The sequence below is a fragment of the Carassius auratus genome, chromosome 20 (genome assembly GCF_003368295.1).
Source record: "Carassius auratus strain Wakin chromosome 20, ASM336829v1, whole genome shotgun sequence".
Taxonomy (NCBI): domain Eukaryota; kingdom Metazoa; phylum Chordata; class Actinopteri; order Cypriniformes; family Cyprinidae; genus Carassius; species Carassius auratus.
In genome coordinates this window covers 23,550,193-23,777,935 of record NC_039262.1, presented here as the reverse complement: position 1 = coordinate 23,777,935, position 227,743 = coordinate 23,550,193, and the positions used below count along the sequence as shown (strand labels likewise).

The window sequence follows — 227,743 nt, the reverse complement described above, 5'->3', positions numbered from 1 at the left end:
ACAGCCATCAGTCACTTAATTAACCTTCGCAATGAGTTCCTCAATTAGGTTAAAATTATATTAGATATACCAGTTCAGCTTAGTCTGGAGGTAAAGTTACTTGCATGGCCTGTGTAAAGGGAGTTCCCATTATTGGAAGTTCAGTAGCCGTTGAAGTGACATCTTGGAAAGCCCGTGGTGGTCGTTGGTTGACGATGCAGAGTTGTGAGCTGGTTGTAGTTGAATGTGTACTCGAGGTCGGACACGGAGGTACGGCGTTAAAAAAAAGTTAACTCAGAGCATGAAACTCTCAATGGAAAAGAAGAGAAACTAAAGTAAAAGAATAGAAGTAAAGTTTGACGAGACTAGGTGACAAGTAAAGTCAAGTCACCTTTATTTATATAGCGCTTTAAACAAAATACATAGTGTCAAAGCAACTGAACAACATTCATTAGGAAAACAGTGTGTCCATAATGCAAAATGACAGTTAAAGGCAGTTCATCACTGAATTCAGGGATGTCATCTCTGTAAAGGAAAAGACCTTGTCTCAGAGGACCACAGGAAACAGATGATTCTTCTGCACAATCTGACTTTGCTGCAGCCTGGAATTGAACTACTGGTTTTGTCTGGTCAGAGGATAACTGGCCCCCCAACTGAGCCTGGTTTCTCCCAAGGTTTTTTTTCTCCATTCTGTCACCGATAGAGTTTCGGTTCCTTGCCGCTGTCACCCTGGCTTGCTTAGTTGGGGTCACTTCATCTACAACGATATTGTTGATTTGATTGCAGATAAATGCACAGACACTATTTAAGTGTAGTTGTAAGAAACCAGAAAAGAAATTACCGTAAGAAATTACAGTAAGAAATTACTCATCCTCCATTTTTTTATATCGATTATGCATTCCATTAGATTTTTAAATTGGTATGTTTTGCCAGGATGTGAAGAAATATAGATCTGAGTATAGATATATAGATCTGAAAGATAGAGTGAAAGCTAACACCATGTTTCCTGGTGATATCCAAGGGTAACATGTAAAGCATGAAAAGTAACAGCCCTAGTTCTATTCCTTGAGGAATTACTTACTGCATTTATGATCGATATAATACCTCTTCATTCACTGCTACAAAATGATTGACGGTCAGATAAGTATTTGAACCATGCTAATGCACTTCCACTAATGCCAACAAGGTTTTCTAGTCTATGCAAAACAATGTCTTGGTAAAACCACGATCAGATGATAAGAGGAGTCTCAGTACTGTGATATGGTCTAAATCCTGACTTCAAATCCTCACAGATACCGGTTTTCTCTAAGAAGGAACATAATTGTGAGGACACTACCTTTTCTAGTATCTTGGACAGAAAAGGAAGATCTGAGAAAAGTCTGTAATTAACTACTTCTTTGGGGTCATGTTGAGTTTTTTTTTATGAAAGGCTTAATATCGGCGATCGGCGACAATCATTGAGTTAGGACCACTGCCCACGTATCGACGATGACACGAAAGGTTCAGCAGACTTGTTGCTTTAAATGAATGGTTGTTGTGACGGTGTGAAGAACAGAAACTGCTATTTGTTAATAATTTGAATCTTTTCTGGTTTGCCAGTTTGCCTGCACCCCAGCAGAGTCGGAGCGGAGCTGCTCTCTGACAACATCTCCAGGATACTTCGCTCCATGTGACTACCGTAGTAATTCTCAAATAACTATTATGATGACTTTTGTTCCACCCGCTTAAATGATAAAAGTACTTGTGCTGTACAATCTATTAAGACTGTGTCTGTTCCCTGAATAGTGAGGTCAAAATATCAATTTAATGTAGGATCTAGAAAAAACCTTATCGTAATTTAACCAGAAAAATGTAAAGTAAATGAACAAAAACAATTTTTAAAGTTTGGGCTCATAATTATTAGATCACTCACACCCAATGCAGTTATTGTAAATGAAATGATCACAGATCATAGTTTTGATGTAGTCTGCTTTACTGAAACCTGGCTAAAACCAAATGAAAATACTGCTCAAAATAAGTGGACTCCACCAAACTACTGTTATAAGCAAGAGCCCCGCAGACTGGTCGTGGCAGAGGTGTTGCAACAATATATAGTGATATTCTGAACGTTACCTAGAAAACAGGATACAGGTTTAAATCATTTGAAATACTTCTGCTTAATGTTACACTGTCAGACATGCAAAATAAATCTAATGTATCTCTTGCTCTGACTTATACAGAATTCTTTAGAAATAATTTGCAGATTTCCTCTCAGACCTTCTGGTTACAGTTGATAAAGTGCTGATCATGGGAGATTTTAATATTCACATTGATAAAACAAATGATGCATTAGAACTTGTGTTTACTGACCTAATAAACACTTTTGGAGTCAAGCAAAATGTCACCGGACCCACTCATCATTTTAATCATACACTAGATTTAATTATATCGCATGGAATTGATCTTATTGATATAGATATCATACCTCAAAGTGATGATGTTACAGACCATTTCCTTGTATCGTGCATGCTGCGTATCACTGTTATTAACTATATGTCTCAGCATTACCGTCTGGGCGGAACTATTGCTCCAGCCACCAAAGACAGATTCGCAAATAACCTGCCTGATCTATCTCAACTGCTATTTGTTCCCCAAAATACACATGAACTAGACGAAATGACTGGCAACATGGGCACTATTTTCTCTAATACATTAAAAGTGGCTGGCATATCTAAGCCATAGAACTTTGCAAAAGTGGAAGGCGTGGACCACCCCGCAGCATTGCAGCTGTCCAGGATGGACACACCTTCTAGAAAGGCCTTGGAGGCCGCCACACACTGTGTAAAGTGAGTCTTGGATCCCAAAAGTGGGGGAAGACCAGAGGACTCATAGGTGGCGTTGATAGTCTCAACTATCCAACGACTAATAGTCTGCTTAAAAGCAGGAAAGCCCCTTTTGGGGGGACCGTAGCATACAAGCAATTGGTCCATTTTTCTCCACAGGGCAGCTCTGTGGACGTATTCATCCAGCGCTCGAACTGGACACATACAATTTAACATCTCTTGGCCGGGCTCCTGAAAGGGAGGAGGACAAAAGGCCTGCAGCACTACAGGTTGTGGTGTGACAGAGGGAACCTTAGGAACATTTCCCGCTCAAGGGTATATGAACGCTTTGGTCATGCCAGGTGCAAAATCAAGATAGGTAGGGGACACTGAGAGGGCCTGTAAATCTCCTACTCTCCTCAGAGAGGTAATAGCCAACAGAAAGGTGGTTTTAAGGGTCAGATGTCTGTCTGAGATATCTTGAATCGGCTCAAATGGAGATTTGCAAAGAGCCTCTAACACTCCAACCAAGTCCAACGGGAGAAAACGGGACCGTACTGGAGATCTCAGCTTCAGTGCTTAGGAAACGTGTAACTAAGGGGTGTCTTCCCAAAGACTGACCATCGAGAGGGACATGGTAGGCCGCAATGGCCGCCACGTACATCTTCAGCGTGCAGTGGGTCAACCCTGCAGAGAGCCTGGCTTGTAGAAACTCCAGATTTGTACCAACTGGGCAGTTAGCTGGGTCAAGCTGGTCTTCTCTGCACCATGAGGTGAATAGTTTCCACCTCAGGACATACAGTTTCCTAGTTGAGGGAGCTCTGGCTTGGAGAATGGTCTTGTGATAAAGTTCTTATGTAAGAGAAGGAAGGAGACCAGGGTCGGCATTTCTCAGGCTCGTGGGTTTTTTATTAATCAACAAAAATAAAACAAAGTCGCTCCACCTGCGCATTCGCTTAATTCAAACCACTGCTGGGCAATTCATAGTCTTGCTTTCCACATTCCTGCTTGAGTCCCCCGAGTCCTCAGCTCTCTCTGCCCTCACCGGTTAACGGCCTTAAATACCGCTTCCCCACGCCAATCACCGCAATGAGAAGAGGGTGTCACTCTTTCTTCACTTGACCCATTTACCACCGCTCATCTCTTCACTCTCTCTCCCGTCACAGACCTCGCTGAACCATGCCTCCCTTGCCACATACCCCCACCACCCGACTCAGGCCGGGGAGTCATCCGGACATCCATGCCTCACCTCCTTTTTGGTGTTGGGTCTGGGGCAGGTCGCAATCGATGCCGTCTTGTCAATTTGGGGACGCACCTGCCCGTGACCCAAGTGGAAGCCCAGATACCTAACCTCCACCTGCCCAGCCGCACACTTCTTCGGGTTGGCCGTTAGCCCCGCCCATCTCAGCACCTCGAGGACAGCCCTCACATGCTCCATATGCCGCTGCCAGTCCCCACTGTAGATGATGAAATCATCCAGGTAGGCTGCGGCATATGCAGCATGGGGTCGCAGCACTGGATCCAAGAGACACTGGAACGTAGCGGGGGCCCCGAACAAGCCGAAAGGAAGCGTCACAAATTGGTGTAATACAAACGGCGTGGTGAAGGCTGTTTTTTCTTTGGACATGGGAGATAAGGGGATCTGCCAATATCCTTTTGTTAAGTCCAATGTAGAGTAAAAACGAGCCGTACCTAACCGACCGATCCACACAAAACCGCACCGAGCCGTCCGTTTAAGGCACCAAAACTATCGGGCTCGTCCAATCACTGTGGGACTCTTCAATTTCTCCCAACCCAAGCATCGCTTCTTATTCTGTCTGAACCACTTTTTTCTTGTGTTTAGGTAGTCTATATGGCCGGCTGCGAACCACCATATTGAGCACCATATTGAGACGGAGCTGGGCACAGCTCCGTCTCAATATGGTGCTGAATCAGATTAGTATGACCAGGTAGAGGCGAAAACACGTCTGCAAATTCGGACTGTAAGTGTCCAATGTCAGTGAGCTGTGATGGTGAGAGGTGATCCCCTCCCAGGGGCAGGGCGAGGGATTTTTCTTTAATGACCGCCCTTTGGCTAGAGATCTTCCTCTCCGTCATCGCTAGCAACACTGACTCCTCTTCGATCCATTTTTTTAGGAGGTTGAGGTGGTAAATTTGCCGCGAGTCGCCTCTGTCTGTTCATACTAAAGTTGCAATCAAAATTATTCAACCCCCTTGACCTGCAAGACATTTTGTTGCAAGGAACAACATTTTATGAAATCAATTCAACAAATGCATCAGTAAAGTATTAGAGAAAGATTGTTAATAGAATTTTGAGTGATTCTGAGAATGGAACATTGATGGCTCTAAACATTCATGTTCAAAATTATTCAACCCCCTTTGTGCAGAATCTTTTATTCTTTAAAATCACCAATAAATGCTGTCTGTAAGTGATTAGAAGCTTCTGTCACCTCTCTACAACAGTCTTGACCCATTCCTCGCATGAAAAAGATCCCAGATCACTGATAATCTTTGGTTTTCACATTGCCACTGCTTCCTTCAAATTCAATCAGATATTTGCAATGAGAATTAAGCCTGGAGACTGACCAGGTCACTCAAGTACATTCTATGACTGATCTCTGAACCAAGCAGTAGTAGATTTGGATGTGTACTTTGGGATGACTGTCCTGCAGGAAAGTCCATTGATCATCAGCTTCAGACTTTGCACCAAATCATCACAATTCTTGTCAATACTTCAAAGAATCCATGATTTCCTTCACACAGTCGTGATTTCCACTTCCTGCTACAGTAAAGAAACCCCATAACAGGACTGATCCACCTCCAATTTTGATGATGGAGATGGTGTTCTTCTGCTTATGAGCTTTGCCTGTTTTGCAGCAGACATAACGCTGATCCATGGGTCCAAAAAGTTGCAGTTTGGTCACATCACCCCATAAAACATTCCTCCAGAGCTCCAAATAAATGTTATCATGTTCAAGTCTGCCTTTTGTTCTTCTTGATCAAGAGTGGTATTCTGCAAGATGTTTTAACATGAAGGCCATACTTGTCTAGTGTTCTTCTTACATGCTGCATTGAAATGGTTTCCCTCCTTTCATCGGGTCATCTTGCAAGATTTTGGCTGTACATTGCAGGTTTTTCTCAGTTGCTCTAATTAAACATTTTATGATATTGTGCTTTTTCTTCAACACCCTCAAAGGTTTTCTGGTAAAACACACTTTAAACTTAGGGAATAAGGCTGAGAGCTGTGTTTCTAGGAACCTTCAATGTCTTGGAAATCTTCATATAGCCTTAGTCTTTCTAAAGTAATACAATATTTATTCTCTTTAGCTTTTGTGAGATCTCTGTTGACATTTTTGCTACTCAACTTCAGCACATGCATGGGCTAACAGTATGTGTAACAGCTCAAGCTAATACTGTTTTTAATAGTTTCTAAAGGCTTAATTGTGTTTTGAGACTGTTTCATTTCCCAACATGCAAATAAGTGATTTAAAAACAGCAATGTTGAATAGGGGTTGAATAATTATGAGATAGCAGTATTATAAAAAAATCTTATAACTCAAAAATATTACATTATATATTGACAATATCACTTTTAATATGCCAGTGAACTGTTATAGATGCAATTTTTCTTTTATCCTGGATCTTCAGAAAGGCTTGTATTTGTAAAAAGGAAAACCCCGTGGAGGCTGTGGGGACCTCGCACACAGCGAATAAGAGGGGTTCTAGCCATCTATCCCAATTTTTCAAGTCTTCTTCTTTTCAAAGTGTGTTTAAATCGTTCGACCAGTCTGTCCATTTGTGGGTGATAGACGCTGGTACGTACCGCTTTAATGCCCAACAATTCGTATGATTCGTGTAATGTGAGTGACATAAACAGTCCGTGTGAATCTCTTTTGGGATTCCCGCGCGGGAGATTAAATGAAACAGGGTATCTGCCACACTCTCTGCTGAGATGTTGCGGAGCGCCACTGCTTCGGTATATCGTGTTGCATAATCCACTATGACTAACGCAAAACGATGCCCCCGTGCTGATCATGGGGTGGCCGGTGGGTTCACCAAATGACATTCCCGACAAGACGCACACCATCTGTGCACGTTCTCGTGAATGCTCGGCCAAAAAAATTATGTCATTAGACGATTTAATGTGGCTGTCATACCTAAATGCCCTGCCATTGGATTACAATGCGCCGTCTGGAAAAGCATTTCCCGACGGCTCCGAGGTACTAATAAATGGGTTGTGTCTTCCTTTGTCTGAGCGTCATGGGTCACTCGATACAACCGGTCCTTAATAATAAGAGGGTGCGCGGTCAGGATGGAGGACCTGCCCATCAATGGAACGGACCTGCTCGAATGCATGTTTGAGGGTCTCATCCTGGGACTGCTCCAGAGGAAAGTCATCGCGACTGGAAAGGTTTAGCCTCGCCAAATCGCTCTGTTCCCCTGAAGCTTCCCCACTGAGTCCTGGCACAGATTCTCCCACCTGAGTGCTCACCCCACCCTCCGGCCCTCTCTTCTTCCCAGAGGCATCCACTGTTAAACACCCCAATAATTGTTCAAAAGCTGGCCAATTGGTCCCCAAGATTAGTGGATGCGTGGACTAACGGCCACCTCCACGTAATGCTTTTGTCTCCTAAATTTGATGGCTATGGCTTTTATGGGGTATTCCACTATATCCCCATGTACACACCTCACCTTAACAATGCGGCCTGTATCCAATGCCCCGGATTGTATCAGGCTTTGATGGATGGAGGTCTGGTTACAACCTGAATCCACCAAAGCCTGATAGGTACCCCCCTTAATACTCACGGGTATTTGGTACAACCCGGCTTGATCGGAGGCAGCCTGTGGGTCGTCCCCGCAACGCCAGCAGGCCGTCTCAGGTCTCCACGCCACACTAGTGGCCGGAAGTGGGTCAGGTGATTGACGTGGGGAAGCAGCTGGTGGCTCATCGAGTCCCTCCCGGCGCAGCGACACCATTCCTCTGGCAGAGCCCCGCTACACAGCAGCCGGCTCTGTCCCCATTCTCTAACGGGGTGCGGCCCTCGGTGGCCCCGCGAATCAGGTCCTGGGAAAAGGGACAGGCTTTGAGGAAAGGGAAGAAAGGGGGGGGGCAGATAGAAAGGGTTCGCCGACCCCGGAACACGCCACCAGCTGATCCTCCGCCATTTGGATGGCCGGATCCAGCGGAGCCGGCCGGTGGCACTGTACCCACTGGGCGGTTCTCTTTGGGAGTCGCGAGACAAACTGCTCCAGTACCACTTTGTTGATGATGGTCTCGGCGTTGCTTCCTCCGGCCAACAGCCATTTGCGGCATGAGTCCCGGAGCTGCTGGGCTAAGACAAAGGGTCGGCCCACTTCAGCCACTTCTTACGACCGGAAGCGCTGATGGTGCTGCTGAGGCCGACCCTTTGGAGCACTGCTCTTTTTAAGTCTTCATATACCAGGAGGTTCTGGATGGGCAGTTGTTGAGCAGCATTCTGGGCCTCCCCCGACAGCAGCGGAATCACCCGCACCGGGTGAGTGTGTTGATCTCCGCAAACGGTGTTCCCGATGATCCTGACGGAGTTTGCATGGCGGTGTCATTCTGCTTCCTTCCCGGGTTTCGCACCAGTGTGATAAAGTTCTTATGTAAGAGAAGGAACCTGAGGTTCGTGGGTTTTTTATTAATCAACAAAAATAAAACAAAGTCACGCCACCTGCGCATTCGCTTAATTCAAACAACAACTGGGCAATTCACAGTCTTGCTTTCCACGTTCCTGCTTGAGTCCCCACAAGTCCTCAGCTCTCTCTTAAAAGCTAGTTCATACATTCATGACCTCTAGACTGGACTATTGTAATGCACTTCTATGTGGTTGTCCTGCATCTTCAATAAACAAGCTATAGGTAGTTCAAAATGCAGCAGCTAGAGTCCTTACCAGGTCAAGAAAATATGATCATATTACCCCAATTTTACAGTCGCTGCACTGGCTACCTATTAAGTTCCGTATCAGTTACAAATGATCATTATTTACCTATAAGGCCATAAATGGTTTAGCTCCTGCATACCTAACTAGCCTTATACCACGTTACAATCCATCTCGCTCCCTAAGGTCACAAAACCCTGGACTTTTGGTAGTTCCTGGGATAGCAAAGTCCCCTAAAGGAAGTAGAGCTTTTTCACAATTGGCTCCCAAACTCTGGAATAGCCTTCCTGATAATGTTCTGGGTTCAGACACAATCTCCCTGTTTAAATCTAGATTAAAAACACATCTCTTTCACCAAGCATTCGAATAATGTATTTTTACTTTGTTGGAACAGCAGCTATGCTAATGGTGTCTCTATTTGTTTCTATGTTTTGCCATGGGATTTACATCCTGTGTCAACTAGGATTTACACAAGCTCCAGTCTGGATCCAGATCACCTGAGAAGAGATGATGCTGACCCCTCAGAGGACCCCAGATGATGCTAACCCTGAATCAACAAACAGAACTAACAAATATTGCTACAAGTGCGACTGCATCATATAATAATTGCTGTTAATAATGTTCACCACTTATAAGCTACTACAAAATATTGTAGAAACATAATTTTCTGTAAAGTTGCTTTATAATGATTTGTATTGTAAAAAGCACTATAAAAAATAAATAAAAATAACAGGTCGTTTGAAGGTTTTGGGGAAATATCCTAATTACAATGACAAATTAATAACAGTCAGAAGAGGATCTATGACTTCTAGGAGCTTAGATGGAATAGGGTTTAACATAAATGTTGTTGGTTTAGATCAGGGTTCCTCAAAACTTGTCCTGGAGGGCCAATGTGCTGCAGAGTTTAGCTCCTACCTTGATCAAACTCACCTACCTGTGATTTTCTAATGTTCCTGAAGACATTGATTAGCATGGTAAGGTGTGTTTGATCCCTGGTTTAGATGATTTAATAAGTTTATACAACTCTTCCTCTCCTTTAGTAGAGAATGAGTGGAATTGCTCCTTAAAGGTGCCATCTGTCATGTCTGGCAAAAAAATCAAGTCATACTCCACATTCCATACCAGATGGGGGCAGTATGCCTCAATAAAGTGAATTGGTCTACTCTAGAGTAACAAACGAGAAACAGCGTAGTCTCTATGCTCTGCCCCTACCTTCACAACAACCCTACAGCTATAGCCGAAGCCTAAGAGGATGTTTTGCCTCCAGAGGAACCTTGGGTGATGTCAAGTGATTTTGAAACATGACATCTTCAAGCTACTCCCCTTCACCTTTACCAGTTGTATATACACATTTGAATTCAATTAATTTGACAGACAGCATTGTGTCAACATCATTGGTCAACATCAGACAGCTGATGTTGACCAAGCTAGCGCCAACCAACGTAACCAGAGCTGCCAACTCTCAAGCATTCACCGTGAGACACACGCAATTTACTCTTTTCAAATGCTTTCACGCCACACATAAATTTTCTCACGCACAGAAAAACCACGGAGCAAAGAGGACACGGAGACCAACAGACTAGACAGAGCAGGTTAGTTATGATATAAAAAAATGGGTAAGTTATAGCTAGCTAATTATCAAACGCAGCTACGGTTAGCCATCACTAACATTAGCAAGTTTATCGAACAGCCTTCGATACATTTCTATGTTATAACTTCCCGAAAAAAATTACACAAATGTATAAAACAAACTTCTAGCGAAATACTAACAGCATCTAACTTACCAATCCAAAAGAAATGTTGCAAGTTCGGAGTCGAACCTAATTTCTTTCAGGTCCATCATTTGTCTCCAGTGATTGAAAGCAGTGCCGATGTTTACTCTGGTTCGGCTCCTTTTCTTATCGGATTTGATTTGTGATTCCGAGCACGGTTGTTTCCCTGTAGCAGGTGTTGGTCTCTTGCCAAGGGCTTCATTCATCCTTCCGCTCTCTTCCCTGAACTGAAATGAAGTAGTGGGCTGTACTTTCCAGATGATTGACATCAGGTTCAAGTACACCCACAAGCCGTGTGAGTTATTCGTGTATTTCAGGTTGGCTGGTGGTTATGTTGCCCGCATACCGCCTCCCATGGCCGAAACTGATATTACAACACCTGTCGGGCCGGGGCTAGTAATGCTAATGCTAATTAAGGTTGATATCTCTGCAGCACTATAACGACATTTTTTAATGACATCATCGCCCTTATTTCTTCTCATTCTTTTGATGAGTGTAGGTCATTTTTTGGATATTTTTACTTTAAGGGATCTATAGCATACTATCTGATGTGATACTGTAGCTGATGGAAGGTTACAATTTTATCTTTAATAGTATCGATCTCGGAATTAAAGAAGATCATAAAGTCATTAATTCTGTGCTGTTGGGAAAGGTCAACACCTGTTGATGCTTTATTTTTCGTTAAATTAGCCACTGTATTAAATAAATTCCTGGGGTTATATTTGTTTTCTTCTAAAAGAGACGAAAAGTAATCAGACCTAGTTTTTAATGCTTTTATGTAGGATATGGTACTTTCCTGCCAAGCAATATGAAATACCTCTAGTTTTATTTTCCTCAAGCTGCGCTCCATTTTCCGGACATGCTCTATTTAGGGTGCGAGTGAGCTCATTATACCACGGTGTCTCTCTAGCTGTTCTACCTAATCTTCCTTAAGCATAAAGGAGAAACCATATCTAAAATGCTAGAAAAGAGAGAGTCTATAGTTCCCTTTCAAGTGAACAAGACATTACGTCCACTAGGGGCCGCTATGGGGAACACCTCGTCATGACCAGTGTCTGAAGCATACATTGGAAAAACACCAACTTGTTGGCTGGCTACAGCCTCCGATGTCACAACCGGCACGACTATAAACAGGCACCGGAAAAACATGTCATTCTCTTCTTCGTCTTCACTTACTTTTCTGTTTAAAGTGTTTTTTTCAAGAAAAAAAAAGCTCTGCTCTTGTTCATCTCTCTTCTGAAAAAAAATGAAAAAAAGAATACAGGTGGATCTGTTTGAATGTTTTAAAGAGAGATTTTCCCTTTCACACTCGTAATGGCGGCGGATGAGAGAGAGCCTCGGGAGGATGATGTTATATCTTTAACACTATCTGATACTGAGGTTAGTGCTCTGCTGTGTTTTTACCCAGGGAAAGCAGGAGGTATTTGAGGATGGTGAAGAAGCTGAGGCTGAGGCTGAGCCTTCTCAAATCTCCTGCCTGCATATGTAGAGCTGTTAGAGGTTATGGATCACGCCATGGCAAAGTTGGACTTGCCATGAAAATGCGCTACCAAGATGAGGATGTAAGGCCATAAAAAAAAAATATATATATATATATATATATATATATATATATATATATATATATATATATATATATATATATATATAGATAGATAGATAGATAGATAGATAGATAGATATAAAATAAACCCCTCTATGAGCATTTTCTTTCTGACCATAGCCCTCCAGCTCAGGTGAGCCTTCCATTTCTGCATGATCTCCATACAGATATCAAAAAGAAATGAAAGATTCAGTTTTATTCTCGCATCCCTCGGTTTCGGCATTAGAGTAAATCTGCCGACATCAAGGTGATGCGCAAAATTGGCTATGAGGGGATGCCCCCTGAAATGAAAGAGCTAAAAAAAAATATTTCTGCGGGGGAGACATCCTCTCTTAAGCTCCCTCTTTGCCATCTAATAAATTCATCTGGCTTAGATGGCAAAGGCATATGCAGCAGCAGTGGCTTTGCTAAGAGACCTGGATGGAGGCAAGGGAATTTCTCCTTATCAGATAGCCGAGCCGAATAGGACTAGGGCAGCCATGGTGGCAGCGGAGAGACGTCTGTGGATGAATCTGGCAGACATCAGGAAGGCTTTCTTCTCAATACTCAAGTTTCGCCTTCTAAACTTATTGGTATTTCTGTTGAGACAGTGATCGAGAAGTTCAGGGAGACGAAGGCACACTCGGCTGCTTTCAGATCCTTCGTTCCACAAAGGTCCAGGTCCGAGCCCGAACAACATAGGGGTCCTGGCCAGTCTCGATCTGAGGATCAAAGACGGGCACAGGAGGCTAGAGTCGCAATTCGCACTCATCCCCCACCTGTGGGCAGGGGTAAGAGGAATCATGGGTCACGTGGAGGTAAGCAGAACCTAAGGGATGTGATCCAGACCAGGCAGCGTTCTCATCCGAATCATAGTGATACCAAGTGTAACAACAATGAGTCTTACAGAATAATTAACTCAAATGATATATAGGGAATTTGAATAATTAATCAGGAATATGATTAATTTATATCTCAGATGACAGTTACATTAAATTTGATTGATTATGAAAAATAGCTCAATTGCCTATAACAATAAATAATCACAGGGCACTGTAACTTACTCATTAATATGTCAATATTACATTCTTCATATCAATTATTGTGATCGCTTACTGTAAATTACTGCAAATCAAACCATGGTATGTCCAGCAAACCACTGTAGACCAATCAATTTTCAATAAAGTTATCACGCCTTATAATTCAAGGAAAAGTATTCTCTGGCCATGAAAATATTATCCTATCCTTATGATAAATTTAGATTCTAAATTTAGAGCTTGTAGCTATAGATCAGACATCTCAGTGACTCGTAATGTGAGTGGGGTGGAGTCCAAGCCAATCGTCAGTATATGGGTTTTTAATAATTAAACTAGTAATACATCAAACTACAAATCACACAGAGTAAATATGCGTACGACAATACAAACAGTAAGCTTTATACAATACATAACGAATCCAAATAAAAGAGAGAGAGAGAGAGAGAGAGAGAGAGAGAGAGAATGAGATCACATAAGGAGCTCAGGTATGAAAATCATAGTCAGTAACTTTTGGAAGCCAACAACAAATCAGATCATAACAACACTTTAAAGCTGCATTTAAATCTCCATAGAAAAGTGATACTTGCATGGCCCAGCGCGTGAGCGTGGTCTTTTTGTGACGCTTTGTGCGCTTGTCCTTTTGAAAACAGCGTGCGTGTGCCGGAGGCCATGTGACGCGCGTGCACGCTTCGCTGGATCTTTGCGTGAGCGTGGAGCACGTGGTCCTTTGTTCTGTCCTCACGCGGTATTTGAAAGGTTCAACAAACAATGTCCCAGAATTCGTCTTCCTTGCGTGGAGAGGCGAATAGTTGAATAAACTTAGTAAAGAAAAGAAAAGAAATGAACGAAACGAAAGCTTCTAAAGGAGCCATTAAAATGGCTTTTTCTCTCAGCCCCTGTGCTGAGGGGGGGGCTTGCGCTATGAGCGCGGCGCGAGGCCGCGCGGAGGGTCGCACAGGAGAGCAGCGTGTCCGAGAACCAAGAACGAGAAGAAGAGGAAGAAGAGCGAGAAAGCGCGGCGGACCTTGTTCGGTCGTTCTTATGGCTTGAAATGGTTCACGCCCCTTTTCCGCGTAAACAGCCAATGAAAGTCCGCGATCTGAAACGGAGGGAAAAGTTCCTTTGTCTCTGTGAAGACAACCCCCCCCCTGGAGATCTAGGGCTTGTCCAAATTCCAGGGATTATTCTAGCAAGTTTGTAATTCAGATTACATACATATTTCATTACTTTGCGCTAGATAAATGGGTCTGTCAGAGCATGACGATTAGAACAAGACTAAACATAATAGATATATGTGATCAAAACATGAAGTTACATTCAAATGTAGAATTAGACATAAAGATTTGTTTAACACATGATAACACTGCAGATGTTGGGAAACATCTAAATGTACCAAAAGGGAATACGTAATACATGTATAAAACATAAAAACAGAAAGTTAATGAATACATTCCATAGAATGCATTGTTCAAAAGAAGCCAGTGATTTGGCTTCTCTCCTGTCCTGTGTGGTCGTAAACTTTTACGACCTGCAAAAGTGGGGGTTGCAGAAACATGGCTCTCTTTGAGAAGGTTAAAGTGAGGAAAGACATTTCCTAAAGTATAAGCTTAGCACTTATACTCTTCACATAACAAGGATTAACCATTTTATGCAATCCATAAACATATTTAAAATACATATTAATAATAAAATGAAAGTAAGGAACTTATACGAAAGGTTTCCTTTGTCTCCAGTGTTGGAATGTGGTTGGGGATTTTCATTTCTTCTTTGAAGCTCGCATGGACATCGTAAATAATTTAAGTCCAGCCAGGCTGGCGCCAGGCCAGGCACTTGGTGCAAAAAGAGTTTCATTTGGAAAATCTGAATTAAACACATGAATCGATGATCTGCATATCCATTACACAATTCCCCCTTTCGTCAGATGAAGTCCCTGTGTGGACATCATCGGACGGCAATCATCAGGATGGGCAGATGACAGGTGAATCGTGATGGTCATGCAGCAGGTGGGTCATGATGACAGGTGGTTCCTGAAGCTGAGGATTCAGCTTGGTGAGGTTCGGTATTGTCTTTGACTTTGCGTCCCTTTTCCGGGGATTCCATCGGAGACCTCCAGCCACAGTTGTCGTGAGTTTGGCTGTAGAGGTTTGCATCTCGTTGCGTATCCTGTATAGGATGAAGGTCACGCCAAGAGTCAGGGTGGGACCACTGACAGTGGAGATGCCCCGTGCAGTGTCGGCAGCAGTCCAGGCTAGGACCGCAGATGACTGGTTCAGAATGGGCTGTCGAGACAGTGCTTGGAGGGCTGTGTCGACAGAAGTAATGTCAATGTGTTGGGTGGTACCTTTCAGTACTTGGTCCAGCAGGTTGGCACGGGTGGCGGTGTCATGCTGGTCGTAGGTCAGTGTAGCTGAGCGCACAGGAGTGTTGACGAGCCATCTGTTACCCACAATCTCTGCTTGCGTTTCTGTGACTTGTATACGAGGCTTGGCTTCGGCAGGGCAGCGCGTATCGCTGACCCAGGGTTGCAGCTCGCAGATTCCTTCAGAGTTGTGTCTGAGGAAGGGTTTGCTAAGGCAGAGATAATGAATGTCTTTGGTTAAAGTACACATGTGCATGTTTGGGGCCAGGTACAGCTGTGTGTCGCTGTCGTGGTAGGCCACCACATTTGGAATGTGTGTTTTGGTGTGGGTGTTGCTCTTCCACATCCTGACACTGACAATGTTTTTCGGTCTGTAGACTTGGTTTGACTCGCTGATGAGTTGGTTCAGGAGCACGTTCACTTCTCTCTGTTTGGGGTTTACGTGCCGTAGGAAGGCGCTATTCAGAGAGTTGGCCAGGTGTATTTGTAGCAGGTCAGCTGGCATGGTGATGGCGTAAGACAGCACAGTTAACACAAGGCTTAAGGGTATCATGTACGGTGGGGTTTTACTCGTGGTTAGGCTGTCATTGGAGGAGCTAACCTCCCACAGCATGGCTGTTGTTAATGCTGTTAACAGCTGAGTCTGGGTAAAGTCCTTCTGGAAGACAGTAAACAGTGGTTTCAAGGAGTTTACAGTCTGGTTCGCTGCATTGACACTGGACATAACAATGTTAAACATTCTGGCGGCAGCAGCGGCTCTAAGCAAAGCTCCCGGGAACTGTTTGGAGCGGTGGTGGTGTCCACCTAACTCCATTTGTGTAACAGTCACTTTCTCATGTTGGCTAAACAGGTGTTTGACATCGGCCTCAGTGTGAGTGAGGGAGTCCTCTCTCCATCGGAACCTTGTACAGCTGTATTCGGTTACAGTGCTGGGGTAGTGTGCCCTGTCATCGGTAGTCAGGAGTCTCAGCGGTTTTCTCGGTGGCAGCTGTCCTCTCTTTGGCTGACAGCACGGCACGGCAAACCACAGCAGCATCCTGGTACAGATAATAGGGAGAGAGAGAGAGAAAGGGGAGAAAGAAACAAACAAGGCCTGTCTTTGGTTGGACAGGACAGTCTCTTAGCTCCGTGGCATTACAAGCCCTGGCATTGTGATGTCAGACGGTGCACAACCCACAATATTGTTCTGTGCACGCAGCATGGTTTGTGTATCATGCAGTGGTCTGGGGCTTTGGTTGTCAGTGACTGTAGACTGGTTGCCAGGGTGGATGGAGGGGTCAGAGAGGTGGTAAAGCAAAGTCATTATCAAGGTTTCAGAAGCCCGCATATCCGCTTTGTTGGTCTGTGTAGACAACGGAACAAGCGTAAGGGATTCTGATGTAGGCAGTTTAGCTAGTAAAGTTCTTGTGCTGTGTGTAATCACTTCAACCTTGAATGTTGTTGGGTGGGTTGGGAGTGACCACAGAATGTTGTTTAGTGTGCCAGTTTTGGCAAGGGTGTCAGTGTGATCTTTAAAGTCCTCGTCTAGACTTGGTAACTTCGAGTGTCCTTTTACCTTCTTCCAGTACACGATCACATTGTGTGTTTTTGTGATGTTATCACATTGCTGGAACAGGTGTTGGTGTTTGACATGCTTGTTGTTTGCCAGTGTGAGTCCGAGTTCCACACATTCAGGTGAGGATTGGAAGAAACCCAGCGTGTGGTGTAAGGTTTGACCACCTTGCAGGTTGAGCCGAACAGCGACCCCTTTGGTGTAAGCTGGTACCACCGTACCCTGTTTGTTGACTAAGGTACAGAGGCTTGAACTTGGGCCTGTTGTTAGGGCGTTGTACTCATGGCTGGCTGCTGGGGTTCCCGTGACCTCTGTGACCTGACCGTCTGGCTCTGTGGGAGTTCCCGTGACCTCTGCGACCTGACAGTCTGGCTCTAGCAACCTGTGTGGCTGGAGAGAAAGAGGTTCTCGCACTTGAGCAAAGTCTTTTAGCTGTTTGAAGTTCAGAAAAGGGTCAAAGTGTTCTAGCAGGTCTTTGTCGATGAGCAATGTATGAGTGTTTATTGGTGGGACATACATGGGATGTATTAGACTCATCGGAACGAATGTCAGGTGAATGGAAACAACCTGTTCAAACTGGATGTCATCCTGTCTGTACACCTCTACATTCAGTTCATAAGTTTGAGGTGTAAGAGTTCGATCTTGTCTCTTAGCTTCAAATTGGAGTCTTTTGAAAAGGTGAGATGAGATCCCCGTCGGGTTTAATCCTGTGTCGATCAGGTCTTCCCTGTTGACTCCTTTTCGGCCCACCCCCTTTTTGACAGGGCTGCCCAGGAATGTTGGCATCAGGGCAGGTGGGACGATCGGTGGGTGGTGAGGACCGGTCTTGTGTAGCTCGCTGCGAAGGCAGGTAGTCAAAACAGCATTTTCTGGTACCTTGTGTTTGTGGTACCTGGCGTGAGGACCTGTGCTGTCTCGTTCAGGGTGTGCAGCTGTTGACTGTGGAGCTTGGGTGTTGCTGTCACCTTGTGCTGTGACAGTTAGCTCTGTGGTCTGTAGATGACGGGCAGTGTTCTGGGTGCTTGGCTCATCTTCCTTGTGAGTTTTCATGTGAAGAAGCACTTTCAGCACCCTCAGGATCTCTGCTGTCTCAGACGTGGCTGCACTGTGTTGCCCTCTGCTGGCTTGGAACGGTATTGACTCTCTGTAAAAATGTCTGTGACTGTGGTGTTGTAGGGCGCCATCTAGGGTTAACTCCAAGCAGTGCTCAGAGACAGAGACTTTGGGTTTTTTCACAGTCTTTTCACAAATAGTCTTTTGCTTGGTGCAAGCTTTGTGGGCTAAGTTCCGTAACTCTTGTGTAGTCCTGTTACGGGGACACGCTGGGACTCTGAGATGAAAACTCCAACTGGCATGTAGGTTTGGGAGGAACAGAGTTTTTAAGTTGAAATCCTGTTCCATACCTGGTTCGTTGCATGCTCCGAAGTAGGTGTTTCGTAGCTGACTACAGAAAGTCTGTGGGTTTTCAAATCGGCCCTGTTTGAGGTCCATAGCAATAAGGAGCCCATGGTCTGAGTTTGGATCAGAGAATTCAAGAATCAAAGTCTGTAGCAGTTGCTGGTAGTACGCTTTGACAGTCTCTGGTTGACGATCCAGAAAGCAATGCACATCACGGCTGGCCGTGATTTTTAACAGGTACAATGTGTTCACATCTGTCACGTTGGCGACAGTTTGCAAATGAAAGTCAATGGTTTGTAAAGAAGCATGAACATCATGTCCTCCTGCAGGATCTGGAATGAATGTAGAGATGCTTCTGGCTAGCTTGTGAAGTTCTCTGTGAGCAGTGCAGGGTTTGGTGACATGCGTTCTCTGGAAGGGTTCTCTTCCCTCCGTTGTTGACAGATGTTCTTGTAAGCTGGCTGGTGATTTCCTTAGAAGGGAGACTACACCCCCTTTTCCAGCTCTGGGTTCTTGGCTGAAAGGGTTGGAGTGGCGGCCCGGGAGAAATTTTGTGGTGTGCGTTTCTCCGATCCAGCCACTCTGTAATCTGTGAGATTGTCTCAGTTCTGTGTGAACAGTGTCAAGTTCATCTTGGAGCTCGTCTCTCTGCAGAGTAAGCTTGTTGAATTTAGCTCGGGCCGCTTGCAAGTGTGTTTTGCAGGCCCAGGTTTTATAGTCTCTTTCTTTCAGTTCAGTCTCTGCTCTTTTTAGGAGAGCGCCACCTTGCTGGAGTTTTTTGTTGAGGTCTTTTCGGGCTTCTCTCTCCAGCTGTTCTCTTTGATCTGTGTCGAGGCGAAGATCTTGCAGGGCATTGTGAAGTCTTTCAACTCCTTTCTGTAGCTCTGGATCTGTGTCGTCCTCTTTCTTGCGCTGGTTCTGGGTCTCGAGGAGGAGCTGATCAAGATGACTCTGGGTTGGGGCCTGGTCCTGGTCCAGGCCTCCTCCGCGATGTTGCTCCATTCACTGAGCCGTGCCTGGGCGACGAGAATGGGAACTAGGCTTCCGAAGATCCTGGCGAGTTCTCTGTAGTAGTCGCTTTGGTTTGGATCGCGTGCCATCAGTTCATCTAGCTCGGTGTCTAGTTGCTCTGGGTGCTGCAGGTTACTGGCATCCTTGGGCAGGAAGGGGGTCATCACTGCTTTCAACCATGTCGAGAGGTGGCCCCCGTGGACTGCTGGACTGGATGCCTGGAACATCCTGATTCTCTGTCGGTGAGAGAAGCACAGCACACACACACAAAAAGACCAATGCAAGTTCGTTCTACATTTAACGAGCTATATTCATACGGGCTGTGCCGTTTATGAGAATTTTGGGGCTGACTGATGCAAACATGCAGACAGTTAAGTAGCCAATTAACTTGGGTCAACGAAGGACCTGAAATGGAGATTTGACAGGCAGTAGCCTAGCGGGTCGTGTGATGACACCGGCTGCTGGTGGTCGCTCTACTATTTAACTTCGTTGGTGGCTCCCAGGTTACTGTCTCTATGTGAAATGAAAGAAACAAATCACAACAGAACAGAGGGTAGAAAAAGATCAAAGTGAAACACAACACTTGAAATGAGATGAAAACAATAGAAACACAATGTGTTAGTGGGAATAAGGAGGCCTAAGCCTACTGCTAGGTTTTAAGATAGGGCCAACAGGTGAGTGGGCTATCTGGGTAGGAAACCTAGAAATATGGTGTGGCTTAAAGAAGCAAAAGGGTTAAACACTTAAAATATATCCGGGGGAATATCTAATATTCTGTGGTTTATAATAAGTGGATGGGTTTTATAACATTGGGTTCACCTGGGTGAATTGAAGTCATTCAGGTGGGAATCAGTGGCTTGGACAACCTCCCCGGTGCTCCCCAAACACTCAACCGCAGTGTCCCCGGTCCTCCGTTACTCTGGCGTGGCGCCGTCTCGAACGGCTTATGACTTTTAGCACAACCAAAATTGCTGATGTCTCTTGAGACAAGAGGAACCGAGTTTCACTCGCAGCCAGTATCGGTAACACCGGTCGGGCAGCCTTGCTCACTGGAAACCTGAGATGACTGTCCAAACACCAAGGGAGTTCTACAATCAAATACACAAAGGATGAACAAAGGAAACTTAAAGTTAATTAAGGTTTGGTTTGTTTAACATCAATTGAGTAACTATATGTAGAGAGGAAAGGTAACAGCTTTACCTAATCATGATAAAACAAAACAAAGGAATTATGATAATGATGGTAATTATCAAAATAACCTAAGTCAAAAGAGAGAAGCAAAATAATAATCATCAAATAAAAAAAAACAGGAATGAAACAAGAGAGAAGGAGTAGCTGGTTTTCACCACAAGGGGGGGGGGGGAGTACTGCTTCTCTGTCTTTAACCTGCTGAGCAGAAAACTTAATTCAAATAAAAAATTCACAACTGGTTTAAATCAAAATTTAAAATAAGCATGTATGAATTAAAAAGGAAAATCTGAATAATATCCTATAATAACCATTGATAGCTTGTAAGTCATCATTAATGATCATGAAATTAATCAAACAGTGTGAGATTAATCAAAGAGGGTAAAAGTGGACATGCAATTTCAAAACAGAATGCAAAAGACAGAGGTCTGTTAGTCGATTTAACAGGAGACTGCCACTAGATGGCTTACCTTCTAAGTGGGTCAATCAGTGGTTGACCTGACACATCTAGATTTCCACTATTAACAATTACATTTTAATTCAAATCATGTTTGAACCAAACTCAAAGTAAATGTAAACAGTCAAAGGCAGAGAACATTATTTTGTTTCCCTGTAATAATATTCGCATGAGCAAAGCTGTAAATGCAAATAATTATCGAGAATTTAGACATCCAATTCAAATATACATCACAGGGGATTATAAATTAGCAATCAGAGCGCATTATCTGAAATGGCCACAGGTTGGCAGCTTTGCACTCATGCAAGCTGGAATCAGAAAGCAGGGTGTACCCTGAAATTTCTAACCCACACGTTCCCTCTGGTGTTTAGATAGCGGAACTACAATTTCAATATGACTTAGAAATTATCTGATCGTTTGTCAGGCTGATTTTCTGCATCAAAAATCACAAGTAACAAACCAAAGGTTTTAATCTCTGAGGTGCTATATTAACATAGGTTGAAGAAGGATCCGTTCACTTCCAAAACACAACTGTAATAAAAACAGGAATTTTCCAACTGTTGACTCCAATAAACATTTATCAAAATAGCACTTATGATTTAAATGTTTTAGGTTTAAAAATCGGGTAGCTAAGCCAATTTTAGACCAGGAGTTTTTATCGTTTTATTTTTGAATATTATTGTGGTTTACCACGAATTCAATAAGCAAGGCCTTTTTAACTGAATCAGAGGAACATCGCTCAGGTTCAGATTTACATGTTGCAACTATTAAAAGATTTCTTTATCTTTTAATTATTCATATTAAAATGTTTTCACTGTAAAAAGATTTTGGTCTTTCTTAACAGGATACTTTTAACATTATACTGCAGTTTACTTTCATCAAAAATAACAGTGACTGTACTGTTAAGTTTCTACAAATACCTAGCGCGCTGACTGACCAGCTTTTTGCCTCAGTCAGTAGTGAGTTCGCGTCTTGCGACTTATCTCACAAGTAACATTACATAATTTCATACCGCACGTGCAGAAATTATTAAAAACCATATACATAGATTGATTGCTCACAAAACGAAGTTTGAAATGCCCGCGTTTCTCCACCATAATGTAACAACAATGAGTTTTACATAGTAATTAACTCAAATGATATATAGGGAATTTGAATAATTAATCAGGAATATGATTAATTTATATCTCAGATGACAGTTACATTAAATTTGATTGATTATGAAAAATAGCTCAATTGCCTATAACAATAAATAATCACAGGGCACTGTAACTTACTCATTAATATGTCAATATTACATTCTTCATATCAATTATTGTGATCGCTTACTGTAAATTACTGCAAATCAAACCGTGGTATGTCCAGCAAACCACTGTAGACCAATCAATTTTCAATAAAGTTATCACGCCTTATAATTCAAGGAAAAGTATTCTCTGGCCATGAAAATATTATCCTATCCTTATGATAAATTTAGTTTCTAAATTTAGAGCTTGTAGCTATAGATCAGACATCTCAGTGACTCGTAATGTGAGTGGGGTGGAGTCCAAGCCAATCGTCAGTATATGGGTTTTTAATAATTAAACTAGTAATACATCAAACTACAAATCACACAGAGTAAATATGCGTACGACAATACAAACAGTAAGCTTTATACAATACATAACGAATCCAAATAAAAGAGAGAGAGAGAGAGAGAGAGAGAGAGAGAATGAGATCACATAAGGAGCTCAGGTATGAAAATCATAGTCAGTAACTTTTGGAAGCCAACAACAAATCAGATCATAACAACACTTTAAAGCAGCATTTAAATCTCCATAGAAAAGTGATACTTGCATGGCCCAGCGCGTGAGCGTGGTCTTTTTGTGACGCTTTGTGCGCTTGTCCTTTTGAAAACAGCGTGCGTGTGCCGGAGGCCATGTGACGCGCGTGCACGCTTCGCTGGATCTTTGCGTGAGCGTGGAGCACGTGGTCCTTTGTTCTGTCCTCGCGTGGTATTTGAAAGGTTCAACAAACAATGTCCCAGAATTCGTCTTCCTTGCATGGAGAGGCGAATAGTTGAATAAACTTAGTAAAGAAAAGAAAAGAAATGAACGAAACGAAAGCTTCTAAAGGAGCCATTAAAATGGCTTTTTCTCTCAGCCCCTGTGCTGAGGGGGGGGCTTGCGCTATGAGCGCGGCGCGAGGCCGCGCGGAGGGTCGCACAGGAGAGCAGCGTGTCCGAGAACCAAGAACGAGAAGAAGAGGAAGAAGAGCGAGAAAGCGCGGCGGACCTTGTTCGGTCGTTCTTATGGCTTGAAATGGTTCACGCCCCTTTTCCGCGTAAACAGCCAATGAAAGTCCGCGATCTGAAACGGAGGGAAAAGTTCCTTTGTCTCTGTGAAGACAACCCCCCCCTGGAGATCTAGGGCTTGTCCAAATTCCAGGGATTATTCTAGCAAGTTTGTAATTCAGATTACATACATATTTCATTACTTTGCGCTAGATAAATGGGTCTGTCAGAGCATGACGATTAGAACAAGACTAAACATAATAGATATATGTGATCAAAACATGAAGTTACATTCAAATGTAGAATTAGACATAAAGATTTGTTTAACACATGATAACACTGCAGATGTTGGGAAACATCTAAATGTACCAAAAGGGAATACGTAATACATGTATAAAACATAAAAACAGAAAGTTAATGAATACATTCCATAGAATGCATTGTTCAAAAGAAGCCAGTGATTTGGCTTCTCTCCTGTCCTGTGTGGTCGTAAACTTTTACGACCTGCAAAAGTGGGGGTTGCAGAAACATGGCTCTCTTTGAGAAGGTTAAAGTGAGGAAAGACATTTCCTAAAGTATAAGCTTAGCACTTATACTCTTCACATAACAAGGATTAACCATTTTATGCAATCCATAAACATATTTAAAATACATATTAATAATAAAATGAAAGTAAGGAACTTATACGAAAGGTTTCCTTTGTCTCCAGTGTTGGAATGTGGTTGGGGATTTTCATTTCTTCTTTGAAGCTCGCATGGACATCGTAAATAATTTAAGTCCAGCCAGGCTGGCGCCAGGCCAGGCACTTGGTGCAAAAAGAGTTTCATTTGGAAAATCTGAATTAAACACATGAATCGATGATCTGCATATCCGTTACACAAGGAATCTACTCATTCTCTTCAGGGGTTTTTTTTTTTTTACTTCTGCTTTTATCCTCCCCTTCCTAATTCCCCTGTAAACACCAACTCTCCACCTGATCAAGGTTGGGTGGAAACCTCTCCTATAACAGTCTCCTATTCTGGACCTATAATGTTTTTGGTTGGTTTTATGTTCTTGGCAACCACCTGACTGATGGTTCGAACTAAAAGGAGGTGCCCCTTGAGCGAGGCTCCAGCGCAGGAAGGTGGGTGAGTAAAAATGTAACCCTCTGTATATATACTTATGTGTATTAAATTGCTGGTGGTTATGTGTCTACTAATAAATTCTGTGATTTTCCTTTGCAGTGCTCAATTACAGTGTTTACTAAACACTCGCCAGCACCAGCCATCTGGCTTCACGTTCTGGTATTAGGTGGCTGAGATCACCGGCTTCTGCGGGAGCCTCCTTGATCATCAGGCCTGGCACAGCACTGCAGGGAATTTCATGGATGTCCGGCCAGGTCACCCTAAGGGGTCTCCTGGCCGCTTGTGGTCAAATAGCCCTTAAATAGACCTTCTTGGTCAAATAGCCCTTACACAGCCTGGAGGTGTGTTTGGGATCATTGTCCTGTTGAAAAATAAATGATGGTCCAACTAAACGCAAACCAGATGGAATAGCATGCCGCTGCAAGATGCTGTGGTAGCAATGCTGGTTCAGTATGCCTTCAATTTTGAATAAATCCACAACAGTGTCACCAGCAAAGCACCCCCACACCATCACACCTCATCCTCCATGCTTCACGGTGTGAACCAGGCATGTAGAGTCCATCTGTTCACCTTTTCTGCGTCGCACAAAGACACGGTGGTTGGAACCAAAGATCTCAAATTTGGACTCAACAGACCAAAGCAGATTTCCACTGGTCTAATGTCCATTCCTTGTGTTCTTTAGCCCAAACAAGTCTCTTTTGCTGTTGCCTTTCTTTAGCAGTGGTTTCCTAGCAGATCTTCTACCATGAAGGCCTGATTCACACAGTCCCCTCTTAACAGTAGTATTAGAAATGTGTCTGCTGCTAGAACTCCATGTGCCATTGTCCTGGTCTCTAATCTGAGCTGCTGTTAACCTGCGATTTCTGAGTTGACTCTTGGTCTTCCTTTCCTGGGGCAGTCCGCATGTAGGCCAGTTTCTTTGTAGTGCTTGATGGTTTTTGTGACTGCACTTGTGGACACTTTCAAAGTTTTCCCAATTTTTCGGACTGACTGACCTTCATTTCTTAAAGTAATGATGGCCACTCGTTTTCCTGTACTTAGTTGCTTTTGCCATAATACAAATTCAAATTCTCATTATCTTTACTGAGAATGTAAAGAGTTGCGTTACTACAATTTTGTTGAATAAAGCGCAAGGTGTCATGCTTTGGCTAGTGGCTACATATCAGCTGCCTGACACCGTTGCAAATCCGATGATGATTGGCTGGGCAGGCGGTGCACGTTTTGACAACCACTAAACACAAGACGGTGTCAGCGTTAATGGTGTTCTCGAACTGGACGTACCGGTCACCAGCACTACACGTCTCGTTAATTGAAATTAAAAGGTAAGAATGTTCCTTTGACATGCCCACTATGCACAGGAAAAAAGACTTTATCCACATCCTCAAGCAACTTAAATCTTATGAACCACCTCACATCAACACATGCTAACATGTCACTGTACTACTTAATAGGTAAAGCTGTGTTCACATCAGACGCGACTTGCGTTATGCACGCATAGTTGGACACTTGAATATTTTGAGTTAATGCGCTTAATTTGAAATGAAGTAAAATTAATTTCGAAACGATGTCACGCGTCTGGGGGGGGGGGGGGGTGTGTGGTTGGGGTTTGGGGGGTATGGGGTTGTTTCTGCCAGTTGAGTTCACGCAGCATTTCCATTTTTATTCTGATAATTTTCTAAATATTACTGTTATCGTGTTATGAAGTGTAGTTTTAAAAGTATTCCATGCGAGAATATAGTTGTTTTAAACTCAAATATGCGGTTTATTTATAAAGACAGCGTCTTTTTAAAAATGTGTTTTGCTGATTTCCAGAGGTTGTCTATTCGCGTCTTTGCATTGACTTAACATTGAAAGCACTCACGTCAGACGCTCTATTATTTGCGTCTGGTGTGAACGCATCATAAAGAGTTGGATAGTGTTCTTTTTATTGTGCAGTAACGTTAGGCCTAATATACAGTTACAGAGATTTGAACTAATGGCCAGGTTTCCCTTTGTTTCTTTTTACCCATGTTTAAATTATTTGTCTTAATTTTGCACTTGAATTATATTTTCAATATTTATTTTTTATATGTTTTTATTTCTATGGATATATGGCAGGCTGCAATCTATTGAGTCTATTGAGGGCTATTCTATTCTCAATCTATTGAGAATCTATTGAACACAGATAAACGTTGAAAAAAATTGTGGGGCGCTGTTGAGCTCGGGGAGGTCTCAGGCACTGTTTGCTCACTAAGTATCATGTATACATGCCAATCACCCAGTTGCCCTGCTGTGGCGGCACTTTAACCAGAACCGAAACAATTAATGTATCACATGTATCAACACCAACAAAGAGAGATAAACTTGTTTCAACTTGTACATGTTTCAAGTGGTCAAAATCACTGTTTTCTCCTTGTCGCTCATGCAGACTTTTAAACTTCAAAAATGAAAGTACAGTTTAAAAATATGACTTATCTGGGAACTATTAATGTACCTGAACTAAGCACTTCTAAAATAATTAAAATACATAGTATTTAATGTGAGACCACTATCAATATTACTTTTTATACAAAATATAGCTGTTGCATAGTATTGGTGTCATTTCCACCACAACACTGTAATGTCCCTTTAACAAGTTTGTGTGAAAGATTGTTTAGGTGGTTTCTATGGAAATGTTCAGTGACATCAGAACACATGTTGGATATAAAATTTTCATCTATAACAAATTAAGAAAAATTATATATATAATTATATTACTTTTATATTACTTGATTTAATTTTTATCTGTTTTAATATGCAACCTAAGACAACAAAAGAAAGGTCACAGGCCTATAGGGCCAAAATAAAAGGTGACCCTATAACATATGAAGAAAGAGTTAAAAGAGAAAGGGAAGGATATCGGAGGAAAAAAAAAAAGAAAAAGGAGTAGTAAAAGCAATTGCAGTTCTGTCAAAGTGAGAGCAGCAGTGAAGAGAAAATATGATGATATCATAGCTAGAAGGAAGGACATACCAAATGCTTGGGTGCTCTTTGAGGACCTTCAGCAGCAAAAGTCTTCAACAGACCTCTTCTATGTTGAGCTAGAAGACATTGAGTGTATGGAGATTCATGTGCCATCCAAGCTACAAACAATCTGTGGCACAATTTAAATTTACCAGGTAATTGGTTGACAGTCATCTTCAAATAAATAATTGTTGTTACTTAGTTCATGCCTTAACAGATTTACTCTCCTTTCAGATAATCTCTGCTTGCCCAAGCCATATGTCATGGAGAATTCTCAGTTGCTTTTGCTCTGTACCTCATGACTGCAAATGTTTCAATTAAGAAACAGTTATGTTCCAGCATTGGGATGAAGCTTCCCCATCAACCAGTACATTGCATCCTAACACACCTCAAATAGGTCTGCGGCACATTGTAGACTTGAACATGGTACTCATTAGGCAGGGGTGTGCTGTGAAGTGTAATGGAGATATATATCCTGCCATCATACAGGATACTCATGTCTACAGTGGCGCTCTGGTTAAAACTATGAGCCGTGTTGGACTCAATCGGGGTTGGTGTCAGTTGGAAATAAATCTGTGAAACACTTCATTAGATTTGGCCTTGAGTCACATCACACAAATGCAGTAACTCTTCAGAGAGGATGATTGTTCAATTAAGAAACCAATGAGAACATTTCGGTATCAAACTCTCACAATTATATAGCCTATAATATAATTATCTCACAATGTTGAAATTTTGATGTGTCCTTTATTGCTTATACTTTTGCCTTGCCATCAGTTGTGAGTTACGTTGCAGTATGCACTGTATCAGAATCAGAATGAGCTTTATTTCCAGGTATTTTCACATTTTTGGGAATTTGTTTTCCTGTCAGAAGCTCCGCAGTGCAACAATGACAGCGACAGAAAAAAACACAATAAAATAATAAAAAATACAAATAAGTAGTTAAGGAATGACAATATACAAATTGACAGGTATGTATGTATGTATATATTTATGGCAGGTATATTACAATGAGCAGTTATGTATGTACAGGTATATTATGTGCAAAAAAATGTAATTGTACACTAAGTATGTGTGTTAGATAAATAAGTGTATCTGTATGTAAATATAAATAGTGTAGTGTGTTCCACAGTTATTATCAAGTGTTCATGAGATGGATTGCCTGAGGGAAGAAACTGTTCCTTTGTCTGGTCGTTCTGGTGCTCAGTGCTCTGTAGCATCAACCAGATGGCAACAGTTCAAAGAGGAAGTGTGCTGGAAGTAATTTTTGCCAGCCCTTTTGCTCACTCTGGATAAGTACAGTTATTGAACAGAAAGAGTTGTACCGATGATTCTCTCAGAATTCTGGACTACCCTCTGTAGTCTTCTGAGGTCAGATTTAGAAGTTGAGCTGAACCAGACAGTTACTGAGGTGCAGAGGATGGATTCAGTGATTGGTGGAGTAGAACTGTTTCAGCAGCTCCTGTGGCAGATTAAACTTCCTCAGCTGGCGAAGGAAGTACAACCTCTGCTGGGCCTTTTTCACAATGGAGTAAATGTGAATGTCCCACTTCAGGTACTGAGAGATTGTGCCCGGTGCTGATTGTACGTGTGCTGGATGTGTATTTTCCCAGCCTCACTAGCTACTGCCTGTCTGTAAGGAAGCTGTTGATCCACTGATAGATGGAGGTGGGCACAGAGAGCTGAGTTAGTTTGGGCTGGAGGAGGTTTGGGATGATCTTGTTAAAGGCCGAGCTAAAGTCCACAAACAGAATCCTCACACCCAGTCCCCAGTCTAACTAGGTGTTGCAGAACATTATGCAGTCCAATGTTTACTACATCGTCCACTGACCTGTTTGCTCTGTAAACAAACTGAAGAGGATCCAGCAAGGGTCCAGTGATGTCCTTCAGGTGGGTCAGCACCAGTTTTCAAATGACTCCATGACCACAGATGTTAGAGCCGCAGGCCTGTAGTCATTTAGTCCTGTAATTTTGGATTTCTTTGGGATGGGGATGATGGTTGAGCATTTGAAGCATGAAGGGACTTCACACAGCTCCAGTGATCTGTTGGAAGATCTGTGTGAAGATGGTGGCAAGCTGGTCCACACAGGATTTCAGACAAGCTGGTGTAACACAATCTGGGCCTGGAGCTTTTTTCCTTTTCTGCTTCTGGAAGACCTGGTGCACAGCATCCTCGCTTATCTGTATAGCAGGTGTGGGGAAGAGGGGGGATGAAGGAGCTGTGAATGGTGAGGGTGGTTGTTTGTAGAGGTGTTCAGGGCGGGTTGCAGGAGTGGATGGTGTGGATGGTTGTTTGGAGAGGCGTTCAGGGTGGGTTGCAGGAGTTGTGAATGGTTTGAACGGTTGTGTGGGGAAGCGTTCAGGGCAGGTGATGGGTGTTCTTCTTTCAAAACTGCAGTAAAACTCGTTCAGATCGTCTGCCAGTAGTTGATTCTCCACAGTGGTGGTATCTTGTAATTGGTGATCTCCTTTAGACTTTTCCACACTGATGCGGAGTCGTTGGAAGTGAATCCTTATTTTTCCAGAATAATTCCACTTTGCCACTTTGATCTCCTTTTCCAGTGTGTATTTAGCCTGTTTATACAGGACATTGTCCCCCTTCATCTAAGCATCTTCTTTGGCCTGATGGAGCTGTCTGAGTTTTGCAGTGAACCACGGTTTTTCATTGTTGCAGTTTAGTTGAGTCCTGGTAGGAATAGAAACTGGTAGAAACTGATTTAAGATGTTAAAGTCTCTGTGAGTTCGTCCAGATCGGTGGCAGCAGCTTCAAAAACACTCCAATCAGTGAGGTCAAAACAAGATTGTAAATCATGCTCTGTTTCATTAGTCCATCTTTTTATAGTTTTAGTTTCTGCCTGTAGGTCGGTATAAGATGAACCAAACAGTGATCAGAACATCCCAGAGCTGCACGTGTAACAGAGCGATATGCATCCTTTATTGTGGTGTAACAGTGATCCAATATATTACGGTCTCTGGTGGGACAAGTGATGTGTGGCAGATAGAGCGCGCTGTTCGGTATGGCATCATTCAGTCAAGTTTCCGTGAAACATAGAGCAGCAGAGTGTGAGAAATCCTTATTTTTATCTAGTAGTTCCGAAGTAGTTCCGGCTACGATGTTCTTCCGCAAGACGCAAGCTGTTCTGTTTATTAACCGCTAGAGCATCAAAAGTTACCTACCACAGCTTTAAACTTCACAAGGCTAAAAGTGCCTCTAGTTGAAGAAAACACCCGAATGCTAATGCGCTGCACTTGCGGCTTTAGAACAAAGTGAATGATTAAATTAGTCTGATTAGTTTGATGTATTATATCAAAAATAAGGTGGGAATTAAGTTATATTATATCACTTTAAACAACAGAGGGTGATAGTAAGATATTAAGAGATTCAACAAAAGTGGAGCTACAAATCACAAACCACTCTGCAGCACCAGCTTGATGTCTCCAGGATATCTTTCAGCTGAGTGAGCCAAAAAAAAAAAAGGAAAAAAGACAACTGAAATGACTAAATCCAACGAGAAAAGGTTCATCATTCAGGTTTTAGTCTTTTGAATATGACTCAATTGTATATCACTAATCCATATTTGAATGTATTTGACTAAACCTTATTTTCAACCAGCATCCAATGTCTTTCACAGCAAAGGGATTTGGGTAAGTGCCTGGCTGACATTAGTTTATATGCAGCCTAATAATCATTTAATAATCTACCTGAGAGCAAAATGGAGGGGAAAAAAATTTATAAAATTAAATGATCAGAGTCATTTCCATCATTTGCACAATCGTGTGGCAAAAAACTTATGATTTTCTTATTTATGGTTCAGTAGGTTTTCATTTAGTTGTGTATTTAACTTACTTCGTTTGTTGCCTTTTTTTATCAAGTCAAGTCGAGTAAAGTCTGCTTTATTGTCAATTTCCACATGTACAGTACATACATACAGAGAATCGAAATTGCATTACTCTCATTGCATGACCCCCAGTGTATATATAAAATGTGGATACAACTATACAATAAGGGAATGTAAAAAAAGACATAATAAAATTAAAAATAAAGATCAATGAAGTGAACAACAGATTTTTAGGGCAAAAAAAAAAAAAAAAAAAAAAAAGGATTATGAAGTCTGTTTAAAGTGACAAAGGGCTCAAGAGCAGTTAGTTAACTGACTGATGAGGTAGTGGAATGACGTCAGTTCCATTCTGAATGAGGTAGTGAGCAGACCAATGCTGCAAAAAGTGACTGGTGCATGCCATTATATATTAGTGGAGGTGGGGGGGGGGGTTTCTACGTTCAGAGAGAGATTGTTGTCACTGCACCATCCGGTCAGGAGACTCACCTCGCTCCTGTAGTTTGTCTCATCTTTGTTGCTAATGAGACCCACCACAGTCGTGTCATCTGCAAACTTAATAAAGAGGTTGGAGTTGTGTGACGGTGTGCAGTCATGGGTCAGCAGAGTGAAGAGGAGGGGGCTCAGCACACACCCTTGGGGGGCCCCAGTGTTCAGTGTGATGGTGCTGGATGTGTTGCTGCTGACCCGTACTGCCTGAGGTCTTCCAGTCAGAAAGTCCAACAGCCAGTTGCACAGCGGAGTGTTGAGCCCCAGTTGGATCAGTATGTAAATGAGCTGTTGAGGGATGATTGTGTTGAATGCTAAACTGAAGTCAATGATCAAATCCTTCTGGCCACACTTTAATATGTTTGTGAACTGGTTTGGTGACTTTAATGAGCGGTCTGTATGTAGGCATTAGCATGACAGTGATGTGGTCTGAAGTTCTGAGGTGAGGGCTTTGTAAGCTCCTCTCTGTGTGGAGTAAACAAAGCCCAAAATGTTATTTTACCTCGTGTTGGAAAGTTAATGTGTTGGTGTATTTTTGGAAACACACTCTTTAAGTCACCATGGTTGAAATCCCCAGCTATGATAAGAAAAGCATCGGGATGTGCTGTCTGCTGCTCATTGATGTGCTGTTACAGTTCTTTTAGTGCGTCGTTCCTGTTGCTGATGATGTTGATCGGGGGAAAGTACACCGAAAAGAGCAGTATAGCGGTATATTCCCTTGGCAGATAGAACGGCCGGCACTTAATAATCATAAACTCCACCAGGGGGTGAGCAGTGTTTGCTGATCACAAAAGTATTGCGGCACCACGCGTCATTGATGTAAACACAAAGCCCGCCGCTGCGGATTTTTCGTCCCGCGACGAGAGCTCTGTCCGCTCGATAGTATGTCAGCTGGTCGAGCTAAATAACTCAGTCTGAAATGCTGTTGCTGAGCCATGTTTCCGTGAACACAAAAGAACAACAGTCTCTTACAGTCCTCTGAGTTGAACGTAGTAATCAAATGTAGTCCAGTTTATTGTCCAACGAGCGTACATTAACCAGTGCGATTGTGGGGATAGATGGCTTGTGTGGGTTAGCCATTAGCCTAGCCCGGATATCTCCGTGCTTACCCCTCTTCTGCTTCCTCACACACCGCTTGTGGCGCCTCCGCTGTGGGCGAAATGCAGTAGTGGGGGTCGGTGATGGTGAAGGCCTCCGTAGCAGACCGAGATCCCGCAGCTGTTCCGCGTGTGCAGAGTTTAACTGTAAAAAATGTGGTTCTGCCGACATCGAGCAGAAACTCGCGACTGTATGTGCGCTTACAGACAGGTAGACGTGATGACGACGTACAAAAACACTGCGACTCACAAGACAAAATACACAAAAAAACCATTCTGTCGGGACAGAGAGAAGCCGCTGCGTGTGGAAGCGCCGCCATCTTATACATTAATTCAATTGGACATCAATTAATCTTAATTATGTCAGTACTTCAAGGTTGCCCTTACACTTATTTTACCAGTAAAGTTACTCATAACCTGCCAATAAAGTTGTTAACTACTAGCATAACAATGTCAATAAAAGTCGGGTGAAAAATCACCACCTCATACGAACAGAATGAATAATTAGTTCTTCTCACATTTCAATTTCCATCAATCTATTTTAGTGTATTGTTTATCTGAAAACTCCCACTTTCTATACCTATTTTTGGAAATATCTATAAAACTAAAGTGTGAACGACCTGCATTAAAATTAAGGAAACAGTGTCCTTTTATATTAATTATGTAAAAAGGTGTATCTGCACTGAATATGAAAGCAGAATATGTCATATCCATTGTTGCATCTTGAGAAAAAAGATTGCAAGAGGTATGTAGCTGTAGTGACCATGTTTTAATTGGTTTCACATTCATCCAGTTGATTCATCCATACATTTATTTTACAGTTCCAGACTTGTGCCCTTTAGATGTTTTTCTTTAGACGTAAAAAAAAGCATTAATTTATTACATAAAACAGTATAAAAATACTAATAAAAAAGTTAAAAAGGCACTGTAATTAAGCAGTCAGTCACATTTCATCACATAAAAAACTAAAATGTAAATAGTAAAAAACTAAACAAGACAAAAACGTGTTTACATAATTTGTTAACCATTCCTTGATGTTACAAATATAAGGGAAAATGATAACAGTAAATATTCAAAATTCAAATATTTCATATATTTTTCTAAATATATGGATTCATGCATGTTATAGTGATCTAATCAGTCGAAGCTTAAGGATCTGGTGGAAATCAGAGGTATACATGAGTATTTATCATGAGTTTATCTTTACCGCCAAAAGTTTCAGCTGTGTGCTATATGCTTGTGTGTTTAGAGTTTGCTCCATTGAAGGTAGAAAAGTGCTCTTGGGTCAGACTCGATTCCAAATCTGGACTGGCAAGTGGCTTCTGTAAAGCTTAAAATAGAACAGAAAAAAAATGTAAGTGAAGAGATAGGAACAGATATGTAACGAAAAATTGTTGCTGTTTATATGCATTAGTATATTCCCATTAGTATTCAGAATACAGACATAATCTGAAATAATAATAATAATAATAATTAAAAATAAATAAATAAATAAATAAATAAATAAATAAACACATACTGTATAGCAAAGTACATTTACATTTATTCATTTAGCAGACACTTTCATCCAAAGCGACTTAAAATTAGAACAATCGAAGCATTCAAAATCAACGAGAGAAATCATTTGCAAGTGCTATAACAAGTCTCAGTTAGCTTAATGTAGTACACATAATATATTTACATTTACATTAATTCATTTAGCAGACACTTTTATCGAAAGCAACTTACAGATGAGGAAAGTGGAAGCAATCGAAAACAAAAAGAGCAATGATATATATGTGCTATAACTAGTCTCAGTTAGGTTAACACAGTACACGTAGCATGGGATTTTAAATAATATAATAAATAAAAAGAAAACAGAATAAAAAAAATAATAGAGCAAGTTAGTATTATTGGTCTTTACACACACACACATACACACACACACACAATTGTATAATAAATGAAAAGAAAAGAAAATACAAAAAGATTACAAAGGTAGTTAGATTTTCTTTTAAGAATAGAATTAGAACAGTGAGTGTTAAAGTTAAAGGGGCAAATAAAGATGGAAGAGATGTGTTTTAAGCCGATTCTTGAAGATGGCTAAGGACTCAGCTGCTTGGATTGAGTTGGGGAGGTCATTCCACCAGGAGGGAACATTTAATTTAAAAGTCCGTAAAAGTGACTTTGTGCTTCTATGGGATGGCACAATTAAGCGACAATCAAGTTCACTTGCAGAAGGCAAGCTTCTAGAGGGCACATAAGTCTGAAGTAACAAATTTAGGTAAATGGGTGCAGAGCCAGTGGTAGTTTTGTAGGCAAACATCAATTACTTGACTTTTATGCGAGCAGCTATTGGAAGCCAGTGCAAATTGATAAACAGAGGTGTGACGTGTATTCTTTTTGGCTAATTAAATATTAATCTTGCTGCCGCGTTCTGAATTAATTGTAAAGGTTTGATAGAATTGGCTGGAAGACCTGCCAAGAGGGCTTTGCAATAGTCCAGCATGGACAGAACAAGAGCTTGAACAAGGAGTTGTGCAGCATGTTCCGAAAGAAAGGGCTTGATCTTCTTGATGTTGAATAAAGCAAATCTGCAGGATCTGACAGTTTTAGCAATGTGGTCTGAGAAAGTCAGCTCATCATCAATCATAACTCTAAGGCTTCTAACTGTTTTTGAAGGAGTTATGGTTGATGTGCCTAACTTGATGGTGAAATTGTGATGAAACGATGGGTTTGCTGGAATCACAAGCAATTCTGTCTTGGCAAGGTTGAGTTGAAGCTGATGGTCCATTATCCAGGAAGAAAGGTCAACAGTACGATGGCATCGGCTACAATCATCGTGTCAGGACTACTCCGCACATATCGACGAGGACACGAAAGGTTCAGTAGATATGTTGATTTAAATGAATGATTATTGCATGGTGTAAAGAACAGAAACTGCTATTTGTTAATAATTGGAATCTTTTCTGGGAGAATCCTAGGCTTTTGCGTGCTGATGGCCTGCACCCCAGCAGAGTCAGAGTGACACTCCTCTCAGACATCATCTCCAGGACACTTTGCTCCATATGACTAGTAAGCCAATTCTCAAATAACTACTATGATGACTTTTGTTCTGCTCACTTAACCTTTTCAGTGGTGAGTTTAAAATATTCCAGCGGTCCCCCCAGAGTATGTATTTTTTAGACGACCGTTATTTTAGAAAGTTCCCCTTACTGTTACCATGGCGACGCGTCAGGCTTGTCTCGTGACACACCGCATCAATAATAACACTGAATGGCAGATGAAGCGCTTTTTAGTTTTTCCTTTTTTTATTTAAAATATTAACAAACTTGCATACTATGTCATGAACAATCTGATATTCTGATCCATAAATATGAGTAAATTAGTGTGTTTTGTCATTTAAAAACCTTTCTAAATGATCTTAATCATGATCTGTAATGTGAGATGGGCGCGCCATGTTTGTTCGTGCTGCAGTTCAGAAAGTCCCGTCAGTCGGATTTACAGTATGTAAATTCAGCAATCTCTGCCGGAATACAAGTTATAAGTGGCGGATGAACTGGGTGATGAATAGAGTGAACTTTATAGTTACTTACACTATTTCTATCTGATATGAATAAAGTACATCTGCAAATACAATTTTTGAATGGATTGTTATCGTTGCTTCCATAGACATAAGTGTATTTTTCTCTAAATGTATTGTTTTACTAGTACTTATGTGTATTTTAATGTCTGAAACCTAAAATATGCATTATGTGTTTAATAACACTGCATAGTTGTGATAATATGACAAGAGCAGTGGACATCTCTCTCTGGTCGGCGCCAGACAACGCGCTAAAACACAGTTTGAATTTGACAGTTATGTGACGTCACCAAACGTTCTAAATTCTGTGGGACCGTATGGCTCAAAAGGTTAAATGATAGCAGCACTTGCGCTGTCCAATCTATTAAGACTGTGTCTGTCCCCCGAATAGTAGGGTCAAAGTATAAATTTTATGTAGGCCTCAGAAAAAATCTTATCGTGACCAAAACAATTTAAAATAAATGAACAAAAACTATTTGTAAAGGTTGGGGACTCATAAACATTAGTTCACTCACATCCAAAGCAGTTATTGTAAATTAAATGATCACAGATAACAGTTTTGATGTACTCTGCTTGACTGAAATCTGGCTAAAACCATTATATTGGTCTAAATGAGTCTACTCCACCAAACTACTGATATAACCATGTCAGACTGGTAGTGGGGGGGGGGGGGTGTTGCAACGATATAGGAGTGATATTCTCAATGTTACCCAGAAAACAGTATACAGGCTCATTCAAAATACTTCTGCTTAATGTTACACTGTCACATATGCAAAATAAATCTATTGTATCTCTTGCTCTGGGTACTGTGTATAGATCACCAGGCCGTATATAGAATTCTTCTCAAACCTTTAGAAACGTTGGCTCATATTGATAGGATAGCATCTTGCAGTTGATGGAGATTTGTGGGATGCACATCCAGGGCATGAAGCTCCCATTCCACCACATCCCAAAGATGCTCTATTGGGTTGAGATCTGGTGACTGTGGGGGCCATTTTAGTACAGTGAACTTATTGCCATATTCAAGAAACCAATTTAAAATGATTCGAGCTTTGTGCTGGAAGTAGCCATCAGAGGATGGGTACATGGTGGTCATAAAGGGATGGACATGGTCAGAAGCAATGCTCAGGTAGGGCATGGCATTTAAATGATGCCCAATTGGCACTGAGGGAACTAAAGTGTGCCAAGAAAACATCCCCAACACCATTACACCACCACCACCAGCCTGCACAGTGGTAACAAGGCATGATGGATCCATGTTCTCATTCTGTTTACGCCAAATTCTGACTCTACCATTTGAATGTCTCAACAGAAATCGAGACTCATCAGACCCGGCAACATTTTTCCAGTCTTCAACTGTCCAATTTTGATTGGTTGATTAGAGAATTGCATTAATAAGAAATTTAACAGGTGTTCCTTATAATCCTCTAGGTGAGTGTAGATATCGTACCTCAAAGTGATGATGTTACTGACCATTTCCTTGAATTGTGCATGCTGCGTATCACTTATATAAACTATATCAGGGGTTTTCAAACTGTTGGTCAAGACCCACTTGTGGGTCACAGAATGGAACAAGGTGGGTCGCACAAAGTCGCTTGGCTGCAGCTAAATTTGCATTTCAATGACACACACACACAGTTCAGTCTAGGGCAGCATGAATGTGACGAGTGGGGTGGGGCCGAGAGCCGTGGGAACGGAGCGAGGCCGGTGGAGTGATTGGGAAATGAGCGACACCTGCGACACTCACCGGTCTCGAGAACCACGAAGGAGATAGGAAGGATACAAAAGAGGAGTGACGACAGTGAAGGACGAGAGAGGACCAGGCCTGGGTTTTGTCTTTGTTTTTTATTTGTGCGCGGCAGTCGTCCGCGAAGGGCTGTCACGCTGTTTTGTGTTTTTTTGGTTATTAAAACTTTGTATGATTATCCGCCAGTTCCCGCCTCCTTCCCGAAGGAGTCATCGAGGCGGTGGGCTGGAGTGAGCTCTTCCGTCCCCCCCGGCAACTCACTCCAGCCCACCGCCTCGAGAATCCTCAGCGGCAGACTCTTAACGCCCTGCTCGATGGCACAGCGGATTCACCCCAGCAGCGAGGGACCTTTGGCAGCGCGTCCCTCCTTCCTCCCGGGCTTCGGCACCAGTGTAACACATTAAAAACTTCACAATCATGGGATGGAGGAGGCGGGAACCGGGAACCCACTCATAACACCATCATTAATAATGAACTGCAATATCCTTAGTGTGATTTTCAAATTTTTGATTTTCAAATTTTCACATTTTTTAAGCGCGGGCGTGCAGGAGTTTTAATAACAGTGAAGGTCTCAGAGCAATGTCATTAAAAGGTTTAATCGGTTTGCATTGTTAAAAGAGAAAAAACTTGCTCACTTCAATACACTATATTCTGCATGAGACTGCATATACCAGAAAATTCAAAAGTTATTAAAACGGTTTCAGGTAGGCCATGTTCATTAAATTCTATCGTCCGTTTGAACTCTGCACTGTTTTCGTTCGGGAAACAGTTTGTAAAAGCATTTCAGAAGTACTGGGTGAGCACAGCAGGGCACAAACGTAGGGTTAATTGTAACACTACAAGATTTAAACATTTCCACATAACAAAATATACAACTGTTCGCAATATTTCCTTGACGTATCATCTCTGTTTAGAGAAAGAATTGCCAAAGTGTACTCAGGTGTACTCTAAAATAAAATGGCTATTTTTCTTAAATACTTCATTTCTGTCATCAAACTTTTAAGTAAAATTAGGCTTAATGTCAACCGTTTTTCTTTTCTTTTCTTTTTTTCTCAAATATTTTGGTGGGTCGATAAATAGATTACATTTGTCTAGATGGGTCGTGGAATGGAAAAGTTTGGGAACCACTAAACTATATGGCTCAGCGTTACCATCTGGGCAGAACTATTGTTCAATCCACCAAAGACAGATTCGCAAATAACCTGCCTGATTTATCTCAACTGCTATGTGTACCCAAAAATACACATGAACTAGACGAAGTGACTGGCAACATGGGCACTATTTTCTCCAATACATTAGAAGCTGTTGCCCCCATTAAATTTAAAAAGGTTAGTTGTATATGGATTGCCATTTTACTGCAAGCGAGCTACTGCAAGCGATTTTTTGAGCTGCAAATCCATTTATCCTTTGCTGAAATTTCTGCGTCTTCATGGAGAGAGCACGTCATGGTTGCTTAGCAAAGGCAGGCGCCTCAGGCCGGTGACACACTGGCTGCGTGGCTTCTCTGCTGCGTGTTAGGAGCGTTTTTGTTACACACCTACACCTACGCCTACTGATAAAGGACACCGTAAACAGTATTGATGGCAAAATAGACTATGTTTGACAGGTGCAATATTTGAAATTCGAGATTTATTTATTTTTTAAATTACATTTATATCTGAATTTGTCAACATATAGACTTTCAAATATCAAAATATTGTGAATTATGTATTTGTGTACAAAATGACATATAAACATATTTTCCTATTATATTTTGCCTGGAAACGCTTCCAACACGTGCATGTCTTGTGAAAAATAGGCGTCGGTTCTATTTCTAGCATGCACACGTTTTCCGTGTGGCTCGAGCCGCGCCTGAGATGCGCGTCTCACGCAGGCAGTCTGCAAGCTCTAACCTGTTAACATGGGAGCCGAATTAAAAACAGACACGCCACGCAGCTGAGATGCTTGTGCCACGCATCCAGTGTGTCGTCGGCCTCAGAGGCGCAACTGCCTGAGTGCTTTGGAAAGAAGGAGAAAGCGGCACGCCTAGGCGCGATATGTGAACGGCCACTAAGACTTTTATTTGTGCAGATTCTCCAGTACAATGTTGATTGCAAATGTTTAGTCGTAAAAGCTGATAACATTGCTTTTTAACAGTTAACATTTAAAGCTTTACAAGCATGTTCTGTGATCAGTTTGTCGTTTACCAGTTCATAATTCAGTCGTGCAGCTTATGTCTGAATGAGAGAGGTAAATGTTTAAATATATTATTCTTATTATTAATATAATTATTTTATTCTTATTCTTCATGAAAATATGTTCTGAAAGATTCCTTAGTAAGCTTTGTTCAGGATGTTAAACTCCTTTAGGAGCTCTAAGGACTGCCAGGGTGAAAACATTATTTGAAATCTCCTTGTGAAATTTGCTAGAGTATGGGTCAGTGTTTTGATTGCAGAAGAGTTCGACAAAGGATTACTAACACATAATAAAACAACTCCAGGTATATTTTTGAGGAGGATATGACAATGCGAAATGGTTAAAATCTCTTAAAAATCTATGCTGAATGATAAATACCCTTCATTAATAATTTACTTGGGGAAAAAATGGGCAAAACTAAAATATAAGTTCATAAACCGATTAATCGTCAAAATAATCGACAGATTAACCGATTATCAAAATAATCGTTAGTTGCAGCCCTACCTATAACTGCATCTAAACCAACAACATGTTTATTAGATCATGTTCCCACTAAATTACTGAAAGAGTTGTTACCTGTAGTCGAAGAATCACTTCTCAGTATTATTAACTCTTCGTTATCTTTAAGTCATGTCCCAAAACCATTCAAGCTGGCGGTTATTAAGTTTTGTATCAGTTACAAATTAAATGGTCCTAAATGGTTTAGCTTCCTGCATACCTAACTAGCCTTATACCGCGCTACAATCCATCATGCTCCCTAAGGTCACAAAACGCTGGACTTTTGGTAGTTTTTTGGTGATATTTTGCTATATCTCGATATACGATATGTATCTCGATATCTTTAGAGGAAAAAATAACTCCCCAAAACCTACTGCAAAAACAAATATCCCAAATATTACATGATTAGGGCCCTGTGAAATGTTTTCTTTTTTTCTTCACCATATGTTTTATTGTTACCTAATTCTGTGTTTTAGCCTGTGTAATTATGTAAATGCATAAAAACAACTTAATTTGTAAAAAAAATAATAATAATAATAATAATATTAAAATATCCTTATGTGAAAAGTTTATCCCCCTCTGAAATTCTGTATATTTACATTTTTCTGGTTATTAAATGAAGGCATAAAACATTCTTTTAATATATCTTTTAATTATTGAAAATTAAGCAATCTTTATTTTTTGGTAAACAAAGGGGATTTACTATTAAAAATAAAACATGGAAGAAATGTGTGATTATTCCTTAAATTATGTTCATTTCATTTTAATAGTAGTAGTAGTAGGCTATGTACATTCTGCTGAACAATAGTAATAGATTTCTGGCAAAAACTCTTATTTTGACGGGTGTACCTTTACGGTTCTGTGATACTACAGTCTAAGATGTGATATATGACGCTAGTTAAATCAAACGATCAAATGCTCATGAAGGGACTCTCAGTGCAGTTCTAGAGATGTTGTTCATGTGTTCACATCCTCATTTAGTGAGACGACAGATGCTGAAATGACCGCGAGCATCATGCATTTTCAATGAGAGGGGAGGGGGAACAAAATCAAGGAGGCAGGGGCGAGCACAGCACAGAGAAGATAAACAAGCAAAGAGGCAAAATCAGAATTAAATATAAACAATATATCCATATATACGATGTGTCAAAATCCATATTGAGTTTAAAAAATATCTCATTATATTTTAAATAGAGCTATCGCCCACCCCTAGTTCCTAGGATAGCAAAGTCCACTAAATGAGGTAGAGCTTTCTCGCATTTGGCTCCCAAACTCTGGAATAGCCTTCTTGATAATGCTCGAGGTTCAGACACACTCTCTCTGTTTAAATCTAGATTAAAAACACATCTTTTTCGAAAAGCATTCAAATAATGCATCTCGTAATTTGTGACTGCAGTTGTGTCTGATCAAATCTGCATTACTATTCTTTAGCTTGGGTTAAACAAATAAATTTTACTTTGTTGGAACAGCAGCTATGCTAATTATGTCTCTACTCGTTTCTCTGTTTTGCCACGGGATTTACATCTCCAATCTGGATCCAGAACACCTGAGAAGAGATGATGCCAACCCCTCAGAAGACCTCAGAAAATACTTACCCTGAAACAACATAGATAACTAAAGCAAATATTGTTATAAGTGTGACTGCATCATATAATAATTGCTATTAACAGTGTTCATCATCTGGTTGACTACGTCTTGTATTTATTTTTCAGACAATTACTATCATATACACACAAACTGACAGTCACCACTTTGTGGAATCATATTGTAGAAACTATATTTTCTGTAAAGTGGCTTTGCAGTGATTTGTATTATAAAAAGCGCTATACAAATAAACTTGAATTGAAAACTTGAATAGCATTAATAATTAATTAATTTCATTTATTCTACATTTTATACTTTTTGCTATGGTACCGAAATTGAGAACTGTGAAATTTTACTGCTATAATACCACCAACTTCTGACATTTTGGTTCTGTCACAAGACTAATTTAAGATATTTCATTTTCAGTTTATGAGGGTGAAGGTTAAATGCAAATTTTCATTTGTTTAAATTTATTAGACCGAAATTAGAAATTATAACTATATCAACTAGATCTTATCAAAATAGTGATTTTTTTTTTTTTTGTCCAACAACCTTTGAACATGATTTCAACAACTTTTAACTGCAACGTCTATTCTCTTGTACTCACATGTGTGGGTAGACAGACTGGTATCATTCAGGATATTGCTCTGACTAAGTACAGATGATGACAGACTAGTAAACTGAAGACTTCGACAGGCTGCATCCAACTTCTCATCCTAAAATTAACAGAAAGAGATCATTCAAGATTTGAAAGTTAATATCTAACTTTACACAGTAAGAACATTTAACTGGACTGTGGACCTCGCCACTCAAACATTCATACCCTGTATTCCTGAATCCTCTTCTTAGATTCCTCAAGCTGATGCTGTAGGTTACCAACTATCTCCTTATATTTGACATAACGTTGCTCCACCATTTCTCTCTGCTTCTGTGACTCCTGAAACCATTTAAGCCAACCATGATATTTACTATAGAGAGAAGTCAAATCTTAACCAAAACATCACTTATGATCCAACCTCGAGATCCTTGAAGTTTTCTAGCAAACTGAGCTTCTCAGGAACTGATTCCAGATGATCCAAAGCCAGCCTGGTGCTCTAGAAAATAAGAATGGTGTTAAAAGGTGGAATTATTCTGTCTTTAATATTTAAAATCATACAGTACAGTATCTCTACCCTGTTGCTGGAAGTCATCTAAATGAGTGTATCACCTAGAAGAGGCAAAGGTCAATTCCGGACACCAGAGCATTGTGGATAATGATGTAAATAATCTGAGCTGTGAGTAAAGGCTGAAGCAGTTCAGGAGCTCATTAAATGTTCGTCAGCCAGCCGTAGCACATAATAGTGATTGATGTGGTAGGCGTCAGATAGCTTATTTTTCAAACTGCATAAATGCTGCTGAGTCAATACAAGCGTCAATACTTTTAACAAACGGCTGCATATTTCTTATCCAAGTAATGATTTGTAATTCAAACATTTAACAGAAATCGTTAAGCCTTTGCAAATAGTGTACTGAGGTGTGGAACATTTCAGCAATTTAACTTTGCAAACAGAACATTCTGCACCAAAATGCAGAAAGGGTATCTATGAATCAGCCTCCCAAAGCTAAAACAACTGCACTTCATAATTGCTTTTAAGGCACCAGAAGAATACTATTTTAGTTTTAGTAAGTTTAGGTATTAGGTTTTTGTTTAATGTAAATTAAATGTTTCGTCAGAGCCACTTTCTTGAGACTCAGCAATAATCATTTTGTGTCTTTTAGTCCATGTCTGTTGATCTTAAGGTATAGTTCATTATTATCTTTTAGAAGCTGCACGCAATAATGACACAATAGACAGACGATAAGTATAGATGGTTGTACATTATAATATACCAGTGCTATGGTAGCATAAAATTCCATAAACCTTAAAATACTGGCGGTGCCACAATATTTTCCATTAGTAGTACCAAAGTCCTTTTAGGACATTTTAGTGTATAAACTGTACTGTACTCATAACCGAACTCAGTGGTGGGGTGCATCTGTGGCTCACATTCATCGTTGTTATGTATTACTTGGGTCATGTATTACATTGGTCCAGTGCTTCAGATGCTGTTCACACAGACCATGTTCACACAGACCAACAAAAGCATACACAAAATAGTGACACAAAATAGCTTACCATTTCAAGATCTACAATCCGGTCCTGAAAAATAATAAGAATAAAAAATAGGTGACTTGACTAGACACAGGACATTCTGTTCAAGTGAGTTCTGGAGGTTTCTAACACTAGGTTTCTAACATTTGTCTAAAGTGTATTTACTGACGCTGTGTCCTATTGTTCTTCTAAAGCCGATTCAGGAGACTGATGCATAATAGAGGCAGGTTAGCAGGTGCCTCTGTGACACAGCAGAACCCAGTGGGTGAGGTTTGAAATCATGCACACAAGCAGGGGTAAAATGTTGTGATTACATGGCTACCACATGCAGGACAACTGATGTGCATGCAGGATTACATGAAGGTTTTGCAAGTAAAATACCAACTACAGAGGAGATTGTGTGTGTGTGTGTGTGTGTACCTGGTATTCCATACATTATGCCATGCCACAAGGATAGCAATAACAGTACTTTTTAACCTTGTGGGGACATTTTTTTGGTTTCCATTAGGAAAACAGCTTATAAATAATAAATGATTAAGTTTTTTTTTGAAAATCTAAAACAGGTAGGTTTAGAAGGTGGGTTAGGGTAAAGTGATATAAAATATAGTTTGTACAGTTAACCCTCTGAGGACTAAGGCTATTTTTGGGGCCTGGAGAAGTTTTGTCATGCCCTGACATTTGTGCTTTTTTCAGTTTTTAAACATCTAAATGGCATCTAAACATCTAAAAGTGTAATCTCACTGTAATCTGCACAAACTGGGCTATAATAATATGTGAGCAGCATTTATGTACATGATTGTGTTTTTGAGAAGAAAAAAAAAATATGCATGGTTAGTGAAAAACTACAAATTTTAAATCACTTGAATAAGGCCATAAAACACATACAGAACGTTGGTTCGCGGGACTTTTGAGAACTGGAGCTTGTAGCCTAGAATTTTTCTTTCTAAATTATGTTAAAATCATCTTGTTTACTCACTCACAGAAAACAATATATTGATTTAAATTTTCTAAGACACTTTTTGTTTGTAAAAGTCATATGTGAGTAGGCATCAACTATCATGAATATCATTGTGATTTACACCTGAGAAGACAAAGGCCTGCATAATGAGCTGCATAATGAGCCTTTCAGTCATCTGTGCCACTGAGAGGGAGGAGTTACAAGAAAGAATGTGAGGACAAAATAAATCTATATAATTTTATGTTTGTAGTTTATTTAGAATATATTTAATTATTCCATAACATAATTTAATATCCACTTGGGAGTGCAGTTGAACAGTTTATTAGAAACAATCAAAGCTGACTTTCAAACTAAATTTTATGCATCATTACTCCAGTCACACAATCCTTCAGAAATCCTTTTAACAAACTTATTTTATAAAAAAAAAAAAAAAAAAAAAACATTTATTGTTATTAATAATAATAATTGTTATTATTAATGTTAAAAAGAGCTGAAAAATATTTTTTCCAGTTTTTTTTAGGGGGTATAAATTGAGAGAACAGCATTTTTTGTTACATTTGTTACAGCTTAAAATGTTTTCACATTATGTGAAAACTAGGAACAAGTAGAGTAGGTGGACAGCCTAAAGGCCCTTTTACCGCAGCACGAACCGCCGCCGCGTCTGTGAAGTGCATTTGCAGTTTTTGACCACTGAGTTATCAAACAAGCGCATCAAAGCACATTTTTCGCAAATAGATGTCAGTTTTCCCTCGCTGATGTGTTACATTTGACGGCTTCAGTCACGGAAAATGAAAGAAAAACACTATAGTTAAAATATTTCACATATTTTATATATTTAATATGCAATGTTCACAGATGAAAGTTTGGTATTTATGAAGTTATGTGGATTTCTTAAAACGAATTCAAGCAGGATAAATATCAAGCCTGTGCCTAAGCCTGTGCTTATATTTTCTCTAAGCTACATGGTACTAAACCATATTTCAGTTTTGATACATTTAAAAGGTGTGCAGTGTTATTTATATTAAATGAATTATGTGTTATATTACTCAAATAATTATGGTTTACTTTGCATCAGAGCATTAAAAGTGCTACATGGATTAATATATAAATGTCAAAATTTTCATATATTATGCCTATATTTTAATTTATAGTTTAAAAATCCTTTAATAAAACAACATACAATTTTGTTATTCGTTACATGTCCTTTATTTTGACAGATAATTTCTGGGGGAAAAGACATTTGTCTGTAAACTGAACAGAAATTGTTGAATGTTTAAATGTGAAGCACTGTATAATTTCGTTCACATTATTTATGCCTAATTAGAATAAAATAAGAAACAAATAAATTAAACCTGCATGATTTAGCTAAATCTTTGAAACTCTAAAGACTGGACGGATTAATAAACCGTCCTCACGATTAAACTCAAGTTCTCTCATTATAATCAACAAAATGCACACGATGTAAAAAATAACTTTATTAATTGACATCTTAAGTGATTTTAAAGGGAGCCTTCTTTACTTGCTTTTAGTTGTGGACGATAGCATATGGCCTAAAAAAAAAAATCAGATTTATGATTTAAATTGATTTTAAAATCAATATTCACATGACAAAGAAATTTTTCAAAACAAGTTTAAATATAGTTATAAATTTATAACTGAGACCAGATGATAAAAAAACTGTAATGTTTTTACCCTAATGCTGGAAAGACCTTTATTTTTATTAATGTTTTTTTATTATTTGTTTATACTAGCCCATCATGCATCTAACCATCCACTCAGCATTAAGAGCTGTTCAGATTAAACCTGGCAGCTCCGCAGTGAGCCAGTGTCATGGACGGAGGACAGAGCAAGTGGAAATATATTTTCTAGTCTATATTTCCATCTCGTTATGCCGCTGGTTTGGTTTTTTTTTTTTTTTTCTTATATACCTTATTTGTAAATAGAGCAGTCACTGTCTGTGTCTAAACCGGACGCGAGAGTTGTCATCCATGCCCCACTGCGCTAAAAGTGTGTCTAAACTTGATGACATAACACTACAGTGTCAAATCATCTGAACTCAGTGTCAGAACATTTCATCATAAACAGAATGAGGCATCAGTTCACTGATGGGGATCGTGTCCAGTGTATCCATCACTGTGTTCTGTTGTCTTTTGTCGGATCACACATCTGGTGTCCGATGTAGACCTGGTGTGCATTTTTTAATTGGTTATGTTACAGCCCTGCTTGTTTTTAATGTTTTTATTAAATATCTGTATTGACTGCATTGTCATATCATATTATTTACTGCAGCAGAGTCTGTGAGAGTGGCTAGAGCAGCAACAACTTCCTTCCGCGCTCAGAGCATCAACTCTGCGCGCACTAATACCAGAAACACCGCTCCGCCTTCACTCCGTGCATTAAGTATTTTAGTATGTTTGATATGGTATGTTCATAACGTAGCCTATGAAAAAAAAATAATTAAAAAAAGAACAAAAATAAAAGGAGAGTTTCAAAGTGGCTTAGGCTATTGTGTGTAAACTTTTTTCCCTATCACATGCCAAACTAATAACATTGTAAGCATTAAATCTTTAATTGCTGCTTTCTGATGTGAAAATTTAGTTTGTGAGGAAAATAACAGTACATTTTTGTCAATTATTTTATCTAAACAGATCGATGAATTTCTTCAAGATTTCAAAATCAAATAGCCTACTCATAATGTAGTAGCACTGTAAGATTACGTTTGTTTGAATGCATCATTGCTAAAGCGATTGCGTGCGAATGTGCTGTATCTGTTTAAATCATGCTTTAACCCGAAAATAATCAGTAAAAGAAACAGTCAAACTCCTTAGCCTTTAACATCCCACTCAACTCTTGCAGTCATTACAACCTGATCAAGCCATAACCAAATATGTTTAACATGAATTCTTGCTGAATATGCAGTTATATTACGGGCCGTTGGCATGATTTTACTCGTGATGGAGGCTCTTGGAGCAAGTGAAAATCACGACGCTCAGACTCTTAATATCCTCTCCTCGCTCCAGTCAGAATCTCACTGCTCCGCTCATCTTCTGCTTGGCAGCGTGTCTCTGTCAGACGCACGGGGGAGGGTTGAGCCACTCAGAACTTCGGGAGCCCTGAGTGGTGCGTCGGTGGATGTTAAAAAGAAAACAGATTTTCATTCAAACAAACCGATGTAAATTACAAATTCAAGTTAATCAATAAAATCGATTATCACTGAGCCCTTTTAATTATTATTATTATTTTTTTTTAAATGCAGATGCATTTAAATGCAGTCAGTAAAATATGTGCAAGATTTGCACTGCACGTGTGATGGTAGATGTCCAGCATTTATTCTTATTTGTTTTATCTTCATTACAAATCTTGTTTCGTTTTATTTTGGATAATTGCATATAAAAAAAAAATAATAATTTACGTTGTAATGCATAGGCAAAATGTGAATTAATATTCATATTCAAGTGTTTGTGCAAAAATTATTAATGCACATTAATTGCAGGGCGCATTTATATTCAACATTCAGCAATCTATGAATGTTGCATTTCTCTCGCCGGAGAGCGCCAGCACTGTGAATTTCATGTTGCAGCCAACAAGAAAACATTTGTTTATTAATAATTAAAATGTCTAATTTTTCACAAATATTAGGCTACTTCTGCATGTGCTTTGTGGCAAACTTAATGCATGTGCTTGAGCGCGGAATATATTAAGACTTGATTATGTAAATAAGAAAATAGAAAAACAAATGATCAATAAATAATTAATAATTATTTTATGAAAATCATTGTTATTTGTGATCATGGATTTTTGTGGAAGGCTTTAAGACCAAGCGGAATCCTCTGCTCCCGCCTCACAGCGCACGGGACTCTGCTCACTGACGCAACTTCACTGCCTGCGGTTTGACTTTACTAAATCAGATTGAGGCAAATACATCTTATTGATCAGGAGCCCAACATTGAGCAAGGCTGGAAAACATTCATTCTAACGGAAGGAAGATGTATTTCACTGAGCTAATGCTGTTAAAGAGAGAGAGAGAGAGAGAGAGAGAGAGACTAGTCTGGGGCTATTCTTAAACTTGGAGCTCATTATATTGAAGTACAAATCCAAATATTAATAATTAATATAGAAATAATTTAAGCAGTTAAAAACTATTTTTAAACTTGAATTTAAATACTTTTAAACGAACATTAAAATCTCAAGTTTATAAATTAAAAATGATAAAAAAATGATAAGCATTTTTAATAACTTATTTGTGCACCGCGGAACGTTTCTCACTGGATGAGTTTCGGCGGACCGATTATACTGAAGCACCAACTAGCGTTCGCATATCACCGCAGCACATGATCGAACCTCAAGTATCACCTCAACGCAAAACATATAGCAGCTAGCGTGGGCTATTATTTTGTTGGTGCAACTGGCAGTTTATGTTAAACTCATTATTTTTTTGGCCAAGGTTATTGAGAGTTGGACTTAGTATGTTATGGCCTCTGAAGCAACAGAGAGATGTTTTCTAATAGTCAGTGTTTCCAATGTTCTGAATGTAATTGACAGTATTGTGTATTACTTAAAAAACACTTTACAGAAAGTTCCAGCACCTATAAGCTACCTGAATTTCCGAAATGTACTATTTCTAAATTGTTTCTAAATATGCTATTGCTACACTTAATGGCAAAAATTGCACTGGTCTGCTAGACTTGGTTGAACAAAAATAAACAATATTTTGTTGCTTAAGCTTATGTATTCAGTCATTATTCAATGGTATACTATAAATCCATGTGAAAAAAAATTACTTAGCACTGTTCTCAGATCAAATATTTATATGCGATTAAAATGCGATTAATTTCGATTAATTAATTACAAAGCCTCTAATTAATTAGATTAATTTTTTTAATCGAGTCCCGGCCCTAATATATATCACAAATATACACACACACACACACACACACACATATATATATATATACACGCACACACACACACACACACACACACACACAGGCCTTATATTTATTTACTGTTTAATAACAATGGCATGCATATGATCCTTTGTGTAAAGGTCTTCTTTAAATTTTTGATGAGTAGACTGTAGCCTAAGACTATCTTACGTTTTGAAATGAACTCACAGTAAATGTTTTAATATTTTTTAAAGATGTTACAATGTTATATCATAATGTTATTGTTGTTTTACTTCCTCCTTTTATCTCATTTTACAATTACATTCATTTTGCAAACCGTCCCTTTGTGCCACCTGGCGGTAGTTTCGCTAATGATTTTAACACGCGACTGAATTAGTTAATTATGGTGCTGCGGCGGTAATATCCATTTAGGCTGTCCACGTACTGTATATAAATTAAAAAAAGAGACTTACTCATGTTTATGATCTCTGCTGAATAAAGTGCTTCATTCTTTTTTTTTTTTTTTGAGGAAATCCAAATCTCAAATTCTCAACCACATCACATCTTTTTGGGGTGAATTATGTCTTATTCCTCTCATCGTGAAGCAAACAGTAAAATAAAAAAAACTTGAAGAACAGTCTGGCTGCGTTGTCTTCTGTTGTGTGGGCATATTCAAGCCACGCGCTTCAGTGAAACATTAGAATCTGAATAGAGCGTTCAGCACGGGAGTGTGGTCACATTAGAATATAATGAAGGGACACGTGAAAAACGGACATTGCATTGTTTCATATGGATTACTTTATCACAGAATATCTGTTTTCGGCAGCACTTGTTTAGTTTAAAAGTTGACATGTCAGGCTTTCTATAGATATCTCTCTCATGTCTCTTCGTTGAGTATTCACTTAGTTACAGTTAATTTTAATGATGCGTTTGTACATGAAGATCAGCGCAGACAAAGGCTACAGACAGCACACCTTGTTTGTTATCTTTATTTTATAAGTGCATAAAGTTCTGTTATTATGTCTGTATACAAAAAAGTAGACCCTTTACAGATTTGATTGATGTATTGCTCTTATCTGTACAATCAAAATTAAAGTGTAATTTAAGTTCTTTTACAGGTTATCAGGAGAAAATGACTCGTAATGCGTATACGCGTTTAATCGACTCCAGAGGGCTAATCGACTCCAGAGGGTAAAAAACAAAACAAAACAAACAAAAACATTACATCTCTGGAATGTCCCCATGAAACATGGAAACCAGTCTGTGTACTCCTTCACACTAACCTGAAGATTTCTCATCTCATCTTCCTTCTTGTGGCCCATTACAAGAAGACCTGAAAGAAAAAAAATCAACAAATACTGATATTGAAAACAATCATTAAATGAATAATTTATGAAGACACACTAATATTCCTCTATAAAGTTCAAAAGAAAAATACCTGATAAATTCATGCTGCATATCTATGTATTACATATTATATACATTCCTGGCATTTGTCCATTAAAAATTGGAAACTAATAATATAAAATATAAATTTACTTGACTTTATTTGAGAAACAAAAGACATTATAACTTCTTATGTATTAATATAATTTTCTTCAAAAATAAATAAAAAATGTTTACTAGAAATGTGGAAAAAACTAAAATCAATATACATAATATATAACATGTCAATGATATATCTCCATTTTTTTCCCTCACAAATTTGACAGTGGGCTTACAATTATATTGAATGAATTGTAATTAATTGTAAAATTATAATAATCTTTGTGGTATAAATATTTACATTTACAGTACATTTACATTTAGCAGACACTTTTATCCTAAGGAACTTACAGTGCATTTAGGCTATAATGTTTTTTTTTTTCTTTTTCTACTAAAAATTTGTGTGTTCTCTGGGAGTCGAACCCAAAACCTTTTGGGCTGCTAATGCAATGCTTTACCACTGAGCTACAGGAACACTAAAACTAAATTAAATATATTAATAAATTAAATATATATTAATGCTTGTTAACACTACAAAAGTTATTCAGTCAAGAGCAGTGATTTTCTGTTTTTCTTTTGTTGTTCGATTAACATTAATTATACAGACAGTATAATTACACTGCTGTCACTTTAAGACCTAAAGCACTGATTTGTATACTGACACACATTTGATTTCTTTCTCAAATGTTTATGTTCCTTTAAAACTGACAAGAGGGCACTCACAAAGATGGGCTTTTTGACAAAATAAAGTTTGTTTATTTCTCTGTTTAAATGCAAGAAGACACAAAAGAGAACTCAATCCAGCAACCGTGCTGCTCAATGACACTGCACTGCTCTGAGACGCAGCTCTCTGTGTGTGCGCTTCGGGTGTGTGCACAGAAAACAACAAGCAAGTACTGGTTATAGAAAAAAATACTGTGCCATGGTATAACAGTAATACTCACTCTCTCAACAAAGAAACTCGTAGTCTTGAGTGCAAATGGAGAAAAACTAACTTGGAATTTTTTAGAATTGCATGGAAAAACAGTATGTCCAGCTATAGACAGGCTCTAAAAACTGCCAGGGCCCAGCATATCCACAAACTTATTGAAAATAACCAAAACAGTCCAAGGATTTTATTTAGCACAGTAGCTAAATGAACAAATAACCAGATGTTACCCGATTTAAATATTCCATCAACGTTTAATAGTAATGGCTTTATGAATTTCTTCACTGATAAAATAGATAACATCAGAAATACAATGACAAAATTTGATTCTACAGCGTATAATACTTCAGTTTCACCCAAAGATAAACTGCAGAGCTTTACACCCATAGGACAGGAAGAGCTAAATAAACTTATCACTGCATCTAAACCAACAACATATTTATTAGATCCTGTACCCACTAAATTACTGAAAGAGTTGTTACTTGTAGCCGAAGAACCACTTCTTGTCACGCTGTCTGGACTCTGTTTCCCTGAGCCTCCACTAGTGGTCTCACTTCCCCATAGGCACCTCACCGCAGGCACTACAATTCCCACAAAGCCTTGTCCGTCCCTTCATCACATTAATTGCACTCAGGTGTCTTCACTTGATAGTCATTACCCTGCCTATATTAACCGGTCTTTTTCTGTGTGTTTGGATGGAGTCCATTCTGTCACCCAGTTTCCTCGCCTTCCGAGTTTCTAATTACTGTTCCTGTTCCTTTACCTGTTTGTTTTGGATGGAGTTTTGGTTTTGACCCTCTGCTTGTTGGATTCTGAATTTGGATTACCCATTAAACTCACACTGCGTTTGGATCTCTCGTCTCCTGTGTTTCCCTGGGTTCCAGAACGTAACAGAAGTACTCCATCATGTCGAGATCCAGTGGTGTGGGACTTCATACCTGTTCCCCAGCCAGTACGGTGGAGCGAAGGGCAAAATTCATAAAATTAACCATCCTCCGTCAAGAGAGCAATGAGGTGGGTGGTATGGCTCAAGTGTTCTGGACCCTGGCGGATGGTATGGGATAAAATGATGCGGCCCTAAAGGACATTTTCAACACCGGTCTGGATGACCCGGTGCCAAGAAGGGAGATGGATCAGTTAGAGGCTTTTGATTTCTGGAAATTTGTGTTCTAACAACAACATCGGCTTCCGTGGGATACCCCAGCCACTCCTGTCTCTCCCGGTGGGATGGCCGATTCTAGACCGGGGTCTACAAACAGGAGGACCGCCAGCCCAGCAGCACTGCACAGTATGGTTGCCAGCCCAGCGCCACAGCACAAGGTGGTCGCCAGCCCATCGCCACAGCACAAGGTGGTCGCCAGCCCAGCGCCACTGCACAAGATGGCCGCCAGCCCAGCCCAGCGCCACAGCACAAGGTGGTTGCCAGCCCATCGCCACAGCACAAGATGGCCGCCAGCCCAGCCCAGCGCCACAGCACAAGGTTGTCGCCGGTCCAGAGACATGGCACAAGATGGCCGCTTGTCCAGTGTCTCTGCACAAGATGACAGCCACAGTTGACCCTCCAGAGTCGAGTCAGGTTCCCGTTGACCCTCCAGAGTCGAGTCAGGTTCCCATTGACCCTCCCGTTGAAATCAAACACTAGAGCATGCCTTCATTCAAACACAGTGAAAGATCTGATAAAAATCAGTGTAGAGGGGCCAAGTCTGGAAGATTTTGATGCTAGAGAGAGTGTGGCCAGCTGCTATAGCCAAGGCCAAAGATCAAGAAGGCCAAACTACAGGAGTTGGCCATCAGAGGGGCATGTGACTGCAATGGAGGATAGTCCATAATATATTGAGCATTGAGATGTTCAGTCTGAAGAGCTTAAAACACTGCTGTGTTAAATGCGATGCACCTAACTTTTGTGCTGGTGCACCAGTGCAACCAGTGAAAAAAGTTAGTCTAGAGCCCTGTAATTTGTTTAAGATGTTTAACTTTACACATATAGTTCAATATTGTTGCTCTTCTATGCCCTACCTTGCCTACGCATTGATTTTTACAAAGCTCATTGTTCTGGAAAGCGAGGTGTGCTCTGATTGGCTAGCTATCCAGTGCTTTGTGATTCACTGAATACCTCAAGCATGTGAAAGAAATGTTACATCTCTTGTAATACTGTGATGCCATCTCCCGGCACGACGAGACAAAACCAATAAAACCCATAACAAACTAGGCATTTGTAGCATCAAGTGAGGAGATAATTTCTGATTATAATGACTAAATACTGTCTTTTACGCGTGGCATTGTGTATCATACTGTGTAAACAAAAAAAAAACATATCTGCATTAATGTTTGAGAAATAACACACAACAAACGCTACTCCACACTGCTTAAAAATTGCATTTGAATTATAATTTGGAAATTCTTTAAATATAAAAAATATACTTACAGGCTGTGAATCAGAAATGCCAGACTGTCCTTGCAAAGTTGGAACTGCGCCACTTTATAGAAACAGCCTCTGTGTGTAGACGGCTATTTTAGGCTATTTAACCAGGTTCAGGAAACAGTCCTCCATAAAATGAACAACACGCATCTGAATATTTGGGTTGAACACTTTTGGAACAGTGTTTTAAATACAACTTAACTACTGATTTCTAGTTGTGTCCTCTTTTGAGGGCCAAAGTAAGTAGTTTTGTTTTCACAACGAAACACACAGGGCTTAAGAAAGGCGTGGCCAACGGATAAAAAATGAAGGAGCTTGCGGCAACCACATGTGACGACCCAGGGCTGGACTCCACTTTGTCCACTGTGAAAGCTGATCAGGCGATTCACAGTACGAAGTTGATTTATTTCCTCAGCGACCAGCTCTAGGCATGACCAGGCAGTGTTGTAACTTTTGTTGTTGAATAATTATTTAAGATTTTCGGAATAGAAGCATATGTGATGCTAAGTGTAAATAATTATAAACACTTTATTATTTTTATTATGTTTTTGTTTATTTTGAAAGATCGCAATGATGTATCTCACCCTGTTATACTTCAAGTACACACTAAGTATGCTGATAACTTTATTAATCTTTTAGCCTTGTCAAGTAGGTGAGTTGTGTGGCTTTTTTCTTCTTGTATTCTGAAGTAAAAAGAACGAGAAATATGACATCCGTGTAAGCGTCTCAATCTTCAAGAACTTTCACTAACATTTTTTGGTGCCGAAAGCCGGGATAGCGTCATAGAATGGTCGCGGAATAAGAATCTCGGAGTAGGAAAGTGAAAGTAAGTTTAATGAAGATGGCTGAAAAGTTAGAACGGATGAAGAAGAAGAGGAAAACAATCCGCAGCTCAACGACGAAGTTACTGACTCATATGCAAGAAGAGATTGGTAAAGAAGAACCAGACTGTGAAAAGCTGCGCGAGTTACTTTCAATGTTATCGACGAAAGAAGAAAGCTTGGTGGATCTTGACAGAGGCATCGAAAAAGAAACTCCCACGGACGATCTGGAGAGAGAGATAGAGAGTGCGCTGGATTATCAGGACCGCATTATCATGTGGAAATCCCGTGCAGTGAGAATGATAGAAAGGGAGCGTGAACAAGAGAGTGAACGGGTAAAAAACGCCTATGCAAATCAAGAAAGACGGCCAGAAAAACAGTCTGTCAAGCTCCCCAAATTGGTTATTGATAAGTTTACAGGAGAAATAAGCAAGTGGCAGGAGTTTTGGAGTCAGTATGAAGCCGCAATTCATTCTAATGAAGCGCTGTGTAAGAAAGAGAAATTCGCCTATTTGAAAACGTAATTTGGCTGACGCAGCGGCCAAAGCAGTATCAGGGCTCACTCTAACGGACAGTGATTATGATGCAGCTATTGAATTGTTACAGAACAGATTTGGAAGGAAGGATATTGTTATCAGTGCTCACATGTCTAAACTGCTTAATTTGACTCCTGTAAAGAGATCATCAGACGTAAACGCGTTGAGAAGTTTATATGATGAATGTGAAATTCAAATTCGTAGCTTGGAATCTCTGCGTGTTCCTTGTGACAGGTATGGCAGTCTTTTATGCCCTGTGTTATTGCAATTTATGCCAGAGGACATTGCTTTAGCTTATACTCGTCAGTTGGACTTTGATGGTGAATGGAAAGTGCCTGAGCTTATTCAATTTCTACAAAAGGAAGTGCAAAGCCGAGAAAGAGCACTGCAACTAACTAGACCAGAAAGTTCAAAAAGGGACAATAGGCTAGTGACAAATGGTCAAAAAGTGCTTTAGTTTTCGAGATACCCCTACCGGAGGTAGAACTAAACCCAACAATGTTTTTCCTCATCTCTAAGGTCTCCCATATATGAAATGGATTCTTGGCTAAAAATATTTTACTGCTAAGATTGTTAAATTAACAGATATTGTTATACACCACAAAACCAATAAAGGACTAAAATATAGCCTGTCCGTATGGGAGTTAAGGCATATAAACTAATGCAGATCAATCACACAAGCTCTGAGAGCTTTGAAACTTGACATGTTTGTAGTCAGGAAGTTGATTTAACTACTAGAAAAGACTGGATGTGAATATCTTGATGTATGGAATAAATAGACACATGTAAACACATATCTAAAATAAGCGGACATGCACAAATTTAATATCTATGCAGAATGTTTTCATTTACTTTGTGCTTGCTTTGCCTGGCATTATCATAGAAACACATATGATGGCTTGTTGGAAAGGTGGGGTTGTGCTGAATCCAGCAATACCAAATATGTAAATATATGATAAAAGAGAAGTGTTCTGTCACTCAATGTATGATGTGTCCAAAATGAATGAAAATGGAACACTGACATAATTGAGTCCAAACCCATTCATTATCAGTGGTGAGAAGAATGTTGAGAAATTCAAATATAAGAGACATCAAAAAATATTTAATATGGCACCTTGTATTATATGGAAATCGAAAGATAACACCTTACCATAGCACAAACAGGAGACCAGGAGTTTGAACTTTTTAATAAAACTATAACTTAACTTCACACAACACAACTTAAATTATTAATATGTAAATATATAATAAAAGAGAAGTGTTCTGTCACTCAATGTATGAGGTGGCCAAAATGAAAGAACACTGGACAAAATAGCCTCAAGTCCAAATCACATTATCAGTGGTGAGAAGAATGTTGACAAATTCATGGTTACTGCAAAGTAACTTACATTAGGTAAGTGCTGATCTATATTTATGATACATTTACTAATAATACATTTCATAAGGCACAGTATACTATACAATTCATATGAACCACAGATCCAATTGAATCAGGTTAACATTGGAATGGAACACCTTTATTAAAATATCGTCACTGACAGGCAGAATCCTCGCATGTCCAAATTTTGTCTATTTCATATTTTTTCACAATTCAATGCTATTGGTCAAACCCCACGTGGTAAACAATCTAAAGTGTTGAAAATAGATTGAGAGCAAATCTCTTAACTCCATTGGACACTTCAACTGTCTGAGAATCCTCGTAACTCCACCTCTTCTTCACTCCACGGCAGGAGGTTCCAAGGCATTTTGTGTCCTCAGGATTTAAAGTCACAACGATTGAGAAATCCTCGTCGAGCAACACATAAAGCAAGCCTTAACTCAGATTTTATCTATTTTAAACTATGATATCAGTTATTGATGTATTTTAAATGTCTACTTATTACTAGACAAGGCAAGGCAAGTTTATTTATATAGCACATTTCATACACAATGGTAATTCAAAGTGCTTTACATAAAATAAAGTAAAATAATCATGAAGAAAAATAATAAAAATTAAGACAAGCAATTTTAAAACTTTTAAAATTATGAAAAAAACTACTTAACTAAAATGAATTTAAAAACAGTTAGAAAATGATTTTACATAAAAAAAGTGAAAATATAGTGCAATCAGTTCGGACATTGCACAGTGCTCATTTAATAAATGCACAGCTAAACAGATGAGTTTTGAGTCTAGATTTAAATGTGACTAGTGTTTTAGCACATCTGATCTCTTCTGGAAGCTGATTCCAACTGCAGGCAGCATAGTAACTAAAGGAGGACTCCCCTTGTTTTGTGTGAACCCTTGGTATTTCTAACTGACTTGATCCTAGTGGTCTGAGTGCTCTGTTAGGTTTATATTCAGTGAACATATCTGCAATATATTTCAGTCCTAGGCCATTTAGTGACTTATATACGAGTAAAAGTACTTTAAAATCAATCCTATATTTAACTGGAAGCCAGTGTAAGGACCTGAGGACTGGTGTGATATGCTCAGATTTTCTGGTTCTAGTCAGAATCCTGGCAGCAGCGTTCTGGATGAGCTGCAACTGTCTAATGGTCTTTTTGGGAAGGCCAGTGAGGAGCCCATTACAATAGTCCACCCTGCTGGTGATAAAGGCATGAACAAGTTTCTCCATGTGTTGGCTGGAAACAAAACCTCTAATTCTTGCAATGTTTTTGAGATGATAGTATGCTGATTTAGCTACTGCTTTGACATGACTACTGAAACTCAGACCGGTCTCCAGAATCACACCAAGATTCCTGACATGTTTTTTAGTTGTTTGACCCCTAGAGTCAAGGTATGCATTCACCTTGAACACTTCATGTTTGTTTCCAAATGCAATGACTTCAGTTTTTTCCTTGTTTAGCTGAAGAAAGCTCTGGCACATCCAACTATTAATTTTATCAATGCATTGGCAGAGGGAGTCAATAGGCGGATCTTTTGTGACGTCATTGTTTATGTTCGTAACGTTGCATCATGGGAATCGTGTGGCAGGAAACACCGCTAGATACCTGTAATTTGATTGTTTTGCACGTTTGGAGGAGGATTTAGAGAAGAGGATGGTTCACTCTTGCTGTGTGGTCGATTGTACGGTTAGTTGGGGGCCTGATAAAAAGTTTTTTCGAATTCCCTCCGAAAAGGATAGCGAAAAATGAAAGAAATGGTTGCGTGCAATTAGGCGATTGAACCTGGACGTTCCGAAGAAAGCCTGCAGCTTCTGAACGAGTTTGTGAGGCACATTTTGTTCATGGTAAGTCTTAGTGACTATGTATTTATAGAAGATTGAATAAAAATAAATAAAACTGAGTCAAATCAACCGAGTCAAATGTTTTCGCTTTCTGATTCAGGTGTCCCAAACCGCAATCCACAGCACCCAGACTATGTTCCTCACATCATTCTGTAGCTGTGCTTTGCTGCAAGCCTCACTAGTACATGCAGCATTTGTAAGTCCTATCCTGACAGCTGCTTCTACTTTAAACATTAAAGCTGCTACACGACTGCATTTTTGTCCAAGACTGGATTTGAAAGAAGGAGAAATGTGTAAGCTGTGATATACAATTTTTCACCATTAGTACAGACGCCATTGAAAGTCTCACACTGAAAACAATTGAATTGGTACAACAGTCACTACATTTTCAGTAAATAAATAAGTAAATAAGAACACTGATCAATGAAGACTTACCCGGATTTGCAGTCGCAGTGAGCAGTGATTATTTCGCCGTTCTCTTTGTCGAACACCCACGGGAGATGCAAATCATGCTGTGACTCTGCTTGGCCAGGTCTAACCTCTGCTTTTAGCTCGATCACTACTTTCTGCTTGGCAGAAAAGACTGGCCCAACTTTTCAAGAAACAAAATAATCATAGGCCTTCAGACTTTTGAAAGCCTTTAATCTTTCATGAGTAAAGGGTCCAGGGGTTTCTATTAAATAAGAATAAATGTCTCCCCAGCAGATTCGTGGCCAAGACACGGGCGAGTCGGACCAACGTTTTTTGTCATCCCAGATCTCATATGTAAGGGAAACAGGTCAATTTAGCTCAAAGGGAATCATTTAAGATTTTAAAGGGAATTTGAACAGAATCACTGTTTCACGGCTGTTCACGGAGACGCGCCTGCGATTCAGTGAACGAGCCGTTTAACATCAAATCTGCGCTGGATACTAATATCCAAACTATAGTGAAAACACTATCAATTAGCACAGTAACAAGATCGGCAGTTTAAGACATTAACTTGTAAGCACAAAACACAAGATACTTCTCTTTTCAATATGAATAAGGCTTTATTAGATAAATCTAAGACATATAAACTAATCTAACACATAAACGCACGCACACACACATTCACACAAGTTGCAGGAAGGTCGAAAGTTAGGGAAAGATGAGTTTAAGAGAATGGAAATATGGAATCCCAAGTTAACAGCAATACGTTAAATTGCATAGACATGAACAACCATCAATCACGTAATTAGCGCTCGCATTGAGTTCCTCAATGGGGTTAAAATTATATTAGATACACCAGCACAACAAATATCTGGGAATACGTTGCCTTCGTTTGCTGTGAAAGGGACTCCAGTTGAAAGGGGTATCCCGGTGTCGCTGATTGGCTGGAAGTTCAGTTGGCTGAAGTGACATCTTGGGAAGCCCGTGGTTGTTGGGCGTTGGCTGAAAGTGCAGAGTCGTGTTCGCTGGTTGAAGTTGAATGGACGTTACAAAACTTAACTCAGAACACGAAACTCTCAAACGGAAAAGAAAAGAAATAAAGTTTGACGAGACTAGGTTGTGTTCCTTCTCATAGTAGCAGCAGGCAGGCACGCTGGAACCGCGCTCAAAGAACAATGATGACTACCGCATGGCTAGATGCTACAAGCTAAAGCTAGGTAGCAAAGCTACAAGCTAAAAGCTAAGAGCAGGCATGACTGATAGCACGAGCAAATGCTAGAACTAAAAGCCGACATGGCTAATAGCAGCAGCTAGACTAGAACTAAAAGCAAGGCATGACTAAAAGCAAGGCATGACTAAAAAAAAAAAAAATTTCATGGGGTCCAAAGTATTTAAAACTTCCTTGTTGGCCACCCCTCAAATGTTGCCTTGACCAATCAGATATGTTCTTTGGGTGGGTATCATAAATCATTTGTTTATCTTACCAAGCATGTGGTTCTTGCCTCACAGGGTCTAATTTTGGACATGATTCCTATAACATGATTATGATATATTTTACAAATAAATGATTGTCAGGACAATATCAAGCAAGAAAATGCGATTATTTGAATACTAGACATGACTAGGTATCCTATAGTTATCAAAAGACATACACAATAAGTGATTATACATGATAGTCAAATGTGTGGGTTACACGTAAATGAATATGGAGTTAAGCAATGGAATGATTCATTCATAAGTCTTTTTTGAGTTCATTCTGGTCCATATATAATGTATAAAAAGGGTTTCTTTGCCATTCTCTGGCAAAGGACTTTTCTGTGAAGACAAAGGTTTAAAGCCCTTCCCCCTTAGGAATTTCAGTCTGGTTTCACTGGCTGGGGGGGGGAAGTCAATGCAAGTATTTAACTTGATCTCCTGGGTTTACATGTGATGTCCAGCGTTGCATTCCAATCACGAACAATAAATTTGACAATCTCTTCTTCGAATTAAAATTGTCAATAATTGTTCTATTGGTGTTAATGTTGAAAGCTGTTGTGTGAACAAGTTGGTTGGTTGGTTATCTTGCTTGGTTCCTGTGGCACTAGAACTGATTTATGACTTCCTTGAGGAATTCAGCTCATGTTTCAATGCACACAGCTCTGATAGACTCTTTGATTTGTCTGATTTGACTCATTTCTGCTACATATATCCCCCTTTCGATCGGCGAGGTGTTTAGGTGAAGACATCGTCGATCGCTGGAGAAACAAAGGCAGAAGAAGCAGACAAACACAGCAAACAGCAAGACAACACCTCCATGACAGTTACTGTACTGGTGCAGGCATCAGGTTATTTAGGTACACATGGTTAAGTTCAATTAGTCAATGTAGTTTAGCACATTGAGGATAGTTTAGATCGTCTTGGAAATTGTTTTTATTTTGATTCATCAATCAAATTTGTGGTTAACTTTGTTTGGTTCTTCTAGGTTGTCTTACTTTACATGTTTACCATTAGTTTTCTAGTAATTTCATTTTCAATTCAATGGATTGACCTATCATGCATGGAGCTCTCTGGCTTCCATTCAGTTTAGAGTGGCTGGCGGATATTAGGTGTTGCGAGTCAATCCTAATATCAGACCTTCGACCCTCGCAGGGTGTCTAGGCGTTTCACCTACTCAGGAAAGAGGGGAAGGAGAAGGATAGGTAAAAGAAGAACAAAACAAAACAAGGCTGCTGTGGGTTTTCCTAGCATGTGTTACAACTACTATTGAGCTAGGATGTCAGGTGCAGCTAGTGTGTCGTGAACCTTAACTTAGTGTCAGGTGTTCTACCTATTGTGAGGATGGCTGCACATTTCTTCATGGTGGGTAAATGTATGTGTAACTTTGTTACGCTAAAAGTTGGATATTCTACCTGTGGGAAGAATATGTTTGTTGACTGTGTTATCAGTAGATGTGTTTACCTCTGGGTGTAGGTAATGTTGTGTATTACTGGTGTAGTGCATGTGTGGTCAGATCTGTTCAAGTCTGTGTTGTCTCCCCCTTTTTCTAGAATGTCACTTAAGACTGGCTCTCAGCATCCTTGGCTTGGATGAGGGCGTGTCCATGGTCTAATGAGGGGTCAGTCCAGCAAGGCAGGAAGTTCTTTAGCAGACAGTCGGAGGCAGTTTGGCATGGCTGTGTGAAGCTGAGTTGCAAAACTTGTCTCCTATGTTGCATTCTTCTTGTGATGCCTTCTGGCTGTAGCAGACTTTCTGACCTTCTGTGCTCTGGTGGTTGCTGTTGCACAGACAGGGAATTTGGAACTTGGAGTTGGAGTTAATTTGACAGTTTGTTAGTGACTGAGGTGATGTCCTTTAGTACCTCAGATTTTTCATCAACAGTTGGCCGTGAAAGACTTGTTCATTCTGGGTTGTTGTTGAACAGGTGCTTGTCATCTCTGATGTGGTGCACCAGGTGATCACCGGCCTTCCGTTCTGTCGCTGGTCACAGCGAGCATGACTCAACTTTGTGGTCATATGCATGTAAATTGTCTTGAAGGAACTCTCTTAGTTGTTCCATGACTTGTTCCGTGTCTTCTAACGGTAAGCGGTTATGTTCTTGTGCATACTCAGCACTGTGCATGTCTGAGTGGTGCTGAGGTGGGTTTTGTTGTCGCTTACCCACACGAGTTGCTCTTGGATGAGTCAGGTGATTACCCTTGGATCTCTGGTTAGGTTTCCAGATGTTATCCTTTTGGTTTCTTGAGAAGCGTGGCTGGTCCCATGGATTTTTCCAGCAGTTGGGCTGAAAGCGGTCGTGGATATGGGCGTCACGTTCTCTGTGCTCTTGATGGAAGACTCTGGTGTTGTGATGCCACTGGGTGTCGTCCAGTGCAAGGCTTGAGTCTTTGTTGACAGAGTTCAAGAGTGTGGATGTTTTGTTACCTTTCTTTGAGGCCAACTTCTGCTTGTTATAGGCCTTCTGTGTTAGGTCACGCAACTGTTGGATGGTCATGGAGTTCGGACAGGCCATGACACCTAGATGGTGACTGACTCCAGGGTGCAGATTCTTTAGGAAGAGGGTTTTGAAGTTCACATCCTCTTCAAGGTCAGAGTTGTTGTGTGCACCAAAGTAGGATTGTCGGAGTCGGTTGTAGTAAGCTTGTGGAGTCTCTTGACGACCTTGTTTGGTTTCCAAGGCAGTTAACAGTCCATGTTCAGACTCTGGGTCTGTAAACTCTTTAATCAGGACCTCACGAAGTCGCTGGTAGTTTGACTTGGTTTGACTGGGCTGTCGATCTAGAAAGTTTCGTACCTCGGGACTGGACGTGGCTCTAAGGAGGTATAACCAGTCTCTGTCAGTCACATGAGGTCTCACTTCCAGTTGAAATTCGATATCTCGCAGGTAAGCTTGGATGTCGGGGCTCTCTGTGGAGTTCGGGTTGAACCTGCTGATGTTTTTAGACAGCTTGTTGAGGTCTTTGATTGTCATCCCGTGTGCAGCTTCAAGGCCTTGGACGGGAGGTTTTCTTTCGTTGGCAGGAAAGGGTTGTGTGGCGAAGGCAGGTGAGGTTTTGGGTTGTGGCCCTTCGCTCCTTTCATCATATGCCAGTTCTTGGACGTGGGACTCTGCTCTGCTCAGCAGTGATGAGGCTAAGAGATGTTTCTCTTTTCTTGGCTCTAGTTTGTGCTTGTAAGCATTTTGGAGTTCTTTTCTGACCATGTAGAGCTCATCGTTGGTATCGTCTAGTTGTTGGGTCAGATTGTCCATTTCAGTTCTGTACCTTTCAAGGTGGTCTTTCAAAGCACTGATTTCAGAGTTTTTGTTTCTGATGTCTATCTTGGCTTTCTCTAGTAGCTGTTCGGCATACTGGAGTCTGTTTACCAGGTCTTTCTGAGCAGCCGTTGTATGTTGCTGGTCGAGCTGAGCTGCTGCCAGGGCTGCTTGGAGCTTCATAACTTGTTCTGTTGTATCCTGCTCCCTCTCGCTGGGTGCTTTGAGTTGATTTTGAACTTTCACTTCCAGCTTGTCTATGCGACGTTGAGCATGTGTCAGCTCCTCTTGAAGGTGGGTGATGTGTTTGTCGCTCAGTTTCAGCTGGGTTGTGAAGGCATAGCTTAGTGAGCTCGTGATCTTGACTAGCTCCTCGTGGTTGTTGTTCTGGCTTGAATCTTGTGTCAGGAATCTTCTCAGGATTAGGATTATTATTAAAAATAATAACAGTTCAAATGTCTTTGGAGTGAGGCTGTCTGTTATGCCTCTCAGCCAAATGTTCACATCTTCCCCATGGGCAATGGGGTCTGCAGTCTGCGGCATGTTGGCACGCTGGGGAGAAGAGAGACTGACACAGATCTGTGTGGAGTAAAAGCCTATGTGTGGTGGGACAACTAAGTGTTGTATCAGTGATTGTGAACCACTAGTGAAATGTGGTGATGACTGTGTTGGTCTCAGGGTGTCTAAGTAGACTAGAGATGCGAAGACTTTGTCACTCTAATGAGGAAGAGGAAAAGAGAGACAGAGGTGAAAAACAAATTCAAATGACAAGCAAAATTTCTGTTTTTCAAATGAGGAAAATTATTTTTTTCAATTAAATGTTATCAAAAACATAAACAATATTATTATATTTCTTGCTTTGGACAAAAGAATACAATAATAATTCTGATATCTCTTTTCTTAGTCTGACAGGATTGACACCGTACACCTTTCAGTTGGACCGCTCACCAGGGAGTCAGCGAAGGCGACAGTTGCTCAACACGTATCTATTAAATTGATCTCAACGATGGATGAGATGCTAAAACTTGGATTGCGTTTCCAAATGTAGGGAGGTTAGGAAGAACAAATGAGAGGATGATTACAATCAAATTCATAAGGATAATTCGTCGTCTTTGGCACGATTGTGTATTTACTTCACTTAGAATTGATTGATGGTTCTTACATGTCCTACAAATGTAAAAAGAGAAGAGGAAAGTAAAGGAGAGAGAGGACGGAGATGGTAAGTCTCAGTAGCGGTTATCTGAACTACAAGGAGAGCGTTGTGTTAGTTGCTGCACAACTTATCAAACAAAATAAACTTTAAGTGAAAGAGAGTTGTCTTTCTAATTTTTTTGAACTCGTAGTGAGGGATAACAATGTCTCCTTTTAGGGCTCAGGTTTGTCGTTCCCAGGCTAGGATACACAAAAGAAATGGTAAGAAATAGGAAAATTAAAAAAAATTTATAAATGGGCAAAATATGCAAAAAGGAAATTAAAAAGAGGAAATAAATACGTAAAACAATAGTGGTTAAGTGCATAACCAAAAACAGGAAGAGGGTTAAAACGCATTCAAATAAGTAAATGTCTGAATAGCATATATTCAGATGGGTAATAAATAAATTAGGAAGAATAAGTTTACTTTAACTTCCAAAGTTCAAGGCTTATTCATTCTTAAAATAATTAGACCCAAAAGAGAATACTAGAAATAAAAGATCATATGAAATGATCTGAGAGGGAAATTTTAAATGCTTCCAAATAAATTTAATGTTTCAATTAAATTTCAATTTGACAATTAATAATTGTGAGTCAGTATTTCCCTTTCTAGTAAAATGAAAATAAGTGGTCTAGTGAGAAAAGAGAGCGATAAAAAGAAAGAGACTAACAAGTGTTAGTTAAGATATTTAAAATGGTTAAATCACGTCAGCGTTGCCCAAACACACATTATTCTACCACTGGATGGTAATGCTAACGGCTAACCTTTGAGGCTAGTGGCTTTAGTATAGACTTCAATGTAAATGCAATGGTTTCGTTAGCTTAGCGATACCGCGGAGTTTGTGCGCTGCGCATGCACAGTTCAGAGTTGCTCCGGAAGTACGTTAGGCTTCCGGGTCACGGTCGTCACTATGGCAACCAAAACACATTCTAGTGGATCAGCACATGAATCGTTGCATTGTTGCAAATACAGTTAAGCATGTTACATGAAATGTCGGCTCATTTCAACACTGTACAAATAACAACACCGCCTTTCAGTTGGTTTTGCGATGTGGCACTTAAACTCTCAGTTTGTATAGAGTTAAATTTATCTTAATTCAAATAGCAGCTTCCTGCTGTAGTTAAGGGAACACAGTTATATCAATCTCAGCAATTTGAATCTCCGTGCCAGTTTTTCTGGACACAAACATAAAAGTTTTCCTTCGCTGTTGGTACACAGTTAAACTTTACTTGATCAAGCTTTTAAAACACTCCCATTCAAATTACTCGCGGACACACGCAGTGTTACGCGAGATTGCATTCACTTTGTGAACGGATACAAATGGGCAAACATTGTTCTCTAATGTTTAACGTTAATTTAGGGGAGTAGAATATCAAATTTGATTCGGCAGTGGAACACGCACTGGCAATCAAACTATATGAAATATGAATACGGGGACTTTGATAAATAGATTGAGGAACCCGCTCAAAACTATTCTTTATTCACCGATTTATATCCCTTTTGAAACACTAACAGTTTAGCTCCGTTCAGCAAACAGTGACTGAGATAGCGTTTGAGACACTGGAACACGCAGTGAAATCAAATCAGCTATAAAACAAGGCATTACACAAATGAGGAACACGCTCAATTTCTACCTTATTGTACGATCTCAGATGTTTACTTTTAAGTTCACTTACTGCTGTTAACAAAGGGGAGACGGACTCGAGTTAAAGTCTCCTCTAGCTCCTTTCATTCAAGCGGGAGGGCGCGCGCTGCTTACGTCACGCAAACACACACACATACTCAGGTCTCGGAAGCTTTTCATCCGTCATTCCTTTAGCAAAATCAAAGATTAAATAACTTGGTTTATGCTCACAATTTAGGTTAAACTGCCCGCAATCATTCTCCACCATTATAAATGTAAGGGAAACAGGTCAATTTAGCTCAAAGGGAATCATTTAAGATTTTAAAGGGAATTTGAACAGAATCACTGTTTCACGGCTGTTCACGGAGACGCGCCTGCGATTCAGTGAACGAGCCGTTTAACATCAAATCTGCGCTGGATACTAATATCCAAACTATAGTGAAAACACTATCAATTAGCACAGTAACAAGATCGGCAGTTTAAGACATTAACTTGTAAGCACAAAACACAAGATACTTCTCTTTTCAATATGAATAAGGCTTTATTAGATAAATCTAAGACATATAAACTAATCTAACACATAAACGCACGCACACACACATTCACACAAGTTGCAGGAAGGTCGAAAGTTAGGGAAAGATGAGTTTAAGAGAATGGAAATATGGAATCCCAAGTTAACAGCAATACGTTAAATTGCATAGACATGAACAACCATCAATCACGTAATTAGCGCTCGCATTGAGTTCCTCAATGGGGTTAAAATTATATTAGATACACCAGCACAACAAATATCTGGGAATACGTTGCCTTCGTTTGCTGTGAAAGGGACTCCAGTTGAAAGGGGTATCCCGGTGTCGCTGATTGGCTGGAAGTTCAGTTGGCTGAAGTGACATCTTGGGAAGCCCGTGGTTGTTGGGCGTTGGCTGAAAGTGCAGAGTCGTGTTCGCTGGTTGAAGTTGAATGGACGTTACAAAACTTAACTCAGAACACGAAACTCTCAAACGGAAAAGAAAAGAAATAAAGTTTGACGAGACTAGGTTGTGTTCCTTCTCATAGTAGCAGCAGGCAGGCACGCTGGAACCGCGCTCAAAGAACAATGATGACTACCGCATGGCTAGATGCTACAAGCTAAAGCTAGGTAGCAAAGCTACAAGCTAAAAGCTAAGAGCAGGCATGACTGATAGCACGAGCAAATGCTAGAACTAAAAGCCGACATGGCTAATAGCAGCAGCTAGACTAGAACTAAAAGCAAGGCATGACTAAAAGCAAGGCATGACTAAAAAAAAAAAAAATTTCATGGGGTCCAAAGTATTTAAAACTTCCTTGTTGGCCACCCCTCAAATGTTGCCTTGACCAATCAGATATGTTCTTTGGGTGGGTATCATAAATCATTTGTTTATCTTACCAAGCATGTGGTTCTTGCCTCACAGGGTCTAATTTTGGACATGATTCCTATAACATGATTATGATATATTTTACAAATAAATGATTGTCAGGACAATATCAAGCAAGAAAATGCGATTATTTGAATACTAGACATGACTAGGTATCCTATAGTTATCAAAAGACATACACAATAAGTGATTATACATGATAGTCAAATGTGTGGGTTACACGTAAATGAATATGGAGTTAAGCAATGGAATGATTCATTCATAAGTCTTTTTTGAGTTCATTCTGGTCCATATATAATGTATAAAAAGGGTTTCTTTGCCATTCTCTGGCAAAGGACTTTTCTGTGAAGACAAAGGTTTAAAGCCCTTCCCCCTTAGGAATTTCAGTCTGGTTTCACTGGCTGGGGGGGGGAAGTCAATGCAAGTATTTAACTTGATCTCCTGGGTTTACATGTGATGTCCAGCGTTGCATTCCAATCACGAACAATAAATTTGACAATCTCTTCTTCGAATTAAAATTGTCAATAATTGTTCTATTGGTGTTAATGTTGAAAGCTGTTGTGTGAACAAGTTGGTTGGTTGGTTATCTTGCTTGGTTCCTGTGGCACTAGAACTGATTTATGACTTCCTTGAGGAATTCAGCTCATGTTTCAATGCACACAGCTCTGATAGACTCTTTGATTTGTCTGATTTGACTCATTTCTGCTACACATATGTGCTTTGAATAGCTTCGATTTTGTCACCAATACAAATTTTGAGCTTCTCTCCAAACCTCCTCCGGTCTTAAGATGTTAAAGTGCTTATATATTGAGGATTTTGCCCGCTAAAGGCCCGTTCACACCAAGCACGATAACTATAAAGATAACGATAAAGATATAGTTCTAAAAATCGTTCTCAATATTAAAGAATAGCAGAGTCCACACCATAACTATAACGATAAAGAAACGATATCGTTGGAATCACTTTCAGAACGATTTTTCCACCTGATGAATGATAAAACATTGCCAACCAATCAGAATCAATCCTGCTGTAATGAGCTCGAGAATTTAAAGCAGCAGACGTGCCGCGTCCGCTTCAAATACACAGACAATATCGTTCGCTGGTGTGGACGCTAATATCGTTATCTTTATAGTTATCTTTATAGTTATCGTGCTTGGTGTGAACGGGCCTTAACTCACTTGAAAGTGCTCGTTGCGTCTTTACAGCCTGCCATACTGTTTGTTTTGTTGCCACACAACCACTCGCGTATGCGTTCAAAGATGTCATCAAAGATCCTCCTATTGGGCTGTAGAAATTTGGAGATATGGCTAGGTAAATCTGGGTATCATCAGCATATCTGTGATAGGCAATTTGGTTCTTTCTCATTATTTGACTTAGTGGAAGCATACACAGGCTAAACAAGAGCGGTGCAAGAATTGACCCTTGTGGCACTCCACATGTCATGGACGTCCACTTAGACTTATGCTCTAATAGACTCACATAATAGCCTCTCCCTTCTAAGCAGAAAGCCCAACCCAGTTTTCCAGTCTCTGTAGAAGTATGTTATGATCGATAGTACTAGGGTTATTATTACTAGGCTTATTATACATGTGCATTGAAGTTTTAAAATGTATCTAATTTCTAATTCTACTTGTATTGAATTAAATGTTTTGGATACCAGCATTAAATTATTGTTTTTATTATTATTTTACTGACTCAAAGTTGGTACTGTGCATGTAAAATGCCCCAAGTAGGCTAACAGGTTTTATTTATGGGAGAAAAAAGGTCTGTCTACTGGCGCCAAGTAAGCCTATCTTTGCATAACTCTTTTTCATTTCTTACAATAACGAATGAAAATCGTTAGGTTAGATACATTTGAGTAGGCTTGTTTTGTTAAAAATCCATAGCTGTAATGCTTCGGTAATGCTCCACACAGCTGTAATGCTCCACACAGCTCACGCTGAAAAGCGACGCAGTGCCTTACTCGGAGACTGGCCCATTCTCTCTTGCACGGCTGCTTCGCTAGCATCATCGGATGCCTATCAGAATCCGGGAGTTAAGACTGCAGTTTGAGCCAGTGGCTTGAATTGATATGGCTCAGGCCCTGGCCCTGTGTCCTCAGACACCTCGACATCCTCCACTTCAGGTGAAGGTGGGGGAGAAAAGTCCTCTACTTCAAATGAACGCTCTGTAGCAAAACTACTTGCCTCACTAGAGTCACTCTCCATTTTAGCGACTCTAACAGCAGCTGTCAATTAATCTGTCACTGAGGGTCTCAGGTTCACGCCCCACCGGCTCAGCCCTGCCCTTGGTTTGTCCCCTCTATCTCCGCTGTGCTTTGCCCACTTTTCAGCATTTTTCAAATATTGCCAGTGGGTGGAGTCAGGCTCTGACCAGGGGTTTAGTTACCCCTTAAAGCCTTATCTCTTGTCAAAAGGCCCGACACGACCGCAGACTTTGATGAACACTGCTGCATATAGAATAAACTGTCTACAACTTGTTTATATCACTGTCTTTGTCCATTAACCTACATTATGTGTTTTATTTATAATGATTTTCTATAGGAGGAAAACGTTTAATGTACAATTTAACGCACTGCGTTCTGTACTCGTCTGCTTGCCTGTACGGAGTTGATCCTTTAAAATCACTTAATGCATAATGCCCGTTCATATTTGCTGGTCTGTATATACTTAGAGTCAACAACAAGACATATAGGCTAGCCTAGGCCTACTAAATTGTCTTTATCATCTTAGTCTGATATTAGGCCACATTAAGCGTTATTGTATGGGAGGACAAAGTTTGCACATTGTGTTCATAGCCATCTGCTTGACTTGCAGTACATTGAATAATAACTATATATCGAATTTGATCTTTTAATTGAACTTAATGTGTCTGAATACATTATGCCATATTAAGTGTTAGTTTTTTTCTACAGGAGGAAAACGCTTAACGAAAGACTTTGTGCATTGCGTTCATATTCTGCTGTTCTGTGGCCAAGGTCTGTGCTTGTCTTTTTCTTGCAGGACCCTGTACGTTATAGTAATTAATTAGTTTTAATCGTTTAATCACAACCACAGCGTCTTGTCTCCATTGGCAACATGTACGATTTGTGTTGATTGCAAGTGAAGTCACAGGTAGCGGAGAGTGCAAGTAGCGATTGCAATTGACATTGTAATTTAGTTTATTTTTTCTTGTCTTTGCCACATGGCAACTGTTATAAAATGTTGGGAAATTCAAACAAAAAGTTATCAATAAATAGAACAAAATAAAAAATAAAGACTGCAAGTGACGTCGCTAGCAGAAGCAGTGTCTGAGAGTGCAAGTGCAAGTCTGCAGCCAGACCCTTCTCCAACGGTTCCCAAAAGCAGTTGATGTTCCAAATGGTTGCTGCTAGAAAATAAACTAAACAGCCTGAGAAGACAGGGCTCATTTCCCCAAAGAGTGTTTGTTTCTTTAGTTAGATTGCCATTTGTTTTATTTAAGACAGTAATTTAAGTTGTATTGTGTGAAGTTAAGTTATAGTTTTATTAAAAAGTTAATTAAGTTAAAACTCCTGGTCTCCTGTTTGTGCTATGGTAAGGTGTTATCTTTCGATTTCAATCTTTGTTTCCATATAGTACAAGGTGCCATATTAAATATTTTTTGATGTCTCTTATATTTGAATTTCTCAACATTCTTCTCACCACTGATAATGAATGGGTTTGGACTCAATTATGTCAGTGTTCCATTTTCATTCATTTTGGACACATCATACATTGAGTGACAGAACACTTCTCTTTTATCATATATTTACATATTTGGTATTGCTGGATTCAGCACAACCCCACCTTTCCAACAAGCCATCATATGTGTTTCTATGATAATGCCAGGCAAAGCAAGCACAAAGTAAATGAAAACATTCTGCATAGATATTAAATTTGTGCATGTCCGCTTATTTTAGATATGTGTTTACATGTGTCTATTTATTCCATACATCAAGATATTCACATCCAGTCTTTTCTAGTAGTTAAATCATTCCTGACTACAAACATGTCAAGTTTCAAAGCTCTCAGAGCTTGTGTGATTGATCTGCATTAGTTTATATGCCTTAACTCCCATACGGACAGGCTATATTTTAGTCCTTTATTGGTTTTGTGGTGTATAACAATATCTGTTAATTTAACAATCTTAGCAGTAAAATATTTTTAGCCAAGAATCCATTTCATATATGGGAGACCTTAGAGATGAGGAAAAACATTGTTGGGTTTAGTTCTACCTCCGGTAGGGGTATCTCGAAAATTCAGGGGCATTGTCACTAGCCTACAAACAGATGAGTAATAGATATTTCGCTAAACCTGAGATGATTCATGAACCAAGGCATAAAAAATGGACAATGTCTTCTGCAGCTGCACTGCACACTGTTAGTCATGTTCCCAAGGCTTGTATATATTGTGAGAACCTGAACCATAAGCCTGAAAATTGCTCTGAGTATTCAGTGTCTGCTCGAAAAGACAAGCTAAGAAAAATGGGAAAATGTTTTGCTTGTTTGGGTCCTAAACACATAGCAAAGTTCTGTAGGGTTAAAGGAGTTAACTGTGCTAAGTGTGGACGTAAGCACCATCAGTCAATCTGTGAGCAAAATGATAAGCAGCCTGAGAACAAAAACGACAGTGTGGAAGATAGCAACACTAGCTCTGAAGCTGTAGTGTCGTCTTTGTCGTACACTGTAAAACCAAAGGCTGAAGGGCAACCAACTGTGCTGCTTCAGACAATTAAGGCATGGATAGAAGGTCCAGCAGGTAAAAAATTAGTACGTTGTTTATTGGACGGAGGCAGCCAAAGAAGCTTTGTGCGAGAGAGTCTTGTGAAAACACTAGAATTACCAGTGCTGAAAAAAGAGTCTTTGAATCTTCACACTTTCGGAGCTTAGTGTCCTGTGAGTACAGAACGTAACATCGTGAAATTGACACTTGAAAGTGTATGGAATGAAAATCAAAAAATAGAAATCGCAGCAATTGGGACGCCTCAAATCTGTACTGCTGTTATGAAAGTTCCTGGAGAACGTGCAAAATAAGCTTAAAGCTAAGGGTCTGCAACTTGCAGATTTTTTCTCTGAGGACACCAATGATTCTGAGCTTTCAGTATTAATAGGAGCAGACTACTACTGGCAAATAGTATCAGGTAGAGTTGAGAGATTAACTGAATCTCTTGTAGCCCTGGAAAGTATTTTTGGATGGACTGTTCAAGGACCAATTCCCATGTTGAGTGTAACTGACACAACCTGCATGCAAATTTGTTTAGAAGAAGATACGCAGATTTCAAAACAGTTGCGTGCTTTTTGGGAAGTAGAGTCTTTGGGCATACTAAACAAGACAACTGAGAGTCCAGAAGAAATAGAAGCCGTACAACACTTTAACCAGACAGTAAGGTTTAAGGATGGTCGTTATCAGGTTGAATTACCTTGGAAACCAAATAAACAAGAACTACAAAATAATTTCAAGGTGGCCAAGACAAGGTTTGAAAGGCTGCAGAAAACTCTAAAAGCTGATGTAACCTTTTACACACAATACAAAGACGTAATACAAGACTATTTACAACAAGGCATTTGTGAAGATGTTCCAGCCAATGATTCACAAGTTAAGGAAACAGGTGCTGTTGAATATTATATACCACACCATGCTGTACTCAGAGAAGACAAACCAACAACTAAACTAAGGGTAGTGTTTGATGCATCCTCACATGCGGAGGGTTGTCCATCACTAAACGACTGCTTGCTTGCAGGACCGAACTTGAATCCTGACTTGCTAGATGTGCTTGTCAAGTTCAGATTGCACAAAATTGCATTTACTGCTGACATCACAAAGGCATTCTTGCAGATCGCTTTGGCAGAAAAGGAGAAGGATGCTGTCAGATTCCTGTGGCTACACGGTTCTCCAACTGATAAGAAAAATGATATACGCATTATGCGAATGTGTAGAGTGGTTTTCGGAGTGCCCAAGTCCATTCCTGTTAGCTGCAACTATTAGGCATCACATTCAACAAAAGGAGTCAGAACAGCCTAAGGCAGTGGAAGCCTTGAGAGAATCGCTCTACGTGGATGATTTCATTGTGAGTTCTCGTGAAGTGGATGAGGCACACACTATTTCTACAGCTGCCAGAGACATCTTACTGGATGCAGGCATGAAATTATGTAAATGGGTGACGAATTCACCAGAACTGAGAGCAAGATGGACAGGGAATGCAATGGAGCAAAACTTAGTATCGGACAGTAGTGGAAATGTACTGAAGGTATTAGGTTTAGTATGGAGACCAGAAAGCGATGATTTTGTGTTTGAGTTCAAGTAACTGTTGAGTGTTTTGGAGAGGAAAGAAAACACAAAGAGAAATGTGTTGCAAACATCATCCCGTATCTTTGACCCCATAGGATTCCTAACTCCCTTTACTGTTAGAGTGAAATGTCTTCTTCAAGAAATGTGGGAAAGAGGACTTAGTTGGGATGAACATTTGCCTTCTGAATTGTCAAGGAAGTGGAATCAGTGGTGTAGTGAAGTTCCACAGCTTCGTTTAATTGCTATACCAAGATGGTACGAAATAGAGATTCAACCTAATGTTCAATCGCACAAATTGCACGTGTTTTGTGATGCTAGTGAAAGGGTGTACAGCGCAGTTGCATACCTGCAAGGAAAAAATGAAAATGGAGAAACTGTAAACAGTTTTGTAGCATCAAAGGCACGAGTTGCTCCTTTGAAGAAGCTTACTTTACCACGTTTAGAGTTAATGGGAGCTCTAATCGGAGCTAGAATGGGACATAATATGCTTCGTCCCTTGAAGATGGAGAAAAATCAAATTCACATGTGGACAGATTCAGTAATTGTCTTACACTGGATACAGATTTCTGCACAGAAATGGAAACCATTTGTAGGTAATCGAGTAGCTGAAATACAGAATCTCACAAACCCTGAATCTTGGTCCCATTGTAATGGGAAAGACAATCCCGCTGATTTAGCCACTCGAGGAAAGAGCGTAGATGATCTCATACAGAGTGAACTCAGGTGGTATGGGCCGGCATCTTTAGTTCCAGCTCACTTGGAAGAGCCTGAGCAAAATTGTGTTGCTGAAATGAACACTGAACTGAGGTCTAAGTTTCAGGTCACCGTGCAGTTTGGTGGTGTTTCAACAACAGAACCTCTTTTGGATTTATCAAAATTTAGCAGACTGAAGACAGTGTTGCGAATAACTGCATGGATAAAGAGGTTCATAACTAATGCCCGATCAAGATGTAAAATCCAAGGTGAGCTCACAGCAAAAGAACTTCTTGCAGCTGAAATGTACTGGGTAAAGATGACTCAGGAACAGAGTTTCAGCAAGGAAATACATTTGCTCAAACTAGGACAAATGGTTGACAAAGACTCAAAGATCAAGGATTTGAAACCCTTCTTAGATGAAAATGAACTCATTAGTGTAGGTGGACGATTACAACAGTCTGAGTTCAGCTTCAGAGAACGGCACCCATGGGTGCTCCCTACAAAGCAAAGATATTCGGAATTACTAGTTCAGAGTTATCATGAAAGAGTGATGCATTCAGGTGTAAGAGATACACTGGTCCAGGTTAGGGAGAAATATTGGATTTTGCGTGGCCGACAGCTTGTGAAGCAAATAGTAGGACACTGTCATGTTTGTAATAGATTGAAAGCCAAGGCAGCTCAGCAAACTACTGCACCTCTGCCAAAGGACAGAGTTACTGAAGCACCACCCTTTGAAGTCACAGGGGTCGATTTTGCTGGCCCATTATATGTTAAATCTAATGGTGTACCAAAAAAGGCATATATTGCACTTTTTACATGTGCTGTTACTCGGGCGGTACATTTAGAGTTAGTGTCTGATCAGACCACAGAAAAATTCCTCCTTGCTCTGAAAAGATTTATAGCAAGAAGAGGTCTGTGCAAAATAATATACTCGGACAACGCAAAAACATTCAAAAGGGCAGACCAAGATTTAAAGGAACTGTGGAGATCATTTAAAAACTCTGAGCTTACAGATTTCTTTTCTTCAAATTGTATTACTTGGAAATTTATTGTGGAACGCGCGGCATGGTGGGGAGGCTTTTGGGAGAGACTTGTTAGATCAGTAAAGAATTGTTTGAAAAAAGTCCTAGGAAAGGCCTCACTAAACTTTCAAGAGATGACTACTATTTTGACAGAAGTAGAAGCAGTTATAAATTCTAGACCACTTTCGTACGTACACAATGATGCAGAAGAGCCCCAACCTCTGACGCCTTCACATTTCCTGGTAGAGAATACAAAAACCGTCCAAACCAAGTTAAGATTAACAATTTAATTGAGGTTCATCAAATAAAAAACAGATGCAATACGGATAAACAAATGATAAAGCTTGGCTAATTGAATATCAGTTCCTTTTCTACGCAAACACTTTTTGTAAATAATATGATCACTGATAAGAATCTAGATGGTTAACCTGGCTAAAACCTGATGATTACATTATTTTAAATGAGTCCACCCCCCAAAATTACTGTTATAAACATAAGCCACGTCTAAAAGGCAAAGGGGGAGGTGTTGCTTCAATTTATAACGTTTTCAAGATTTCTCAGAGGGCAGGCTTCAAGTATAAATTGTTTGAAGTAATGGTGCTTCATATAACATTATCCAGAGATACAAATGCTAATGATAAATCCCCTGTTATGTTTGTACTGGCTACTGTTACAGGCCACCAGGGCACCATACAAACATTATTAAAGAGTTTGGTGATTTTACATCTGAGTTAGTTCTGGCCGCAGATAAAGTTTTAATAGTTGGTGATTTTAATATCCATGTTGATAATGAAAAAGATGCATTGGGATCAGCATTTATAGGTATCCTGAACTCTATTGAGGTTAGACAACACGTTTCAGGATCTACTCACTGTCGAAATCATACTCTAGATTTAATACTGTCACATGGAATTGATGTTGACAGTGTTGAAATTATGAAGCCAAGTAATGATATCTCAGATCATTATTTAGTTTTGTGCAAACTTCATATAGCAAAAATTGTAAATTCTACTTCTTGTTACAAGTATGGAAGAACCATCACTTCTACCACAAAAGACTGCCTTTTAAGTTATCTTCCTGATGTATCCAAATTCCTTAGCATTTCCAAAATCTCAGAACATAACCCCAGGTATTTATTCAATACAGTGGCTAAACTGACAACAAATAAAGCCTCAACAAGTGTTGACATTTCCCAACATCACAGCAGTAATGACTTTATGAACTACTTTACTTCTAAAATCGATACTATTAGAGATAAAATTGTAAGCCATTCAGCCGTCAGCTACATTATCGCATCAGAGAGTGCACTATAGACCCCCTGAGGAACAGTTCCACTCAATCTCTACCATAGGAGAGGAAAAATTGTATAAATTTGTTAAATCATCTAAACCAACTACATATATGTTAGACCCTATTCCATCTAAGCTCCTAAAAGAGGTGCTTCCAGAAGTCATAGATCCTCTTCTGACTATTATTAATTCCTCATTGTCATATGTCTCGAATCTCGAATCTCCCTTTTCTGTCCAAGATACTATAAAATGTTTCTTCACAATTATATTCCTTCTTAGAGAAAAATGGTATGTGTGAGGATTTCCAGTCAGGATTTAGACCATATCATAGTACTGAGACTGTTCTCCTTAGAGTTACAAATGATCTGCTCTTATCATCTGATCATGGTTGTTTCTCTCTATTAGTTTTATTGGATCTTAGTGCTGCATTTGACATAATTGACCACAACATTCTTTTGCATAGACTTTAAAACTTAGTTGGCATTAATGCAAGAGCATTAGCATGGTTTAAATCATACTTATATGACCGCCATCAGTTCGTAGTAGTGAATGAAGATGTATCATATCGATCACAAGTGCAGTATGGAGTACCTCAAGGCTCAGTACTAGGGCCGCTACTCTTCACACTTTATATGTTATCCTTGGGAGATATCATCAGGAAACATGGTGTTAGCTTTCACTGTTATGCTGATGATACTCAGCTTTATATTTCTTCGAGGCACGGTGAAACACACCAATTTGAAAAACGAATGGATTGCACAGTCGATATAAAAAACTGGATGACGAGTAATTTCGTACTGCTAAATTCTGAAAAAAACAGAGGTGTTAATTATATGAACTAAAAACTCTGCTTATAATAACCTAGAACACTGTCTAAGACTTAATGGATGCTCTGTCAATTCTTCGTCATCAGTTAGGAACCTAGGTGTGCTATTTGATCGCAATCTTTCCTTAGAAAGCCACGTTTCTAGCATTTGTAAAACTGCATTTTTCCATCTCAAAAATATATCTAAATTACGGCCTATGCTCTCAGTGTTGTAACGCATATGCAGGTCATCGATTCATGGGTTTAATTCAGGCATATAACATGAAAACTTTTTACACTAAATGCCTGGCCTGGCGCCAGCTTGGCTGGACTTAAATTATTTACGATACCAGTGCGAGCCTCAAAGGAGAAACGAAACCCCCCCCACATTCCTGAACACACACATACCAACTTTTCTTAATAATAAAGTCCTTAATAATATGTATTTCGAATATGTTTGTGCGTTGTATAAAATGGTTAATCCTTGTTATGTGAAGAGTATAAGTTGCTAGCTTATACTTTGGAAATGTTTATCCTAATTTTAATATTCTCAAATAAGAATCATGAGTCTGTAACCCTACCCCTGACCAGCTCATAAAACTTTATGACCCCACAGGGCAACAGGACAGGAAAGAGCCCATTCACCGGTACCTTTTTCTCAATGTATCCTAAACGGTTACTTTTTCAATGTGGTCTCAATGTATTAAGTATTGCTTTTGGTGCATTAGAGATTCCCCATATAAATTGGAGAATCTGCAGTTTTTTATCGTGTGCTAATCAAACGTTAAATGTGTGTAATTCTGCATTTGAATGTAACTTCGTGCTTCTATCAGTTATATATGTACTGTTTGGTGTTTTTGGAATTGTCATGTTGTGACCCAACTATCCACCTGTATAAAAGGTGTGTAAAAATTTATTAATCTTGAATTACGAACTTGCTAGAATATCACTGCTGAGATCTGACAAGCCTAAGTTATTAGGGTGGGTGTTTCCACAGAGACAAAGGAACTTTTTCCCGCTTCAGTTCGTGGACGTTCATTGGTTGTTCACGCGTACAGAGGCGTGAACCATTTCAAGCCATAAGAGCCGACCCCGGAAGGTCCAGCCCTCTCTCTTCTCTTACGCGCTGCTCTCCTGCTTCGATCCTTGTTGGTCCCGCTCATCCCTCTGCGCGGCCTTGGGCCGCGCTCCTATCGCCGTCCCCCTCAGCACAGGGGCTGAGAGGACAGCCATTCTCATGGCTCCTTCGGAAGCTTTCGTTTTCGTTGTTTTCTTTTCTTTTTTTACTAAGTTTTTTCAACTATTCGCCTCTCCACACAAGAAAGACGAATTCTGGAACATTGTTTGTTGAACCTTTCAAACGCCGCACAATTCCGCAGCAGCCCCGGGCCGGAAGACAGAACAAAGACCCCACTCACGCTGCTCCAGCACACACACGCTGGTTTCAAAAGACCAGCGCACAAAGCGTCACAAAAAGACCATGCTCACGCACGCATGTATCTTTCTCTATGGAGATTTAAATGCTGCTTAAAGTGTGTCTATGATTTGAGTCGTTGTTGGCTTCCAAGGGGTACTGTCTGTGAGTTTGCATAACTCATATCATACTGTGACCATGCTCTCTCTCTCACCTCCCTCCTCTCTCATTCATTCATTCTCTTTCTCTCTCTCTCTCTCTTTCTCTCCCTTATTTGGATTCCGTTATGTCTTGTACAAAGTTTACTGTCTGTACTGCCGTACGTGTATTTACTCTGTGATTTGTAGTTTGATGTATTATTAGTTCAATTATTAAAAACCCATATATTCATGATTGCCTCCGAACCGCTCACATTACGAGTCAATGAAGTGTCTGATCTTTAGCTACATGCTGTTTAAATTGAGTAACTAAATTTATCATAATGATAGGATAATGTTTTCATGGCCAGAGATTATTTTTCCTTGAATTATAAGAAGTGATAACTTTATTGAAAATTGATAAGTTAATCTTACGGCCGTTTGCTGGACAAACCACTGTTTGATTTGCAGTAATTTACAGTAAGAGATATCACAATAATTGATATGAAGAATGGAATATTGACATATTAATAAGTAAATTACAGTGCCCTGTAATGAGTTATTGATGAATGCAATTGAGCTTTTTTTCATAATCAATAAAATTTAGTGTAACTGTCATATGAGATATATATTAATCATATTCCTGATTAATTATTCAAATTCCCTATATATCATTTGAGTTAATTATTATGTACAACTCAGTGCGGCTACAGTGTCAAATGCAGAAATGTTAATCCATGCATTCATGACTCATTATTGTAATGCTTTATTGGGTGGTTGTTCTGCATGCTTAATAAACAAACTACAGCTAGTCCAAAATACAGCAGCAAGAGTTCTTACTAGAACCAGGAAGTATGACCATATTAGCCCAGTCCTGTCAACACTGCACTGGCTCCCTATCAAACATTGTATAGATTTTAAAATATTGCTTTTACATTATAATCCTCTACGTCCGCTTCGTTCTCAAAACTCAGGCAGTTTGATAATACCTAGAATATCAAAATCAACTGCAGGCGGCAGATCCTTTTCCTATTTGGCACCTAAACTCTGGAATAACCTACCTAACATTGTTTGGGAGACAGACACACTCTTGCAATTTAAATCTAGATTAAAGACCCATCTCTTTAACCTGTCTTACACACAACATACTAATATGCTTCTAATATCCAAATCCGTTAAAGGATTTTTAGGCTGCACTAATTAGGTAAACCGGAACAGGGAACACTTCCCATAACACCGATGTACTTGCTTCATTATTAGAAGAATGGCATCTACGCTAATATTAGTCTGTTTCTCTCTTATTCCGAGGTCACAGTAGCCACCAGATCCAGTCTGTATCCAGATCAGAGGGTCACTGCAGTCACCCGGATCCAGTACGTATCCAGACCAGATGGTGGATCAGCACCTAGAAAGGACCTCTACATCCCTGAAAGACAGTGGAAACCAGGACAGCTAGAGCCCCAGATACAGATCCCCTGTAAAGACCTTGTCTCAGACGACCACCAGGACAAGACCACAAGAAAAAGATGATTCTTCTGCACAATCTGACTTTGCTGCAGCCTGGAATTGAACTACTAGTTTTGTCTTGTCAGAGGAGAACTGCCCCCCCCCCCCAACTGATCATGGTTTCTCCCAAGATTTTTTTTTCTCCATTCTGTCATCGGTTGAGTTTTGGTTCCTTGCCGCTGTCGCCTCTGGCTTGCTTAGTTGGGGTCACTTCATTTACAGCGAAATCATTGAGTTGATTGCAAATGAATGCACAGACCCTATTTAAACTGAACAGAGATGACATCACTGAATTCAATGATGAACTGCCTTTAACTGTCATTTTGCATTATTGACACACTGTTTCCTAATGAATGTTGTTCAGTTGCTTTGACGCAATGTATTTTGTTTAAAGCGCTATATAAATAAAGTTGACTTGACTTGACTTGATATTAACTTTTGCATTAGGGTTGCCAACTGCAGAAAATGAAAACAAGGGACAACCGTGATTCTTTGTAGGAAAAAGGGATGCTCAAAATATTTGTTTTGTGTCACACAGTGTTTGTCATTACTGTCTCTACAGTTAAGTATGTGTATCAACGGTGTAAAAAAAGGTTCTCAGTAATAATCACGTTTGTCTTGCTTAACCCAAGTACAAATATTCTAAAAAATAAAGTTTAATGTCATACAAAAAATGACACATATGTTATACACAAAGCATCGGCCTGAAGAAATTTAACCTCTATAGAATTGTGACTGCACAAGTGGTGTAGTAATTTAAGAGATGAATACACTGTGAAATTGCATAGGCTACAATATGGCATAACATTTTGAAAGGATAACAACTGAACGTCTATGAAACTTCAATCAATAAAGTATTTTTTTAAAACAATGACATTTAACACTTTGAATAAAATTTTATTGCAAATATATTGCCTATGATTTCATGAAAATGAATATTTTTCAATTAAAGAGGACTTGGAGTGTGTGGGCTGCTTTTGGTGCTTGAATTTGTTCTTGAGATCCGGGTTTAAGAATATGCTAAAAGCAAAAATTTTAAAAGGGTGTCATTTTGCTTCTCTATTTAACAACATTAACTTACAATAAAGTAAAAAATAATTATTAATTTGTTATTTGTATGGTCTAGATGGCCATACGGCATATGCCTGCGAATACAGGACAAACTGTATTTCATTTAGTTTTCATACAGAAAGCGGTAGGACTTTATTTTACAGTCCTGTTCCTCATGTACATACTATGTACTTATTATAGTAATTACAATAACTATGTAATAACTAGGTACTAACCCTGAACCTACCCCTAAACCTAACCCTACCCCATGTAGTTACCTTGTGTTACCAGAACTTTCTTAGATAAATACTATAAGTACATGTTAGTACACGTATTGTAAAATAAAGTGCAACCCAGAAAGCTTCTCTGATTCCAACGTACAACACAAAGTACCTTAAGCAGGAAACACTTAACACAATATGTAAATGCATGTAACTAACGTAAATCAAGTAAGTATAAGCATACACTACAAAGTATAGTATAGTATAGTACAAAGTTAGAGTCATAGGGCCCAAACTCACTACAAAGTGTTGGTGAAATAACACATTAGCGGACCAGAGGGAATAATATGGATTTTTTTTTTTTTCCAGAAAACTTCTTGCACAAAATAATTTCAAGAACTTTCAAGGACCTGTATCTATCATTGTTCATTTTCAAAAACTTTCCATGGCCTTGAAAACTTTTTTTTTTTTTCCAGATTCACAAACTTTCATTGATTTCAAGGACCCATGGGAACCCTGTCTGAGGTGAGTTAGTACCTCTCTTCTCTGACTGGATGTCTTTGAGGAGTCGATCCTGCAGGGTAATGTGGTCCAGGAGGCCCTGCAGTTCAGAGTCCTTGCTTTGCTTCAGTGCTTTCATCTGCTCCTTGTGCTGCTGCAGTGTCCTCCTCAATCTCCTCTCTCTGGACTCCCGCTCACGCACCTCCTCACACAGCCACTGGAGCTTTGTCTGAACACACAAATGACAAAGGGACAATCAGTATAAACATCTGTATCACAATAATACATAAAACTGTTTTAGCCACTTTTCCTCCATAGGACCAAACCGTTCCCAGAATTCCACCCAGCCAGTATGGATATTGTTTAATTTTTCACTGCAGGGTTGGAAACCGAGCTTGTAATACAAATGCATCAGTTGTTGCCTTGGTAATGCAATTATTTTACTTACAGTTAGTGTTGTTAAAAGACGAGGTACTTCGGTACCAAGTCGGTACTTAAAAAATATAAATTTTATGGTACCATATTTTTTTTTAAGAACTGGTGGTACTGAGTACCCGATCAACCCAATTTTTGATGTGCTACCCAAAAAGTGCGCAGATGCATTCTCTTTATAAAAGCACTGAGATGTGGGGACATTAAAATGAGGGAACATCAAACTAAGATCAAATTAAAGAGTTCAAGCATGTAAGTTCCACTGTGTTTCCCATACATTGATTCATTGTGGTGGTCTGCCACAATATCAAAAGTGAAATATATTTTCCAAAAGGCTTTGACTTCGTCGAATAAACAATAGCAATGCACGAGTCAAAGACAAACCCTGGTGTGGGTGTTTTTGTATCACTGTATTTCTGAAGAAAACCAACAGTCTTCAGAAAATTATAAATGTCATTTTCATTTCATCTGTCTTGTAATACTTGAGCAGCGTTTGTGAGCGCAGGCTCAGCACTTATCTGATTACAAAAGCACCTCCTTCTTGCAGAGAATTAATTTTCATATTATATATGCTACCACAAATAGAGTGTGAGTCTGTTCTGTTAAGAATATTATTAAATATTTTAATTGGAATATTGGATTGAAAAGAACGCTGTTATTAGAGCAGTTAAGTGAGTGAGTGACGTGACATACAGCCAAGTATGGTGACCCATACTCGGAATTCATGCTCTGCTTTTGACCCATCCAAAGTGCACACACACACAGCAGTGAACACACACACACCCGGAGCAGGCAGAAACTAGACAATAAACAAGTGACTAATCCTGAATGGCTATGTCACTACACACATTTTACCAGCATTGTATAAATCCGGGCTGAGAGCAGTTTGTAATTGTGCCATACTGAACCAAGTAGGTGGAAATATAACTGTTACCATTCTATACCATTCTTAGAATAATTTGGCCTGATGGTGGAAAAGTGGCTTATGCCAAGTAAAACGTCAAGTGTCTCTGGAACTTCCTTTTGAGATACATAACATCATCATCAGTACAGTATTTGCACTGAAAACTGTTCAGGTCTTTTGGTTTAGTATGCATGTGTACTGAACAAATACAGCACTGTTTTACCAACTGCATGAGTTGAACTTCATTGGGAAATCGCCAGTTGTATATATTGTTATTTTGATAAGAAGCAAAGTCTCACCTTTAAGTTATGTCCAATTTGTCAGGAAATTCAAACAATGCATGTCGTTTTCATGGTTTTTGATGTGGTGTGACAGATCAATGCATAAACACCTCAATCAGTGGCAGCATTGACTGCACAATCTTTTTACTATTAGTATTGATTCGAAATAAACTTGAATGAACATCTCATGCCTCCTCAATAAGTGTTTCAACTGTAGAAAGATGTGAATAAAACAGTGTCTACAACTTGTTAGTTTTCTAGCAAATGAAGTGCAGAGAAGGGCATTTTGCTAAATATTAGATATACTCGTCAGACTTTACTTTCTCTGTTAGTGAAATCTTAATTATTTAATTTGTTTAAATAATACTCCTTTATATGCACCTTCTACAGAGGCACCATCAAAAGCATTCTGACTAGCTGCATCCCTGTGTGGTATGGCGCCTACAACGTTGACCCTATTTATATTTAATATTGAATGAATCTAAAGATATACAAAACAAAATACAAAAATAAAATCAATAAATGATTGTATTGTCACAGCCTTATTCTGAAAAAGCCGACGGGTGACCTGCAAATTTGGCTGAAACGGGTGAAAAATATCCAACTGTGTCAGATACGGGTGCGGGTTGGGTCGGACACGGGAAACACGGGTCTAAACACGGGTTCAAAACAGTCACGTGCAAACGTAAAAATAGGCCTACGTTCCACTTTTTAAAAAAATCACAACCGGGCGAACGGCAGCATGAGTCATTAGTTAACAGACGTAAAAGATCAGCCAGCTGTTTTTTTCCATTGTTTTTGTTTTCCGTATTTATATTTATTACATTTCAAAATTAAATTTTCATTTCAAAAAATTATATCGTGGATACAGCTCAACTAACGCGATCGTTATAAAGGTGTTTAAACAACAATACACTTCCACTTGCATGTATTTTGACAATCAGAATATCAGATATTTCATTCCATAGCTAACACATTTGTGAATATGGGCCTAATCTAGGCTATCGAGTTTTTTTTTTTTTTTTTTTTTTTTTTTTAATTGCATCTGAAAATGACTTTGTGCAGCTCATTCACAAGTGTGCTCTGGCACAGCGGAGCCGCCTCTCGTGATGCTCAGCTGTGTACGATTTAAAAATGGTGTGTTAGACTTGAAGCACAACCTCAGACGGTGGTATGATTTGCTCTTTTGTTGTTCTGTTTTCTTTCAGGATCAAAAATACAGCAAATGAAAGCATTTATCTGTATTTCCGACTGATGAGAACTATGCATATACATTCATAAATCAGTCAATTTTGTATTTTATTATGATATATTTTATTCTAATGTGATCAGTGTCTCAAGCACTGATGGATCAAAGAGCACGTATTTCGACATTTGCAGTAAAAACGTGAAATATAAATTCTCAGAAAATGCATTTAATACCAATATATTGAAACGTCTGTTCATATACTCCATTAAAGGAAACTCCATATACTGATACTCCATATCAGTCCACATGCGTTTTATATTTAATATGAGGGAAATAGACATGCTTTCGTGACACAAAAAATCTTTAACTTTTAGGTAGCAAAATATTTTTTTATATTTTTCATATTGTCTGCTATATATTTGCTTCTTATTTATTAAACACGGGCAATTGATTGATAAAACATTGATCAGAATTAAGATAAAATTCATAAAAAACGAATATCTTTTAAAAAGAGTTTTCCATAAAACAAAACTTAATGAAAACGTACTTGGTTACGAACGTAACCTCAGTTACCTGAGATACGGAACGAGTACTGCGTATGGGGAAAAACTCCTTTTTTCCTCGATACTGAAGCCTTTTTTCAATAACACAGTGAAACTGCACTGCCATTGGTTTAATCTGTAAACTTTTTTAAACCAATGACAGCGCTGCGTAGCTGCGCAAGCCTGTGGTGATGCAGTGCGCCAAAGCCCGCCAGAATGGGCGGGGCGAATGGCTATATAAGCAGGCAATCGCCAAAGGGAAATCAGGTCATACGACTGAAGCGACAACACTGAACCCACAGCCTCGTGGCACGACATATAACGCAGTACTCGTTCCGTATCTCAGGGAACCGAGGTTACGTTCGTAACCGAGTACGTTCCCTTTCGATACTTCACTCATACTGCGTATGGGGAACGAATTCAACCGCGCCGTGCCACAGTAGGGAACGACAAGACTTATCTTGAACACCCTGGGGTCCAGAGGATAAGTGAGAGGGCCGGAGCCATCGAACCCTTGACGCTACACTGCTAAGAGGGAGCTAGCTCCCTGGAGGTGGTATGATGACGGAGTCTGCAAGAAGCCGTCGTATCAAACCGAAAGAAACCGAGCATGCAAGGTCGGGATATCCAAGTTATAGAATCTGACAAAAGTGGACGGCGAGGACCAGCCGGCCGCCTCACAGATGTCCTTGATAGAGACACCACTAGACCAGGCCCATGACTCCCATAGGGCTCTTACTCCTATGGGGCACTCAAGGCCCATAGAGGAGTAACATAGAGCGATAGCTTCAACTATCCAACGCGAGAGGCGTTGTTTTGAGACCGAACACCCCTTGGTGCGGCCACCAAAGCAGACAAAAAGCTGGTCAGATTGCCTGAACGGCTGTGACTGCTCAATGTATATCCTCAAAGCCCTCACTGGGCAGAGTAAATCCAGCTCCCGCTCACCTGACAACGAAGGCAGAGCTGAGAGGGAAATTACCTGTGCTCTGAATGGCGTCGAGAGCACTTTAGGTACGTAGCCATGCTTGGGTTTTAAAATGACCTTAGAGTAATAGGGCCCAAACTCAAGGCATGAAGGGCTCACCGAGAGGGCCTGCAAATCGCCAACACGCTTGACCGATCCTAGAGCAAGTAGCAGAGCGGTTTTGAGCGTTAGGGGCCGAAGGTCAGCTGACCGCAGCGGTTCAAAGGGAGGTACTTTGAGTGCTCTAAGGACCGTGTGAAGGTCCCAAGTGGGAACAGTGAGAGGACGTGGGGGCTTCAACCACCTAGCACCTCTCAAGAAAAGCACAATGAGGCTGTTTCGATCCACTGATTGGCCAGCAATAGGAGCATGAAATGCTGCGATGGCTGCTACGTAAACCTTGAGCATGGAAGGGGTGAGATCCTTTTCTAGACGCTCTTGGAGAAATGACAGTATCGGAGATACATCACACTCAACAGGGTCTTTGTTTTGTGCTAAGCACCAGTCAACAAAGACTGACCATTTCTGGGAATAGAGGCGTCTTGTAGACGGGACTCTTGCCTGAGCAATGGTGTGTAGCACGTCCCCGGGGAGGCTCAGAGGCTCCCATCGAGGGACCATACATGCAGAGCCCAGAGTTCTGGCTGTGGATGCCAGATTGTCCTGTTCGCCTGAGAGAGGAGGTCCCGCCTCAGGGGGATTGGCCATGGGGCTTTCATGGAAAGCCTGAAAAGCTCAGAGGACCAAACTTGGCTCCTCCAGAGTGGGGCCACTAGGAGGACTCTGTGCCCGTCTTCCCTGACTCGTCTGATGACCTGAGGGATCAGAGCGATCGGGGGAAAAGCATAAAGAAGGAGGCTGGGCCAGTTGTGGGCCAGCGCATCTGTTTCCTTTGAAAAATAAGTTGGGCAATGAGTTGCTTCCTGAGGCGAAGAGGTCGACCTCTGCCTTCCCGAAAATCTCCCAGATTTTGAGAACCGTCTGGGGATGGAGCATCCACTCGTCCGAGGGGACATTGCTCCGTGAAAGCATGTCTGCTCTCAGATTCGTCTTGCCAGGTATGTGTGTCGCCTTGAGCGATTGCAACCTGGGTAATGCCCATTCCAAGAGGCGCTTTGCCAGTGCGCAGAGGCGGCTGGACGAATGGCCGCCTTGTTGATTTATGTAGGACACCACTGTCATGCTGTCCGACTGGACTAGGATGTGGCGCCCTTCCAGGATCGCTTGAAAGGATTGAAGGGCTCGTTCCACTGCCAGCATCTCGAGGCAGTTGATATGGAGATGGCTTTCGTAATACGTTGGCTGGGGAGCAGTGAGCTCTTGGCGAAATTGACCCCGAGTCCTAGGCACTCTAAGTGGCTCAGGAGCACGGATCTGTTGTGGTCTAGCTCGGTTCGTGACTTGGCTAGAAGAAGCCAGTCGTCGAGATAGTTTAGAATGCGGATTCCCATCTGTCTCAGAGGGGAAAGCGCCTCGTTCATGCACTTCGTGAAAGTGCGGGGAGCTAGAGACAGCCCAAAGGGAAGGACTGTATATTGGTAAGCCACACCCTCGAATGCGAATCTCAAGAATCGTCTGTGATGGGGGGGGGGGGGCTATCTGGATGTGAAAGTAAGCATCTTTCAGGTCCAGCGAGAAGAACCAGTCCTCGGGGCAAATCTGCGTGAGGATCTGCTTCAATGTCAACATCCTGAACTTCCGTTTCATGAGGGAGAGGTTCAGGTGCCTGAGGTCTAAGATGGGTCTGAGACCGCCATCTTTCTTGGGGACAAGGAAATAACGGCTGTAGAACCCCGATCCGCTTTCTGAGGGAGGAACTACCTCTATGTCTCCCTTCCTTAACAGCGTCATCACTTCGGTGTGGAGGACCTGAGCGTTGTCCGGCTCTACCAAGGTGGGAATCACCCTTCGCGGGGGTCTTCGGGCGAACTACGGTGAGTAGCCGTGTTTTATTATCCCCAACACCCACTTGGACACTCCGGGGACGCTGATTAGGAGCCTGAACACTGACGAGTGTGGAAGAGGAAAACTGCTCTCTTTTTGAAAATGTGAAATATTTATTGTGTTCGCCATAACCACGGCGCTTTGCGTGGACGCAACAATGGTGGGCCCAGGTCGCATAGCATGCAGGCAAGAGAGCTTCTGGAGTGGTCCGGCCGTGGCGGGACTTTGCCCCTTTCCTCTTTCTTCCCCAACGATCAGGAGGATTTAGAGGGCGTCGGGTTCAGCACAATCCTTTGCCGGGGGCCCTGATGTCTAGGCGGTTTAGCGCGCCTAGTGGGCGCGCTGGATGCTGCTCCTTAGGGGGCGCCGCATGGGGGGTAGAAGGGACAGGTTTGCTCTGGTGCTGAGTTGGCGCACTTGGGGCGACTTGGGGCAGAGGTGGAGCGCTTGGGCAGGAAGTGTCGCATGGCTTGGGACGACTTCTGTCCTGCAGTGAAGCGCTCTGTAAACCCTTCTACGGCTGGCCCGAAGAGACCGGATGGAGAGACTGGGGCATCGAGAAAGGCCACTTTGTCGCTCTCCTTAATGTCTGTTAGGTTGAGCCAGAGGTGGCGCTCCAGCACAATCAGGTTGGCCATGGATCATCCAATGGCCTGGGCCGTGTCTTTCGTGGCACGCAGGGCCAAATCTGTGGTGCTGCGGAGGTCGCGAAAAGCAGGTTCACTAGTGCTAGACTCATCCAGGGAACAGAGAAGCTTTGCCTGGAACACTTGCAATATGGCCATGGTGTGTAGTGCTGAAGCGGCTTGGCCCGCAGAAGTGTAGGCTCTGCCAGCCATTGCAGAGGTCGTCCTGCAGGGCTTGGAAGGAAGGGCTCTCTTGTTTTTCCACCCCACAGCCAGAGGTGGACAGAGGTGAGCAGCCACGGCCTTGTCCAGGGGCAGCAATTGCTCATAGCCCTTCTCCTGAGAGCCATCTACTGAGGTGAGAGCTGCAGAGGAAGTGCGTATGCGGGCCAAGTAGGGGGCGCGCCACAACTTCGTCAGCTCATCATGAACCTCAGGGAAGAACGGGGCAGAACGCTGGCGGGGGGCCTGGCGGCGTCCTGGCAGGTACCACTCGTCCAGCCGCAGGTACCACTCGTCCAGCCTGCTGCGTGTCGGCTCTTTAGGGGGGGCCCACTCCAGATGGAGTTCTTCAACGGCCTTGGAGAGGATGTGGAGAAGCTCCGCATCAATCCCAGCTCTGGCTTCGATGGGCTCCAGTGACGGCAAGTGGGCGGGGTCAGAATCACCGGCCCAGTCCTCCGTTTCAGAAGCCAGTCATTAAAGAAAGCAATCCGCGAGCGCAGAGAGGCGAGACTCATGCTCTCACAAAAGCAGCATGAAGTCTCAGTGAGTGCAGCCTCAGCGTGGGGTTTTCCCAGGCAGAAAACACACTCACCATGGCCGTCGTCATCATGCAGAGGGGCTCTGCATGTGTAACAGCTGTGGCGCGGCATGGCCGCCGCGTTAAAACTTTTAGAGCGGTGAAAACCACTGGAAAAAGCTCTTTTGTGATCGCCGGATGGCGGCAGGAGATCGTTGAGAAGCGGCCGGAATCGGGAAGCGGGCAGCGCGAGATCGGCGCTAAGAGCTGCCGTCTGCGAGAACGAGGTCTCAGCTGGTCTGATGCGGTGCCTCTTCGACGGCGAGAGCTCGTTCCAGGCGAAGGCTTTCAGCAAAGATCCAGCGAAGTGAAGTCGTCGCTGAAGGAGTAAGATCTGATTTCCTCTGGCGATTGCCTGCTTATATAGCCATTCGCCCCGCCCATTCTGGCGGGCTTTGGCGTGCTGCATCGCCACAGGCTCGCGCAGCTCCGCAGCGCTGTCATTAGTTTTAGTTTACAGATTAAACCAATGGCAGTGCAGTTGCACTGCGTTATTGAAAAAAGGATTCAGTATCGAGGAAAAAAGGAGCTTTTCCCCATACGCAGTATGAGTGAAGTATCGAAAGGGAACATGTTTTACCAAAAATAGCGTCGTTACTAGGAAGGGCGCCAGCGCCTCTGCCTCACGAGTGGATGATAGCCCTGAAGACGCCTGGCAATTTTATACCTTCAGTGGTAGTTTACCTTTAGTTAAGTTATACCTTAAGAGTCTTCGTATCGCGTTAAGAGAATGTTATCGGGAAACGCAGCCCAGTTACGTTGCATTTCATGCGTAATGGAGATTCCAAAACACTCTTCTTTGGTCAGAACCATGGATAGCGACTGCGGATAGGTCTGTCCTATGCACCGACTTTTAACAATGCATACAATTTTTTGTGGTCATAATACAGTATTAATTAAAGTAATAACTTTTTTCTTATAACAAAAATAACTGAACATTTAAATACAATAAAACAATACAGAAAAATATATAAATTTAAATGTTTTACACAGATTAAAGTGCAAAAGACCTATAAAGACCAATAGGTATCACTTTACAATAAGACCTCATTAGTAACCTTATTTAAAGCATTAACATTCACAATGAGCAAAAGCTACATTTTCTACAGAATTTATTAATCTTTGTTAAAAAATACAAGTCTTAGCTCTTGCTAGTTCATTAAATAACATAGATGAAGCTTTCAATTTGAACAACGTGTTATTAAATACTTTTTAGAAAGTAGAGCAGCAGCTTTATTTATGGGGTTTCCATTTTCTGCAGTTTAGCTCCATCTGCTGTCAGAGATTGAATGTGCTTTCATTCAGCACATCTCTCACATGTTCCCTCATGTGTTTCTCACTAGGGTTGTGACAATGAGGAAATTTTCCCACTAATCATCATGTGACAACATTGGTAATCTTCCCTCGCTTTCCTTCAATTTTAAATAGCTTGTAAAAGTTTTTTCCATCAGAGTGCACAAAGGTCTTTTAAGCAGCATACAGCGGTGTTGTGTATTTTGAGCAGTTGATGGGAAAAGTATTCTTAAAATTATGCAGCCAAGTGATGATATCTCAGATCATTATTTAGATTTGTGCAAAGTTCATATAGCCAAAATTGTAGATTCTACTTCTTGTTACAAGTATTGTAGAACCATCACTTCTACCACAAAAGACTGCTTTTTAAGTTATCTTCCTGATGTATCCAAATTCCTTAGCATATCCAAAACCTCAGAACAACTTGATGATGTAACAGAAACTATGGACTCTCTCTTTTCTAGCACTTTAAATACAGTTGCTCCTTTACGCTTAAGGAAGGTTAAGGAAAACAGTTTGACACCATGGTATAATGAGCATACTCACACCCTAAAGAGATCAGCCCGAAAAATGGAGCGCAGCTGGAGGAAAACAAAACTTGAGGTATTTCAAATTGCTTGGCGGGAAAGTAACCTATCCTACAGAAAAGCATTAAAAACTGCTAGATCCGATTATGTTTCTTCTCTTTTAGAAGAAAACAAACATAAACCCAGGTATTTATTCAATACAGTGGCTAAATAAACAAAAAATAAAGCCTCAACAAGTGTTGACATTTCCCAACACCACAGCAGTAATGACTTTATGAATTACTGTACTTCTAAAATCGATACTATTAGAGATAAAATTGCAACCATTCAGCCGTCAGTTACAGTATCGCATCAGACAGTGCATTATAGACCCCCTGAGGAACAGTTCCTCTCATTCTCTACTATAGGAGAGGAAGAATTGTATAAACTTGTTGAATCATCTAAACAAACATGTATGTTAGACCCTATACCATCTAAGCTCCTAAAAAAGGTGCTTCCAGAAGTCATAGATCCTCTTCTGACTATTATTAATTCCTCATTGTCATTAGGATATGTCCCCAAAACTTTCAAACTGGCTGCTATTAAGCCTCTCATAAAAAAAAAAAACACAACTTGACCCCAAAGAACTAGTTAATTATAGACCAATCTCGAATCTCCCTTTTCTGTCTGTTACTAGAAAAGGTGGTATCTTCACAATTATATTCCTTCTTAGAGAAAAATGGTATACAGTATGTGAGGATTTCCAGTCAGGGTTTAGACCGTATCATAGTACTGAGACTGCTCTCCTTAGAGTTACAAATGATCTGTTCTTATCATCTGATCGTGGTTTTAGCTCTCTTTTAGTTTATCTCTCTTTAGTCTTTTGCATAGACTTGAACACTTTGTTGGCATTAATGGAAGTGCATTAGCATGGTTTAAATCATACTTATATGACCACCATCAGTTCGTAGCACTGAATGAAGATGTATAATATCGATCACAAGTGCAGTATGGAGTACCTCAAGGCTCCGTACTAGGGCCACTACTCTTCACGCTTTATATGTTACCGTTGGGAGATATCATCAGGAAACAGGTGTTAGCTTTCACTGTTATGCTGATGATAGTCAGCTTTATATTTCTTCGCGGCCCGGTGAAACACACCAATTTGAAAAACGAATGGAATGCATAGTCGATATAAAAAACTGGATGACGAGTAATTTCCTACTGCTAAATTCTGAAAAAACAGAAGTGTTAATTATAGGACCTAAAAACTCTGCTTATAATAACCTAGAACACTGTCTAAGACTTGATGGATGCTCTGTTAATTCTTCGTAATCAGTTAGGATGTGCTATTGGGAGGCAGACACACTCTTGCAGTTTAAATCTAGATTAAAGACCCATCTCTTTAACCTGGCTTACACATAACATACTAATATGCTTTTAATATCCAAATTCGTTAAAGAATTTTTAGGCTGCAGTAATTACTTAAACCGGAACCGGGAACACTTCCCATAACACCCTTTGTACTTGCTACATCATTAGTAGAATAGCATCTACGCTAATATTTGTCTGTTTCTCTCTTATTCCAAGGTCATATATTCACCTTATTCCGCCCCGCCCACTTTTAATACTTCGCATTTCCGCATTTTATCATCCGACTTCCGCTAAACCGATACGGCACGGTTACTAGTATAGTAGTTGTACGATTGTTTATAGCTAGCTGTAACTGTGGCGAAATTTATTTTTTCGTCTTTTTAAAATTGAACGTGCAAACAGCCAGTCGAGCAGTCTAACCTCTCAGCATGGTGCTGGTTAGTTTTGTGTGTGTGTGATGTTAACATACACGAAGTTTTAAATGTTTAAAAGTATATTAAAGTGTTTGATGACCATCATCAGACTAAGTATTTTGTTTAATAATTTCCTTACAGTGGAGTAAGGTAAGTGAACGTTTATCAATTACACATTAGAAAAGGAGGAGGCTGGATTTTCGAAGTGAAAAACGCTGTATTTCCAGGTATGCACAATGATTAGGCAGATTTTATTTTACAAATAAAACAAGCCAAAAAATATTATATATCACTTATAAAAGATTAAATGCACAATTAATAGTTAAGATTGGTGTGGTTTGGAATTGGTAAAATTTTACCAAAAAATATGAATAAGAAAATCAACTTGCCTCTTAATTCTGCACAGTGTATATGCAAAAGGTAAGGTAAAGGTAAGATTTGGTAGGTGTACATTAAGTCTAATCAATGAATAATGTAGGTAAATGTCAGGTGTAATCATAATAATGAATGATTCTGAAATAAGAGAACTGTGAAAGCTTTGAAATGTATTTTAGGTTTGTCATGTTCTGTACAGGGCTGAGGACCTGTAAACTGCTCATCTGGGATCCATCACAGCAAGTTACATGTGCCACACAATCAGCAATTCTGTGCCAAGACTGTAGCTAGACTAAAAACCTTTTATTTTAAGTGTATGCTTCCTCGTGTCAGATGAGTTTCAGGCAGGCGACCTGCTGCTTTCCACAAGATACTTGCAGCTTTGTAAGTAGCAGGAATGAGAATAATTAGGTTAAGGATAGGATATTAGGTAATTGGGATGTGATGTAGAGGATGTGGGTGAAGACTAACTATATGAAATAAGTTGTTTTAAATCAGTTGTGTTAAACAAGAGACAGACTGTGATTTGTTTTTTAGAACATGGATAATTTAATATAAGTTGTATAAAATCATTTGTGATTTGTTGATCAGTGTTTGTTGTTTTCAGGAAGCAAGAGACACCTCCTACTGACCATCCTGTAAAAACTTAACCATTTAATTTCCATATTTAATAAACTAAGATGGAATCAACTTGCAAACTTGACATGACTTATTCCTTCAAATCAGAGATTAAAGATAAAATTAAGATAAATAAAAACTATTTTCAGCAGGTAATGTCAGGTGACATTGTAAAGGTTCATAGATATTTTTATTACAGCAGGTAACTTCTGGTGACTTTCAGTTACATCAGGGGCATGTGGATCTCATCACCCTCACAGTTGTCCACTGCATCACTGGCGGTCATCGATACATCTGTGGAAATAAATAAACATTTTTAAATGAGTACTTACAATATATATCATGAGTATTAATATATGATGCGAGCCAAACTTAGAACTGTGTGTGTGTGTGTGAGAGAGAGAAAGAGAGAGAGATGCATTAGAAACAAAACAGTATACACACTGTTAACTGTAGTGTTCAAACGTAGGTCAGTATCTGAATGAGAAATGTAGCTAGCTGGCCTGCTATCACCTGCAATCTCTGTAGCAGGAATAATGTGAGCTATTGTAATGTACTATAATACCTTGTACTACCGTAAATATTAAATAAATAGGTGGACAATAGTAATCATGGAAAATTCGTTGTACTTCGTTAACTGCTTGTTACTGATCTTATATGTATTCATAGAACGGACTTCATACGTCTAACGTTAGGGGAGCAAACACATAGCTAGTTAAGGTTAGCTTACCCGAATCTGACAATCTTTTCATCCCCGGCGTGACCTCTTTAACTGCACATCGTAGTCGAGCCATTTCTCGCGTTAATGGTGTTCGTCAGTCGCATTCCCGTCCATGAAATGGTACGAACACACATAAGAGCGCTTGGTGGCCGCTTCAAATTTAGCGCCTTCATCCATTTCCTCAGGTGCTTCTCTTCTTTAGGTGGTGGGTATAAATTGTAAAGTGCACCACAACACTCCGACCGCTTCACAGTGTGTTCGCTACATCGTTGGTGCAATTGTTTTTTTAAATACAATTGTTATGCAGCTCCTAACTGAGCATTTGCATTCTGTTATCTAGCCATTAGCTTAGGTACGTTACGTCCGGTCCCTCAGCCGGAAGTAAGATGACAAAACGAGCGCAATGGCGGCACCGTTGTTGCCATGGAAAATGAGGTGAATAGATCAGAGGGTCACTGCAGTCACCCGGATCCAGTACGTATCCAGACCAGATGGTGGATCAGCACCTAGAAAGGACCTCTACTGCCCTGAAAGACAGCAGAGACCAGGACAACTAGAGCCCCAGATACAGATCCCCGGTAAAGACCCTGTCTCAGAGAACCACCAGGACAAGACCACAGGAAACAGATGATTCTTCTGCACAATCTGACTTTGCTGCAGTCTGGAATTTAACTACTGGTTTCGTCTGGTCAGAGGAGAACTGGACCCCAAACTGAGCCTGGTTTCTCCCAAGGATTTTCTTCATTCTGTCACCGATGGAGTTTCGGTTCCTTGCCGCTGTCGCCTCTGGCTTGCTTAGTTGGGGTCATTTCATCTACAGCGATATCGTTAACTTGATTGCAAATAAATGCACAGACACTATTTAACTGAACAGAGATGACATCACTGTATTCAATGATGAACTGCCTTTAACTATCATTCTGCATTATTGACACACTGTTTTCCTAATAAATGTTGTTCAGTTGATTTGACGCAATGTATTTTGTTTAAAGCGCTATATAAATAAAGGTGACTTGACTTGACAAATCGCATTACAGAATACCGTCTAGTGTCTAGTGTTAACATTCACATTTTGGAAATAAAACCTGATAAAACATGACATTAAGTTCCTGAGAGCTGGAGAATGTTTCCATCAGTCAGAGACAGTAAAGAACAACAGCTGTTAAGATGCATGATATCAGCCAGAGAACTGATTATTAAGAGCTGAGCTCAACAATATACCTTAACTTCAGCAAGCCAGCGATGGGAATCTTTCTGCAGTCTTGGAGTCAGGGTAATGGCCTACAACATCGAAAACACACAAGGATTAAAGCTGTTTTGCAATACAAATTATGCATATATGCATATATATATATATATATATATATATATATATATATATATATATATATATATATATATATATATATATATATAAAACTCTTGTATAATGACACTGTGTAAGATGTAATAACCTTTCTGCAGGGGTTAAGAAGGAAAAATATTCTGAATCTTTCAGGAGGAACTTCCTCTGATCTATTTTTTTTTTTCTTTATTTATTTTTTCAAGACAGCCTACTGGAAGAAAGTAAATCTCAGAACCCCCTCCACACAGATGAATCACTTTGCAAAACAAAAATTTACAAATGTCTCATTTAGAGCTATGTTGTACACCTCGAGAAAAAGTGATCACATGAGGAGGGTCTGTCTGGATTGTGCACACCTGACAGTGCGTCACAGACAACAATATTTAAACACCGCCATGCCGGTTTAGACTGCTGACACAAATGCATGATGGGGAGGAAGACCATTTTGTCACTTTTTTTCTTAAATCAAAGGGGGCTGCCAGTAGCAGATAACAAGGTGTGAAGTATGCAGAAGAACATTAAAGACTGGAATATAACATGCATGTTGACAGCTTGAGCTGAGAGAAAAGAAAATTTACGGTTGCACTTTATTTTACAGTACGTGTACTAACATGTACTTATAGTGTATTTACAATGTATTTATCTAAGAAGGTTCTGGTACCACGAGGTAACTACATGGGGTAGGGTTAGGTTTAGGGGTAGGTTCAGGGTTAGTACCTAGTTATTACATAGTTATTGTTATTACTATAATAAGTACATAGTATGTACATGAGGAACAGGACTGTAAAATAAAGTGCTACCAAATTTACTTTAAAAGCCCAGAGAAACAAGTATAGACAACCTGCAAAAAGCAGGGAGTGACTTCACAGTTTGGAGATTAGAAGACTTCTGTTCATTTGAGAGGAACACTTGGCACTATCAGAATTCTTCTTTACTACAAAATTTTTCTATGTAGCAAGGCAGTGTTAAGTCCACCTTGTCGAGTCCTAGTTTTTAACCAACTGAGTGTGAGGAGATGAGAGAACAAAACTGTAACTCCAATAAACTGGTGCTAAATATCACTAAGAAAAAAGGTAATTTGCTGCCGTACGAGAAACCACTGTGGGTACAATCTTTGTATACATGTATAATGAATAACATTACATAAATTACAAACGTGGTCATGTTACCTTAATTTCAGAGGCACATATCTGCTGTTTGGGAAAAAAGCTCTGTTCTGGTATGTAATTATACCTAACCACTTTGACAACAGACTTTGGCTCAAGCATTTCAGATGCCACGCACTGAGGTCAGTCTGCTGATTAGTCCAGTTATGCTGTACCATCACCCAGTCACATGACTTTTTGTGATGCGCAGCGCAACCAGGAATTTATTCAGTAAATAAAGTCAGGTCCAGAAGTATTCAGACACTGAGTTTTTGTGCTTTTGCCCTTATACACCACTACAATGGATTTGAAATTGATCAAAATGTGACATTTATCATTTAGTTAAAGCCATTTTAAGTAAAGTACCTCCATTTGAAGGGGCTCAATAGTATTTGGAAAAAGTAACATAACTGTAAATATAAGCACAATTTTAATACTTGGATGAAAATCCTTTGCAGTCACTGAAAGACAGTCTGGAGCCCATGGACATTTCCAAATTCTGAGTTTCCTCCCTGGAGATGCTTTGCCAGGTCTTTACTGCAGCCACCTTTAGTTGCTGCTTGTTTGTGGGTCTTTTTGTCTTCAGTAACTTATTTTTATTTTTTTAATAGGTTCATTTTCCAACTCTTCTAAAGTTCAACGGTTGGGTTTTACCGTTTTTGAAGAGAGTATAGCTTTAAAGACCTCAGAATTATTCCTGCTAATTCTGTTAGCAGTAACATTAACAATTAAATACTAGTTAGCCCGTTTCCATCGGCCACCAGGTTTGACACGTAATGTGGTGTGCTTTGGATTATAAGCTGTTCCTGTCTTTTACCATACTTTTCTCTTCCCATCAGTTAATCTTGGTTTCATCAGTCCAAATAATCTTAATCCAGAACATGAGAGGTTTTTAGAAGGTTTCAGGCAAAGTCTAATCTTGCTTTATTGATGTTATTGAGCTCACCAGTGCTTGCTTTCTTCTTGTAGCCAATCGTTGATCTGACCACACCTATCTCCTTGAACTTTATATTGCAGCACCAGTCAGAAAGCTTCCAAATGCCAATTTATGATACCTCAACTTCAGACCTTTTATCTGCTTAATTTGTCTTGAAGTAATGAGGGAATGGACTGAACCTGGTCAATTAACGTCTTCTAGTCAACTGTCTAAATACTACGTATTGAGACCCTGAAAATGCGGGTACGGTACTTTGATTAAAATGGCTAACTCCTAAATGGTAAATGTAATATTTTTTTAATTACATCTTGATTGTTTTATTTAAAATCCATTGTAGTGGTGTATAAAAGCAAAAGCACAAAAACTCAGTCAGTGCCCAAATACTTACGGACTTTATATTTCTATAATAGTTTATGCGCATGTTTTCTTATAGCATAAAAGATTTATCTGCCTGAATTCAGCAAAATATATAGTCATCTCTACTATTGTCTCTCAGTCCCTCCCAGTTACACATTCAGCTAGGGCTGGACGATTAATCGAAAAGTAATCGAAACCGAAATGTTGGTTATTTTGGTTATTTCCTGTTAACACTTCCCCCTTAAAAGCATGTGCAGCCACATGATTCTGCCAGTCAGTGGCATAAAAGCAAAACACGGAGGTGAACGCCGGTTCAACACAGTGATGGCTTGCGAGCAGTGAGCCTTGAGTCTTCACTAAACTTTGTCAGTTGTATTGGTTTAATGGTTTGGACGTTCAAGCGATTAGACGATTGGAGGTGTATTATTATATCGAGCTACCATGTTCGCGTAGCTGCATTGTGGCACGAAATAGCTGTGAAGATCGCATGCACAGAGGAACACAGTTGTCAGTGCTGTCCTGTGATTTATCACTAAAGTATGTTAGAATCTCAAAACTTATTATAGCATATTTTTCTACTTTTGAAAGAACAAGGCTATATACAACCCCCAGCTTCACAATAATATAGAGACAGTATGACTAATTCACACACGCAATCACTCGTACTGGTACTGTTTACCTTTAATCTTTATTGATCTCTTACACCGAGCAATAATATGTAAGAAATGTTACGAACATAGATAAAATAACTGCTGATAGTGAGATAAGATCGCTCTTTCAATAGAAAAAAATATCCCACCTTTAATAGTCGATCTCAACTGTCTGGCTGAGGCCAGTCTAAAAAGACGCTCAGGAAGAGTTGACAGAACGCTGCTGCGTGTCGTCATGAAAGCGTATCATTTTTCACGTGTTATTAAGCCTTGCCATATGCAAATGTAACCATTCAAAAGACTTTAAAGCATTCAAACGGAAGACGAGGAAAAGCTGAACTGAGTAGCTGGTTACTCGCGCGCTGTGCTTGGTGCAGAGAGAGGCGTCTCAAAACACTTGAACACCGAATTTGTCTGTTTATTATATTGGATGCATTCATGGTCTTCTTAAGGTGACCGCGCCTAATAGGGCTTGGGCGCTGCGTTGCGGGGCATGTTGATGAACAAATAAACAGAACGAACATACAAATGAAACACTTTCAAACAGGGCCCACTGGTACAACCTGAACCGGGGCCCCGCAAACCCCAACTATGGCAGTGTTTACAGTACAAACCTTGTAAGTGACTTATGAGGGCAAAAAAACAAAACAGAAACAAAATAAGCCCTATATACAGTACAGCACAATTAGAGGTCGACCGATTTATTGTTTTGCTGATTAATCGGCACCGACAGTTGATTGCTGGAACAATTTGTTATCTGCAAATATCGGCTGATAGTTTTCTGGGTTGCGTCCATTGCTGTAGCGTCTGAGAAGGCACTGTTTTCAGTACACAGTGTGAGACTGGCCTCTAGTGGTTAAAATCACTGACAGCATGTGATGTTTGTTTAGACACGTGATGCTGCATGTTGAATAGTGCGAGAAACTTCAGACAGAAAATCCTGCCGCGCCTCAGAGTACCATTCACATAGTTTTCCATTAAATTACATTATTGTCGTCCTGAATCATTGTTACTGTACATAATGAATTGTCTAATTTAACAATGATTGCAAAATTTTGTAATTTTTAACAAGGTTTTTATTTAATGAAAAATTACTTAGTACGGAAGTTCTAAGCGGCCATGCATTATAATTTTTTTTCCTTTTTGTTTTCTCTTTATAACGACTTATTTTTCTCGTTATCTCGACATAACGAAAGTTTGTTTTCTCGTTATAACGACATGACAGTTTTACTGTTGCTATAGTAACGAACTCAACTTTGACAGGCATCTGATGGACAACCATGCAGACGCTCTTACTGTAGCCTATATTCCAGCAAATTTACCCTGCCTAGGCAGAGCCATATAGAGAGAGTTATATATGGCTCTGCGCCTAGGTAATAATGTCTACAATACTGTATATAAATAAAGGCTGATCAATCACTGTTGATTTTTCCAGAGACAGTACAATGAAAGTTTTTTTTTTTTTTTTGTAATTAACATGTTTAAATGGCAACACCGCGAAATTAGAGCTGCTTGGATTAAACTCACTTTTCATTTTCCCTTTATTTGAAATAAAATTATATATAATTTGTAATTTGTAGTACTCATTATATGATGTGGCAGATATCATGTGTGTTACAAGCTTCTGTTTGAAAAGAGCGTCCATGTGTAGGACTACGTGTAGTGTGTGTGTGTGTGTGTAGAAAAAAACGATTACAACATTATAGAACAAAACTGAATTAAATTAGCCTATGGATTTTACATATAGCAACATCACATTTCTCATCAATATGGTTAACAATAAAGATTAGTAATAAGGAAAAGAAGCACATCAGCCTACATCATTAAATCCCTTCCTACTGTAGATAAACAGAATACAGTGACGTCAACCTTGGTTTTGATAAGCAGTTATTTTATGACACAGAATGCGTTGGTGAAACTCATGCATCTAGCAGGAACTTAATACACAAAATATTCATATTGATTCAAGCATTTAACATTCATGAATTAATTAAATGTCAGTAATGAAGACTGCACAAATTATAGCGATCATGAGGAAGGTCCGCGTACAGTAAAGTGGATAGTGTACAACGCCCCATCAGTTATATTCAGGTCTATAGTGCCACCTGCTGGCGCAGTTTTGTAACTTCTTATGTCAAGAAAACGAACTTCGTTATGTCGAGAAAACGAACTTCGTTATGTAGAGAAAATGAGAAAATGAAGTCGTTATAACGAGAAAACGAACTTCGTTATGTCGAGAAAACGAGAAAATTAAGTCGTTATAACGAGAAAACAAGAAGAAAAAATATTATAATGCATGGCCGCTTAGAACTTCCGTAACTTAGAGTAAATATTATTTAAAATATATTTTTTTCCTTCTGGTGCCTGAAATGGAGGAATTTTGGTCAATATTTAGCTAAAATATTGTTATGTTGAAACATTTGTCTTTCTGTGGCTCTAATAATGTCTGTATACTTCATTTATAGAGCTATAATTTAGATCGCTCTTTCCAATTGCTCTGTTTTTTAACCACCTCAATTCGAGTCCTGTATATACATACATATTTACCCCAAGGGAAGGACCTCCACACGTAGAGTTTAAGTGGGAAAGTGGGAAACACTGATTATACAAATATGGATGCAGCTTTTAATATTTTGCAGCATATGTTTGTTGTAGTGTAGGATAGTGTAATGTGTGGGGGTACTTCAAGCTTGACGGCTGAGTCTTTTGACAAGAACTGGCAGGCTGAGTCAATCTGAGTCCCTATGGCATGGAGGATGGAGTCCTGCTCCGTCTGGAGGCCTGTGACCTTCTCGTGCAGCTCCTCCATAGAGTATTCTGCACTCTGCCTCCTCTCCTCCTCCCTCTCTGCTAGCTTCCCCTACAAGGAGACATTAAGACAACATCTGAGACACTGAGATGTGTGTGCATGCACAACATTTCCAACTAGTAAGAGAAACAAACTTACATGTAACCAGATTGATCTACCCTCTTTCATTGTTGTAGGCTAATAATTATACACAAGTGGTTAGAATTGTTTTTACCCTTTGTAAATATTTTCAAATATTATCAAGAATATTATCATTGTTAATCAATTTGACCTATTACTATCTATCCCTAATGGTGGAAATGGGAATTTTCTACTGCTCTAATGCTGTTCTTAAAGCCACTTTATATTTTGAGAGGCTCTTTTACAGTATATAATATAATATAATATAATATTTTTCTTATTGTGATGGGTGATTAATTTGGATTTTGGCCTTTGCCTTCCTTCCTATTTCTATTTATGTGTAAGAGGAAGCCATGTCTGGATAATTTCATGTTGATAATCACACTGGAGTGCTCATATATACATTTTAGATATACTTTACTCATAAGAATTTTTAGGGGTACCAGTAATTGCGTCCAACACGTATTTGAGAAAAAACATTTATTTCATAATATCTCCCCCCAAATTAAAATTCTTATTCTCCAATGAAAGGTTAGATATTTGTGATTTTGTCAAATAAAAGATCAAAAGGTATTTGATTGTGTATTGTGTTTCAGTAATAAGTTTGTTTTTGAGGCTTGAATAAAGGATATCCTTTCTATGAAATAATTTTCCATTGAATTTTTCATTGATTTCTTTTTTTTTACTAAGTCACGTTCATTTTGAAGTCCATTGTTCCCATTTCATTGTACGCCACACTTCAGATCTGTACACCGAAATGGGAACTGGAACAATTCTTTCTTCCTCCATTAAGCAGTGAACTATATTAACGCTAACTTTAGTGGCGTGCCTTAATGCTACTATTTCGTCACCGTTTAAGTTCCGAGATAAAGACTGCTATCGAGCGGTCGGGATATAAACAAAACAAAATAACTGCCATGAATCTTGTTTGATTAAAAAAAAGACAAAATTAAATATTGATATTCTGTTTTTGAGAATTGATACAGTATTGCCAACAAAATATTGCGATACTCATGTGTATCGATATTTTCTTACACCCCTACAATTTAGGTACTAGTATTTAAAGAAATTTAAGTAAAGAATGTGGTTTTCAGATCCCAGCATTTCTGTCTAGTTTAGTTCCAGTTCCGTGTCAGGGTTCGGATATTCATGCTCCATGTCTTGCCTTTTGCCTTATGTGTTAAGCACCTGGCTTTTTTTTTTCTTTTTTGGCCAGGTGTTCAGTGTAAACACATGGCTTTTTTTGTTGTTTTTGTTCATATGTACTGTGTGTTCTCCTTAACCTTTACCTTCACATCCAGCTCTTTTTTGAGGGCGTGGTATTTGTGGAGGAGCTTAGCATGATTTTCCTTGCTGGTGCTCAGCTGCTCCGTTAGTTTGTCACATTCTGTCTTCATTTTGTCAAGCTTCAGCTGCAGAGCACTCCTCAGTTCACCATCGCCCACTGCCTCAGACTACACAAGCAAAGAAACATTATCACACTTTTTTCTTCATTTCTTCTTAGAAATAATTATAGATATGGGCATAATCTTGCTCTCTGGTTAAAACCTGTTAATATTACCAAATAGTGGTAATATTGGGCAAACAACACGACAGGTTTAAATATCCAAGCCTAAAGCAAGCTTCAGCCAAAATGCAACTCCTTGCATAAAGCAGAGCATCTAGAAATTGCTCTGTTAAAGCTATAGACAGCACCTGCCTGTTGGGTCTGTTGTTAACCTAGAATGGAGAATGTACATGTGGCAATTTATGTGGAAATAAGAGAAATGTATAAAATAGTTCACCAAAATAAAAGTATATTAATTTGCATGTTATTCCAAACTCGTATGATGACTTTTTTCCATTAAAACATAAAAAAAATAAAAATAAAAACATTTGTTTGTATTTGTCCTGGGCAGGCAGGCAACAATTAATGTCCTGCACAGAAAAAAATAACAACTTACACATTTGAAAGGACATGAGTAAGGCAGAATCTTATGACAGAATCTTAATTTAGGGTAAACTAATCCTCTAATCATGTATAGACATTCTGTGATTAATATTCAAACCTTAAGGTCTCTGACGAGAGCCTCCAGTTCTTCTCGCTCTCGCTGATATAATCTCAGCATGTCGTGTACATCCCTGTCCTGTTGGGCTTTTCCTTCTTGCTGGGTCATTCGGAGGTGGCTTAGCTCCTTCTGATGCACCTGCCTCTCCAGTTCCAGCTGTCGTACAAAAGAGGAGCTCTCTTCCTGAGCCATAGCAAGCTGTTTTTCTAGATCCTTCTTGGAGCTTTCCACCTCAGCCAGTCTGGCAGCTAGGTCAGCTCTTGCAGCACTCAGGTTCTTGACTGAGCCCTGCAGATCCAACAGAGATCTCTGCTCCTCCTCTTTACAATGCTCCTGAAGTTCCACACGCTTCTGCAGCCTGATGTTCTCCTCTCTCATACGGACTTGTAAGGAGATCTGCTTCTGTGCCTCCTCTTCCAGGCCTCTTAAGGTTTCCCGAGCCTCTTGGAGCTCTATTTCTAAAGTGACAAGTTGTGAACGAGTCTCAGTAAGATCCACATTACAGCGGCGTACATCCTCTTCACGCTGGGCAAGATGTCCAAGAGCATCAGCCAGCTGTTTGCGTGCACCCTCTAGCTGCTGGCTAAGAATGCCTTCTCTCTCTTTGCTCTGAAGTACAGAACAGATTAAACGCACATAAAAAACAAGATATAATGCCAATAAAATCATGTAAAAATTTTAACTAATACAGATTTACAGATGTGCTTGTCAAATTGTATATGTTTTGACAACTGTTTTAAACCACATTTTAAAATTTCTAATAAGCTGTGTTTGAAAAGCAATGCATTACTTTTACTATTCCTTGCATTTTTGTGTTTATGGTTGGTGTCTAATGTCAGTGTCCAATGCGGTTTGTACCACAGATATGAACAATAGCTAAAATTATTTGGGTTATTGTGTATAGGTGTTCTAGAAATGTTTTTAGAAATTCTATGAAAAAAAAAAAAAACACGGCGGATGAAAAAACAGCTGAAAAACCCAATGACCGTGATGCACATACGTTTTTTAGTCTGAATCTCATGACAACACCTGGAATTTTTGTTTGGTGTTCACACTGCATATAGTGTGACCCATTATATAGATGATAAACAATAAAATAATAATGGTCTTATTGCAATTTATTTATTGTTTTTTTAACAAAATAAAGTATGATAATAGAATATATAAATGTGGTTATTAAATAAATTATTAAATGCTTTCAATGCCAATATACATTTTATACAGTATTAAGGTTAGTCAATCTAAAATAGTGATTGTGCATTAACAGCTGTCAGCCAACTCAGTCACCAAGGTAATGGTCTTAACTAATTTACACAGCACATTTTTTTTCAGTCAAGCATGCGCACATCTGCATCCCTGCCCATTGACTTAAACCAAAAAAGGTCACAGGGTTCATGAATAAGGGATCTGAATAGACTTCGAGTTGGGCTTTTAATTACTTGATTAATTACTTTTTTTTTTTTTTTTACAATTATATTTAAAAAAAATTATGAATTAAATGTGTCCTTTTATTATTGGTTGGACAAAATGCTGTACATTTCTTTGTGAAATTGAAATATAACACTATAATAATACACTAATACAGCACTTGCATATTATTGCTCTTGTGATGGATTTGATTGCTTCTGTTGTCCTCATTTCTAAGTCACTTTGGATAAAAGCATCTGCTAAATGACTGAATTTAAACAGAATGTAAATGTGAATAAGAAAATTAAACTGAAATTTTAAAACAAGCTCTAAATAAAATAAATAACACAAATGAAATAATATCTTCATATAAACAAAATAAGGCTTTGTCTGTGCTCTTTCCATTTAAAATTAGAGACAACCACTGCATTTTAATCATGATCCAAAGATGATGCATACATGCAACATGAGCAGTTTATAATTTTGATTAAAATTTTGAAGCAAAAACAGAATGGTTTGACCTCAGTTTTGTGAAACTATACAGAAAAATATCTGCATGAAACAGCAGACAAGCTGATTGAGACTCAGATTCACTCTCTGTCAGCAGGTGGCGCTCCAAGCGTTTCCTTGGTTTCTGCTGTAAACGAAACAGCACTGCACTTATGAACTTTAATATGCATTAGAGGCAAGATTAAAATAAAAAAATACCATCTAAACTTTTCTAAAGACAGTAAGTTCCCTTCAGACATGCATTCATACAAACTCCTACCCCTAAATGAACAGCAATTCGTTTAGCATCTCAACCCATTTGAATCGTCGCATATTTGAATCGATTTTCAACCGGCTCACATTTATAGTATAAACTATTTTTGTTTTTTATAGAGATAGAAAAAAAAAAGTTGTGTATAAGTTGCTTTTTTATTTAATTCAGAAATAGGCCCATTGCTGATGCAAAATGTTTACAAACATTATAATAAACACTGTAAATATAGCTAGACTATTTTAGTTCCCCTCAATCCACAAGAAATCCACTCAATTAACAGTATTTAGAAAAAAAACAAGAATTAAAAATATAAAAACCAAGCCAAAACAAATTCATTTAGTCTAAAATGAAACTGAAACCAACGTTGAGTCTCTCATTCTAATGTTTCCGTGTTTGCAATGTATTTGAATGCCAAATTATTATTTATTATATCCTACTTCACTCGCATTCCAATATCCATGTAAAACTCAATATTTCACATAACATCATGGCGGTACGAACACTTAACAGCACAGATTTTATTACATATTTAAACTGAGCAGTGTGGGTTTTTTTTTTCCATATGTTTGACTGACTTTATTTTATTATGATAATGAACAGGGTCCATTGTCAAAGTAGCAAAGCTTAACTTTATTTGCGAATGCAGCACCAGCACTCAATCACTTGAGTTTTTTTTTCTTCTAAAAGTGAAAGCAACTTCTTCTTTTAGTCATTAAGATAATCAGAATTGTAAATGGTTTGCCTTTATTTGTATACATTCACAATAAAAAAAATCTTTGTGTGTAAAATAAGCCTAAAAAAAATAGGATGCTGCTTTCTGCCATCTGTTTCCTTTCGCAAAGCACATAAATGAAGCAAAACGCTGCATTTTTCATTAATTTTCGTATATATTTTCTGTATAGGCCTATTTATTCGCTACATATAGCCTAGCTTTCATACGTTTTTCTCTGCTCGCAGAAGCGCTGCAGATGCGTGATGTGATATGAATGATATGAATCCTTACACTCTGTTGTTTGTTCCCTTTTTGCACATGTAAAATGAATCCCCAGGAAACAAATGTAAGTATTTTTAACTGGTCATAGACACTTACCCTTTCTAATTTAATCCAATTCTAATTTAAAATAATCTTGTTGGTTAATGGTCAATAATCGGTTAACGAGTGTCAGTTAGGAAAAAAAACTATGGAAAGTATGGAAAAAAGCCAATTTTGGATCCCAACACACACGTTGTTAAGTCTTACCCGTTTATCTTTATCAGTGTTGTTTCTGCTGTTATCCTTTAGTTCCTGAAATTCTCGCTCCAGTTTCTTGCACTTAGTCTTCCACTGTCGGACTGCTTCCTGAGCTTTAGAGCGCAGCTCCTCTCTCCTTCTTTCACTCTCAATCAGCTGAGCCTCCAGACGGCCACATTCTGACACATTTTCCTCTGAACGAGACTGGATCTCCTTCAGTTGGGCCAACATCTTCAACTGCTGCTGTTCACGTCGCTCCAGATCTGCAGACAGAGCCTAGAGAGATGAAATAATTTATTATTATTATTATAATTAACTAGCTAACTACTATATATATATATATATATATATATATATATATATATATATATATATATATATATATATATATATATATATATATATATATATATATATATATATATATATATATATATATATATATATATATATATATTTCTTGTCGATTTAAACATTAAAGCATCCAAAAACAAGACGCGGAAAAGCTGAACAGAGTAGCTGGTTACTCGCGGCACGCGCTGTGTTCGGAGCGGAGAAAGAGAGAGCCGCGTATCACGGACAGCGACACTGAACAGAGCTCTCTTCTGCAAAGAGAAAGGCGTCTCAAAACACTTGAACACCGAATCTGCTTATTTTTGCTCTTGTGCCGACAAATACATACAAAATATGTCAAAATATGGAAAAAATGCTCGCAAAAACTTTCAGTTACAGGCGTAAGGTTGTTTGCACCTTGTGCAATGTGGAATTAGTTTACCGCCTTTTTTAAGCAGTTTGTGATGCATTTTGGAAACAGGAGATGAGCTTCTTTTCTAATGCACTACCTAGCTTGATAAACCCCTTCTCAAAGACTTACTGTTTGTCAATTTTATTTGGGTAACACACATATTCTGAATGCCTTCGGCAGAATTCGAATGAGCCATCTTAATATAGATTAATCTAGATTAATTTCAAGATCACAGTGAGATTAATCTAGATTAAAAAAATTAATCTATGCCCACCACTAATATATATACACACACACACTAGTGATACGTGGGTCCGATTGTTTCAGACCGGGGACATTACACAAGTTACATTGCTACGTAGACCTGCGTATTGTAACCTTATCAAAGAACCTTATAAAGTATGAAAATATATGCCGTTATTTTACTTACAAATGTCGAGAGCGCATTATTGAAGCGTGAAGGCACATTAATACAATGCATGAATACAAATCTCTCCGCTCGCACACGTATTTCCTTTGCTCTTGCACAAAACCGGACGCACATGCTCAGATATACGCTGCTCTCATCTGAATACACTTAAAACGTGTCTCTCCTCTCACTCAAACTCTGTCCTGTGCATGCTAAAATCTTTCTGTGCTCATGCCCTATAGATTAAATGTGGTCAAAAGTTATCAACCAATCAGATTTCAAAGATGGGTCAGTAATTTCTTTACAATAGTATTAGAAATGAATCATACATGGATTTTTTATGCAGATATGCATCTTTGGTCTATAAATCCTTATTGACGCTATTCAGTGAGTCTGTTGACGTGACTAAATATGAATGAGTGGTGAATTTATATTCAAAATGTGGCATAATACAGATTTAATATTTTGCACTCCGGACATAAATTACAAAATAACTGTCACTGCAACAATGTTTGATCAAAAAATATATATATATAATAATATTATATATATATATATATATATATATATACAGTATTGTTCAAAATAATAGCAGTACAATGTGACTAACCAGAATAATCAAGGTTTTTCGTATATTTTTTTATTGCTACGTGGCAAACAAGTTACCAGTAGGTTCAGTAGATTCTCAGAAAACAAATGAGACCCAGCATTCATGATATGCACGCTCTTAAGGCTGTGCAATTGGGCAATTAGTTGAATTAGTTGAAAGGGGTGTGTTCAAAAAAATAGCAGTGTGGCATTCAATCACTGAGGTCATCAATTTTGTGAAGAAACAGGTGTGAATCAGGTGGCCCCTATTTAAGGATGAAGCCAACACTTGTTGAACATGCATTTGAAAGCTGAGGAAAATGGGTAGTTCAAGACATTGTTCAGAAGAACAGCGTACTTTGATTAAAAAGTTGATTAGAGAGGGGAAAACCTATAAAGAGGTGCAAAAAATGATAGGCTGTTCAACTAAAATGATCTCCAATGCCTTAAAATGGAGAGCAAAACCAGAGAGACGTGGAAGAAAACGGAAGACAACCATCAAAATGGATAGAAGAATAACCAGAATGGCAAAGGCTCAGCCAATGATCACCTCCAGGATGATCAAAGACAGTCTGGAGTTACCTGTAAGTACTGTGACAGTTAGAAGATGTCTGTGTGAAGCTAATCTATTTTCAAGAATCCCCCGCAAAGTCCCTCTGTTAAAAAAAAGGCATGTGCAGAAGAGGTTACAATTTGCCAAAGAACACATCAACTGGCCTAAAGAGAAATGGAGGAACATTTTGTCGACTGATGAGAGTAAAATTGTTCTTTTTGGGTCCAAGGGCCACAGGCAGTTTGTGAGACGACCCCCAAACTCTGAATTCAAGCCACAGTACACAGTGAAGACAGTGAAGCATGGAGGTGCAAGCATCATGATATGGGCATGTTTCTCCTACTATGGTGTTGGGCCTATTTATCGCATACCAGGGATCATGGATCAGTTTGCATATGTTAAAATACTTGAAGAGGTCATGTTGCCCTATGCTGAAGAGGACATGCCCTTGAAATGGTTGTTTCAACAAGACAATGACCCAAAACACACTAGTAAACGGGCAAAGTCTTGGTTCCAAACCAACAAAATTAATGTTATGGAGTGGCCAGCCCAATCTCCAGACCTTAATCCAATTGAGAACTTGTGGGGTGATATCAAAAATGCTGTTTCTGAAGCAAAACCAAGAAATGTGAATGAATTGTGGAATGTTGTTAAAGAATCATGGAGTGGAATAACAGCTGAGAGGTGCCACAAGTTGGTTGACTCCATGCCACACAGATGTCAAGCAGTTTTAAAAAACTGTGGTCATACAACTAAATATTAGTTTAGTGATTCACAGGATTGCTAAATCCCAGAAAAAAAAAATGTTTGTACAAAATAGTTTTGAGTTTGTACAGTCAAAGGTTATCCTTTGGATAACTTTATAAAAAATCCTTTGCTGAAATTTCAGCAAAGTTCTCCTCGAAGTCCCTCCTGCACCTGAACGAACAACTACAAATCGCAGTTTGAAGAAACAAAAAGATGTGAAAGAGCCCAATTCAGTACTCGCGGTGTTCTGGTGTTCAGGGCTAATGCAGAGAAGGCGTCTCAAAACACTTGAACACCGAATCTGCTTCTTTTTGCTCTTGTGCCGACAAATGCATACAACATATGTCAAAATATAGGTTTGATATAGGTTTGATTGTATATTTAATTTTTACACTGAAGACTATCCAGTGCTATTTTACATTTAATTATTTGGTTTCTGTACCTTGACACCTACAAACTTGAAAAAAACTTAAACATCGTGTAAATAGCACAAATAAATGAACAAACATACTAATTAAACAATTTCAAACAGGGCCCACTGGTACAACCTTCACCAGGGCCCCGCTGACCCCAGCTACGGCAAATCGAATGAGCCATTTTAATCTAGATTAGTCTAGATTAATTTCAAGATCATAGAAAGATTAATCTAGATTTTAAAAATTAATCTATGCCCACCACTAATATATATATATATATATATATATATATATGTGTGTGTGCGTATATGTGCAGAGGACTGGAGGCCTGGGGCTGTAACTTTAGTTCCTCTGTAGTGTCTGAATGGAGCGATCTGTGCTCTGCGACACAAACACAGCTCCTGTATGCCTCCTCTCTTACTGCACTTTATTGAAACCATTTTGAAAAATAAAAGCTTACTAGAGATGAAATCGAACCTGTTGAGCACTTGAACAAAACAATATCAAACACACAAACCTCGACCCGGAAAGCGAGCTGAGTTTTATCTCTCTCTTTTTTTTCTATGCTTTTTTTCAGTTCTGCCACTTCACTAGAAACACTGATTCTACCCAACTGCACCCGCAGGTCTTCAATCTCTCGCTCCAGTTCTGTTCTTCCTGGGGGAAACACACATACAAGAAGTTGTTAAACAATATACAATTCACAAAACACTTGAACAAGACTCAACATATGTTACCGCTGTCAAGGCCTGTGACTCCTCCCTCCTGCTGTCTCCTTGCACTTCTCTGATGAGAAAGGAGTAATGACAACTCTCTTTGCAAATCTAAACGCTCCTTCTCCAACCTCAGAAGCTGTGAACGCATGTCATCCATCTGCAGGCCAACAGCAGAGACCCAAACATTAAAAAATGAAGAATCTGTCCACCATCTCCTCACCACTCATGTTGTCTCAAACCTACATACATTTCTTTAATCAAAGTAAAACAATTTGCGGGTTTGCGGTCCACTTTGCTCTTTCATACAATTATTCCCCATGAGACCATTCATTCCACATCCTAAGATTAATAATGAAGAAGGTCAAACATCAAAAAGGCATAAAAATATCTTTAAAAAAGCACATTAGGGATGCAAAAGCATATTTTATAAACAATCTATAGGGCTGTCACTTTTTATTTTATATGCGAATATGCATTTTGAACATGATGTGAAATATCCATAATCGAACTATAAATAAAATACCTGTTTTTTAAAATGCCATGTGTAGCACATTTTTTACAGTCTATGATTAGACCGTTTGTTTTTTATTTTATTATTTGCCATCTTATCCAGTAGAGGGCACTCTAGACGTATTGTAGCGTAGGCCCATGACCAAATAAAGTGAATAATAGCTAGTAGCCAGGCACGTCTGTGCACTCCGAACATTGTAAATAAAAAGAGAGCCGCACTTAATCCAGATCAAGTTGATAGACTGGTGTTTTTTGCAAACAATATTAAGAAATAAATAAGGCTAGGCTATATGCCTTACTCCTGCTGCTGTTTAAGTTGTCACGTTATTGTTTGTGCATGTCCTGAATCGTTTTTTTTATTTTTCATTTAGCCTAATGTTGTGGCATATACATATGCCCCGTTTCCACCGCAGGAACTTTACCCAGGAACTAGGGACTTTGGCCTGGTACTCGATGCGTATCCACCGCAGGAACCAGGAACTAAATAAAGTTCCGGGTAAAAAAAATACCCGTCAAAAAGTCCCTGCTGAGAAGGTAGTACTTTTTCAAAGTTCCGGAACTTTCGGGGGCGGGACTTGGGCACTAAACATCCTGATTGGTTGCGTTCACGCAGCATTGGCTGAGTTCAACCACCATTTATTTGGATCATTTTCAAAATATTACTGTTATTGTATCATGAAATGTAATTTTAAAAGTATTTCAGGCGAGAATGTAGTTGTTTAAAACTCAAATCTGTGGTTTATTTATAAAGACAGCGCCTATCTAAAATTGTGTTTCGCCGATCTCTGAGACGGTGAGTACCACGCGATCAGCGAGCTCAGTCCTCATGTATCCCCCGAGAGCAGCCTCTCCTCGGCTAGACCTTCTGATATGTGCCGCTGGCTCTCATGTCTCTTTAGTGGTTAAACATAAAATATAATTTGTTTTGGGTAAATCTAACAGGTAATCTTTGGTCTGTATTCAGTTGATCTATATGTTAAAATGAAAATAAAAAAGGCAAATTTATATAATATTTTGTTTCATTGTAATGGCTGTATATACAGTATTGTTCAAAATAATAGCAGTACAATGTGACTAACCAGAATAATCAAGGTTTTTAGTATATTTTTTATTGCTACGTGGCAAACAAGTTACCAGTAGGTTCAGTAGATTGTCAGAAAACAAACAAGACCCAGCATTCATGATATGCACGCTCTTAAGGCTGTGCAATTGGGCAATTAGTTGAAAGGGGTGTGTTCAAAAAAATAGCAGTGTCTACCTTTGACTGTACAAACTCAAAACTATTTTGTACAAACATTTTTTTTTTTCTGGGATTTAGCAATCCTGTGAATCACTAAACTAATATTTAGTTGTATGACCACAGTTTTTTAAAACTGCTTGACATCTGTGTGGTATGGAGTCAACCAGCTTGTGGCACCTCTCAGCTGTTATTCCACTCCATGATTCTTTAACAACATTCCACAATTCATTCACATTTCTTGGTTTTGCTTCAGAAACAGCATTTTTGATATCACCCCACAAGTTCTCAATTGGATTAAGGTCTGGAGATTGGGCTGGCCACTCCATAACATTAATTTTGTTGGTTTGGAACCAAGACTTTGCCCGTTTACTAGTGTGTTTTGGGTCATTGTCTTGTTGAAACAACCATTTCAAGGGCATGTCCTCTTCAGCATAGGGCAACATGACCTCTTCAAGTATTTTAACATATGCAAACTGATCCATGATCCCTGGTATGCGATAAATAGGCCCAACACCATAGTAGGAGAAACATGCCCATATCATGATGCTTGCACCTCCATGCTTCACTGTCTTCACTGTGTACTGTGGCTTGAATTCAGAGTTTGGGGGTCGTCTCACAAACTGCCTGTGGCCCTTGGACCCAAAAAGAACAATTTTACTCTCATCAGTCCACAAAATGTTCCTCCATTTCTCTTTAGGCCAGTTGATGTGTTCTTTGGCAAATTGTAAACTCTTCTGCACATGCCTTTTTTTTAACAGAGGGACTTTGCGGGGGATTCTTGAAAATAGATTAGCTTCACACAGACGTCTTCTAACTGTCACAGTACTTACAGGTAACTCCAGACTGTCTTTGATCATCCTGGAGGTGATCATTGGCTGAGCCTTTGCCATTCTGGTTATTCTTCTATCCATTTTGATGGTTGTCTTCCGTTTTCTTCCACGTCTCTCTGGTTTTGCTCTCCATTTTAAGGCATTGGAGATCATTTTAGCTGAACAGCCTATCATTTTTTGCACCTCTTTATAGGTTTTCCCCTCTCTAATCAACTTTTTAATCAAAGTACGCTGTTCTTCTGACCAATGTCTTGAACGACCCATTTTCCTCAGCTTTCAAATGCATGTTCAACAAGTGTTGGCTTCATCCTTAAATAGGGGCCACCTGATTCACTCCTGTTTCTTCACAAAATTGATGACCTCAGTGATTGAATGCCACACTGCTATTTTTTTGAACACACCCCTTTCAACTAATTCAACTAATTGCCCAATTGCACAGCCTTAAGAGCGTGCATATCATGAATGCTGGGTCTCATTTGTTTTCTGAGAATCTACTGAACCTACTGGTAACTTGTTTGCCACGTAGCAATAAAAAAAATATACGAAAAACCTTGATTATTCTGGTTAGTCACATTGTACTGCTATTATTTTGAACAATACTGTATACACATATCCCTGAACTAAGTACATTTCTGCAGCTGTTATTATGTTTAAATGAAAACGAAAGGAGGCAGTGGTATTTGATTATCCTATTTCGTTTTATTGTAAATATACAGAGAGGAAAATTGCAGTAGCCAAGATGAGCTGACTGAAGTTATGAAGTACGCTGCTGTTTGCGGAATTACCAGATTTGCGTCGTCACAGACATCACACTCCAGATTCGAATAAGCAAAATCTGAACTACCGAGGATGCACGTCCAAAATCAGCGTACTTCGTATTGAGAAACACGCGCAGACCTACGTCACCAGACTATTTACCTAATCTTCCCGGTACTTTAAACCATGGTGGAAGCGCAGAAAGCAACAGGTCTGGGGGAAAAAAAGTTCCTGGTACAAAAGTTCCGGGTAATTTCGGTGGAAACGCGGCAATAGTGGCACTTCATATAAGTTGATATTCTAAGTTGATAACCTGCAGTTTCAAACATTAAGTAAAAAAATAACCCAGATAGTCCTGTGTATGACTCACTGATAATACATTTGTGATTGAATCTCCATTAGGAGATTGCGCGAGGGGTGGGGGGGTGATTGGGGTTGGTGGATGGGCACGTAGATATTCTAATATATTCGAATACATTGCATGATATTCGATATTCGTTCGAATTTGATTTTTCTCAAAAGTGACAGCCCTAATAGTCTACTTCCAAATCGAAGATGGAAACTTAAGGTTTAGAATAACATGAGGGTGACTCGATGACAATTTAAATTTAACAAATGAAAACATCTCTGCATCAGGCAGTGTTTGTAGCACCATATAAATCAGTGAAAGAAGGAAAAAGATCACCTTCTGAAGAAGGGTGTCTCGTCCAACTTCGGCTTGAACCAGCTGCTCTCTGAGTTTCTCCAACTCCTGATGCATCTGTACAGGAATTCACAGAGGCACAATTCTTGCTTTATAACTATGAGCATAAAGTCTGTTCAGCTGATTTTAATAAGAGAAACAACCAGTTAGGGAGTTGTCTCACCACACTCAAAATAAATAATAATTATTATGGTTTTGGTCACATCTATGAACTAGATTTGCTAAAATCTTGACCTTTTTTCTCCAGACCTTGCCTTGACGTCACTCTTACTGTACGGCGGCTGATAATGTATTAATATATATTACAAGGGTAATATACAAGGGTAGTGTTTTTGTACCACGCACAAGGGAGATGAACGCATGTCCATATATTGTCCATATATATATATATCCCTTGTATGTTTTTCAAACTCACTACCCTTTCGTTATGTTTGGGATGAAAATATCCACTAAATTAAACTGCTGTAAAAATGTATCAGATCAATTTTCGATTAGATTGTTTTTTGTTTGTTTTTTGCATAAATCTATTAAATCAAACTCAGTCCTGATCAAAACTACCAAATGTTATTAAAAAAAACAAAGATTTTAACTCTTTAATTGCCAAGTTTAATTGTCCCCACCAAGTGATCAACCATAAAAATAGCAAATGCTACCTCTCCCAAAAGGGAAAACCACATACAATCAAGAATGCATGCATGAAATGTCGTTATAATGGAAGTGAATGGAGTAAAAACAGCCACGAACAACAAATGAGGCAGAAAAAATTTAAATCTAATGCTGCACAAAAACTAACAATGCATCAAAGCCAATGTTATTGCTAATCTTTGACATGCCCAAGACTGTTATAAAAGGTAAAAAATATATATATATCCAGTCCACAATCACTTTTTATATTGAAAATAAGTCATTTTTTGTTTGTTTTTTCCCCCAAACCAGTGACATCATTTATGAACATGGTAATTAAATAGTTAAAATCTTGGAACTTTTTTTCAACATTTTGTAGTTTTGATCAGGACTGAGATTGATTAATAGATTTATGCAAAACAAAATAGAAAAAAAAAGTATCTGATACATTTTACAGTGGTTTCATTTAATGGATGTTTTCATACATAACAAAAGGGTAGTGATTTAATGAGTTAAACTGTTAATGAGTTTTTGAAAAAATTTTAAGCATTTTCCCAAAATATGTGTCAAAATAAGATTTGTCACCAAAACCCATTCCATTTGCTCAAACAGAGAGAGTTGTAGCCAAAATAAGACTCAACTTTACCCCCAGTGGACGAAAACATCCTCAACTACGCATAAGGGATAGATATAGATATAGATATACATATAGATATATATTGTGACATGCTTCCCGAGCGCTCGTCAGCGTCGCCCTGGCAACACAGTGGAATCACCGGCACTAGCTTGTCACGGGCTGAGTGGCCGCACCTGCAGCTCGTCAAGCGGCGCCTACTTAGGCAGAGGAGGAAAGCAGTGTGGTGAGGAATGTCTCCCGACGAAGACACTAACCCTTGCCTCCTCTGTTTCAGAGAGCAGCGTGTGACCGTCAGCCCCAACCAGGAGAGCACAGCACGGGATCCACCACTCAAGACACAGAGAGCACGAGGGACTTGGAGCACCACGGAGAGCACCGCCTTCACTCAGAGCACCATTCATTGAATAAATCCACCCTTCGGGGACTTTCTCTGTCCATCGGTTGTCGTGTAGTTCCTCACCCCGCCACAATATATATATATATATACACACACACATACACACATATCAGAATCAGAATGAGCTTTATTGCCAGGTATGTTCACACATACGAGGAATTTGTTTTCGTGACAGAAGCTCCGCAGTGCAATATAACGGGCGACAGAACAAAAAACACAATACGAATAAAAAATACAAAAAAATACAAATAGGTGGGTAAGGAATGACAATATACAAATTGTCAATGTATGGCAGGTATATTACAATGAGCATTTATGTATGTACATGTATATTATGTGCAAAAAATTTAAGTGTACGCTAAGTATGTATGTTAGATAAATAAGTGTAGTGTATATAAATATAAATAGTGTGGTGTGTTCCACAGTTATATCAGCTGTTCATAAGATGGATTGCCTGAGGGAAGAAACTGTTCAGCAGTGATACTTTGGAGAGTTTATACTTTTCAAGTGGGAGGGGTACATACAGTAGAGGTGGATAAAATTTAATCAAAGCATGCAAAATGAATACAAGGATCGTCCTGATGCTGACCTTTTTCTCATCTTTGATCTTGTCAGTATAACCGTGTCATTTAAATACAGAGGTGCCTGATAGTATCACCCATACCTTCACATTATCATAGAAACAAAGGGCACAGCTGTGCCTTGAGCTTAAAAAAGCAAAAAGGCAAAAACAGCACAAATACAAAAGGTCTCAGACACTTGATTTTCCTGATTTGATCTTCTTGGATATGTCAGCTTTATTACCTCAAAATGTCTACTATTATATTGGAACCTAGATTTAACATTTTATAAATTTGTAATCCCACAATATGTATCGATCTTGAAACATTTCTGACAGTAATTGATTTAAAATGCTAAGACTCGAAAGAATCGCGATTTCTATAGCTATTCAGTGCTTTCAAGATATATACACATTAAATTACTACCAGCAGAAATTAATGGAGACTTTAAACAGTGTTCTTGCATCGCGTCTCTTCTTCACGTGCTCTACTAACCGCCTGTGACTGTCACAGGATTGTGCTCTTGCTCCATTGATGGATTTGCTATTTACACGCCGGAATTTGGCAAGTGCAAAAACAGAATGCGTCTCCGAGATGAAACGGAGCGGTTCATGTGCGAGCACATAGCCAAATAAATCTGATGACTATCCATAATGACATGTAGGCATATATTTATTTATGTAGCCTACAAAAAAATCTTATGCATTACAGTCCTTTAATTTGTAATATTTGGCATGTTTGTGTGCTGCTATGCGTCCCTGTGTTTAATAAGCAGCGTGTACATTCTTTAAATAACAAATAAAAATTATAGGGCCCTAAATGTTCGTTAGCCTTTCAAAGATTTGTTTAAATTATATAAATGCGTATTTGCTAAATGCTGACGGCAAACGAGTAAGTATTATAATGTTTGCCTTTCTATTACTAATAATAAGGAAGGGCTAATCATGATAGTAAGATGTTAATATTATCGCACTTTGGTTCATATTAAATTATTAATAATTAATTATTATTACAGCAAAAATGTTTTTGTCCATTAATAATTTTTATGTGAGGTTGAAAAATAAACGGTGCTAAGAATGCTTAAGTCTAAGTATTCTACAAAAGCAACATAAAAAAAAGCATGCTCACTGGCAGTCCAGTTCATATGAAAAAAAAAAAGATAATAATAATAATAATAATAATAATATATCTATATTAGGCAAGGTAAGCATTCAAACACTATATAGGCTAGTGACAATGCCCCTGAATTTTTGAGATACCCCTACCGGAGGTAGAACTAAACCCAACAATGTTTTTCCTCATCTCTAAAGTCTCCCATATATGAAATGGATTCTTGGCTAAAAATATTTTACTGCTGAGATTGTTAAATTAACTGATATTGTTATACACCCCAAAACCAATAAAGGACTAAAATATAGCCTGTCCGTATGGGAGTAAAGGCATATAAACTAATGCAGATCAATCACACAAGCGCTAAGAGCTTTGAAACTTGACTTGTTTGTAGTCAGGAAGTTGATTCAACTACTAAAAAAGATTTGATGTAAATATCTTGATGTATGGAATAAATAGAGACATGTAAACACATACCTAAAATAAGCGGAAATGCACAAAATTAATATCTATGCAGAATGTTTTCATTTACTTTGTGCTTGCTTTGCCTGGCATTATCATAGAAACATATGATGGCTTGTTGGAAAGGTGAGGTTGTGCTGAATCAAGCAATACCAAATATGTAAATGTAGCATGCCAAATAGGAGTGTTCTGTCACTCAATGTATGAGGTGTTCAAAATGAATGAAAATGGAACACTGACAAAATTTAGTCTAAAGCCCATTATCAGTGGTGAGAAGAATTTTCAAAATATAAGATACATCTAATAATGAAATATTTCATATGGCACCTTTTTAATAAAACTATAACTTAACTTCACACAATACAAATTAAATTACTCAATTTAATTTGAAATAAAACAAATGGCAATCTAACTAAACAAACAAACACTCTTTGGGGTAATGAGCCCTGTCTTCTCAGGCTGTTTAGTTTGTTTTCTAGCAGCAACCATTTGGAACATGAACTGCTTTTGGTCACCATTCGAGAAGGGTCTGGCTGCAGACTTGCACTTGCACTCTCAGACACTTGCACTTCCGCTAGTGACATCACTTGCATTCTTTATTTTTTATTTTGTTGAATATTTTTATTATTTTTTGTTTGAATCTCTCAACATTTTACAACAGTAGCCAGGTGGCGAAGACAAGAAAAAAGCAACTAAATTACAATGTCACTTACACTTGCAATCGACACAAATCGTGCATATTTCCAATGGAGACAAGACGCTGTGGTGGTGATTAAATGATTAAAACTAAATTAGTAGGCCTACTACTATAACGTACAGGGTCCTGCAAGAAAAAGACAAGCCCGGACAGTGGCCACAGAACAGCAGAATATGAACTCAATGCACAAAGTCTTTCATTAAAGGGGGGGTGAAATGCTATTTCATGCATACTGAGTTTTTTACACTGTTAAAGAGTTGGATTCCCATGCTAACCATGGACAAAGTTTCAAAAATTAAGTTGTACGTTTGAAGGAGTATTTCTGCTCCAAAAATACTCCTTCCGGTTTGTCACAAGTTTCGGAAAGTTTTTTTTGAGTATGGCTCTGTGTGACGTTAGATGGAGCGGAATTTCCTTATATGGGTCCTAAGGGCACTTCTGCCGGAAGAGCGTGCGCTCCCGTATAGCAGAGCATTGACTGAGAGCACAACAGACGTTCACTGATCAGAGCGAGAGCGTCGCGAAATGTCACAAAAGGAGTGTGTTTTTGGTGCCAGGGCAAGACCCCTGCACAGATTACCAAAAGAGAAACAGCATTAAGGGACCAGTGGATGGAGTTCATTTTTACAGAGAATCAACGGAGTTGTGCAAGTGTTTGTTCCCCTGCATTTCGAAGATGCTTGTTTTACAAACAAGGCCCAGTTTGATGCCGGATTTGCATATCGTTTATTTCTTAAGGATAATGCAGTCCTAACGAAAAAGGGTCACGATCGTGTGTTGGAACCGCATGCGGTGAGTAAAACAGATTTCCTCACGGTAAAGTCACAGCTTCCAAACGCTCTAAACGCAAAAGACTACTGGCGCTTGTGATTCTTTAGCTCCGCCCACATGTCACGCCTCCAGCCGGTAATGTTTTTCCAGGAAAAATTGGTACAGACTATCTTTCTCTAATGAATATAATAAAACTAAAGACTTTTTGGAGTTATGAAGGATGCAGTACTACTCTATAGGTACTCAAGATTAACAGGATATTAAGTGAAAACGAGCATTTCACACCCCCTTTAAGTGTTTTCCTCCTGTAGAAAAAACAAACACTTAGTATGGCATAATGTATTAAGGTACATTAAGTTCAATTAAAAGACCAAATATGACATATAGTTGTTATTTAAAGTACTACAAGGCAAGCAGATGGCTATGAACACAATGCACAAACTTTGTCCTCCCACACAACAAAACACTTAAAGGGATAGTTCACCCAAAAATCATAATTATGTTATTAACAACTCACCCTCACGTAGTTACAAACCGGTAAGACCTCCATTTATCTTTGGAACACAGTTTAAGATATTTTAGATTTAGTCCGAGAGCTCTCAGTCCCTCCATTGAAGCTGTGTGTACAGTCTACTGTCCATGTCCAGAAAGGTAAGAAAAACATCATCAAAGTAGTCCATGTGACATCAGAGGGTCAGTTAGAATATTTTGAAGCATCGAAAATACATTTTGGTCCACAAATAGCAAAAATTATTACTTTATTCATTATTGTCTTCTCTTCAGTGTCTGTTGTGAGAGAATTCAAAACAAAGCAGTTTGTAATATCCGTTTCGCAAACTAATCATTCGATGTAAGCAGATCTTTTTTGAACCAGTATACCAAATTGAACTGAATTGTTTTAAATGGTTCGTGTCTCCAATACGCATTAATCCGCAAATGACTTAAGCTGTTAACTTTTTTAAAGTGGCTGACACTCCCTCTGAGTTCAAACAAACCAATATCCCGGAGTAATTCATTTACTCAAACAGTACACTGACTGAACTGCTGTGAAGAGAGAACTGAAGATGAACACTGAGCCGTGCCAGATAGCGAACAACAGACTGACTCGTTCTCGAGTCAAGAACCGTTTCTGTCAGACGCGTCCGATTCGTGATCCAAGGAGCTGATGATACTGCGCATGTGTGATTCAGCGTGAAGCAGACTGACACACAAAGCGTCTGAACCGAACTGATTCTTTTGGTGATTGATTCTGAACTGATTCTGTGCTAGTGTTATGAGCGTGGGTAAACCGAAGGCTTGCAATCATCACCAATGATGTCATTACGTCGAGCAGAAAAAAAGAACCGGTGAACCATTTTCTTCAACTGGTTTATTGAATCGAACTGTCAGAAAGAACTACTGGTGCTCCGAAAACCGATGCAACCGGTTCTTGATTCGTGAACGAGTTATTATCTGGTTCGGCTCGGTGTTCATCTCTCTCTTCACATCACTTCAGTCAGTGTACTGTTTGAGTACATGAATTACTCCGGGATATTGGTTTGTTTGAGCTCAGAGGGAGTGTCAGCCACATTAAAAAAGTGAACAGCTTAAGTCATTTGTGGATTAAAACGATTCAGTTCGATTTGGTGAACTGGTACAAAAAGATCTGATTCGTTCATGAACCAGAGATCACAAACTGCTTTGTTTTGAACTCTCTCACAACAGACACGGAAGAGAAGACAATGCTGAATAAAATCTTAGTTTTTGCTATTTCTCGACCAAAATGTATTTTCGTTGCTTCAAAATATTCTAACTGACCCTCTGATGTCACATGGACTACTTTGATGATGTTTTTCTTATCTTTCTGGACATTGACAGTAGACCATACTAAATCTAAAATATCTTAAACTGTGTTCCGAAGATAAACGGAGGTCTTACTGGTTTGGAATGACATGAGGGTGTTATTAATTTTGATTTTTGGGTGAACTATCCCTTTGATATGGACTAATAACAGACTAAGATGATAAAGACAATTCAGTAGGCCTAGCCTATATGTCTTTTGTTGTTGACTCAATGTATACAGACCAGAAAATATGTACGTGCATTATGAAATGCATTAAGTGATTTTAAAAGGATCAACTCCGGCAAGTAGACGAGTACAGTGATATAAACGAGTTGTAGACCGTTTATTCTATAAGGAAAAATGCTTAACGTGAAACTTTGCATGTTGCATTTATTCTGGGCTCACGTGCTTGCCTGTACCTATTAGTTATGTATTTTAATAATGCAGAGAATCATATTGAGTTTGGCCTTTATCATCTTTACCACCACATTTTGCGGTATGTGAGGAAAATACTACTAAACATATTCATTATATTAATGAACTGTATATTTAATTTGATAATTTAATAGCATCTTAATATATTAAGCCATGTTAAGTGTATTTTTCTACACTTAGCGAGAGACTTTGCGCAAACGTTCATATTCTGCTGTTCTGGCCACGGATTTGCCGGTCTTCTCTTTTCTTGCAGGACCCTGTACATTATAGTACTAAATTAGTTTTAATCATTTAAAGGGGGGTGAAATGCTCGTTTTCACTCAATACCCTGTTAATCTTGAGTACCTATAGAGTAGTACTGCATCCTTCATAACTCCAAAAAGTCTTTAGTTTTATTATATTCATAAGAAAAAGATTCCCGGAAAAACACGACCGGCTGGAGGCGTGACGTGTGGGCGGAGCTAAAGAATCACGAGAGCGTTTGGAAGCTGTGACATTACCATGAGGACAAAACCAACCAAAACAAACCATGGCTAACAGTCAGATTCTGCGTATATTTATGATCCAGAATCAGATCCAGAGGCTGAAATTTAACCATTTTGTTTTTTTTAAGCTGTACATGTGGAAAGTGCAGTTTGATGACAACATTGCATGTTGTTTACTTGATGTGCTTACGCGCCGATAGCTAAGTTAACAACACAGAGATATTTGAAGCAGTTTTACTCGTGCAGTTTGATGACAACATCGCATGTTGTTTACTTGATGTGCTTACGCGCCGATAGCTAAGTTAACAACACAGAGATATTTGAAGCAGTTTTACTCATCGCATGCGGTTCCAACACACAATCGTGACCCTTTTTCGTTGGGACTGCATTATCCTTAAGAAATGAACAATGTGCAAATCCGGCGTCAAACTGGGCCTTGTTTGTAAAACAAGCATCTTCGAAATGCAGGGGAACAAACACAAACACTTGCACAACTCCGTTGATGCTCATAAACTCCATCCACTGGTCTCTTAATGCTGTTTCTCTTTTGGTAATCTGTGCAGGGTTGTCTTGCCCTGGCAACCAAAAACACACTCCTTTTGTGACATTTCGCGACGCTCTCGCTCTGATCAGTGAATGTCTGTTGTGCTCTCAGTCAGTGCTCTGCTATACGGGAGCGCACGCTCTTCCGGCAGAAGGACCCATATAAGGAAATTCCACTCCATTTAATGTCACACAGAGCCATACTCGAAAAAAACTTTCCGAAACTTGTGACAAACCGGAAGGAGTATTTTTGGAACAGAAATACTCCTTCAAACGTACAACTTAATTTTTGAAACTTTATCCATGTTTAGCATGGGAATCCAACTCTTTAACAGTGTAAAAAACTCAGTATGCATGAAATAGCATTTCACCCCCCCCCCCCTTTAATCACCACCACAGCGTCTTTTCTCCATTTGCAACATGCACGATTTGTGTAGATTGCAAGTGACGTCACAGGTAGTGGAGAGCGCAAGAAGCGATTGCAAGTGACATTGTAATTTAGTTTATTGTTTCTCGTCTTCGCCACCTGGCTACTGTTATAAAATGTATGGAAATTCAAACAAAAAGTAATAAAAAAATTCAACAAAATAAAAAATAAAGACTGCAAGTGATGTCACTAGCTGACGTCCAAGTGTCTGAGAGTGCAAGTCTGAGAATGCAAGTGACAGCCTGCAGCCAGACCCTCTTGGACCATTCTGGGGTCAACCCCCCCTGATGTTACAACTGCAACACACCACTGTCTCTCATCCACATTGTCATCATTGACAAAGTGGGTCATATCTGGACAGTCTGGGAAAGGGCAAGAGCAAAACTCTGTGCAGGTCAAGCCCACTGAAAGACACTGATATTTGGTGGCATCGGTGCAGTTTCTGTCTTTACAGTAGAGGTGGGTGAGGTCTCTAACTCCTTTAGGTGCTGGTGCCTTCTGGAACATCACAGATTTAATGCACCCATCTTCTCTGAGCCTCCATCCTCTACCAACTGGGTTCCAGAGAAGAGGTTTGGCCAGGTGGCTGTGACGCCACACTGCTGTTTGATACATGGCTCTCAGCACATGTTGCTGGAAAGCCATCTTCTGTTGGGGGTAGATTTGCTGCTGACAAATCTATGGTAGATGCTAGTGTGTACCTCAGCTCATCCAGGTCGGTGCAAGGATTCCCATCTTGGTGCCTCTTCTTTGTCATTCAAGATCTTTGATTGAGTGTTGGTGGTCATATCTATCAAACACTATAACGACACAGCTGTTACCTTCCTTTCCCATTAAAGTTGCGGTCTTTTTCAAGACACACTCACCCAGGTCATTGAACGTTTGAAAAGCTGAATCATTGAGACTCTGAAGAAGATCCATGGCATCAATGATATATGATGATGGTTCCTTAACATTTGGCAGCTGCTGTGTCTCTTCAACAAAAGCATTGAGTTTCCTCGCCAGGTCAACTTTTGTTGTCTTCTTCATACTTCCATCATCAAAAAACAAGAGGGTGGGACAGCTGCGAGTTCGTGAGACATCACAGTCTCCATGGACACCTCTCTTTGTTTGGAGATAATCCAGTAATCTTTGAAAGAGCATGTCTGAGTCCATGTGGACCTTTCTAGATATGCTGACTTCAACTGATGTTTTCATATCCTTTAAGGTTGCACACTGGTTTATTTTCTCTGGCTCCAAGAAGCTCTGCTTTTTTTCTTTTTTTTTTTTGACGTTGTTCCATAAAGATGCATCTTGGAGTAAGCTTCAGAGCTCTTTTGCAACTTTCTCAGATGCAACCTGACCACTTGCAACTTGATATCAAGATCAAAGGGATTCTGCGTCTGCTCAGCAGTTTCCATTATCTTCTGTATTAAACATTGTATCGTAAACGTTGGTATTATACCTTATATTGCTATCATATACTGTTGTATACCAACATTAACACAAAGTTTCCCCAAAATCATTTTTAAAGGTGCCATCTGTAATGTTTGGCAAAAAAAATCAAGTCATACTCCACATCCCATACCAGATGGGGGCAGTATGCCTCAAAGTGAATTGGTCTGCTCTAGAGTAACAAACGAGAAACGGCATAGTCTCTATGCTCCGCCCCTACTTTCACAACAACACTACAGCCATAGCCGAAGCCTAACTGTGCGTTCACACCGCCGGCATCTAGAGCGTCAAAAATCGCTCTTGCCGCTCTGCTCACGACGCTGCAAAAAGATTTGTGAGCGCTCAGACGCTCTAAAGTAGATCGAATGCTTATTTTGTATTTAAAGCGGCCGCAAAGCAAACAAGCTTGTTGATCTCGTGCAGACTAACCACAAGGAGTTATAACCTCATTAAATATTGTTGTGGACGAAATATTAGGATCCTTTACTTAAAATGAACAATCTCAGACACCTTGGTCCACGTATCACTTTTAATTAATTTTTTTATGTCCCTGTAGGCAAACAGGGACACATCATAGATTAATACAAACGCTAAACAACAATAATCAACCTGTCCTTTATTCTGCTTGAGAACTAATGTGCCAACTCTCAAGCATTCACCGTGAGACACACGCAATTGACTCTTTTCACACGCTTTCACGCCACACATCAATTTTTTCACGCACAGAAAAACCACGAAGCAAAGAGGACACGGAGACCAACAGACTAGACAGAGCAGGTTAGTTATGATACATAAGGCTGTGCAAAAAATCGAATGCGATTTTCATGCACCTCTCATCAGTAAAGACGCTCCTGTAATTAGAAGTATATCTCCAGCATGTGCATTCAGATCAGGGTTGCCAGGTTTTCACAACAAATCCTGCCCAGTTGCTTCTTAAAACTAGTCCAAAACTAGCCCAATCGCGTTTCCGGGAGGTTCCCCAATAAAAATTGCTTCCCGGAGTTAAAATATAAATTTTTGGGAAGGGTTTCCATGGTAAAATTAGCATTTTAGGGGCTAAATATCACGTTATTGGTATTGGGATTGCTTCAAACCACGGACATGAAAAACAACCGCAGACTTGGCAACACTGGTTCAGGTGGAGCGGCAGTTACTGCACAGAGCCTTAGTCTACCGACAACTAACACAAAATCGCTTTCAAAATCGACAAAGAATCGCCTGAGATTTTAACATCGATGTTGTGTAGATTGTCAGTGAATTACGGCTCTGTGTAGTAAATGCCAACCAGTGTTGCCAAGTCTTTGGTGGTTGTTTTTCATGTCCGCTGGTCACAGCGACCCCAATACAAATAACGTGATATTTTGCCCCTAAAATGCGAATTTTACCAAGGCAACCCTGCTAAAAAACCTATATTTTAACCCCGGGAAGCAATATTTTATCGGGGAACCCTCTGGAAGCGAGATTGGGCTAGTTTTGAGAAGCAACTGGGAAGGATTCTTTGTGAAAACCTGGCAATCCTGATCTGAACACACGTGCTGAGATATACTCCTAATTACAGGAGCGTCTTTACTGATGAGATGTACATGAGTAAAGACATGCACAGCCCTATATAATAAAATGGGTAACGTTAAGTTATAGCTAGCTGATTATCAAACGCAGCTATGGTTAGCCATCGCTAACATTAGCACGTTTATCGAACAGCCTTCGATACATTTCTATGTTATAACTTCCCGAAAACAAATACACAAACATATAAAACAAACTTCTAGCGAAATACTAACAGCATCTAACTTGCAAGTTCGGAGTCGAACCTCATTTCTTTCAGGTCCATCAGTTGTCTCAAGCGATTAAAAGCAGTGCCGATGTTTACTCTGGTATTCTTATCGGATTTGATTTGTGATTCCAAGCGCGGTTGTTTCCCTGTAGCGGGTGTTGGTCTCTTGCCAAGGGCTTCAGCTATCCTTCCGCTCTTTTCCCTGAACTGAAAGTAGTGGGCTGTACTTTCCACACGATTGTGAGAGAAGACAGAAAGAAACAAAACATCTGAATTAGCTGCAAAGAATATCACATGGGGCACGCGATAAGGCATCAGCCAGTACATTCTTCACACCCCTTATGTGTCGAATGTCCAAAGGATAGGGTTGTAGGAAGAGAGACCATCGAATAAGACGCTGGTTTGGGCTCTGCAAAGAATGCAAAAAGGTAAGTGGATTGTGGTCAGAGTACACCACAACTGGAAAAGTACCACTTGTTAAGTAAACTTCAAAAAACTGCAAAGCCCAAATCAACGCCAATGCCTCCTTTTCAATGGTGGAGTAATGCAACTGGTGAGACTTAAACTTCCGAGAGAAATAACAAACTGGTCTTTCTATACCCTGTTCATCTGTTTGCAACAATACCGCTCCAGCACCAACTTGACTAGCGTCAACCTGGATCTGAAAAGGCTGTCCAATGCGTGGAGCAACCAGCACAGGGGCAGTGCTAAGCAACAATTTCACATTATCAAAAGCCTGTTCGCACTGCAATGACCACTCAAATTTTTACGTTTTTCTTCAATAAATCAGTCAGAGGAGCAACCACTGACGAAAAGTTTGGGCAAAAGCTCCTGTAATAGCCTACCATACCCAGAAAACGCATAAGCTCTCGTTTTGTGTTAGGTGGAGGAAAACAGTCAATTGCCAAGACCTTAACGTGCACTGGACGAACATGACCCTGCCCAACTACCTTCCCCAAGTAGGTCACAGTCGCCTTGGCAAACTCACACTTAGCCAAGTTGACTGTGAGCCTAGCCTCTACCAAACGCTCAAACAGTGTTCGAATGCATAAAAGATGCTGCTCCCACGTGTCACTATATACCACGACATCATCCAAGTAAACAGCACAACCATTTAACCCGGAGGTTACATGGTTCATCAAACGTTGGAAGGTAGCAGGTGCGTTTCTAAGGCCAAAACTCATTACAGAATATGAATATAGCCCAGAAGGGGTAATAAATGAGGAAATCTCCTGTGCAGGAGTGGTTAGAGGCACTTGCCAATATCCTTTCAATAAATCAAATTTACTGACATATTTTGCTGAACCAACCGAATCTACACAGTCTTCCATTCTGGGCAATGGAAATGAATCTGGTTTTGTCACATTATTCACCTTTCGGTAATCTGTACAGAAACGGTACGATCCATCTGACTTCCCCACCAGTAAACAAGGTGATGCCCAGCTTGAATATGAAGGTTTGGCGATGTTATTTTCAACCATATACCTAATTTCAGACTCAAGATGCCATTGTTTATCCAAAGAGACACGATAAAAACGCTGGCGTATTGGTTTCGCATCACCAACATCTATATCGTTCTCTATCAAATTAGTGCGTGAAGGTGTATCTGAAAACAATTTGGGAAACTCGGAAATCAAAGACAACAACTCCACTCTCCGGTGTAGGGACAAATGCTGTACAAAACCCTCCAAGTTGTTAAGAGTCTCAGAATTTTTAAGCCGGGGCTGCAGCATACAATCCTCAGGTACTTTAACATCCTCAGCCACTCCCACAGATGAAGCTACAGCAACCGCTACCTGAGCCTTCTCAGACACCAACGAACGGGAATAAAAGGATTTCAACAAGTTAACATGGCACAACTGTGTGCGTCTTTTCCGCCCAGGTGTTGAGATCAAGTAATTTTGGTCACTAACTTGACGTACCACGGTATATGGACCTGAGAACTTGGCACAGAAAGGAGAAGCAGGAAGAGGCAACAAAGCCAACACCTGATCCCCTGGACAAAACACACGAGTCTCTGTATGTCTATCAAACAACCGCTTCATCTTCTTTTGTTTGTTAAACAAGTTGTCTTTTGCCATTTGACCAGCTAAGAATAAACGTCGTCTAAAGCCGTCAACATAGGCCCTTTTTTCAGTCTGTCATGAAGAACAGCCAATGGTCCACGCACTTTATGACCAAAGACCAACTCATTTGGACTAAAACCTAGACTATCCTGAACCACCTCCCGAGCTGCCAACAACAACCAGGGCAAACCATCCTCCCAATCGCGCTTCAATTCCAGACAATAGGCCCGAAGCAAAGACTTCAGCGTCTGGTGGAAACGTTCCAGAGCCCCCTGGCTCTGTGGATGGTAAGCACTAGAATGATTGCACTTCACACCAAGCTGCCGCAAAACTTCCTGGAACATATGAGAAGTAAAATTTGATCCTTGGTCACTTTGAACAACCCTAGGAATCCCAAACACAGAAATAAACTGTGTCAATGCCTTAACAATTGAACGAGTAGTGATTGAGCGAAGAGGATAGGCAGCTGGGTATCTAGTACTCTGGCACATGACTGTAAGCAAATAAGCATTACCTGATTTAGAAGGGGGTAATGGACCCACACAATCAAATGCTGAAATGGTGGTTCAATCGCTGGTATTGGATACAGCGGTGCTGGTTTTAGACCCTGGTTCGGCTTCCCTGTAAGCTGACAGGTTTCACAAGTTTTAATATACTTCCGCACATCTCTTTTCATACGAGGCCAATAAAAGTAGCGCAACAGATGATTATAAGTTTTGTTAACTCCAAAATGACCTGCAGCATCGCCATGTGCAGTACGTAAAACGGTGTCTTGAAGAGATATTGGCACAACCACCTGAATACAGGCCTCACCCAAGGGTACTTCACTACCAGATAGCCATTTCCCTAACAGGACCTCATCCTCAATTGAAAAACCACTTGCTGCACTTGCTACCTCTTCAGCAGACAATGTGGCAGAAAACATTTCCTTCAAGGTGGCATCCTCCTGTTGTGCCACCACCAAATCCTGCTGAGAAACAGAAGGTAAAAGATACGAAAAACCAGGAATCATTCTCTTTTCGCCATCAGATTTGAACTCTAAATCCTGATTTTCAGACACCTTCTTACTCATTGCCCGCGTAACCGCACAAGCCACAAACACTTCAGAAAACTGTTGATCAACATCAGCTTGTGCTTGTAAGGAAGGAGAATCTGTTACAATAGGAGGAGGTGGTACATCCCTCCAGACACGCCCCCCAGCCAAATTATTACCCAGAATAACTGAGATGCCCTCCACTGGCAGAGAAGGTCTCACGCCTACAGTAACCTGACCATTGACCAAGTCTGACTCAAGTAAAATTGAGTGCAATGGAACAGGCAGAACTTGTAACCCAATTCCTTTTATTAACACCTCATTTCCAGTGCTGGAACTCTCAGAAAAAGACAAAACAGACTCTAAAATAAAAGTCTCAGAAGCTCCAGTGTCTCTAAGAATTTTAACGGGAACTTTTTCATCACTTCCAACCAGAGACACAAAGCCGTCAGTAATGAAAGGAGCATAGCTCAACTTTTCTTCATTACCTGACACCAAACTTTCTTGAATACAGGCTACATCAACATCAGGAACAGCCAATTCAACAACGGAAGACACAGCAAGAGCAGATTTTGGGTCAGATTTAGAACGGTTCACTTTTGCTTTAAGAGCTGGGCAATCTTTTTTCCCATAGTCCTTTATTCAAACAATAAGCACACTGATCACTTCTATCAACCAAACTTCTCTGCTTTGTCTCAAGTTTCACATTAACAGGCAAAAAAGAATGAGTCTCCATAGGAGCACTTTCCACAGGGCCATTTAACCGACGCCAATGATTTTTTTTAACATCTCTATGAGTCAACACATATTCATCAGCAAGGACAGCTGCTGCCTCTACATTCTGAGTACTACGCTCCGTTATGAAAATAGCCACATTTTCAGGTAAAGTGTTTTTAAACTGTTCCAACAATAACAATTCATAGAGTGAATCAAAATCTTCTGCCTATGAAACAGAGCACCAACGATCAAACTGAATCCTTAACTCTCTTGCAAACTCTGTGAAAGACTGCTGCGTACCTTTTCGTAAAGTCCGAAACCGTTGCCTGTAAGCTTCTGGAACTAACTCATATGCCTTCAGCACCACGTCCTTTACCCTACTATAAACTTGACTGTCACGAACATTAAGTGTCGAGTAGGCTTTTTGAGCTTTACCACGAAACACACACTGTAAAAGTAGCGTTCGCTCACAATCTTCCCATCCCATTAGATCAGCCAACCGTTCAAAAAGAGTAAAGAAAGTATCCAAGTCGTCCTCATCAAATTTTGGCATGAGGTTAAGAGAACGAGAAGCATCAAAACCTTTTGGAGCTGGACTAACTACTGAGGCCTGCAAATTCCCTGAATGATATCCCAACTTACCTTTGAGATTCAATATCCAACTTACGCAGCTCAACTTCTTGACTTATTCTATTCTTCTCCATTTCCAAGAGCAACAACGCCTTATGTTCTTCAAACGACAGAGATGAACGTGTACATACAGGAACATCCTTTTCTCCTTGATCTCCAGTCACCCCTGATTCAGATACAACAAGAATGCCCAAATCAATAAGGGCTGTTTTAACAACAAATAACACTCCCTCTTTTAAACTCTTTTCTTTAGTGGTAAGGCTGATTTCATACTTTTCTGCTACTTCCAATAACTGTTTCTTAGAAAGCTTATAAAAGTTCTCCTCAGTGGGATGCTCAAAAAACTCATCTAATAACGTAGTCATCTTAAAAAGCACAATCAACCTCTAGAACATAAATTTTAAACGTCAGCCGTTTTCAAACTTCTCACATTTAATGACTTTCCCCTCTACCTACACAAAACACTACCTCAACCCTAAGCTTCATGCTTCCACCAAGAGCTAAGTGACTTTAAGCACTCTAATACCATCAGTACAGACTACTCTCGGAAAAACCAGAGAGAGACTAGTACAGCGGCAGTGCCCTCAGCCCAGCGTCAGCACAAAAACAACAAACTAAAATAATAAAGGGTCAACGCAAGCGTTGCTTCAGCCTAACAAGGGAAAGCCACCAATATGAGAAGACAATCAATCCTCGCTTAAATCTCACGCAACTTTAACGGAGACTACCAAACAACGTACATACACCACCCAAAAAGTTATCATAAACAACCTTCATACATGTACGTCGAAAACCGGTCTCAACTGCCTTCAATCAAACAAACAAATGCCAAACAAGAGCAAAACATATGTCTACCTCCGCAGCATTTCAATATCGCTTTACAAACGTAGGTTTGGTGAAAATCAAACTCACCTACCTCACTTTCCTCTCATGTAAATGAGTGGCAAACAATTGCGATGAACAATCAACAAAGAGCAGTGACTAACCAACTTACACATCGATCTGTCCGCACACTCTCCTGCAAACAGCTGAACTGCTGAAAATACCAACAGGTGCTTCTAATTACTAAACTCGTATCTCGGACGAGCCCCCAATTTTTTACGACCAGCTCATAACCGCAACAAAGATGGGACAGCCACACCACTGAATTGATATAATTAATATTTATTACAAAATCTAGGGGTTTTCACAATACAAAAGGCAGACAATGACCGATCCCAAAGCGAGGCAACCAGAGGCCAACCGGAGATGATGTCAACTCTCCGTGCCTCCCTCATTGCATGAAACCACGATATTTATCTCCACCTCCTAATGGGAGTCAGGTGTCCTGTATCTCTGCGGCCGCCTGCAACACAAGGAAAACAAAACCAAATACCAAGAAAGAAACACACCCATTCCCATAACGACATAGGCTACACGAAATAATCTAAATAACTATATAAATGCAATGCTAAATAGATGCTAAAATCCTGATCGTTTTCAATACTCGCAATTCCAACTCCTGACTCACTACAGTGATTTTGATGGAATAAGATGGTTTTATACTGCCAAGGTCATGGCAGCTCGTACCAAGGGCGTGGTGAGCTGGAAACTGCTTACGTCACGTACCACCGTAAACATTCAATAGGAAAAATCTAAAAATTAAGGCGGAAATTAATCTGCCGCAAACAAAGTCGGTGGTCGTGTTGAGCCTTTTGGCAAGAGAAAAGGCTTCAATAGTTAACCAAAGCTAACTGTGGTTACATGCATCTTCCTAAACTCCATTTTAAACGTTTAAGAGCTATAAAAGTGAAGCAGAACAAAAAATTATGTGGTGACTAGGCTGTAATAGGCGGGAATTAGCCTAATCTGCTCACAAACTTACCTTAAGTGGTTCACAGCCTTCCTTCTGCACCGAAGCATTACAGCTATCAATTTTTAACAAAACAAGCCTACTCAAATATATGTAACCTAATTATTTTCATTCGTTATTGTGAAAAAAACAAAGTTATGCAAAGATACGCTTAAATGGCGCCAGTAGAAAGACCTTTTTTCTCCCATAAATAAAACCTGTTAGCCTACTTGGGGTATTTTACATGTACAGTGCCAACTTCGAGTCAATAAAATAATAATAAAAACAATAATTTAATGCTGGTATCCAAAACATTTAATTCAATACAAATAGAATTAGAAATTAGATACATTTTAAAACTTCTATGCACAAGTATAATAAGCCTATTAATAATAAGCCTATTAATAAGTAGACATTTTAAAATACATCAATAACTGATATCATAGTTTAACACAGATAAAATCAGAGTTAAGGCTTGCTTTACGTGTTGCTCAACGAGGATTTCTCAATCGTTGGGATTTTAAATCCTGAGGACACAAAATGCCGCGTAAGTTCCTGCTGCGGAGTGAAGAAGAGGTTGAGTTACGAGGATTCTCAGACAGTTTAAGTGTCCGATGGAGTTAAGAGATTTGCTCTCAATTTATTTTCAACACTTTAGATTGTTTAATAATTTGTAAAAAATAATAGAACCACGTGGGGACTGACCAATAGCATCGATTTGTGAAAAAATATGAAATTGACCAAATTTGGACATGCGAGGTTTCCGCCCGACAGCGACGATATTTTAATAAAGGTGTTCCATTCCAATGTCAACCTTCAATTAGATCTGTGTTTCATATGAATTGTATAGTATACTGTGCCTTATGAAATGTATCATTATTAAATGTATCATAAATATAGTTACTTTGCAGAAACAATGAATGTGTCAACATTCTTCTCACCACTGATAATGAGCTTCAGACTAAATTATGTCAGTGTTCCATTTTCATTTATTTTGAACACCTCATAGATTGAGTGACAGAACACTCCTATTTGTCATGCTACCACCACTGGCTGCACAATACAGAGACCCCCGGACAGGGCTGGACTGGGACAAAAAATCAGCCCTGGACTTCATCCAGACCGGCCTACATGTAAACATGCGTGCGCACTCAGCTCCAACCTCTTCATTAAGTTTGCAGATGACACGACGGTGGTGGGTCTCATTAGCAACAAAGATGAGACAAACTACAGGAGTGAGGTGAGCCGCCTGGCTGGGTGGTGCAGTGACAACAATCTCTCTCTGAATGTGGAGAAGACAAAGGAGATTGTTGTAGACTTCAGGAGAGCACACACTCAGCACATTCCTCTGACCATCAACGGTGCGACTGTGGAGAGAGTGAGCAGCACCAAGTTCCTGGGTGTGCACATCACAGAGGACCTCTTCTGGACTGAAAACACCGCAGCACTGGCCAAGAAATCACAACAGCGTCTCTACTTCCTCCGCAAACTGAGGAGAGCCAGAGCCCCACCCCCCATCATGTACACATTCTACAGAGGGACCATCGAGAGCATCCTGTCGAGCTGCATCACTGTGTGGTATGGCGCCTGCAACGCGTCCTGCCGAAAGACTCTACAACGCATAGTGAGAGCAGCTGAGAAGATCATTGGAGTCTCTCTACCCTCCCTCCAGGACATTTATGGAACACGTCTCACCCGCAAAGCCCTCTGCATCACAGGTGATCCCACCCACCCATCACACAGCTTCTTCAGCCTGCTACCATCAGGGAGGAGACTGCGGAGTCTCCAGGCCAGGACCAGCAGACTGAAGGACAGCTTCATCCACCAGGCTGTCAGGAAGCTGAACTCCCTCCCGAACCTGCCCCCCCTCCCCTCTTCTTCCCCAGGCACCACTGAACTATGACTAGTATTGGTCTGCTCACTCACCGCTCACTACCTCATTCGGCATGGAACTACCTCATCAGTCAGTTAAATAACTGCTCTTGGTCACTTGTCACTTGTATCAGACTTAAGATATTTTTAATAAGTGATTTTTTTGCACTAAAAAATCTTTTAACTGCACTGTTGTTCACTTCATTGATTTGCACTATATCTGTCATTTACCTTGCGCTGCTTTATTTAACTTTATTTTTAACTTTTATTTTTATTATATGTCTTTTTTTATAATTCCTTTATTGTATAATTGTATCTACATTTTATATTTGATCTAGTTATTTTTTTTAGGCTTTAATGTTAATGTTATCTGTATGCACCGGGGTCTGAGAGTAACGCAATTTCGATTCTCTGTATGTATGTACTGTACATGTGGAAATTGACAATAAAGCAGACTTGAACTTGAACTTGAACTTGAACACACACACACACACTACACGTCTATACATACATTAATCTGCATGTAAAATTACTGATTAGAATGTATTACTATCAAAACCAAGAAAAAAAGATATTAAAATAATAAACAAAGAAAATGCAAATGATTTTATCAGGCTTTATTTTAAATATCTCTGAGCTGTTAGCTGCTATAGTAGGCTATAGTATTAAGACCACTGATCTACAGTAAACGTGATTTATAAAGACCACTGCTCTACAGTAAAATAAAAAAATTATTAAAACAAAGAATGTTGTGTAGTGATTTATTTTAAAATTTTCTTAACATAATCAAAGGCCTTTAAAAATCCTTGAAGTAGACTGGCTTATATAGTCATATGCAGAGCTCAATGAGGTTCAAAACTGTACTTGCCCTGCCAAAAAAAAACCCATAAATTAAAATAAAATTGCTTTTGTTTTCTTTGTAAATAAGCTGAAATCTCATCTCACAATTTCAATACCACAATAAACACTAACTATTAAGTTCAAACATTAATGAAGACAAGTGAACAAACAGTAATGAAATAAGAAAAAAAGATCATAAATAGCACCGTTTTCAGGTACAGATATTGCATATCCAAATATAAAATACTTCACTTAACACACATATACACACACACACACACACACACACACACACACACACACACACACATACACATACACATACATATATATCCTTGTTAAAGCTGTTATTCAAGAGCAGTGAGTTATGTTCACAATGACACAGACCGACAGCAGGTATAAGGCTTCTCCCTGGCACTTTAAGAGATTTTTTTCTCAATTGATTACAAATTGAAAAAATATATCTCACATAAATGCTGTAAATATACAGAGACATAGAGCATCAGCTTGTATTATTACGTTAAAAACAATTAAATGTAATGCAGTTTTCATTATAATAACAATTATTTAATGGCAGGTGAAAATATAATAAATATGTATTATAGTGCACATATTTAGCAAAATACTCCTTTCTTATGGCTATTTTTCTCAACTAACCTTGCTATGGTCTTTAAATGGCTTTCTTGATGTAAATGTAAATGTTCTGTGACATAATTGTTCTCCTGCTGTTTTGATTGATGACTGCTTGATCGCTATCATTTATGAGGCATATATACATTTCGGTAAGTTGTTCTGTATCTTTAAACAGAAAGTAACAGATGATCCGTTTACTTGAACTGAGGCGCTAAAGTGATCTGTCACGTCACATTTTCTGAAGCCAAAACGGTATTGTCTGAAGTTTGTAATAAAATGGACAGAACCTGAGAGCTGAGAATTTTAGTGGTGGCATATTACAGCTGGAATATCCTAACTTTTTGAAACAAAACAATGCAGTAGCCTCTGTGTATTACACTTCTGTCTCACCTCAGCAGTCAAGTCCCGCCCTGCTGACATCTTCACTGAATCTTTTGCCTTCCAGCAAATAATTTATATATCTTGACATATTGGTGGCATCTGCCTCAAGTGCTTGTCGTTTTCTCTCTCTCAACGTTCGGCCCCTCCTTTACGCTTAGATATTTTATTATTTAACATACTGAATTTCGTTGCAGTTGTAATGGGCTGCTTTTCAAGGCTAGAACTTGATTCTGATTGGCCAATGAGCAGTGAACACGTCACGTCACGTCTCGCAGCTCGCATCAGCATCATGCGCACGCGTCGTTTTATCTGTTCTTTATACTGCTTTTTGTAATGTTTTAAATAAATTATTGTGACTAACGTAAAAAAAAAAAAAAAAAAAAAGCATCATGCAGCTTCATGAGAGAGACACATAAGGCCGGAATTGTACCATACAACAATATAATTACGAATATATTTGCGATTATTAATGATTTAAAAACAAAATACGTAACGCACCGGCCCAACCAGACCGCGGCCCACCGGGAATCTCCCGGTAGTCCCGATGGCCAGTACATGCCTGCCCCCGGACCATGCTAAAATCCACATCAGAACAACCCATGCAGCTTTGCTACACCACCACAGACCTACACAAGTCCATCAGCAGAAACCTTAGTTTGCACCAGATCACCATCCAAGACACCCCCGACCACAAAAACATCACTCCAGGCAGAGGAGCAACTCTAGGAAGGGCCCACCACCAGCAGCAGCAACCAGCCTTCTACCTGCTCATGCACCCTCAGCTGATAACACACAGAACCATGTACCACTTCCACATTCCAGGAGCTATGCTCAAGCCCTGAAAGGACAAGCAAATACACTGAAGGTGAGTGAGATCAGACAGCTGCTGAACTACATTAGTTCCCAGCTGAAAGCATGAGAGCCCACACAGCATACAAACACCAGCCTAACAATGACCAAAAAAAAAGAAGGAAAAAAACATGTTTCTTTTACAAAACATTATATTACATTAGAAAAGAATTTTTGAAAACAAGAACTCTACACTTTGAACTCGTAATGACTGTCAAATATTAATGAGGAATATTCAAGGCTTGAATTCAACAGCCTTTGGGCTAAAGAGTTCAAACACAGAATACCAGAAAAGCATTAGGGAAATGGATATTCAGATTCTACAGGAGACAGAGAGAAGGACACCCACTGCCCACCAAACTACAGAGAAATCATACTACCATCACAAAAAATCAACACAGTCCAAAAGGGAAGAGACTCAGGCGGACAAATAATCTTGTACTAGGGATGTTCATTTCAGTTTTTTTCCTAAACTGACGCTCGTGACCGATTATTAACAGTTAACATACATTACATACATACATACATACACATATATATATATACATACACATATATATACACATATATATACACATATACATATACATACACATATACATATATATATATATATATGTGTGTGTGTGTGTGTGTGTGTGTGTGTGTGTAGCTTAATGCTAACGTTAGCTCTAATGCTACTAACAGCAGGTGCATTTCTTCTTCATAATGCACTTCTGTCACAATAATTAACGTAATGTTGTAAGAAAATGTTTTGTTGTATTTTTATAGTAAGACTTTTGATAAATAAGGGCTAAATGCATACTGAGACTAAGTGAGATAGCAGTTCAGTGGATTGTAAAGCTTGAAATAACCAACACCATGGTCATTTAACCAACTTTTGGTTAACCAACATTCTAATTTGTTGAGCTGCACCTTTATTGCTAACTATTAATAACCAGCAAATAAGGTTATAAATAGGTTATTAACTCTTAGTTAATGGTGAATGTGTTCCCTTTTCTGAAGTGTTACTGAAGCAAAAATCTTTGTTTATTAAATAGACCTATTTTTTTCTTTCAAAAGCTGCGTCATATTTCTGTGGCAAGCCTTAAACATACAGTAGGTAGACTTCCAAAATGCCCCTTTTACCGTCGCTGCCGCGTCTGTAAAGTGTATTTGCAGCTTTTGACTGCTGAGTGGTGCTTTAACAACAAGTTATCAAACAAGCGCATCAAAACACATTTTCATAAATAGATGTCAATTTTGCATGGTATTAAACCATATTTTAGATTTGACATTTAAAAGGTGTTTAGTATTATTTATATTATATGAATTATGTGTTATATTATTCAAAAGAAATTGTGGTTTACTTTTCATCGGGGTATTTAAAGTGGTAGCATATTGTAGTGAGCTAGGCTACATGTAATAATGTGCAAAATGTCAATATTTTCATATATTAGGCCTATATTTTTATTTATATTTTTAATTCTTTAATAAAATAACATGCATTTTTGTTATTCGTTACAGTTCCATTTTTTTTCTGACCGAACACTTCTTAGGAAAAAATACATTTGTCTGTACACTGATTAAGAAATTGTTGCATGTTAATAAAACGTGAGGCACTGTATACATTTGTTCCCATTATTTAGGCCTTATTAGTCAAAAACAAGAAACGAATAAATTAAACCTGCATGATTTAGCTAACTCTTCGAGACTCTAAAGAATGGATGGATTACTAGGGGTGGGCGATATCGGGATATTTAAAATTAATCAAGATATTTTTTAAATACGATATGGTTTTTGACACATCGTATATATCGATATATTGTTTATATTTAAAGATCCAGTAAAATGAAAATTCTAAGCTTCCTATCACTGTTTATAAATCCTGTACAACAGGTTTAAATCCATCCAAGGTTAAAAAACATTGTCATTTTGTCAAAATATCATTTTAAAATTACCTCAATTCTCAGAGATCCCCAAACGGTTCGCATGAAGCAGTTCAAAAGATTCAGTTTCCTTAAACCACACCTTTCGGTAGCATACTGTGTTCTGATTGGTCAACTGACATAGTCAGGTTTGATTGGTTGTTCCGCACACAACTTCACGGTAAATAATGCGTTAGCATCTTTTTGGGGTGAATTAGGTCTTATTCCACCCATTTTAATGATGTGTTTGTAAATGAAGATCAGCAAAGACAAAGGCTGCAGACAGCACACATACAAAAGGGATTTGTTGTACTGCTCTGGTATTGTGGTAAAAATGAATTTTAGCCATTGGTTCTTCTGATCTTCATTCTTTGGCAGTGAAAATAAAACAAACTTGCCTTTACAATTTGCCTTTTATTATGCAAAGTGTTCTAGTGACGTACATAGAGATGGGCAAAAGATTTGAAATCTATAACGACTCGTTTCAGCGATTCAGAGTGGACTCCTTACTTTAGAAGCCAATAACTTTATAAATCGTGTACTTTTTGGTTTAATTACTTTGCACATTGTTTACACTGATGGACAGCTACATCATACACTGTAATACAGGTAATTTTTGATTTCCCATCTGTGTGGCTTTTTAATTCTGATTCCGCCACTTTGCTTGTTTGCCTTCTCTGTGATGTGCTCGCCCCCGTTCCTCTCACTAAATGAGGATGTAAACAAATGAAGAAGATCTCAAGAACTGCACTGAGAGTCACTTCATGAGCATCTTACCGTTTGATTTGAGTAAAACTAGCTCATATCACATCATAGAGTGTGTAGTATCACATACACAGAACTGCAAAGGTAAACCCGTCAAAATAAAAGTATTTGCCAAAAATCTATTACTAGTGGTCCATAGTCCTCTTTTCAGATGAAAGGAAGATTTGATTTCATTTGGAAACCAAGGTCCTAGAATCTGGAGGAAGGGCAGAGAAGCTCATAGCCCAAGTTGCTTGAAGTCCAGTGTTAAGCTTCCACAGTCTGTGATGATTTGGGGTGCAATGTCATCTGCTGGTGTTGGTACATTTTGTTTTTTGAAAAGTCACTGCACCAGTTAACCAATACATTTTGGAGCACTTCATGCTTCCTTCTGCTGACCAGCTTTTTGAAGATGATGATTTCATTTTCCAGCAGGATTTGGCACTGGCCCACACTGCCAAAAGCATCAAAAGTTGGTTAAATGACCATGGTGTTGGTGTGCTTGACTGGCCAGCAAACTCATGTAGCAGAAATGAGTCAAATCAGACAAATCAAAGAGTCTATCAGAGCTGTGTGCATTGAAACATGAGCTGAATTCCTCAGGAAGTCATAAATCAGTTCTAGTGCCACAGGAACCAAACAAGATAACCAACCAACCAACTTGTTCACACAACAGCTTTCAACATTAACACCAATAGAACAATTATTGACAATTTTAATTCAAAGAAGAGATTGTCAAATTTATTGTTCGTGATTGGAATGCAACGCTGGACATCACATGTAAACCCAGGAGATCAAGTTAAATACTTGCATTGACTTCCCCCCCCCCCCCAGCCAGTGAAACCAGACTGAAATTCCTAAGGGGGAAGGGCTTTAAACCTTTGTCTTCACAGAAAAGTCCTTTGCCAGAGAATGGCAAAGAAACCCTTTTTATACATTATATATGGACCAGAATGAACTCAAAAAAGACTTATGAATGAATCATTCTATTGCTTAACTCCATATTCATTTACGTGTAACCCACACATTTGACTATCATGTTATAATCACTTATCGTGTATGTTTTCTTTAAATGACTATGGTATAGCTGAAGGGTACATAGTCGTGTTTGATATGTGTGTGATTGAATTTTCTTGCTTGATATTGCCCTGACAATCATTTATTTGTAAAATATATCATAATCATGTTATAGGAATCATGTCCAAAATTAGACCCTGTGAGGCAAGAACCACATGCTTGGTAAGATAAACAAATGATTTATGATACCCAAGACTCAAGAACATATCTGATTGGTCAAGGCAACATTTGAGGGGTGGCCAACAGGAAGTTTTAAAAACTTTGGACACGATTAAATCTTGCTTTTAGTCATGCCTTGCTTTTAGTTCTAGTCTGCCTGCTGCTATTAGCCATGTCGGCTTTTAGTTCCAGCCTTGCTCGTGCTATCAGTCATGCCTGCTCTTAGCTTGTAGCTTTGCTACCTAGCTTTAGCTTGTAGCATCTAGCCATGCGGTTAGTCATCATGGTTCTTTGAGCGCGGTTCCAGCGTGCCTGCCTGCTGCTACTTATGCCACAATGAGAAGGAACACAACCTAGTCTCGTCAAACTTTATTTCTTTTCTTTTCCGTTTGAGAGTTTCGTGTTCTGAGTTAAGTTTTGTAACGTCGACCTCGTCTGCGCGTTTGAACTCCGACCAGCCACACAACTCCAGCTTCAGCCAACGCCCAAGCACGGGCTCCCCAAGACGTCACTTCAGCCAACTGAACTTCCAGCCAATCAGCGACACCGGGATACCCTTTCAACGGGAGTCCCTTTCACAGGAAACTAAGGCAACGTATCCCCAGATATTTGTTGTGCTGGTGTATCTAATATAATTTTAGTCACATTGAGGAACTCAATGCAAGGGCTAATTACGTGATTGATGGTTGTTCATGTCTATGCAATTTAACATATTGCTGTAAACTTGGGATTCCATATTTCCATTCTCTTAAACTCATCTTTCCTTAACTTTCGACCTTCCTGCAACTTGTGTGAATGTGTGTGTGCGTGCGTTTATGTGTTAGATTAGTTTATATGTCTTAGATTTATCTAATAAAGCCTTATTCATATTGAAAAGAGAAGTATCTTGTGTTTTGTGCTTACAAGTTAATGTCTTAAACTGTCGATCTTGTTACTGTGCTAATTGATAGTGTTTTCACTATAGTTTGGATATTAGTATCCAGCGCAGATTTGATGTTAAACGGCTCGTTCACTGAACCGCAGGCGCGTCTCCGTGAGCAGCCGTGAAACAGTGATTCTGTTCAAATTCCCTTTAAAATCTTAAATGATTCCCTTTGAGCTAAATTGACCTGTTTCCCTTACACTCACCAAACCTGAACCCCAAAGAGAATCTATGGGGTACTGTCAAGAGGAAAATGAGAAACAAGAAACCAAAAAACTCTACAGTGTGACTCTACAATTTTCATAGTCATGAAAATAAAGAAAACTCTTTGAATGAAAAGGTGCGTCCAAACTTTTGGTCTGCACTGTGTATATATGTATATATATAGTACAGACCAAAAGTTTGGAAACATAACTATTTTTAATGTTTTTGAAAGAAGTTTCTTCTGCTCATCAAGCCTGCATTTATTTGATCAAAAATACAGAAAAAAAATATATATGACAATTTAAAACAATTGTTTTTAAATGTATTATACTTTAAATTATTGATTTCTGTGATGCAAAGCTGAATTTTTAGGATCATTATCACATGATACTTTAGAAATCATTTTAATATGATGATTCATTATCAAAGTTGGAAACAGTTCTGCTGCTTAATATTTTTTCAGAACATGTGATACTTTTTTAGGATCACATGTTCTGAAAAAATATTAAGCAGCAGAACTGTTTCCAACTTTGATAATGAAAAAAAAGAAGCTATGTTTTTAAAATATAAATATTTTTTAATAACAATATACACTACTGGTCAGTAATTTGGGGTCAGTATTTTTTTTTCTTTCTTCTTTTTAAATAAAATCAATACTTTTATTCAGCAAGGATGTGTTAAATTGATAAAAGGTGATAGTAAAGAAAATATATTATTAGCAGACATCCCAACCTGCAAAAAGTCATTTCAGGGAGGTATCCCGAAGATTTTATGCTATATATAAAAGATATAGCATAAAATATTATTTCTATAAGCTATAGGCCTATGTAATTATTCGTTAATTATGTTTAAATATGTAGATTACTTTTACTATTTATAATCTGCTTATACAATTTATGTAAACTGCTTTTATTTATTTTCCATTGCAACTTTAAACAGGTCTAAAGCTTTGTTGTTTTCATGTAGCCTTGGCAACTAGCCAGAATAATATGCAGATGAAATGAAACTTGTCAACTCACCTCAACATGCCTTTTGCAATCATTTAACCTGCCATGGGCAATTCTTCAGCAAGACTCATTATGTTTTACTTCTATAAGACAGGGGTACACTTTCGTGTAGTCTGCCGTAAAATGTGTCTTATACTTTTTTTTTTTTTTTTTTGTGGCACTTTCCCTCTGCCATGGTGCTCCTGTTTCTAGATAGACTTTTTTTAATATCTTATCACAATAAACAATGAAAACAATCTGACAAAAAAGAAGAAAAAAATATTACATCCTCAAAATGTACAATATAAATCTTATTGTATCATAAACTAAGAGTCACACCTCCAGCAAATCATCTGAGAAGACATTTTCTATACTGTTCACATGACAAGGGAGAACAAATTAGATTGAAAAAAAAAACAATAAAAATAAGCTAAAACAAAATAAATAAAATAAAACAAACCAAATAAAAGGGACTCAGCATATCTGAAGTGTTATTAAATGTTTATACAGTTTTTTAGCCTGGGCATTCTCAACCTTTATGAGACAGTTTTGGAACAGCAAAAGTTCATTGTTTCTAGATAGACATAACTGATTAATTTTGTGCGGGAGAAGAGATAAAAGCCCGCCCACACTGACAATTGATTGGTTGATTTGCAGAAACAGGCCAATCAGGATGCTCTCTGTCTGACATGCACTTCGCACACACGCACATTAGCACACACACGCAAGGCCTCTCGCTCCCTCTCCGTCTCTGCCGTGCGCGCGCTACATGTGCGCTTTTGCTCGCTCGGTCTAGATTCCGGGAGATTGTAACTAATTTGCGGGTCTCAGGGAGCCGCTTTCAATATGCGGGAGACTCCTGGAACTTCCGGGAGACTTGGGATGTCTGTATTAGATTTTTTTTTTTTTTTTTATAAATGCAGTTCTTTTTAACCTTTTATTCATCAAATATATTAGTCAGCAGAACTGTTTCCAACACTCATAATAAATCAGAATATTAGAATGATTTCTAAATGATCATGTGATTGACTGGATGTTACATGTGACACTGAAGGCTGGAGTAATGATGCTGAAAATTCAGCTTTGCATCACTGGGCTAAATAATTTTTTTAAAGTATATATTCAAATAGAAAACTATTATTTTAAGTTGTAATAATATTTCACAATATTACTGTTTTTGTCTGTATTTTTGATCAAATAAATGCAGGCTTGATGATCAGAAGAAACTGATTTCACCAAATTGACCAAAAAATATTGACCAAAACATACTGAAGTTACAGTTATATAACAAATATTGAATGTATAAATGAGGCATTTATATAGCACTTTATTGTGTATTACTGTACACCCAAGGAGCTTTACAATCATAACCAACACCTGATTTTAAGTGAATCTGTGCTTTAACTTTTGGGTCTCATCAAGATTGGAGGAAAGCTTAAGGAATTACAGCTCTTTAATATGTACCTCCCCCCTTTGTCAAGGGACCGTAAGTAATTGGGCAAAAACAGGCTTTTTGAATTATGATTTAAAAAAATTTAATGTTAATTTTTTGATTTTCATGATCCCTTTAAAACATGAATCTTACATTCTTACATTTCATTGCTATAAGTCTGATTGCAACATAAAATAACTGCTGTTAATAGTTTTTTTTTTTTTTTTTTTTTTGGCATCCTGGCATCCCATTCATTCGCGCTTGAATATAGCCTTTTTTTTTCCTATCATGCCAAACAGTTGTTAGGACTATCAGGTACTGTTACAGTTGTATTTCCACGTGAGCCTGGTATGGCGCGGCACAATAACAAACCATTCTCGGCCCAGATTTGTAGGCATGTTCAGACAGCCATGCTGTAAGAGTAGATGTGTGACGTCGCCACTCTAATTGCCTGGCTACCAAGTTTTTTTTATTTATTTTTTGGGCTAACTGTTTATCCACAGCTGGTTAAGCAGAAGCACGTTGATTGTTTGTTTGTTTTTCTCTAAATATGCTTTTTATATAACATAATACCAAATTGTAGGATACAAAAAAGTTCCTTAATTGAAGAATCACATATCTGCTTCATCACACACATTTTATTAAAAAGTAGGTCATATGGTTTTTTGGAAAATATCTAATTTACAGTTTATAAAACGCAGTTTCCTTAAATGTAAAAAAATATGCAGTTGATAATCAAAAAAAGTGTATGATAAATAAAGATACTGTCTCTCAAAAGAGAGAGTCTATTCAGAATTGCCTAAAGTCATCACATTTTCAAATCTTTTGCCTGTTACTGGTATACGTCACTGGGAAACACATTTGCATAATCCCCGTCTGCCCGCGAAACACGAACAGAGTCTGACCTGCCCACAAACACTTCCACTAGTTATTGTGCATGCTGAAAATACACTGTGTTCAAGGATACCAGAGAAATACAATTCAGACCTTTTGTTGTGTGCGTGTCATTTTACCAAGGACTGCTTCTCTAATCTTAGCTTTTATCTTTAATTTGGACTAACAAGCTCTCCGAACGAAAGCCTGTAAGTATGATTGATGTGTTATGTGTACATTTTCAATTGTATGCTCATAATGTTTTTTTGTGCTAACATGTGATGAATACCTAGTGCAGCTTTAGGTTTCCAGGTAAAGCACGATATTACTGTCTTACTGAAGTAGTTCTGATAATTCGCTGTGAACCCACTATTTCCTAAGAATGTAATGATTAATGTAGACTGACATTGTTCTAATTACTTTAATAATAAATAATGTAGTGCAGCACACAGACTCTATAATCATAGTGAAACTGTGGTTTATTTTGCTGCACTGGCAGTTATAGGGTTAGGCTATAACTGCACCTGTGTAGGCTGGTGCACCTGTGATACAGCTGTTCTGCATTCTGATTAAAAGTTAAGAATATTTTGTCTGCCATTCTTCAAACATTACAGTAGACATATTTTGGTTTACAAACTGTATTGTTTCATCAGTTAGTCCCGTTAGCACTCGACTCCATGGGGGAAGTCGTGGCCTAATGGTTAGAGGGTTGGACTCCCAATCGAAGGGTTGTGAGTTCTAGTCTCGGGCCGGACGGAATTGTGGGTGGGGGTAGTGCATGAACAGCTCTCTCTCCACCTTCAATACCACGACTTAGGTGCCCTTGAGCAAGGCATCGAACCCCCAACTGCTCCCCGGGCGCCGCAGCATAAATGGCTGCCCACTGCTCCGGGTGTGTGCTCACAGTGTGTGTGTGTGTTCACTGCTCTGTGTGTGTGCATTTCGGATGGGATAAATGCAGAGCACAAATTCTGAGTATGGGTCACCATACTTGGCTGAATGTCACTTCACTTTCACTTTTTCACTTTCACTAACATATCCACCATTATTGTTTCATGTGTTCACGGTTTAGCAGCTAAATTTTAGCTGTGGGCATGATTCACTTGCATTAGTGTTTTTGTATTTTAGGTCATTATTATAAGAACAGATTGGAGCACTATATTATTGTTTTATATTATTGTTTTATTTCTTTGTCAATGGTAGCACTCGCTAACTGTCCTCTCTGTAGGGACTCCTCTCTGTGCCAATCACAACAGGCATGGCCAGGTGACCAATCAGAGCAGAGTAGGTTTATACAAGGGAGGGGTTTCCTCCAAACTTTGCTCAAAATCATTGGCAAATGACTCTGAGAAAATTTTTATGAGAAAATTACAATATTTTCTGACCTTAGATGCATTTAAACCTGTTGTAGGGGAATCCAACAGAATATTAGGACACTTTAAAATACCATATTACCTGCTCTTTAACAGTACATTACTACATTCTAACACTGTTATAGGATTTAAGATGCTAATTTTTTTTCAATGAAAACAGTTTCAAAACTAATGTTTAATTTCAAACTTACAGAACCTTATTAGATGCAATCACTGCTTACATAATCTGAATACCATATGAGGAACTGAGATTAATAATATATTTATGCCATTTGTGCACGTCAACTCAATATCAAAGACACACACACCTTGCTTCTGTCATTCTCTGATCTCTGCAGTCTATTTCTGAAGTTCTCATCAGCCTCCGGGGTTTGGGCGTCATGTCTTCTCAAAGCCTTTGAGGACAAAGAGTATAGCAGAGATGAAAAAAAAAAAAGATTAGCAGCCTTACTGTTAACTTACCCTACTCCACTAACTAGCATTACAACAGATGGATGGATGGATGGAACCGCAGGAATCAGGATCTAAATAAAGTTCCGGGTAAAAAAAAAAAAATGCCCCTCAGAAAGTCCCTGCTGGTGAGGTAGTACTTTTTCAAAGTTCAGAACTTTTGGGAGTGGAACTTGGGTGATTAAACATGCTGATTGGTTGAGATCACAAAGCATTGTAATTTCAACCACCATTTATTTGGATCATTTTCAAAATATTACTGTTATTGTGTAATGAAATGTAATTTTAAAAGTACTTCAGGCAAGAATGTAGTTGTTTAAAACTCAAATCTTCAAATTATTTATAAAGATAGTGCCTATTTAAAAATATGTTTCGCCGATTCCGGAGACAGTCAGCTCCACGTGATCAGTGGGAGCTCAGTGATCATGTATCCATCTAGAGCACTCTCAACTCGGCTAGTCCTTCTAATATGTGCTGCTGACTCTGATGTCTCTTTAGTGGTTAAGCATAAAATATGATTTGTTTTGGGTACATCTAACAGGTAATCTTTGATCTGTATTCGATTTATCTATATGTTAAAATGAAATTATGCTGCTATTATTATTTTTAAATGAAAAACAAAAGGAGGCAGTGGTATTTGATATCCTATTTCATTTTATTGTAAATATACATTGAGGAAAATTGCAGTAGCCAAGACCAGCTGACTGATGTTATCAAGTGCGCTGCTGTTTGCAGATTTACCAGTTTTCTGTCAACGAGGACATCACACTCCCGAGTCGAAAGCGCAAAGTCTGAACTACCAAGGATGCAAGTCCAAAATGTGCATATTTTGTATTGAGAAACATACGCAGATCTTGTCACCAGACTATTTGCCTAATCTTCACGGTACTTTAGACTGCAGTGGAAACACAGAAAGCAACTTTGTCCTGTGTGTTTATTCCCTGTCACTCCATGATAAAACTGGCCATTCAGTCAGATTTGAACTTGGATCACATGCGTGGAGCAGCTGCTGTTGCACAAAAAGGCAAATAGTGGTGGTTGAAAACCAGTGTAAACAAACACCAAAGAGTATCCCAAGAGAGAAGAGAGTGGATGCAGAGCTCTTGTTACCTTTGGTATCTGAAAACAGATTTATATTAACATGTTCTTAATATAATTTTTATTAAAAGGTGCCATAGAATGCACTGACACAAAGTTTCAAACTGTTCTATGATGTCCCCAGAGTGTGTATGTGAATTTTTATCTCAAAATACACCACATATATTTTATTTTACTTTGGCGCTGACATTGTACCTCCAGCAGTTACAGCAAGAAAACAGTAATGACAGACCAGTAAAAAAAAAAAAAAGAAATCCGGCCCGCCAGAGATTTCCATCCGGCCCCCAGAATAATACTGAATTCAGGAATAGCCTTGTAAGAGGAAAAAGTTTAGGGCTGGTCCGAATACCATTTTTTGAGCTTCGAAGCTTCGGTAGTAATTAACATATTTTTTCTCTAATAAAGGCAGGAATCTGTGTCTGTATGTCCATTTACATTTTTATTATTTCAAGAACCGTTCATCCAATCGACTTCACAAGGGAGTGCAGTGTCGCATTTGGTGCAATATAGATGGTGCGAGACGTGACACATTCAGAATTAATTAACTTTTAGTAAACTACAGTCAGAACAGCGCAAGCGGGAAGCGGCGCACCTCACACGGGCAGGGCTTTATGCTCCAAGAATGGACACTGCACTAGTGATATAAAACGCACACACACAGATCTGTTAAATTAAGTAATACTTTTAAGGTAGTCTAATATTTTTCTGACTAACAAATTGGAACAGTAAGGGTAGATTTAAATAGTAGTAAGGGTAGATTTAAGGGTAGGAAATTTAAATAAAGAAAAATGAAATTTAAATAAAGGAAAAACTAAATTTAAAACGTAATTTTAATAAAGAAAAACTAAATTTAAATAAAGAAAAAACAATTTAAATTAAAGAAAAAAACGAAATTAAGTTAAATTAAAAACTAGATTAATTTAGATTAATAATAACGGTTAAAAATGCTAATACATTTTGTTTGTATTATTCTATTTTCCACAATGTTAAAGCAACAAAACACAAGCTCAGACATGCACTTCGGTCCATACAAACTCCGCTGTTCTGCGTGTTAGCCAGAGAACACTCCCGTGGCTGGAACACGCGTCGGTTCTTTTTCTAGCATGCACGTGTTTTCCGCGTAGCTCGAGCGCGCCTGAGACGCGTGTCTCAGTGTGCAAACTCCAACCTGTTAAATGGGAGCAGAGATAAAAATGGACACGCCACGCAGCTGAGACGGTCACGCAGCCAGTGTGTCGCCGGCCTTATTCAAGGGGGAATGAGAACCATTTCGCGGGGGATCCCAGGTGTGCAAATAATAATAATAATAATAATAATAATAATAATATTCGAATGTCAAATTTTCAAATCGAATACCAACCCACCAAACGAATATTCGGGTCCATTCCATATTTATTTATTTTTAAATCTAACAAGAAGAAAAAACCAAATGAGGCACACAGGTACAGCATTTCTATCAGTAGGCACTATGAATACTAGGGGTGTAACGATACGCGTATTCGTATTGAACCGTTCGGTACGAGGCTTTCGGTTCGGTACGCGGTACGCATTATGTACCGAACGGTTCGTTGGACTAATTAATTAAATTTGGAAAATAAAAAAGGTGTGTGAAATATAATGTTATGCGTTCAACAAGGTAGCCCAATAACCCAAACGACGTAACAGGCAATGCCCCTGACACCCCCGAAGAAAAAAAAACACCAACTTATATGTTTATGTTAGGCTACTCAGTCAGGCGCTCGCTCACTCAGTACGCGCTGAAGGCTCGGTACGGAGCCCCGCACGTCACCTGTAGGAGAGAAAAAACATCAATCCGTGGCGACGGTTTTGCAATCCGTCCCCTCAGTTTATAAACCGTGCTCATGAATTAATAAACTGTTCACTCGGTTTAACAAATCGTACCCAGGATTAACAAACCGTGCCCACGAATTCCCAGTCCGTGCGTTTAGATTGTGTAAACCGTACCCTCGGTTTTTGAATCCGTACCCACGAATTCATAATCCGTGCGCACGCTTTCGCAATCCGTTCCCTCGGATTTGAAAACTGACACGCATTTTACACTTAACAGTGAAACATGCATCTAACTCCGGCAGGTGGGGTGAGGTGGGTGGAGCTTAGTATAATAAAATCACAAAAATAAGTCTTCATGTTACGAAAGAATTGTACACAAGCATTTCCAAAACTGTCCAAAGGTTATTTAAAAATAAAGCAATTCACAAATTATTTTATGACAAATATTTTTACTGTCTTGTACTCATTTATTTAGCCTACAAATTAAAATTATAAAAAATAACTTTATTTTTATTTGTATCATTATTATATATTATTAAACAGGTTATGCATAAGAATCTTTTATCCAAAATAACTTACAAAAGAGGAAAAAATTACTCCAGAGTCAGTCACAATGCCAGGTTTATTGCACAATAATAATCAAGTGCTATTATAGATTATCAGCAATTGAACAAGATTTTAATGCGCATCTTTCTTATTAAATCTTTGTATTCCACCTCGTACTACACTTGATAGAGAATCACTTAAGACACTTTGCTGTAAACCTATTCCACATAATAATATTCAATAAAACTGTATGTTAACACGTAGGAGTTTGCTGCATGAATCCGTGAGTACGGTTTACAAATCCGAGGGAACGGATTGCGAAAGCGTGCGCACGGATTATGAATTCGTGGGTACGGATTCAAAAACCGAGGGTACGGTTTACAAAATCTAAGTGCACGGATTGGAAATTCGTGGGCACGGTTTGTTAATCCGTGGGCACGATTTGTTAAATCGAGTGAACAGTTTATGAATTCGTGAGTACGGTTTATAAACTGAGGGGACGGATTGCAAAACCGTCGCCACGGATTGCTTTTTTTTCTCCTACAGGTGACGTCCCGGGCTCCATATACGGACATCACCGCAGCGAATGGTGCATTTACGTTATATCCGCGGATATGAGACCTTACTCTGTAGTGGAAAACGCAGGTTTTAAGAACATGCTTAATGTAATTGAGCCCCATTACAATATTCCTTCACGAGCCCATTTCAGACAGACCGTAATTCCTGCTTTGTTCCAAAAAACATAAGCCCAAATAGAGAACCAATTGAGTAAAAACACACTAAATATAAAGAGTTATAGAGTTCCATATAAAAAGAGTTACATCTTTGTATTTGTTCATAACCACTACAACAATATTACATTTAATTTAAAAAAAAAAATTTATAAGGAGCTATTTTTGTTTTATACAGTATGCTGCTAAGAAAACACCATAGAAGATGGGTAAAGAATAGCTCCATCATTGTTCAATGTAAAAAAAACACATACTTTGTTAGTTTTAATAAATAAAACATTTTTTAAAAAATCAAGGAAATTTATCTGCCAATTTTTTCTTTTTGCTGTATCTAAAACGTACCGAACCGTACCGAACCGAACCGTGACATCAGTGTATTGAACCGAACCGAACCGTGAATTTTGTGAACCGTTACACCCCTAATGAATACGTACTTATCAGTCCATTCTTCATTAAAACTACGGTTCTCTGAATCAACTTTTCGCTTAAGGCTCTTTGAGAGTGCCATTTTTTCATTTAAATATATTCAGAAGGCTTTTCTATAGTGTTCTCCACAAACTACGACCTGCATGTGACAGTGATGGACAGCTTGACAGCCTCACAAATATGAAGCATAAAATATCGATATCGCCCCCTGGTGGCTCGCTGCAGTACAAGTAATATTTAAAAAAAAAAAAAAAACATATATTTGGAATTAAAATTAGTATATCAAATAATAACATATTAGGATGCAATTCGAATTTTATTTTATATTACGAGTATCTGGCCCTTACAGTGTCTGCAGAGAAAAATTCTGGCCCTTTGACAAATATAGTTGATGACCCCTTCTCTAGATCTTCTGTATAAAAAACTAAATATAAAATGGTGAAATATATTTCTACACATTAAATATGAAACCAAATAGATATATTATGATTATATTTTTTTTTGTATGGATTTTGTATGCAGCTTATGGTATTTTTATAACAATAAATGATGTTTATGACAACAAGCAGTGTGGCGTATTATATTATCGAATAAGCAGTGTATGCGCATTTCAGAATCGAAATCAACTATAAATCACAATAATAAGTTATTAAAAGCACTCAATAGTTTACTGTGAGTTTTAAGCAAAAGCATAAAAATTTTACATACATTTTCTAATGTGGCTTGATGCTACTTTTAGGTCAGTGCCACCTAGCGTGTAGGCGTGAATTAGCAACAGGTGATCAATAATTTCACACTCAGTGTGAAAGCAACATTCATTGGCGATTTGCCTCGCTTTTTCGTATCGCGATCAGTGTGAAATGGTCTTAAAAGGAACACTCCACTATTTTTGAGAATAGGCTAATATTCCAACTGCCCTAGAGTTAAACAGTTGAGTTTTACTATTTTCGAATCCATTCAGCCGACCTCCGGGTCTGGCGGTAGCACTTTTAGTTTAGAATTGATAATTGAATCTGATTACACCGTTAGCACCTCTTTCAAAAATGGCCAAAGAGTTTTGATATTTACCCAGCAACTCACTGGCGACTACTGTCTGGTGCTGCGTAATATCATTGCACCTGCTGCACGCATGGTATGGCAGCAAAGTTTCTAGATTATTATACTGGAATGAGAGAATAGCTCCCAGCCACATCGGCCTAGAAAACTGCAACTTTTCATTTTACATCGTTCTTAGTACAAGATGTACCTACAGAAGAGTCAAGTTTTAAATAGGAAAAATATATAAAAATCTTAGGTAATTTTTGAGCAACATGCTAACGGTCTAATCAGAGCCGGGGGAACAGAGCGAGGCCGGTGGAGTGATTGGAAATGAGCGCAGTCTTGGGAGTACCCCACGCCCTGCGAGGTTTGTGGCCTGGGGGTATGTGGCGAGTAGGGAGGGGCCAAGAGCCATGGGAATGGAGCGAGGCCGGTGGAGTGATTGGAAATGAGTGACACCTGCTCGACCCACCGGTCTCGAGTCCCATGGAGGAGATGGAAGGATATAAAACAGGAGCGACGATAGTGAAGGACAAGAGAGGACCAGGCCTGGATTTATTTTGTGTTTTGATCTTGTTTGTGCTGTTGTGTCTTTATTTTGTAATTAAAGTTTCATTTTGATTGTCCGCCAGTTCCCGCCTCCTCCTTTCCGTGATTGTGAAGTTTATGTTGTTACAGACATGCTGGAATAAAACAATAGATTTATGTGGATGCTTCGACATACACCACAAACATTTGCACACTGAAAATGCATTTATTTATTTTTTTCAACAAGTACGATGAATCTTTTCAGTTTTGCAAAGCGAAAACACAGGTCGTCGAATAAGATTTGAGCTAGGATCAAGTGACCGGAGCAGCTGCTGTTGCACAAAAACGCAAGAGTGGTGGCGCTGTTTTAAAAACCAGTGTAAACAAATGCAAGATTATCCCGGATATAAGAAAAGAGTGGATGCTGTGTTCTTGTTATCATTGTTATTTGATAACAGATTTATTCTCACATGTTCTTTATACAGAATAACATTTCTATTAATGGTCCACTGAATTATGTGTTCTGTAGAGCACTGTCCATTTTTTTCAACATGTGCGAGTGTTATGAGTCAGAGCTTGTTCACTTTTTCTACACATAAAATATGAAAGCAAATAGACATATGATTATGACAATATATTTTCTTTATATGTTTTGTATCTAGCTCATGGTATTTTATAGCAATAAAAAATTGTTGACAAATATTAGCAGTTTAGCGCTATTAAACATACAACAGTGCGATCAACTATAGATCACAACTGGAAGTTATTACAAGCACTCGATGATGGTTTTAATTGTGTAAGCAAATAAATTAGCAAAATACATAAATTAATTGTAGAAAATAAACATAAAATAATTGTACTTCTAATTATATTTTAGGATGTAGCCTATTCTAGTTAGCATTATAAATAGTTTCTGGTGTAGAACCTTGTTTATCTTAATTTAACGCTGTTTACTGAGCGGTGGATGATGTTAAATCCATTTACAAGATACATATCCGAGGAAAACTGCATTATTGGTTGGTGCCACCTAGCATGCAGGCGTGAATTAGCAGAAGGCGAACAATCGTTTCACATTTAGTGTGAATTCACTATTCATCGTGTCTCGCCTCACTTTTTCGCATCACGCTCAGTGTGTAAAGGCCTTAAGTCTAATTGGGTTTTTTTCACCCATTTTATTGCCCATTAAGCAAATAATAATAATAATAATAATAATAATAATAATAATAATTTAGTAATTAATAAATAAATAAAAAAAAGAGCTAAAAAGAGCATAAAAAGCGTAAGCACCACTAAAATTAAATTGCTTATACTGTATATTGACTGGCAGTAATTAAAGCCACAGGGTTTGTTCCAAAGCCATAACCCTTTGTATAAGCAGTTGTAATTAACCCACTTGCCTTAAAAAGCACCACTTATTAGTTTTCAGATGTTGATTGCATTTATATGAAATGTACTTGTTGAGTCTGAAAAACAACTTGGCAAACTTATACTGGAGTACATTTAATTCACTTTGTCAAACTTTAAAGTAAAACCAAAGTTGTAATTGCAACTAACATATATTATGTGCCACATGTCATTACCATTTAATGCAAAAACCCAGCATGTGTGATTCCAGAATGCATATGGAGCACAAAATGAATTTGCTTAATGTTTTTTTTTTTTTTTTTTTTTTTTTTTTTTTGTAAGAAACAGCTGGAATGCTATTTATCATCAGAATGGCAAACTATAAGTGAGATGCATAATTATAGAAGGGGAAACATAATTAATATAATTCATTTTATCATAGACAGACCACAACTCAAATAATATCACATTAAGGTGCCGCCCAGCCACAAAAAATGCAACTGATGCCATTGAATCGCTGTCTTTATGTTAGGTATGTGTTTTGAGGAAGCATTCCTTAGTCTAAAATCAGTTTGTTAAATGCTGCGGTGACATCATTCACTGCTCTAACAGCGGGCTTGATTATATGGGTGTGTAAAAGAGCGGCACCATGTTTTTCTTAACAGCTCTTTGGTGACTAAGTGTTTGTTTATCTGTCCTGATTTGCTTGTCTTGTTTGTTTCTCGTGATTTCGCAACAAATGCATTATTTCTCTAGGCCTAAGGCACACTGCCTTTTCATTAACAAACTGCAATGAAGAGAAGATGCAAATTAGGCTCCATTCATCAGTCACCTCTCAGATAAATAGGGCAATTGTTAATGTATGGAAAACACAGGCAGATACTGCCCCCTGCTGGTAGGAGTACAGCATTAACCTGCTCTAAAGTTACTGTCAAATCACTGTTTTTAACAATGATTTCGCCCTGATAATTTATTAAGCTGAAATGCAGAGACAAATGAGCGTTGAAATGAGAATTGATTTCTTTTTTTTTCTTTTTTTTTACATGATTTTCCCTTATTTTTAAATGGTTATAATTGAGTTTTCTAAACTAAAACTTTATCTAAACTTCAAATAACATGTCATATGACAGTCTGTATTTTGACGATGTCTGATGAAATGAAAAACAGTGCTTTACTCCGCTACACAAGCATTGTTCTGTGTTTACAAAACATCTCATGCTGAAACTGGGGTCGGGGTTGACTACAATGATCAATGTCCCTAGATAAACTTCAGCCACCGATTCATTTTAAACAACGAGTTTCTTCACAAAAACAGAGTGACAGGTCCTAAATAAATGGTCCTTTTGGACTCGGAGTTTTGAAGTTACAGTATAGTTACAAGGTACATCAACTACTTTCATCTCAGAATTTTAATAAAAATCTGTAATGACATAAACCCTTTAAAATATTAGCAAATAAATAGTTGAATATTCTACCTCCTGCAATTCACCAGACATGTTTTTTGGCTTCTCTCTGCGATGTCTTTCAGAATGCGCCTGCCGTCCCGTGTGCATCTCATCCTCAATCTCCTGTAGACGTCTCTCCACCCGTAACGAAACCTAAGTCACATAACACAGGTCAAAACTGACTCTATTGTCATGTTCTGTACAACAGGTCTCCTTAGAAACTGTATTCTACTTACAACAAGACAGAAGAGATCATTTAATTTAAGCCCAGCACAATAATTTCAATACTACAGGAAGCAAGAAAACTGGTCACAGACAGCAAGCACCTAAAAGAAATAAAAGTGAACACAACATGCTGTATACTGTAACATTATCAGCACTTACGGGTTCTTCTTTCTGTGATGCCTTTATGTGGCCTGCAAGACTCTCCAGTGTCTTCTTGGTTTCTATATCAGTTCTTTTGAGGGGCAGAAAGAACAAAACAGAGTGTGTATGTGTGCAGATTCACACAAGCTATTTATTATCATCAATAGACAAGAAACTTTTGACAGGTTGAAACATTAAAGTACCTGTTTCTTCTCCTGATCTCTCTATCAATGTCATCACCAATCCGAAGCTGATCACTCTGTAGGTCTCTGAGGGACTGATGCAATGAGTGAATCTGAAAAACACAGGGAATTAGATTTTAATATAAGTGGTGTTTGCTTGTGCTGGGATTTTTGCCATAATATTGCTATGGAGTTAGTAAATAGTTTTGAGTAGTTGGTAGAGCATTATTTTTGAGGTTGCTCTGGTTGGTTGCTAAGGCACTGCTAGCGTTGTAACGATGTGGATGCAAGCCAGACACTGGAGTTTTCCAAAGTAACCATCTTTATTAACAACAAACCAAACATGCAGGAGAACCACACAATGTGTCAATGATAACGAACCATTACAAATGAAAAAAAAAGTTGTCCAATACATACATAAAGGCAAAGCAAGCTAAAAAACAAACTATATATATATATATATATATATATATATATATATATATATATATATGTGTGTGTGTGTGTGTGTGTGTGTGTGTGTGTGTGTAAAAATGGGTGATAATCATGAGTAACTATAGAAACAAATGAGAATTTCAGTTTGTTTTACCATAAAACCCTCCTTGATTAAACATCCCACATTTACAGGGCTATTCAGCAAATTTAGAAATAGTATACCCTAATAAGGTAACCAAGGCAGGTCCAACAGTAAGACACTATAACACTTTTTGTTAGGATCATCATTGGGTAGAACATCAACAAAACATAACTGTAATAATTCACTCATCTAAAGGATTATTAGGAACACCGGTTTAATTTCTCATTAATGCAATTATCTAATCAGCCACTCACATGGATGTTGCTTCAATGCACACACATATATATATTATATATATATACATATATATATATATATGTACACGCACACACATTATACGTGTGGAAATAAAAATAATCTTAAAGTAAATGGTAGGCAGTAACACGTTGGGCACGGAAAACTAGTTTGTAATGTGACTGACGGGGTTCGAGTCCAGCTTGTGCTGAGCTCGTTCTTCTCACCTTTCCACATCACATTAGACTTTTTTTAAATGAAGAAAATGATCTAAAAGTGGAAGTACAGTACCTAACAAGTGTTTAATAATGATAATAGTATTTATAATTTTAATAAATATAATAATTTACAATCGGATATCATTGCATCCTGTTAATGTACAACAATACTGAGGTGCAAATATGCCTAGTATGTATCTGCCAGTATAAATAGCATCTAATTATTATTTACACTTAACCTATTGCAAAGAGCTGCTACTTTTACATGGTAAATAGAATATATCACAATTTTCACCAAGTGTAAACAACATCTACATGTAGAGCTGTTTGAACTTAGCCTACTGTAAATAGGGTCTATCGCTAAGAAAGTATGTTAATTCCATTTAGTGTAAATAGCCACTGCCGTATTTTTCTTACTCTATTGGCAGACCATATGTAAAATAAGAAAAATGCACTTAAAATATTATTATTAATATTATTGTTATTTATATATATATATCTTGTCCATGAGATACCATAAAATGATTAACTATTAGTTCATTATTCTAACATTGTGCCAATTTTCACCTGTGATATTATAACACTGAGAAGAATTACATTTGTATCGAGTCTGAAGTATGCAGACGGCTTTTTGGCGGGAGCTGTTGCCATGGTGAATCGTAATATCAGCGCTCCATAGATAATGTCTTTTTATAGTTGTGGTGCACGTGCTTAACTCAGAGTCAGTCAATGTAGAGTTTATTAAACCACCTCATTTCAGCTGTTCTGTAACCGAAAACTCAAGAGTTTCCCATCTCAGCGTAAGTCAACTCGGAGCTCAAGTTTAAACTCAGAGTTGGTTGAACCTCCTTAGTTAAACGGGCTCCAGGGGCCTGTTCTTCGTACGTCGCTAACTCAGTTAGCTAGATTTGAATGTTGACAATTTGGCGTGATCTTGGATCATTTGGTTCTTCGAAGCTCATCCCAGAGCTGCTGTCATAGCAACAGGTCCTTAAACTTAAACCTGCTCGGGAGCAGGCTTATTTCATGTAAACAGGATTAGATTGCTTCTTTTCAACCAGAACTGACACTCAAAATATGTCTGCTACCACTGCTACTTTATTACAAGAGTATCGTACTGATTCAGGGACAATAATTTAAAATAATAATCATTTAAAAAATTATTTAAAAATAATATAAAAATGATGTGTAGTCCATAACAGCCTACTATAGACACAGCCAGTTTTACTCACTGAAATATTTATTTGTCATAAAATTATTACTTCATAATTGTATTGGAGTCTTACACACATGTTATACAGATAATAGAGTTGTGCATTATTTTGAGTGATGACTGCTATTATAAGAGTGGCTTGATGGAGCACAGGAGATGCAGATAACATGATATTGACCCTTAAGAAACTTTCATTAATGCTGTCACGTAACAAATCTGTCCAAATATAAAATTAAATGAATAGATAATTTCTACATTGAAATAAAAATGTAAAGACTGCACAACTAGTATAAATTGCGAATCTAAATAATTGGGAATCATGTAAAAAATACTAATAAAATAAAAACATGTATCTTTCTGTTTCTGTATATTATCTGTTTCATGTATCTATTATAACATTTATTTAGTTTTGTGTGCTTGGCTGTTTCCTTATAAAAGTCCAGAAATTTGTCAAGTTTTTCGTCAGGTGTCGTTTTAAATTATATGACGTCATTACATTGCCGTCTTGCCACCAGCCAATCGCTGCACTGCTGATCATGGTTTCGAGTATCGATACATATCCCCTTTTAAGCCAACACATGAACGTGCAATTATCTCAGATAACTCAATCCAGCGATACTAATCATATACAACAGGTGTGGTCGAAGAACCCAGTTAGCCGGATCATGATAAGCACGATGATATCATCTTGGATGTGTCATTTGATCTCAGATGTAATAAGCGACGTACGAAGAACGGGCCCCAGGTCTCAAGCATGGTTGCAATGTGTTTGTTGTCAAACTGCAAAATTACATTATTTATTATTATTCTAAATATATATATATATATATATATATATATATATATATATATATATATATATATATATATATATATATATATATATTTGATTTGGAAAGGAAACCTGTTTATCTTGTATATTTTTTCATTAGATCAGATAACATTTTAAGCTGTCATATGGTCATATTACAGCATTGCCCCTCACGTTACAATGCAATAAGCCCCAAGAAGCCATGGTTAAAATCACAATAATAAAATTCTACAACCAAAAGAAACTTTTCTTTTTCTTTTTTTATAAATAGTCTTATCTTTTGTTTGCATCCATCAAAATTTATATGCAATTTAAATATATGTGTGTGTGTGTGTGTGTGTGTGTGTGTGTGTGTGTGTGTGTGTGTGTGTAATTAAATAGTATATATTTTTAAACTAAATGAGAAAGTTTGAGTCAGTATTTATATGGCTTTTTTTCAAATAAGCATGACTAAACAATACAATACATTAAACAATGTTGTTGAATACCATGCCAGCTTGCTGGATATATAGTGCAACATATCCTGCAATTCAGACAAATCCGGGTCTCTGGATGCATACCTGCACTTCAGCTTGAGCGGAGTCTGTGAAATGCACAGCGACAGATCTAGACCGTCTTCTGCTACCTGTGACTCCACTGCTATAATCTCTTAGAGGGGACGTGGTGAGGTAGTGTCTTCTATCTACAGGGCAAGAGACAAGAGATCTTTTAAAGGCTGCGCCTTCCAGACTGCATTTGTTGACCACATAGGTCAGGTCAAGACAAGTCAAGCCACCTTCATTTTTTATAGCATTTCATAAAATACTGTGTCGATTAAAAAAGATAGCTTTAAAAAGATAATCAGAACCCATTTTGGAAAATCAATTATAGAGACTCTGCAGTAATGTATCTCTAAAAGACAATAGTGCCATTATTTAGCTCAAGTCAGTGCAGTGTTGGTTTATTTCAGATCAATAACTGAAGTTCATCAATCTGAAACAAATTCAATTCAGAAAAATGTGAAAGTTTTGTCATTCAGCTTGATTCAATACTGATTCTATTCAAGAACCAGCTGCATTTAGACTAGTCTTAAAAAGTCATCTATTTTTTTTTCTCTCTATAAGACTGGTCATAACTTTTTTAATTAAGTTATGAAAAGGTAGTTTGTTCTTACTTGTATTGAAACGTAAGACTGATTTCCCCTTGCCAATTGCTAGTTGGCCAAACTAGTTCTTAAGACACAGTCTTAAAACTGTGACTAAGTTTAAGCAACTGGCCCTAGTTCAACACCAGTGTCAACATCCCAAGAGGCATTTCAGCTGTAAAGCAGCTCTACAGAAGACAACAGTGCCATCATCTAGCTTAATGCAGCTCAATTTTTTTCATTCCATGGTTCAGTCAGGGCAGTCAAAACTTACTCAGATGTCTTATTTCAGAAAAGTAACTATTAACAAATTTACTTTTATTCTGCCAATTATTGTAATTTCTTTCTTACTATGGAATGTAGTGGTCACTTTTCTGAAATGAGGCAGCTGCATCAATGTAAATGGTTGACAAATGCGAATTCAGGAAGCCACTGCCGTCGGAACGAGACACAGCAATTATCTCGTAAAAGAAGAAAGTTAAATGCAATTTTATATAAAATGTCTTATCTTGTACATTGAAATAAAAATAAATATAGAAGGAGATAACAGTGCATTGTGGTATACAGTATTTCAACAGTGTAACAATATATTCTGGTTATATATAGTTTAAACTAGTACTTTTGAGTGGGAAGTGTAAAGAATATACTATATATAATTTATTAGCATTATTACAAATAATAACTTGTACAAATAATTAATGTATTGACAAGCTTCCACTAATTCAATCAAGCAATATACAGCTTTTTTAGTACCTCTGGCACTGCCATCTTCCAGGTCACTGGTGTGCAGTGTGGAGAAGGAGGTGCTCCGACCACCAGGTGAACTCCTCAGCTGCTGCGCCTGCAGATGCTGGATGGACTCCTCCAAGCTCTCCCTGAGCTAGAACACAGGGCATGGTCTCAACACAACACCCTTATCTGAGATCAGAGACAATCCCATACAATTTTGTGCATCAATACTCACTGTTGCCATGGCTTCAGCTTGGTCATCTGTGTGTCCCTTATACTGTCCCAACATCCGATCTACTTTGTTTAGATTTCGGCTTGTGTCCTGCACAAAACACAAGCTTGCATGTAAAAAGACCCTAGCAATCCCTGTTCTACACAGCAGAGCCTGTGTTCTGACAAATAAGGCTACCTGGCAGATTATGCTACCAACACTGTATTTATCCTACTGTGAGGGTATGTTTAGGGTTGAGCTAGGTGTACATGTTAATAAAGCCTCACATGTTATTAATATCATACTGGAGCTAAATCTGATAGGTAAAAATTTTCGCTATCAACTTAATGCTACCATCTGTTTTAATGGGAGGTAGGAAAATCTGACAGGGTAACACAAATCGTCCGAGCAGGTGTACACGTGCAATGAATAAAAACAGCTTACTTTTAGAGTGTTTGCTAAAGTGTCAATTTTGTCAGATATGTCCGATACATGAGTGTCCCTGGGAAACCCGCTTTCAGGCCTCGTTCGGCGCTTTCTGACCCGCGATCGATGCCCCGTGTGTCTGTCATAGGTGTCAGATTCACTGGAGGAGTCCATGCTTACAAGAGCCAAAGGATGAAAATAGTTAACAGCAATAATCTGAAATCAGAAACCAACTTCACCAGCCCTGACACTAGCATTAATTTATATGTTTGCCTAAGTTAACTGATAGACGTGTGTAATTACAACAGGCGAGAAAATATTCCGCTTATTTAATGTTTGAGACCGATTATCACTGGTCTAAGTTAGTTGATGGAATCGTCAATTTTATGTAACTGTTAAACAAATTTGTGAACACTCGACTTGGCACAGTTTACGGTAAAGTATCAAGCTAGTTAGCTTCGTGCTTACATAGTTTCTTTGTTAAAAAGTAATGTCCGTATGTATAATATATTGCCAAATCACAAAAATGCAAAACTACAAAAAACGTACATAAACCTGCCCCTACCCGTGTGGCCAGCAGTTTGACGGTTATCTTGTGTGATCAGCGTAAAACACCGCCATCCTCTGCTATGGCAACTTAAACTGGCCGCCTAACAGGAAAACAACAAACGCTATGAATCATGGGAGTTGTAGTTTTGACACTCGCGCTGCACCTGTTACGTATGAGAACTTATATATTATGTTTTGTTATATAACAAAAAAAAACTTTAATGCAGGAATGATTCCACCAGGTGAGAAATAATTATAAGAATTTAATAAATATTTTTGGGTTTCTCTCTCTTTCCCTCTATCTCTCTTTCTCTATCCCTTTCATGTGTGTGTGTGTGTGTGTGTGTGTGTGTGTGTGTGTGTGTGTGTGTGTGTGTGTGTGTGTGTGTGTGTGTGTGTGTGTGTGTTACAACCAACATTAAGTTAAATGTTTAGCCCAACCTTCTGGGCAGCAACCCAACCCTTGTCAAAACAACCCATTTGCTGGGTTTGTCCATATTTTACCCAGCGCTGGGCTGTATTTAACCAAGCTTTTTTTCAGTATCGAGAAATTATATAACCGTTGAAAAAAAAAAAGAAAAGAAGAAGAAAAAAAATCTATGAAAAAAATATTTGTATTGACATATATTGATATTTAATCATGTCCAGCCCTCCAATGGGGGCTGTTACGTTGTTTGGGCTAGCACTGAGAACATTGTATTTCACACACTTTAAGCTCTTTTATTTTTCAAATAGGATTAGTACAACGAATCGCTCGGTTTGTAATGCTTACCGAACCGAAACCCCCCGAACTGTCTATTATAGGCTAGCTACACACACACACACACACACACACACACACACACACACACACACACACACTTATTTATATGTATATATATATATATATATATATATATATATTGAACCGTTCGTCTGTATATCATGATATCATGATAAACCTAATCCACGGAATTATTAGTAAACGAGAGGCTGCTTACAACTATTCAGTTCCCATAGAAACCGCAAGGGCGCATCAGGCGTCCGCCTCACTCACAGACTCTCTCACTCTCACTGACTCTTAAACTCAATCAAGCTGGGCTTTTAAAGTGCTTGTCAGTGTTTGTGTCACTGTTTAATGGTCCAAAACCGAGTGAAGAGACTGCAGTTTTCCAACAGAAGAAAATACATTTATTCTTTATATCATGGCGACAAATGTACTGTCGATGTTACTGTCAGTTGTGTGTGTGATCGGATATACGAATTCATGTCCTCGAAATTGCGAGTGTTCCCAATGGAAAGCATTCGTTGTCTCATGTATGAACATAGATGTTATTCCAACGTTTCCCCCAAAGACAGAATTCTTGTAAGTATTCATTATTTTCTTTTCTTTTTCCCTTTCTTTCTTTCTTTCTTTCTTTCTTTCTTTCTTTCTTTCTATTTTGTTTGTGTTTGTGTGCTTGTGTTATGATTTTATGGACATTTTGGCAGTTAAGAGAATTATCTGAACATTCACAAATCTAATAAATTTAAGTGAGAACCACAGATTATTACCACAGAATGTTATTACTAATTTAACCAAAAACAATAGTGAACAATTTATTAACTGGTACATTAAGCATATATAACATACATGATCAATTTGCAATTATAGCATTTATAAAACTTATAAATTTGACATTACACTTAGGTTTTTCATGTAGGTTAACGTTACAGTAGATAAATAGATAAATCTAAACCTCTTATCCTCAGCTCAGTAAATCGGCACCATCCTGCCAAAGTTATTTTTTAGAACACTCATTAGATGTACTTAGTTGTACTAATAATACTCAAACTATCTTTTAATATCTAAAGGTTCTAAAATTATCCCATGTGTTGTATGATGTTCTAAAAATATAGTCTATGTATATGCAGTAATTTTCATTAACATATAGCCTTCAGTCATGGATATTAATCAGGTTTTTGGCCAACCAAACCCTAAAGGCTATGCATGTAATTGTATTATTTTTTTATTAAATTGGGAGGGAAAAAAGACAGAAAGAAAGAAAGAAAGAAATTTGGCTTTTCTATATATTGCTGTACAAAGAATTGTTGTTTACTAAAAAGCAGTGTTGTCTTCAGTGTTGGATTAAACCTAAATTATGATAATTTGATCATTCATTTTTGCAAATGTATTTGTGTTCCATAGTGGGGTATCAGAAATATGTCCCTGCAAACACACAGAATTGAGACACTTCACCTTCTTCAGTTCTGTTGACTAGTGCCTCATGCCATGCTCTAATCCACACACTCCGTGGGTTTGTTTAGCCATCCAGGAACATTCCTCCATGGCTTGTCTGTCCAGTCTTGATCACATTATCTATTTTTCCTCCGTCTCGCCTCGTCAGGCACCATCACATGAAATTACAGCCAAATCAGTGCGCCAATTGAGGCTGCCGCCCCACTTTGGAGCGCAACATTCCTTCCTCCTCAGAGTGCTTGCTTGAAAGGTGGACAGATATATATATATATATATATATATATATATATAACTTTGAATACACTGCAGCCAAAAATAGACCAGATGGGACCAGCAATTCCTGATGGAGGTTCGATTCCTTTGCTACTATACAGCTGGGGCATAAAAGACAACTAAACAAAAAATATTATTGCTATTACTGAACTGAGACTATCAGATGAGAACATAAGCCTGTAATGTTTGAGACAAGATACATTTTTGGTTTTCAAGGATAGATTGATATGTTCTTTGATATTAATGTATTTAATACTACCAATGGCACTTTCAGTTTCTGTGTCTGTATTTTTTTTTTTTTTTTTTTTTTTTGCAACACTCTTAGAAGAAAAGGTTCAAAAATGAACCTTTTGAGGTTCCTGGAGATTGCAACTGTGTTTTTAATTGGAACCTTCACTTAAAGGTGCATTAATGAACCACATCAGTTCCTTTATGAACCCTTTTCTAGCTAGCAATAACGTTGTTGTTGTTATACATTATTAATCCAATTTCACTATAATGTCAGAACACCATGATTGTCCATACACTGTTTAATACATACATATGCATTACAAACCAACAAACACAAGTAAATAAACAACATTCATCCATAAATATGCATTACAAGCAAACCAACAAACACAAATAAATAAACAACAATCATCCATAAATATGCATTACAAGCAAACCAACAAACACAAATAAATAAACAGCAATCATCCATAAATATGTATTACATACAAACAAACAAACACAAACTGTACATAAACAACTATAAATATCATGCATTTATATACATATACATTAATTTAAAAAAATTATTATAATAATTGGCCATTGTGGGTGGCATATTGGTTTTGGCTTTATGATACATTACACAGTTTTCAGTGAATGTCAGGCTGTCTCTCAACTTTGAAGCATATTCAGTGTTGAAGTTGAAGTGTAGAGCTGTGTTCACATCATCTACTTCACAGACCTCCTCCTCCACTTCCATCATTTTTTTTAAAGAGACTCTGCATCCAAGGCATGTCCCTTAATAAACAGCACAGGGTTGGGTGTATCTGATTCCTAAACAAGGAGAAAATAATGTTGTTATACTATAACAATATTTAGTAGTTAATATGAAATTTAGTATTTTATATATATATATATATATATATATATATATATATATATATATATATATATATATATATATATATATATATATATATATACATATATACAGTACAGACCAAAAGTTTGGACACACCTTCTAAATCAAAGAGTTTTCTTTATTTTCATGACTATGAAAATTGTAGATTCATACTGATCAATACTATGAATTAACACATGGAATTATATATAGAATTATATACATAGCAAAAAAGTGTGAAGCAACTGAAAATATGTCATATTCTAGGTTCTTCAAAGTAGCCACCTTTTGCTTTGATTACTGCTTTGCACACTCTTGGCATTCTCTTGAAGAGCTTCAAGAGGTAGTCACCTGAAATGGTCTTCCAACAGTCTTGAAGGAGTTCCCCAAGAGATGCTTAGCACTTGTTGGCCCTTTTGCCTTGTGCCTGCAGTCCAGCTCACCCCTAAACCATCTCGATTGGGTTCAGGTCCGGTGACTGTGGAGGCCAGGTCATCTGGCGCAGCACCCCATCACTCTCCTTCTTGGTCAAATGGCCCTTGATGCCTTCAGTGTGACTCATATTTTCATAGTCATTAAAATAAAGAAAACTCTTTGAATGAGAAGGTGTGTCCAAACTTTTGGTCTGTAAACACACACACACACATTTGTTTATATATAATAAGACTCCAAAAATGAATCTGTAATAAGTCTTTTACTTTTTTTTTTTACTTTTTTACACTGAGGCAGTGTAAACTATATTAATAATATACAAGAGATAATAGAGAGGGTGGCAAGTGGTCATGAAAAACTAAATTATGCATGGACACAAACTATAGAATAACCTCATTCTAAAAACAAATGTTTATAAGAAATCATAACCAAGAGAAGGGGTTGAAAAAGAACAAATTATAGATACACTCACCTCACTGATGACATAAAGAGATCTCAGACTCTGGTTTAATAGAAGTGGAAACAGCAGGACAGCAGCAACCATTGAGACCTTTAATTGAAAATTCGTTGAATTGAATATGGCATACTATGTTTTTGATCATTGGATTCTTAGCTTTACTGTTCATGCAAACCAGTGCATTTATTAACTTTGTGTGCCAAATCAATCGGATTAGTTTTTCTTCATCCAGCTCAGTAACAATATCTCCCAGCTGCTCTTCTACTCGTTGATCTCTGTTTGTGCCTCCCGACTCTGTCTGTGACTCTTACCCCAACTGACCTTGGCCTCTTTTGATAAAAATCTTGACCAGATAGTTCCTCCATCTGCAAAATAGATAAATAAACATATACATGAAACATTCTCACAGGATAATAGAAATGTAAGTATTGAAGTGTCACTTATTTTTTAGCAAACCTACCTATACAATGATTGCGATATTTTTTTGGACTCCTGGTAAAATTAATCTGTTTTCTTACTTTGCTGAACCTGCAACAAATGTCATTTTTTCAACATCAATCAAAGGTGATCTTTCTTTTTTTATTTGTTTTAAAGCACATCCTTGCCAGTCTTTTATCTCAAGAACATGTATTTGGTAACAAGGGCTGAAGACAACTTGTTATGTTCACCTGTTGCATACCTGAAAATAGAGAAACATTATTAACCTCACCATTCTCTAAAATTATAAACTTAATGCATGGAAATTACCATGTACAGTATATTTGCATTTAATCAAACAGACCTTGAATTGTTTTTGATCTTGTTTGCTTTGTCCTGTATATCTGGTTTAAAGTTGTTGTTTTTTTTGCTACAAACAAGCAATATGTTGTTTTGAGATTGATCCAGGTGGATTATCAACAAGTCCTACAAAAAAGTTTGCAGAAAGGTGCATGTTAGTATGCACTGTAAAAAAAGAAAAATTGACTTAACTTAAAATTACAAGGTAATTTGCTGCACAGCTTTTTTGAGTTTACTCAACTTTTAAACAAATTAGTTCACTTAACTCAATTCACTGAGTAAGGTCACATGTCTCCCAACTTAAGATCTTTTGTTCAGCTGATTGAGTTTTTATAGTTAAAAAAACTTTTGTTATGTAATTTCAACTTTTAATGTTATTTTCACTTGACTTAATAAAGTACGTTCAGTTGACTAAAAATGTGTTATTAAACAGCATCACAAGGTTAAAAAAAACTACTACATGCTTGATATTTTGGTCAAGGTTTTATTTCAAACCAGCAGCAACACATTGGTAACTTTAGCCATACTCATTCTTAAAAAAAGTAATTAAATGAGTAGGCAAAAAAAAAAAAAAAAAAAAAAAAACATTCAAAGTGCTATCTCATTCAACCGGTCCTAAATACTTTAAATGTTCTATGTTTAACATTTTAAATTGTTAACACAAAACATGTTACAAAACGAGCAATATAAGTACAAGTTAAAGGAGTATGCTGACTTTTTTGGGGCTTTAGCTTATTCACCGTATCCACCACAGTTAGGATTAGGCTCCTTTGTCTGTTCGGAGTTGGCGCGCTTCATTGTACACGCGCCAATTTCATGGTCGTTACAGTGCTCTTGCTCAAACCTCCAACCCAACTTGTATGCTTGTTAACTTGAATTTACAAATTGAATTTTCAATCAATTCTAGGTTGGTCCAATGATTGTTGAACTAATGTCTTTTCACTAGTTATGCCAACATTTTTGCATTTAATTGTCCAGTTAACTAAAATATAATCATTAGTCTAACTTTTTGTGAGTTGGATTTTTTACAGTGTGGTGTAGATATGTAGACATCTGACCTGACCATCACTCCTAATTAAATTAAATGTAAATTAAAAAAGGGAATGCAATAAAATTGCTTTGTAATAACAACTAAATGCATAAATATAAGAAAATGTCAAAGTCACTAAGTTCTTCCGTACATCCCATTAAATTATTATAATATTTAACAATAATAGTAAAGGTGTCCACATATTTTTAAACACGTGTATAATAGTAACTTACTCGTGGTGTGTTCATTAAAGTGTCTCCATCAATTTCAGTATCTGTTAAAACAACATAAGTCATACAATTATATTTATAAATTTAGAGTTAGAAAGGCAGTTATAAAGTACATACAGTATTATTTTAATTCGAAAATACTACCTTTAGGGACAACGTGCCTCTTTTGAGAAATTATGATAATAGCGTCCTCCTGTCGTCCACATTCAGTTCTTCATGAATGAAGTGGCAAGCAGTACATTACCAAGCAATCAGTGTAGCTCGCAGCGCCCTCTGTTGGTGTAAATAATCAATACACGAGTGCTCTTGTAACCAGCAGGCTAAAATCTTTACAAATATATTGAAATAAAACATCTGAGAAACGGTCTTGAGGTGTTTTAGTAACCATGATATATGCAGAATAATTAACTCGATGACTAAAATGACTTAATATTATGGCCACATTAACATCTTGTGTGCTTAATTCTGTGGCACGTCGTCATTTATTCATTATGTAACACACAGTTATGACATTACGTGTTATTTTAATAGCTTTTCAAAAAGGTTATAGTTTGAAAGGTTTTGTTGTCTTACCTCAGATATTCGTGCTGCTCCACTCAGTGCTGCTGTTGTTTGCGCTTGAATGTTTGTAACGGTTTTCCCGTGTGGCCTCTGACCTTGCGCGTAACCAGAGGTGGGTAGAGTACAAAAAAACTTTACTCAAGTAAAAGTAAAAGTAATTCTAGAAATATTTACTCAAGTAAAAGTAAAAGTACTAGTCTTGAATAGTTACTTGAGTAAGAGTAAAAGAGTATCGGATAAAAAATCTACTCAAGTAGTTAGTTACTAGTTACTTTGGGTCATATATACGGAGCCTTTTTTTATATAGATATATAGACAAAAAATGTAAGTAATGTATGTGTGTGTGTATAAATGTATATATTTCATCAGCCTTTAATCCAATTTATGTAATTTATTATAAAACCCTGTCTGTTTATTTAAGTAACAAATATAGGTATCATGCCATAACATATTTTTAATACGACTGACTTTATTTTAAATGTGAATTTAACATTGAAAGTTAATGTGATATAAATATTGCTACTAATCTTTCATTGTTCAGAAAGAGAGCAAATAACATTTACATTAAACATAATTTTCACTGACAGTCTAGATTTCATTCACTCTCAGAAACTACCATTAAAATCACTGAAACTGTTAACACTGTGAAATCAATATCTTAATTATAGATTCGTACACACATCTGCACTTTGTTGTTTCTGACGAGAGAATTCGGCAGAAAGAGGTATTCAGTAAGTGAGCGAGTGAAGGAAGCACCGGCATTTCAGCGATGACTCATCGGAACGCCTCTGATTGGCCTGATTGCGTTCAAAAGCTCAACAGAATCGTGTGTGATTGGTTAATGCGCGGCGCTGTAAAAACGCGTCTGTCTCTGGCTCAGCGCCAGCAAGCGATCACAGATCTAAATTTAGCAGCTGATGATATGACTTGCTGAACCTACTCGCACTGGTGTGATTGTATTAAAATTAATCAAATCTTAATCGGCTATTCTTTGTCTTTTGGAAGCTGCATTCAACCTGTTACAAGCCACACACGTACAACAAACTAATGTCACAGTGGTATCGTGTACTGTAATCGAATGTAGCCCAAGTTATTACCTGTTAAACAGTAGACAGCACAAGCGTTCATCTAATAAGGATCTCCACCGCAAGCAAATAATAGCCTTTGCAGATTAGCTTTCAATTCAGTGCAGTTCCATAGCCCCGTTTTCAACGCTGCTGATATTCTTAAACGTTACAACTCAGAGTGAACCGCTTCAGAGCTCAGCGCGTGCAGCATGGAACTGAACGACTCATTCAAACTGATTCATGAACCAATTCACTCGTTTGCCGACTGGTTTGATCAAGCCTTTGAACAGAGTTGACTCAAAAGAATGAATCATTCGCGAATGGGCATCGCTCATTGTCCAGAGAAAAGTAGACGGCACGTTTGGAATAAACTGAAGTATTGATAACATTTATTGCATTAAGATGAAGTAACGAGAGGGGCGTCGCCCACAGTAACGAAGTAAAAGTACAGATTTTTCCCAAAAAATGTACTCAAGTAAGAGTATAAAGTACCCATCTTTAAATATACTCCGAAAAGTATTCGTTACCCCCGAAAAATTACTCAAGTAAATGTAACGAAGTAAATGTAACTCGTTACTACCCACCTCTGCGCGTAACAGAATCAGTGCTTTGCGTTGCGTTACGCAACTTTGCCTATTAAGCCCAGAAACCTTCGCCCTGGTTTAAATGGATATGTTTTGATTGTTTTTATTCTCAATATCGAAACAATAGACCCCTTAATCGCCTACGTCACTGTGACGTCACCACTCTAGCTGAAGGCAAAACATAAGGCAGAACTCATAGCAGATGCACTAAAAGTTTGAGGTTTTGACTTTAAAATGTCTTCTTGTTGTGTTTTTGGCTGCCAGAATAGAAGGAACAGAAGTTTTGTTTTAAAACTAAAGTTTTACCGGATCCCGGCAGACATTCCTTCACAGAAATCAAGAAGACAATTGTGGTTGAATGCAATACGCGTAAAGACAGGATGGAGATGATCATAAATAATGCTCGTGTTTGCACTGCACACTTTCATATCAGGTTAAATAATCTATGCATACCGCCCAGCTGGAGACGTTGCAATGTTTACAAACTTTTAAGGGGTCTATATAATGATAATAATAGTAATATTAATAATAATAATAATAATAAAACAATTACTAATAAGAAAGAAAGATAGATAGATAGATAGATACAACCATGTTGCCACAACTGCATCTGACATCACAATTATTAACAGAGTAAATTAAATTAGAGTAAATTAATACTGAGTGTGTAAATTAACAATTTACTAATGTAACAGTTAAGCAAATCGTGTTCTAACTGTACTCAGTCTAGTCTTTACAGTACATCTTAGAAAAGGTTCAAAAATTAAATATGCTAGGTTCTAATATGAACCTTTTACCACAACAAAGGTTCTTAAAATAACTGCCAAATAACCAGTGGATCATCATAGAACCTTTAAGTTCAACTTTGAACCTTTTTGATAGCTAGAAGTTCATTTTTTAATTTAAAGGTTATTTTTTGAACTCTAAAGGTTCAATCTCTTCTAAGAGAAATGAACTAATTTCCCTAGTTTGCTTTCATGGTTTTGCACCTTGAAAGACAAATTGAGTGATTGCTTTTCTTAAAGAATGAGGTTGGCACACATGTCCAATGTAATGTGGTGCAATTATTTGGATTGAGGTTGAGGTGAGCCAACCAGGATTGCGGTGTAAAATAACGGCCTGTTCACTGTCATAGAGTTTGTTTAATTTACCAGGGTGGTCTTTTCCACTTGATGTCTGTCTACCTGTTCCAGCTTTGGGCTGTGAATTAGCCCATTGTTGTCTTTTTATGCTTTTATAAACAACAACTTGACGAAAGTATTAATTATATATTTTTTTTTTTTTTTTTTTTTTTTGCCATTTAGAGTTGAAGCTGTAGTCTGTGTAAACACATTATAGAGGCAACATTTTCCTTCCTATAGCAAAAACAGGTGAGATATTTGTTTGATTTGGCCACAATTAAATCCAGACAATTTTGTTTAGACTTACCACTTCAAAGAACTGCTCCATTCACTCAAAGAGAAAACAGGCAGTTACCAGAATCACACTTTAATTGCCTCAAGACCTCTGTAAAACATAATCTTTTTTTTTTTTTTTTTTTTCTCGGAATGGAGGTCTTGCAGACTCACATTCTTCGGTTTTGGTCTCTTCATCTATTAAGTTTCCAACTTTTGTTTTAGAACTGTACAATATTCCCAATTTGTGAAAATAATATGCTTAATGAAAATCTCTATGTTGCTTTAAATGAATAGTTCATCTAAAATAAAAATGATCATCATACTCTCATGCTGTGAAAGTGTATTATTTTATCTGGATGGACTCAATCTCCAGTGGCATAAAAGTAGTCTTCTGAAACCATACCACACAATAGTTAAGAAGATATTTTAAGTTAAATTTGGAATTAATAATATGAAGATTTTGGTCACTATACCTCCATGTGTTATTTCATGGTTTAAAAGAATTTACTTTTCGCTTACTAATTAATTTTATTAATAATATTAATTAGTATATACTGTGTGCTGTTGATCCTAACATGATCCTAGGCTACATCCATACCAAAATCTTCATTGGTCTGACTTTTGACACTGATTCATTTTCTCTGAAATGTTGGTAACCAGATCACAGGGCAACTTTTTAGTTTTTTCTAGTTTCCACTCCACAATATATGTTTGATCATGCTCATTTATATATATATATATATATATATATATATAGAGAGAGAGAGAGAGAGAGAGAGAGAGAGAGAGAGAAGAAGAAGAAAGTCAACAGCTAGGTTGTTTCTAGACTATTTGGGATAATCACATCCTGAGCCAATGTTGACCAATTGCAGAATGGAAGCAAGTGTGGGACACAGAAAACAATCTGAGACAAAGGGGTGTCAGAACTTAATTAACACACAGCTGTTACAATAGGAGCAACTTCATTTACAGTAAGGGTAGTAAACTGTAAGTGTAGTTAATTTACTGGTTAAGAAAAATAACTTTTTTACTGTACAATACTACTCAGAGCATGTAGCAAAAATCTGCATGTTTAGGGACTCCAGTTATGAGAAAACAAGGAACAACCTCAAGTGTGATACAAGTAAGACTTTATTAACTACATAAACACTTAAACTAGTCCTCCGGAGAAGAGAACAGCGGTGGGTGAAAAGCTGAAATTTCAGTAGATGGGCACCTATATGAGTCAACTACTGTACCTTAGGCATGAAAGCTGGGTTAAGAAGAAAGGAAACTGCAGTGAACCCTGGAGCAAACTGCAAACATGATGGGCTAACAGACAAAGCCTGTAAGTCACTCACAGGTCTAATTGTTACTAAGGCTATGAGCAGTACTGTCTTAAAAGAGAGAAACTTAAGCCCAGCTCCCTCCAGTGGCTCAAAAGAGTGTTGAGAAAGTGTTTCTAGGAAAATGAATAAATAATGGGCATAATAATGGGGGATATCATAAACTGATGTGTTTCTCACAACAGAAACGGAACAGAAGACAATGATGAATAAAGTCATAGTTTTTGCTATTTTTGGACCAAAATGTATTTTCAATGCTTCAAAAAATTCTAACTGACCCTATGATGTCACATGGACTACTTTGATTATTTTTTTCTTACTTTTCTGGACAAGGACAGTTTACCATACATACGTTTTCAATGGATGGACTGAGAGCTCTGGGACTAAATCTAAAAGATCTTAAACTGTGTTCCGTAGATAAACTGAGGTCTCATGGGTTTGGAACGACATGAGGGTGAGTTATTAATGACATAATTTCGATTTTTGGGTGAACTAACCCTTTAAGCAGCAAAGAGAAGAGAAATAAAAACATGAAGCTATGGTAACAATTTGATATTTAGCAGATCTTCAGCCTGAAGGAAACATCAGTTTCTTTTCACCTTTGTAAAATGTGCAAATGATACTTAATGTATCAATTAATAAGACTAAGTTTGATACTTGCACATCTCAAAAGAGAGTCCTGTTCACTTTGGGGCACCAGTAGGTTGGCTGAAGTTAGGTCGATGAGAACCATTTTGAGTCAAAGAATCTTGATGAATGGAAAGACTAGGCAGTAGCCTGGTGCAGACTTAAGGGCTGCAGAAGAGTTTCTAAAGTGAAAGTGAAGTGAAAGTGACATTCAGCCAAGTATGGTGATCCATACTCAGAATTCGTGCTCTGCATTTAACCCATCCGAAATGCACACACACAGAGCAGTGAACACACACACACACTGTGAACACACACCCGGAGCAGTGGGCAGCCATTTATGCTGCGGTTCCGAGGGAGCAGTTGGGGGTTCGATGCCTTGCTCAAGGGCACCTAAGTCATGGTATTGAAGGTGGAGAGAGCACTGTACATGCACTCCCCCCACCTACAATTCCTGCCTCGAACTCACAACCTTTTGATTGCAAGTCCGAGTCACTAACCTTCAGGCCACGACTTCCCCTCCGACTTCTAGCTCACGTCCTTATCTTCTTTCCATCCTTATCCACTTGGCACACTCATACCGGCTAAGGCTCTACACACCGACAGCAGTCTGAAGATTTTGCAGAAGAATGCCTATGGGCGGAATTGTGTTTGAGCCTTTTAAGGTCTGAGAAGATGCACGCCTCTCTGGATGGCCTTGTTCAATGAGAAAGGCTAAAATTCCAAGCGGTGGGTTGGAAATACTCGAGAGGTTTTCAACCCTTTGTGTGAGAGCATGGTAATAGAAGTATGGAACTCAATTAGGTTTTGATGCACAAACTGCTAAAGGTTCTTAGAACACTAATATGTTACATGGGTATAAACATATAATATACACTCTTAATTAGATCATCCAAAGACGAATTCATAGAGAATTCATATCAGTATTAATGACAGACCCTGTTCCCTCACTCTGACTAGAGTGGGGGAAATGAATGCATAATGAAGGACATCTGGCCAAGGCTTGACTAGAGCATCCACACCCAGTGGTGCATTTTCACCCGCTAGAGAAAAATATAGAGGACATTGAGCATTTTTCTTGTGAGGCGAAGAGATCTACGGTCACCTGACCGTATCTCTGCCATATCTGTTTCACCACCTGGGGATGGAGTTTCCACTCCCCATACAAGGGGTTGAGAATTGCAGGTCTTTTCTGATTCCTGAGCACTCTGATGCATGCATGAGTAATTCTCACCAGCCAGCTGAGATGCTGCAGAGAGCACAGATTTAACTGTGTGATCCAGCACTGAAAATCCCTAATTTTGAGCTGCCCCAAATGTACTACAGAAATCACAGAAGCCATTAGACCCAGCATTCTAAAACACAGTATGTACGAAACCACTTTCCCCATCTGAAAGCAGGCAATACATTGTGTGAAAGAGAGGGAGTCTTTGCTGAGCCCCAGATATTCTGTTTGTGATCCTGAACCCCAAGTTGCTGAGATGATTTAACACCATCCCGTGTCTTTCACTGCTTGCTCTCAACAATAAGCGTATCAGATAATTGTCTATGTACAACATTATTCTTGTTTCCTTGTTCCTTAATGGGAACAGGGCTGCTTCCACACATTTGGAAAAAAAACCTTTGGAGCTAAAGAATTCGTAAGCTGTGCCTCGTTATGCAAATCTGAGGAATTTTCTGTGAGAGGGGTAAATGTCTATGTGAAAATAAGGATCTGACAGATCGAAGGTCACAAACCAATCGATCAGATGAATCAATTGACAAAGTGCTTTTGTGTGTTAACATTCTGAATGAATTATTTCATAGGTGTTTGTTCGAAACACCAAGATCCAGAATTGGACGAAGGGCTGTGCCCCCTTTATTTAATAAAAGCCCTGATGGCTCTCCTCCTCTGGAGTTCCTATTTTGGTCGTCAGGACATGAGCTGATTCTCCCTCGGTCACTGACACAATCACCCTTTTGAATCGAGGTGGTTTCATGGCAAACTGAAGTCCTCTGAACACTTCCGCCTGGCTGACGTCGCACAATGATGATGTCATCATTGCTACTGTGCTGGCTCTCTCTGAAGGTATGAGAACTCCTTCCAGCGTAGAGAGACTAGTGGGAGTTGAGAGACTAGTTGAGACACATTGAATTTTGTGTCTCTGGAACATGTGCGCTCACACATTCACATCCAAAGAGTGCACGTAAAGCTGCGTCGCAAGTATTATGAACCCCTGATTATCACACGGTATTAAAGGGTTAGTTCGCCCAAAAATTAAAATTATGTCATTAATAACTCACCCTTATGCTGTTCCAAACACGTAAGACCTCATTTTATCTTCGGAACACAGTTTAAGATATTTTAGATTTAGTCCGAGAGCTCTCAGTCCCTCCATGCTGTGTGTATGGTATATTGTCCATGTCCAGAAAGGTAAGAAAAACATCATCAAAGTAGTCCATGTGACATCGGAGGGTCCGTTGGAATTTTTTGAAGCATCGAAAATACATTTTGGTCCAAAAATAGCAAAAACGACTTTATTCAGCATTGTCTTCTCTTCCGTGTCTGTGTGAGAACAGTCTGGATATCCGGTTCACGAACGAATCATTCAGTTCACCAAATCGAAGTGAATCGTTTTAAACGGTTCGCATCTCTAATACGCATTAATGATCCTCAAGTGTCCTAACCGTAAGTCTAAATGTATTTAGTAAAAATGGCATTTAAATTATCATTTTGCTACAGTTTTTGCTCACACAAATTAAACTTAACTAATCAATTTCGTTATTGCAATGTCATTTTAAGTTTGGAACTAATAAAGCATTAAATTACGTTTTAAATTTACATACTAAAACTAGTTTAGAAAATGGGAAATGTAAATTTCTAAATTTTCATTTTGCACTTAATGTTGCACATATGTATATTAACTTTTTTTATTTAAATACAGAAATACATTCCCTCACATCTCAGTATTTCTGTCCTGTTACTTCTAACCCCCTTTTATCTTTCAAAAGCCTCCACTAGCTGTGCAGGCTACACAGGCTCTTCAGGACATCACAACCCCACCCCCTTCCCATGGCCAACAGCTACAGCAGCTGAAGCAAACGTGAGGCTACCTCCATTGTAACACAACCCCACATCTCTTCCGGTCCCTCAAGCTACTAATAACAATTCTGTTCAAAGGCTTCCAGCTCCTGTAGCAAACACTAGTGTAAAGCTGCCTCAACTAGCAGTGCAGACTGCACAGGGCTACAGCAGTTGAAGCAAGCGTGAAGCTCATATCGCAGACTTTCCTCCTGTTACTTCTTACCCCCACTTTTTCAGTGGCCTCCAGCTCCCGTACCAGATGCTAGCATGAACACTCTTCTGCTAGTGGTGCAGACCCATTCACAGCCATTTCCTTACCCCAGCCCAAACCCTCCCCTCCCCTACTCATGGACTGCAACAGTTCCACCATCCAACAATAGAGTGAAGCTGCCTCTGCTAATGGCATAGGCCATGATACCCATCATTCCCCCACTTTCTTTTGCTCCAAGCGGCGTAGGCCATAATGCCCACCATTCCCCCACTTTCTTTTGCTCCAAGTATGAGCACATTTCTGCAAGCGATTCCGGCGGCTACCTTTCCTCCTCCCCCTTGCATGGTTGTTCTTTCTTCCCTTTATCTTCTGCCTTGCCCCTCCCATCTCTTAGAATGCTCTCGTATTTGAACCACCGACTGTAGCCAGCACCATCAGGACACAGATTTTGTCAAAAGTTCAGACTGTTGGAATCAGATGCAGAACCACTCCCAAACCCAGTCCCTACCTATTCATAGCTGATATTCCCGGAAGCCATCCACTGAAACCTCTCGTCGAAGCTTCCCTCAATTCTATCCTATCCATCTACCCTAGAACTCTCCAAGATTATCTAACATCATGGATATATTTTAAAGAATTTCACTCTGCTTACAACCTAACGTTCCCAAACTTTTTCTTGTTCGCCACCACCTCATTCATCTCTCACCTTAACATCAACAAAAACCTACAGATAAGCTCCATTAAAAGTTATCTAAGCAGAATCCATTTTTCCCATAAACGGTTCTCCCTAACCTCAGATTCACAGACCTCCCTATTCATCAGAGGTAACTAAAGAGCCCTTCCCACCCGCCCAGACACCAGGCGACCCATAATCTTAAAAATAGTCACATCTAGCTTCAACACAAACATCCACCCCACTATTTCCGGTCTAGTGGTACTGGATGAAGAAATCAAGCAAAGTAAAAAAAAAAAAACAGACCAAGAAAAGCCATTTCATTTTCAACTTCCACTCACCCATACTTGGTGGCTGGTCGTCAGAAGCTTTGAAGAGCTACTTTCGATTAGACCACTCCCACATCAAGGAAGCCCACTGAACTCTCATTGGCCGACCCCTTTAATATCTGTACCTCCCCATTGACTCAATCTTCTGACCCACCATAGCTAACCCCTTTTAACATCACCTAATCCACCTATAATGGCCCATCCCCACTCCAGCCATCCCAGCAGGAGCTTTTACATATTTCCCACACTGCCTCAGCAATTCCCGCTCCCGCCAGGAGACTTACCTAATTTCCACAGTGCTTGCTCTCACAGGAGCTTTTCCATATTTCCCCACTCCCGCAGGAGCCTTTACCCTTTTTCCCCACTGCCGCAGCAGTGCCCACTCCCACAGGAGCCTTTTACCTATTTTCTCCACTACCTCAGCAGTGCCTTTTCTGTATAAATCCTTACTGGCTCAGCAGCATCCCCACTGCTGAAGCAGTTCCTGCTAGCGCAGGAATCTTACCTAATTCCCGCACTACTGCAGCAGTCACAGCTCGCGCAGGAGCTTTTCCATATTTCCCCACTGCCACAACAGTGCCCACTCCTGCAGGAGCTTTTCCATATTTTCCAATTGCCTCAACAGTTCCTGCTCCCGCAGGAGCCTTTGTCTGTATTTTACAATGTTGCAGGGGTGAGGAGCCTTTTCTATATTTCCCCACTGCTTTGCAGTTCCTGCTCCTGCAGGAGCCTTTTCAGTATTACCCCATAGCTGCAGCAGTGCCCGCTCCCTCAGGAACTTTTCCATATTTCCCCACTGTCGCATCAATTCCCATTCCCACAGAAGCCTTACCTAATTCCCACACTGCCGCAACAGTTCCTGCTTCTGCAGGAGCCCTTGTCTGTATTTTACACTGCTGCAGCAGCGCTCACTTGCGCAAAAAGCCATTTCGAGTCTTGGTGCTAGCAGGAGTTGTAGGTGGGGAGGGGAAAGTTCCACCATTCTATGTTTAGGACTTTATTGGATTTACTCATTTAATACTCATTGATATTTTTTTCGAGGGGGACTATCTGAGCCACTCCCCGGGCACCGAAGCATTGGCTGCCCACTGCTCCGGGTGTGTGTTCATGTTGTGTGTGTTCACTACTGTGTGTCTGTGCACCTAAATGGATTAAATGCAGAGCACTTATTGTGAGTATAGGACACCAATAATCCCCATCCACTTGATTGGCTCTACAACTCTCTCTCCTCTCCACCTGTAGCTGGTGTTTTGTTGAGCGCACTAGAGCCATTGTCCTGTGCCCGCTGTGGCATCATACAGGTGGATGCTGAACACTGGTGGTGGTCGAGACCCCACCCCCCAAAGTGCTTTGGGTGTACAGAAATACACAATAAAGCGCTGTATAAATGCATCATCCATTCATTCATTCACCATACTTGGCCACACTTCACTTCACTTTAGTTTGTTCATGACATTAGTGGTGCTCCCTTGGTAGCCTCCACTCCAGAGTCTTGTCACAACATGGCTGTCACTCTAGAGTCCTCATGAACACCACAAAAGAGTCTTCAGCCATCATAGAAGCCAGTCCAGTATTTATGGCTGTCATGGACATTGCATCTGAAACTAACAAGCAAGTCCCTAGGCACTGGAGATTGGCTTCCAGTTCGGCGGACACACTTCTGGTGTTGGTGCAAGTGGCTTGAATTTGTGTGGTCTCAGCCTTCTCAGTCTGTCCTGTTATGGCCAAGGAAGCATCTCTGAACCCTGTGTTTGTCCTATTAATGTCAAAGAGACCATCCCTGAACCCTTTGCCCATCCTGTCGAGGCCATGGAGCCTGACTCTGAGCACTTAGTCCTGTTATGGCCAAGGAGGCAATCTTTCAACTGTCTCCCTGTCATGTAACGACCACTGAAGCCATTCCCATACTCTCTGCTTGTCTTGTTATGGCCACAGAGGCTGTTACTAGCTTCCACCTTGGTTGTCTGCAGCTTTGCTGGCTCCACCCTGGTGACCTCGTGCTCTACCATGCCACTTCAACCACACAGGCCTAACCCGCCATCCCTCCCCCGATCCACCTCCCTCCTGGACTTGAGCTTCTGTTGTTTGGAGTGTCTGTAAGCCTCTTCTTTGTGGGGGGCATGTCTGTTTCTTGTTGTTTTGTAGGTTCCTGTCTCTCCTTGTCTTGGGTTTCTACAGAATGTTTCAATGGTTACAGTGATTTGAAACACCTGTACCTAATTGTCCCTGTCTTCCCTGTGAATTAGTGATGGGAAAATCAGGGCTGCGTTTACCAAAACCGTATTTATGCTACGTTATTCGTAAGATATACCTTAAGTTATACCTCTGTAGGATTATCCTTGAACAGTCCATTTCATTAAAAGAACCCAACACCGCATTCCACAGTTCAGAACGATTCCCCATCAAAACATTAGTGCTTCATAAAAGACAGTCATGGTGCCAAGATGGCTAAAGGGGATGTCACCCCCTCCTTTCCCTTCTGTGACTGTCTAATCTCATACCAGCGACGCCAGGACAGCAGGAAAAGATTTCTCTTTGTTCCCCAAACTTAAGACCAAATGGCCAAAGAAACCCTGTGATGACCCCAATGCATAAATCCCCAGCCTTATCATGAAAGGAAGTATTCTAAGGCATTCCTTTGGCCCAGGATCACCAAAAAACAATAGACTGAAATTTAACCAACTTTTGGTTTAACACAAACAACGGTCTCAAAATTGCTTCCAATAAGCTGAATTGATTACAAGTATTTACCTCACACATTTATTAAGTATCATGTTTGTTCTATATAAACTATGGAATTATTTATGTGTGTTTAACTTTCATTACAGCCTATTTGTAGGGTTTTCTACCTCAGTTATAGGAACTAATCACCAGAAGTTGCCTCATACATGTGTATTCTCTGTATTATGCATGCTTTATATTACTCAAGTAATTTTGTGTGTTAATGTGACGGCTCGTAAGAGAGGAGGAAGCAATTGCAGGTAATAAGAATGGTAGTTTATTGATGGTAGAAAATACAGCGAAACTGAAAGATGAAGGCACAGTCCAGGATGTGGGCAATGGTGACGGAAGGTCTACAGTGGCGTGAGAAGTGCTGGATGGTGAAGTCGGTGGTGACGGTGTGGACGGTCAATGGATGAAACCAGGAAGTGACCGGAACACTCACACGAAGACGACAACACGAACACAATCCAGAACAATAACACGGAAGACGGTAATCCAACAGGGAGACTGCAACATGAGTGAGGATCTGACAACAGACAGAGAGAGAGGTGAGTATATGTAGCTGAGGGGTGATGAGGATCAGCTGGAGCGAGACAATCAACACCCAGGTGACCACAATCAACTAAACGAGCACATGGAGACAACGTAAGTACAAAAACAACCACAAAACATGACACGGAGGAAACACTGGATTTCCTACCGTGACAGTTAAACACTTATCACGGCTAAATCCTAATTTACTTCCACCTCAACTATGGGAAGTATATGTATTTTGGTACCTACTTGATGGGTAAATGCTTTCTAGAATTTTTATATTAAGTAGATGTGTGTAGGATGTACCATATTTAAACAATTAAGTTTGCTTATTAAAGCGTTTACACTAAACTCTCAGGAGTTTGGACACACGCGTTCACGTGGACATTACGCTAATTACATGCAAGAACTGAAGAAAAGGGGCATGGGCCCGCCCAAGACAATTTCTGATTGGATGCCGCACTAAGAAGGACAGGTCAGATGGACACGCTTATAACCCAATGACAAGCTTTTTGCCTAGTGCTTTTGCCCTGCTTGCAGTGACTTGGGCTCTTGCCTATGTTTTGTGCTGACCTTTCCATCGTCCAGCATGCACTCTTCAAACCAACAAGAGCTCACTCAAAACTCATCAACTCTTCCGTAAGATTCTTCGCTGAACTTCGTCCAAGAAAACCCTCTGAGTCGCTCCAGACTTAGAGGAAACTCCGTTGCATAGCAACCCGCAATCCAGGAAGTCTCACGAACGAAGCGCCACCCGGCAAAGCCACCCAACCACTCACCATCGAGTGCTGTCCCTCAGAACGCATCATAGACCGACTGCCAGCCAATCAGTGCCAGAGATTCAGTCTCCAGCAACTTCCAGCAACGCTCCCACAGGAGCATCCAAACGCAATTACACAATATCTCCTAATTCTGGCTGAAACTGGTGCAAATCTTATTAAGAAACCAACTAAGATTAAAGTAGTAGATTGCTAGTAGATTGATTTTCTCAGGTTGCGGTCAAGAAATAGTGTCTAATGCTAGACACTTGGGACTCCATTCATCCTCTGTTAATAACATCACTTTTCTCTGTCACTATTTGAATGAATGTTTGTGTGTTTTCGTTAGTTTAGTTTGGGTGTATTAGAGTAGTTTAATAAAGCTTGCTTTTATTATTATTTTACACACCAGTGTCTTATGCTGTGTGCTTACAAGTTACTGCCTAAAACTGTATATTCAGTTACCTTGCTCATAATCAGTAATCATAATTTCATGATATTATTACCATAGGCCACGGGATGATATTTTGTCCAGAATTGATCAAATACCCTAACCTCAACTTATAGGTGGATGAATAAATGATAACGTGTTAAATATTAATTCTAAATAATTTTCATACTAATTTGGTTCTTATTCACTGTAATTCAATCCCCTTTGAGTTATATTGATCTTAATTCCCTTATTAATCTGTAAGTCATTCATTTGTAAGGTTAGTTTGGACCATTCTTAGCTATACCTTATTGCTGTTCACAGTTCACTCCGCCAGTGGCCACCACTGTGCAGAAAGCTTCTTCACATTTCAATTGAGACAGCAAATAGTTGTCCACGGAGCCAGTTAGTGTATGTTCACTATTTCTTAGTACTTCTATTTCACAATACTGTAGTATCAGAATAGCGACAATGCAAATTCTGCAACTTTTATATCTTGTTGTTTTATCTTTGTCGAAACAAACTCAACGGAGCTACCACCTAAGCCCTGAAATTCAGCTGCTGGCGGCACTCTGTTTTTATATTGTGGGGAGTTTTTTGGAGGTGGTTAGGGATGGATACAGGCTAAGACCTCAGTGTGGCAGTGCGTTCAGTCAGTCACAAACTTCCTGCTCCGTCACAACCACTATCACATAGCCTACATATGCCTTTTGCCAGGCACAACGTAATGGAGGCACATCAAGGCTTCCATTGGTGGTGTTCCGTGAGTAATTAGCCTTGTGGACGGGACAGTTATCCCCATTACCAACCCATTAGCACTCAACCAGGCCTTCATAATATATATATGAACATGATAATATAAATGACCCTTTCAAAAGCAAACGAACCAAACAGCCAGTTAATGTAGCTGGTTAAGGCAGAATACTTTTACCGTGAGATTGCAGGTTCGCACACTTGCATAATTATACATACATGCATGAACACACACACACACACACACACACACACGAACACACACACACACACACACAAACACAACACAACACATCTACTCATGGTACATTTCAAGTAAAATTGTTAATGCAATAAAAGTTATGCAACCAGTTCCATCTATTGAGAAACAGAAATTATAAATTATTTTCAGATTATGATTTTTTTTTCTTTAACTGTATCATTCTGTATCGTTCATTCTTTTGTCATGTCATATTCCCGTAAACTGAAGCTATGCAGTCGGTACCGGAAACAGAATTGATTAGTTTATGTTTTTTTTTTTTTTTTGGTTTATTGAATTATAAAAAACAAATATTGTTCTGTTTGAACCTGAGAGTGCATGTGGTCCAGCCTCTTCTCCTTTAAGAATTAATTGCTGACTGCTTTATTCTTTTTTACATTAACAAAATTAGACCCACCCCTTACAGATTTTGCCATTTTCCAGTGATGTAGATATTCCTTTGTGATTGTCTGTACTCTACAGATTGTGATTGTACTCTAACAATGAATGTGCATTCCTAAAATATATTAGAAAATCTATGTCATTGAGCAATTAATTATTAAATTGGCATCTAGATGGTGGATGGTGCTCTGCAAGAAAAAATATGCTGTGGGAGTATGGTCAGAAATTGTAATTGGCCGAAAAACTGGTTTAATGATTTGATGCTATACAAGTGTATGTCAGATAAAAAAAAGAAGAAAAAAAATAAAAATAAAGATATATATACAGTACAGACCAAAAGTTTGGACATACCTTCTCATTCAAAGATTTTTCTTTATTTTCATGACTATGAAAATTGTAGATTCACACTGAAGGCATCAAAACTATGAATTAACACATGTGGAATTATATATGGAATTATATATATATAACAAAAAAGTATACATATATATATATATATATATATATATATATATATATATATATATATATATATATATATATATATATATATATATATATATATATATATATATACACTTTTTTTGTTATGTATATAATTCCATATAAATAACTTTGTGATATTTAACATTGTCAATTATGTTCTTTGAAATTGCAACATTGTTTAATGTATAAATGTAAAGTTTACATGTATTTGTAATGATTTTTTTCAATTGTAGAAGTCTCTACGAGTCAAGTCTGATGTCAGTTCCCCAAGATGCCTTTGCAAATATGGTCAATATCTCAAGAATGTAAGTACATTTTTAGAGACCAGAGCCATTTGTCACATACATTTATATAGCTATAGACTATATGTATGCATGTATGTATATACACACTGAATTCTTGCTAAGGGAATAAAAAGGGTCAAACTATGGGTGTATTCACACCAGAAAAGTCTGCTAGTTCACTTGCTTTGGTCTGGACAAAATACAATTTTTTTTTTTTTTAGAATGGTTGGCTTTTACTTCGCCTTTTTTGCAAGTGAACCAGAAATTGTAAACAAAACCACACATGTGGTATGGTCATCCATTCAGAAATTCTCAAGCAGGGAAAAGCAGCAAGTGCAAAAAATGGCTGATTATGGAGATCCTTGGTAGAAAACTTTAGATGTCAACTTAACCATCAACAATTTAAACAGTCATCTTTGCTGAAGACTGACTCAGAAAACAAGTTAAGTCAAGTCGCCATTATTTAGGGCTATATAGCACTTTTTACAATGCAGATTGTGTCAAAGCAGCTTTACAGTATAAAAAAAATATTGTGTTAAAAGAGTTTGCTGTTCTCCTCTGGCCGGTTTAATTATAGGTTATTAAATTTTATTAATTTATTAATAAAATGTATTAATAAAATATTAATCATATTAATCATTTTCTTACTATTTCCCCCCGACACATTCATGGTAACTTTTTCTGGGGCTTTGCGGCAGGCTTCAGCATATTTAGCATGTTCAAGTCACGTTGCTGTGTGCAATGATCATGGAAACTCATCATTTGCATGTATTTTTAAGCATTGCGGTCTAAAAAGAAGTGATTTAAGCCACTTAAGTGCAAACTACAGCACTAGATGTGCGAGCAGTCTGTTTTGGAGTGTGATTTCTGCAACTGGGTCAGATCATGTTCACACCTTAAATGAACCGTTCGAGTTCATTTGGAAGCGGACCGAGACCACCTCTTCAGCTTGGTCTCGGGACAGTTGTTAGGACCACAAGTGAGTGTGATTGCTGTATACACACCTTCCCAAAAAGATCTGCATCAAGAGCAGAAACGAACTTGAGTTCGATTCCATCAAAGTCAAGTCGTCACCTTTACTTATATAGCACTTTTAACAATACAGACTGTGTCAAAGCAGCTGAACAGCATTAAATAGAAAAATAGTGAGTCAATAATGCAAAAAGGCAGTTCATCATTGAATTCAGTGATGTCATCATCCAGCTCAGTTCAGTTTAAATCTGAAGTATCTGTCCAATCAAATCAATAATATCGCTGGAAATTAAAGGGTTAGTTCACCCAAAAATCTAAATTATGTCATTAATAACTCACCCTCATTTCGTTCCAAACCCATGAGACCTCAGTTTATCTTCGGAACACAGTTTAAGATATTTCAGATTTAGTCCAAGAGCTCTCAGTCCCTCTATTGAAACTGTGTTTACGTTCTACTGTCCATGTCCAGAAAGGTAAGAAAAACATAATCAAAGTAGTCCATGTGACATCAGAAGGTCAGTTAGTATTTTTTGAAGCATCGAAAATACATTTTGGTCCAAAAATAGTAAAAACTATGACTTTATTCAGCATTGTCTTCTCTTCCGTGTCTGTTGTGACAGAGTTCAAAACAAAGCAGTTTGTGATATCTGGTTCACGAACGAATCATTCGATGTAACCGGATCTTTTCGAACCAGTTGACCAAATCGAACTGAATTGTTTTAAATGGTTCACATCTCCAATACGCATTAATCCACAAATGACTTAAGCTTTTAACTTTTTTAATGTGGCTAACACTCCCTCTGAGTTCAAACAAACCAATATCCCAGAGTAATTCATTTACTCAAACAGTACACTGACTGAACTGCTGTGAAGAGAGAACTGAAGATGAACACCGAGCCAAGCCAGATAATGAGCAAAACATTGACTCGTTGAATGATGAGTATTCTGCATATATCCCTCTCCTTGCGATAGGAATTTGTCTTCTTGTTTTGAGCTTTCAGTGCAGAAAATCCAAAAATAGTGCAGACATATAATTGAAGGGGTCAATTGATGCGATTAATTTTTTTCCTTTCTCTTTGCAGTGTTACAAGCTCTTGGTGCATGAATAAGTTCTGTAAAGTTGCAAAGACTAAGTTCTCAAATCAAAGAAATTTTCTTTATCAAAGTTAAGACTCTGCCATGCCCCCATAAAATGGCTCATTCAGAAAAGCACCCACATGTCTACGTCACTGTGGAAATATTTGCGTAATGATACCCAAATGTTCACGCAAAGAAAGAAGGCGTGGTTTCTGTAACCACTATGCGCTATTTACAGATGAAGGTTTAATGGCTTATTTACAGATGTAGTACTGAGGTGAAATGCCATCACAAATATTATAAGTTTTTTTTTTCTCTCTGCTTAGTGGTGGCAACTTGAAATAACCCTGTATTTTCTTTTTTTTTTTTTTTTAATAAAACTCTGGATTTTAACCAGATTTTCTCCATTTTCTCCATAGCTATCTGTCCGTGGATGTCTCTCTGAGCAGATTAGAGAAGCATTCCTTCCACAACCTGAGAAAGCTTACTCATATGTAAGTTAAAGTATCCTATATATATATATATATATATATATATATATATATATATATATATATATATATATATATATATATATATATATATATATATATATAATCAATCAATCAATCAATTAAATTAAATTAAATTAAATTAAAAGAACATTTTATTCATTTTAAGATTTTAAAGTTTAGTCTTGTTTAAAATTATGTAATCCTTTGAAACAAGCAGACACCAAAAGTCACACAGAATAGAACAGAAAATAAAACGTTATTTCAAGTAAATGAACCAACTGTATAACATGAAAACAATATAATTGATCATATATATAATAGAGACAACCGATTGGTTCTTTTAACAAATGAAACTATTAAACAAATAAACAGATTAAATAATGACTACAGATTAAATAAACATAATTTACATGCAAATGAAGTAAACGTGAATGTGGTAAAATCACATTTTACATAAAATACATACAAATTCTCAAGAGATTACATTTATGAAACAGCATTCTATATTTAACATACACTTTTTTTTAACCCTGAAGCCAGAAATATATTTATGTACATGAATGCAAATATATCCATATTTATTCTATATTCTCTAGAAAGTGTAAATACAACAGATTTCTTAAATAAATTATATACTTAAATTTTAATGCACTGGGTAAAATTAAACAAAAACACAGGAACTGGAATAATGTATACACATAACAAAGAAGAGAAAAAACAAACATTTATTTACATTTAAGGTTTGGAACAAAACGTCTAAGTTACATACGTAACCCTTGTTCCCTGATGAAGGGAATGGAGACATTATGTCAAGACTTGACATAGGGGGTTTACTTGAGAGCCCCAATCTGCTCTGACTTTAAGAGAAGATGCCAATGAAATTTAGCTAATGGATTTTGCATGCCTGAGCCACTTCCCGTGTATACGGGTATAAATAGGCAACAGGTGCATCCACTCATTAGGTTTTACGCTGAGAAGCTGAGAAAGTCTCCCTGGCAACCAGCAATAGTTCGAGATTGAGGCATGGGGACATAACATCTCTGTTCCCTCCATCAGGAAATGAGGGCTATGTACATAACCGGGATGTTCCTTATCTGTCGGTCACTACAAGGTACGTTGTGATTCGACATAGGGGGTCCATGGAAAGTGCCACAACATGAACCCTGTCACAACCCTGTGGCATTGCAAAGGTCATAACCTTCCCAACACCTCCACACACATTTTATTTATTTGCACCCACACGGACCATAAAAGGTGAGTACATCGCTGCTGTTGATAGCCATGCCACTGCTCCTACCATAGAAACATTTCGACCCTCAAGAAAGGTGCTTCACGCCTTTCCTGTTTGTTGTTAACAGCTTCACAGTAATGATGGATCATCTGGTTGAATGGAGAGATAGAGCTGTGTGTCATCAGCATAGCTATGGTAGCAGAAGCCATGTGCCTGTATGGTGGGACCCAGTGATGTAGTGTATATGGAGAAGAGGAGGGGTCCAAGAACTGATCCCTGAGGAACCCCAGTGACCAGAATCTTACACTGTGTCAACACTTCTTGTATTAAACTCATAGACAGTATAAAAAAGGTTAAAAGGATTCATAAGCACACAGTTTCAGCCCTGCGGTGAGTAGATTCTCCTCTGATTGGCCATTGCGTTCCAGAAATCAACAGCTGAGTTTGTGATTGGCTACATTGCGCAAACCTTTTAACAATGTTATAAATAGAAACTTTGCCTAGCTTGTGCATATGAATAATTTTAATGTTAATATTAGCTGCTCTTTTTGCTTTTGTGCAACAGATAAATAACAATTTATATGTTTTAGACACCTTATGTTTTGATAAATAATTTTTGTGTGAGTCTCACTCATAATTTTATTCTCAATTTTCAATTTTGAAGAGGTGTCCTGCGCTGCAGGTCTCTAGTTTGTAGCTGTCTATAAGAGAAGTGTTTAATGTAGGTTTTTTGAGCAGTGAGGTTAATCAAGCCTGCTTCAATGCAGTGGGGAAGATCCGTGAGGTGAGATATGTTGATGATGTGTGTGAGTGCTGGTTAAAGTGCAGGATAGATTGCTTGGAGAAGGTGTGAGTGGATTGGGTCTAGAGGGCATGTTGTTGAATGCTTGAGAAGAGATGTTTTGATACTTATGCCTCAGTGAGGAGACAGAAGGAAAGATGGGAGTTTTAGCAGTGGGTGTGGTTATTTTGAGGTCCTGTGTGTGTGAGGCTGGGAATTGACTACTGATTGTTCTAGTTTTGACTGTGAAGAATGTGGTGAAATCATCAGCTGTTATAGAAGTGGTGGAGGGGGGAGGGCGTCTGAACAACATGCATTAGGAAAACAGTGTTTCAATAATGTAAAATGACAGTTAAAGGCAGTTCATCATTGAATTCAGTGATGTCATCTCAGTTCAGTTTAAATAGTGTCTGTGCAATCATTTGCAATCAAGTCAACTATATCCCTTTACTGCCATGCCCAATCCTCAAACACAAACCTTAAGAAAGGCCTGTGTTGAGAAAGAATCGAGACATTAATGTGAGCATCGTTTAGGTCGACCGCTGCAAACCAATCCTGGGGCTGGATGCATCTGATAATGAGCTTTTACATCAACATCTTGAATGGAAGCTTGCGAAGGACCCGATTCAAGACTTGCAGTCAGGGGGGCACCACAGTCCTCTGAGAGGCTCGACGTGCCAGACTCGACGGTGTCTCAGCATGAGGATAAGATGCTCTCCAGGATGCAGGGGGACACTGTCACTGATGAGCAGGCCAGGTTGAGGCCCACAGTAGAGCAATGTCAGCTAGAGGATGTGCTGGATGGCCTCATTCTGTTGGGAAAGGCCTTGGCAGCATTGCAGAATAGGCCACCCTGTGAGATGGGAGTGTCAAGAAAGTAGAGCCAAAGATTGTGCTTTCCGGAGGGTGAAGTCAGTCGCCGTGTGCAGTTCCTGCATCAACCCCAGGTCAGAACTACTCTCATGCATTTGTTTGAGTGCCTTGGCTTGGCTTGGCTGATCTGAAGGAAAGCCATGACATGCATGGCAGAATTGCATCTTGGCCTGCAGCATAAGCTTTAGCGGTGAGAGACGCTGTCAGATTACAGACTTTGGATGGGAGATGAGTATGAATCCTCCAAGTCGTGGTGTTTTGCAGGCACAGGTGCACTGCTACAGCTCTCTCCACCTGGGGTATGTCAACGTACCTCCTAGCTGCCCCACCATCGAGGGTAGTGAGGATGGAGGAGGCAGACAAGAAGCTTCTGGATGAAAAAGGGGCCGTCCACAACTTTGTCCACATGCTCCTCCCGGAAGAAAGGCACGAGGTCCAATTCGGCGGTGACAACAAAGGACACCGCTGTTAGTGCCATCACACCAGTGTCTCTCAGTCAAAACGAAAAGGCTTTGTGGAGAATAAATCATTCACCCACTCGGCTCTGAAGCAAAAATCTAATGAGTGGATGCACCTGTCACCTATTTATACCCTTATACATGGGGAGTGTGGCTCAGACATATAAAAATTCACTAGGCAGATTTCATTGGCATTTTCTCTTAAAGTCAGAGTGGATTGGGGCTCTTAAGTTACCCCCTATGCTTAAACGACATAACATGCAGTGACCGACAGATAGTAAACCAGCAATGAATCCCTTATTAAATGCACCCATAATTTTACTGAGTTGTTCTGCCACTGTAGTTCCTTTTTAGAAGTTTTCTTATTGTAGTAGAAAAATGTGCTTTCATTTAGCATGTCTGGCTAAGTAAACTGAACAAGAGAAAATTACATCAAAGAACTATTATTCCTATCATCTGCAAAAATAATGTGAGATGAATTCTGTTAAATTAAGGCATAATTTCCAGTTAATTTTAGGGTACTATCTCTTTCATTCAAGTAATTCAAAAATAACATTTTCAATTCATGTAATCTATCTCTCTCTCTCTCTCTCTCATTTCAGAGAAATAAGAAACACAAGAAATTTGACATTCATCCATCCGGAGGCTTTTAGGAATCTCCCTAAATTACAGTATTTGTGAGCAAAACACTGTCTACATACTTTTGGTCTGCAAATTGCAAAAAGTTTTGTCATGTTTTCCTGTATAAATTTTTATATTGAGGTTTATGCCTAAAACAACAAATAAACAAATAAATACAAAAGCTGAACATTTACATGTAACTAGATATGAACAGCTGTATTCCAACAATGCAGGGCTGTTGATAAAGAAGAAATGCACAGTCAGTAAAGTAATAACTTCTGCTAATAATCGATTAGAAATCATAAATAATGTTAGATTACATATATATTATATTATATTTTATATATATATATATATATATATATATATATATATATATATATATATATATATATATATATATATATATATTAGGGGTGTAACGATACGCGTATTCATATTGAACCGTTCGGTATGAGGCTTTCGTTTCAGTACGCGGTACGCATTATGTACCGAACGGTTCGTTGGACTAATTAATTATATTTGAAAAAAAAAAAAAGGAAATATAATGATATGCGTTCAACAAGGTAGCCCAATAACCCAAACGACGTAACAGGCAACGCCCCTGACACCCCAAAGAAGAAAAAAACACCAACTTATATGTTTATGTTAGGCTACTCAGTCAGGCACTCGCTCACTCAGTACGAGCTGAAGTCGCATTGCAAAATAGCCAACAAACCAGAAATAGAAGATCCTCCAATAACCAACAGGTCTGGTGTTTGGGTGCACTTTGGATTCCCTGTAAGCTATAATGGTGATGGCAAGAGAGTGGTGGATAAAAAAACAACGGTATGTTGCATCTGCTACATGACAATAGGGTACACCAGCGGGAATAAAAAAAAAAAAAAAAAAAAAACACCAGCGGGAATACTTGAAGCATGTTAAATCATTTACGCCGTGTTGGGAACTCAGAAACGAAGACCATGAGACTCTTGGGTAATCTTCAGCAGGATTCTTTATTGAGAACGCTCTGTGTGGCGCTGCAGTCATCAAAAGGTCTCACTTGTCCTTAAGACATTGTAGATTATATACATTCAAGTGGGAGGGATCCATACAGTAGAGGTGGAGACCTTGGGGATTTCCGTTTTTCATTTTCCTACCTAATTTTGAATGCCTGCCTATACTAATGCTACAGTGTAAGCTCAGAAAGTTTGGTATAATTTCAAAGGAAACCCTTTAAAATTACATAAAACACTGTTGAAATTGATAAAAATGACAATATATGCTGTCTGTGTTATAATAAATAGGGAAAAAAACAAGGCGCTTTTTTATTTTATTTGTGTAAACTGAAGTTTGAAATGGTATAACTCAGGCATTGAAGGGGCTGGCAACTTCAGACCAATGTCTTGTGATTCTTCCAACTGTCAGCTATTAGAGGAAAACAGAAATTTCTTTCTATCCTAATCTATGCAAAAGTTATTCTATTCCAACTGAAGGAAGGAATAATACCATTTTTGTATAAAATTTTTGTCTAAATAAGTATGAAGTCATCTTTTGCACACTTGCAGTATGGAATAATGTGATCTCTGTATATTATTTGACAGAAAACACTCAGAAGTTACATAAAAAGCTGCTGTTTGTGACAAATAGTATTATTTATGTTGTTTCACATATGATGAACCATCTCAATACAATGTGCTTTTTTGTGTGTGGGTTTTCTGAACAGTCTTTGAAAGAGAATAAGTCAAATTACACAATAGCAACATGCATAAAATTATAAAAAATATCTGGTCTATCACAATCTAAAATAGAATCCACAATCTCCAGCTTCATATCGTTTCATTTATGTCTATTCTGCATCGTGTAGAGATTGAGAGACCTCGCCTGTCTCTTTCATATTTCATATTTTGATTTTTTATCAGCGTGTATGTTGGTTTCGTTTCTGACACAGCGTAAACAAGCTCCCCGAAGCTTTTGCGCGAACTTCGGAGCGTCAACAAACTAATTTATGTTTATTCCCCCAGTACTGTACGGATTACTGTACATTCACTGAGATGCGGTCGAACACTGCACAGTTATGAAAATAAACATATTAGCTTATTGCTAGCGAAGCTTCCAAGCCTCAGAATAAAGAATCAAATGTATGAAAGCGAGTAGCACGCGTATAGGCTTACCAGATGCGCGTCCTGACCTCTCCACGGCGAAGTTGGCCACCCATAACTTGTTTTATGAATATTATGCATTATAAATCCGGAGATTCGGCCATTTGTAGTTTTGCCTCGCGTGGCCTTTGTTTAGAAGCAGCAAAAAACTCAGTTTCCCAGACACCAGTGCGTCACACGAGCGGAAAAGGAGTGGGCAGTCGCTGTCCAGTTCCAGCACCCCCGCGGTGCTGAATCACACCTTCGATTGGAGGGAACGACTTGTGAATGGCAGCTATCAGGACAAATAGCGCTTCACAAAAGAGATCAGACGTCTATAGCAGAAGAAAGGCATTTAGACCCGTCTATATGACTTGAAGATCTTTTCAATAATACAGCCCTTGGAGCGCTTTTGCGCACTTGTACAAAACGCTTTATATCTCAGCAATGGAAGCACGCAGAAACGTAAAAATGGTCTTGTTTGAAAGAAGAGATTCTAATCTAAAAGATTATATCGAGTATATAGGTATGCGTGGCTGTTTGCGGCTGACTGAAGCGGTGCAAAATGTATAAATAATAAGGTGAGAAATTTTACATCGCGATTCTGTTGAAGATCATTCGATCTGTGATTGTCACACAATAAAATGATCTACATCATCAGATTCCTGAGAATGAGAGCTTTCTTGTGATATATGACTTGACTGTTTTGTGAAAAATATTTTAAATACACATTCTTACGAAAACGTATTCGCAATCGTTAGATGGAAATTTATGGGGGGGGGGGAATATATTTCTTAGCTTAATTTGACTACTTTATGTATCATAAAACCCCAATTAATGGTATTCTTTGTAAAGAAAACACTCTAAGCTTTCAAATGAACCCATTTTCGGGCAAATGCCATATAAGGAAGGATATGCAAATGAGACACAAACATCTGGCATGCTATTTTCGGACCCGGTACCGGGTCTGCAGAGTTTAAGAGGTTTTAACAAAGCATGCAAATGCAATCAGGAAAGTACCAGACACTGGCATCTTCCCAGCCTTGATCTTATCAGCATAACAGTGTAATTTAAATACAGAGGTGCCTGACAGTATCACTGATACCTTCACATTATCATAGAGACAAAAGGCACAGCTGTGCCTTGAGCTTCAAGGAAGAACACAAAGACAAAAGATTAATGTTTCAGACACTTGATTTTCCTGATTTGAGCTTCTTGGATGTCAGCTTTAGTGTGAATTTAGTGTGAAGTGTGAGTGTGAAGACTTCCTCATAGGTTTATTAACCCTCCCGTTTATTACCCCAAAATGTCTATTATTATATTGGAACCTAGATTTAACATTTTATAACTTTGTAATCCCACAGTCCTCCCGTTGAGAGTTCTAATAACTCTCACATAAAACAAATTAAAACTTTCTTAAGTCCATTCTATGGCCTATGTTTGTTAACATAAGCCCCATCTTCAGTTGTGTAACTTGAAAAGGTTACAGGCACGTTTAACTTATTCTGTGTCTTGTCCTAGATTTACTTAGGTGTATTTTTAGAACCATAACTGTTGACACATATGGCATGGATAGTAACACGTTGTACGAACTACATGAAGACACAGAAAATATCATGTAGCATAAGAGTGGAAGTCTTGAAGTCCATGGCGTCCGGATAGCTGTGAAGTCTGTTTTCTGTAGTCCATTTCGCATGTAGATTCAGTCAGATGACTCTTGGTCCTCATGAAGCTTGTTCATGGATGTCTGAGGTGATGCTTTACACCAGGGTGTCACATATGGAAATTACTTCTCATGCACGCATACCTGCAACACAAGAAAACAAAGAAACAGCAGACCAGCAGTATTCATGCATAGACATTTTTAGACTTCTGTTGATCGTATAGTGGTTTAAAGTCTGGTGATCATATAGGGTTTTTCTCAACCTATTTTTAAGTAATTTGACACCTATGGACCAGTGAGGTGGGGATAAAACTATGGACAGGGGAAACCTATGAGGAAGTCTTCACCACAGGGTTGGCCCCCGAGGCCTGTTGCACTTCGGTTCATCCCTGGGCTCCTCACTGGTCTGTGTGTGTCCTAGTCTGTCCCTGTAGCTGGTGTGCAAACTTTACTTGTTGACATCTCCATTCTCTAATGAAACATCAGTCATAACAAGACATCATAACCTAAAAAGAATAGGAGTGACTGGAGTGTGCTCTAGTATAGCCTTGAAAGCTGTGAGTGTACTTAATGTTCCCTCAATGAAAGGAAGTGACAGTAAACATATTTACTAAGGATGTTTCATCTTTGTTGCACATTACTGGGCAAGTTAAGCACTCACAGCCCTTACAGTTAACACCTGAGCAAGCTGCTCCAACAGTTAGGTGACGTGGGGAGGGGCAGATTCAGAGTGGTAAGTAGACTGAGTAGGAGCTGAGTAAAGCTGTTCATTTCTCTTAATGTCTTCTTGCTTTTTCTACACTCTTTCATCCAGTGTCCAGTTTTACCACAAAAATGACAACTGCCCTCCTTCTTAGGACTTTTACGTTTCTGTAGGTCCTCCGTTTTGACCTGAAAAGATGCTGCTGCAATCTTTACTCTGGCTTTGACATCAGAGTTTCTTTCCCAAGTAGCTAAACTGTCTAGATTACTTTTGAGAGTTTTGTTAGACCAAGTTAGATCTAAGAATGGCAAGGCTTTTCTGTACTCAGCTACAAGGCCATCTGAACAGATGCAAACTAATGGTCCCTTGTCCTCTAACACATTTTAAGGATCATCAACTATTCCACTGTAAGTTACTGCTGACTGACAAAATTTTTCAATGTATTCACTCACAGTTTAAGCCTCCTTCTGTACACAACTAGTGACCTTTGACCAATCCACTTTTGGTCCAACAATATTCTTTAACTCTCTCAGAACTCCCTCTCTCAATTCATCTTTACGGGCATGTTGTAGTTCAGAAGTAACAGCAGACTCAAAACTGTTGAATTCAGATTCAGTAAGTATTTGTGACATCAGCTGTGTGACTTCTGTTAACGGGGAGATCCGTCTTCTCCAGGGCCGGAAGTTCTCCTCCCGGGGTTAACTCCCTAAACTTCATGCTGCTTAGTGCGATGGTAGCATATAAAACAAAGAGGCCGTCTTGCCGAAGAGTTTAGGTGCTTTATTTTGCTGGCTGCACTGAAATACGCTGCACACAGCTAACTACCTGCACCGGTCACCGTATCACCCACACACACACACATCCGCTGCTTCGCGATGGATCCGAAAGGAGGGAGGGGCGCGCCTCGGACACGCAAACCCACTCACTCTCATTCACACAAACACACTGAGCTGTACTAAACTAAACACATTAAAGACACATCCCACAACACTACCCCCACCATGGACTGGCAATTAGCACTAATTCCATTCCATCTAAATGTACTTAGCACACACTCTCTATATCTGTAGGCCTAAAATGTGAAGAGATAGCTGTGTCCCAAATAGTATGTAAATTCAAATAGGTAGGTTATACTAATTTAACAAGTGTCTAAACAGTGCTAAAGTTCTAAAGCTCATTCAACAGTGAACACAAGAGTGAAAAATGATTAGAAATGAAATAGTCTCTAATACAACATAAGAGTACATCACCTTTTAAATCCTATTCTTCGGTGACCAGAGGTAAAACTGTCTGACTAATACAGTAATAATGAAAACATACATTGGATGCAATAAAGTGCAAGCATGTAAAAGCATTGAAAAACTCTTCAATTTTTTTTTCTTGAAAAAAAAGAAAGTGCTTTTCGTAGAAAAAAAAGAAGAAAAGTATAGAACAATCTAGACTAGAGTCCAAAAACGTGAACTATAAAGTCTCTAGTGCAAATATAAACTGCCATAGGTGACTCACTCAGTGACCCAGTCCGCATACCGTAGGGGTCCTCGGCGCTGACGCTGGGGCCGAGGTTTGCCCAGAGACTGGTGGTGTGGCCCTCCTACCGCACCCCCACCATGGTCAAGTATCACATGGGAAGGAGTGGATGGAAGAGACCCAATCATGTGAGTGTTAGTAGCAGGTGGAGTGGATGGCCAGGAGTTGCTGGGGCCATCACTCGAGGCAGTAGAGTAGAGGCTGTACAGGCCGAGATCCTCCCGGTCTGCTGGGTGCCCGTCCACTGCTGGTGGCAGGATTTCAGAAGGTGTCCAGTTCTGGGATTGCGGTAACATTTGTTCCAGGACCCAGGTGTTGTCCAGGGGCTCACGGCTGCGGTAGCATTTGAGTTGATCATGGTGGATGACCTTAGCTCTGGGGCCCTTTTGGATCCGATAGACTAGATCGTCTAAATGTCCCATAACAAAGTAAGGTCCTTCATAGGAGGGGAGGAACTTTTTGACTTTGTTTTTGACATGACGTGTTCCTTTGATGAGATACCACACAGCGTCGTCGACTTTGTACTGTGTGTGACAAGCGTTTTTGTCGTATTGTCTTTTTGCACATGTGACCGACTCACCAAGGGCTTCTCGGGTGATGTTGTGAGCCATTTCCAACCGCTCACGCATTTGGAGCTCCAACTCTGACAGTTCCCATGGGTGCTTGTGGAGTCTTGTGGGGTCTTGCTCTGCATGCACAGTTTGTACAAGTCCGGCACCAGAGGGCCACATCTTCTCTCATGTGGTACCAGAAGAATCTGGTTTGAAGTCTGGCCACAGTCCTTTCAATACCAAAACGTCCCCCTACTGGCCCTTCATGCATTTGGCGCAGCACATCAGGTTGCATTTTGCGGGGAAGAACAATTTGAGGATAGAACTGTGTGTCATCTAAACAGTAAAAGCGGCGGACCAGTACTCCATCTCTGAAGTACAGTCTCCTCTATTGACTCCAGTACGTACTGGTGGCTGGGCTGCATGGGGAGACTGTGACCCACGGGGGCTGCTCACTACTGACCTCTAACCAAGCTCTGATTGGTGCAATGTCTGTATCAGCAGTTTGAGCCTGGCGCAACTCCTCCATAGTCCAGCCAGGAAACAGTCTGGTCTCATTTGTGTTTGTCACATAAATGGTCTCTGTTTGTTTTAAAGTGTCTGTGTTGGTAACATTGACAGCGCTTTCCCCCACCGGACTCAGCAACAGGGAGCTGGTGTCAGAGTCCAAATCACACTGAATTGCTTGGTGACTTGTGGTTCTCCGCTGCGAGGAAGGGTCCTGCAGATTACAAGGACAGGACTGGAGGCAGGGCCTGCGGGAGAGACTGTCAGCATTTGTGTGTAAGCGACCTGGGCGATGGATGATTTTGAACTCGTACTCCGCTAGCTTCTCAAGCCACCGGGCTAACTGACCTTCTGGCTCTTTCATTCGCGTGAGCCAGCACAAGCTGCTGTGGTCGGTTCGTACCTTGAAAGGCCTCCCAAGTAGGTATTGCCGAAAATGGGATGTGAAATTGACAATGGCTAGCAGCTCCCGTCTTGTAGTACAATAGTTCTGTTCAGCTTTGGCTAGTTTGCGGCTGCCGTACGCCAACACCCGTTCTGTGCCACCCTGCATTTGCGACAGAACAGCACCGATACCTGTGTCACTGGCATCGGTGTCCAGGATCATTTCACCATGGACCAGAGGATAGCCTAAGACAGGGGCTGTGATGAGGAGGTGCTTGAGTGTGTTGAAGGCGGCTTGGTGTTCAGCGTGCCACTGGAAGTGTGCATTCTTCTTCGTCAGGTTATGTAACGGCTCGGCAATGGAAGCAAAGTCTTTCACAAATCTGCGATAATAGGAGGCGAGGCCAATGAAATGTCTGACCTCTTGGACTGATGTGGGAGTGGGCCAAGCTTGGACCTTGCTGACTTTATTTGGGTCAGTGGCCACACCATGCTCAGACACAATATGACCTAGATAGACAACTTTGCGGTGGAACAGGCAGCATTTGGCTGGTTTCAGTTTAAGATTCGCCTGTTTAAGTCTCTGGAACACTTGGCTTAGTCGCTGCAGCATCTAAGGCACATCCTTGGCCAGCACGATGATGTCATCAAGGTAGACGAGGCAGGTCTCCCACTGCATGCCGGCAAGGACGCGGTCCATAAGGCGTTGGAACGTCGCCGGGGCGTTACATAAGCCGAACGGCATAACGTTCCATTCGAATAGTCCATTGCGGGTGCAAAAGGCGGCTGCGCGGTGGGCTCTTGGTGTCAGCTCAACTTGCCAGTAACCTGAAGATCCAAAGTGCTGAACCATTTGGCGGTGGCGAGAGTGTCCAGCGTGTCTTGAATGCGGGGAAGCGGGTACGCGTCAGTGATGGTGTGGTTGTTGAGCGACCTGTAGTCTATACAGAGGCGATAAGTCCCATCCCTCACTGATCTGCCGTTCTGCGCTTTGCTGCTTTTCCCTAGCCATACGACGAAGAGGCTGCTTTACCGGAGGTCCTGGCCGGGTTATGATGTCATGCTGCACAAGACTGGTCCAGCCCAGATCACCAGGTCCCCTGGAAAAGACACTTTCATAGGCACACAACAGTTTAGATAGTTCAAGTTTTTCATTGTCATTCAAGTCAGTGGAACTCTGGGCGTAGAGCTCCTGGAGGTGCTCTGGAACTGCAGGGGGGCTAGCTGGAAAGTCTGCCAATGAGGAGACACTGGACGAGGGCAGAGCTTCAGCTGGCTGGAGGAGGCCTGCAATGGCACCTTCTTTAATAGTCACAGCCTTGTTGCCAGGGTTAAAGAGGCGTAATGGAACGATGTTGGTGGGCTGTGCATTGACTAGGGCTCTGGCAATGAGTACTTTGTGCTTTTCAACGAAGCCTTTTGTGGGGCTAAGCATCATGTCTCCCTGAGCTTCCCTGCAAAAGTGCACGTTGCCCTTGACTAGGTACTCTTGCCCCGCTTCAACCACAACAGTTCTGGCTACTCTTACAGCGTGTGACTTTAGAACAGTTTCTGGATGAAAGTAGGGCACTTCTTCTCCAAACAGAATTATGCGGAGCTTACCGAAATCAAGGCGGGCCTCAGCTTGGGTTAGGAAAGGATGGCCAAGCAGCAACTCATCACCCTCTATATACGCTACAAGGAAGTCCACTTCAACTTGACGGTTGTTGATACTGACCGTATCTTAGCCTCACCGAGCACTAGCACGTCTCCTGGTCCCACCCCAAGCAAAGTCTCTACGGTGGATGAAGCGGTGGTCTCACGTCTTGGTGAATGGCGTTGTATTGGTGAAGGGGCAGCATGCTCCTCCGCGCTCCGCTGTCCAGGACTGCACATACCTCCAGCTCAGATAGGCGCATGTGAATGTTTATTTCACGATTCTGGCTTTTAAGGTGGAACACAGTGAATGGCCATTGTTTTGACTGACCAATGATTTGCCTCTGCGCAGCTCTCAAACCTGTGCAGAAACTCTCTCCACAGTGTGCTGCCGTCGTAATGGCCAGGACGTAGAGTGGGGACTCTCTCTTTGGGGTTATAGTCTTCATCACTGTCCGACAGAGGAGGCTGACGGGACGCAGAGCGGCTCTTACGTGTTTGAGATGAGGGACAGGGCTGGCACAATGGGAAATGTCCATGTTTTACAGTCATGTCAGGATTAATAAAAGAGCAGGGCATGGGAAGTGTACTGGCTTCAGGTTTGGATATAGCTGGTGTGCTGTGTACAAAACTTCCAATGTGAGCATTGGCAAAAGGGTTTGTGACTTCATAGTGCCCCTTAAATGGCATGTCTGGAGCAGGGTATGTGAAAATGTGACTGTCTGGCCTCCCCACGGAGCCATGGCTTTGACTGTTGCCTCTGCAAAAGGGATTTGTTGGCGAAAAATGGGCGGGGCTGTCGAACGGTGCGAACAGATCTTCTCCATTAGTAAGCGTGTTAGTGCAACTTTCATCACACAGGAATGGGTTATAATGTTTATGTTTCCTCTCCGCCTTGCGTTCATAAGCTTTCACAGTACCTTGACTGTTATCCTCAACATTGGTTAGTGACATGAACGTTTGAGGGTTTGAGTAGTTGGTTTCCCGTCCGTAAACATAGGAGGGATAGCGAGCGGCCACCATTTTGTATTAGCTTAGCTGCGGCGCTATTACACTGGTAATAAGTAGTAGTAATAAGAGTAATAAGAGCAGATCATTTGTAACTCTAAGGAGAGCAGTCTCAGTACTATGATACGGTCTAAATCCTGACTGGAAATCCTCACATATACCATTTTTCTCTAAGAAGGAATATAATTGTGAGGATACCACCTTTTCTAGTATCTTGGACAGAAAAGGGAGATTCGAGATTGGTCTATAATTAACAAGTTCTTTGGGGTCAAGTTGTGATTTTTTATGAGAGGCTTTATAATACAAACTAAACACATTAAAGACACATCCCACAACAGTTGGCAGGAACACTTTCAGTTCCTTCAATCCTCTAAGATCTTTTCCTCGCTCCACATACCTTTACTGAATCTACAGTTACATCAGTTACTGACTGGATGGCTACATCTGTTTCAAAGAAAGCTTGTAATTCAGGATAATTGTTATCAGTCTGACTAACCTCTTCCACATCAGTTTTTGCTGCAGCTTTGTTGCGATTCAGTTTCTTAGTCAAGGAGGATACTTTAGCTCTGAGCTCTTTGTTCTGTTCCTCTAGTTCTGAGGTACGCTGAGAATGTTGCGTAGCTAGCGCTAAACCAAATTCTCTGTGGCAGCAGATAATGCCTTTCACATTGTTTGTGCGAATACATGATCCTAGTACCTTTTTACATTCTTCAATTGACCATACTTTTTCTGGATCAATAAAAAATTTCTTTATCAAATCCAATCTGACTGACTCTGTCACTATGAGTCCATGTGTTGTCCTAACAATGATTTGAACTCACTGTCTGTCCATGAAGGAGCAGCTAGTCCACCTTTCTTAGTTGCTGGAATCAGCTTAGGATTCCTTCTCAACATTTTGTAATGTCTTTCTGACACAAAAGGACACTTCTAACACTTCCCTGACAACCAGAGGATGAAAACACAAACTTTTAGACACAGAGGGTAGCAAAATATTAGCATGTGATGCTAATCTTCCCTGCCTAAACAGAGGATTATTTTCATCTCTAAAATATAATTTTTAGAGGGTAACTTAGTTAACCAAACCCTACAGTTGTCTGTTAACTCTTCTCTGACGGCGCAGAGGGTAACATTTGTTCTGGTCTTAAAGGTTCTTTTGGATAGAGGTACACTCACTAACCATTGGTTGTAAAGAAAGATTCAGTCTGGAATGAAGTCAGATCTTTGTTGAGATTGCAGTTTCAATCTGGATTCAGGTGAGAAGCTCTATCCGGGTCACAGCACCAAAAACTGTTGGGAACTCAGAAACGAAGACCAGGAGACTCTTGGGTAATCTTCAGCAGGATTCTTTATTGAGAACGCTTTGCAAGGCGCTGCAGTCATCAAAAGGTCTAACTTGTCCTTAAGACATTGTAGATTATATACATTCAAGTGGGAGGGATCCATACAGTAGAGGTGGAGACCATTTTAACAAAGCATGCAAATGCAATCAGGAAAGTACCAGACACTGGCATCTTCCCAGCCTTGATCTTATCAGCATAACAGTGTCATTTAAATACAGAGGTGCCTGACAGTATCACTGATACCTTCACATTATCATAGAGACAAAAGGCACAGCTGTCTCAGACACTTGATTTTCCTGATTTGAGCCTCTTGGATGTCAGCTTTATTACCCCAAAATGTCTATTATTATATTGGAACCTAGATTTAACATTTTATAAATTTGTAATCCCACAGCCGACATCACCTGTGACAGTATCTGGGAAAAGACGAAAAAAAGGAGAAACATACATGCAACAAACTATCCCCGCAGCATTTGACATACATTTCCAATGGATTCAAACAGGGCAAAAGACATCACCGTGGCGATTGATAGGCTACATTTACGTTACATTTACGCGAATATGAGACCTTACTATTTACCATTCATTCTATCATCACCATTATAGCTTACAGGGAATCCAAAGTGCACCCAAACAGACCTGTTGGTTACTGGAGGATCTTCTATTTCTGGTCTGTTAAATGCATTAGACATTTCGCAACGAGCCTTCAGCGCGTGCTGAGTGAGCGAGCGCCTCACATATTGCGCCTAAAAACGCGTGGAAAACGCTAGGAACGTCTTTCTCCTCCTTTCCAAAGTGCTCGGGCAGAAGCGCCCCTGAGGCGTCTTTGCTAAGCAACAATTACATGCTCTCTCCATGAAGACGCGGAAATTTCAGCAAAGGATAAATGGATTTGCAGCTCTAAAAATCACGTGCAGTAGGCTAGCTCTGCTACTAAATTTATTTCAAAATTGCAATCCATATACAACTATGATCAGCTGTTCTTTCATCTTGGCTGAGCTTTAAACGTTGTTACGGGAAAGGATGAAGCTGATTGATTAGTTCTTGTCACATGACCCGCGGTGCGCTTGCGGCATTCTGAAAAGTTGACATGTTTTTACATTTTGCTGTATCTAAAACGTACCGAACCGTACCGAACCGTACCGAAACGAACCGTGACATCAGTGTCTTGTATCGAACTGAACCGTGTATTTTGTGAACCGTTACACCCCTAATATATATATGATAAGTAAAGCTATAACCAGGTAGTCAGCCCAGCAATAACATTAGAGCACTCAGTAGTAGGAACATTTATTTGCAACCTAAAGTGCAGTTAGCTTAATAAAATCAATGTCACTATGAACAGTTCATAAGAACTTGAAATAATAACCATCAGGTGTTGTATTTTCAGAGGCTTATTCAACACAGGCCTCACCATCTTCCCTGTCCTGAACAATATCCAGGCTGATGACTCATACTTCCTACTGTGAGGACTGTTCTATATTGCAGCAGATTTCATAGATCAATGTATTTGAAGCCATTCTTTTAATCTATTTCTTCTCTTCCTGCAGAGAACTAAGCGATAATCCCTATATTGCTCAAATTCCAGCTAACGCTTTTCTTGGCATTACCAATGATTTGCTGTCAGTGTAAGTCTTGTCAAATTCCATCATATTCACATTTTTGTCATACTAACAGAGAAAAATTAGTTTTGAGCTGTCGTTCATCCATTTCCTCCAGGATTGACTGATTTTTATTTTTATTTTTTTGAGAAAGTTCATAACTGCTGTATCACTACTTATAGTTATATTGGAAGATTTTAGTTCCATTTTATTTTAATTGATTGGATTAAAATAAAGACTTTTAGCACAGACTATTTTAATTATGTTCTAGTTCTTGGTGAAGTAATTTGCAGTATACGATTGACTCAAGCATCTCTATCTCCTGAAGAGGCTATTTTTACATCCACTCTATATTGTGAACATATTCTGACCAAGAAGTAGGCACTGTTATTGGCAAATTTTTTGCACAAAGAAATGACTATTTGTTTTGCTTTTTATTCAACAGGAGGCTGTACAGCAATGGCTTTACAAAAGTCCAACATCATGCTTTCAATGGCACAAAGCTGGACACAGTGTTAAGTTCTTTATAAAAACCTGTATAACACAAATCAAAAAATGTATCTAAAAGCATATATAAACAAGTGTGATGCAACACATTTATGGATCATTGATCATTAACAGAATAGTTTACCCAAGCATGGAAAAGTGCAATCAAAAAAATTAAATAAATAAAAAATAATTACATATTTATATATATGATAGCTCACATAAAGCTATCATAAAGTAAAGCAGAATCTGCAGAATCTGTGAAAATATGAGTAATTTTCAAAAAATAAGAGAGATCATACTAAATGCATGTTATTTTTTATTTAGTACTGTCCTGAGTAAGATATTGTACATAAAAGATATTAACATTTAGTCCACAAGACAAAAACAATGCTGAAATTATTAAAATAACCCCACTCAAAAGTTTGGGAACCCTTTTTTATTGCTGGGTAAACTATTATGTTAATGATAGGGCTAATTGATTAATTCCAACAATTATTTTAGCACACATTAACGCAGTGTTTTATTATAATGAAAGTCCGTTGCTCACTGGATCTGAATACACATACAGACACATCATAGGTCACAGGGGGGGATGCTCCTGATCAAATTTATATAGGTTAAGCATCAACATTCACAAACCAATGTCCACTGTTATTAATAATTTTGTTGACTTTGTGGTTTACTATTTTGAGTCGTATGGGACACGGTTACATGCATTCCTCTCTCAATATTGCTTTTCAAATCTATCGCTCAGAAATATTCATGCAATCATGTAGCTTGTATCAGAAGATCTGCACTCCGGTGCGTTTAGCGCTCACACTCACTGATCTATATATAACTGAACCCTGCTTTGACCCACCTCTTTCAACCGAGCCAGAACTACTAAACAGAACAATTACACTAGTCAAACGAACCAGGCTTTGGGGGTCAAACATGCTCCGGCACGGTCAAGATTGCCTAGTGTGAGCACAACCTAATTATTCTCCCACATCCTGCAGACACAAGTCTCTACCCGCATGTCAAGTGTTGTCCCATGCTGCACTCTGCTGCGATGGGTCCCGCGATCATGCAGGTCTCTAATAGGAAGGGGCCAATGTTATGATTTAGGCTCTGGACTCTGGACTCTTGAGTGAATGTTAATTAACCGATGTGAGCTTGATACTCTAGCTGAAAAATATTCAATGTTTTATATGGTTACATTTTATTTTGATGGTCCCCTTAATCAATCAACTAAAAGCAACTTTGCAACTACACGCTAACTAACTCTCATTAGAGTATTAGTATGCTCAAGAGTGGTCAAATCTAGTATGGTAGAACAAGTTGACTTACTTGCAAAGGCACTTATAGTCAGTTTATCTGTTGGATGAGAGGGATGGGCGTTTTCCGCAAATATCACATTCGAATATTTGAGCTCACAAAAAAAATGAATATTTGAATATTAGTTTATTTAAATTAAGTTTAATGAGACAGATGTTATTTTTCAGCAACATTTATTGTTTCCGTCATTTTGAACAAGCTTACACACAATAAGCTTGAACATTACACATCGTTATTTGTAGCTGAAAACCTTTAACAATGCGTGCAAACAAAAGTACAGATTCAAAGCTAAAAAAAAAAAAGTGATAAAAGAAATAACAAAGCAGCCTGCAGCAATCAGGCTATTGTAGAACATAGTCTGCACTTAACTTTGAAACTTTGAAACTGTCAGCAAATCTTTTTAGATTTTTTTTCCCTATTGTTTTACATGACTTGTTGAGAAACACAGGCATGTAAACATGATCGGGAGAAAGTCGGCTCCTTAGTCTGTTAACAATAAGGCTGGCCGCAGAGAAAACGCACCCTGACGGCACAGACGTTGGCGGGACTCACAAATAACGGTGTGCTAAGCAAATATGTTTTGTGAAGCACTTCGTGTTTTCGTTTCACCACTGAATGGGATCCTCATCTGGTGGAATACATGGCTCCAGCAAGAACTGTTCCCACTCGTCTCGGCTGAACTCTCTGTAATCATCGCTGAAGAACTGGCTCAGCCTTTCCCGACGAGTGGGCATTGCATTCTCTTCATCGTTGGTGGCGGTGGCGGCTGCATCCGCACAACTCGCATCAAGGAAAATGTTCTGATAATGTTCAAAAAAGTTTTTTTTCTTACTTCTCATGTTTTCATCGAGAAACCTGAGATGTTTGTGCCGAGGGTCTAGGGCAGACGCGAGAAGAGGAGTTTTCACTGCATTCTCCAAGTGAGCGGTGTTTATTCGTTGCTTGAGAGATGTCGCAATGTTCTTGAATTCGGTCACTTTCTGTGATTCTCCACGGCATATTTGAAGTACTGTAGAAGACCGCAGTTCTTAGGGGCCATTCACATATCGAGTTTTTTGCGCTCTCAAGTTTGTTTTTTCCAGATGTAGGCGTGCGGTATGCGCACTCATAATTGGAAGCGACACACGGTCGTTACGCGCACGCGAAAACAGGTGCGTCCGCACCACATCGAGTTAAAAACATCTCAACTTTTCAGAATGCCGCAAGCGCACCGCAGGTCATGTAACAAGGACTAAACATTCAGCTTAATCCTTTCCCGTAACAACGTTGAAAGCTCAGCCAAGATGAAGGAACAGCTGATCATAGCTGTATATGGATTGCCATTTTTAAATAAATTTAGTAGCAGGGCTACTAAAAAGCGATTTTTTGTGCTGCAAATCCATTTATCCTTTGCTGAAATTTCCACGTCCTCATGGAGAGAGCGCGTCATTGTTGCTTAGCAACGGCAGACATCTCAGGAGCGCTTCTGCCCGAGCGCTTTGGAAAGAAGGAGAAAGCGCTTTCCATGCGTTTTTAGGCATGATATGTGAACGGCCCCTTATTAATTCATTAATTATTTTTTGCTTGCATACAATCTTCAAATATGCCGTGGAGGATCACAGAAAGTGATCAAATTAGGTTTTATTGTGAACTTTTTTTTTTTTTTTTTTTTGAAATTCGTATATCATTTTTATTTATCGAATAATTAGAACAGAACAAATATTTGAATGTTCGGCTATCTGTGCACACCCCTATTGGATGACCATCAAAATAAAGTGTTAGCATATATTTACATTAGCAGACATATACTCTAATGACCACTAGTTGACATGTAGCTGCAGAGTTACTTATCAACACCTGTCTAAAATGTACCATCAAAATAATCAAACTGATATTACAATAAAAATAGTTCAAAGCAAATGTCTCATATCTGATCTTATGGCTGTTTGAAAGAAAAACTATATTATTATTATTACTACTTATAATTATATTACACATTAAGTTTCATAAGAAAAATGTCAAGATATGAGACTTATAATACAGTACATTATAACTTTGAGAAATATAATCCATTTTGGATGCAATGTGTTCTTTGTGTTATAAATCGTTATAAATCGTCATACTCTCAAAAGCCATAACCACAAATAAGTAAATATCATATATTTGCTGGAGTGGATTTAGGAGTGAAGTTTGGTTGATTGCTGGGAGATAAATAAAAGGGCTCCACTTTATTTACTCTTTGCAAGGACGGAGCATCAGATTTAATCAGCGTTTGTCTCAGGCTTAAATATGGTCAACTTCCGATTGGAGGAATTGTTGGCACAGCCGAAAGATAAGAGGATGTCAGGGAAAATTGTAAGAGCCTTGTTAATAAAACATCATTAAGAACCGGTTCTCAGTCCCAACCCTACTCTCGAGTTGTCCTAGTCTCAGCTGACAATCAGGGCTGTAGAGGTCCCTTTCTAGATGCTTATCCACCATCTGCTGGATACGTATAGTACTAGATCCGAGTGACTGCAGTGACCATCTGATCTGGATACAGACTGGATCTGGTGGCTACGGTGACCTCGGAATAAGAGAGAAATAGACTAAAATTAATGTAGATGCCATTCTTCTATGTAGTAATTACATTGTGTGTTATGGGAAGTGTTCCCTCTTCCGGTTTTTCTAATTAATGCAGCCTAAAAATCCTGTAACGGATTTGAATATTAGAAATGTGTTAGTGTGTTATGTGTCAGATTGTGTCTGCCTCCCAAACAATGTTAGGTAGGCTATTCCAGAGTTTGTGCGCTAAATAGGAAAAGGATCTGCTCCCCACAGTTGATTTTGATATTCTAGGTATTATCAAATTATCCGAGTTTTGAGAACGCAGTGGACTCAAAGGGCTATAGTACAATAGGGCTTTATAATAAAAGATTTTAACATCTATACAGTGTTTAACAGGGAGCCAGTGCAGTGTTGACAGAACTTGGCTGATATGGTCATAATATGGTCATAGTAAGGACTCTAGACTAACTCTAGAACTCTAGTTGCTGCATTTTGAGTTTCTTTATTAAGCGTGCAGAACAACCAACCAATAAAGCATTACCATATTAATCTAACCTAGAGGTCATGAACACTTGATTTAAACTTTCTGCATTTGACATTGAGAGCATAAAGCGTAATTTAGATAAATTGTTGAAATGGAAAAAAGCAGTTTTACAAATGCTAGAAATGTGGCTTTCAAAGGAAAAATTGCTTATAAATAGCAAACCTAGGTTTCTAATTGATGAAGAATTGTCAGAGCAGCCATCAAGTCTTGACAGTCTTCTAGGTTATTACATGCAGTTTTTAGGTCCTATAATTAACACCTCTGTTTTTTCAGAATTAAGCCGTGAGAAATCATTCCTCATCCAGGTTTTTATACCGATTATGCATTGTAGTTAGTTTTTCAAATTGGTATGTTCCTCTGGGCCGCAAAGAAATATAGAGCTGAGTATCATCAGTATAACAGTGAAAACTAACACCATGCTTCGGTTTGGAACAACATGGTGTGTATTTGCCGGAATAGCAGTGTGAAAGGGGCTCAAGAGAATCATAAAAGCAGATATTTGTCTTATCTTTACCGCTTAAGATCGGATGGTGAAGCACACTGGAAGTTCTTCTGAGAGATTTGTTGCTTGGCTTTAAACTGAAGTTTTCAGCAGTCAATGAGGTTTCAACGGAGAATTTGAGTTCTGGATGACTTGACACACACGGGTCAGCAGGGGACAATCAACCATTTGCTGGCATGGTTCTAAACAAAATGGCTTTGATTCTTGGATTATCACTGTTCATGGTTTTATCATGGTTTTAGACATCTCTTTGAGGCAATTGGGTGCCTTGGTTAATTCCTTTGACTAATTTAATGACTTGCAAAATGGTTAGGAGGAGAAGCTTTAGATGTCTCTGGAATGTAGAGTTTCAACAGCTCACATGATGATTCACAGGTTTATTTGTGTCTGTTCAACAGGGTCCCTACACCATGCTAATGCACTTCCATAAATGCCTGCAAAGTTTTTTAGTCTATTCAAGAGAATGTTGTGGTCAATAATGTTTGAACGCAGCACTAAGCACCAAAAGCACTAAAAGAGAGATAAAAACAGATGATAATAATCAGATGATAAGAGCAGGTCATTTGTAACTCCAATGATAGCAGTCTCAGTAATATGATATGGTCTAAATCCTGACTGGAAATCCTCACAGGTACCATTTTTCTATAAGAAGGAATATAATTGTGAGGATTATACCTTTTCTAGTATCTTGGAAAGAAAAGGAAGATTTGAGATCGGTCTGTAATTAACTAGTTCTATGGGGTCTAGTTGTGTTTTTTTGATGAGAGACTTCATAATAGCCAGTTTGAAGGTTTTGGGGACATATCCTAATGACAATGACAAATTAATAATCATCTTACTGTCTTAACGGATGTTTTGATTGTACAGTATGGCATCTCTTTAAAGATACTAGTGAGAATTTAAATGACAGATTATATACATTTTTGTGTGGCTAATGTCATAAATGTCTATAATAATACAAACAAAATGCATTAAAAGGTATACAAATGATAAGCCATGGATAAATGGGGAATTAAAACCAGCTTTAAAGAAGAAAACCAAGCTTTTCAGACATGTTACAGAGTACAGGTTAATGTAATGCAAAAATAAATTATGCAAATAATTATTAGGTTTAAACATAATGTAAGGCAAACAAGTCAATTTAGCTCAAAAGGAAATAATTTAAGATTTTAAAGGGAATTAGAACAGAATCAATGTTTCACGGCTGATCACTGAGACGCCCTGCCATTCTCTGAATGAGCCATTTAACATCAAATCTGCGCTGGATATTAATATCCAAAGTATAGTAAAAAAAAAACTATCAATTAGCACAGTAACAAGATCGGCACAAAACACAAGATACTTCTCCTTTCAATATGAATAAGGCTTTATAAGATAAATCTGAGACATATAAGCTAATCTAACACATAAGCACACGCACTCACACATTCATACAAGTTGCAGGAAGATAGAAAGTTAGGGAAGAATGAGTTTAAGAGAATGAAAATGTGGAATCCCAAGTTTACAGCAATACGTGAAATTGCATAGACATGAACAACCATCAATCACTTAATTAACCCCTCGCACTGAGTTCCTCAATGAGGTTAAAATTATATTAGATATACCAGTATAGATCAGAGTCTAGAGGTACTACTTGCGTCTCCTGTGTAACGGGGTTTCCTTTCTTTTCGTTGAAAGGGGGGTTTCCTGATGTTGCTGATTGGCTGGAAGTTCAGTAGTCATTGAAGTGACGTCTTGGGAAGCCCGTGGTGGAGCGTTGGCTGACAATGCAGAGTTGTGTGGGCTGGTTGAAGTTGAACGGGCACTCGAGGTCAGACTCGGAGACACGGCATTACAAAACTTAACTCAGAACACGAAACTCTCAAACAAAAAAAACAAAAAAAGAAAAAACGTTTGACGAGACTAGGTGGTGTTTCTTCTCATCGTGGCTAAGTAGCAGCAGGTGTGCAGGCTGAAGCAGGCTGGAACCGCACTCAAAGAACAGTGATGACTAAAAGCATGGCTAAAAGCAAAAGCTAGGAAGCAAAGCTACACGCTAAAAGTAAACTAAAAGCAAACATGACTAATAGCAGAAGCTAAGAAGCAATGCTAGAAGCTAAAAGCAAGATTTTATGGTCTCCTGAGTATTTAAACTGGCCTGTTGGCCACACCTCAAATGTTGTCTTGACCAATCAGATATTGTCTTGGCTCGGGGGTATCATAACTCATATGTGGGCAGTGTACGATTAAAAAGCATGCATTTAGTCTTATTAGCATTTAAAAGCAGTTGAAGGTCAAGCAATGCATTCTCTTGAGAAACCAAGGTTATTAAGTCTGTCAATAAGAACACAATGATTGACCGAGTCAAAAACCTTGGCAAGATCAATAAAGACGGCTGCACAATAACGTTTACTATCGATAGAGGTTATGATAACATTAAGTACCTTTAACGTGGCAGAAGTGCATCCATGACCAGCTCTGAAACCAGATTGCGCGGCTGAGAATAAATGGTGGAACTCAAAATATTTTATAATCTGTTTATTAATTAGGCTTTCGAATATTGTCGCAGTACATGGCAGAATAGATATAGGTCTGTAAAAATTTGGGTCTAAAGTGTCTCCCCCTTTGAAGAGGGGGATGACCGCGGCAGCTTTCCAATCTTTGGGAATCTCACATGATACCAAAGAGAGATTAATTTTTAAATTTTAAAAAGAAATGATCTATATTGTCCAGCCCAGCAGATTTATAGGGATCCAGATTTAAGTGAAGTAAAAGTGGCTACATTAACAAGCTTTCATGTAAACACCTTAATTGATCCGATTGCGCTCGATCGTAATGAAATTTTGATCAGATTGAAGGGGGTGGTTTATTCCTCTTCCAATATGATTGAGAGTGCTTGTAAACACTCAGTCGGATTGAACCATGAAACTGAAATGACTACGCATGTGCAATGATGCAGCTCTTCCTTTTGAATAAAGTGTTGTATAAATGAGTGTCATGTCATTATAAAGCTCTCCTTTCACTCGACCACTGTGAAGTGGATCTTCATCCAGAGGCAACCTGTTTTGGGCATGAGGAGGGGCTTTTTTGGTGATAAATGAACAGCACAGCAGCTTATATGTATATATATCAATAAATGGGTAAATATTATTCTGAAAAAAAAGAAAGAAAGAAAGAAAGAAATCCGTGTAGGAGAGTGGTTATTGTGTGTAAACAGTGAGAAATTCTATATAATCTATATGCCATTTTCACTATTTGTGCAGTTTGCGCATGTAAAAAAAAAAAAAAAAAAAACTATTCTGATTTGAAGCTTGTGACATATAACTGTCCATATCAACCTGATTTCTTTATTCTCGTTAATGTAAACACTACAATCAGATTCATCAATCGGAAAAAATAATAATTCTTCAAGAATGACCCCAAGCCTCCCGGTTTTCATCCAAAATATCTTAACTTGTGTCCTGTAGATGAACAAAGCTTTTATGGTTTGGAAAAACATGGGAGTAAGTGATCAATGACAACATTTTCATTTTGGGGTGAACTATCCCTTTAAGCTCTGCTGAGAATACAGGATATTAATATCAATCTCCCTCATATCTCAAACTCCCTTAGGTTGTAATCTGTTGCTAATGTCTCTTTTTTTGCATGTTTACATTGGACTGCTAAACCAGGACAAAAGCACCTGATGAAAGTGGAATGGTTAAACTCTATTTCTGGATTGCTAAATTGCTTGTAAATGTGGGCCCCCCAGCAAGCCTTGTTGGGCTGTTACATTGCACTGGAGAATTCATACTGCATGATTATGAAATTCATGTCACTTCAGAAACCACATTGCACAGAGTCATTTTCTTCAGCATTCAGTATTTTTGTCTTGTTTTGCAGGAAAATATCAAAAAAAAAACCTTAAATTGTTTGTTGTGTATTTAAAGGAGCATCTTTTAATATTTTAATTAACTTGTTTAGAATTAAATTATTTGAGATTGCATTTTTAAAGAAAATGTGATGCTAAGGTTTTGTGGCATTTTGCTAAATGGTTACATCCTATGTGTGCTTTAATATAAATCTGTGTGATTTTTGCCACTAGCCAGGTGAAAGACCTCAATTTGATGACTTATAACAAATAATTGTGCACCTATTCTTAACAAGGAGCATTTATATAGCACAAATATTTTGGGAAAAGTTACATACTAAATACTTTAGGGTTTATGGGTTTGTTTGTGGCTTAACAAGCACCACAAAAAGTCTTTTAATTTAATCTTTAACATTTAATGGCAGAACTATAATCACCAAACTGAACCTTTTTTATTATTATTATTATTTTCTTTACAGGTACCTGCATAGAAATAAACTGCTGACATGGCTGGATGAAAGAATGTTTGCTGGGACTAGCAGTGGGCCAATGCTCCTGTGAGTGCCTTTTGTTTCCTTCTGAAAGCACTTGAGATTCAGTGTCTGTAGTTCTCTTTAAGCTCTTACACTCAAGGTTTACTGTCCTTGTCCATAAATGATTTTGCTGCGTTTTGGTTATAAAATATATATATATATATATTAGGGATGCACCGATACAATTTTATTTCAGTACTCGCACGATACTTTTATTTTTAGTACTTGCTGATACAGAGTACCGATACCAATATATTTATAGTACTTGTACATTTTTTAAATATTGGGTACAGAAACCAGAGTATGTATTATGTTAGCTGGTTAATTTAATTTATTAAATAGATATAGTCAAACCCAGATTTATTCAGACACCTTCAACAATTCACATTATCACAGTTTATTCTCTATATAGAAGATGGTAATAAAATATGACAAGAACTCACAGTTAAACTGTGTCAGAACAAATTAATCTTGATAATATTAGATATCTTTGATAGAAAGGTATGTAATGGATTACAATCAGCAAAAAATATTCAGACAGCTGTTAGTATGACAGTATTTACACAACTATCAATACTTAGATGGACAACCCTTAGCCTTAATGACAGCCTGTAGTCTCCTGGGTATGCCTTCATCCAGGTTCATGCAAACCTGAACTTCATTTTTTTCCCCAGACTTGGTCTGAATAATTTTTGGTTCCAAATTTGTATCAGTTTTACTGATAGTCCACTGTATGAAGAATTTTTGGGTATAATTTGTCACAGTTTACTTTATTTTGCTATCCTCTCTTACATTAATGAACTCTAGTGTCCTGCACCCACTAGTAAAAAAAAAAAAAAAAAAATTATTCTATATGGTCTCTGATTAATTTTTGGTATGACTGTATATCCTTGTTTTCATACTTAATTATGCTCATTAAAATGTATTTTTAAAGTTTTTTTTTACTTTCTTGGCGCTTGTTTTAAACGCATACAAACATTACGTTTTCGTGACCAAGCATACAGAAACGTGACGTGAGCGCGCGCATGCTGTTATTCCATAGACAGTAAAAGAAATGGACACAGCGAACCGATTGACAACGGAGACAAGTGAAGTCAATTAGAAGCATGCACTTCCTTGGGGTTGAGCTTACTGCACAGACTCAAACTGAGCTTGATGACGTAGATGTGACATGAGCAACCTGTCTGACAATTGTAACTCTTCTAATAGCTGTGTCAAGAGAAATCTGAATCACCCACCGAATCTTGCAAAGACGTCGTTGAACAATTTTGTACCGTTGCTTTTATGGACTCTCTATGGGCTTCTCCCTTGACTTTATGCCTCCACGTCCCCTCGATTGCTTCATAGACAGTAAAAGATTGCCTGCGAGCTTCTCCTCCTGTCCATACGGTAATTTCTCTACTGTGCGACAGAGAGTCGCAGCTTATGATGCAATTGTTAGCCTATTTTTTCAAAAACTGCTTCTACGGGGCCATAACGTAAGATACAAGGTAATAGAGCCTTTTATATACTTTCGTGATTATTTTTTTTTTAATTATTATCGGACAAATGGAGTCTTTAAATGCCTCAGAGCTAAAGTTATTCGCTGTCAAAGTGACGCCAAAATGAATGGGAGTCAATGGAATGCTAACAGCGGGTGGGCGTCCGCTAATCAATGGCGGCGCCCTGGGAAGCTTCAATAAAATATGAAACCCTGCCCTCCTGTGTTATTCACAGGGGGGCAGGCTGCTTGCATCCCGTGTAATGCATGTAAGACTGCCGTCATTCAAATATTGAAAACGTATTGCCATAAACAATGTATTTTGCCTCACCACAAACTAAATGATAGAGCACAATATGAATCAATAGACTTTTAATTTCGTCCATCCGATTTATATCGATTTATTTCGTCCAGCCCTTAAACTAATAATAAAAAATGTTATTCAGTAGGGTTTCACGTGAATATATATATGTGTGTGTTTGTGTGTAAATTATAAATTAACTGTAAATTATAAGATTAAGATAGTGTTATGATTGTAATATATAGCATTTCAATATGAATAGTACAAGTTTGTTAAAAAATATTTAGAGATTAGAAAATGGCATGAGACAAATGGAATGGAAAACATTTTTTACTTAAAAAAAATGGAAATAACAGGTTGTTTAACTGATTTGACAAAGATTATATATTTATATCTGCAACAGACTTCATCAATCTAGCCAACTCTTCATCAGTGTTACCAATAATTTTCCTGTAAGTCCAAAAATATATTCTCATCTGAATGCAGGATGTTGACCATAGTAATCTTATCTGTCTGCTAATGCGGGCCTGCTGAAATCATAATTATTTAATAAGTTAATAATGTGGCCCCTCGGCTACCCTCTCAGGAGTCCGCTTAGTGTGAAATCATTACTATGAGGTCACTGGCTAACTATCTCAAAATGAAAAAATGAGACAAGCAGGCTGCAATTTTTTTTTTTTTTCTGTCTTCTTAATTTTAAACTCATGTTGCACAATAAACTCTTTGGGACATCTGTTTAAAACAAAAACAACAAGTTCATTTCATAATGGGCAGTTTTGGCTTAGGGTTATAATCCTATAGGGAGGACTGATGATTTTCAGAGAAAAAAAAAAAACAGAAAAAAAAAAAAAAAAAAAAAACAGGCAGTGGTAAATTTATTATTTATCTAATACTGAAGGCCACACAGCACATCTTACCCGATTTCTCCACAGACCCCCCCCCCCCCCAAAAAAAAGCCAGCAAGCCCTAATGCACATAAAGACTTGACCAACTGTTTACAATATTGTGTCAGAACACACTGACAGCAGCACTAGTATTGTTCTAGTATTAGTAGAATGCTCTATATAAGAGCACCATTAGTGCTGATGAAATTAAAAAGGAGCTGATCTGTTTATCGAAAATGGAGCTTTATTTCAGGTATTTTTGTCTTCAGAATCTCCTCTATATAATTATTTGTCAAGCTCTCAAACAGGCAAGTCATTAGAACAAACAGCCAACACTTTAGAAAAAGCACTAGTAAAAAGCAACATCAACCAAAGTACCAAAAACATTTCAATGTTTGGGAATTTTGTTGCATATCTAAGCCATTATTTGAAAGTCTGCTGTCTTCTTTTTTTCATCAGTGATATATCAGAATCGGCTGTCACTTCCCTACCTACCAGAGGTTTGGAGTCACTTCGGGAACTCTGTGCTCGGAATGTTTGGACTCTCAAAAAACTTCCACCGATCAAGACTTTCAGACACATGATTACGGCAGACCTGACCTACCCCAGCCACTGCTGTGCATTCAAAAACTTGAAGAAAAAAAGAGGGTTTGTGGCCTTGATTATTCATTGCAATACTCTCTAAACTATGTGTCATATAATTGGTTGTCTTATTCTATTTAAAAGTCTGAATATTATGGTAGTTTTAATGAACATGCAATGAAGATTTAAGGCCTTATTATATTTTTTTTAATTATATTTTTTGGCATGCAAGCATAATGATATTTGCTTTTTAAATGGCAGGTACTTAGAGGACATCATATGTAACCTAACAGCCAGGTATAACCAACTTCAGAAGAGATCTGTGGGAACTTTTACAATCCCTGGCAAGCACAGCAGCATGGAACCTGGAATTGAATCAGCTGATAACCTCTTTAGAGACACCTACGACCACCAAGACTTTTACAGCAGACCGCATTACCACACCTACTTTGGCGGGCAACCAGATGATGATGTTGGCTTTGGCGAAACGCTGAAGAACCCCCAGGAAGACACCAGCCCTGAGTTTGACAGCCGCTATGACTACATTGTGTGTGAGGAGGGAGAGGAGATTGCTTGTTTTCCTGCTCCTGATGAGTTCAACCCATGTGAGGACATCATGAGTTTCAGCTTTCTAAGGGTATCTGTGTGGTTTGTCAGTTTGCTTGCTGTGTTGGGCAACCTGCTTGTACTGTTGGTGCTGCTCACCAGCCACTACAAAGTGTCAGTTTCAAGGTTTTTAATGTGCCACCTGGCTTTTGCTGACCTGTGTATGGGCATTTACCTTCTGCTGATTGCTTCTGTGGACCTCCACACACGTTCTGAATACTATAATCATGCTATTGATTGGCAGACAGGTCCGGGATGCAACCTAGCTGGGTTCTTCTCTGTCTTTGCTAGTGAACTTTCAGTATACACACTGACCACTATTACTCTGGAACGCTGGTATGCTATCACATACGCCATGAGACTGGACCGTAAGTTGCGTCTGTCCCATGCTTCAGTCATAATGCTAGTAGGCTGGATCTTTTGCCTCTTATTGGCTCTTATGCCTCTCATTGGGGTCAGCAGCTACCAGAAGGTCAGCATTTGTCTGCCCATGGACACCCAGACACTTGTGAACCAGATCTACATACTATGTGTGCTTGTTTTTAACATCTTGGCTTTTGTAGTTATTTGTGCCTGTTACATCAAGATCTATTGTGCTGTTCACAACCCCAGTCATCAGTCTGCCAACAAAGACACCAACATTGCCAAGCGCATGGCTGTGCTCATTTTTACAGACTTCCTCTGCATGGCACCAATTTCAATTTATGCTGTGACTGCTGCGTTGGACCACCCCCTCATCACTGTGTCAAACTCCAAGATCCTCTTGGTGCTCTTTTACCCTCTGAATTCCTGCGCTAACCCTTTCTTATATGCCATCTTCACAAAGGCCTTCCAAGGAGATGTCTTTATACTGCTCAGCAAAGTGGGTCTATGTCAACGTCAGGCTCAGCTGTTCCGGGGTCAGACAATATCTTCGAAGGCAAGCAGCAGAGGAATCACTAGACGTGAGAGGGAGCGAACTGGAGCAAAGGATACCCCTATTTCGCTTCTAGATTATCCAGGCAACCCGCCAGTCACCCAACAGCAGGAGGACAGTGATGGGCAGGACACTTGAAACCTATATGTTATTTTAGGCCACAACAACTGGAATCCAAGAAAGTTGGAGTCAATTAAGTTGCAATGCAGCAAAAAAGGACAGAAAATTAATGAATTACCTGAACAATCTGCATTAAAACAAACTGATGAATTTTAGGTTATATATTTAATCTATCATGTTACACTGGTAATGGTAAGTGATTGACTGTACAATACAATATAGACAGTGGGCCTTGTTCACAAGCATCATCAATCAATGTGTAAATTGCTCATAAATCAATTATTTTGTGACAGTTTGTGTTCAATTCAATACACTAAAATTTATTAAAGAATCATTTTAGAATTGTTTTAAAAATAATTGTGTGTTTTTTGAGCCAATTGTGAATGGTTTATTAAGCTGTTCAACACCACAAAAGCAGTGCCAAGTAACCCATGTTAACTGAGTATAGTATTTAGAATTATATTTCATGATCAAGTTTGTAATTCTCAATGGCCCAACCGTGATTAACTATTTTAGAATTTAAGGTTATAATTTACATCCTGAACTACTAAATTTTCTACATAACTTCTACTGCAGTTCGTGTACATGCATGTTTTTTGTAAAATATGAGCTTGGGTGTAGATCATTCAAGTGTTAAACAGTTTCTAAGCTGCAATGTAGTTGTTGTAATCACAAAACATCATGTTTAGTTTATTTAAATTCATGCTATTTTATCTTCACGTGTAACTAAATAAAAAAGTGCCACTTTTATGTATTTAATGGTGATTATTTGTTTATTGTTAAAATATTAATATAATTATTAATTATTATAATAAAGTTATGGGAAACATTACGTACTGTAAGTGCTGTGACAAATCCCGGTTAGTCTAATGCAACTTGCAAGGTCCATTTATTAATTTATATATGTTTAAATAATAAATAAAAAATAATAAAAAAGTAGATAGAATAGAAAAATAATAGATAAAGCTTTATTATATAGGGTCAAGTTTTTTTTTCAATAAATGAAAACAAATGATTTAGTTTTAAATAAAACAAATTATTTTATATTGAGTTATGGATTATTTTATGTTACTCGTTCAACTTATTCACCTCAGAGAAGAAAGTTTACTCATTTAATGTTTCTGACTTTTTAAAAGATTGAAGATTGTGACTATTCTGTTCTACCATTCAGTTGACAAGTGCAATCACATGCAAATGTAAAATATGAGGGCGAAATAAGAGTTACAAAAGTAAAAGAGTAAATAGTTGTTGTGTTAGGGTCCCATACCTGAAGTTTGCTTAGGGTCCGCAAATCACTAGTTACATCCTAAATGATGCACTATATACGCTGTACTCAGATTCGTATAGTGGATGAATTAAGGTTATTTTATCACTCATTAATTGAGTCTGGTTGTTCCTCCCCTTCTGCTATGTAATTAATTTTGCCACAGATGAGTGCATAAGTATGCTAGCTTCCAGAAGATATCAGATGTTTTAAAACATTATCCACATTTAAATCTAGACTTAAAACTCATCTGTTTAGCTATGTTTAGCTACATCCAAGCTGATTGCATTTCTGATTATTTTATGCATAATCATTTTCTATTTAACTGTTTTAAATTAATTATCATAATCATTTAAAACATTTTTTTTTCTTGTTTTATTGCTGTGATTCTTTTTTTTATGATTCTTTACTTTCTTTTATGTAAAACACTTTGAATTACCATTGTGTATGAAATGTGCTATATAAATAGACCTACCTTGCCTTGAGGGATTAAATCAAGTTATGATTGTATATTAAGTGTGCACAAAGCAGGTGCAAGTGCAAGTAAATAAATCCACTTAAAAGTGTCACTTATAACAAGGGCTTTTGATGTAGTCCCTTTAACCACTGGATTAAAATATCTCTCTCTCTCTTTCTCTGTCTCTTACCAACATAATATGGTTGTATTTTATTTCTGTAAATCAAGGGCTAGTAAATAAAAACACAAAAACATAATTGGTAGGCTGGACCCTTTTGACCTCATTGCATGTTAAATTAAAATTTGAATAAAAATATTGTAACTTTGCATTATTGCACTGCATGTTCATTGTGCAGAAAAACAAGACTCAAAGCATACCTGTACTGGATTTTATTTGCAAATTTATGTTATGAATTTAGTTAACTAATAATCCACCTTCAAAAACAGTTCGATATACCAAACTTTTTTTTTTTTTCGCTGTCTGTCTGAACAGCGCCATTGCTTTTCCATATGATACTTTGGTGAGTTTCTTTCCATATGGCTGGTAATGAAAGTACTAAAAGGGATTTGAGTTACACTTCCAATAACCTCTTAATGAACTTTCCAGCTGACAGTAATTGAGAGGAGACTCATGTATGGGTGTGAATGTACCAGGCAATTTTTATTATTATTTGTATTATTGAGGGAATTCATTTATTATTTTTAATACGGTTTGGTTATTACTGATTTGTGATTTGAAGCACAAAGCTTGAATGCAGATAGGGATTTAACATGCTCATGTTAGTGTTGATGACTTCTGCATTTAATCCTTTAACTTCCTGAATGTAAATAAACTTGTCCACCTTTAATCAATCCAATACCAGCCATTAGTAGCTTCACAAAACATCAGTGTTTTAAAATAATTTATCAAATTACATTGACATTGAAAACAATTAACAGAGATGGTTTCTTCTATATTTGTGTTCATTTTGAACCAATTTGAACAAGCATGATAACTCAAGATATCAATTCTGGATTTCCCATCTTGTAATGTGGAATGTGACAATTCTTCCAGATGACATATTATTCTCCCTTGATTGAACTATCAAATAGGCCTACAGCTCTGTTTTCTCATCAGCTAGCAGTGTCAAACTGTTTCTTACACTGAAGCATAACTTGTAAGAACTAAAACAAGCAAACTCTAGGTGCGGGAAAAGAGGGGAATGATAATAGGAGTCTTTCTGGAGAAAATATTGCTGTTCAACATCTGGTTAATATTTTAACTGAGCTAGTTTCAAAGAAATACAGATGGAATATCTAACACCCACATGTGCTTTCATTGGTGACATGCCTTTGAATTCTCTTACCTTTAGATTGGTTTCAAGTAATGCCTGGTATCTTTATGCTGATGTCTGTTTATATATTCTGTAAATGTCCTGGATTTTGAGGTTTCTTTCCACCCCTAACTTTATTTAGTATTGCAAATATACTTCGTGAACTCATAAGTATATTGTCAGTGTACCAGTTACATACCCATTTTTTAGTTTATAGGATACTTTTTAAATATATATGGTTCAAAGCCAGTGTTCACTAGTTATACTGATAAAGGTCTAGGCCTTCAAAAATGTTATGGTAAATGGTAAATGGACTGCATTTAAAAAAAAAAAAAGAAAATTTGTGAGTAGCATGTTTGTTCAAGTTTGTATTTTTAATAAAACAAAACTCATGCATGGTTAGTGAAAAACTAAAGATTTTTAAGTCACTGAAATAAGTCCATAAAACAAAACACATACAGTTAATTTGTTTACAAAGCATTTGAGAACTGGATATGGTAAGGCTAAAGTTTTTAATACAAAATAATGTGAAAATCATATGCTCAATCATTCACAAAAATAAATAAATAAATAAAAATGATTAATTTAACTTTTAAGACAAGTTTTGTGTAAGAAAGGCCGTATGCAAGAGAGTGACAATGACCATGAATATTTAGTAATTCACAAATGAAAGACAGATTGCCTCCCCTAATGACTTTGAGGAGAGTTTTTGATTTGCTGCTTCTTTTCA

General features: G+C 38.9%; 2 protein-coding genes across 5 annotated transcripts; one reads left to right on the top strand and one right to left on the bottom strand.

The window, feature by feature from the left end:
* Positions 1 to 33,582: 33,582 nt before the first annotated feature.
* Positions 33,583 to 166,988, bottom strand: cep128 (centrosomal protein 128). Of its 3 annotated transcripts, none has more exons than XM_026291545.1 (24): positions 166,843 to 166,988; positions 166,296 to 166,452; positions 165,876 to 165,962; positions 165,665 to 165,791; positions 164,349 to 164,470; positions 160,757 to 160,848; positions 160,572 to 160,644; positions 160,218 to 160,340; positions 151,099 to 151,185; positions 118,066 to 118,140; positions 114,066 to 114,201; positions 113,846 to 113,985; positions 109,880 to 110,146; positions 106,470 to 107,078; positions 105,711 to 105,875; positions 104,176 to 104,352; positions 98,280 to 98,339; positions 84,108 to 84,300; positions 51,661 to 51,710; positions 44,558 to 44,581; positions 43,419 to 43,496; positions 43,226 to 43,339; positions 43,010 to 43,118; positions 33,583 to 34,166 (listed from the first exon to the last, which is right to left on the bottom strand). In XM_026291545.1, exons 2-24 carry the CDS (start codon positions 166,449 to 166,451, stop codon positions 34,066 to 34,068), a joined length of 3,165 nt encoding a protein of 1,054 aa, XP_026147330.1. In that variant the 5' UTR covers position 166,452; positions 166,843 to 166,988; the 3' UTR covers positions 33,583 to 34,065. The 3 variants fall into 3 exon arrangements, with proteins under 3 accessions (XP_026147330.1, XP_026147331.1, XP_026147332.1); XM_026291546.1 differs by having other exon boundaries at positions 33,583 to 34,158; XM_026291547.1 differs by lacking the exons at positions 113,846 to 113,985; positions 114,066 to 114,201; positions 118,066 to 118,140.
* An 865-nt stretch (positions 166,989 to 167,853) lies between these two features.
* tshr (thyroid stimulating hormone receptor) lies at positions 167,854 to 224,717 on the top strand. Of its 2 annotated transcripts, XM_026291548.1 has the most exons (10): positions 167,854 to 168,171; positions 189,754 to 189,825; positions 192,273 to 192,347; positions 196,293 to 196,367; positions 209,140 to 209,214; positions 209,300 to 209,377; positions 209,796 to 209,864; positions 219,037 to 219,114; positions 222,215 to 222,403; positions 222,599 to 224,717. In XM_026291548.1, exons 1-10 carry the CDS (start codon positions 168,011 to 168,013, stop codon positions 223,995 to 223,997), a joined length of 2,271 nt encoding a protein of 756 aa, XP_026147333.1. In that variant the 5' UTR covers positions 167,854 to 168,010; the 3' UTR covers positions 223,998 to 224,717. The 2 variants fall into 2 exon arrangements, with proteins under 2 accessions (XP_026147333.1, XP_026147335.1); XM_026291550.1 differs by lacking the exon at positions 196,293 to 196,367.
* The last annotated feature ends 3,026 nt before the right edge of the window (positions 224,718 to 227,743 follow it).

Bases quoted from the DNA above. Each gene is read 5' to 3' on its own strand.
- cep128 (XM_026291545.1), bottom strand. From the start codon at position 166,451: ATGGACTCCTCCAGTGAATCTGACACCTATGACAGACACACGGGGCAT. The intron at 113,986-114,065 runs GTAACATATGTT...TGTTTCCCCCAG, and splicing joins AGTCACAGGCCTTGACAGCG to GAAGAACAGAACTGGAGCGA. The intron at 110,147-113,845 runs GTTTGTGTGTTT...TCATCTCTCTAG, and splicing joins AGCTCGCTTTCCGGGTCGAG to GCTCTGTCTGCAGATCTGGA.
- tshr (XM_026291548.1), top strand. From the start codon at position 168,011: ATGGCGACAAATGTACTGTCGATGTTACTGTCAGTTGTGTGTGTGATC. The intron at 209,378-209,795 runs GTAAGTCTTGTC...TTTATTCAACAG, and splicing joins ACCAATGATTTGCTGTCAGT to GAGGCTGTACAGCAATGGCT. The intron at 209,865-219,036 runs GTTAAGTTCTTT...TTTTCTTTACAG, and splicing joins GGCACAAAGCTGGACACAGT to GTACCTGCATAGAAATAAAC.